Source organism: Periplaneta americana, chromosome 17, assembly GCF_040183065.1.
Source record: "Periplaneta americana isolate PAMFEO1 chromosome 17, P.americana_PAMFEO1_priV1, whole genome shotgun sequence".
Lineage (NCBI taxonomy): Eukaryota > Metazoa > Arthropoda > Insecta > Blattodea > Blattidae > Periplaneta > Periplaneta americana.
The window spans coordinates 107,778,798-108,067,155 of NC_091133.1; the positions used below are offsets into that span (position 1 = coordinate 107,778,798).

Consider the following 288,358-nt stretch of genomic DNA (forward strand, 5'->3'; position numbering starts at 1 on the left):
TTATAGCGCTTCTAAACAAAGCACGATTGGTTTTTCTCTCTTTTTAGACCAATACCAATAGCTTTGATGTGGATTTTTCTAAAATAATTTACATACTGTACATCTATTTAACGATACAATTTATATATTTACTTGTAATTTCTGATTCATTATAGAACTGATCTATTTGCTTATAACTTCAATTTGTAATGCATCTATATTGCTAAATTTTTTATGGTCTAGCAAATTATATCCAGCTATTTAAAAAAGAATTAATCTCTGTAGTGTTTAATCGTGTTGAGTTTTTCGAAGTGTACAAATTTCGCTACCGTACAGCAAAATTGGAACTGTTAAAGTGTTGTTTACTTTAAGCATTGTTCTTTTTAAAATGTATTAGGTTTGAAAATTTGTTGATAATAAGATAGTTTTGTTTGGAATCTCTTTCACCTTCATATGGTAATTGGCATCCTAGATAATTATATCAATGTACTTGTAATGTAATCTTGACTATTGTATTACTTTTTGCAAGGTTATTGACCTAAAAGGCTATGGTTTTAGATTTTGAGGTTGAAATACTGATACCAAGATCATTCAAAATGTTGTTTAAAAGAGAAACTTCTCTCTGTAAATCATCCCCATAATTGGACATGATTATTATATCATCGGCATATAATAATATCTTCAACTTTATATTTGCTTTATAATAATTCTTCTAGTATAAATTTCATACCATGGAAACTGTTTCGTTTATGTGCAGTCTTAGAAAAAAGTTTTGTCGCATGATCAGAGCCCGAGCGACCTGGTTCACAAGAGGAGGACTACAGTAGTTGAGGTAATAAAATTAGTTTTGTTTTGTTGTAGCCTATGCCTGATCATGCGCACTTCCTCCTTTCTGGGACTTATAAAGCATCTGTGCAACAAAGCTTTTTTTCTATGACTGTACACATTAAACAGTATAGGGGACAGTGGACAACTCTATATGACTCCTCTATTGATTTATTTTAAATTTAACATTTTATCGTTTACTTTTATGTCTATATGTTTGTAATTGGATGTATTTCCATTATGTTACTTGCAATGTAACATGTAATAACTGATTTGAAGTTTGTTTCTGTAGTATTGAAGCACTTTACAAATTCCTTAAGCTTACTAAAGTTTTGAACCTGATTTTCACATTTGATTAAAGTAGCTTTGTTTTAGTGAATCTGTATTAATAGAAAATATTTCATGTTATGGCAGAAGTAAAGTTTATGGTAGAACAAAACACGGAGAAATTGTTTCTCCGGGCGTGACCGCACGTTTTGCCTTTACAGATCAGATGAACATGGAATGAGGAACTCGTTAAGGTATAGAGTTACGTATCAAAGACCTTTTAAACCGCAGAGACTCTTAGATTCGGTGAGATATTGCCGTAAACAAGCTCTAGTGAAGTGAGGACAGCAGAAATAATACAGTAATGCAATTATTCTGGGAGATGCTGATTCACAGCTTACTTGTCCTCCACACATATCACTGGGGAGCTGTCAACTGTCTGAGATCCGTCTGGGCTGACAATGAGAGATAACGGTTGTGGATCGTGCCAGAGATTAATTCTTTCGTTAATACAGAAGTCTGTAGCCTGTAATATATCCTATTCGTTCCATTAATTGCATCTCAATTCACGCCATTTCATTCATTCACTCATTGATTGATGCATTCATTCATCCAACCACCCACCCACCTATCCATTTACGCCAGATTTCAAGCTAAAAAACTACGACCTCATCTTATATTCTCCGGGATAAATAAATTACTTGAACGAGGAGGGGAAAGGTGTAATAATCCTCCTATGAAATTTAAGCCTTGGAAATATCGAACCATTTCAGAACACGCCTTACCCATAACTATACGGTACGGCGCTCAAATACAATAGACCTATAAGATTTTCAACACTTCTAACCAGCTACTTCAAGTACTGTGGAGGCGAGTCTTTTGCAAAAGGATTTCTCAATTTTTGATAATTAGATGATAGATTACTTAAAAATTGGAAATTTATCTTTAGAGGTGGAGAAGTTCAAATATCTTGGAGCAACAGTAACAAACATAAATTATACTCGGGAGGAAATTAAACACAGAATAAATTTGGGAAATGCCTATTATTATTCGGTTGAGAAGCTTTTATCATCCAGTCTCCTGTCAAAAAATGTGAAAGTTAGAATTTATAAAACAGTTATATTATCGGTTGTTGTTTATGGTTGTGAAACTTGGACTCTCACTTTGAGAAAGGAACAGAGATTAAGGGTGTTTGAGAATAAGGTGCTTAGGAAAATATTTGGGGCTAAGAGGGATGAAGTTACAGGAGAATGGAGAAAGTTACACAACACAGAACTGCAAGCATTGTATTCTTCACCTGACATAATTAGGAACATTAAATCCAGACGTTTGAGATGGGCAGGGCATGTAGCACGTATGGGCGAATCCAGAAATGCATATAGAGTGTTAGTTGGGAGGTCGGAGGGGAAAAGACCTTTAGGGAGGCCGAGACGTAGATGGGAAGATAATATTAAAATGGATTTGAGGGAGGTGGAATATGATTATAGAGACTGGATTAATCTTGCTTAGGATAGGGACCACTAGCGGGCTTATGTGAGGGCGGCAATGAACCTCCGGGTTCCTTAAAAGCCAGTAAGTAAGTAAGATGATAGAGTACTTTCTTGTTTGAAGACTGTTAGAGCTGCAAGTGGCACTGTATTCGAGTATAAATCCAGGGTATCCGAATTAAATTTTTGGTAGAAGTGTGTAAATTTGTCTTACGTTGATAGGATTTGATGTATGTTCTTATGTTTTAACTCTTAATATTGTATTAAGACGTGGTTTTGTGCCATCTTGATCTTATGGCTTAATCTTATTTTGTGAATGTCTAATGTTGGTTAAGAATCTGAATAGATATGTTCAATAGGAGTATCAGTGGCAATAATAATAATAATAATAATAATAATCATAATCATAATCATCATCATCATCACCGCCATCATCATCATCATCGTCGGCCTGGTTAGCTCAGTTGGTATAGCGCTGGCCTTCTATGCCCGAGGTTGCGGGTTCGACCCCGGGCCAGGTCGATGGCATTTAAGTGTGCTTAAACGCTACAGGCTCATGTCTGTAGATTTACTGGCATGTAAAAGAATTCCTGCGGGACAAAATTCCGGCACACCGGCGACGCTGATATAACCTTGGCAGTTGCGAGCGTCGTTAAATAAAACATAACATTTTCGTCATCCTCATCAGAAGGATAGGCTACAAATTCAATGCATATAGTGGCTATATACCCGGAAATTTTTGCTTAACTGAGATTTTTCTTAGATTAATCCGTAATCGTTTACCCTTTTTCAGCACATGATATTTTTGTCTACTTATGTTGATAGTACAGGGACATCATTTTATTTTTACTTCAATTTTTATTGTACCTGAGTTTTTGAATGTACTTCACTCCCACCCCTTTTACTAGTAAACTTCCAACCGTTCACGACACAGCCGAGGGCGCGTAAGCAGTACTGAGTTAGCGAGTATAGTACGTTCCAGAAATCTGTTAGCGTTTTCCAGTGACGAAAGAGCTTTCAATATTGAATCATATTTTCGTACAGGTACTGTCGTCCGTTTGCCTACGTCGCATCCCGGTTTCCCCCACCTGCTTCTGTTCGCCCCTCTGTTAAGTCTAGTAGCTGGGCTATCTTAGCTCTTTTCTGAAAACATTAATTGCTGTTAGGAATTGGACGTCTACGTAATATTATACAAGTGTTTAAAATAACTTAAATAAAAGGGCCTCGTTAAGTAATTAATTGTCACGTGACCCCCCCTCTTTCTACGACCCTGCGACAAAACCACTTGAACGGACAGTAGATAGCATTTCTGAGTAATTTTATCTTTTTGGATCGGGCAGAAGTGAAGATTGAATTTACAGTACGTAAGGTATTCTTTTATAGAGTAGGTACGGAATTATTTCAACATGAGTTACTCGTACGAAGGACGAAACTGGTAATTGGAATTAGGTACAATAGTCTATAGTGCGATAATATGCACAAAAGAACTGAAGTCCGTATCGAAATGAACGGCCACCATTTTCAAAAATGTGTTTAAATATCCATATTATGATTATTTTTCAATTTAACTTCATTCTCTATATTGTACGCGAATGTGCTGTAATAGTACAATATACACTGCATAATTAATACGTCCGAATTGATAGCTCAATTCGTGAGTAAAAACACTAAGTGTTAATACAGTACTGTATTTTGATTAAACAAAAACCTAATGAAAATTATCAAACTCAAAATTGCGATATTTCCTAGTTTACATAAATGGAAGAACTGCTTTTCTTCTCTCCTATACCTAGTGAAGTGATTTGTATTTTACGCCGGTATCATCGAACTCCAGTCGTGGAAGGGGTAGCAAACGGTGTTTCCTGTTTCAATCGTTAATAGAAAGGTATAGCCAGGTTAATATTAAAAATGTTAGTAAAAATAAAATGATATCCCTGTATAATAATAATAATAATAATAATAATAATAATAATAATAATAATTAACTATTCAATTCTGTTGATAACAATACGTAACTTCTTCGTTGATACTGCTGCAGGTCTTTCACTGCATACCCAGCAATGTTCAATCTTCCCTATTTCCCGCCGCCCTTTTAGCCTCCTCATACGATCCACATATCTTAATGTTGTCTCTCATTTGATGTATTCTTCTGCCCCGAACTTTTCTTCCGTTCACTAGCCCTTTCGCCGCATCCTTCAGTAATCAGTGTCCTCTTACCGAGTGACCCAGTCAATTTTCTTTCCTGTTCCTGATCAGTTTCAACATCATTCTTTCTTCATACTTTTGTTTAGCACAGCTTGATTTCCTATTTTGTCTGTCCATTTCACGCGCTCCATTCTTCTTCATACTCACATTTCAAATGCGTCCAGTCGTTTCACTTCACTTTGTCGTAATGTCCCATACAATGCCACACTACACACAAAATATTTCACTAGTCTCTTAATTCTTTTTCAAGAGGCCCCAGAAGATGTTCCTTTTTCTATTAAAAGCTTCTTTTGCCATTGCTATCTTCCTTTTGACTTTATGGTAGCAACTCATGTTACTACCTATATTACTTTCATAGTAACTGAAGCTACTTGTTCCACTGCCTCATTACGAATTCGCATGTTTGCCTTTATTTTTCTTCCGATAATCATGGCCTTCGTTTTGTTTGCATTTATCTTACCATACTGCTCACACTTCTCATTTACTGTAGCTCTAGTAGCATATCCCTTAGTATCGTCCCCATATCATCAGCAAGTCTTATGCACTATTGTTAAATGGATGACACAGTTCATACAACATAGAGACCCTTCCATATATCTCTGATTTCAAGCCTCTTTATGTGTCACGCTGTAAATAATTATTTTTAAGGGTTTTATTCTCTTTCGTATAAATATTAATTATAAGAAGTCCGATTTACACACGTTAGAAGCTACCAGTGTCTTACACACCAAAGCACAGTCCACTTATATTTTAACTTTTTTTCTCTCTGGGACTTTGATTTTAATATAATAACTGTCTTGTTTGTAAGATGGATAAAAGCCACTGTTTACAACACCGATACATTCTTAATCTAAGGCAACAGCAACATGCCGTAAACTGGGGTAAAGTGGATCACATGTGGTAAAGTGGATCATATGTGTATTGTTAGATAAGTCAGCGCCACATGGATCACACATGCAAAGAAAACTATTTTTAGTGGCACTTATAGAAGAAAGGTTTTCTTTTCATGTGTGATCCATGTGGCGCTGCCTTATCTAGGCAATACACATATGATCCACTTTACCACATGTGATCCTCTTTACCCCAGTTTACGGTACGTTGAACGTGCTGATAGCGTTCCTGATAAAGAAGTGGCACTGCCTTAACTGCATAACCTCGCATCTTCGTGAACTGGAAATCTACTGATTCCGTCTATATTTGTCATGTACTGTAATTGTGAAATGCTTACTCACTGTATCGACTGTTTAAACCTGCCGGCTCTTAGTTCGAAATCCGTGACCTTGCTCAAGTGCATTTCTCGAGTCTGTAGTCTTATTAGGTTTCACAACATAAGACTTTGTTTTTTTTGGGAAGCCATTACAGTTGAAGCAAAACTGTATTACAGTTTTTTCTCTGTGAACTGTGATGTATCACCCATATAAATGTTTTCACATTATACCCTTGCACTTGCTATTATGTGTTACATCCTTTGATTTATTTCTTAAACATCGATTTTACATGCTTTTACTGAGAATACAAATACAGTACAAATTTCTATAAAAAAAGATATGTTGTGAAACTTGGACTCTCACTTTGAGAGATGAACAGAGGTTTAGGGTGTTTGAGAATAAGGTGCTTAGGAAAATATTTGGGGATAAGAGGGATGAAGTTACAGGAGAAAGTTACACAACGCAGAACTGCATGCATTTTATTCTTCACCTGACATAATTAGGGACATTAAATTGAGACGTTTGAGATGGGCAGGGCATGTAGCAGAAATGCATATAAACTGTTACTTGTAAGGCTGGGAGGAATAAGACCTTTGGAGAGGCCGAGACGAAGATGGGAGGATAATATTAAAATGGATCTAAGGGAGGTGGGATATGATGATAGAGAATGGATTAATCTTGCTCAGGATAGGGATCGATGGCGGGCTTTTGTGAAGGCAATTAACCTCCGGGTTCTTTAAAAGCCATAAGTAAGTAAGTAAGTAAGTAAGCATTCCTTAAGGGGTTAGGTACAGCTTACAGCAGTAAAATTTTTGGAAATATTCAACATTTTTTTTTCCTCCATTACTCTATCTTGTACAATAATGAAAATTGATATGTGTAAAACACCGTCCTTCTGTTATATGAAAAAAATATTTTTACGATTATATATATATATATATATATATATATATATATATATATATATATATATATATATGTATATATATATAGTATGGTAGTTCACTGTGCAGTGATGAAGCGTTTTCCTCATAACTCATACACTTGTTAACTTTTTCATGTTCTGTCTCTTTATTTTATTGCTGAAACTCATGTTTACAATATCATGCTCTTTCAACTACATTCCTTAATAAATAATATTTGTTTTATTTTGTGTTACAAGAAAATACTGATATTTCACCATTTTTTAAATGAATAGATTTTTTTTATCAGACAATCTATCGAAGATAGAGAAGTGATGTGATCTTACATCATATTGTAGATATGACATCCATAAATACACAAAAAATTTCATCACAGAATGTTGGATAGTTTTTGAGTTATATGAGAAACGCTTCATCACTGCACAGTGATCTGAATTTTGGGGGGGGGGGAAAGTAAATATTTTTTGTAATCGTAAAACTATTTTTTTCATATAGCAGAAGGCCAGTGTTTTACACGTACTAATTTTCATTATTGTACAAGATACAGTAATGGAGGAAAAAATGTTGAATACTTCCAAAATTTTACTGCTGTAAGCTGTACCTAACCCCTTAAATATTCTTCAGACTTAGAACCTTATTTCAAGATGATAAGTAGATGAAGAAAAATAAGAAAATGAGAAAAGTAATCAACTGAAGGAAGAAACAAAGTTTAGGAGTCGAGGCAATAAAATTATTCTGCAGTAGAAATGCTTATTTTCATTACGCTTTCCAGAACTCAGATTTATTAAGGACGTGGCATTTTGTTTTATGATAATGGCTTCTGAAAGAGAATTTGTGATCATTTTGCTACTTTGTGTTTAGTTTACTGATATATAAATAGTCAGCTCTGCTGTATTCAGTTTCCGTATACTGTACTGGTACCGTTAACACGTTTTGACTAGAAAAACATTTTCATAAAACGAAACGTATCTCAGCGATAGGCATAAAAGTTTCAGTATCTATGGCTTCTATTTTAGACTGCAAAAATAAATAAATAAGTAAATAAATAAATATTGTGTCATTTTGCAATTATATGAATCTAATCGGATTCACACATTTGTAGTGCATATTTCAGCAAGCTTAGTGCATATTATTTTCTTGCGTATTTATCAATATATGTTTTTGTATACACATCTGGACTCTCAATGTTGATAAGACCGTAGTTGAATTTGAACACATGGCTGTTGCAGAATGAGCGATTACTTTCGGCTGAGTTGCGTCGCTAGACAACGAGAGAACGTCTGCAAATTGTTGTACCCAGCACTTTACAACAAGCGTTTCTCGATTCAACTTGTAATCTGCAAGCGCTGAGACAGGCAGAGCGTTAACACAATGGGATGGGCATGGCCATCACGAACCTCTGCCAGCGCTATTATTAGTGACAGCTGCTATGTGACATTTCGTTTCAAACGTTTTCTTTCTTTCCTTCCTTCTTTCTTTCTTGTAATTCATATATTCACCCACTCACAATATATTTGCTTCTTCTTCTTCTTCTTCGTCTTCTTCTTCTTCTCATCATGGAGTAGGAGAGTCTCCTGTTCCGTCCTCAACTTTCCACTTTGTTCTTGGCCGACCAATATCTCTTCTCCCTTGTGGTTTATAATCCAACACCTGTTTCGGTATTCGTTCCTTATCCATTCTTCTTAAATGATTCGACCAACGAATTCTATATTCCTTTATTTTATCTATAATTGGGAGCAGGTGTAGTTCATTCCTTATGTCATCATTTCTATATCTATCCAATCTTGTACATCCTTTTACTCCTCTGAGAAATTTCATTTCCGCTGACTGGATTCTATTGATATCATTTTTCTTCAAGGTCCATGCTTCACATCCATATAAGAGAGTTGGTATAACCATTGTCTTATAAAATTTTATTTGCGTTTCTTTCCTTGTTTTCTTCTTTAAATTCTTGGCAATTGTGCCACATATAACCTGGAAGCGTTGTGTTTTAATATTCACATCCTTATCATAATCATAAGTAATATCGCAACCTAGGTATTTAAAATGGCTCACTTGTTCTATAACAGTATTATTTATTATTATTTTACTTCTAACTGGATGTTTTCCTCTGAAAGCCATTATTTTTGTCTTTTGTATTGATATTTTTTAGATTATATTCTCCACATATTGTATTTAATTTGTGTATGGCCTTTTGCAAGTTATCTTCACTATTCTAGATAATTATCTGATCGTCTGCAAATAAAAGGGTATTTAAAATGTTTTGTCGATTTAACGAAATCCCGTCATTAGTACATTTCTTCCATTCTCTAAGAATGTCGTCTATGTATATATTAAAAAGACTTGGTGATAGACTACATCCTTGTCTGACACCTTTATCATAAATTCTTCCGATAATTTTCCTTTTATTGATACTCTGTTCATTGTTTTGGCGTAAATCGATTTTATAACTTGTATTAAGTGCAGTGGAATGTCTCTTCTTTCCATGATTTTCCATAATGTCTTGCGATGTAGTGTATCAAAGGCTTTTTCATAATCGATAAAGCCAATATGTGTCTATAAATTATGCTCTCTTCGCTTTTGTATAATCATGTTAATTGTAAATATGTCATCCATGCAAGATCTTCCATGTCTAATATAATTATATTGTCTCGTTTGACTCCTCCTTATGTTATAAGCTATCTTTCCTTCGAGTCTCCTTCAGTTTTCTTTTTCTTTCTTCTTTCCGTCACCATTCTTTTCTTTCTATCCTCCATGTTTGCATATTTTCTTTCACGTTTTGTTTGTTCCTTAACCTTTAAAGTTCTTTATGCTCGACCATGCCGAAATGTAGTAATTATACACCTGGTAGCAGTCCTTTAATGCATGTCATTAAAGTACACCTATTCATTAAATTTCAGGTTTTCGATTATTCTCGGCTATGCAATCGAAAGACAACGAGGGAAACGTCACGGAGGCTGGAAATCCAATACTGTCGCAGAAGGTTATATTCTGTTACTATAATAATTAGCGTTATTGTAAATAATATTCAAATAAATTCAATTTGTCATTTCGTTTTTCAATTCTAAATAAATTTTCAGGTTATATCAAAATTAGTTCATGTTATTCTCTAGATTACATCAAGGTCAGTGACATTATTGTTCCTCGGAAAAAATCAATACTTTCGCGTCTGCGCACATCTCACAATTTACGAGCTATGCACACGGTCACTTCCGATCTTCAGTCAGATACGAATAAAATGAATACTTCTGAATAATTTCAAGTTAGAATTATGGTCGAGCATAAAAAATCGTATGAAACTTGCCTATAATGGTAATTAAGACGCTTGTATGAAAATTATGAAACTCGCTTGCGCTCGTTTCATAAACGAACATACTCGCGTCTTAATTACTATCATTATAGGCTCGTTGCATAATGTACTATTTTACATTATTTTCGCCTTTCTTTGCTTCATTATTTCTATCTTTCTTTTTGTTTTTCTTTCTTAGTATACTTCATTGTTTGTTTATTTGCTTTCCTAGTCCGTTAGCTTTTGTCTTTATTCTTCCTCTCTTGCCATTCCCTCTCTTCTCTTCCCCTTTCCTACTCATTCTACGCTTTTCTCATGATATTTTGTTTCTTGTTAGTTAACATGACCTTCATTGAAGAAATGGTACCGAATTCAGGTTCCCACTATAATCCCAACTGAGATTGTTTGACCGTAAAGTTGTGAGAAAATACTGCCCCGAAAATCTGTTTAGATTCGCCCACAAATGCCACTTAGTCTCTCCGAAATTTGTATATAAATATTCGACCTGGAAGATCAATGTTTTAAGTCATTACTAGATACAGACAAAATGTGGCATTTCTTATATTCTAAACCACTCGTGGTAGTGATAGGGAACAAGGATTTTCACGATTAACGGTGGGTAGAATTAAATTAACGCCAAAATATTTTAATGTCATAATTTTTTCGTGCAATGTCATGCTTCGTATGCATTCCCCCCTCCCCCATATTTTTCATGATTTTTCTCCTCCGTTAATAATACTATAATTGCCACTGAACCGGATTTTCCGGACATTTTAAGGAGACAATAGAGATGCTTTCCAGAAAATACTTGAAACACCGAGCACCCATTCCTCTAACATTCCGGGTTTACCAAGGGAAAGTGACATTTCCAAATTCCCCTCTAGAATATTAGAAAAGTCAAAACAATACGAATGGTTGGTATTCCACCTTTGCTAAATCATTCGAATGCTGTGAAATTCTCTTCAGTGTTGCAATAATAATAATAATAATAATAATAATAATAATAATAATAATAATAATAATGGCTTTATTTAACCTGGCAGAATTAAGGCCGTAAAGGCCTTCTCTTACACTCAACCAGGATTAAAACTTGCTTACATAGTTGAACATACAACTGGATCGGAATTAAGTAATTACATACTGATACGATTTAGGTACATAATGAGATCAAAAGAGGTAGTTACATAAAATTTACCTCATGAAATAAAAATAAACATAGTGGAATACATATTAATGTTGTTAGAATCAAATACGAATCCCACAAAAACAGAAGTCGATAATTCAATAAAAAATGTACACAGTAAAAATAAAAGTAAACACATTGGAATACATATTGGTATTAGATTGCAAATAAGTAAGATTCACGTAATTAAACCAGAAACCGACAATTGAATAAAATGTACACAATATAAAAATAGACTAATAATAAAAAGAAGAAGAATAAAAAAGAACATAGTAATGTCTACTTCTGTACGTGTAAATTATTGTTTTTTTTTTAACTTGTTTCAACCGTCGATTTTGCTGTGTAATTAATTTCTCTTCTTTTGTAACTTCATGGATACTTCATCGTAGAAAAGGATATTAACTGACGAAGGTGTAATTTTTGGCCAGAAAATACAGAAAAGTTATTTGTGTTCAGTGGCGTAGAGTCAATGTAAGCTAAAAAGCTCAGCTTTCCCAGTTAATAATAATTTCATAATAAACCTGCAGTTTATGAACAAAATTATTTATTAATTTTAATAGAGTTTATATTTATGCGTTAAATATTGTGATGCGGCAGCTCAGGATGATTTGTGATGCAGCAGTAAACAAGAAGCCTGCACACACCAGCTTCCAAGCAGACTGGTTTCTTTCACTCATTCTTCTGTGTAACCCACCCCGCAGATTTTCCATCCCTTTCTAACTAAACTACCCTGGTCGCAAGGCACGGAAGAAGCTAGCTTTTACATTGAAAGTTTCCGAGTTATCCCTTTCGTGAGTTGTGTTCAGTTGAAGTGTTAGTGTGCATTGTGGCTGATATAATAAATAATGAGTAAAATAACAGTTCCTGACACCAAATTACTTGAATTTTTAGGACAATTCTATTATCAAGACTGACTTACGAACAAAATGACCGTGTCTATTTGTTAGAGATATGTGTAAACCATGAAATCATATTTTACTACGTACCATTTGAGGTCATGCCTTATTGGTGTTACTTACGAGGTTCCAACCAATTTTCGGACTGCTGACTTGACATTGATTACTATTTATTTTAAGACTATATTTTTGTAATACGTTTTCTCATATGTACATGAAAGACAACTTGAGTTAGCTTCCCCTGCTCAAAATTTCATGCTACGCCACTGCTTGTGTTGTTTCGTAACCAGTCATGAGTCCGGCCACTGTAAGAACTATTTCACTTTTTCATTCTCTTCAGTGTAAAAAATCCGGTTATCAATTTTCCTGCATTCAGATAAGGATTTGATGTTGCTGAAAAACTATTTCATTATGCAGATTTCTTGTGTATAATTTGATACCACATTAAAAACAGACAAAGCGATTAATATCTAAAGGATTATTTTGTAAATTATGATGTGAACCTGCTCCAAATGGTTTAGGAACGAAGATATTTTGGTGAAGTTTTAAAAATAGTTTGCATGTCTCTAGTCATAACTACTTGCGATCACTTAGAGAGACAATCCTGTAATTATTATATTTTCAGAAGTTGTACCTTATAACATTTATGTGAGCTGCAAAAGACTGAGTTTCAAGCTGTACTTAGCGGAAATGCACAGTCGTAATAGAACTTCTATTTTGTGAAAGTTTTAATCAGCTCGTTGATGGATGCCCAGAAGATGTCTCGGTGCAGGAAGGTATAGGTCAGTGGCTTAAGTGTGCGTGATGCAATATCATTGCTACGCGCCTCATCTCAACAAATCATGAGCATTTTCTTTGTTCCAAACGTGGTTAATGTAGCCATTGCATCATCACGAACTATTCTTTGCGAACAAGGTTGCAGAAAAAGCGAACATAATGCTTGTATGGGATAATCTATGTGTGGGAAGTCAATAGGTTTTCTTTCCTCCTGAAATAAGCATTACCGTGAAGAATACAGCTACTGAAGGAATCCGATATTCTTCCTATTACATCATATTTATAGTGTTGACACTCGCCTATCCGACATAAATTAATGTTAATCTTCTTACGAATGATAGAGTGTAAATATAATAACGCCAGTTGCGAGAGAATACACCGCTGTTGTGTAATACAAATTTTCTGTTTACATTCTCTGGAATCTGAACCGTGATTCAATACGGAAGCTGTATTGGAGATGTGTTTTCGATTATGTTAGTTTATTGTGCTAAAATTTTGCTTTCATCGATGTCATTCCAAGGATTCTCATGATCATATGGGCTATTCCTTATGAAATCGATCAGTAAAAACCTCGCATTTTTATACTCTAATTTTTTCCCTACTTATACAAGGTGCTGAGAGGAGTGCATTTTCAAAAATATACTATCGAAAGTCAAACGGTTTTCGTATTATTGAGCGACAAATTTAGCGTATGTTATAAAAACAACCCTCTTTCAGCGCTCAGAACTCTGGAACCATTTACTGCAGAACATTGAACAAGAGCTTATTTTGAAGCTGACATTTGGTAGGTTATGTTAAGAAGTAATCCTTATTTTTATTGTACACAGAGAGACAGATAATCTGATTTTACTTGCTTTTAGGCCATTTGTAAAAATGTAAAAAAATATTGAGAAAAGACCTTGCATTATTAAGAGGGATTCGGCATTGTTTGCTTAGTGGCTCGGTAATAAGTTTCGAGGGTATTAAATAATTTATTTTCACACGCCTAGACTTGAACGGCGCGGTACCGCACGCACTGGCCGAGAGCTGAAGATAAGCGAGCATTGGGCGTTATCTTACTTCTGTGTTTATGAAAACTTGTGATAAAGCTAGCCCAGCCATGACTGTTAGACGAAACATCACGTGTTTGTTTCCTGGCCTTGCTTGTCTCGACTACCTCCCGTCTCATAGTCAGCTGTTAGTTCACGCGCGTACTATTTATTTTTTTATTTGCTATTTTCAATACTTTCTTATCAACGGTGCACCAGTAAAAAATATGTGTTTATTTGTACTTTCAATGCGGAATGTAACCATATATTTTAAAAATATTTTTTTCGTGGCGAAAGGCTTTTGATGAGGAAAAATCTAAATTTCTCTATTTCCATAAAAAGTAAGAAAAACTGTTTACATGTCAATATAAACTTTAACTTCTCAGCATCAAAATAAACCATGATTTTAATCATTGGGTGAATGGCTTTCGGAGCCACAACAGTTTAAATTTGCTAATTTTATGAAAATACGATAAATTTAAATATTATTAATTTAAACACTATTAAGTTCTGATGCCTCAAACTTTGCACAAAGCATTATATCACAGTTGTCTACGGACAGAAAAAGTTTCATTGTATTTAAAAATTGCAAGGTCAATTTTCTCTATATTTCGGTCGATTTGAGATGGAATAGCCCATATGCTGTTGAACTGGCCTAGGCACTATTAATTCAATTGAGGCACTGCAGATTTCTCCTTAACTCCCCAATATACCTTCCCCGGTTGAGACGAGTACACAGGAAGTAAGTATTGTCTAATGACGGATTGTATAAGGCTTCTGCGAACTTTCGGCTCTCGCTGGCCGCCTGAAATACATCACTGGTGGACAGTGGCTACTATGTGTTTGTTTATAAGGCAATGTAAGCGGAAGGACATGGGCGGGTGCTTCTGAGTTGCGTTTCACTTTCCCGCTGTGCCCAGGGCTGTAGTAGAATCTTAAGATGTTGGACTATTGGAGAAGACAGTGCTATGAATACCAGTTTCAAAGTTTGTCGGTTTTATAACACCGATATTATTACTGAACTGTAAAATCGTCTTTTTGTATAGCCGCTTTACAATTCCAGTCGGAGACAAAGTAGCCATATTAACCACTTTTGTTCAGCTGGTCAGTGATTAGACGTTGGCGATCCTGTTATTTGAATATTAAAGACTCAGGCCGTTGATGTGGACACATCGGGTGGCAGAGGGAATGTGTGATTTGTTTTCAGTTTGATGTATGTTTAACTAAAAATCATAATATATGCGTATTGTGATTAAACATTTATTTTAAACTATTACACTTTTACTACATCATACTACTTTTAACCAATAAAACGGTACGAAAGGACGTCTTTCAACCAATCATGGCCGCTTATCGCACAACTTTATCACTTTCTAGCATTTGTTTACTTTTATCACTTCCCTAGCATTTGTTTGTTTTTATGACTTCCCTAGCATTTGTTTCTTTGTTTGCCAACATTTCAAACTGCAAATTCTTTACGGTACTATAAAACATCCTTTGCGATCGTCATTTGTTTCCCATATAGATAGTCGACTGAAAATGGCGGCTCCGTTCAAACGTTTTAGTGAGGGTAACATTAGTGAAATAGAATTTTAGTAAATCAATTAATATTTTTTATCATTTCCTACCATTTGTTTCTTTGTTTGCCAACATTTCAAACTGCAAATTCTTTACGGAACTATAAAACATGCTTTGCGATCGTCATTTGATTACCGCATTGGCAGTCAACTGAAAATGGCGGCTCCGTTAAAATGTTTTGGTGAAGCTAAAATTAGTGAAATAGAATTTTAGTAAGTCAAAGAGTATTTTATTTTATTAGAGTACTTTATTTCTTCTAACCGTGTAATAGTCAATTAAATCCCACTCGAGTTTCTCTAGATAAATCAAAACCTCTAGTGAGATTACTATTGATAAACAATTGCGTGATCTACCTTTGGAGAGTTATATGAATAGGGGAGAGTCGGGTAGTATCGGACATCGGGTAATATCGGACAGTGAGTTTCTTTCATCTACCACACGATGATAGTACCTGATTGACATGGTTACGTTTCTGTGATGTCGCATAGAGAAACGTAACCATGTCATCCAGGTACTACCATATGGTGGTAGATGAAAGAAACGCACTGTCCGATATTACCTGATGTCCGATACTACCCGACTCTCCCCTAATAGCCTAGTAGTAGTAGTAGTAGTAGTAGTAGTAATAATAATAATAATAATAATAATAATATTGTTAGTAGCCTATAATATTATTGGTATACCGATCGGGCTGTGTAACATGAGATGTAGTTCATCGATTTTTGCCGCAATTACATTCGCTTATAATTTCAATAATCTCTCGATCGTGTACATTGAGTTTGAGGTCTTCTAATGTATTTATCTTATGATCTCGAATGTCAGCGCTTAGACTATGACGACAATTCCAGAGATTCCCTTACTGTTTGCTTCGTAGTGTGTTTACCATGGACTTCACCGAATCTGAATTGGTCTTCCCGGAAAGATGGAACATTTCCGTAGTTTCGAATAATTGTGAAATAACAGAAATACTCTGAAAACAACTGACCTAACACTGTCTTTATTGACCACAAATTTCATTTGAATTCCGGTCTGTAACGTGTGCAGCTGGCGCTGTAATTTTTCGGCTAACATTGTTCTGTGTGAAATGAGTATTAAAATCACAATCAACGTGAAAAAAATCTGTCTCCAATAATGTATTTCTCATTATCGGTATGATCGGAATTTAGCTTTATGTGAATTGCTCACGAAAGCTCCGAGTTCTACGGTTTTTACCACCTAGCGACTCTATTTACATCAGTACTCAGAGTCTGCGGTTATCGCTGACTGCAGTGTTTTCGCTGTTTCTGCCAAAACCTCAACTCCATCGGATTTGAAACTCTACGAGAGCGATGTCAATCGAGGTTTTCCATCCCAAATCCATTGATGCATTTAGACGATGTGACAGTTTCCAATTTATTTCCTGGTTACAAATTCTAGTAGTTATCGAAATGGGCATAGTATGTCCAATAATCAGTCCATGGCTTTAAGAACGCCATCAGGCCTTCTCTTTCCCTCTACCAGGGGATTACAACTACAATATAAAGAATACAATTACAATTACAATTAATATTGAATTTACAAATACAATAAAAATCAAAGTACTAAAAGATTAACTGATCAGTAAAAGCTAGACAGTTTATTGTGAAAGTTAAGAAGAGAGAAGCATTTCTTTTATTGATTAAGTACAAATTAAACCTGCTCAACGCAGTAAGAAAATGCTTAATAAGTTTGCTTTTGAACGCTACTAAATTCCGACAGTCTCTGATGTCACTGGGTAGGGTATTCCACAAGCGCGAGAGCGAGATTGTGTATGATGATGAATACGATGAAGTCTTATGTGTTGGTATGGCTAGTATGCAGCTATTTTGCGTGCGTGTGAAGAGATTATGATATGATGACACGTAACTGAAACGGGAGGCAAGGTAGGTAGGTGTAGAGGTGTGAAGAACTTGGAAAAGGAGAACAAGAGAATGAAAATTTCTACTTTCGTTAAGCCGTAGCCAGTTTAGAGTTTGGAAGGATGGGCTAATGTGGTCAGCGCGACGGACATCGCAGACGAAGCGAACACAAGAATTATGAACACGTTGTAATCTTTGCGACTGGTTGACATTGAGGTCGGTCAGTAGAGAATCACAATAATCGAAGTGGGCCATTACTAGTGTTTCCACTAGTATTTTCTTGAGTGATAGCGGGAGGAATTTTCGAATGCTGTTTAAGGAATGTAGTATGGAAAGCACTTTTTTGATAATATGGGTTACTTGATAATTCCAGTTTAAATGCGTGTCAAAGTAAACTCCAAGGTTTTTAACACAGGAAGCAAAAGGGATTATTGTGTCGTTTAACTTGACTGGAAGAGCATGGCTGTGAAGATTAGATTAGATCTTTATTAGCCGATAGAATTGCAAGCACTCATGGCGTCGTCAGTACACAAGAAAAATGACATAATATGCAAAATAATAAAATAAAGTTAATTCTAAATAAGCTTAACAACTTAATACTAAATGATATGCAAAAAAAAAAAAACATTCTTAAATATATAGGCTAAGCTCGATCCTCAGTCTCCGCTGTTCCATCCAGTATCTTCTCTGTTTACTTTTCCCTGTGTTGTCTTCAGCTCTCAGTTACCTGGAACATAAAATGATCAAGGTCAGTATCAAGGAGAGAACTTTATCTACTAAAATTTTTTGGTGAAGATGTATGGGAATAGACCTAGGGGATTATTAAATATAATTATTAAAAATAGAGAAATGAAAATAAATGATGCTCCTTTATTAATGTTTTTTGTTCCGAGTAATGTTTTGAATTCTTTGTATAAATTTGGCAATTTATTTCATAAAATATAGTGTCGTGATGGAATTAATCAAAATCTTATTGGAATAATGAATAGTCCTAATATAGTGCTGATTCAATTTAATGATAAATTTATTATACTTGTTGATGGATCAAATACTGAAAATAAATTAAAATTTAGATATTCATTTGTGCAAAATGGCATATGTGTTAATAAAATGTTCTTTACCTCTTTTTTTGAAGTTTTCACATTAATCATTGTTATTAGTGCTGATCATTCATTTAGTGTTCTGTCCAAGGGCAGATCTTTCACTGCAAACCCAGCTTTCTCCAATCTTTCCCATTTTCTGCCTTCCTCTGTCTTATATGATCCCTATATCTTAATGTCGTCTATCATCTGATTTCTTCTTCTGCCCCGAACTCTTCTCCCGTTCACCATATCTTCCAGTGCATCCTTCACTAAGCAGTTTATTCCCAGCCAGTAACCCAGCTAATTCCTTTTCCTCTTCCTGATCAGTTTCAGCATCATTCTTTCTTCACCCACTGTTTCCAACACAGCTTCATTCATTATTTTGTCTGTCCACTTCACACGCTCCATTCTTCTCCATATCCACATTTCAAATGCTTCTATTCGCTTCTCTTCACTTCGTCATAATGTCCATGTTTCTGCCTCATACAATGCCACACTCCATACAAAGCACTTCACTAGTCCCTTCTTTAGTTCTTTTTCCAGAGGTCCGCAAAGACAGTTAATTACGCCAACTGGGGTCTCTCGCATCCTAGCTTTCATGTATTTCTGTCCCTTCAATCTTCAATTCTTAATCCTTTTCTATCCATTACATCCTCCACTCCATCATTGAAGAATAACGAGGTCTTCCTCTTCTGCGTGTTTTTGACTACCATTTCCAAATTTTCTGGGTCCACCTCTTTTCATTGATTCTCATATGGTCATACCATCTCAGTCTTTTGTCTTCGACTGTCTCGAGTATTGTTACCTTGACTCTGGTCTATTTCTTATTTCCTCGTTCCGCACTCTGTCTATGTTGTTACACCGCAACTTCTTCGCATGTAATCAATTTCCATCATTATCAATTTGTTTGCGTTGCCTTTCCTTATTTCCCACACTTCAGAACTATATACAAGGCGGTATTTTGGCGAGAAGAGTACAAGAATTCGCCATGGATTAGTTGGCATTCGCATTACAGTTGGGAACAAGCTCAAGGGGGGGGGGGGCTCTACTAGATGATCAACCCGTAATCAACCCAAGCGGATGCGAAGGAGACTCTGGGCGCGATTCCCATGCGTGAATCTTTAGTTTAGACCAGTGATGTCAAAGCAAGCGCATTTTTCTGACCTTGACGTCATGCGCGGGCATTAAGCGTTAGGTATGCTAGGAGGAATAAGCAGCCTGTTGGATTAAGAAAACAGTGGTGCACAAACTTCAAACGGAGCGTGAAACTTTATGTCGTTATTTTTATATGGCTTCTTTCTGTTTGTTATTTTCTATATTGTCTGCAAAACAAAAGTACTAACACCTATTTCTTAGCCTAATATTGCAGTTGTGTTTTAAACGTTAATAACATAATAAAGAGTAAAGAAGGAATATTCACACAAATTCCATGATAACTACAACTATACTGTAGTAAGTGAATTAAACACATCATTCACAAAGAAAGTGTTATCCCAAAGAAAGACACTGAATATGACATGATAAGTTGAAATTGATATTGATGGTATCTTTAGCCCTATAAAAGTAATCAAAACAATATTATAGTACAATGCGAAGTTGTCTAGATATATGTTTTAACTGTAACTAATATTACGTAATAAAACTCTTATCGCATTATGCTTTTAGGTGATATTGATGCGCAACTTTCTGTTATCAGAATATTAAATTATCTCGAAATCTGCTGAAGCTATAGCGCTGACGTTTTACCAACACATAGGCACATATCTTTTGTTTATGATGTAACAGTATTTGCTTTGTTAATTCATTTCCTTACAAACATTTTCCATGCGAATATTTTCAAACATTTTAATACACTATCTTCAGTAATACGTATTTACGATATATTAGATTTACGAAAACATTGTTTTAGTACCTGTAAAGCTACTAAACAAACATATATGAAAATTTCACTTTTCTGTAAAAAAAGCTGAGAAAATATTCCTTTTGAATAAAAAAGCAAACTTGTGAAAAATGAACATTAAAATTAAAACTTATAATACACTTATACTTCTCAGACAAATCTAAAAATTAACATGGATACAGTTTTAATAAGTTCTCTTTCCTTTATCCATTGAATCAGTGCTAGCCATCCCTGTATATAGCTCGACCAAGCGGCATATACCACCTCTTTCGTCTGTCTCTTTCCTTTCCGCTGTAAAGCGCTCAGGCTCTCCTGAGCTCCTGCGGGCATCAGTTGACATCACTGGTTTAGACCATGCCGATGGTGTTTAGTTGTAAGGAGACATCAAAACCGGAGAGGAAGATAATTTTGGAAGCATTCTGTAGCATCCTCAAGGAATCTTCAGGACACTTCGGCTGTACGTACTCTGAGAGGATGAGAGGAAATTCTTCAGTTACTTTATAATGTGGTACTTCTACAGTTGACAGCGTCCTGAATCGTTTGGCTCCTTACCTTCAGAGTCAGAACGCAGTGATGCGGAATGTTTTGTCCCACAGACAAACCCTGTTTTCATTAATTCATTCAATGTCACTATGCCCTCGTGACACTCTAACTATGGAACGAATTTATAGCTTTGTTTGCTATGTCCTAGACGTATTCAAATATTTCTACGTTTCATATACACAGGATCTCCCTATTAAAATTCCATAGGACCTAAAACGCCTAAATGAACCATAATCTCCTATAAATGCCTAAAAACTGTGTTTGTGCCTGATAATCGCCTTTTAATATTTTGACTAGGCTATTTTTAAAACAAAAATATCGGTATACCAAAAATTAAAATATGTAAAAAAACTGCAAAAATGTTATTTGAAATGTAATAATAATAATAATAATAATAATAATAATAATAATAATAATAATAATAATAATAATAATAATTCGTCACCTGAATGCAAGAACTAGGTAACTTGATTTTCCATATTTTGTGACATTGGCTATTTACTTATTTATTGAATTCGTCACCTGAATGCAAGAACTAGGTAACTTGATTTTCCATATTTTGTGACATTGGCTATTTACTTATTTATTGCACTAAGGAATATGTGTCGTTTTCTTTTACCTATTTGTTTATATTGGAAAATAGATGTCGCTGGTAACGTTCGATCAGTTACCAAGTTCTTGCATTACATTTTGTGCGATTTTTGCTATGCTATAAAAGAGGTAACTAAAAAACGCAAATTTCTAGTTACCTAGTTCTTGCATTGACGTGACGATTATTATAACAATAAAACTCTATTACAGACAGACACTGCTCTGGCAACTTCATCCCATATACTGATCTTAGAAGAGGAGGGAAGTAGATTTCACCCAATTTCCTGGAAGTTCGTTTGAAAGAAATCCAGCCTAGCATAAAAGGATGGTACGTTGTTCAGGTTAGGTGTGAGCTTACAAATTAATTTTCCCGTCAATGCACTCCAAGTCTTTGTACATAAATTCCATCTAAATGAAGTATATACTAAAGTTATTAATTCTTAATTTTATATAAACTCATAAAAGTTCTAAATTGGATTTTTAAAAGCCTTAATCTCTCTTTTTAGCACCTAAAAATCCGTTCCCTAGTCACAACTAAACTTGTTTAGACATTTTATTCAAAACTCACGACCGGTAGCCTTTTTTTTTCATCAAAGAGATTTATATTTATTTATGTAATAATAAAAAGATACATATAATCCGTAGCACGACAGCCCATGAAGTGACAAGGCCAACCAGTCGGTTGCCGATCTCATGTCCGCATGCCTCAGCAGAGGTGAACGATCGCCCAACGGGAACGGAGGTATCGTGCAGTTAGGATGGTGATCCCCTCAGCCGTTATAGCTAGTTTTCGGAACCGAATTTTGCTGTCTATCATAGCTGCCCAAATTCATCACGTTCCGGTTGGGCACCGGTCCCTTACACTGTCCGAAATTTCTTCCTCATGAGGACTCGAGCCAACATGCATTCCATTATGCGAGTTCTAGGCATGATGCCCTAGAGCCTAGACTATGACGCTATGGTGCGAAACATTTATATTTTATTAAGGGAAAAAATCTAAATGAAAACTGTGTAAAACGAAGAGGTATATTTTCGCATATAGTTGGTAACAACCAGCCGGAAGGAAAAATACATTTGGGGAAGGCGAAACGTATGTGGGAGGATAATATTAAAATGTATTTGAGGGAGGTGGGATATGATTGTAGAGACTATTAATCTTGCTCAGGATAGGGACCGATGACGGATACTTCGATATTCGATCGCAGCCATCAGCGCCAACTGTGCGTGAAAAGTAATGTCAGTACACCTAGGTTAGACCGCACGTATGTGATTTCTTGTAATCTTATTGAAGAAGTAGTTTTCAATTTTACAATTACATTTTACTTCAATGTAAATCGAAAGAACATCAAAATATGAGGCGAATGTAACTTTTGCGACACACTATGCACACTATAGATAAGAATGATTACTAAGAAAAGTAAATGTCTGAATTTTCGAAGGACGCTACCAAAACAATGTCAGATCACAGCTGGAGACGAGTATGCACCGATATCGGTGTATTTATGGAGGGGAGCGCCACCATTACGCCAACATATCTGTGGTCGTCTCGATAATTTTGCCGTGCCGGACTCGTGTATTACCTGGCCATATTATTATTATTATTATTATTATTATTATTATTATTATTATTATTATTATTTGGAATGTCACTATCACTATCGACGTTGAAACGAGCTGCCAATCGATCAAAATATTTAATCCACTAACTGTTTTAATTTAATCGATACGAGCTTTGGTCGATTTAAAAAAAAAGTTTTAAATACTATATAGTGAGGATCACGTAAGAGTAGTTCCTAAAAGTCTAATTTGGCCAGCTCTTCAGTGTTGCCAACTAATACCAGATATCACCAAAGAGGGTAAAATCACAATGCTACGTATTGAAATAATAATAATAATAATAATAATAATAATAATAATATAGTGTTAACAATAACAATGTCTTGCTTATTTACCACATCTCATCTTTATGTTGCGAGGTGTTTCCTAAATGGTTCAATAATTTATTTATGAAATAGTATATTTTCTTTTTTGGTAATTGGGATTAGTATGATTTAATATTATAATTAATTTTGTCAGGCAACATGAAATTTATTGCTTTGACTAAAGAGTTTACGATTTATGAGACCTAACCTAAAAATGTATTTACTTGCTTGCATTTTCATCAGTTTGCTTTACTGTAAACCGAAATCATTGCTGCCAACATAACAGTTAGAAAATAACTGCCAGTTGTAGTATTTGTCAGTAACCGAAATTTGAAACAAAGTTGGTAAAAGAAAATTCAACCTGAGAGCTAGAAAGTCACTATAATCCACTAGCATATGTAGTAATAGGGGAAAAATGGTTAGGTTTCACCCTTAGGGTATTAAGTAAACTGATCCAGACTATAGTACACAATTATTGTTAAATTGAATTTGTGTTCGGTGATAAGCATAAATATAAAGTGTCCTATATGTGTATGTACTGTATCGTTATATTACAAAACATTACTATTTTAGTTATTTACTAACAAATTTATTATGTAAGCTTATAATTTATAGTGTCAATTTCCCCGGGATTTTTTAGACAAACAGAAATTTAAAAACTATGAAGACTCATCTAGTTAACACTGTTTCATCCATGATTATAAACATGTGAGTGCATTCACATACTCCGAATTAAGTGCCGCTCTGCATTTAGTAACAATGTTTCCTGCATCACTAAACACGAAAAAACTTTCTTCTGTCAAGCATTTCTTCACGATCGTTAACTTTAAATCCAAACATTTCACCGAATTTATCTCTTAAATTCTCATATGACGTCTTTAGTATTCTATACTATACGTAATAATAATAATAATAATAATAATAATAATAATAATAAGAGGAAAAGTAATAATAATAAAATTTATTACTGCGAAAGTTCTATTTAAATATTTAAATGAGGACTTCGATCGTAGTTGCAATAGCTTATTATGACCTCCGTTCTGTTTGCCCTTTTGGGGGGGTGCAATTATACATGCATTTAGCACAGTGGACTTTCGCATCAGGATAAACAAATTTTTTAAAAATAACGCATAATTGCAATTAAACTTGATTGAAGGAATTTAGATCAAATAGATCAGACACATCAAACCTTATTTGCGTATTTGATTCCCAGACTGATTGTCCAGTAAAATTTTGTTCACAGTATTTACGTCCATTAGAAATTTTCGTCCAGTTGAGATTTTAGTCCACAGTAATTTTATGTCCACAACAATTTTGTCCACCTATTTATGTCAACTTATAATAATCGTCCACTATACGATTTCGTCCAGCAAACTGAAATATCCTCAGACATTTTTGTCCATTTTAATTATTTTTATTTCATTATTATTTTCTTAGTCCACAATATTTATGGTCCATTGTAGGATTTATAAAGAAAAAATTAAATAACGTTATTTTCTACTTCTCTCTTTATCCCGCTCTTCAGTATTGTACAATTTTAATCTATAGTTCCTGTCACGCAGATATAAATCGAACACATTTTGTGTTCTGTTGACTACGTAATAATGATTTTTTTTCTGTTAAATTTAGTAGTTCGGCCCTTTCTTTTGACTCCTGCCACAACGTTTCTCGCACCAGCTTCAGGTTTATACCCTACGTGTGTGTGCTTACCTTCCTTAAATATATGAATACGGACATGTATATTCCTATTTGTGACATAGCTGGAATTACATACAGTACAGTAGAACCTCTATTATCCGTGGTAATGAAGGGGGTGGAGTGAGGTAAGTACGTAATATTTTCGTAATTTCCTCCATGGTTTTTTCTTTTAATACGCTAGGTAGTGGATTAGGAGTTCACTAGTTTAAGTCTGTTTTTTTTTTTTTTTACAATTCATGTTTGATTTTCCGATAAGTCAGTTATTAAAACATTATTTATTGTACTTATATCTAGTTTTCAACGACGGGTTTTTAATGGCCAAGAAAACTTATGACAACTGTTTGTGGAAAGATAGAAATAGTAGAGGTCTCATGTTGTAGATTTACAAATTTTATACAATTGATATTTTAATTTTCATTAGCCTAAATATCTTACAGTTGTAATTCATATCTTGTATTGTGATGTGAGATGAACCACATTTTCTCTTTTTTCAAACCACTCAATTACTTGCACTTTTTTCTGTAGTACAACATGTTTTCTTTTGACACTTGTAGAAGACATTCTGCCTAGAAGATAAACAGTACGGCCACTCGAAGAGTAGGCCATAATGCGTAAGGGTAAAGGTCTATAAAAACACTCTGTAGAAAAAAAAATCGTACTAATATAATGCACAGTACCTCATATTTTTTTCTGCGAGCGAGAAAGACAGTCGGATAATCCACCAATCGGTTAATAGGGTGACGGATAATCGGGGTTTTACTGTATACTGTATACCGTATCACGATTTTCGCACCGCTAATACCATCGGTCTACAGTTTGCTGAACGAGTTGAACTGATGTAATTATGTAATTCTTATAAACTATTTTAGCCTTGCCTTTAGACCATGGGTGTCCAAACGCCTATAGAACCAGAAAATATTTTACGTCAAGCATGCTCTAGTAAGGTCAATAACTGTCTATATATAAAATAGGAAAAAACGACCTTAAAGAATATGTGTTGCGGGTTGCTTACGCCAGGGGTTACCTCGTAGACCAGGGATCGTCAGCACAGAGCACGCTGGGGCTAGCCTCTCGCCCGCGGAAAACGCTGTACACTACTGCGTGTTCAGTTGAAAGTGTCTCATGGCTCGCTGTATGCCGTCATGTGGCTAGCCGATGAGCCTAGACAATTCAATCTTCCTACACTCGCAGAGGTGTATAACCTATGAGGCAGAGAAGTTGCCTAGCGAGTACGGCGTTCATTCTGAAGAGTACGTGCCGATACGTACGGTAACGCCGGTAGTGGCAGGAATGTGAACTGTTTTGAAATACGTACTGTTGGGATATGGGGAGAGGGTTAAGACGATTACTTACGTATTTGTTGACCTTAACTTCGACGGTCAACATGGACACGGAGCATTTGATTTGTGTTGTGGAATGTTGCCGTACGCAACCGATGATAACGAATACCCTGCGTACGACTTGCCGGCGCAAAACACAGTTCGAAAGAGGTTATGGTAGCACACAGACCGTACAGACCGCCATCTGTTGCTACGACGTTCAAGTTATACCGTACACGTTCTCAAGTTCAGATTGAAGAACGCCTTAAATAATAGGCAACTTCTCTAACATATAAGCTGAAACTCGCTTCAAATCGGTGACTCAACAACAGTGACGTCATGACACACTTTGAAATGAACACCCAGTATAGTGCTCTCGTAGCTGCTAGCGGGTATGCTCTCTATCTCTCCCTGTTGCACGACAGTGCATACGGGACGGCAGCGCGTATCCATTGCACATTTCGAGTGCTGACGACCACTGCTTTAGACGAAGGAGTTAATTATGTCATTATAATGTAAAAATATGATTCCTCACTAAGAGTTCTGGAACATAGCTTGTTGGATTTCACTACCATGGAAACCATAATAAAGCACATTTAGGGTCCCTTCAGACGAGGCATCTTGACCTGTTATAGGAATGTTAAGTTCCCTTATTTTATTTAACCTCAGGAAAGCACTGTCAACATCTCAGCTTGCACAATGTTTAAGGGTGCTATGCATAGACATTTCGCTAGCCCGCGCTACGAGTGTGCTAAAGTAGCCCAGGCTATCGACTGATTACTTGTACAGGATTCATATCATGTATATCATATCATATCATATATCATATCATATATCATATCATATCATATCATATCATATCATATCATATCATATCATATCATATCATATCATATCATATCATATCATATCATATCGCTAACACTGGTTTATGAATATGAAAAACGTTAGTTCGCTGATCATCCACCGGAAGCCCGCGCTAAGAATGTCTATGAATACGGCCCTAAATGCTTAAGTTCAGGATTAATTTTACCACTTGCAGTACTGTTGTCTATTTCCTTGCGTTCCTTTATGAACGTTGTGTTGACTGCTCAAACCCTTACTTTTAGCCACTTCAGTCTGCTTAAAGTTCCTATTTAAATCGCCAAATACAGGTAATTTAATCTCCAAACTGATTCGTTTTAGTGTTACACCTGTCATCATTAACAAGTAACACTCGAATATGAAAGTCGCCAGACGGTCAGGAGGACAGTAACAGTATCATAAAGGCAAATCCTGTTAAGGGTCATTCGTCCTTAAAGCAGATAGAGTTCTATTGTAACACACTCCTTGCACAATGCCGAGATCGGTCAACGTGAAACATTGAACATAAAAACGAAGAAAATTAAAAAATATATATTATATTTCTATTGTTCCATCGTGTTTTCTCCAAAATTGGATCATCGTTGTAATGATGGATAAATAGTACATTATGCAACGAGCCTATAATAGTAGTAATTGAGACGCGAGTATGTTTATGAAACGAGCGCAAGCGAGTTTCATAATTTTCATACGACTTTTTATGCTCCACCATATTTCTAACTTGAAATTATTCGTAAGTATTCATGTTATTCTTATCTGGCTGCGGAGCGGAACTGACCTTGTGCAATACCTCCTAAATTGTGAGATGTGCGCAGACGCGAAAATATTGATTTTTTCCGAGAAACAAATGTCGACATTGACCTTGATATAATCTAGAGAGTAAAATAAACATTAATCTTGATATAACTTTGAAATTGAATTAGATATTGAAAAACGAGATGACAAATTGAATTTATTTGAATATTATTTACAATTAACGCTAATTATTATAGTAACAGAACTGACTTTATTTCAAATATAGGTGATTTATTGTGCAATTGGTGAAATTAATTTGTGGGAATGTGCTTTGTGAAAGGCTGGAAGATGACGGTGAATTGATGTTAATTTGTGTGTTGTTTTTTTCGACTGAGTTTAATATTGTATTTGAGATTTCAATTTTATTTTGGATCGATTCTTCAACATAACCTTCTGCGACAGTATTGGATTTCCAGCCTCCGTGACGTTTCAATGTTGTGATGTCGCCGCCAGCGTTTACTAAAATTGTCACAGAACTCCTGCGAAAACAGTTGTCTTTCGATTGCATATCCGATAATAATCGATACTTGCGCTTTCATATTGCTACAATGGTATTTTCTGATTGGTGGAACATCTGAACTTTAATGAATAGGTGTACTTTAATGAGGTCCATTAAAGGGCTGCTATCAGGTATATAATTACTACATTTCGGCATGGTCGAGCATAAACATATTTAAAATATAGGAAATACTCCGGGACTGATAAAATTTATTGTTGAAATAGGGTTTATTATCTTTTTGGTTTCCTTTGTACTGAGGTTAGACTGTAACCCACTATGAGTTGGAGGTTTTTCTATGTTATTTGTCATGATAAATGTTACATATAGTAATGGTAAAATTTATCCTGATTATTATATAAGTCATTCTGGAAAAAAAACGTGTGAAAGAGACAGCTTTAAATATAATTATCACAAAGCAACGGAAACTTGCGACGCTTTACTTGTAATCTACTAGAGATTAAATTCTCGGTTGTTTCGGTTTGTAACTACTGGGTGTTCAATTCAAAGTGTGTCATGACGTCACTGTTGATGAGTCAGCGATTTGAAGAGAGTTTCAGCTTTTGTGTCAGAGAAGTTGCCTATTAATCAAGGCGTTCAATCTGAACTTGAGAACGTGTACGGTATAACTTGAACGACGTAGCAACAGATGGCGGTCTGTACGGTCTGTGTGCTACCATAACCTCTTTCGAACTGTGTTTTGCGCGGGCAAGTCGTACGCAGGGTATTTGTTATCATCGGTTGCGTACGGCAACATTCCACAATACAAATCAAATGCTCCGTGTCCATGTTGACCGTCGACGTTAATGTCAACAAATACATAAGTAATCGTCTTAACCCTCTCCCCATATCCCGATAGTAAGAAAAAGCTCACCTCAGTACATGTTTCGAAACAGTTCACATTCCTGCCACTACCGGCGTTACCGTACGTATCGGTAAGTACTCTTCTGAATGAACGCCGTACTTGCTAGGCAACTTCTCTGGCAGATAAGTAATACACCTCTGCGGAAGTTTAGGAAGATTGAATTCTCTAGGCTCATCGACTAGCCACTTGACGGCATACAGCGAGCCATGACACACTTTGAACTGAACACCCAGTATAAGATAACAGTACTAGTTTAAGACCTGTTTCTAGTTAATCTACATCCAGCGCCACACTGTGACTCAGTTCCCCACATAGTTTTAATAACTATAAAAATACCTTTATCTTATCCAGAGTCCGGCCGAAAGAATATGGCAAAATGTTTGTCCTTGTATATGCGTGAGGGTCGCTGGCTTCACGTTGGATTCGTCTTAAAAGGGAGAGAAGACTAGATTCGAACTGGTTACGCCGCGTCACGCCATACGCTCGTGGTCTGATAATTGTGAAGCCATCACACACGAAATTCCTTCATTTCGAGTAGGGAAGGAAAATCACCTAGCGAGCAGCATATAAAAGTCAGAACTCTGCGTCAGTTAGGCCTTATTTGTTTGTTGAAGCCGCGAAATGTACGTCGAAGGAAGCCTTCATTTCTTCTACCGAAGAAGTTGGGTACGCAGTCTTAAGGCCTTTGAACAATACAAGGTAATGTAGGCATAATTTTCGATAATCATTTAAAATGGAACCAACACATTAATTACCTTTGTAATAAATTACGTAAAATAGTACATTATTTTGTTTTATTGAGGAATTACTTGTCAATAAGTTTATTACGCACAATATATTTTAACTTTATTTCAATCGGTAATTATGTATGGAATTATAGGATGGGGTAGCTCATTTAAATCCAATTTTAATCCACTTTATTTATTACAGAAAATAATTAAAATATGTCTCCATAAACCTATTGATTTTCCATCTCAAAATTTGTTTTTAGACTTTAATGTACTTAACGTAAGACAAATTTATTATATTGTATTAATAAAATTCATATACATAAAAATCGAAATCATTTTGAATTGTATTCTCATAGTTATGAAACAAAAGGTATGAATTCTTTAAGATTGTTTGAACCAAAATGCAACACTATTACAGTATTTAATCATAGTAGTAATTTAGATATACTTCACCTGACATAATTAGGACCAGAAAATCCAGACGTTTGAGATGGGCAGGACATGTAGCACGTATGGGCGAATCCAGAAATGCATATAGAGTGTTAGTTGGGAGGCCGGAGGGCAAAAGACTTTTCGGGAGGCCGAGGCGTAGAGGGGAAGATAATATTAAAATGAATTTGAGGGAGGTAGGATATGATGGTAGAGACTGGATTAATCTTGCTCAGGATAGGGACCAATGGCGGACTTATGTGAGGGCGGCAATGAACCTCCGGGTTCCTTAAAAGCCAGAAAGTAAGTAATTTAGGCCCAAGAATATATAAAAAATATATATTTAAATATCTTAATCTTGTCAATTCTAATAGTTCTAGTATTAAATTTAAAAAGTTATGTTTGGATTTTATAAAAATTGAAAAATTGTAAATTTAAATTTATATACTATAATTGCATAGTAGACATAAGAAAAATTGTATTGTATAATTATTAATTTCAATTCAGGAATCCGCCCCTGAGCACGAGTTCTACTCTTTCAGGGGCGAGCTAAAGTTTTTCTGTATATATATTATATTTTGTTACAATTATTAGCAAAATAATAAATAAATAAATGTTATTTAAAATTATTTCATTGTAAATAGTAGGGCCTAGATAAAGTAAATTATAGACTGAGCGTCGATTTTCCACTCTATTGTCCGAGTTCAAATTTGCATGGACGAAAACGGTGCTCAGATTTCTACTAGGCCTACTTTTCAATAATTCACAATCATCTATATATATATATATATATATATATATATATATATATATATATATATATATATATATATATGAGTCAATCCATCTGCAGAAATAAACGTGCATGTAAATCTGTGCCTGCACGTATTTGCAAAATTTCCAAAATGGGGATTAGTACAATTAAAGTTGTTCTTTGGGTCTGTGAGAAAATATTTGAAATTAATTTGTTATAAACGTCAGAATGAAATTAATATTTAATGGTTACGGGTGTGACATGAAAAGGACATGGAAATTTGACTTCTGACACTCCCTATCAGATTCCTGTGCATCTATTTAGTTTTCAGGCACAATAATTTTTTTTGTCTGTACTTAAGGCACCAACAATCCAGAACATAGAACAATAATATCTTCATTCAGGCTGTGGAATGAAATATTAATTTGGAAAATTATGGTTACGAGTGTGACATGAAAAGGACATGGAAATTTGACTTCTGACACTCCCTATCAGATTCCTGTGCATCTATATAGTTTTCAGGCACAATATCTTTTTTTTGCCTGTACTTAAGGCACCAACAATCAAGAACATAGAACAATAATATCTTTATTCAGGTTGTGGAATGAAATATGAATTTGGAAAATTATGGTTACGGGTGTGACATGAAAAGTACATGGGAATTTGACTTCTGACACTCCCTATCAGATTCCTGTGCATCTATTTAGTTTTCAGGCACAATCTTTTTTTTTGTCTGTACTTAAGGCACGAACAATCAAGAACATAGAACAATAATATCTTTATTCAGGTTGTGGAATGAAATATTAATTTGGAAAATTATGGTTACGGGTGTGATATGAAAAGGACATGGAAATTTTACTTCTGACACTCCCTATCAGATTCCTGTGCATCTATTTACTTTTCAGGCACAATATTTTTTTTTTGTCTGTACTTAAGGTACCAACAATCAAGAACATAGAACAATAATATCTTTATTCAGGTTGTGGAATGAAATATTAATTTGGAAAATTATGGTTACGGGTGTGACATGAAAAGGACATGGAAATTTGACTTCCGATACTCCCTATCAAATTCCTGTGCATCTATTTAGTTTTCAGGCACAATAATTTTTTTCTGTCCTTAAGGCATCAAAAACAAGAAATAGAACAATAATATCTTTATTCAGGTTGTGGAATAAAATATTAATTTGGAAAATTATGTTTACGGGTGTGACATGAAAAGAACATGGAAATTTGACTTCTGAAACTCCCTATCAGATTCCTGTGCATCTATTTAGTTTTCAGGCACAATATCTTTTTTGTCTGTACTTAAGGCATCAACAATCAGGAACATAGAACGATATTATCTTTATTCAGGTTGTGGAATGAAATATTAATTTGGAAAATTATGGTTACTGGTGTGACAGATGGTTACGGTGTGACCTGTGCAATAATAATGGAGAATGCTGGATTTGCAATGAAAATTCTGCCCTTGGGGAAAATATGAATGAATGAATGAATGAATGAATGAATGAATGAATGAATGAATGAATGAATGAATGAATACATGTCGTCGTTGTTCCTGCAATAACTCTATGTGCAGAATATAAAATTTATCAGTAGGGAGGAAAAACACATTGATGCATTCTATAGCAGTGGTACAAAGGGGATTGTGAATTCTTATATTTTCGAAAGAAAGAAATACAATTACATATAGGAGATTCTATTATTTGGAGTATCACTTTTTAAGTTATTTAATGGAGCAAAAATCTGAAAATCGATAAATATGTCACATAGGAGTTATTGCAGGAACAACGACGATGTGCTAGGTTATACATTCCCCGGTTTGTCCATTTAATCCATATGGGTTAGTTTATAGTCCGGTATGGTGACACTATTTTGGTGGCCCTAGGGAAAGAAGTGGAAGACGACGATGAATTCGATTTCGGACAGATTTGTGATAGGGAAAATGGCTTCGAGGAAGTTTTACTCTTGCCACTCGTCCATTTCTTCATTGTGTTTCATCTCGCCCGATTGAGCCACCATCTTATCACTATCCTGTCTGTGAAGATTTCGTATTACCTTTGTCAATTTTTGCCTGAAGTTTTTTTTGCCCTCAGTGACAAAGCAGTGCTTTCTATTTTCACTTCTGTAGAAGAATTTCGGTGATTTTTTTATGAAATGGTGGACACTTGATACTTGACTACACCCAAGGTTCCCCACCTATGAACAATGAGCCGAAGTTGTTCTTTTTACCATCGTAGACGTTGCCCTCTGTGTTCTGTGGGAAGTGAACTACATAGCACAGTACCGCATAATGATTAATGGAGCAATGGTGGAATGCCAGTGCTCCGCAAAAATGTACCACCAAGCACCACAAATTCCAGTTCGACCGGTCGAAATTCGAATCCGGGCTACCAACGTGTAAAGTCGAAGTTCTATTCGTTCGGGTTTTTGTGTAGCTATTTCGGAGAACTTATTATTGATAATAGGACTAGTTACAGAGACAAATAAAATATATTGTATTGTAGATTATGTAAGCGTATTCGAAAATAAGCCTGTTATTCGAAAGTTGAAAGATAACGTCCATCTCCCAAGTACGTGTTTGCAAATTGTTTCGCCTACTTTACGAGATAAAATGTGCATTACCCGCGCTTTGTTAGGTATAAATTAAAGTTTTCCTACGTCAGCATTTGTATGATAACCATTTTTGTTCATTGGTAAGTCCGTTACAGCAAAGCGATACATAAGTAATTAACTCAACCAACCTGAATCGAAAGTTAGTATAGGTGCGGCAAAGGATTTGAATGCTTTTCAAATGGAAATAATGCAGCGGATATGTAAATAAGAAAAAAATGTGTTACTTCCCAGAAAACTGGCTTTGTATACCATTTTGATATTGATACATACATTTTGCCTTTCTTGAAAATTACGTCCCTCAAATGTAGTCTGTCTCTTTCAATGCACTCTTCAAGTCTCTCCCTGAATTTACGTGTCGCGATTTCCTAGGCAATGGCAGTCTTCAGGTCATCGAATGTTTGGAGCCTGTTTATGTAAACTTTTGACTTCAAATAACCTCACAGAAAACAGTCGCAGATGGTGAGGTCAGGCGAACGGGGAGACCAGGAAATGTCGCCACGCCGAGAAATGTTGTGCCCTGGAAACATGAGGCGCAGAACTTTAATGTAGTTATGAGCCGTAACACCATCTTGCTGGAACCATATCATCTGTCTTAATCTCACGAAGACGTCTACGCAGTTAAGATTGAAGAAATCTCGTCAGCGTTTGGACGTAGCGTTCACTATTCATGTTACAGTGTTCCCGTTCTCCTAAAAAAATACGAACCTGGTTTCTTATTAGAAGCTGATGCTGTTATTCTGAAGTTCTCTACCCATTTCTGTATAGTACTGCGGCTAAGAACGTCTGCGTGGTGGCCGACATCAAAATGGAGACTAAAGAGGCGCTATGTTTTGACAACAGAATCACTATTCTTTAAAAATGTTTCGATAAAACAAGCACGATGCTGCATACTCTACGACTCCATGATTACTAAAATGACATCGAACAAGCTGATAAATGACGATCGATCCTTACCCATTTCTCCCCACATTGCTCAGTAAACGGCTTTTTAACTCCTTTGCCGCACTCTGTACAGATGCCTCAAACTAGGAAGCTGCCTGGAGAGGGGAAGTAGTAGAGCTAACGGAGGGGGCCCACCTAGGCTCCGATACCCAGGTATAGTCATATTATCTGAAAAGTTGACCGCTTGACAATGTATTCAAGATGTACCCTCCCTATGCAGCCTTCTCAACTGTTATTAGAACTGAGCTGTACCGTTCTAGTCCACAGTGCACAGTAGTAGGCGGACAGTGGTAGGGAGAAGTGCTCTATGCGCCTGCGCGAACGAGACAGCTTGCTAGTTTGAGGCATCTGTACCAGAACATTTTTCTTATTTCTCTCCCCACCACAGATTAAAAAAAACTGTATTCCTAGCTAAATGGATCTGTGCTCATTACATAGTAGATTTTTCAGCAAACAAGATGTGGAGGAAATGTTTACTCTCCTGTTTCGGGTGTGGGTCAGTTCCCTCCCGCGATCAATTTCCACAGCCCAATTTCCTCCCGGTTGATTGAAGTCCTAAGATAATATCCCCTTTCTCGCCCAGCTAAATTTTATTTACAAATACAAATAGCCCTCTTCCCTCCTCATTACTATAGCTACGTGGAGGAATATTATTTTGTGAACGCACTGTGATGATTTTGTTTCTTCATACGGGCTATTCCTTCTCAAATCGACCGAAATATAGAGAAAATTGACCTTGCAATTTTTAAATACAATGAAACTTTTTCTGTCCGTAGACAACTATGATACAATGCTTTGTGCAAAGTTTGAGGCATCAGAACTTCATTTACTTACTTACAAATGGCTTTTAAGGAACCCGAAGGTTCATTGCCGTCCTTACATAAGCCCGCCATCGGTCCCTATCCTGTGCAAGATTAATCCAGTCTCTATCATCATATCCCACCTCCCTCAAATCCATTTTAATATTATCCTCCCATCTACGTCTCGGCCTCCCCAAAGGTCTTTTTCCCTCCGGTCTCCCAACTAACACTCTATATGCATTTCTGGATTCGCCCATACGTACTACATGCCCTGCCCATCTCAAACGTCTGGATTTAATGTTCCTAATTATGTCCGGCGAAGAATACAATGCGTGCAGTTCTATGTTGTGTAACTTTCTCCATTCTCCTGTAACTTCATCCCGCTTAGCCCCAAATATTTTCCTAAGCACCTTATTCTCAAACACCCTTAATCTCTGTTCCTCTCTCAGAGTGAGAGTCCAAGTTTCACAACCATACAGAACAACCGGTAATATAACTGTTTTATAAATTCTAACTTTCAGATTTTTTGACAGCAGACTAAATGACAAAAGCTTCTCAACCGAATAATAACATGCATTTCCCATATTTATTCTGAGTTTGATTTCCTTCCGAGTGTCATTTATATTTTTGTTACTGTTGCTCCAAGATATTTGAATCTTTCAACCTCTTCGAAGGATAAATCTCCAATTTTTATATTTCCATTTCGTACAATATTCTGGTCACGAGACATAATCATATACTTTGTCTTTTCGGGATTTACTTCCAAACCGATCGCTTTACTTGCTTCAAGTAAAATTTCCGTGTTTTCCCTAATCGTTTGTGGATTTTTCTCCTAACATATTCATGTCATCCGCATAGACAAGAAGCTGATGTAACCCGTTCAATTCCAAACCCTGCCTGTTATCCTGAACTTTCCTAATGGCATATTCTAAAGCGAAGTTAAAAAGTAAAGGTGATAGTGCTGCTTTAGCCCTCAGTGAATTGGAAAAGCATCAGATAGAAACTGACCTATACGGACTCTGCTGTATGTTTCACTGAGACACATTTTAATTAAACGAACTAGTTTCTTGGGAATACAAAATTCAATAAGAATATCATATAATACATCCCTCTTAACCGAGTCATATGCCTTTTTGAAATCTATGGATAACTGATGTACTGTACCCTTATACTCCCATTTTTTCTCCATTAACTGTCGAATACAAAAAATCTGATAAATAGTCGAAATATTACGCCTAAAACAGCCCTGATGATCCCCAGTAATTTCATCTACGTACGGAGAACTTCATAGTGTTTAAATTAAAAATATTTTAATTTATCGTATTTTCATAAAATTAGCAACTTTAAACTGTTGTGGCTCCGAAACCCTTTCACGCAATGATCAAAATCATGGTTTATTTTGATGCTGAAAAGTTAAAGTTTATATTGACATGTAAACAGTTTTTCTTACTTTTACGGAAATGGATAAATTTAGATTTTTGTTAATTAAAACACCTTTGCCCACGAAAAACATTTTAAAAATATATGGTTAGATTCCGCATTGAAAGTACAAATAAACACATATTTTTTACTAGTGCAACGTTAATAAGATAGTATTGAAAAATCAAATAAAAAAATAAATAGTACGCGCGTGAGCTAACCAGCTGACTGTGAGGCGGGAGCTAGCCTAGGCAAGCAAGGCCAGGAGACAAACACGTGATGTTTCGTCTAGTAGCGCATAGCTGGGCTAGCTTTATCACAGGTTTTTATAAACACAGGAGTAAAATGACGCCCAACGCTCGATTATCTTCATCTGTCGGCCAGTGCGTGCTGTGTTGCGCCTTTCAAGTCTAGGCGTGTGAAAATAATTTATTTAATACCCCCGAAACTTATTGCCGTGACACTAAGCAAACAATGCCGAATCCCTCTTAATAATGCAAGGTTTTTTCTCAATATTTTTTTACATTTTTACAAATAGGCAAAAAGCCTAAAAGTAAGTAAAATCAGATTATCTGTCTCTCTGTATACAATAAAAATAAGGATTTCTTCTTATTATAACCTACCAAATGTCAGCTTCAAAATGAGCTCTCGTTCAATGTTCTGCAGTAAATAGTTCCAGAGTTCTGAGCGCTGAAAGAGACTTGTTTTTCTAAAATACGCTAAATTTGTCGCTCAACAATACGAAAACCGTTTGACTTTCGATAGTATATTTTTGCAAATGCACTCTCCTCAGCACCTTGTATAAATAGGGAAAGAAATTAGAGTATTAAAAAAGTGCGAGGTGTTTTACTGATCGATTTCATATGGAATAGCCCATACGCTGTTCACTTCTAGCGCTGTAGTTCTGTGCTTACTTTGTAACAGTGTTGACATGTAGGCTTAATGTAACAGTTAAGTGGTTGTATTGGATTAGTTACTACTATGATTGAGGTAACGAAAATTTTATGTGAGAAGGGAAAAGGGCTTAATTTTATGTAGTGGATTTAAATTCAGTTTCCAGAAAACATTGAAGGACGACGTACAAATGACTTAATTTTATGTAATGGATTTGAATTCAGTTTTCAGAAGACATTAAAGGACGATGTACAGAGATGGACATACATAAAAAACGTGTAAGTGCTTCATTAAAACTGATTCAAATTCTGAAATAATGATTGAACGAAATATTGAGCATAACCATGAATGCTTTAGTTCCGATATCCTGAACCGAGATATAATAACATTTAGCAGCGATCTCGGCTGAGGGGAACACGTTACTGACACAGCGGGAAAGGCATGGAGGGCATTACACTTTGTGATGAGGGTACTAAGGAAAGGCTCTGATAAATCCAAAGAGATTGCATATAAATCACTAGTTCGTCCAGTAATGGAATATGGTGCTGCATGTTGGGATCTTTACAGATTAGAACATATAAAGACACTGGAAAAGATTCAAAAACGGGCTCTCAGGTGTTGTCGTAATAATTTACCATTAAAATGGGACACACTCACGGACCGGAGAACGCGAATTCGATTATGCGCAATGTTCAAAACATACAGAGGTGAGCCTGCCTGGAGAGAAATAAAAAATAGGTTGCAGCCGTCAAATTACTCGTCAAGGAACGACCACTCATATAAATTGAGGGAAAGAAGACAGAGGACGGACACTGGAAAGTTTTCTTTTCTCAATCGTACTATCAGGGACTAGAATGCTTTACCTGCATACTTACTAAAGGCTTTACCAATAACCAAAAATGTATTTAAAAATAGGCTTAAGGACTTTACTAATAGACGGTAGTATATTATACACATTTCTTAAAGGTTGTAATTGATATCTTGTTATTTGAAGTGTTCTATCAGTGAGGAAGTGTGTTGTGTGAGTGAAGTGTGTAGTGTCAGTCAAGTCTATTGTGTAAGTGAAGTGTGTTGGTGTCAGTTAAATGGCTGTGCAATGTATTTGAACAGTGAAATGTTTAGAAGTGTTAGTGAAATCAGGTAGAATCAGTGCAGTGAGTGAGTTGACAGCGAAATAAGTGTAGTGCCGAAAGGTACTTGTGCAGGTATGAACCTGTCACACTCGTGGGTCTTAGTTCGAACTTAGGGTTAAGATACAAATTAGGTTTACTTTAAATGTTATTTTAAGTGACCATGTTTCATTTAATTTAGGATGCTCCTTGTTATTAGGCCTATAATTATTTTATTATTATTATTATTATTATTAGTAGTAGTAGTAGTAGTAGTAGTAGTATTAGTACTATTATTATTATTATTATTATTATTATCATCATTATTATTATTATTAATTATTGTTTTTTATTAGTTGTCTTTATTATTAATTGTCATTATTGAGTGTAATTAGTTACCACTGCCACCGGGTATATATAAATTTGCAGTGTGAATAAATACATACATACATACATACATAATTCGCAATTGTGCTAAACGGAAAGCTACGGATATTAATTTGAACTTATGACAGTCCGCAGTCTGTAAGTGGAACGAGAAGTTGTGTTTCCATTTCAGATGAGGGGGAGGGAATTGACCCATAACCTCCTTGAAGTTGCTTTGAGATGGGAAGAAATAGACCTGTACCTTTTTTTCGGGAGGGAATGGGGCTACGTGTTTGGGAGGGAATCGGATAACTCTGCCTGTTTCTATGGTCCCTCTATTTTCCAGCCTATGATTTGCCAAGGAAATCATAGCTCGATCTAGTAGAACCTGTGAGGTTTATTGTAGACAGACCAACTGTAAAATCGTACCTTTTCCAATATTTCTGTTTCCCCTTCTTACTTAATTCACCACTGCTTCAATATGTGTTGCACCACTTTAGGTCATGCAGCCTGACGGTACTGTCGCGTTGCTAGAGTTACTGCAGTAGCCGTGATGTTGTCAAATTTTTCATAGAAACATAACCATTTCCCCTAAAACGATGAATGTTAGAAAAACTTATTTAGATTTTTCAACCTCTCCTCATGATAATAAACATACAATATATATATATATAAACACAGTTGTATGAACACTTTACAAATGATGATAATTAAGATTGGTAAAATTCAAACATGTTTCGGAGGGTGCCCCTCCATCTTCAGTGACATTACCACGACTGCAAAATGAAAATAAATATATATAAGGTTCGTGGATAGTTATGTTTAAAAAATAAAATACAAAAATATACGATGTCTGAATATTAATATTAAATTCTTGTAAGACTAGAAAAGGTTCAGAGCTTAATGACCAGTGTGCGTTTTATTAAAAAATATAAAAGAATAAAAGATATAAAAGGTTAAAATAAATAAAACTGGTATTTATAAAAAAATGAACATCATAAAAAGTAAGTACTATCTAATAGTAAAAAAACATGTATCATTTACTTTTTGTACTTTTTAATACATGATACATGTTTTTTTACTATTAGATAGTACTTACTTTTTATGATGTTAATTTTTTTTATAAATACCAGTTTTATCTATTTTAGTCTTTTATATCTTTTATTCTTTTATATTTTTGATTAAAACACACACTGGTCATTAAGCTCTGAACCTTTTCTAGTCTTACAAGAATTTAATATTAATATTCAGACATCGTATATTTTTGTATTTTATTTTTTAAACATAACTATCCACGAACCTTATATATATATATATATATATATTCCTTTTACAGTCGTGGTAATGTCACTGAAGATGGAGGGGCACCCTCCGAAACATGTTTGAATTTTACCAATCTTAATTATCATCATTTGTAAAGTGTTCATACAACTGTGTTTTATATATATATATATATATATATATATATATATATATATATATATATATATATATATATTGTATGTTTATTATCTAACCCATGAACACTGTTTAATTGACCTTACATGTGTGAGTTAAATATCTCCTCATGATCTATTACCAGTTTTATTTTGGTGCAGTGGTTACCTTCCACCCTGTATACACATTACGTATTCAAAACGCTCTGTCCAAAGTCGTATAACACGAACTTCTGATAAAAGCCTCTACGTCACAAACTGTTAACGCACCACAATCAACCAGCCAGCATTTGAAAGGCAGATAGACAAGTAGACAGGTGAGCAGACAGACAAATTGCATTATTGACATCCTTAATGGTGCTTTTCGCAACATTGGAGGTGCGAACTCACCTGAAATAAATATCTAGCGATGTTTTGCAACAGTCAGTAGAACTACTTACGCTCGAAGTAGAAAACAGATAGCTACACTGAAGGCAGACTACTCTAGGGAATCCAGCTACCAAGATAACTTGCACGGACGATGACACTGCTACTACATACTTAGGCCCTACTTACAGAGGTGTGAAAATTATTAGAATAATCTTAATTTTAAAGGTTTTTTAATAGTTCCTTCACAAATATTCATTGAATTGATGAATATTGGTATATAATATTCCAGGGAAAGGATTTATATGTAAATACATATTTACTTATAAAGCTAATATAATTTATATTTTGCATTATCTTTATGTTTCACAATGTGTAGGGTTGAAAAATCCTACTTTTATTTTCCATATTTTTCCATATTTTCGTTAATTTCCATATATTTTCCATATTTCATATAAAACAGTCCATATTATATTAGGTTTAACAATAAAACAAAACAAAATTCCATTAACTTTTAAAAATACATTTCAACAATAGAGATTTAAACACATGTTCAGTAATCCCTTTAACATCAGAGTTATTTGAAAATTAGCAGTCCTATCAACAATGGGAAAGTAAGTTACAAAACTGTATTAATTTAATTTAAAATTTTTAACAGACTTCAGTTGTGCAGCTCAACAGTTAAATGCCAGTCAGAGTACACATAGGTTCAGTTTTGTAAATCATACTATAAAGACGGTAAATATGCCAAAAGTACGTCATTCAGTCAATTTAAAATCAAAACTAACAAGTTACATTTCAGAATTTAAAGAAGATGGTTTATCAACTGACAATAAAATATTATTTTGTAATTTGTGTCAGTGTGCAGTATCATCTACACAAAAGTTCCTGGTGCAACAACACATTACAACTAGTAAACATCAGGCCAACAAACAACTAAATTCCAAGCAGAGACAATTGTTTTTAACACAACCAACAACATCGAATGTAAGATCTGAGTTTAACATCGACCTGTGCCGTTCTCTCATCTCTGCTGATATTCCTCTCTACAAACTAAAGAATAAGGTCTTCAGGGAATTCCTTGAAAAATATACTCAACATACAATCCCGGATGAGTCAACACTTAGGAAGACGTATGCTCCATCCATCTACGATGAGACAATACAGAAGATAAGAGATGAAATTAAAGATAGTTCAATTTGGGTTTCCATTGATGAGACTCCCGACAAAGAAGGTAGACTTGTTGGTAATGTAGTTATCGGTTTGTTAAGTGAACAATATTCTGAACGAATTCTTTTACATTGTGATGTTCTAGAAAAGTGCAATAACAAAACTATAGTTAAACTGTTCAACGAAGCTATGGGTATCCTGTGGCCAAAGGGTATTATGTACGATAATGTGTTATTCTTTATTAGCGATGCTGCCCCTTATATGGTCAAAGCTGGACAAGCATTATCTGCTGTATATCCTAAATTGACTCATTTTACTTGTGTGGCGCATGCATTTCATCGTGTGGCAGAAGTGGTCAGAGACAATTTCCCTAAAGTAGATTTGTTGATTTCATCAGTGAAAAAAGTATTTCTCAAAGCTCCCAGTAGAGTTAACGTGTTGAAAGAAATGTACCCTGAAATTCCATTGCCACCAAAGCCAATTTTAACTAGATGGGGTACATGGCTAGAAGCAGTTGAATATTATGCCGAACATATAGACTCTATTAACAATGTTCTCCTTGCATTGGACTCTGAAGATGCAGTCTCAATTGATACTGCGAAAACAGTTACCTGTGACATAAGTGTGAAGAATGACTTAGCTCACATTCAGCATACATTTTCATGCATCATAAAAACGCTCAAAAGTCTCCAAAATAGGCATCTTTCACTATCTGAAAGTTTTGAAATTATAAATAGTACTGTGGAACAACTGAATCGTGGTAGAGGTAAAGTTGCAGATGCAGTAAGAGCTAAGGTGGACACTGTACTTTCAAAAAACCCTGGATATGAAGAACTACAAAAGGTTGTTGCTGTGATGAGTGGTGAATCAACAGTGAAGATTAACTTGGACTTATCCCCAGCAGACATTGTGAAATTGAATTATGTACCAGTTACTTCTTGTGACGTCGAACGCTCTTTTAGTCAGTATAAATCTATCCTCAGAGACAATAGAAGAAGATTCACTTTTCAGCACTTGAAAGAAATGTTTGTAACCTATTGTTATGGTAACAGACAATAAAAATTGTGTTTTGTTGAAACTACATTGGAAGATAAGGTACGTCCATTATATTTTTTGTTTAGTTTGATTAAAATGTACCAATATTTAACGTACATAGTCATTTTTTTTATAATTTTAAGTCCATATTTAATTCCATATTTTGGTAAAAATCCATATTTAATTCCATATTTTGGTAAAAATAACTACATATATATTTACATATTTCATATATTTTTAGTCCATATAAATCCGTTCCCTGAATATTACTATACTGATGTAGGATATATTTACTACTAACAATGCCGGAAACCATTGTTGTACAATGATATTTTTCTTATTTTACAATTGTTATGGGAATTCAGAAATTATTATATTATGTTGGCGGAATTGGAAACATAAAAAAATTAATTAAGAAATGCTTTAAACAAATTGTTCTTTGCGTTTACATTGTTATGAAGGTTCAAATGAACGTATACACTGCCGTCGTGATCTAATACAGGCCGTAAGGCAGACCACGTGACTCGCTTAACAGCTGTTAGCGGTCTTTCAACCATATCAATTAGTTGCAGTACATGAAAAATAACATATATTTCTCTGAAATGCAGTGTAATTGCGTCAGTAAAATTTTAAACAGTGACTGTGAGACACTTGAGACACAATTCACTTGCAACGTAAGGTATAATATTATTTTTGGTGTGAAAATTACGTTGTTGCAGGCAAAGTTCGTATGTGTGATACCTGCCTTTATTTCGATTAAATATTGCGCCCTTATGTGGTTAAGTGAATTTTTGGTGTTATAAACAGTAAATATGTGTAATAATATACACGTGAAAGTGAAACATTGACTGGGATGTAAAGTAAATTATGATTAGGCCTAAGTGCAGCGTTACTGATGTTACTCTTGTCTAATCCATTTTTGTTAGTTCACCGTATTTGTTTTATTAAATTTAAATTATTGCGCCCTTCTTATGTGTGAACAATCTACATTATAAATAATACGTTTGATAATATACACAATTTGAACTAAAAGCAAGATACATATAGTATATTATGAAAAATTATACCTTATAGTTTTCATTACTGTTACAGTATCTAGTATTGTAATTAATTGAAATAAAGCACGCTCGCTTCATTACGAAATTCTTGCACATTCATTTAAGCACGTTTCAATAATTTTCAGTTGCATCGCACGCATATTTTGATGTGTTGACATTATAGGTTATGTTTACTCTATCAGTACTTGCCTTATTTCTGTATTCGCAATTATGCATAATAATTAAGATAACGCTACGTATAACTTGTAAATGCAATTTGTCTACACTTCAATTGTATTTATTCGTTTCATACGGTACTCCAGTCTGATTAGTTTAATATGTTACCAGGGCTAAACTAGCGCTGAGGTAGTTCCCTTCGTATTCATACACCTTGCATATACTAATTAGTTCAGTTAGTTCAGGCTTTTATTATGCCTTGCTTAGAGGATGAAATGCATCTCCACAAAAAATAAATTCAACTGTTTTCAGTTCAGAAGTTACCGGAATTATATCTCAGCGCTCGTTTAACCCTAGTTAAGTAATATAACCGTATGTACATTTCTTAGGAGGGACTGTGGTGAATTTTCTACCTATAAGTAAGGAAGATAACCGTGTTCTGAAGTTTATCCTAAATATATTTCTCTTTACTAAATCTCACAATAACTTTCGTTCTCAACTTAAAATGTTGGCGCAAATAGGTTATGTTGACATGGTGAATTCTCTTCACATAAAAATAACACAGTTTTATAATTATTCCTGCCACATTATGCAACAAATAAATGGAACTAGCCGGAACTTATGCACACATTACATTGAATAACAATTTAATTGTATTATTTATTTATTCCCTACTATACTGGGTCGTATTGAATTCTATTTATCTAACCTACCAGATGAAGTAACACACAACCGTACGTACCTACACTAATTTCATAGGAGGGACTGTGGTAAATTTTCTATCTACAAGTAAGGAAGATAGATGTGCTAAATTAAAATCACAATATAAATAATTCTTCTTTATTAAATCTCAAAATAGCTTCCATTCCAAACTTAAAATGTTGATGCAAGCAGGTTATGTTAACATGAAAAACTCCGTTCACATTAAAATAACACAGTTTTGTAATTATTTCTGCAACATATTATGCAGTAAGAAGTGAACGTATCTTATACACACATTACACTAAATAAAATTGAGCACCGACACGCATTAAAGTAATATATTTCACTCAGCTCCGTATACTCAAATAGAAAAGCCCGACCCATCGAGTGACGTCACACATCCTGCATTACTGCCTGGTTTAGATCACGATGGCAGTGACGTATACATCTGTTTTGTGCATATAATTTTTGATGTTTCCAATTCCGCCAACATAATATAATAATTTCTGAATTCCCATAACAATTGTAAAATAAGAAAAATACCAATGTACAATAATGCTTTCTGGCATTGTTAGTAGTAAATATATCCTACATCAGTATAGTAATATATACCAATATTCATTAATTCAATTAATATTTGTGAAGGAACTATTAAAAACCTTTAAATTAAGATTATTCTAATAATTTTCACACCTCTGTACTTACAAATGGCTTTTAAGGAACCCGAAGGTTCATTGTCGCCCTCACATAAGCCCGCCATCGGGCAGTACTCCGTTGTGTAACTTTCTCCATTCTCCTATAATTTATCCCTCTTAACCCCAAATATTTTCCGAAGCACCTTATTCTCATACACCCTTAACCTCTGTTCCTCTTTCAAAGTGAGAGTCCAAGTTTCGCAACCATATAGTACAACCGGTAATATAACTGTTTATAAATTCTGTTAGGTTTTTTGAGAGCAGACTGGATGACAAAACTTCTCAACCGAATAATAACAGGCAATTTTCCATTTTTATTCTGCGTTTAATTTCTTCCCGAGTGTCATTTATATTTATTACTGTTGCTCCAAGATATTTGAATTTTTTTCACCTTCCAAAAGATTTCCAGTTTTTATATTTCTATTTCTATTTCGTACTATGTTCTGGTCACGAGACATAATCATATACTTTGTCTTTTAGGTATTTGTTTCCAAACCTATGTTATTACTTACTGCAAGTAAAATTCCCGTGTTTCCCCGAATAGTGTGTGGGTTTTCTCCTAACATACGTCATCCGCATAAAAAATAGCTGATGTGACCCGTTTAATTCCAAACCCTCTCTGTTATCCTGGATTTTCCTAATTGCATATTCTACAGCGAAGTCAAAAAGTAAAGACGATGGTTCATCTCCTTGCTTTAGCTAGCGCACAGTGAATTGGAAAATCGTCAGACAGACACTGGCCTATACAGACTGTGCTGTAAGTTTCACTGAGACACATTTTAATTAATCGAACTAGTTTCTTGGGAATACCGAATTTAATAAGATTAGTATATTAAAGTTCTCTCTTAGTCGAGTCATATGCGTTTTTGAAATCCATGAATAATTGATATACTGTGCCCTTATACTCCCATTTTTTCTTCAATATCGGTAGATTAAACAAAATCTAATCAATAGTCGATCTTTTACGCCTAAAACCACACTAATGATCCCCAATAATTTCATTTACCTATGAACTTTAATCTTTTCAAAAGAATATTCGACAAAATTTTGTATGACGTCAACAAAAGTGAAATTGCTCGAAAGTTACTATAGTTGACCTTTTCCCCTTTCTTAAAGTTATGTATTGTTCTGGTTCAATTTACTTTTCCCAAATAGCAAGTTCAGATTTATAAATTTCACTAGATACTGCGCTTCCACCGTCTTGTAATAATTCATCTGGAATTTGATCGATACCTGGAGACTTGTACTTTTTCAGATTTTCCATCGCAGTTTCGACTTTAGAAAGTGTGGGTTCGGGTATAAATGGTTCAGCAGTTTGAATTTGAATTTCGCCCCTGTCATTTCTATTTGGCCTATGTACATTTAGTAGTTGCCCAAACTAGTTTTTCTATTTGTTTAGGATGGCAAGGAAGTCACCATTCTCATTCTTGATCAAGTTTGTCCTTGCCTGATATCTTCACTTAAATTCTTTTATGCCCGTATACAAACCTCTAATGCTTTTTTTTTTTTTTTACTTTTGTGTCTACTTCATTCAGTTTTCTAATCAAGTAATCTCTCTTTTTTATTCCTAAGTGTACGACTTGCTTCCCGTCTTTCATTGATGTAATTATCTCTATTCTCCTAGACTGGATCCTGTAAAATTTCAGTTTTGCCTGTTTCCTTTTTTTCTGCTACCATGTATTTGTCGCTAGTCTCCATAATTTTATTAAATTCTTGTCATTACCAGCCAAAAGTCGTTACTTATAACGTCAGCATCCCTGAGGAGGGGAAGGAAATTAAGAAATTGAAGAAGAGATCGCGTGCAAAAGAATAGAAAGATAATTGAGGAATGCAGAAGTACAGGAATATATGATTGGAAAAGGAAATGTAATGGAGGAACGATGGAGAAATACTGACGAAAGACGGAAGGTAGAAAGGGAATTGAGAAGGAAATAGAGAAATGTAGAAGAAAGGCGCAGATGAGAAGAAAAGTATGTAGAAGAAAATATATCAAGAATGAAAGAGGAAAGTCGAAGAAGGAGAAGCGGAATAAATGGTAGAATACAGAGGAAGAGATGAAAGAGCACAAGAAGAGAAGACGAAAACAAAGAGGAAAATGGAATGCAGAGAAAATAAAGAGTAGGGAAGGAAATTGAAGGGGAACTTATTTTTTTTTACTTGGGTTATTTAACGACGCTGTACCAACTACTACTTTCTCCAACCAGGAGATAAACCGTTAAAGGAATGTGCTTACTATTGCGTAATCTATTGGAACGAAGTAGATAGATAATATTGGAGTTATAACGTCAGTTTAAAAATCATGCGCTCTCCTGCATATGTTATTTCCCGTATGGAGGGATTAAAAGACCAGGAGGTTAACAGTGATCTAATTTTGTAACTAAGGTAGTATAAAAATGTGTATATCAGTGTTATCGTTTGTGCTTTGAGATAGCCAATAGAGATACGAGTACCCACGTGTGTGACCTTATGACATCTTATGACATCAACATTCATTCACAGCATCACCCCGCTTCGTTTCATTCCCTGGAGACTTTCTCGTGGTTGGAGTACAGTAGATTATTTGGCGTCGATGGTATTGGTGATAGCGAGGTGGTATCTGGCAAGATGAGGCCGAGGATTCGTCAATAGATTATCTGAAACTCGTCTTACGATGGAGAATACCTCGGGAAAATCCCCAACCAGGTATTCAGCCCAAGCGGGAATCGAACCCACGTCCGAGCGCAATTCCGAATCGGCAGGCAAACGTCTCAGCCGACTGAGCTACGCCGGTGGCTGAGAAGTTAATGGAGGAATGGAGAAGAAAATGGAGAAACAGAAGAAGAGAAGGTGGAGGTAAATTGAAATAACAGAAGATTGATAGACTGGCCTTACATGGAATACAATAGCGGTAAGATTGTTTGGGTGTTTGCCGTGGAGCGAGTGACGCTAGGAATTTGATTCCTGTCTATAGCACGTGCGTAGCATCACGTAACTGAAGTGAAGTTTGAGGTGAAACGCGCGGGGCGAAGCCTGGAGTCCGCATTCCAGTGCTTGTTGCTGGAGCGAGTAGAGCACTAGGATTTCCTGCGATACGCGGTAAGCACGACGCCGAGCTTCCACCGATACGTCACAGGACGTCATGGACAAATATTTTATGTCCAAGAGCCGAGACAGAATTCTAGCTAATTTCTTTTGCGTTATATGCAGTGCCAAAATTTGTGTATTACCGTGTTGTTAACTCCTACTAGCATCTGCCGTCCAGAAGTGTCGTTAAATGAAGGTATAATATAACTTACAGGGTGAGCAATAAGTATGGAATATTGCTAATAACTTCTTAAATTTTAATTTTACAAAAAAATGGTTTTATACAAAAGCTGTTGGACATAAACTGTACAATATGATACCAGTATTCGGAAAAGTTATTCAGACATGCAGGGTGTGACAGTAAATTTTATTTTTTTATGCTCGACCATGCCGAAATGTAGTAATTATACACCTGGTAGCAGTACTTTAATGCATGTCATTAAAGTACACCTATTCATTAAAGTTCAGGTTTTCGATTATTCTCGGATATGCAATCGAAAGATAACGAGGGAAACGTCACGGAGGCTGGAAATCCAATACTGTCGCAGAAGGTTATGTTCTGTTACTATAACAATTAGCGTTAGTTGTAAATAATATTCAAATAAATTCAATTTGTCATCTCGTTTTTCAATTCTAAATCAATTTCCAGGTTATACATTCTCTGCATTACATCAAGGTCAATGACATTATTGTTCCTCGGAAAAAAATCAATACTTTCGCGCCTGCGCACATCTCACAATTCAAGAGCTATGAATAAGGTCTCTTCCGATCTTGTCAGATACAAATAAAATGTATACTTCTGAATAATTTAAAGTTAGAAATATGGTCGAGCATAAAATGTCGTATGAAACTTGCCTACAATGGTAATTAAGACGCTCGTATGAAAATTATGAAACGAGCGCAAGCGAGTTTAATAAACAAACATACTTGCGTCTTAATTACTATCATTATAGGCTCGTTGCATAATATACTAGTTTTAAATTACACCCTATATTAAAATTTACATATTCCGAATCTCCATTAAATTTTACGTATGAATTTGTAGAAATTTTATCCATTTACCCGTTTCATGTCTTTTAACTATTTATTAAACCTATTTCATGGACTTCAAACTTGAGACAAATAAATATGTAAAATCATGTTGAGTAGCCATAAAAGTAAAGAAAACACTATGACTAACGAAACTTTACCACAAATGCTCAAAATTAGAACCATTCACAGCTAAAAAATGTCCCAGTCTAGCACGAAATAGTCCATTCTACGAGTAAGAGATGAAACAGGTCAGTCAAGTAACTGTGAGAAAGACAATGGACTGTTTCCGTGACAGACCGGGTTCTCATTTTGAACACCTGTACGTTTGGTTAGTGATAGTGTTTTGTTTAGTTTTATGGCCTTCTCAACATGATTTTACTTTGTGTGAAGTTTAAAGTCCACGAAACAAGTTTAATAAATACTTAAAATACATACTTGAAACGGGTGAAAGGGTAAAATTTCTACACATTCATACGTAAAATTTAATGGAAATTCGGAATATGTAAATTTTAATATAGGGTGCCATTTAAAAAATAAAGTTTACTGTCACACACTGTATGCCTGAATAACTTAGGGGGAGAGGATGGTATTTTTTGGTGAAAAATGAGTAAATTATAAAAAAAAGTCTTTAAAATACTCTGTGATATGTGTCGAATGCATAGCATAACATTTTGAGGGTATTTGTGCCCTTATCGGATGTTGAGTCCCCATTTTTAAACTTCCTGCGTTATGGATTTTTAAATCACTCGCCCACTTTTATTGTTGTTTCCGGTAAATTAAATAATTTTTTTTTCTTTAAAATACCCTTTATTATGTGTGGAATGCATTGCATAACATTTTGTGCCTTTATCATATGTTGAGACGTCATTTTTAAACTTCCTGCGCTATGGATTTTTAAATCACACGCCCGCTTTTATAGGTTTCCAGTAATTTCATTTTTTTTTGCTACATTGCCAGACAAAAATGGATATAATTTCTGAACTATTAAAGATACATGTTTGAAATTTAGAACACACATTCTTTAGACTATTAGGAAACTTTTCTCTGTAACAGAATTTTGTTAATTGATTTCATTTAAAAAATACGTCCGTTTGTTTATCGAGAAAGGAAATCAGAAAATTTTTATTAAATTTTAATTGTTTATTTTACAAAAGTAGGGACTAATATCAAAATTCTGTTACAGACAGCTTGTAGAACATGCTTTTGCAAATATATTGCAAAAAACTGTTTGAATCTATCTTTAAAGACGGTTTAGATATATCGGTTTTAGTACAATCATGCATTGGGTATATTTTTTTCAAATTTGGGCCCTCAAATAATAATTTTTTCAAAATATTTTATTTATTTGAATTGCCATAGCTATGAGCTCTCTACATACAAAAAATTAATATTTTACACCAAATAGGAAAAAAGTTAAAAAAAAAATACCATCCTCTCCCCTTAACTTTTTTTCGAACACTGGTATCATATTGTATGGTTTATCTCCAATAGCTTTTGTATAAACTTTTTTTTTGTAAAATTAAATTTAAGAAGTTATTAGCAGTATTCCACTTATTGTTCACTCTGTGTAGGTCTACTTAATTTTCTTTAATCTGTAGCTGGTCTCACACGGAAGCTTAGATGTCAGAGCCACGGCGATCTAACGTAAATGATATTTTTGTTTCTTCTACAAAAATGAGATAATATCGTGTCGTACTACTTTGTCTCAATGGGAGACATTGGGTCATGGCCAAGAAGCTGCTTTGTGTCGTAGACCACAAGAGTTTCTCAACCTCTCGAGCCCCAAGGCCCCCTTTCACTAAACTTCTTTTTTGTACGACATTTGTCTCCGTTTCCCTAGTTATCAATGTTTTTGTAATCATGAAATAGATTGACAGTCCACGACAGTCCATATGTGACACTAATTATTCAGAAGTTAAAAGTCTGTTTGAAAACTTGAAAGCAACTGACACGATGTGTCTGTGCTCTCCTTTCTTTTAATATTAAGACACTGTTACATAAACTACAATTATTAAATAGAGTTGTCTGTACTCATTTACTGGAAGCTGTGTTTATTTCATGTTGAAAGCGAATCGAAGATGACTGCACTGAAATAAAAGGCATTAATATAGAAGTTGGCCAATCATGAAATCAATATTTCCCATGAAAGTATTGGAAAGTTATTTATTAACATTCCACAATCTCTTATTGTACATTTTCAAATTATAATATGCAAGCGTGGAAATTTTAGGCTATTATACCGAATTTACCATCAGAAGTCGCCAAATCCTCTTAGAATAATAACACGTGTATAAAAATACGCTTGAAATTACGAAAAAAAAACTCTTTTTGAACTATACTGGCTATTCGAACACGAATAAAATAGTGTTGTGGCTATAATTTTATTTGAGCAATGTTGGAAAAGAGTGATACGGGGGAAGCAGTAATCGGAGAAATTCTGCTCTGATAGCGGCTTTTTAACCACAATACTCAGGATCTATCAGTGATTGAACCCATGCCCCTTTCGGTACGAAGCCATAAGCTGTTGAACTTTGAGATGATCTTTTGGTAGAGGTGTGGTGGCTAAATTTGAAATTCTTATATATAATACGGAAATTTGAGTCTCCGATTTGCAGAGTATTCAAATGTACGTAGGAGGGGATCAATTTCAGCATGATTTAGGAGGAATCTCTTTTTTTTTTACATGGTGCAGGGTATTTTATCTATAAATTTTCATTCAAAACGAAAAAAAAATGAATGTAATGAATTTTCTCTAGCGAGTGAATTGAAATGATGAAATGAAATGATTAGCCTAAAAATGTCCCGTTGAGGGCAAAGGCCTCCTCCTCTAGAGCAGTGTTCCACAACCTTTTTCTACTCACGACACGTCCTAGACCGGCCTAGACTCAACACGGCACACCAAAATGTTAATCCCCTCAAAAACCTATGATGTAACTCCCTTAATATAATTAGGTCTACGTAATAGAATGAAGTAATAAAATATTTCGGAATTTAATGTTAAAAGTTGTGTAATCAAGATGTATAATATTTGTAATTCAGAAAATACAAAAATATTCTTTGTTCTTAACTTCTATGATAAAATGTCTAGCTTTCATTAATCAGGTATTCTTGTCGTACTTTAATTTTTATTGTAATTGTATTTGTAAATTTAATATTGATTGTAATTTTATTGTTCATGTTATAGTTGTAATCCCCTAGTAGAGGGGCAGAGAAGGCCTGACGGCCTTATCTCTACCAGGTTAAATAAATAAATACTAAATACTAAAATATAATGTTCCGAAAGGCTGGGTATGGTACACAAAACATACGGCAAATGTTGCGAAGAAACTACACCATAACCTGCGCAGCGGTAAAGGCGAGAATACAAAAAATAATATGTCAATAAGCAAACAACGATACAGCAACAATATTGAGTACATAAATTACATTTAATTTCTTTGACGACATAAAATTCGCGACATGTAATAAATAATAAACAAGTACCATCTTAAAATAGACAATTTTATTACGTTAATTTTAATTTAATTTTATTAAATTCTTACAATAATAGGTAAAAGTTCGCGTCACACCTTTCACGTTGTGGAGGCACACCAGTTTGCCGCGTCACACCGGTTGCGGAATACTGCAGTGTAGAGGGAGAGCTCTATTTGTCTCATGCGGTGAGCTACTCCGCGTAAAGGTCCGGTCACACGTCGCTACTTTTGCAGCGCTGCAGTACAAAAAACTGCACAACTCTTGTACTGCGACGTGTGAACAACGGTTCAACCCGAAAAGTAGCGGCTGCCGAACCTGCTGCTCGCTACTTTTCCATGCTGCGCGCAGCTTAAAAGTAGCGACGTGTGAACAGGGTTCTCAGGGTTGCAGCCGCAGCATTTTTGATATCGGTTTTGTTGAAACTTTTGCTGCGGTTGCGACCAGTGTTGGCACCCAAATGTGCCAATGATACTTTTATTGTTTGGATATATTTTAATGTTAAATGTGATGAAAATAAATTATTTGTAACAGTTATTAAATACACAACACAGTCTGAGCATAATTGCTGACGATGTAATTCATTTTTTAAATTTTCCGTAGCGTAGTTCCAAACAGGAGGGTTGCCAACATCGATTACGTGAATATTCTGTTGGTTATCATTTAAGTATATAGGCGTTTTTAAAAGCTTTATAGTAAAAATAATGTCAATTTCTGAATACTAGATACGACAGAAAAGCAAATAATAGATAAGGAAGCTCTCGCATGAGTTTATTAATAATGCGAACATAACCACAAAATGTATATTGAGAAGTCAACACGGAGATGAAAGCCTGCAGCATGACTGCGGCTGCAAAAGTAGCGCCTTGTGTGTGAACAGACTCGCAACCTCCAGTTGCAACTTTTGCAGCACTCGGGTTACGCAGCACGAAAAGTAGCGTGCAGCGCGCTACTTTTGGCTTACGTGTGAACACGACACGCAACTTTTGCAGCTGCAGTACAAAAGTTGCGCTGCAAAAGTAGCGATGTGTGACCGTACCTTAAGAGATGTTCACTTGGTTCACATTCTGCACTGTTTTGATATTGTTCACTTAACTTGTTTCTGTCGTACTGGTTTTAGTCACTATTCACTTATCATCTTAGGTTTTTCCAGTCGTTCCTATTTCTTGTTCTGCTTGACCAATGGCTTCCTACACGTTCTCTGAAGAGGTTGGCCTATCTTCTTCTTGGTCTTCCGCGTGATCTCTTGCCCATGCGGGGGTCCCATAGTGTGACTGTCTGCGTCCACCTTCTGTCTCTAAGTCTTGCAACATGCCCTCCCCACTTCCATTTGGTGTTGGTGGCTTGCAGTGCTGGATCTTCAATTGCTGACATATTTTGTAGCACTTCGTTTGGAACTCTGTCCCTCAGTGATACGCCTAGTATCCTTCTCAGCATTTTCCTTTGGCATATTTGGAGAGAGTGAATTACTCTGTATCAATTCTTCAGGTGCATAGTTTCCTTGTTATACACCGGATTTATCGACTTGGCTTTTCCGCGTCGACTCTCGTAGCGGGAGATGGTTTAATTATGGTATTGAAGCTAATTTGTCGGGATCGTAATGAGACATTGAACCGCGAAAACATGACTTGTTTACGCCAGCAAGGAAAGAAAGTTTCCGCTCACAGCCAAGTTACTTGATTTCCTTGGTCGAGAAATTTCATGCCACTTCAGAACCAACCGTTGCTTAACAAATCGTATGTTGGGCAATTACTTCAATATTTGTTTTATACTTAACAAAGAAATACCATATTTGACATAGTAATCCTGCATTTCACATAGTTATCAAAGATGCAGGGATTCCGAAGGTATAGCCTATACCAGCCGTGGCGAAAATGTCATCGTGCGCCGAGCCACTGTAACCTGCAACGTGCATAGCACCTATGGAGGGAGGCGGACACCCGAAGGGGAAGTAAAGCAACCTTCTGACTTATTAACAGATTTCATTTTCCTTATGTCAAGCACTTAAATATAATTTTATACAGTACAGTGAAACCTCTAATTTTTTTACGAATATCGAAGGGACGGAACAATCTGTCCGCATCTGAGAGGTGTCCTTTATTGGGAGGTAGGCTCCCCAATCTAACAGTAAATTTATAATATGCATTATGTATCTCTTCACGCTTTAAATGAAATGTATTAATGTGGTTTAATTTTGAATACAGTATACTGTACCGGTACTCGTACTACAGCAAATTCTTTGCAACTTTGAACTACAGTAGATATGACCAAAAAAGAGAAATGCAGTGCTGTGCCATGGAATTTTATTCTAAGTCTACAGTTATTCAGTACTGTAATTTACAGTTTTCAACTTAACTTTTACGTTCAGGTGCCATGTCTCTCGAAACAGAACAACTGATTGAAGTGAAGAGAATAATCCTACTGTACTAACCCTATCATGTGTCAAATACAATTTCACGATCGCGAAAAGCTTGGACCCATCGGATAGGTTAAATTTTATGACTTTGTTTATCCATCCGCTTCCAGCTAACAAGGGGTAGCCGGCTGGGCTGGTGGTAGCCTACGAGACCCTTATTGTCATCTTTCATGTTAAGGAATTTCTGTACAGTTCTCAAAACTAAACTTTCCATTTTTGTAACACATTAGGTCTTTAAATCCAAGTTCTGTCCGCAGTCAGGAGGTAAAGCAAGCTTTAGGACTGTGAAACAGCTGTCCGTGTCCGTGTCTGAGAGTGTCCGTAAACGAGAGTTAAATTTATCAGTATTTCTATATTATTTCAGTTGGGACATAAAAATCTGTCCGTATATGAGGAGTGTCCGTATCTTGGAGGTGTCCGTAAGGAGAGGTTTCACTGTATAAGGTTACAAATTAATGTTTAGTACGTGTAACGAAGAAAGAAACGAACAAAAAAACATAGGACACATTATCACAACATATTAATTGTCTTCAGAATGTCTCTGCGACAGAGTTTCAAAATCAGGAATTATGTCACTTACTGCCGGTCGTAGTTGATCGCGAAGGTATTTTTGTCTGTCAGTCGTGATCTAAATTTGGTTTTTACTATTTTCATTGTTGAAAATAATTTTTCACAAACGTAAGTTGTAGCGAACAGAACCAGCGAAAGAACGAAGCTTCGGATATTTATTTTTTGGCAAAGATTTGAAAAGTTCAACATTTGTCAAGTCCTTACATCTAGCTTTCATTTAACATCACATTGTAAATCTGTGAGTTTAAATTGAAGATCTAACGGCATTGTTCGTACATCTGCTGAAAAAGGATCGACGTACAGAGATAATAATAATAATATTAATAATAATAATAATAATAATAATAATAATACTTCACCTTTTAATGTTTCATGAGTGACATGTAGTATAATGCTGTTTTATGTCATACAACCGTTTCCTCGTAATACTTGTGATAAAATCATACATTTAATATTCTCATCATATTGGTAGCAAAAAAATGCGTCCTCCCATCCTCCTAGAAACTTTCGCTTTTGTACAGGTACATGGTTTCGAGAGAGACATTGGACGATACGCCACTCGCAGGTCAGAGACAAATAAGCAAATGGAACGGAGTTTGATTCCAGTGAGTGAGAGGGTGGGGTTGGGGAAGGCAGGAAATAAGAGAAATGCACAGCTATCATTGCGAGCCACAATGTGCTCGTGAGTCTCATTTTCGCCACGGCTGGCCTATACAAAACGTCAATTTAAAAAGAGGGCCCACCATAGACATCTACAGCATGTATTGAAATGATGTCCATCCTTTTCAGTGCATTTGTCTACAACAATTTAGGCTATTGTTGCTTGATTATTAATGTTATAATCATGACATTACGTATGACGTAGGAATATATATATTGCTACTCCAAACAAAATATATGCATAGTTATGTTATTTACAACCTTAGATACAAAAATGACCGATTTCCACTTCGTACAGCGCATGGTTTACACGACAAGGAAAATAATGTTTATTTTGCAAATAATTTACCCGTTGAATATATCTTTGTTATAGACTAGATAAAACTAAGACAACCATAAAGCACAAAAGGCATAACAAGCATAATGTCACTTTGGACCGGCCATTTTCAACCAGCGTGCCGTGAATGATCCGCTGGTGTGACGCGAGTAAATTAAAATAGTAAAGGTTGTCGTAGCGAAAAGTGGAAAAGTAAACGTGAAAAGAGTTATAAAAAGCGAGTCCACAAGAGTGAACTTTCGACGAAGGCGGTACAGGTCATCATTCATTAAACACATTGCATGTGTGCGAGCGGTAGAAAGTGGGGTTGCCAGGTCAGTAAAAGAATATTGTACCAAGCTTAAAAAGTAATGAATTTTAGTTGTCTTTATGAAAAAAAATCTTACATTAAATACTTCGAAAAACATGAAATAATGTATGTTTTCATATTTCCTAAATAAGAAATTAAGAAAAAATGCATAGGCCTAATACCATAATTATCACACTAATATTGCTTTGTCATAATTTTTGTCATCAAATTTTACACTCCCATCATAAACACCAAATAAAAATAAAAAAGTGTGTTCTATTTGTGAATAATGCGTTTTTTTTCCGCTGCTTCTAAACTCTTTAGCAGAGCTAGGAAGTTGGTACCAAAACTGTTAAGTTGTGTGAGCTTGGACTATATCTGTACAGAATGAAAAGTATTAGCGCAACTCCGAATGTCAGTGAACCAGAACGACAAAGACGTACAACCGGAAGTTTACGAAACATGAACTCCAATTGTCGACGGTCTTAGAAAAAGAAAATAATGAATGATATAAAAAAAAACAATAATTTGTAATCCATGTTGAATCTTTCGTACATTACTTTTAACACTTGAATATAATATTGGACAGACAGGCAGATCATTCCAAACTCGATACAAAGAACACATTAAAGCAATAACCAGAGAACACAATACATCTACATATGCCGAACACATAACTAATGCTAACCACACATACAATAACATAAATACAGACATGGAAATCCTACACATACAACCCAAAAACCAAAAACTCAACACACTAGAACAATATGAAATATACAGACACACCAAAACACACCCTGATCAAATTCTCAACACACAGATCAATTTCAGAACGCACACACTATTTGACACCACATTTCAACACTTTTCAACAATCGAACGCACCCACACAACAGGCAGCGAAGTTCGAGATGACGCCGAGATCTAGTAGGCTCCGAGGATGGTGTGAAGAAACACCGAAACAGCTGTAAGCCGCACATGCTTACACAATTAACACGAGTAAGATCGCCATTTAATCAATTATTAATAATTTGTAATTATAATCTTCGTAACTCCCAATCTAAAATAATTTACCCATACATATAAAAATAACATACAAAGTATACAATGATTCTAGCCTCATTATAATAAATAACATCAACATTTTCATTTTATCAAAAGAAATACTCTTTTTATGTTCAGAAAAAAATAAAAACAATATTTATACTCTGAAAATATTCGCCTCAATCCGATTATTTCTTTACGTACTAATCTTTTGTAGTTTTCCTCGTAATGTGTGATTACACCAATGGTATAAAATTGTAAATTATGCCTTATTTAACAGCGCTTGCAACTGCCGATATTATATTAGCGTCGCCGGTGCTCCGGAATTTTGTTCCGCAAGAATTCTTTTACATGCCAGTAAATCTACTGACATGAGCCTGTCGCATTTAAGCACTCTTAAATGTCATCGACCTGGACCGGGATCGAATCCGTAACCCCAGACTCAAAAGCCAGCGCTGTACCGTCTGCGCCACTCAGGCTGACACCAATTTATTTATTTACTTATTTATTCTAGTGTATTTAAGGGGAGAGGATGGTATTTTTTAGTGAAAAATGAGTAAATTAAAAAAAAAAAAATCTTTAAAATACTCTGTGATATGTGTTGAATGCATTGCATAACATTTTGTGGGTATTTGTGCCCTTATCGGATGTTGAATCGCCATTTTTAAACTTCCTGCGTTATGGATTTTTAAATCACTCGCCCATTTTTATTGTTGTTTCCGATAAATTAAATTAAAAAAAAAATCTTTAAAATACTCTTTGATATATGTGAAATGCATTGCATAGCATTTTGTGGGTATTTGTGCCCTTATCGGATGTTGAGACATCATATTGAAACTTCCTGCGCTAAGGATTTTTAAATCACACGCCCACTTTTGTCGGTTTCAAGTAACTTAATTTTTTTTTGCTACATTGCCAGACAAAAATGGATATATTTTCTGAACTATTAAAGATACATGCACGAAATTTAGAACACACATTCTTTAGACTATTAGGAAAAAGTTTCTCTGTAACTGAATTTTGTTAATTGATTTCATTTTAAAAATACGTCCGTTTGTTTGCAAGAAAGGAAATCAGAAAATTGTTATTAAATTTTAATTGTTTATTTTACAAACGTAGGGAATAATATCAAAATTCTGTTACAGACAGTTTGTAGAACATGCTTTTGCAAATACATTGCAAAAAAAGTTTGAATATATCTTTAAAAACGGTTTAGATATATCGGTTTTAGTCCAATCCCGCATTGGGTATATATATATATATATATATATATATATATATATATATATATATATATATTTCAAATTTGGGCCCCAAAATTACTTACTTACAAATGGCTTTTAAGGAACCCGAAGGTTCATTGCCGCCCTCACATAAGCCCGCCAGCGGTCCCTATCCTGTGCAAGATTAATCCAGTCTCTATCATCATACCCCACCTCCCTCAAATCCATTTTAATATTATCCTCCCATCTACGTCTCGGCCTCCCTAAAGGTCTTTTTCCCTCCGGTCTCCCAACTAACACTTTATATGCATTTCTGGATTCGCCCGTACGTGCTACATGCCCTGCCCATCTCAAACGTCTGGATTTAATGTCCCTAATTATGTCAGGTGAAGAATACAATGCGTGCAGTTCTGTGTTGTGTAACTTTCTCCATTCTCCTGTAACTTCATCCCGCTTAGCCCCAAATATTTTCCTAAGTACCTTATTCTCAAACACCCTTAATCTCTGTTCCTCTCTCAAAGTGAGAGTCCAAGTTTCACAACCATACAGAACAACCGGTAATATAACTGTTTTATAAATTCTAACTTTCAGATTTTTTGACAGCAGACTGGATGATAAGAGCTTCTCAACCGAATAATAACACGCATTTCCCATATTTATTCTGCGTTTAATTTCCTCCCGAGTATCATTTATATTTGTTACTGTTGCTCCAAGATATTTGAATTTTTCCACCTCTTCGAAGGATAAATCTCCAATCTTATTGTAGGGATTCGTAACAAGCTGTTTTTTTTACAGTGATGGGTTGTTAGCCCTTCGCCCAACCCCCAAGCTGGAGGACCACCCCTTATCGGCTGTCCACGACTGCTTATTCAATATATTCGCAGCTACCCTCCATATCTGGAGGCCGTCTCCTCTATCCGCAACCTGAGGACGCGCCATGCTTTGGTGATAGGGACCCACAATACATGGGCCCGCAAATAATTTTTTTTTTTCAAAATATTTATATTTGGTTGAGTTCCTACAGCTATGAGCTCTCTACATACAAAAAATTAATATTTTACATGGAATGGGAAAACAATTTAAAAAAATACCATCCTCACCCCTTAAGGCCATCAGGCCTTCTCTTTTACACACCACCAGTGGTATATGACAGATGTAACAAAGTGTTCATTTTTGTTTTGCAGGCGAGGATGGTGGGTTGGCTGTTCAGAGCGCACGGGGAACTGTGCGCGTCGCACCCCTGGGAAGTGATAGTGGCCACCCTCACCCTCACAGTATGTATGCTGACTGTGGACCAGCGCCCGCTAGGACTGCCCCCCGATCCTCAGGCTGCCTGCGGCTGGAAGCACAGCTGTATCGGCCTCGAGGACTACAACGCGGCGGACATGATCGTCATGACGTTGATCCGGTGTGTTGCCGTGCTTTATAGCTACTACCAGTTTTGCCATCTGCAGAAGCTGGGCTCCAAGTACATCCTTGGTGAGTCTGCCCGCCATTTTCATACGTAACCTATGTCATGTATAGAGAGGAACATCCAGTCCGACATTAGCCGATTCAAAACCGGCACAGAACGACGGATTTTAAAAATCCTTAGCTTCGCTCTTTTAGGAATGAAAGCATAGCCACTGATCCTTCCAAAGATGGCGTACCTAGGAGATTTATAAAACGTTTTGCATAACTTTCATTCAGAAAGAAGTAGAAGCTTTTTGTCCTTTCGAGAAAGATTAACTTTCAACAATGATAAAAATTTTCAGCACGGCTTCTTTCAGAATAAAAATAAAAATTCTTCACTCTATCAAGGAATACACCAGCACGTATAATACATAAGCTACATCATTCACTTTCGGGATGAAATTATACTTTTGTTGGTTTGAATGTTTTGTTCTTGTTTAGATTTAGGAATAAGAAATTATAGGTCTATGCTAAGAGAAATAATAATTAATGAAGGACATACTACAGGGACATCATTTTTTTTACTAACATTTTTAATATTAACCTGGCTATACCTTTAGAGAACCGGAAAACCCGTTCGCTACTCCCTTCCACAACTGGAGTTCGATGATACTGGCGTAAAACACAAACACATCACTTTACTAGGTATAGGAGGGAAGAAAAGTACTTCATCCATTTGCGTAAACTAGGAAATATCGCGATTTTGAGTTCGATAATTTTCATTAGGATTTTTATTTAATCAAAATGCAGTACTGTATTAAGAATGAGTGTTTTTACTCACGAACTGAGCTATCCATGCGAACGTGTTCATTATGTAGTGTATATTATACTGTCTACAGCACATTAGCGTACAATATAGAGAATAATGAAGTTCAATTGAAAAATAATCATAAAATGGATATTTAAACACATTTTTGAAGATGGTAGCCATTCATTTCGATAGCCTACAGGCTTTAGTTCTTTTGTGCATATTATCGCACTATAGACTATTGCATCTAATTCCAATTACCAGTTTCGTCCTTCGTACTAGTAACTCATGTTGAAATAATTCTGTACCTACTCTGTAAAAGAGTACCTTATGTAATGTAAATTCAATCTTCACTTCTGCCCGACCCGCATAGATAAAATTACTCCGACATGCTATCTACTCTCCGTCCAAGTGGTTATGCCGCAGGATCGTAGAAAGGAGGGAAATCACGTGACAGTTAATTACTTAACGAGGCCCTTTTATTTAAGTTATTTTAAACAGTTGTATAATATTACGTAAACGTCCAATTCCTAACAGAAATTAATGTTTTCAGAAAAGAGCTAAGACAGCCCTGCTTTTACAGAGGGCCGTGCAGAAGCAGGTGGGGGAAATCGGGATGTGACGTAGGCAAACGGGCAGTACCTGTGCGAAAATATGATTCAATATTAAAAGTTCTTTCGTCACTGGAAAACGCTTTCTGGAACGTACTATACTCAGTAACTCAGTGCTGTTTACTATAAGCGGCCTTGATTCTGTCTGGAAAACAGTTGAAACTTCATTAGTAGAAGGGGTGGGAGTGAAGTACATTCAAAAACTCAGGTACAATAAAAATTGAAGTAAAAATAAAATGATATCCCTTTATAATCACAGTCTAGTATGTACAATCACGAAGCTTCAGTTTATGAGGGTATTAGAGTCGACGGCAATTCGGAAGGCGGTAGTCTGCTAGCGTTTGCGTCGAGAGAGCCAGATAGAGAGAGCAAAGCAGCGTAAACATTGCCACATCGTACTTCACGCGCACGTGCAATAAAAATAGCACAGGAGAGAATTTTAATTCTCAAAAGACAATAATGACCTTAGTCGTTGACTACAGTAAGCATGACACCAAACAAACTCTCTTTCCTTCACTAGCAATATTCTTTGCACGGTTCTCAATCACACACCACATGCTTCTGCAGTCGTTTCTTGCGTGTTAGTAACGTTGCAGCCAGCATCAAGATGGCCGGCAGCGTTCTGCTCGTCAACGTTTTTAAAATAATTATACACCTTAAACACTATTTTCCGCGGCTGCCTGTGCAATACTTTTCTTTTTACAGTCTTTTCTTTCATTTATTTATCTTACACACACAGTAAATGTTAGTTTTACTTATTCAATGTATTGAAACACTCACACGTGAACAAACGAACTCGGGAAGTACTTGTTATAGACTGATTCGGATTGGTTCTACTGTACAAGCTTGTGACGTCACATACCAGAAATGCTACGGCGCATGTAGCAGCTGACCGCCTTCCGAAATGCCGTCTAGTCTAGGAACAATAAACTGTGCAGGTACTATTTCGCATTGTCTGTAATGAGGCGATAGTAGCGATCCTAGTGGTTAGCAACTATCTATGGATGCATATTTACTACGTATTGAGCTTCGTGACTGTATATACTAGACTGTGCTATATCATCACAGTACATAGACCCTACAGTATGTCTAGTTATACAGTCACGAAGTTCAATACGTAGTAAATATGCATCCATAGATAGTTGCTAACCACTAGGATCGCTAAGATCGCCTCATTACAGACAATGCGAAATAATACCGGCACAGTCTATTGTTCCTAGCACCGTCACAACTCAAGCTTCGTGGCTGTATATACTAGACTGTGATAATATGTTTTCTATTCATATGAAATGAAGCAACATTCCTTGAGTAGTCACAGGTCACACTATACTTTTCACTAAGGTTCACTGGAAGTGTATCGTACGTACTTGTTATCACTTTAATATTGCAGAATTCGCGTTATAAATAAAAGGAGTGGTCACACAGGTATGAAGCTGTTCTCTATGTCGACATGTTACTGAGAGAGGTAGCGCGGCACGACTAATTTTATACGCAACTTCGGCGCCCTCTTGCTCGTAGCGAGGGGAGGTGGCATCATTGTGTGTGGTCACACGTTATATGCTTCATGACCTAACTACTAAAAACATTAGCATTTGGCTATGGCTAATAGAGTTGTTACCACAGTAATTGATATATGTATTAAAAATAAAAATCATGTTCTACAGAAGTTATAATTGAAGAAAGATCATATTCTAGAGACCAAAAGCAGTGTTTTTGACAATCGACTTTTGAAAGTAGTCAATACAGCCTCTTTATAGCTTACAGTATTTACAAAATATGCAGATTTCTATATTATGAAATAAAATATTTTGCATTACAATATACAACACTGTACATAATAGTGTAGATAATGTTTGATCAATGTAGGCCTGCAGTCTTTATCATAGTGTAAATAGTAAAAATAGCGCATTCTAGTGTTGATAGTGTAAATAGTATAAATTATATATATATATATATATATATATATATATTTATTAGTGTAATTGTTAAAGTGGTCTATGTTCCGCGTGATTTTGTCAAGGTGAACAGACAGAAGTACTTCGCTTGCTAGATTCACTCGCGTCGTCCGTTACAGTGACAAAGTACGGTCGCTAAATTATAAGGAATTTATGACGTATTTCAGTTCAGGAGAAAACTAAGCCACTATTCCGTGCAAGTCGATAGGATCTTAACAACGTTAAAGGTCCCCAATATTAGTTTCTTCAGAAAAGGAAGTCAGTGGTTCCAGCCGAGGAGAATATATCTATTTCATGGGCGATAGAAATTCTTACCGTTTACTTAGAAAGGAAGGTAAATCTCTTAGTAAGGACAATAGGAAAACTCAATATGGTCCGTTGGAAAGGAAATAGAGCGGGGCGTTGCGGTCCAGGCCCGTGAGTTTTCAAAATGCATAACATTTCTTACGGTTTTCTTCTGTAGGAAAAGTAGAGTAGAGAGCCCATTTTTACATTTAATTGTCCCTGAATAAGAGGCCTCAAGGCAAATTTTATAAACCGTTTCAAAATTAAACTCTAAGGGTGCTATTCATAGACATTTCGCAGCACGCGCTACGAGCTTGCTAAACTAGCCCCGGCTATCGAATGGTTACTTGTACGGCATTCATATCATATATCATATCATATATCATATCATATCATATCATATATCATATATCGTATCGTATCGTATCATATCATATCATATCATATATCATATCATATCATATCATATCATATCATATCATATCATATCATATCATATCATATCATATCTCATATCATATCATATCATATCATATCATATCATATCATATCATATCATTAACATTGGAATACGAAAAACGTTAATTCGGTGATCATCCACCGGAAGCCCGCGCTAAGAATGTCTATGAATACGGCCCTCAAAGTCCACTTCTTCGCCATCTGTTTCATGTTACCGACGCATTTCTACAGATAATAATAGGCCTAATTATAATAATGGGGTAATAATAATAATAATAATAATAATAATAATAATAATAATAATAATAATAACGGGTTACATCGTCTGCTTGTCTATGCGGTTGACGTGAATATGTTAGGAGAAAATTCACAAACGATTAGTGAAAACACGGGAATTTTACTGGAAGCAAGTAAAGCGATAGGTTTGGAAGTAAACCCCGAAAAGACAAAGTATAGGCCTATGATTGTCTCGTGACGATAATATTGTATGAAATGGAAATATAAAAATTGGAAATTTATCTTTTGAAGAGGTGGAGAAGTTCAAATATCTTGGAGCAACAGTAACAAATATAAATGATACTCGGGAGGAAATTAAACACAGAATAAATATGGGAAATGCCTGTTATTATTCGGTTGAGAAACTTTTATCATCCAGTCTGCTGTCAAAAAATCTTAAAGTTATAATTTATAAAACAGTTATATTACCGGTTGTTCTTTATGGTTGTGAAACTTGGACTCTCACTTTGAGAGATGAGCATAGGTTAAGGGTGTTTGAGAATAAGGTGCTTAGGAAAATATTTGGGGCTAAGAGGGATGAAGTTACAGGAGAATGGAGAAAGTTACACGACGCAGAACTGCACGCTTTGTATTGTTCACCTGATATAATTAGGAACATTAAATCCAGACGTTTGAGATGGGCAGGGCATGTAGCTCGTATGGGCGAATCCAGAAATACATATAGAGTGTTAGTTGGGAAGCCGGAGGGAAAAAGACCTTTAGGGAGGCCGAGACGTAGATGGGAAAATAATATTAAATTGGATTTGAGGGCGGTGGGATATGATGATAGAGAATGGATTAATCTTGCTCAGGATAGGGACCAATGGCGGGCTTATGTGAGGTCGGCCATGAACCTCCGGGTTCCTTAAAAGCCATTTGTAAGTAATAATAATAATAATAATAATAATAATAATAATCGTATGCTGAGTGTTTATGCAATTTACTATCGCCTAACGGTAGCAGCAGCCTTGAGTTTTTCATTTGTTTTTCTGATCTTTTCTGGCATCCATGCTGTAATCTGCCCTTCCTTTTGGCGCGCACTTTCTAAATCATCTTTGTAATTTTTAAATAATGTTAAGGAGTGTATGACTACATCATATGAGAGCTGGTAGTGTTGTCAGTGTTGAGCAAGGAAGAATTGTGTTCAGGGACAAGGAGCAACATTGCGCCACTCTCTTCGTACAAGGTTCACACATTGTGCCATTTCATGTGTGTGGAACAGTTAATATTAAGTGTCTTTGATATAAGTGATAATTCTCAACTTTTAGAAACAAACTAATGTTATGAAAATAACATAGCATAACTGGAAGAGGAATGTCAAATGTAACTTTCTTACCCCCCCCCCCACTACATTTTGTACTAAAAGTTCTATTCTGCAGGGGATCAAACCAAACTCTTAATAGGTTTGTTCATTGGATCAATACCATTTAAAAATAACTATTGAAGCAATAATAGGACATTATCAATTCAGAAAATGTTGCCATTGATGAACTTAGTAAAGATGTGTTTAATTTATCGAGTTTTGAATAGCGAGAAAAGAGACATAATGCTGATGTTGGGTCTCGAGCTTGTACAGGGTGAACCAGCCTGGACTAGACTCCTAACCGCACTCACGGCGGCTGATTCATGTGTAACGACGCTACCATATGCGGAGAATTCGTTCCGCGGTTTTGCGATTAGTATTGCGTAATGATGTACTTACCGAATTCATAATTCATGTTCGAAATGACATTCGTGTGATATCTGGCACATCTCCTGAAGATATTCCAGCAATTCACCGAAGTTCGTTCTCCGAAATAGCTCGAATGTCGTGTCGGATATTTTGAGTTCCTCAAGTGAATATGGGTTATTCGCGTAAACTTTACTCTTAACCACTGAGGTGGAACAATGCTTCGTCACTATAAAAAATTAATGTGGGGTCAAGTAGTCCATCATACACTGACTGTTGGAACAACATGCAAAACTGAAGTCTGTTCCGATAGTCAGATTCCGTTAACCTCTCAACTATACGAATTTTGTAAGGTTTTAATTTTAATTTTGTGGTATATCTTATCACTGAAGACTGTGACACTCCTACCTGCTATTTTCAAGCTTTTGAGCCAATATGAACTAAACATTTGAAAAACTTTGTCGTAAGGAGCCTTTTCAATGACGTCGATATAAATATACAGTGTTAAAAAAATATAATTTCAAAACTATTAGCCTTAATGGCACCAAATTTTGTACAGATGATAGTATTGTAGGCCTGTTTTTTTAGTTGGTTATTTAACGACGCTGTATCAACTACGAGGTTATTTAGCGTCGATGAGATTCTTGATAGCGAGGTGGTATTTGGCGAGATGAGGCCGAGGATTCGCCATAGATTATCTGGCATTTATCTTACGGTTGGGGAAAACCTCGGAAAAAACCCAACCAGGTAATCAGCCCAAGCGGGGATCGAACCTGCGCCCGAGCGCAACTTCAGATCGGCAGGCAAGCGCCTTAACCGACTGAGCCATGTAGTTTGAAAGTAATAAACTTTGGAAGAAAATAAGGTACTTAATTTATATTTATAGAAATATAACTTAATTACCTTTTTGAGTTCAGTCTAAATAGTCACAATAAATTTTGAAGTGGATTTTATTAATTTTTGACCATTATTTCATTAGGCCTATAGTGTCCCTTAACATGATAAATCGTATCCTAAATAATTGAATGAATTGATTTAAGTGATAGCCTATTATTGTGTATTAATGTATCAAGGTACCTATTTTGGTTCAATTGAATTCCAATCTGATGATTTTGTCTTGAAATTTCCAAAATGTGATTCATACAGGCCTACATAACGAACAAAAGGTGAGAGAGGCCACAATCGTATCTGACACCTTGATTTATTGAAGCCCAACTAGATGCTTCTCGATCGATTCTTATGGCAATTACATTCTGATTGCATACATTATATACAAAAGAGGTAATTGTGAGCTAAAATCTCTAGGAAGTTATTTCTCATTACTTTGTCGAATGCTTTTATAAAGTCTATGAATGTCAATTGAATTTTAATATTGAACTCTTTGCTTTTCTTTCAAGGTTTCATGATAAAATAACTTATCACAAGATCGTCGTCTTTGAAAACCATTCTGTTTCTCAATAATTTTATCTTCTTGAAATTGTGATGATTTGTTTATCTTTTTGTTATAGCCGTATATATTTTTGTAAGCTAAATTGAGGATGATAATACCTCTATAATTTTCACACTTCTTTCTTATTATGAACACCGAAATATACACCTTGACCTATAAGGATCTTATAAACATTGAAAGGGACCAATCTCTAGTTCTCTTTGGAGAAAGTGCCGGCTGAGTTTGGAGTAGGACAGACTTTTGCTATGGACATTGTGCTTTTTCCAAAAGACAGTGTTTATTGTTCTACAGAAATTACTTTTCCTTTTCATATTCTCTTGTTAAGCTTGTGACTTCATCCTGATTTAAAGTATTGTTCGAGATAAAGTCGTCACCCAGTCATTTGACGACTTTTCCCTAAAGGGGACCGGTGTTCGGTCCATGTGCTACTCAAAGCTGCTGTTAATCGGTTTCATTCCACATAAGGTGGGTGCTCCTGTTATGGCCATGTTCCTGATATGGCCACCCCCCTATTGTGAGTTAGTTAATCAAAAAATCCGCTAAATTGCAGCAGCATCCAATGAAAGGGCACCCTGATATGTCACTTGGTCGTTTCCCATCCAGTCAGGTTGAGCAATATGACGTCAGTTGCCTGTTTTGCGTTTTTCATGTGACCTCTTCTTATTTTTCTCTGGTAAGTCTCCTTTCTTTTATGCATGTTTTTCAAATACAGGGACATCATTTTATTTTTACTAACATTTTTAATGTTAACCTGGCTATACCTTTAGAGAACCGGAAACACAGTTTGCTATCCCCTTCCACGACTGTAGTTCGATGATACTGGCGTAAAACACAAACAAATCACTTTACTAGGTATAGGAGGGAAGAAAAGTAGTTCAACCATTTACGTAAACCAGGAAATATCGCGCTTTTGAGTTTGATAATTTTCATTAGGTTTTTGTTTAATCAAAATACAGTACTCTATTAACAATAAGTGTTTTTACTCACGAACTGAGTTATCCATGCGAACGTATTCATTATGCAGTCTATATTATACTGTCTACAGCACATTAGAGTACAATATAGAGAAAGAAGTTAATTTAAAAAATAATCATAATATGAATATTTAAACACATTTTTGAAAATGGTGGCCGTTCATTTCGATACAGTCTTCAGTTCTTTTGTGCATATTATCGCACTATAGACTATTGTACTTAATTCCAATTGCCAGTTTCGTCCATCGTACTAGTAACTCATGTTGAAATAATTCCGTACCTACTCTATAAAAGAGTACCTTACGTACTGTAAATTCAATCTTCACTTCTGCCCGACCCGCACAGATAAAATTACTCAGACATGCTATCTACTGTCCGTCCAAGTGGTTATGCCACAGAATCGTAGAAAGAGGGGAAATCACGTTTCAGTTAATTACTTAACGAGGCCCTTTTATTTAAGTTATTTTAAACAGCTGTATAATATTATGCAAACGTTCAATTCCTAACAGAAATTAATGTTTTCAGAAAAGAACTAAGACAGCCCAGCTTTTACAGAGGGGGGAGCAGAATCAGGTGGGGGAAGTCGGGATGCGACGTAGGTAAACGGACAGTACCTGTGCGAAAATGTGATTCAATATTGAAAGCTCTTTCGTCACTGGAAAACGCGAACATGTTTCTGGAACATACTATACTCACTAACTCAGTGCTGTTTACTATATGCCGCCTTGATTCTGTGTGGAGGACGGTTGAACTTCATTAGTAGAAGGGGTGGGAGCGAAGTACATTCAAAAACTCAAGTACAATAAAAATTGAAGTAAAAATAAAATGATGTCCCTGTACTTGTTTCATGAAAACCATCGTACTCCATTCAGTTTTTAATGTTTTGTTGGTTGGTGTTGTCGTTGATGGCGTATCTTTTACGAGTTGTTCATAATCAAACGATTTTCGTGAAAGCTTACCTGCTCCTGATATGGCCATATCAAATGCACCATGGCCATATCAAATTAATTTCACTTTTACTTTTTCACCTGACAAATTTACATGCCTTATAGCTGGGATTACGAAAAAATTTTGTATTGTAAGAAAAAATGACGTCATAATCATGTATTTTTTAATCTAAATCGGTAGAAAATACGTTACGTTGTAATGGAAATTTTTTTCTTTTTGCAAATGTGCTGGAAATGTTTGGCATTAGTAGACAGTACAGTCCATATAACTTAAGTATTCGCTTTAGTGGAAGCTTTAGAAATTTTGTTTCAGATATAAAATAATGTCGGTCAACATGAATAAGAGGGGATTATGGGCTGAAGAAGCCATGTCCAAGGCAGTGAGCGGTATAAAGAGTGAAAAGTTCTCAGTTCAAGGCGCAAGTAAAACGTTTTGTGTATCTAAACGTACTTTACGCCGCTATTTGGAGAAAGATGGCCCATTAAAGAAGTCAAAGTTAGGTGGGAGAATCACCCTGACACCAGAACAAGAAAAGAGCTGTACCAGAGAATATTCCGTTTGTCTTCTGTAGGTTATCCATTGACTCCTAACATTCTGAGCCCGGGCTGGGTTCAGTCTTTGAGCTTTGCGTCGTGCAACGTCAGGGTTCCTCTTCAAAAAACTGTCGAAACGCTTACGACCAGCAGTCCCTTTAAAACGGTTTGTCAAGAGGACGAAGTCAAGGACATGCGACTCTGCGGAGTCTGTGAGAATTTCTACCACGAAGAGTGTGTTGGCCTCAGTGCTGCTGAGAAAGACATTTTTATTTGTCCCAATTGCGATCAGTAATTTGTTTTCAAAGTCTTATTTTTGTCTCGTAAGTACTCTTCTCTTGAATGATTATTCATTTTTGTTTTTTGGAGTTACATTTTTATGTCAATTTTGTAAACAACTTAATTTTTTATGGAAAAACCTGTTTTGACTACACTTTTGAATTACAAAAAAGATTATTAAGTATCATGTTTATTCATTTTACACCAAAATTATTTAATTTTAGCACAACTGCGCTATCATACTGAAAACAATCACGATTTGTAGAACATGGAACAAGGGTGGCCATATCATGTGCACGTGTTCCTGATATGGCCACTAGGTAGACTTTTGGAATTTGGAACTTTTTGGACAATTAAAGCTATTTTTATGGGGAAAGGAAATTGTTTTAAGAAAGTCCATTAGACTGAGAACGAGTGAAAAAAAGTGGTTTACATTTTTTTTTTCAAAATGACGGCTAGAAAAATTCTCAAACCTTAGCATGGCCATATCAAGGACACCTACCTTACTTCTGTGTTACTTGCTACTTGCGACTGTTTCGTTCTTTTGTTTGTGAATAAACTTCTTAGTTAAATAGATGTTAAATAACAATAATTAGTATATGGAGTACGCTACTAAATTCGTTATCTACGTATTTCGTTTTAAGATTCTTGTACACGTAATACGTGGGCCTAAATAGTAATGAGTCATTAAGTTTACGGTTGTCTCTATCAGAGTTATGAGCGCTTAAAACAAACAACTTATTTCCTTGTTATAGGTATATTTTGTTAGTAATTGAGCTTGGAAGGTATGAATGTTTGATTACATACATCATACCTAGAATTTTTCAAGGCTATTGCGTACGTGAAAAAGAAAGAAAACGATAAGATGCCCTGTTTTACGTATCGTATTCTCAGTAAATTGTCATATTCGCTTCGTCGTCACAGTGATAATTATACGTCAAGAAAGTTTTAAATTATACATATTATTGAGGGGAAATATAATTTCTGTTCATTGTAGGTCTATATATTATATACCCATACACAAACACACATGCGCGCGTGCGGAACCGTCAATATTGTAAAAACTACCGATTCTAAATCAATACATTAAATCTCAGAATAGTATATTAAGCAACGATCATGTAATGATAGCTATTGAGACACTAGTACGAAGTGGCTCGCGTTGTCAATTTCGTAAGAGTATATTAATAGCTAGCTATAAATAAGCAAATGTTAATATGGAAGTAGGAAAATATTTCATAAAATGCCCACCAAGATTATAGAAAAGGACGATCCTGTATGCCAGCCATTTTCAACCGGTGTGCCGCGGCGAATGACCCGCTGGTGTGCCGCGAGAAAATGAAGAATACGAAAAAAAAAAGTGAATCCACAAGAGTCAACTTTCAACGAACACGGCACAAGACAACATTCGGTGAACACAGTGTAGCTGTGCGAGCGGCAGAGAAGAAAATTACTGACGCGCAGTCAGTGTTGCCAAATCAATAAAGTTAGATTAGATCTAGAGCGCTGATCCGCAAGCTATGCTGATTCCTAACTCACACCGGCTGACCACACTAAGGGTCGCTGCGTACCCATGTTTCGAACAGGAAACCCCACTCTCCTTAGACCAGCCCTTTGTGCGTCGCCAGCCGGCGTTCTGGGAATGCTGTGGATTGATGACGAAATAGAGAAATGTTGCCGGAATGATATATATGCCTAATATGATTTTGCTTTTTATTTCTATTATTGTATTTGTATTTCTTGTGGTGTGGAAGAGAACGCTTGATGGTCTTAACTACGCCAAAATAAATAAATAAATAAATAAATAAATAAATAAACAAATAAATACATAAATAAATAAATAAGTAAATAAATAAATAAATAAACGTGAATGAGTGAATGAATGAATGAATGAACTCCGAGAAAAACTTCAACTGCGACCATGTCCGCCACAAATGTCACTATGGATCAATCTAAAAAATCGTATTTTGTTTCTACGAAAAAATCCTCATAGTTAGGAACCACTGATTTAGATTATGTGTCCCACGGGATTTTAAATTGAACTTTAGTGTACCACATGTTGGAAAAGGTTTAAAAACGCTCCATTGTAGACTACATTGATATTTTTGTAATAGCACAATTGGATGGTGTTTGGGTAAAGAGAGATAAGTCTTAAAAATGATTTTTGAGTTAAATGAAAATTAAACATCGGACCCATATTGCAAATAATTTTCTGCATAAATAAAATATCAGATGTTAGTATTCTTTTTTTTCTTTTATTTTTTGTTTTTTGCACACCCACTTGTAGAATTTAACTTGTGTATTCCACTGGCTAACAAACGCTATTTGCAAAAAAGAAAAAAAAATGACAACCCCCTTTACTCGAACACCATCGAATTAATCAGAGGAACGTCAAGAGTTTAATTTGCTTACATAATTTTTTGCATTTTTCGATTATGAAAAAGCGTTTGATAAACCAAAGAGAGCATTATAGGATATATTTCAAAAGATTAGGAGACAAGCGTAGTAGATTATAAAAACTCTAAAGGGTTTATTTTAATACTTACGACTTTTAAGGAACCCGGAGGTTCATTGCTGCCCTCACCTAAGCCCCCCAACGGTCTCTATCCTGTGCAAGATTAATCCATTCTCTATCATCATATCCCACCTCCCTCAAATTCATTTGAATAGTATCCTCCCATCTACGTCTCGAATTAGTTTCTTCGGAATACCAACATAATGCAAATAATACCAGAAGAATATAGTTTGGGAATATGACGACTGAAATTAATGAGAAAGTGGGCCAAGGAGGCTGTCGTTGTGCTATACATTTTTTCTAACTTATATTTTGATGAGGATATAACTGAGGAATTTAAATATTAATGATTTTACAAGATTTTCGTTTGCTGATAATTCAGGTACCCATTTCAGTGTAGATTTTACAAGAAGCGGTCCATGAACTATATAATGTAGCGAAGTCATTAAGTATGATAATGAATAGGTCCTCAGAGAAGGGAAAAGTGGTGGCTCTCAGTTAAGTCGATTTAATCGTGGCAAACATGTTGAATATACCGGTAGTGTGGTTGTAGAGCACGTCTCGTCTTTACTAGATATCTAGGCTGTGGAATTGATGCACGGCAAGCATACCGAAGTGGAAGGAAAGTTGAATATATTTAGGTTCTTATGTGACACAATTGAAGGGTTCAGAGCCATAGTGGGCCAAGCGCCATTTACTAAAACCGTAGAGAACAAGGGTTACAATGAAGTTATTACCATAATTCAATAGAAATATATATATAGCAAGTAATATAAAGTATAACTATTTTGCGCAACTACTAAATGTACATAGGCCAAATAGAAATAATCGGGAAGAAATTGAAATACAAACTGCTGAGCCATTTATACCCGAACCCACGCTTTCAGAAGTCGAAATTGCGATAGAAAATCTGAAAAAGTACAAGTCGCCAGGTATCGATCAAATTCCAGCAGAATTAATACAAGAGGGTGGAAGTGCATTATATAGCGAAATTTATAAACTTGTACTTGCTATTTGGGAAAAGGAAATTGTACCAGAACAATGGAAGGAGTCCATAATTGTACCTATTTTTAAAAAGGGGGACAAAACCAACTGTGGTAACTTTCGAGGAATATCACTTTTGTTGACTTCGTACAAAATTTTGTCCAATATTCTTTTGAGAAGATTAACTCCGTACGTAGATGAAATTATTGGGGATCATCAGTGCTGTTTTCGGCGTAATAGACCGACTATTGATCAGATTTTTTGTATTCGACAGATAATGGAGAAAAAATGGGAGAGTAAGGGTACAGTGCATCAGTTATTCATAGATTTCAAAAAGGCATATGACTCGGTTAAGAGGGAAGTATTATATGATATTCTTATTGAATTTGGTATTCCCAAGAAACTAGTTCGATTAATTAAAATGTGTCTCAGTGAAATATACAGCAGAGTCCGTATAGGTCAGTTTCTATCTGATGCTTTTCAAATTCACTGCGGGCTAAAGCAGGGAGATGCATTATCCACCTTTACTTTTTAACTTCGCTCTAGAATATGCCATTAGGAAAGTTCAGGATAACAGGCAGGGTTTGGAATTGAATGGGTTACATCAGCTTCTTGTCCATGCGGATGACGTGAATATGTTAGGAGAAAATACACAAACGATTAGGGAAAACACGGAAATTTTACTTGAAGCAAGTAAAGCGATCGGTTTGGAAGTAAATCCCGAAAAGACAAAGTATATGATTATGTCTCGTGACCAGAATATTTTACGAAATGGAAATATAAAAATTGGAGATTTATCCTTCGAAGAGGTGGAAAAATTCAAATATCTTGGAGCAACAGTAACAAATATAAATGACACTCGGGAGGAAATTAAACGCAGAATAAATATGGGAAATGCATGTTATTATTCGGTTGAGAAGCTCTTATCATCCAGTCTGCTGTCCAAAAATCTGAAAGTAAGAATTTATAAAACAGTTATATTACCGGTTGTTCTGTATGGTTGTGAAACTTGGACTCTCACTCTGAGAGAGGAACATAGGTTAAGGGTGTTTGAGAATAAGGTGCTTAGGAAAATATTTGGGGCTAAGCGGGATGAAGTTACAGGAGAATGGAGAAAGTTACATAACACAGAACTGCACGCATTGTATTCTTCACCTGACATAATTAGGAACATTAAATCCAGACGTTTGAGATGGGCAGGGCATGTAGCACGTATGGGCGAATCCAGAAATGCATATAGAGTGTTAGTTGGGAGACCGGAGGGAAAAAGACCTTTAGGGAGGCCGAGACGTAGATGGGAGGATAATATTAATATGGATTTGAGGGAGGTGGGATATGATGATAGAGACTGGATTAATCTTGCACAGGATAGGGACCGATGGCGGGCTTATGTGAGGGCGGTAATGAACCATCGTGTTCCTTAAAAGCCATTTGTAAGTAAGTAAGTAATATAAAGTATACACATTAAAAATAAATGATATGTCAATCTTCATTAAACTATGGTATTCACTTAACTTTAACCCTTGCTTTCTCCGTTTTAATAAATGGCTCTTGGTCCACAATGGTTCTGAACCCTTGAATTTATAAGTTGACTAGATAGAAGAGTTCGTAAGGAAATACTTGTATATGCAAGTGGCAATGGACTTTTAAAAAGCACCATAAGAGACGATTAGAATGGACAAAAAATGGATTGCTGAGGTAATTGCGGGATACATGCTATTGGATAAGTAAAGGACTGGGAATATACGAAATAACTTAATATTTGGGAAAACAGTGACCTCATTTAAACTGGTGACTAAGGATGCTGGATTATAGATGTTACCAAATATTGTTTGGAATTGCAATTTACGAAGTCATAGATCACCAGACAAGAAATATAGAGAACGCATCTATGGAGAAGGAGTATGTCTGGAGAAATCTAACTCTAGAAGTTGTTAATGATTATGATTATGATGATGATGGTGATGATGATGATGATGATGATGATGATGATGATGATGATGATGATGATGATGCAGGATCGTCGAAAAAGAATTTCGGGATTTCAGTAGTCATTGTATCGCTAAATTCGAAACATACAACGATACTGTTTTCGAACTGCACCTTCCTGCCCGTAGTAAGGAGAGGTAGCATCATTGGACGTATGTATGTATGTATTTATTCACACTGCAATGGGTATATACCCGGTGGCAGTGGTAACTAATTACACTCAATATGACAATAATAAACTTATTAATTAAAAATACAATTAATAATAATACTAATAATAATAATAATAATAATAACAACAACAACAACAGGGAATATACTAAATTAAATGAAACGATCACTTAAAATAACATTTGAAATATTCTAATTTGTATCTTAAAACTAAGATCGAACTAAAACCCACGAGTATATGTTCATATCTGCACAAGTATCTTTCAACATTACACTCATTTCGCTGTCAACTCACTCACTGCACTGGAACTACAACATATTTCACTGATTCTATCCTGATTTCACTAACACTTCAAAAACATTTCACTGTTCAAATACTTTGCACTGCCACTATAAACTATAAAGCTTCACTGACAGGAACACGTTTCACTTACACAGCACACTTCACTGACACGACATACTTCTTCACTGATACAACACACTTCACTGACACAACATAATTCTTCACTGATACAACACTTCAATAACAACATATCATTTACACCCTTTAAGTACTGTGTATAATTACCGTCTATTAGTAAGGTCCTTAAGTATATTTTTAAATGCATTTTTGGTTGTTGGTAAAGCCTTTAGTAAGTCTGCAGGTAAACCATTCCAGTCCCTGATAGGACGATTGAGAAAAGAAAACTTTCCAGTGTCCGTCCTCTGCCTTCTTTCCCTCAATTTATATGAGTGGTCGTTCCTTGAAGAGTAATTTGGTGGCTGCAACCTATTTTTTATTTCTCTCCAGGCAGGCTCACCTCTGTATGTTTTGAACAGTGCGCATAATCGAATTCGCGTTCTCCTGTCCGTGAGTGTGTCCCATTTTAATGGTGAATTTTTCCGACAACACTTAAGAGCCCGTGGTCACACAAGTTACATTGATTCATGACTCGACTACTAACAATATTGGCATTCGGCTGTGTGTTGTTACAGTAAGCTTTTGAAATTCTGCCGTGTTTTGTTTCACCACGGATCGCAGGAAGGATGTCCATACTCGGTGCAAGAAAAGACGTATTCTATGTCAAAAATAATTACAGTGAGAAATAAATTGATTGATACACATTTTAGAACATTTTCTGTTGGGTACGAACGATGCACAATAAGAGAAGATCTAAGATGAACATATAAGAAATGAATTAAAAGTATTACGCTGTAAGTAATGATTTTAAAGAAATATCTCTAGACATACTCTGCTAGACACGAAGAGAAATGAAGATCTCAGAATGGAACTCGACATTTTTAACTTAATAGAAATACACCAGTATATAAAGAATTGGAGAGAACATATCGAAAGAATGGATTACGGCATCCCAAAATTAGTATTGAACTACTGCAAAGTGAAAGACATAAGAAATGTTGGCAGACCGAGAAAGAAATGGGTAGAACAGTTATAATTCATGAGCCCGTAACAGGCCAAATGAGGCTTAATCCTTGAAGATGATGATGAAAGTATTTTCGAGGAATGAAAGGAACAAGAAAATTGACATGACATTATAAACCATGATATATAGGCGATATAGATGCATTCATGAAAAAAATAGAATCATTAATAATACTATGAAGATGAAGGCGTCTAACCTCTGCAGGTAATTGGAAGAATAGGAAGGAATTTTGTTGTAGTACGATATTTCGAAGACAGGAAGAGGTAATCTATCTTTTCACCATTCTCTCATTCACTCTAATGTGCAAGAAACGTGTTTATGCTTGTAATATTTAGGCATAACAAATTGCGTGTGCATGTGTAACCGCTCTTGAGTAATATGAACAAAATCTACGGAGTCTTCTTGGTTGCAATGTTGTTGTTCGCCTTTAGTTGACAAAAAGATTGTGACCTTAATGGCAGTTGTTTGTGACTAAGAGTTAACATCTTTTATTTATTTTTTTTTTCATCTGAAAAGAAATGTCGTCATAGTTTGTTGTTGATGATGATGATGATGATGATGATGATGATGACGACGATGATGATTGTATACGTACAGCCTTAGACACAAAGAAACGATCCATCTGCTGTAGCGTGACTTTGTCAAACTCCACTTTGGTTTACACGACTAGGAAAAGGATATTTATTTTGCATCTAATTTATACCACAGTCTAGTATATACAGTCACGAAGCTCAATACGTAGTAAATATGCATCCATAGATAGTTGCTAACCACTAGGATCGCTAATATCGCCTCATTACAGACAATGCGAAATAGTACCTACACAGTCTATTGTTCCTAGCACCCTCACAACTCAAGCTTCGTGACTGACTGTATATACTAGACTGTGTTTATACCTTGAATATATGTTTGTTATAGATTAGTTACGTTATAACGAACTCTTAATCTTAAACAGACAGAAAAATAACCCCATAATCTGAAAGAATGGTGTAGAGGCCGGTTCCCGTCGTCCTCTTCCTGTAGTGTACGCATTCGTCACTTAACTACACTAGTCTTTCAGATTTTCCCAAAGCAACAAACAAACAAAACAAAGGAAAAACAGTTGAGTCGTGCAGAAGACATTCGTTCACGTGTAAATCTAAAAATCTAAGCTCTCACGAAATAATGAAACGAAGTCTTCCGAAGGGGACTTAGGGTATACACAGACATATGACTATATGAGCACATTTCCAGCTGAGTGATAACATTACACGACATACATAATTATATATCTATCCCCATTCTCCCCAGAGGACAGCGAGCTGGTACCCCGCTCCGAGGCATGAGTTCGAATACAGTTTGAACGGATTACCTGGTTGGATTTTTCCGAGAATTTCCCACGCTGTAAGGCAAATGTCAGATATTCCCATGGCCAGTTTTGGACTCATCTCGCCAAATACCATCTTGCTGTCATCATTTCCATCGACGTTTGGTAACCTCGCAGTTGATGTAACGTTGTTAAATACCCAATTTGAAAGTCACCATTTTTCCTTTGCACATCTTGGTTCATTTATAGTACGTTACATCACAGTGATGATGATGATGATGATGACGACGATTAGGGTTGCTTGCCCTTTCGTATTTCTTGGAACATCCCGAATTTGGCCAAAATTTTTAAGTCTCCTATCTCCCTTATTTTTCTTCCTTTTTTGCATCTTTATTTCAACATTGAATTTTGCAGTGAATGAAGATTATTTGTGTGACGAATTTTGTTGTTTCAGAGATGCATTAAAATGTGCAGTATATGTACATAGAAGGTAATACTTGTCGGATTTGGGTTTCAATACTCACCAGTTTAAAATCAACAATGGTAATGGTACAAATTTGGGAGACTATAAAATCATGTAAGCCTATGTCGTCTTTCATTCCTTGTATCATGTAGGCAAATATCAGTTTCAGAATGCAAGGGAAAGTGAGAAATGAACTTTAGAAATGCTGGAAATTTAGGGACCCTTCTAATACGCTTCTCCTCCTCACCTTGTGGGGATTATCCCGACGTTACCGGTTATCCGACATAGACATTTACTTCTAGGAGAAGATGTCAGATGTTCAGTAAAGTGATTGATGATGATGATGATGATGATGATGATGATGATGATGATGATGATGATGATGATGACTATAATAATAATAATAATAATAATAATAATAATAATAATAATAATAATAATAATAATGTATTTGATACGCTAGCGATGATGTCAGCTGCAATATTAATAGCGTGACTAGATTGCAACAATGTACGTACACGGACAGGCTGGGCAGGAAGTCAGGATGTATAAGTCGGATGCACTTTCTCTCTGGCTCTGGCTTGGTGAAAGTGGTGTGATGTGTTGGAATGCGATATCGAGGAGGCACTGACCTTGGTGCTTCTACTTCCAGCGGAGCGGGGTTCGAAAACAGAGCAGTAACATTACACGCCGATGAATAAATTTCATGTAGGCCTAAGCGTTGATCACATACTTCACAATAAAATTAAGAAACGTGAAGAAATTTTTGGATGTTAGACATGAAAAGCAAGGCTATACTTTCGATTGCTATAATTCTGTTCTGTTGGTACCAGAAGGTCAGAAACATTTTTTTTTCTGTAATGACGTACCTTCAACGCGGGCTACTTTGACCCTTAAGATGTTACTTGAACCCAGAAGAAAAAACTGTTTACTTACCATTGGAGTAACTTAGGTGAAAATATTTGTACGGATGAAAAAAACCAGCACTTTCGACACTAAACTGTTATTTTACATCGACGAAAACGTTTTTATTCTTCTGGGTTCAAGTAACACCTTAAGGGTCAAAGTAGCCCGCGTTGACGGTAGGTTATTGATATTTATGTATCATTTTCCAACCTCCCATTACATCCCTTGGTTCCCAATAGCAATCACTTTTACAGATGGGCTTCAGGGTGGACACTGTTATGTTTGCCAGGTGACTCTATTATAAGCCTTGGTTTTTCTGTACCGACGCATGCGACGTGCGAGACATAGTGAGTGGTTTCTATGGCTACGAGGTGCGCAGACCTCGCATCTCCTAGTTACAGAAACCACTCACTATTTATCCTGTAGTCCGGATTTGTGCGAGGCGGGCCTCAAACATCGCAACTCGCATGCGTCGGTTCAGAAAAACCAAAGCTTAACGGGATGTTCCGTATTTGAGGCCTGAAAAACTTGTCCTCTGTTTGAAATCCATATGAGACACCAAAAATCCCGTATTTACCGGACATAATGTCATAGGCGGCAAACATTTTTTTTCTTTTTTCTCTTATTCTTTTCCCTTAAAGTTTGTACGGATATCATGTAAAATTATGATCAGAAACAGTTACCTTATTTTTTTTATTAACATCAATAACTTTTGTGCGAGATCGTGCGTATATGCTTGTTTTCCGCAGTGTGAAATACCACATTCAGTATTCCCAACGTAACACACACATAACAATTTCCCTCTTCTTACCGCTTAAGCGCGACATTCATTTTACTGCTTTAGGCTTTTAACATATTATTTTTAGAGACGTTTAACATAGTAATAATTATAAATTGGAAACTTACTACTGCAATTTCACCTAAATTGCAATGTTAATTATAGTTTTTAAATATTTGCAAAAATTAAGTAAAGTCTACTACTCCACGAAACTTATTGCATTCCTGATACAAGTAACATTAAGGAAGCCGTGAAAAAATCAACAAGATTCCAGATGCGGATATTATTACTGCAATATGTTATATAAATAATATTGTTAAAATATTAAAATGAAAAATAAATCATTACATAACCTTACCGTTTGTTTTAAGTTCGCATTTATAGACTGGGGGAAAAAAAAAAAGACAGACGTATATCACGGCCTGCTGGAGTATAGTAAACACAGAAAACATTTTATAGCAACAATGTTGAAGAAAGATATTATGGTTTTCCGAAGTTGCCGTCATTAAACAGAAACCAAGATGGAGATTTCATTGCAACTAATTAGAAATTCGTCTTTCAGGTATGTAATAAACGATCTTCGCACAAAATAATGTACGATACACGAGCGGTATGTTTGTTTTCATGTTCTCGGAAATTAAAAAAGCTCAACTACGTTTCGCTTTTTCAATCTTTTCCTCGATCATGAAAACGTCAACGTACCGCTCTTGTAACGTATATTACTATAGAAATGTGAAAACGAAGGAAATAAATTTAAACCTCTAGTTGTCTCTGTTTAGTTAAAAGTATAGTAATTGCTTTTGGATTGTGTGTAGTATGTGTGAAGAAAAATGTTTCAAACCAGAATGAGCGTTTCTTCTCCGTATAGTACAAGTATATGTTGCATTTAAATACTACATTATTTACTAGATTGTATAAACAAAATCTTTGAAATTGCCTCTCCACAATCTGTATAATTTATATCCCTTCTAAATTTTAATGCAAGTAAACTAAAGTTTAATCCTAACAGCTTCAATGGTGAAGTATTTTTTCGTTACACTGTGTTTTAACGAGCTGGTATATGCTATGAAATGATGCTCACTGTCCCTTATTTGCATACTGAAAACCTTATAATCCTACTTTTCATCATTGCATCATTTCTTTTGTGATCCCATTTGGTGTAACCTGCAGTCAAAACCGCTACTGTTACTAGGTGTATTTATTTATTTTGTGCGCGATCGTGCGTATTTGCTTGGTTTCCGCACAAAACCAATCCAAAGTCTAAAATTCCACATTCAGTATTCCCAAGCTAACACACACAACAATTTCCCTCTTCTTACCGCTTAAGTGACATATTGATTTTACTGCTTTAGGCTTTTAACATATCATTTTTAGAGACGTTCAATATAGTAATAATTATAAATTGGAAACTTACCACTGCAATTTCACCTAAATTGCACTGTTAATTATTGTTTTTAAATATTTGCAAAAATTAAGTAAACTCTACAACTCCACTAAAGTTACTGCATTCGTGATGCAAGTAACATTAAGGAAGCCGTGAAAAAATCAACAAGATTCCAGACTCATTACAAACCTTACCGTTTGTTTTAAGTTCGCATTTATAGACGGGGGGGGGGAAGACAGACGGATATCACGGCCTGCTGGAGTATAGTAAACACAGAAAACATTTTAAAGCAACAATGTTGAAGATAGATATTTTTGTTTTGCAAATTTGCCGTCATTGAACAGAAACCAAGATGGAGATTTCATTGCAACTAATTAGAAATTCCTCTTTCAGGTATGTAATAAGCGATCTTCGCACAAAATAATGTACGATACACGAGCGGTATGTTTTCTTTCAATTCTCGGAAATTAAAAAAGCTCAACTACGTTCCGCTTTTTCAAACTTTTCCTCGAACACGAAAACTTCAACATACCGCTCTTGTAACGCATATTACTATTTTCTAATTGTCCAGGCTTCACATCCACAAGAGAGATTTGGTCCTGCGAGAGGTTTGTGTAACTTTGAACGTTAAAGATTTTATTATAAAATGTATGTCTAAAGTTTTTACGAATTTAATAATTTTGTTGATAGATAGTCATGGTCATAGATAACAAGGAACAGTCAAGAGAATTAAAATAGTTAATTCCCTCTAATATTTTGTTGTTAAGATAGGGTCTTTCTCATTAAATTAAAGTATTTTTGCTTCTTTTTTTTTCAGTTGAAATTTCCATATTATATGTACCAGTACAAAGAGTTACAAACCATCTCCTATATTTGCCACTGACATCAGATCGTCAACATACAAAACTGCACGTGACATAAAATAGCTATTAATTTTTATGTTGCCTTGAGGTAATAATGTACAGTTTTTGATGAGAGAGTTCCAGTTCAAGGTGGGAGGTTGAAAGTAGTATATAATATTATGACAAGAAACATGAGTCTAAAGCGAAATGAAATTATCAACAGTAATCTCACTAGAGGTTTTGATTTATCTAGAGAAAATCAAAACTCGAGTGGGATTTAATTGACTATTACACGATTAGAAGAAAGTAGGCTATATAAAGATTAGAAGTAACAAAGTGTACAATAAAATATTAATTGGCTTACGAAAATACAACTGTCTTCAAATGTATTATTGTACCATCTCACCATTACGCTAGATGGCAGCAGTGTTTTATGATAATGTTTTCTTGTTACCGGTATCAGTTGTGCCAACTATGGAATCATCATTGAACTCTGTGGCCTGTTACTAGTCAAGAAGGCTTTGTTGATTCAGTTTCATTTTTATTAAGACAGTTGCATTCCACTTCAATTATCCGAATCCCAGTAATCAACGTCACTTGATAGATGATTTTCAATAAATCTTAATATTAAACAATCTCTGATACGTGACTATCCATAATATCATATAGCAGAAGCTATAACATAACCTAACTAATATACACAAGTGTTAGAAAAGTTTTATTTAACGACGATAACATAAAAAAATAAACATGAATAATTTTAAAAGGAATAATTATTGAGTGCACAATTTTCAAATTTGAATGTGGTTGGTGGTTCAATTGATGTTATATTGGACGTGTGCATAATAGAAGTGGAACTCGTTGATTTATGCCTACATGGTGTATTCAACTTATTCAGTATTTCCGAATGAATAATTTTAAAAGGAATAATTATTGAATGTACAATTTTAAAATTTGAATGTAGTTGGTGGTTCAATTGATGTTATATTGGACGTGTGCATAATAGAAGTGGAACTCGTTGATTTAGGCCTGCATGGTGTATTCAACTTATTCAGGATTTCCGAATGAATAATTTTGAAAGGAATAATTATTGAATGTACAATTTTAAAATTTGAATGTGGTTGTGGTTCAGTTGATGTTATATTGGACGTGTGCGTAATAGAAGTGGAACTCGTTGATTTAGGCCTACATGGTGTATTCAACTTATTCAGGATTTCCGAATGGTGCTCTTCATTTATTTGTAAATCGGATTTCAGAAGATGCATAGGTATGATCAGTGATTTTGATTAATTCTTGTTCTTGAATGCCAATGCGAGTCATATTTGAAACTGCTCTGCATCGACTGGAGAGGTTTGTAATTATATATATAAGCCTATATATATTTTTTTGACGTCCAGACCAGCGCAGTTTCAAATGTTGGCAAACAAAGAAACAAATGCTAGGGACGCGATAAAATTAAACAAATGCTAGGGACGCGATAAAATTGTGCGATAAGCAGCCATGATTGGTTGAAATACGTCCTTTCGTACCGTTTTATTGGTCAAAAGTAGTATGACGTAGTAAGAGTGTAATAGTCACCGAAAATTATCACCACGAGTGGTATCCGACTAGGTAATTTCCACTAAAAAAATAATCTACAGTAAATGCATGAGTGCATATCAGTATTTTTCTGTGAAAACAGAAGTTATATATCTTGGCCTTCTAGCAACAAAACAAGTGAACATTTGAGATTAATATATAATCTGAAATAGTTGCTTTTCGAACTGTTATCAGTCCTCACATCTCTGGCTTTCATTGTAACATCACATTGTAAATCTGTGAGTTTAAATTGAAGATCTAATCGCAGTATTCGTACATCTGCTGAAAAAGGATCCGAAGCTTTGTTCTTTCGCTTGGTCTATTGAAGCCATGTTCGCTCCAACTTACGTTTGTGAAATAGTAATATGCGTTACAAGAGCGGTATGTTGATGTTTTCATGTTCGAGGAAAAGATTGAAAAAGCGAAACGTAGTTGAGCTTTTTTTAATTTCCGAGAACATGAAAACAAACATACCGCTCGTGTATCGTACATTATTTTGTGCGAAGATTGTTTATTACATACCTGAAAGAAGAATTTCTAATTAGTTGCAATGAAATCTGCATCTTGGTTTCTGTTCAATGACGGCAACTTTTAAAAACTAAAATATCTATCTTCAACATTATTGCTATAAAATGTTTTCTGTGTTTACTATATTCCAGCAGGCCGTGATATATGTCTGTCTTTTTTTTCCCCCAGTCTATAAATGCGAACTTAAAACAAACTGTAAGGTTATGTAATGATTTATTTTTCATTTTAACAATATTATTTATATAACATATTGCAGTAATAACATCGGCAAGTTGATTTCTTGATTTTTTCACGGCTTCCTTAATGTTACTTGCATTACAAATGCAGTAACTTTTGTGGTGTTGTAGAGTTTACTTAATTTTTGCAAATATTTAAAAACAATAATTAACAGTGCAATTTAGGTGAAATTGCAGTGGTAAGTTTCCAGTTTATAATTATTACTATGTTAAACGTCTCTAAAATTAATATGTTAAAAGCCTAAAGCAATAAAATGAATATGGCGCTTAAGCGGTAAGAAGAGGGAAATTGTTATGTGTGTTACGTTGGGAATACTGAATGTGGTATTTCACACTTTCCGCGGATTGGTTTTGTGCGGAAAGCAAGCAAATACGCACGATCTCGCACAAAATTATTTTCAACAATGAAAATAGTGAAACCAAATTTAGATCACGACTGACAGAGAAATACCTTCGTGTCCAACTACGACTGGCAGTAAGTGACATAATTCCTGATTTTGAAACTGTCGCAGAGACATTCTGAAGACAGTTAATTTGTAATAATGTGCCCTATGTTTTCTTATTCATTTCTTTCTTCGTTACAGGTACGAAACATTAGTTTGCAACCTTATACTGTATAAAATTATATTTAAGTGCTTGACGTAAGGAAAATAAAAATCCGTTAATAAGTCAGACAGTTGCTTCACTTCCCCTTCGGGTGTCCGCCTCCCTCCATAGGTGCTATGCACGTTGCAGATTACACAGTGGCTCGGCGCACGATCACATTTTCGCTACGGCTGGTTTAGAGCAACATAAAACTATCAGTGTATTTCGATTTTCTATGGTCAATTGAGCGTCAGTAAGCTTAGTGATTGCTTCGATATGTGGACGTGAGGCCAGCAGCCGGCTGGTCGGCGCGACTGATTATTATTATTATTATTATTATTATTATTATTATTATTATTATTATTATTATTATTATTCCGGACATAATTAGAAACATTAAATCCAGATGTTTGAGATGGGTGGGGCAGGTAGCACGTATGGGTGAATCCAGAAATGCATATAGGGTGTTAGTTGGGAGACATGAGGGAGACCGAGACGTAGATGGGAGGATAATATTAAAATGGATATGAGGGAGGTGGGATATGATGTTAGGAACTGGATTAATCTTGCTCAGGATAGGGACCAATTGCAGCTTATGTGAGGGCGGCAATGAACCTCCGGGTTTTGTAAAAGACTTATGTAAGTATTATTATTATTATTATTATTATTATTATTATTATTATTATTATTATTATTATTATTATTATTATTATTATTATTGAACTTAGTCATTGAGTGAAAAACTTTAGCGTGCAATTATCTATAGTAATGTCACGAGGTCTGAGATTTATTAGGACTATTTCGTGAATAAAAGAAAAATGTAAATAATATATCCCTAAAATTCGCTCACAAAATGTTAATAATTGTACATTTATGAAAACTTAACCTATTCAGACATTGTGAAGTTGAAGTAGATGAATATCGATTACTGCAGTAAAGTAATTGGATTTTATTCAGTAATGCCAATTGAGAAAAGCGAAATACAAGTTTAAGAATGTTAATTACATCTACTGCGCTTTTCTCTTGTTGTATAAGAAATACATTTTAATTATCTGCTGAAATCATAATTTAATTTAAACAATTTATAATATAATTGCAAATAACCTGATTAAATGAACAATTGTTATGAAGAAGTGTTATTTTCCTTACATACAATGGATATGGAATTAGAAGATGGAGATGTAGATGTGAAAGTAGGATTTCGCACTTTATTTAGTACAATGGATTCATGCTCATCGATTTACGGGGAAACAATTGGCGACACTGACTAAACAAAAGAACGATGGGCATGTAATAAATTAATAGTGATAAATCGAGCTGGAAAAAATATCGCCATGTATGACTGTTATTGATTGGAATCCAGAATTTCATTACACTTTATTGGTCTTATTCTAAAGAATCTTCCTTCCTCCCTTAATTAACAGTATTTGTGGGATTTTTTTCTTCGTTCTTAGGATGTGACTTTTCTAGTTCTTATGTATTTATCAACAGTAATCTCACTAGAGGTTTTGATTTATCTAGAGAAAATCAAAACTCGAGTGGGATTTAATTGACTATTACACGATTAGAAGAAAGTATATAAAGATTAGAAGTAACAAAGTACTCCAATACAATAAAATATTAATTGGCTTACGAAAATACAACTCTTGAAATATGTTGTTGTACCATCTCAACATTACGCTAGATGGCAGTAGTATTTTATGATCATGTTTTCTTGTTACCGGTATCAGTTGTGCCAACTATGGAATCATCATTGAACTCTGTGCACTGTTACTAGTCAAGAAGGCTTTGTTGATTCAGTTTCATTTTTATTAAAACATTTGCATTCCACTTCAGTCATCCGGATCCCAGTAATCAACGTCACTTGACAGATGATTTTCAATAAATCTTAGTATTAAACAATCTCTGATACGTGACTATTCATAATCATATAGCAGAAGCTATAACAAACATAACCTAAATAATATAAACAAATGTTAGAAAAGTTTTAATTAGGGATGATGAAATAAACAAGAAACGTTTTAATTAACGATGATGAAATAAAAAATAAACATGAATAATTTTAAAAGAAACAATTATTGAAAGTACAATTTTCAAATTTGAATGTTTTAGTGGTTGGTGGTTCAGTTGTTATATTGGACGTGTGCGTAAAAGAAGTGAACTCGTTGATGTACATGGTGTATCCCTCAACTTATTCAGGATTTCCGAATGGTGCTCTTCATATATGACCAGTGATCTTTATTAATTCTTGTTCTTGAATGCCAATGCGAGTCATATTTGAAAGTGCTGTGCATCGACTGGAGTGGTTTGCAATTTTCTGTTTTTTGACGTCCAGACCAGTGCAGTTTGAAATGTTGCCAAACAAAGAAACAAATGCTAGGGTAGTGATAAAAATGAACAAATGCTAAGGACGCGATAAAATTAAACAAATTCTAGGGACGCGATAAAATTGTGCCATAAGCAGCCATGATTGGTTGAAAGACGTCCTTTCGTACCGTTTTATTAGTCGAAAGTAGTGTGACGTAGTAAAAGTGTAATAGTCATAATAAATGTTATATAGTTTTTGGATGTTCAAATCGTATCGTTATTGTACCATTTGTAACTTTTTATCATGCCTTGTGTAACCTTCCACGTAGGCTATGTTAGATATTTATATTTACTCTTTCTAGCTTTTGTAAAATACCTCACCAAATTGTTAGAGGAACGTAATTACTACAATAGACTTCTCACCCGTCAAGATATGAAATCTGTTGGGCATAGATTTCCATGAAGTGACTGCATAAACATGTAGCAAGGAAACATGTGCGAATGACAGGCGTCGTTCATTCTTCTGCATTAGTAAGTGCTTATAAACTAAGAAAACTTTACTTTAGTTGCGTAATATTACATGTATACACAGAGAGATTCAGTTGCCACACTTAGTAGAATGACTGGGGATCTGGCTTTAAATCCCGACATGTCAAAGTGGGTTTGTTGTGAAGAGTGCGATGTTGGTCATCATGTCGGCATGCTCTAGAGTTAGTTTAGCGAGCGAGACTCGTGCTTCGAGGCTTAATTCGAACATGGGTTCGAATCCTACTTGGACAAAATACGTTTCTGAGCATTTCCAGATGTTTTCCCAGGCGTATAGGCGAACACTAGAGAATTTCCTAGGGCCGTATTCATAGACATTTTTAGCGCGGGTTTCCGGTGGATGATCAGCGTTTTTCGTATTCATAAACCAGTGTTATCGATAGGATATGATTTGAATTCTGTACAAGTAACCAGTGGATAGCCCGGGCTAGTTTAGTACGCTCGTAGCGCGTGCTGCGAAATGTCTATGAATAGCACCCGTAGGGTTTATCTTGCAAAGATACCAACTTGTCGTAAGTTCCATTGACTTTAGATAAAAATGCAGTTGATACAGAGTCGTTAAATAACCGACTAAAAAGTGACAAAGAATTTGAGGAAATTCCTGTGATTACTTGCTACTTATACAGAGCGATTCAGAAAATGCGTGCGAATATGAAATAGGAAATCTTTCTACTGCTTTGGGGGTTACTTCTTAAAGCTTCTTTCTCCTCTTCATAGCCATTCAAAATTCCATTGTGAAATCTAAGAACATTTGGAAACATTTTGTATGAGTTTTAGTTTTTGTGTCAAAGAGTGCGAGAGTAAAGCCAAAGTTAATATCCTGATTTAATAACTACCAGTGCGGGAGAGATATTTTACTTTTATTTATTTCATTGTTAGTAACGATGTGTTATTAGAATATAATATCATGTGTATTAAGCCGTTTCCATTGTGGACATTGAATTGTTAAAAACTATGCAATGATAAATCATCATGCAGTCTTCCACAACTAATGCTATTAGTTAATGTGTACGATTCGCGTGAGCACAGCGACTGCAGGAAGATCTTCCAGCGCTGAAAAGAATAGACATATGGACGCATTAGCCAATAGTACAGGAGAAAAGAAACTTGAACAATTAGCGATCATTCCAATAGAATCTAGTTTTCTGGAGAACATGAGAAATACTCAAGATTTCTTTGAGAAGATAATCACTGTCTCTGTGTCGCAAAAAAGAACGATTTGAGTTCAACTTCTGATAAAACTGATGTTGCAATACAGATGAGTCAATTTTTTTGTAACTAAAACAGGTGCTATTATTATCAAATAAGTAGTTATGATAGTAATTTAATAATAGTAGTTGTAGTAAGATGATATATCAAAGATGACGATGATGATGATGATAATAATAGTAATGATAATAATATTTGTTTGTTTATTTATTTATTTATTTATTCTGGTGTAGTTAAGGCCATCAGGCCTTCTCTTCCACAACACCAGGAATACAAATGCAATAATAGAAATAAACAGAAAAAAATACACTATATACAAAGTAAAGCTACACAAGAAATAAAGAGAGAAAAAAACACTATAAACAAAGTAAAGCCACACAAAAATATACACAGGTTGCAGTCACACAAACTTTAAATGATTAATTAATTGTATCCTAACTAATTAACTAAATTAAACAAGAAACTTGCAATTTTAATCTAGATTAAAAAAGAAAAAGGAAAGCACAAATCGATACTTCTAGCAATACCTAAAAACATTAACTAAGACAAAATTTTCCAATTTAATTTTGAATTGTGATAAAGTCCGGCAGTCCCTGACGTCATTAGGAAACGAATTCCAGAGGCGAGGTATTTCTACAGTATAGGAAGATTAGTATAAAGACATTCTATGATGAGGGATAAAAAAAAAGTGCTTGATGTCGGTTTCGAAGAGTTGTAAGAAATTGAAAGCGCGATAACAGATAATAATAATAATAATAATAATAATAATAATAATAATAATAATAATAATAATAATAATAAATCTAGAAAATTTAAATTGCTTCACCCTTATTTTAGGTTACCGCTTGCCACTAAAATTTAGTGTTTACACTTAATGTTTACATGTATTATTTACATTTATTGTTTACATGTATGCAATCCATTGTAGTTTGTTTGTTGACCGGCCGTCCAGAAAGTGGTCCTGTCTATCATATTTACATTTTCACATGACAAAACATGCTTATGAGTCAACGACAGATCCTTCCATGTCATTCGAAGAGTTCGTTGCAGACTTCAAGTTCCCTGTCTCAAAAGGTTCAACAGAGCATTCCCTATTTCCTATTTAATTTTCGCACGCTTTTACTGAATCACCCTGTATACAGGAATTAGAGTAATGGAATTAGGATAAATAATGCAATGTGCTGTACGATTAAAGTGTGTCTAATGAACGGAACGAAGTAAGTTATGGATATTAGTCAATGCAATACTACTACTACTACTACTGCTACTGCTGTTGTTGCTCCTACATTACATAAAAGAATATAAGATGTTAATACTTTGTAAGTGGACCTTTGTGTATTAAAGCATCGTCACTTTGCTTCGCAATGCTGTAGAGGGATGTAGGGGAGCTGTTAGAGTAGTGTGTACAGTACTTGTTAAAACTTCCAGACATGCTGAAAATTATGATGCAACGTAACTTCATAATGACTTGTAAATTGTAGAAATGACAGAATAGTTCTAGAAAGGTGGAGAATAAGAGTAGAGAATATTTAAAATGACAAGAAAGAAAAATCATAAAGGAGGAAGAGATCAGTAGTGGACGCACGCACACATATACGTATGTACGTACACACACACACAAACACACACACACTAAGCAACTTGTCCCAAAACAGAGTAGGTGGAACGATTTGTGGCAGCGAGACGTAGGAGATGATGATAATGATGGAAAAGAAGAAGAAATTATATGATAAGGTAGGTGTCCCTGATATGGCCATGCTAAGGTTTGAGAATTTTTCTAGCCGCCATTTTGAAAGAAATATAAACCACTTTTTTCTTACTCGTTCTCAGTCTAATGGACTTTCTTAAAACAATTTCCTTTCCTCATAAAAATAGCTTCAATTGTCCAAAAAGTCCCAAATTCCAAAAGTCTACCTAGTGGCCATATCAGGAACATGTGCACATGATATGGCCACCCTTGTTCCATATTGTACAATTCGTGATTGTTTTCAGTTTGATAGCGCAGTTGTGCTAAAATTAAATAATTTTGGTGTAAAATGAATAAAAATGGCACTTAAAAATATTTTTTATAATTCAAAAGTGTAGTCAAAACAGGTTTTTCCATAAAAAAATTAAGTTGTTTTTCTTCATATATAAAATTTTTGCGTAATCCCAGCTATAAGGCATGTAAATTTGTCAGGTGAAAAAATAAAAGTGAAATGAACTTGATATGGCCATGGTGCATTTGATATGGCCATATCAGGAGCAGGTAAGCTTTCACGAAAATCGTTTGATTATGAACAACTCGTAAAAGATACACCAATCAACAGAACATTAAAAACTGAATGGAGTACGATGGTTTTCATGAAACAAGTCTTTGAAAAACATGCATAAAACAAAGGAGACTTACCAGAGAAAAATAAGAAGAGGTCACATGAAAACCGCAAAACAGGCAACTGACGCCATATTGCTCAACCTGACTGGATGGAAAACGGTCAAGTAACATACCAGGATGCCCTTTCAGTGGATGCTGCTGCAATTTAGCGGATTTTTTGGTTAACTAACTCACAATAGGGGGGTGGGCATATCAGGAACATGGTCATAACAGGAGCACCCACCTTATTTGAAAATGGGAAAAAAAAAAGGTTTGTCACTTTTTTTTTTTTTTTTTTTTTTTTTTTTTTGCGAAGATGCGTTAAACTACACCGTAATACTCTAGACGCGTCTTTCTGTATAATAATTCAGATCCGACTCACAATTTTATTTTAATTTATTTGAAAAAAGTTACTAGTCCTTCACTAAGAACCGGTCCTGCTACCTTCATTGCGTGAATGAAATCGTACAGAACTGCAGATAGCACGTAGTGTGGATACTGATTAAATATTATTTAACGAGATATGGAATACACTACCTGTGTCATTCCACAATAACTCATGTTACATTGACACACTTATGAATTCATTAGATACTAGCTGAAAGCACCCAGCGTTGCCTGGGTTTTCCTTTTTTCTTCTATTTCTAATTAAACTGGACGTTAGACTTTTCGGAAATTCGAGGAACTCAACTATAGACTATCAAAACGAATTGTCTTTACTAAGCTTTCCTCGTACATAAAGTTGAATCTTTACATAGCGTCACTTACATAAATTAATGAACTTCTTGGCCAATTGTCTGCCAGGTTAATTCAATTTGAAACATATCTAGATCAGACACCGAAAAGAAAACATTTCATCACGTGTTTGAAGTTCAACAGTTTTCTTAATTTATATATCTTCTTCTTCTTCTTCTTTTTCTCGTTATACTAGAGTCTACGGCAATTCGGAAGGCGATAGTCTGCTAGCGTTTGCGTCGAGAGAGAGAGATAGAGAGAGCAAAGCAGCGTACAACATTGCCACATCGTACTTCACGCGCACGTGCAATACAAATAGCGCAGGAGAGAATTGAAATTATCAAAAGACAATAATGATCTTAGCCGTTAATTACTGTAAGCATGACACCAAACAAACCCTATCCTTCACTAACAATATTCTTTGCACTGTTCTCAATCTCACACCACATGCTTCTGCAGTCGTTTCTTGCGCGTTGGCAACGTTGCATCCAGCATCAAGATGGCCGGCAGTGTTCTGCTCATCAACGTTTTTAAAATAATTATATTTTGCGCTTCTGCCCGTGCAATACTCGTCTTTTACAGTCTCTTCTTCCATTTATTTATCTTACACACACACACTCACACACACACACACACACACACAAAAACACATCCAGTAAATGTTAGTTTTATTTATTAAATGTATTGAAACACTCACACGTGAACAAACGAACTCGGGAAGTACTTGTTACAGACTGATTCTGATTGGTACTACTGTACAAGCTTGTGACGTCACATACCAGAAATGCTACGGCGCATACAGCAGCTGACCGCCTTCCGAAATGCCGTCTAATCTAGGCCTACAGCCTGTTCCATCCATAAATTAGGACTCTCCCCATCTCTTTTTCGGTCTTCCAGGCGATCTCTTTCCCTCCACAGGTAAACTGCCCCTTACTACGCGTAAATTCTATCCAATGCCATGCGAGATACATGTTGGTTCCAATCAGTTCTTCGTCTATCCACCCAGTCACCTATCCGATATTTAACTGTCGTCTAATTTCTTCACTTCTAACCTTGTTCCTTCTAGTTTTATACACGATTTTTCTTAAAATATTCATCTCATTTATCTCTGAAATCCTTTTCGTTCTAGAAGTATCCACTCTTGTCTCAGAAGCATAGATCGATATTGGGCATATTACTGCTTTATAGGTTCTTGTCTTAGTATCCTATATAACTGTATGTGAAGAGTCGTGTAATCGGGTGGCAATGCTTTGGAATTAGATCGTTACACCAAGAAAGGTTCTTAGAATGAAAATATTATATTTAAAAAAATGGAACTGGATAATACCCACGGCAGAGCAATGTCGATAGTCGACGTTACTCGCTGGCCACTAGTCACCGGGCCGTACCGAGCCGTGCCAAACAAAACGCAATCGAAATGGTGGTAGTAAAATTCGCGACTGTATTCTTAAATAATTCACTGCATTAGTCAAGTGCAAGACTTCTGGCTTCTGTTGCATTCAAACAATTATAAAATACGATAATTTGGTCCAGGGAGCATCCGTTTTTGAGGCAAAGATAATTTGTTTGGCTTGTTTCTTAAATAACATTACGAAATGGCGGTCCTGTGCTTAACATTTAATAAAAAAAAAGAAATATAGCAAAGCTGTTTTGTCCCGAGACTCTCATCTAAGTCACGTAATCTACGTCAATATATTTGCGCAAATATATCTTGTAGCTAACAGTGGTGCTATCTCTCAGTAATGTTCAGAACGAAGGAGGTAGAGAGAGAAAATAAACAAATTTCTCCCTCCAACGACGCCACACACCAACGTCGTGTTCTTATGTTGGCGAGATTGTATATTTACTTAAATTTGGTGCTAAACGTAACGGCACGGTTCAAAGATACCGTGGGAATTCTCCAATTTAGCGAAAAAAAAAAAAAACCTTTGAAAGTATCCATTGCCGACTTTTTGAATATTGATGTTTTGCACCTCGCTCTGGCAACAGAGGAAGACCAAGAAATACGAATCCCTGAATATTGATGAACGTTGCCTATACGACTGACTGCCTAGCAGTGATGTCACTATGCCACTGCCAAAAAATGAAATGTACCAGATCTCACAAAAAAGTGTACCAAACTGTACTTTTTCTTGTTTACTTATTGCACTAAATTTACCAAACACTTGCACCTGCTCAACAAATTACAGATTCTGGGAAAAGGTATAGAAAACTAACATTTTGTTGTCCTTTACTATATTTACAGCATTATGAGTTTAATATTTTTTTACATACGAATATATATCCATTGTGTTCCATGGTGACTTCCTTTAATTATATCATGGCGTTCAACAGTACAGTCCACCACCGTGGAGTAACGGTTAGCATGCCTGACCGTGGAACAAGCGGGCCCGGGTTCAAATTATGGTTGGGATAAGTTACCGGGTTGAAGTTTCCGGCGGAGGGGGGGGGTTCTCTCAACCCATTAAGAGCAAATCCTGGTAACTTTCGGTGCCGGACTCTGGACTCATTTCGTTGGCATTATCACCTTCATTTCATTCTGACGCTAGATAACCATAGTAGTTTATGAAGCGTAAAGTACACCAGTTAGAAAAGAACATAAATTATCGACAAACACTTATTTTAAAGGAGAGCATTGAAGGAAAGGAGAAATGTTATTTCAAAATCAGTTAATTTGATTTATGTTCCTAATTATTATACTTGTTACATCAGCTTCTTGTCTATGCGGATGACGTGAACATGCTAGGAGAAAATCCACAAACGATTAGGGAAAACGCGGAAATTCTATTGAAGCAAGTAAAGCGATAGGGTTGGAAGTAAATCCCGAAAAAGACTAAGTATATGATTATGTCTCGTGACCAGGATATTGTACGAAATGGAACTATAAAAATTGGAGATTTATCTTTCGAAGAGGTGGAAAAATTCAAATATCTTGGAGCAACAGTAACAAATATAAATGACACTTGGGAGGAAATTAAACGCAGAATAAATATGGGAAATGCGTGTTATTATTCGGTTGAGAAGCTTTTGTCATCTAGTCTTCTGTCAAAAAATCTGAAAGTTAGAATTTATAAAACAGTTATATTACCGGTTGTTCTGTATGGTTGTGAAACTTGGACTCTCACTTTGAGAGAGAAACATAGGTTAAGGGTGTTTGAGAATAAGATGCTTAGGAAAATATTTGGGGCTAAGAGGGATGAAGTTACAGGAGAATGGAGAAAGTTACACAACACAACTGCACGCATTGTATTCTTCACCTGACATAATTAGGAACATAAAATCCAGACGTTTGAGATGGGCAGGACATGTAGCACGTATGGGCGAGTACAGAAATGCATATAGAGTGTTAGTTGGGAGGCCGGAGGGAAAAAGACCTTTCGGGAGGCCGAGACGTAGGTGGGAAGATAATATTAAAATGGATTTGAGGGCGGTGGGATATGATGGTAGAGACTGGATTAATCTTGCTCAGGATAGGGACCAATGGCGGGCTTATGTGAGGGCGACAATGAACCTCCGGGTTCCTTAAAAGCCAGTAAGTAAGTAAATAAGTAAGTAAGTAGGTGTTATTATACTTAATTTCAAGCTGATTAAATATCATTGTTGATCGTTGACAGTAATCATGGTGTTGCTACCAGTAATTTAGCATTGGTAGTTCATAAAATATTTGTAAAATTCTCAGTTTTGTTATTATAAAATAAAGAAAGTACCGATTGTATCAAATTACATAGGTTGGATAAAAAGTTATGGCAACACTGCTGTCACGTGACGATGGTGCGTTCGAGAGCTGCCAGCTATGTGGACATGAACAAGGACTGTTAGAGTTAGTGTAGCCAGCGGCGACAGTATTCTGTCAATCTACTGCAGTGTGTAGAACGTTGACATCATAGGGATAGTGCGAGCGCCCTAAGACCACGTTTACAAAACTAGAGCAACGTCCCTGGATCAAAATTGAAGTGACACGAGGTCGTAGTGCACAAGAATGTTTTCAGGGATTGCGTGAAGCATGTGCCGATGCAGCGTTGCCATATCGCACAGTGGCACGATGGGTTAAAGCGTTCCGGGAAGGCAGGGATGACGTTCAGGACAATCTCCGTACAGGACGACCCCGCGTGGAGGACAACACAGTTCAACTCCTTGCTTCCCTGGTGGGTGCTGATCGCCGATGGACTGCGCGTGAGTTAGCAGCGGAAGTCGGAGTATGTCACAAAACTGTGCTCCACATTCTGCAAAATAACAGGGCGTTGGATACCCCATGAAATTTCCGAGGTTTAACAATGGCACCGCTACGCAGTCGCACAGGTCTTGTTGGACCGGTACCAAAGGAAAGATGACGACTTTCTTGGACGAATCTTCGCTATGGACGAAACCTGGGCTCGCTCATACGAACCAGCTAAACTTGAAACGTCAATCAAATGAATGGAAGCATCCAGGTTCTTCTCGTCCGAAGAAAGTGCGCCCTACACAAAGTGCTGTGAAGGTGATGTTCATTGTGGCGTATGACATTGATGGGGTAATACTGCACCACGCTGTACCTCCAAGGTAGACGGCAAACGTGGACTACAACTGCAGGTTCCTGCAGCACCACCTTCGTCCAGCCCTCAGGAGAAAACGACGACACTTGGTGGTACAGAATCCCATCATTCATGATAATGCAAGGAGTTAGACCGCTGCTGCTGTCCAGGACCTCTTGCGCCGCTGGCAATGGGAGATTCTGGAACATACACCGTACTCACCCGATATGAGTCCATGCGATTACGATCTTTTCACCAAATTGAAAGAACCACTGCGAAGGACCCGGTACACAGACCAGAGATGTACTTATCCGTGCTATAGGGTGGTCAATACGGAACATCAACAAAGATGGACGCGCTGATGGTGTACGACGCCTTCCAAACATTTGGCAAAATGTGATAAATAAGGAGGGCGACTATATAGAAGGTACGTAAATGTTGTACCCCTGTGAATAAAGCCATGTCAGAAATATCGAACTGTTGCCATTACTTTTTATCCAGCCCTAGTATATCAAAATGTACCAAAAAATTAACTTACGTACCATCGTACAAACCGTTTAAAATTGTACCGAATCCGTACAAAAGTGGCAACACTGCTACCTGGAGAGGTTGCAGCAGCAACAACAGTTATATTCTTATCATCTTCAGCATTTGAAGGCCTTGTCGCCAGAAGATTGTCCTGCTCGAGTGAGGTTCTGTCAATGGTTTTTACAGTAATGCTGATTACGGATGATTCACAGTTCACGAGAGAGAGGATCCAGAATTTCCATACTAGAACTTGTGGGCAAATGAGACTCCATTTTCAATTTTTTCTACCGCGGCTTCAACAACAATTGGCTATCAACATCTATCAACCTCAGTGTTGGTGGTTGTTTATAAGGACTTCATGGTCTTTCGCAGAGACTTCCTAGGTAGATTACAGACCTCGGTTTATATTCTAATTTTCGCTCAAAAGCGAACTCAGCGATATTTATGCAACCGGACTTTACTTGTTTACTCAACGTTTCTGCTGAAAATGGACGTTTTATAAATGACTCAGTTTCAGTTCAGGTTCTATAGTCGCATATTTTTAAGATAACAATCGATTATTGTCAACTGCCAGCTTCTAGTTGCTGTCATAACAACGCGACCCCCTGGTGAATGTATGTCCTGGTGACAATGTAGCTAAAGATCGGCTCGTTCCACTCGGTTGCTCAGTGGACGTCAATATATCATAATTTTATAATCAAGTTCCACCTAAACCAGTGGTGACCAACTCGTGCTGCACACGTGCAAGAGCAGGTCGTCGAACGTCTTTTTTTTTTTTTTTTGCTCGTGAGTGCACACATTGCTACGTAAGAGCAGCGAGTTGACCTAAACGAATTGGTTCATAGTAGTGCTGTTGATCGATCAGAATATTTAATCGATTAACTATTTGAATTTAATCGATTAATCAATAGATTAATCGAATTTTGATCGAGTTGAAAAAATGTTTTAATATACTGTAATACACAATTATCGTTAAATTTAACTTGTGTTCGGTGATAAGCATAAGTATATGTGTATACTGTATATTGTATCATTATATTACAAAACAACTATTTTAATTACTTACATATTTATTATGAGGTTTATAATTTATTGTGTCAATTTCTCCGGGAATTTTTGAGACAAACATAAATAACAAAAAGTATGAAGACTCACCTAGTTAATACTGCTTCATCCATGATTTTAAACGTAGAGTGCATTCACATGCTCCGAATTAAGTGCCGCTCTACGTTTAGTAACAATGTTTCCTGCATCACTAAACACGAAGAAACTTTTTTCTGTCAAGGACTTTTCCACGATAATTCAGTTTAAATCCAAACGTTTCACCGAGCTTACCTCTCAAATTCTCATATGATATAATGCAGTTCACACTTTTCACAGACCATAGAAAACTGATCTTTTTCTTTATCAAACTAAACACACAACCTTGATATACAAACTCAGTACAGAAACTGCAAAAGCACAGCGGTCAAAACAGAAGACTGGCCTCTATTGTAATCGAATTACCATATTTTAAAAAGAGAAGAAGATAGTTACGCTCTCACTTGCACACAGTGTAGACACGGCTATTTTATAAGGGATGAGGTGGACGAATCCAAGAAAGGTTGTATTTCATATGCTAGGAAGATGAGCTGACAACAAGGTGGAAGTTTTCTTGGAAAACCATAAAACTTAATAAGGGTTTCCTATTGTGTTTGAACTTTCAATAGAGATAGACTGGGTCACAGTCCTCATATTTCCATCTCTTTCTGAAGTATTTGTGCAAAGATTTTCCCTACGCTACCTGGCTTACAGTTAGAAAATAACAGTACTATTGTGCTTTTAAGTAAACAATTTCCGAGAGAGAAATATTGTCGGAATTTTTAGTGTGAGTTTGTATTAAGAAAATAATAATTAATATCAACTACAACGGATTAATTTTAATTGACTCGATTATTCGATTAAATACTTTTGATCGATTAATCTTACGCCAGAAATCGATCTACTAAATCCCACAACACTAGTTCATAGTGATTTGTATGCTACTGTTTAAAAGCCGTTTCACTATACTGTAACAGTTATTACGATCTTTAAATTAGGTTGTTTTATTATTTTATGGTTCCTTTTTTAAATACTGCCAAGGGTCTAGTAATTGCTCATTTTACGATTTTTTACATATCACCTTGTTTAGTCCGGCAATGTTTTAGTTCGTATTTACATCTAGCTTATGGCATTGTTTGTATTTATGTTTTTTAAAGAATTTTAGATAATGGGCAAATAGCCACAGTACCTGACTCGTCTTTTTAAGCCCCATTAACTCTTAAATCAGGTAAAGAAAATATAAAAATATTAATTTTTTTGGTTTTGACATTAAATATGATGGTAGGTACCAAAGTACGCGTATATTAAAGGTGAACAGAAAACATATGGCATGTTCTTCATTAATTACTTCTCTTGCCATAGACTCATGCTCTCCATTTGTAAATCAAAACGAAAATAAAACTTTCAAATCAACGTAAGTATAGTTTCATTCCCGAAACTGGGTGAGTATTGTACATCCCGGTGTATTCCTCATACAGCGCAAAACTATTTTAGAACGTTATAATCTTATAATAATGCTCGTAGTTATGACACGCACGTACATATTCCTCGTGTCCTTCTAAAAGGACACCTAACTTTAGACTAATATATGAGCTCTATGAAAACATCATCTCCTACCGTCAAGCTGCATAATCATGCAGTCCACGCATGCAGGGTGTTTCTAAATTAGACCGACAAACTTTGGAATCAGTTTTTGTTAAGGAACCTGTGGGCTGCGACACTTTCTTTCAGAGCAAGAGGGGTTTATGTCATTACATGGTTCTATCGTACAGGAAGGGATTGAAGTAATTAGTTAATGATGTCACAATATGTCAATTCATAGTGTAAAGTCGGTATATTATGATCATATAATCGTTTTTTTACATTATTGAAATTGAAATTACACTGGTGTCCATAATTCTGGAAACTTTTTTTGTACTGAATTATTATAACATTTGTATTGATTCACGGATTTATACAATTGAAAATGTTATTCATGACTGATCCGTTCATTTTGGGGTTGTAATAAAGGTATTATTTTGAATCCTGAATATTTTAACAATAAATAATCATTACTGTATATTATGTTCTTGTCGTTTAAGATCTAAATATTAATTTCAGATTTCATTATAATTTCCCATTATTTACCGTAATAAAAACTGGTCCATTGTTGATTTTAAGATTATTGTTGATCAGTAGAAGCATTGTTGAGCACTGTTGGCATAAAATGTGGACATTATTAGTGTGTTTCTATCATTAGTCTGACTTAAGATTTCGTTAGATTAACACCTGATTGCTTTACAACAAATTTTATTGATCCTTTTATGGCAGAAGTACAAATCCACAAAATCTTGTAAAACAACACCTAGGACTGGTAGAAAACCTAAAATAAGTCCAAGAGATGTGAGACAGATTTGGCGATTAATAATAATTAATACAGGAAATAATGAGAAATAATAATGAAATCTGAAATTAATATTTAGATCTTCCCATAATTAACGGATCAGTCACGAGTAACATTTTCGATTGTATAAATCTGTGAATCAATGCAGATGTTATAATAATTCAATACAAAAACAAAAAGTTTCCAGAATTATGGCCACCAGTGTATAGCAATGTGTTGCTCATGACTTTGAGTACGACCCTCTGTAAGTTTATTGTCTTTTACCTATGTCAGCTTTACTGCACTGAATAGGGTAATTTTGGCTTTGGCTGCTAGATAATTACATGTAACGGATTTAGTAATTTGATGATGATAATAAGTGAAAACATTTTAGATTATTCCAGTCACATTTGAAATAAAAAATAAAATGAGCATGCAATCATTAGTTTATTAATATGAAATTGATTGGAAACAAGTAAAAAGTAAAAACAAAGGTTGTGCCGTACGTTATGAATGACATATGAGAGTATGGAGGTAGAGCTCCATGCATTTATTGATCTCGTCACTAGAAGGAAGTGGTATGTGATCGGCACCACGCTCCGACCGCCTTTTTACCCCCTCCCTCCCCAGGAAAGACCCGGTACTCAATTTGACAGGAGACTAGTGAATCTCCGGGCCGTTCTGGATGTTTGATCACAGGAAAATTTTATCCATTTCGAGATATCGAAGTTCGACTGTATTTGCCTAAACTCAAGACATTATAATAGGTAAACTTGAGTGGAAAGCAGGAATGGATCGGCGTCAAATGTCTTCTTTGCAGAATGTACAGCAATGGATAGGTTTGCATGAAAAGGAGCTATTCCGGATAGCTGAAGATCTTGCGTGATGCTTCAGGTCTGAATCTCACAAGTGATACCAAGAAGACACCACTTATGAGGCAACTATGACAGGAGATAATGGGGTAGGGTGGCCAGTTTCTTTCCGCCTCCATTGCATACATCACCGACTAGCTACATATTACACTAATCAGACTTCAGATGTAGGACTATACAAACAATTGCTCTTCCTCTGACATCGTCAAGTGAGATGTACTGCCTGATAATCAGGGCTGGGCAAAATACTGACATCCAAATGTTTCAAATACAAATACAAAATACTTCAAATAATTGTATTTGAAATACAAATACAAAATACTTTTAAAAAATTAACCAAAATACATTTGTATTTCAAATACTCAAACTACATTTGTATTTCAAATACCCGATACAATATATAGGCCTAAAAAGAAATAAGAATATTACTGAAAATCTAAAATATTATATTAACATTAAAAGTATTTTTACCTCGAAGTTTTATATAAACACTGTAACTGAACTTCTTCCTTTTCCCAGTCAGCAATGAAATTATGCTACATATGAGTAATTACTGCTCCCTTTCAAAACAACCAGTTCCTCAAATGTTCATAAGGTAAGGATCCCCTTGCTTGTGAATGAATAAATCCTGCAAAGCAGAACAGTCTTTCTACAGGCGCAGAGGAACACAAACTTGTATTAAGGCTATATTTATAAGAGCTTGTTTCACTGTTGGGTAATTCTCTAGAGTGCACAGGGTTGTCCTTTTGCCATTGAAGATGAGCTCATACTCCACAGCAGACAAGCTCTTTTCTTTTTGCTTTTCAAAGTCTGTTTTACTTGAGTTGAAAACATAAAAATTGTTTTCACCGTCTTCATCGTCTGAACTGACCAAAGATGTAGCAGACAACTGCTCAGCTGATTTCACACACATATTCTGTGTCCTCTTCTTATCATTTAGTGAAGAAATGTCAGGTAGCCATCTCATTTTCAATTATGGGTGGAGCAAACTGCCAAAATAGCTCAATTTTTTTTTCTGGGAGCAGATCAAACATCACTTTAAATCTTGATGAAAGTGAACTTATTAGGATTGGAGTTACTGGGAATAGATGGCGTAGATTACTAGGTAACAGAATATGTAATCTATTTTTAAGGGAAATTAATGTGGACAAAAGTTGGCCGTAATAGCACGTCTTCTCATTTTGCATTAAATGAAGGGCTACGGCAATGGGTTTCAGAACTGCACAATATTCTTCAAGGTACTGAAACTCAACATCTTTGAAAGTTGGCAATCCCTGTTTTTTCACATGTACTGTTTATATCATGTTTGAATTGCAATATTTGAGAGATTGAGTCATAAAGAGAATTCCATCGAGTTGGGCAAGGAAACTTTAATGAATATTTCAAGACATCTGATATAATTTCTGAGTATTTGAGTCTCCTAGACGCATTCCCTAATGCTAAACATTTAGCAAGTGTTGGGTGATGGATCCTTGATCCTGTTGGAGATTTCTTCATGGCATTCAGGAAATCAGTTGTGGCAAGAAAACATGGCTACCACAACTGAAATGGGTAGGCAAATAAGACAAAAATTCATTCTTCAAATCCAAATCTTGAAGAACAAGAAGAAAAAAAGTATTTTGAGTATTTGAAATACAAAATACATCAATTTTATGTATTTAAATACAAAATACTTTCGAAAATCTTACAAATTACAAAATACAAATGTATTTCAAATACTGCCCAGCCCTGCTGTTATTAGATGTACATATCAGCCAGAACCTCAATCAGAGGATGGTTGTTCTTTTATACCTTTCAAATAAACTGTTTCGGCGACAGCAGCTATTCATTGAGATGTGCGTGGCTGGTGTCCATACAGTGGCGCAGTCCTTGATCCAGATGCATTTGAGTGTAGCACTTTCCATTCGTACGTTATGTCAGTTGATCCACAGCTGTTAGGTAAGACAGGTTTCACTTTCCTGATGAGCCACCGCCACTTTCTCCTGCGCAGCCTTGATACTTCGCTGTGCAGGCCTTGAGTCTGTTTATTCGGATGAGCTGGCTTTGTTTTGCTTGTCCCAATTCCCCCCATAAACAAAATTGCTTGATAATTCTTTATGCTCATATTTTAATGAGTGTTTAAAGCTTTTAAATTGTCCTGAAGGACGAGAGAGAGCGGATTGGTTGAGGGAAGTAGGAAGAAAGGAGAGGAAGTAAAAATCAGGGTCACAGTCGAGAAAAAGGAACACAAGAGGACTTGTAGTCAAGAAAGGAAGAGTGAAAGAAATGGCCAGGAAGAAAGTGTGAAAGTGAGAAAGTGAGGGGCATTATCAAGTGTGAACGCCGACAGAACGAGGAGGGAGGTATTGAATTGTGTCACTGCCAGGAGCAACGTATTGTTACATGTGGTGCCCTCTAACATCCAGTTCAGTGTCAGCGTAATCATGCGTAAAGAAGAAAGATTGTTCTATTACAAGCAATCTCCTAAAATAGTACAGGGACATCATTTTATTTTTACTAACATTTTTAATATTATCCTGGCTATACCTTTCTATTAACGATTCAAACCGGAAATACCGTTTGCTACCCCTTCCACGACTGGAGTTCGATGATACTGGCGTAAAATACAAATCACTTTACTAGGTATAGGAGGGAAGAAAAGTAGTTCATCCATTTATGTAAACTGGGAAATATCGGAATTTTGAGTTTGATAATTTTCATTAGGTTTTTGTTTAATCAAAATACAGTACTGTATTAACATTTAGTGCTTTTACTCACGAATTGAGCTCTCCATTCGAACGTATTAATTATGCAGTGTATATTATACTCTTACAGCACATTAGCATACAATATATAGAGAATGAAGTTAAATTGAAAAATAACCATAATATGGATATTTAAACACATTTTTGAAAATGGTGGCTGTTAATTTCGATACAGGCTTCAGTTCTTTTGTGCATATTATCGCACAATACACTATTGTACCTAATTCAGAATACCAATTTCGTCCTTCGTACTAGTAACTCATGTTGAAATAATTCTGTACCTACTCTATAAAAGAGTACCTTACGTACTATAAATTCAATCTTCTCTTCTGCCCGATCCAAAAAGATAAAATTACTCAGAAATGCTATCTACTGTCCGTTCAAGTGGTTTTGTCGCAGGGTTATAGAAAGAGGGGGGGGGGAAATCACGTGACAGTTAATTACTTAACGAGGTCCTTTTATTTAAGTTATTTTAAACTCTGGTATAGGCCTAATATTACGTAGACGTCCAATTCCTAACAGAAATTAATGTTTTCAGAAAAGAACTAAGATAGCCCAGCTACTAGACTTAACAGAGGGGCGATAAAAAAACAGGTGGGGGAAACCGGGATGCGACGTAGGAAAACGGACGACAGTATCTGTGCGAAAATATGATTCAATATTGAAAGTTCTTTCGTCACTGGAAAACGCGAACATATTTCTGGAACGTACTATACTCACTAAATCAGTACTGCTTACGCGCCCTCGGCTCTGTGTCGTGAACGGTTGGAAGTTTACTAGTAGAAGGGGTGGGAGTGAAGTACATTCCAAAACTCAGGTACAATAAAAATTGAAGTAAAAATAAAATGATGTCCCTGTATAATGCCCTGCTACAGATTCTTCGCTATGCAAGCGCGGTAATAGTTATATTTTCATTATGGAAAGTATTGTGGTCCTTAATAAACGATTTCGAGATTATATTCTTCTGCAGAAATTAACTTTTTCACGAAGACAGAAAAATGTTTTTGGTAAATCGTATTTGTGTGTAGAGAGATATCTCCTAACCTGTCCGCAGGTTTTTGTTATATCCAGTATATAGTGAGGTTCACATAAGAACAGTTCCTAAACAGCAAATATTGCCGTCTTGTCACTGTTGCCAACTGTTACCAGATATCACATGATCCTACATATTAAATGACTTATTTACTTACCGTACTTTGTTGGAAGGTTATTCTAAATAATTCAATAATTTGTAACATATTTTCGTAGGCAAACTATACGAGAAAAGAATCAACATGTCAAGTAGGCCTATTTTGTCTGGAAATACGAAATTCATTGGTTTGACTAAACAATTACCTCACGAGACCTAACTTAAAAATATATTTTGTTTGACCTCATGAAATTATTAGTACTAACTCCGAAAACTTACCTGACTATAGTCTTGAATTATAACCACAACGCAACACATAAAATAACTATTATGTATTAATAGGCCTATTAATACTGATATTAATTAATTATTAGTATATTCAAATTTCACTAGCTTCCAGTAACCGGATCAGAAATCTAGTACAATTTGAATTTCATGGAACTCCAGTACCGACAAATATTGTCGATATTTGTCTCAGCTGCCAACATACCAGTTAAAAAATCACTACCATTCGTAGTATTTGTCAGTATCGAAATTCTAAACGAAGTTGGCAAAAGAAAATTCAACCTGCAAACTAGAAAATCACCACAATCCACTAGCATATGTAGTAATGGGGGGAAAATGGTTAGGTTTCACCCTTACGGTATGAAGTAAGCTGACCCAGACTATACCAGCGGTCATCAAAACACTGCACGCTCGGGCTACCGTCTCTTACCCGCGGACAAGACACAGCCTTAGCGTGCAATCGTCGCTGCCGGCGGGTATGCTGTCTCTCTATCCCTTGTGCACGACGGAGCAGAGTTCCTTACTCTCCATGCACTCTACCCATTTCAGCGAGTGCTGACGACCACTGCAGTATACGAAGTGATCCAGTAAAAGTGTGCATAAATTACACGGGAAATAGGGGATGCTCTACAGCAGCGTTTCTTAAAGTATGGTCCGCGGACCACCTGTGGTCCTCGAAGTCTGGCCTTGTGGTCCTTCAAAAAAGACAGAAGAAAAAATAAAATTCAAACGAATTGTGTATCATTCTATAGCTGAAAATCTCAGAGTTTGGAAATGACGCATGGCAATATTGCCTTTCACTTTTCTCTCAGTACTGACATTTTATTAAATTTATTACCCTATCCGTCTACTGACTTCCCACTCTACTCTCAACAACAAAAGAGGGATTTAAAGCACTATGAACGTGGTGTTTCTCGCTATCTTTGCCCTGCACATCTGGCACCGCCCCTGTAACCCAGCCAGGGACCACCCGAATTCATAACAGAGAACCGAACCTTTTCATGTATTTATGACTTTCTTAATACTTTTGCCAACACCCAGTCTGCACATTGAAATGGTCACGTACTCTACGTCCTACACCAATATTTTAAAATATAAGTATATTAATATTAAAGTATGCTATAAAAATGATAAATTTGCTTTCGAAGGGAACAAGAGTAAGGTGGTCCGCGGAACTCTTCTGACTTAAAAAAGTGGTCCCCACTTCAGAAAAGTTTGAGAAACGCTGCTTTACAGCAGTGGTATTCAAACTTTTTTGCTAGCGTACCCCAAAATACATTTTTTTTTTTTTTTTTACTTTCGTATTCGTAAATTGCATTGCAGTTAGGCTATATAAAAAATAACAAAAGAGTATGATTGATATTGTATGGGAAAAATTATTATTATTATTATTATTATTATTATTATTATTATTATTATTATTATTATTATTATTATTATTATTATTATATTCGTTGTTAAATCAGTTTTAGGGGATAATACATGTAGTAGTTATTGTTGCAATAATACTAAATTAGTAGACCTAATAAATTATGTAAAATTTTATTGAAGCATGGAAAAACAAGAGTTGGTATTGTAAAAGAAAATATATAAACTGCAATAATTATCAACAAGTATAGTAAAACGAATGTGTCGGCATTTTAACATGCCTACTCAGTGGGATGCACACCCCTTGAGACAACCCTGCGTACCCCTGGAGGTACGCGTACAATAGCTTGAATAACATTGCTTTATAGAACATTTTGAGATAGGAACTTGAAGTCTGCAAAGACAGATTAAGAAGATATGGGCTTAAACATACCTATCGATGTCGCTTACTTTTCCATATTATTTACAGTTGCACTTATTATTTACATTTAAAAAAATCAGATCGCTTGCAAACCCGAGGGGAACATCGTACTGTTTTGTACGTCACAACAGTTGCTCAAAATGACTGTTACTAACCTCAATGGAAGCATGATATCTGCTTACGATATTCTGCCGCACTCTTGCAAATATCCCTAGCGTGTTTTTAATCGCATTATAGGTGGCTACAATTCTAACAACTAATTTTATGTCGTGTTCACCGAGTTCTTATAAGCTTAGATATCATCATAGGAAATAATCGAGTGGATTGAAGTCAGGTGACGTCATAGGGTATGGTAAAATAGGGCTTCTCTTACCAATCCAGCGACCAGGAAATGTGCCATCTAGGTAGTTGCGGACATCCACACTGAAGTGAGGCGGTGGTCCGACGTGCTCCAGCCATATTGTCTCACGCACAGCAAAGGGTACGCTCTCCAACAACTCAGGAAAAGGTCTTTGCACGAACCGCAAATAGGCCTACATGAGTACATGTGGTCGTTCAGACGGGCAAGTGGGAGATATGGTCCAGTAAGATGGTTTTGTAGTCTACAATGTCGGCCCAGATATTTACAGCGAAAATGACTTCATCGCCTTAATCTGGCTTCACAGGCCCCAAGTTCCCTATCTGAAAATGTTCACTAGGGCATCGTCTATTTCCTGCTTAATTTTTGCATCCTTTCACTGAATTACTTTATATAGGGCTAGGAGTCAATTCATTCAGTATTCCTGCACGTGGAGAATATTTTTTTCTGAAAATATTCATGAAAATAATAATAATAATAATAATAATAATAATAATAATAATAATAATAATAATAATAATTTTAGTTTCCCTGGCATAGGTAAGGCCATCAGGCCTTCTCTTCCACTAGAACTAAGAACGTTAATTACCGACGGTCTAAGAGCAAACCATTATCTTGTTTAGAATATTGTGCAAGGATAGATAGCCTATGATTGCAATTCCAGCAGATATCTACATCTGCTGTTTACATAATTGACCGCACAATAAGAACTGAAGCATCCGAAAATCAGCCCCATGGCATCCATAATGAAAAATGCGTAATCTACGAATCTACAGTTCCTTTCTTCTTAGACGAATGCCAATTATAGTGCAAATTAATAGAAGTAATTGGTAATGAATTTATGAGTTCAATAGCTATGATTGCCATTGAAAGTTCATTGACTATTCTTAAAAATCATTTATACAACGTCTAATTAATCTTGAATATTCATTCCTTGGTATGCCTATTAAACTTTACTGCGTTGTATAGTCAATTTTTAACACTCTTGCCTAGCCTTAAAAGATCTACTTTTCGGAATGAGTGTATAAAATATAAATTATCAATAGTAGGTACTTATAATATTCACAGCCTGACAAAGGAATTAAATTGAAATGCGAGGAAGCAATCGGATATTCTTGACACTGTTATGTAACTGAAAGAATATAATCGAATAACATACAACGAGAATTGCGGACACTATCATTATCAAACATTTTTACAGTATAAGTAAAAAACAATGGCAAAGTGGATAAGATAGCTTAAGCCTATTAGATAAGACGAACATAAAAAGTGTATTACTAATATGATAATGAGGGGGATAATGGTGATAATTACGACAGCGATAGTGAAGACGTCAGTAAGCCGTTAGTAATTACATGAATACACCTTCGGTTTATTATTTGTGTTACTCTTTATTCTTATGAATAGTTTTTAATGTTTAATATTTTCATTGTACTTGAATTTTGTTTACGAAGGATAAGATGGAGATTTTATGTTGTAAATTAAGTATAAGCCTAAACGATTAACATATATTATCAATTTAGTTTTATTAAATAACGCTAGTCGCTTACTCACTTTCAAGTGGATTACGCGACACTCATCAGATGGCAGTACAAACACTTTGATATATACATCATCTAGCGGAAACTTTCTGAACTTAGTATTACGCTAAAAATGTAAGATTTTTTCCATGACTTGTACCTCGAACAAAGATGTATTCATGTCAAAAAATTATCGCGTGTGGATAGTAAGGACAACGATAATTATTATGGTGAAGTTGATAATGATGGTTACAACAATGTTGATGATGTGGTAACAGTAAAGATGGCAGTTACGGATGTAATGACACTGAGGATGGCGTCGGCGACGATGAAGATAGTAACGATGATGATGATGATTTGAATTGTTGGGATGTCCTAATTGTATAGAACAGTGAGCTTAATAACGAGTGCTTTGTTGATTATTATGCCGCCTCCATCTGTGTGTTATCACTAGAGCCCGGAATTTTCGGTGCTAAAAGTTAATATTGTTCCTCGCTATAGTTTATAAATATAGAAGCCATGCCCCCACTTCTTTGAGATGCCATTCTTGTCATTCAATATTTTTCCTTTGGTACCGATAAAAGTCTTTAATCCTCTTAACCACCACTTACAAATTAGCGCACGGTTCATAAGATCCTTTGCCCAGTTTTTGTGACTCTGTTGTCAATTATTATATATCGGAATCTTGTGAACTAGGCTTAAAACCCTCCTCACTGACATCACATCAATTCACCTACACTCAATATCATTCTTAACTTTTAGCACCTAAAATTCCGGGCTTCAGTTATCACTATCAGATTGAAAAATAAAATTGGAAAGTGGCTCCGTTGTCTCAGTTTCTCGAAATGTGCATATTTAGATTTTCCTTTTTTTAACATAATTTTGAGGGTCGATTTATGAACATCAACAAATATGCACTAACAGCAGAAATATGCACTAACTGCTGAAATATGCATATTATTATTACTACTACTACTACTACTACTACTACTACTACTACTACTACTACTACTACTACGGTCGACCTGGTTGGCGAGTTGGTATAGCGCTGGCCTTCTATGCCCAAGGTTGCGGGTTCGATCCTGGGCCAGGTCGATGGCATTTAAGTGTGCTTAAATGCGACAGGCTCATGTCAGTAGATTTACTGGCATGTAAAAGAACTCCTGCGGGACAAAATTCCGGCACATCCTGCGACGCTGATATAACCTCTGCAGTTGCGAGCGTCGTTAAATAAAAAACATAACATAACTACTACTACTACTACTAGTACTACTACTACTAATGACGGGTACATCACTATTCGTCATTCATCCATATGAAGCCACTTGTGGAGACCAATTTACAGAGTCATTGCCCAGAATTCGCCATAGGAGGCTGGTCTACGCTACACCCACGATTAAATATCGTGATGAAGATTTAGGGCCGGTTTCACTAACAGAGATTATTTTCTTAAACTCGATTAATGCTTATTTAATCTGAGATTTTCTGTTATTGCGTTTCACCATTGTGTTTTTTCTGATATAATCCAGATTAATAAGACAAAATCGAGATTAAATATTAACTGTTCAAATCTCGCGGGTTACAGCATTAATCTAGAGATTAATGACGATTATCATGGCTGCTCAAATGAGTAACATTGCCTGTGAAATTTCGTCTGATGAAGATTACGAGTATGTAAACGAAGATCCATTCTTTAAGCATATTTTCTGTTAAATGGCATTTCTCTTCTGCAGCTCAAGTAATTCACTTTTTGTTCTCTGCAGAAGAGCCAGGTCATTGTTATATCTCTGTAGATTAGTCCAAGATGGATTTGTAGTTGGCAGTGTCGCTGTCGAAGCTGTCTTCTTTGATGTTCCTTCTCCATTCTTGGTGGTGGATGGATCATCATTACCTTCTGCAGAATTATTTATGGTAGTGACATCTTCAGAAATAATTTCAAGATGAACAGGACAGAGTGCTTCGCTCGGTTGTGCAATGATAGATACGCATGGAATGAAATTCTTGTGCAATTATATTCCATTCATCAAGCTTCGTCTGTTGTGTCATAGCATCTGTTCTCTTATTTCCTACGATTTCAAAATGCTTTGTAACGAGATCGACCAATGCATTTTTTCCTTCTGCGGTTAAATGTGCGCTTCTAGATCTATTTTCTACTGATGACATTTCGAAGTTAACAGATTCTAGGTTAGAAACAAAAGAAGTAGGCTAATAAAGAATCGGGCGCTTTCTATTACACAAATCCTTCCCGAGTTTCATTTGTTTTCTGTGCTTCTTCACATCATCTCTGGAAAATATGAATATATCTGGATTAAAGTAACTGATATCAGTTTCTTCTTGAATAAAATTCGTGAAACGCACACAAAATAACCTCGATTAACAAATGAGATTAACTATTTGCAGTGATTAAGTTAATCGCGACAGTAGAATAATTAATCTTGTTTGGTGAAACCGGGCCTTATTGAGATGCCAGAGGGAAGCCGGAGCTCCTATTACATTATAAAATCCTATCATTTGATTGCAGATTTCTTGACAAGCATTTCAATAATGGTAGCATATGATTTTGAACTAAGAAATAAAACATGCAAATACTAAAATCCGCTCCCTACTGATAATACTTGTATGAGCTAAAGAACATATGGGAATGGACCCTAACATTGTTTCTCTGAAACAGATCTCAAGTATTTGATGTTTAATAAATGAACATTTGTGCGAGATCGTGCGTATTTGCTTGTTTTCCGCACAGAACCAATGCGCGGTAAGTGTGAAATACCACATTAGTATTCCCAACGTAACACACATAACAATTTCCCTCTTCTTACCGCTTAAGCGCGACATTCATTTTACTGCTTTAGGCGTTTAACATATTATTTTTAGAGACGTTTAACATAGTAATAATTATAAATTGGAAACATACCACTGCAATTTAGGTCAATTTCACCTAAATTGCACTGTTAATTATTGTTTTTAAATATTTGCAAAAATTCAGTAAACTCTACAACTCCACTAAAGTTACTGCATTCGTGATGCAAGTAACATTAAGGAAGCCGTGAAAAAATCAACAAGATTCCATAGACTGGGGGGGGGGGAAGACAGACGTATATCACGGCTGCTGGAGTATAGTAAACACAGAAAACATTTTAAAGCAACAATGTTGAGGATAGATATTTTTGTTTTGCAAATTTTCCGTCATTGAACAGAAACCAAGATGGAGATTTCATTGCAACTAATTAGAAATTCCTCTTTCATGTATGTAATAAACGATCTTCGCACAAAATAATGTACGATACACGAGCGGTATGTTTTCTTTCAATTCTCGGAAATTAAAAAAGCTCAACTACGTTTCGCTTTTTCAAACTTTTCCTCGAACATGAAAACTTCAACATACCGCTCTTGTAACGCATATTACTATTAGAATGGAAGCGTAAGAGAGAGGAAGACTTACAACAACTTGGAATGATAATGTACAAACAGAGATGAAGATATTAAATCTAGAAGAGGATTAGTGTTACATAGGAAAGAATAGTAGAGGGCTAAGGGAAGATGTGTTACACATTAAAAGCCGATTATATGTTATATCATAGTGAAAGTGAACAGTTAAGAACATACAACGTATGCTTCCATAGCCTAGTAACGAATAACTTAGGTGATATGTTACTTTTAGAAATGTTGCTATTTCGTAACTTATTCCTGCATGTCGAATGTGCTATTGAAAATTCATTCTGCAAGGCAAATTATTAATTTAATGTTATAATCAGTTTATGACTCTATCAACTTTCAAATGGTGATGTGTGTGAAATTGAATAGCATATGTACTAATTATGTGAGAGTCATGAAGTAGAACACCAGATGTTGTTTTGTTTCCCACGAGTAGTTTAAATCAGGCGGAAACTTGTGTGTCTAGTGCCTAGTGTATTCAGGTTGTTGCCACGCCCTCTTTACTCCATCGTATGTCTCTGATATCTAGAACTGGGCGTAGTTTAGACTGAATATGGTTCCATTCCTTAAGCTGTGATAAAATAAATTATGTAGCGTTACATGTTACAATTTAATAGAATCGGGATTTGGTTATCACCAGGTAAATGGAAATTAATTTCACATGCATGAAAGTGAGTGTGTGTCCTTTGTCCTGTATTTGTGCTTTGTCTTAATCTTTAGCCTTCCATCATGCTAACCACTGGACCAGCGAATGTTAAATGTATCCAGATAAAACTTCAGTGATATAGGGAAGAAGTGGGTACAGTGGGACAGGAAGAATAGTGAGACATTTTTTATTAGATGGTAAATTTTGATGTTGAAATGTTTGTAACAGTGGAGTTGTATGTTGCATGAGTAAAGTAACAGTATTTTCATACTCGATTTGATTCTAGTTATAAAGGTGAGTGATGAAAAAATAATTCGTAATTTTTCACTCTAGAAGTAAAATTTTGGCTTGTGTTTAATGAAGGTTATATTGGATATACAAATCAAATAGAAATATGAATGTTTTGTTACATAATACTATGGTATTTGACGTTATGTTTGGCAAAGTTTCGTCTTTCTTGTTTTAATTTTGAAGTGGTGGCGTCATTTTTAAACGAACTATGCGTAAAGGGAACAGTGAGACATGCCATTGAAGGGTACACTGAGACGTCTCACTGTTCCCATGTACCAATGATTTGCAAAAATAAACTGTAACTATATTACACTTACCGGTAACTAACATTAAAAATGAACTTACTAGTAACCAATTTAGGAACTATAATGGATACATTACATTTTAATGGTTTCTTAAATAAAAAAATTATTCACAAAATTTAAGAAAATATTAAAAAATAATAAAGAATTAAATTAAATTCTTATAATCATAAGCTTTGTTGTCACCAAAAATTCATTATTTTTTCGCAAAAGTTTGAAAAGTAATGGAAAATTCACTTTTCCAAATGTTCCAGATGTTTCATTGGTTTCGAAGTCAGACATCAAAATGATTCTAAATAAGTCTACAGAACATGACAATATAAAGAGACAGCAAGCTTTCTTTTCTTTTGAAATAAATATAAATCATTTCAATGTCCGTTAATAGACACTGTGGTGTCTCACTGTACCCTCCTGAATGGGAACAGTGAGACATTTGCATTTTTTTGACAAACACGCATTGTATATTATGTCCTTTATCTATTAACATTTCTGTTTATGTATTATTGTACTCCATGTTTTGATGTATATTTCTATTGCACTTGATTTTAAAAATACTTGAAATTTCACTTGCATACATATGTCTTAATATTTTGTGTCTCACTGTACCCACTACTCCCCTACTCTATGGAGCTATTATGAAATACAGGGCGCTCACATGTTTCATGGTGGTAGAGGAGGTCAGAAGAAACAATTGAGGAGCAGACATGGAAAACGGTATAAATGCCTCCGAGGTCAAATGTTGTTTTTGTCATGGAATGTGATATATGTAGCAGCGCCAATGTCATAGTAATGGATATATGTGCCGAACATCCTTCCATATAGTCAAACGAGTGCATTCTAGATGGCACATGTCCCGTAGTATAGTCCTGATGAACGATATAAGTGCCACCTAGTGTATGTTCTGTGGAGGGTTACTCGCTGTGTTGATTTGCAGTGAATGTAGCGGTTTTGTAGCATTTATCATGGATAATAACAGGCCACTAATTATAAAAGTATCTAAGGCAAAGAAGTGTGTAGAAAATAGGAAACTACGGCAGCAAGGGAAGCCATACACAACTGCTAAGGGAGAGGGCATGGATGAATATATAATAGGATGCGAAACTTACTGAGTTTCCCGTAACACATACTATGAGGCGCTGTTTTAGAAATTGACCTTGCTGCCACCTGTTGGGGGGAGGGGCGTTATTACATCTAGCAGCGACCAAGTAGCGAAAAGAGTAATTACTCCATGCATTTAGCAGCGCACCTGGTGACGAAAATGTTAAACTGTGCAGAAAGTATTCCCTCCCACCCTCATCGATATTCAAAACTAACCCAATTTAAAATAAAACATTTACAGTTTTATTCCTCACAGCATCTTCTACTGAAAATTCTTACCGGAGCCAATAGGAAGATAAAAGAGACGATCTATTTTACACTACCCGATTAAAATATAACCAGACAGAGACAAAAAATAAAGCAAAAGGTTAGATAATTGGGATTGTATTCTTTGAGTATTTATTGTACAGGGCAATGGAAAAGTTTGCAAGAACTACTTAGATAGTTCAATTTATTACATTACTATTACTTTACAATACATTCAACAACACTATTTTTACAACGTCCATAAACATCACTGTTTAACATACACTGTTTAACATACACTGTTTATACATACACGTATCACTTTATGTTCACTTATTAAAAAGTTTCTGGCCGCAATGCCTTCTCACGATGGCAGTGCTGTCCGCCATCTCGTCTCCTCGACTCTCGAGCAATATCTCGAACGAATAAATAGAGAACTCTGGGTAATGTACCCAACACGTAGTTCTAATGTTCACCATCTACGACCTTGGGCGCTGATCATCTTATTTCAGCCCCCCTCCGCCAGGTGGTGCTGACCGCAGTTTTGCATCCTATTATATATTTATCCATGGAGAGGGTTTGTAAAGCCATGGTTCCTGATGAGATGCAGGACATTGTGAGGTCGTCTAGAATTAAAAAACCATTGAAAGTGATTTCAATGAAATCTGAAGACTTCTGGGATGTGGCTTCAGAAGCCGATAGGACTCTAAATACGTTAACATTGCGCATTACTCAAGCATCATGGATTCGAGTTGCTTGTGATCATCCAACATTGGTCCTTACCAGAATAGCTTGAGTGATTCTGAACAGTGGAAGACATGTCAGGTTCTAAGAAGAGGACGAACACTGCAGTCTATTACAAATCTGGAGAAGTTTGCTATGCTGACTGCTAAGAACTCTTTAAAGGCAGAGAAGAAGAAAGACCTCCTGGCAATGCTAGATTTCATGGACACTAAGTACCATGGTTTCTATAAGGACCTGTGCCAGTAAGAAAAACAAACAGTTTCTCATGCTTACAAATCAAATTGTTAGTGTTCTATCTTTTAATATTCACAAATCACTCGACTGTTCGTAGGTCTACCGTTTTCAAGGAAATTATACATGACATTTATATCGTTGTCAGACTTTGATAATGTGGGAGCCAGTTACACTACATAATATTGTCAATAATGGAATGTTTCACAGCTCAATATGTTTGCAGGGAACTTAATTGGATTTTGAGACTCTTTATGTTGAAAAAATTAAATAGTAATTGCAAGTATACAGTTTTTTGTGTTTTCCCATATGTTGTCATTTTGGCACATACACCTAACATAATTCAATTTAAATCCTGTCCAAATTCAACGTCGCAAATTTCTAGCGCAATAATTAACAATAGATCCCTATTAGAAACAACAACAACCAAATTTCTTGGCTTAAAAATCGATAATGTGTTAAATTGGAAAAATCATATTGAAGAAATTACCCCCAAACTAAATTCAGCTTGTTTTGCTATTAGATCTATGCAAAAGATAGTAAATATCAATACCTTAAAAACAATATACTTTGCATACTTCCACTCGGTAATGAGTTTTGGAATAATATTCTGGGGAAATTCCACAGATAGTAACAATATATTTCTATTACAAAATAGAGTAATTACAATAATAGTAGGTGCCAAATCTAGGGAATCGTGTAGGACTATTTTCAAAAAACTACAAATAATGCCAATGGCTTGTCAGTATATCTTTTCATTAATAGTCTTCCTCGTATGTAATCGTGAAAACTTTGTAACTAATTCAACAGTTCATAGCATAAATACACGTCAAAAAAATGACTTTCATACTCCATCGGCAAGTCTATCGTGCTATCAAAAAGGAGTGCGTTATATGGCAGTAAAAATTTTTAATAGCCTCCCTATCGATATAAAAAATGAAACTCAAAACATAAAATTATTTAGGGCCAAATTAAAGAAGTACCTAATTTCTCACGCCTTCTATTCTGTAGGTGAATTCATGACATTCAATAACACTTCATGAAATTGATACTAAAACTATGTGTTGTACTAGTAGACTATATTGTAAATCTCGTCTGTATATTTCATCTAGACTGTGACTATAAATTAAGACTTTATAATAGTATTAAGTTTTTTGACTTGTTCCATATTCTAGCTGTAAGCATGTATGAATACCATGGAATGTTAATAAATACAATACAATACAATACCGTTTTCCTTGTCCAGTCCACAACTGTTCATTAGAAACGTGTGTCCGGAAACGTACCATATAACCGTGAGAAGGTCATTAAATCGATTAAATGTGTCCGCGTTGTCCTATACCAGGACAAATTTTTCACATATCTGTTCGTTGGCTTTCTTACCGTTCACTAGTAGGCTGATATTTCATGCACGTTTACGTCACCTGAACTGTTACTCGTACTTCCATTTGCCAGATTAATTTGCATTTGTTGATAGTATAGCCCAGTAATTACACTTTATGATAAGTTGCTGACGTAAACTATGCACATTCTTAGAATGGTCCCTCGTATCAACAAATGCACGTGACCCAGGGTTGCCAGATCATTTTCAAGAAAATTAGCAATTGTTTCTTTAAAAGTCGCCTTTTAGAGGGAAAAAACAGCCCAGTATTTTAATTTCACATTATATCCTGTTTTAACGACAGACAAAACTCTTGTTATAATGATTATTAGAGGAGAAAAATTCGTTTCGGCGCCGGGGATCGAACCAGGGTCCTTGGTTCTAGTACCAAGTGCTCTAACCACTGAGCTACGCCGAAGTTCAATCCACAGCACCGGATTGAATCTCTCTCCAGTGTTTTTCTCTTTGTGGCCTGACTGAAAGTTCGACATATATATTAAGTCAACTGCCATTATACAAGGAGCGCACTCAACTGAGTGACTTGGTGGCCGGAATTCCACAGTAATATGCACTGTTGGACGAAGAATCTATGTGATGGACACATTGTGTAGTTTAATATAATTTGAAACAAAATATATTGATCTCACACTGTCTCGCACCTAGGCTGAGGCTTTTAGAAAATAAAAGTGTTTTTACATTTGATGCAATAATGGCATATTGTGTGATGTAAGTGCTAAGTTTCCTCTTTGTTAACAGAAAGAGCCCTACGCATTAATAAATAGAAAATTCAAGTAGGTCCTATAAACAATAAATACTAAACTCTTGATCGTACAAACTTATTAAATATATATTTCGCTTATGCTCATTCCGTCTTATCTTATAATTCTCTGGGACAATGCAACCTGTATTCAGAGGATTTAATCACCCATAAAGAATATTACGATGTACGGTACTTTTAATTTATGGCCTTCTATGACCAAGGTTGCGGGTTCGATCCCGGGCCAGGTCGATGGCATTTAAGTGTGCTTAAATGCGACAGGCTCATGTTAATAGATTTACTGGCATGTAAAAGAACTCCTGCGGGACAAAATTCCGGCACATCCGGCGACGCTGATATAACCTCTGCAGTTGCGAGCGTCATTAAATAAAACATAACATTTAACAACTTTTAATTTAAATCCAAGGGAATGAGGCATTTTTAGAATTTTTAAAGTCTTAACCATTACTTCTTTATTTATTTGTAAATCAGTTTTTTACAAAAACAATAGCGAAATATTTAAATTAAATATTGATGTATCCAAAAAATATAATAATAATAATAATAATAATAATAATAATAATAATAATAATAATAATAATAATTTATTTTATTTTACTTTACCTGGCAGAGTTAAGGCCTTCTCTTCCACTGACCCAAGTCTACAATAATTAATACAGATAAATAATAATAGTAATAATAATAATAATAATAATACGGGAAGTTCTCGATGACATCGTAACTCTTACAACATTAATCGCAAAAATATTTTGTTGCCATAAAAATATTTCCTTTTAAATACAAGGTCTGACGTGTCTGTGGGGATTTTGACCAAAATCTCCTCATTCAGTTTTAATTAAAATTATGCCTTACTTTTGAAAAAATCTGTGTGAATAGCTGTTTTATGATAATGTGTGTAAAATTGATGTCATATTTCTACTTAAACCGTACAGTTTATAAATTACGTAAAGTGTATACCTTACTTTTTGAGATTATAAAAGAATGCATTTTGTGTACAACCCATAAAATGAGTGTTTTCTCATTTGAATGTATAGTAGGCCTACACGATATGTTTCTCGAATGATAGTTCGGAATTTCAAGCTTAAGTAATATAATTCGCAATATGATAGAAGACCTGGATTGTTGCAAAACGTGTGAAGTATATAATGGCAGTATGTGTCAATCTCATGACACCGTTATATATTTTTATGCTTGTTTTGACGTGGTCTATCACGCCCTATTGATCACAGGTGCAGTTAAGTGTGTTGAAGTGCCATATTCTGATTATGTTTGCGGTTATCGTTTCGGATATTAAGGCAGAGGGTATTACAAATTATGCAATGCCACCACATGAGATGAAAGTGCGCTGTAGTGCTGTATTTCATTTCCAGCCATACCGCTGTCATCTGGCACCTTCGTTCCAAAAGATCCGAAGTTCTATCTTCCTTTAGATTCTGTGAGGTTCGTGATGAGCAGGGTGATTTTATGCCAGGGCTTCTCCGAATATTTCGGTTTACTTTCCTGTAATTATTCCACAATTCCTCCATCATAGCCACAGCAGCATGGGATCGTCCCTGAATAATCTGTACAATATTAAAACGTGATGATTAAGTATTGCAGATTATTGAATCATTCTGTTTCCCTTGCTCTATTTATCCGAATCAAAACCAAAGGTATGGATATAATTCGTTTGTTTTAACCCAAATGTTTAACGAGGACGCTGTCAATCATACTCCTAATATCGACCCTAGAATTTATAAAAGTTGTTAAAGAATTACCCACATCTATTTACGTCTAACAGTTTGAAAATTTAAAATGTATGTAAGAAATTTGTTAGGAGCAATTATTAATTTTTAGATGTTATTTTATTGTAATTGAAGACCTCGGGGCTAAATAGTGGTAACTAGAGTTGAACAACGATCGAGAAAGCAAGACTAACAGCTCCCGCAAAGCCGAAAACCCGCACGACAGTGTTGGTATACGTCTCGTCTTTGACGCAAAGACTGCTTGTGAGTGCTTGGAGACGTCGGGATTGATCACTCCCGAAGTCCCGAACGTGAAGCAGCCTTGAATCGCCACAGTTGTTTATACCTGACTGAACTTTTATCTACTTTGGCAACTGTTATATATGTATAAACAATCAATCTGAAACATCATCTCTACCTTTCAATGTATAATAATCCGTTCCCCGTTTATTTAATTACTAGGCTCTTATTAATAGGCTAGGAATTTTCTTTTCATATGTTTAAGATCAAGTGTACAATCTCATGTAAAAATATATTAATGTTATATTTTATGTTTCTTAGAAATGCAAATTTATTTGAGAATTGTTGTTTTTCTGGACTCTCACTCTGAGAGAGGAACGTAGGTTAAGGGTGTTTGAGAATAAGATGCTTAGGAAAATATTTGGGGCTAAGCGGGATGAAGTTACAGGAGAATGGAGAAAGTTACACAACGCAGAACTGCACGCATTGTATTCTTCACCTGACATAATTAGGAACATTAAATCCAGATGTTTGAGATGGGCAGGGCATGTAGCACGTATGGGCGAATCCAGAAATGCATATAGAGTGTTAGTTGGGAGACCGGAGGGGAAAAGACCTTTGGGGAGGCGAGACATAGATGGGAGTATAATATTAAAATGGATTTGAGGGAGGTGGGATATGATGATAGAGACTGGATTAATCTTGCACAGGATAGGGACCGATGGCGGGCTTATGTGAGGGCGGCAATGAACCTTCGGATTCCTTAAAAGCCATTTGTAAGTAAGTAAGTAAGTATTGTTGTTTTTCTATTTATATGATATGATATATGATATATTTGATGTCAACATTTACAACCATGTAATGTGGACCTCACAATTTTTGTATCCGGTGCCACAATTACATTCGTTACAGATATAGCTACCTTTTATAGACGCTCTTAGACTTGATTCAACTCCATTTAAATTGATCAGTATTCTCCCATTAAATCCTAACAACTTAATTTTGATCATTCAAAATTTACACTTTTACGATTCTGTTCTTGCTTTTCAGTACACTTATATCGTACACACCATGTTTCAATAATACTTGTTACTAAAACGTACTACACCATTGTCCAATATGTTCGTTATTATGTTTGTTTCTTGCGTACATTTATTTTCAGATCCCACTAATTTCCTACATGTTATACTTCACTATCCTAGCTAGCTCCCCCGCCATACTCCTCACCTATTTTCATTATCTCTCTCGCTTTACTTAATTCCTATTACACTTCTCTAGTTCATTCACAATTGACACTATATCACTCTGTTCTTGATTTTCAGATCACTTAGACTATATCGAGGACACCCTGTTTCTAATAATACTTGTTACTAAAACATATTACACCACTATCAATATGCTCGATTTTTGTCTGTTTCATGCGTATCTTTCATATTCCGATCTCACTAATTTTCTACATATTATGCTTCGCCGTCCTAGCTAGCCTCCTCCACCATACAGTACTCTTAACCTAGTTTCTCTATTTATATAACCATAGGTAATATCATGTAATAAAACCGGAACGTTTTGATAACTAAGATACTGTTCTGTTTTGTCTTTTTGTCTCATTTAAACATTTATAATGTTATTTATTTCAATGATGTATGTTATTCAAAGTTACGAAATCTTTCCACGCCGACCAAATGCTATTTCGAGAATGATGAGCGAGACTCGAAGTGCACGAGAATGACGAGACAAGACTCGAAAAGACAAATGCAACGAACACAGCGAGCGAGAGCGGCAGTTAGTTTTGTTCATCTCTAGTGGTAACCCCCAGAACTGAGATTGACAGTTTTCTGATAGCCTATAAGCCACTTAAATAATTATATAAATATATTAACAAATTATTGAATTATGCTGCTTAAAAAATATGGCAGTCATCTGGTGTTTGCAGTGAAAATTAAAATGTACATGCAATTTTTATATGTGGGTTATCATTATTTACCCCCGAAGTCTTCAATTTATGCATGTAAATTTATTATGCGGTAAATTTATTAAGCGATCGGTTTGGAAGTAAATCCCGAAAAGACAAAGTATATGATTATGTCTCGTGACCAGAATATTGTACGAAATGGAAATATAAAAATTGGAGATGTATCCTTCGAAGGGGTGGAAAAATTCAAATATCTTGGAGCAACAGTAACAAATATAAATGACACTCGGGAGGAAATTAAACGCAGAATAAATATGGGAAATGCGTGTTATTATTCGGTTGAGAAGCTTTTATCATCTAGTCTGCTGTCAAAAAATCTGAAAGTAGAATTTATAAAACAGTTATATTACGGGTTGTTCTGTATGGTTGTGAAACTTGGAGTCTCACTCTGAGAGGGGAACATAGGTTAAGGGTGTTTGAGAATAAGAGCTTAGGAAAATATTTGGGGCTAAGAAGGATGAAGTTACAGGAGAATGGAGAAACTTCACAACGCAGAACTGCAAGCATTGTATTCTTCACCTGACATAATTAGGAACATTAAATCCAGAGGTTTGAGATGGGCAGGGCATGTAGCACGTATGGGCGAATCCAGAAATGCATATAGAGTGTTAGTTGGGAGACCGGAGGGAAAAAGACCTTTGGGGAGGCCGAGACGTAGATGGGAGGATAATATTAAAATGGATTTGAGGGAGGTGGGATATGATGATAGAGACTGGATTAATCTTGCACAGGATAGGGACCGATGGCGGGCTTATGTGAGGGCGGCAATGAACCTTCGGGTTCCTTAAAAGCCAGTAAGTAAGTAAATTTATTATGCATCGAATCCTCCCATGAGCACGAGAACATTCTCTTTCAGGGGAGTGTTAGAGTTTTGTAAGTTGACAGTTTCTTTGTATTGTATTTTTCTGGCAATAAACAATATAATTGGAAAGGAGCCGTAAATAAAACAAGTACCGGTATTCTAAAAATATGAACTTTCCTTTCACGAAACATAAGAAATGAATCAATGAGAACTGTCTCTTCTCCACAGGCAGACATGTGTAATGCAATAAATCATGGCCTGGATTTGACTTTTGCTTTTTACGTGTTTGAGATGCAGGTGAGTGACTCGTAACAGCTTGTATCTCGAACAAAAACGTGCAGTAGGTCAGGCACATGATAATTAGGTTTAACTTAACGTACAATTACGAGTGTTTTGTCAAGGAGCTTGTATGCGAAATGCCTAACTCGACACATAAAGAAAGTAAACGGTGTAATTTAAACCGCACGTACTTCCTCAAATTTACGCGATGTGTATTAATAAATTATTTCACATAATTTTCAACCATACAGATGTTGAATGTTGGTGAAAGGAATAAAATGCCTTTGCAATCTAGGTAAATGGTGTGTTGAAAAATGTATTGAAGGGAAGCTGCGTAATGTTCACGTTACTTCGTGGTCTGTCAATTAAAAGCTACATTGATATTAATTTGCTACGGAAACTTTAACCGATAGAGCCAAGTTCGTTAATGTCACTGTTTTATTATGTTACCTAGCTTATCATATTCAAGTTATGAGCATTACGTTGTAGTAGTCATGACACAGACATTGTTTTAGCGCGGATGGACGCGGAGTTGTCACGTCTTGTCGACGGAAAAAATTAGTGTGGCATTACCACAGTCTAGTAGTATATACATAGAGTCACGAAGCTCAATACGTAGTAAATATGCATCTATAGATAGTTGCTAACCACTAGGATCGCTACTATCGCCCCATCAGAGACAATGCGAAATAGTACCTGCACGGTCTATTGTTCTTAGCACCCTCATAAACTCAAGCTTCGTAACTGTATATACAGGGACATCATTTTATTTTTACTAACATTTTTAATATTAACCTGGCTATCCCCTTCCACGACTGTAGTTCGATGATACTGACGTAAAACACAAACAAATCACTCCACTAGTTATAGGAGGGAAGAAAAGTAGTTCATCCATTTACGTAAACTAGAAAATATCGCGATTTTGAGTTCGATAATTTTCATTAGGTTTTTGTTTAATTAAAATACAGTACTGTATTAAGAATAAGTGTTTTTACTCACGAACTGATTATCCATGCGAACGTATTCATTATGCAGTGTCTAATATACTGTCTATAGCAAATTAGCGTACAATATAGAGAAAGAAGTTAAATTGAAAAATAATCATAATATGAATATTTAAACACATTATTGAAAATGGTGGCCGTTCATTTCGATACAGGCTTCAGTTCTTTTGTGCATATTATCGCACTATAGACTATTGCATCTAAATCCAATTGCCAGTTTCGTCCTTCGTACTAGTAACTCATGTTGAAATAATTCTGTACCTATTCTATAAAAGAGTACCTTACGTACTTTAAATTCAATCTTCACTTCTGCCCAACCCGCACAGATAAAATTACTCACTTCAGACATGCTATCTACTGTCCGTCCAAGTGGTTATGCCACAGGATCGTAGAAAGGGGGGAAATCACGTGACAGTTAATTACTTAAAGAGGCCCTTTTATTTAAGTTATTTTAAACAGTTGTATAATATTAAGTAAACGTCCAATTCCTAACAGAAATTAATGTTTTCAGAAAAGAGCTAAGACAGCCCAGCTTTTGCAGAGGGGCGAACAGAAGCAGGTGGGGGAAATCGGGATGCGACGTAGGCAAACGGACAGTACCTGTGCGAAAATATGATTCAATATTGAAAGCTCTTTCGTCACTGGAAAACGCGAACATATTTCTGGAACGTACTATACTCACTAACTCAGTGCTGTTTACTATATGCGGCCTGGATTCTGTATGGAGGACAGTTGGAACTTCATTAGTAGAAGGGATGGGAGTGAAGTACATTCAAAAACTCAGATACAATAAAAATTGAAGTAAAAATAAAATGATGACCCTGTACTAGACTGTGGTATTACTGAACCGAGGCCAGTGGATTCCTGCAGCCCGGAGCGCCACTTGTACTGCTCCTGCGTTCGTATAGCGTCATCGCTATAGTTCACATTACGCCCGCGGCTCCACTCGCCTCGATCGAGTAATAACAGATTAAACATAGCGCTTTCTTTCTTGTGGTGCACATGATGTCATACTTTCACAACCTACTAACTGATAAAGCGAGGCGTGACAGCTAGGCCATTTTATACTTTAAAATTAGTCTAAAATACGCTAACGAAGTAGGAATAGAACAATGCTACATTACACTATGTACTGTAGAGTAAACTGTACTTCTACTTCACAGAAGCAAGTCCGTACTCTTCAAGAATTTCAAGCCACTCCAGTATGACTGTTAGAAGCGCTGGTTGATTTCTGCGCACTTTGAAACGTTTGTTGGCGGGCTATACCGACATAATCTTCCTGGGTGGTATTCATAGACATTTCGCAGCACGCGCTACGAGCGTACTAAGCTAGCCCGGCTATCCACTGGTTACTAGTACAGAATTCAAATCATATCCTATCGCTAACACTGGTTTATGAATACGAAAAACGCTGATAATCCACCGAAAGCGTGCGCAAAAAATGTCTATGAATACGGCCCCCTATGTTCAATGATTACGGCACTTTAATTTTTCTTTTCCATTCCATCCTGTCTTCCCAATCAATTTCTTTCAGTCCATCCTCTCTTACCGATCTTCTGATCTCATGTACATAGCCATGTGATATTAGGCCGACCTTCTTTCTCCAAGGTAGAAACCATTCTAAAATTGTCTTATACCCAGGCCCTTCTAACCTTGCACTTGATAGTAATGTTATTTGAGTTGGCAATCTTTCCTATAAAAAGGTTGAATTAATTTAGTATGTGTAGATCAATCCACATTAAAAGTTACAGTTCGGAAGCAAGACTGTCTTTAGTGCCAGTGGTTCAGTTGCAGCAACAACGCCTTCTTACATGATAATGGGAGTTCTTGTAATGGATGGTACGCTACTTCCACATATGTACTATATTTTCATTTCTTAAACATTACTGTAGTCATTTCTGTCTTTTTATAAATCATTAAATTAATGGCCTCATCAAAATGTAGGCAGATTTCTTTCTATAGGCATCCAACAAACAAAACTCAGTGCGCAGAAACCAGCGGGCGTGACTGTCTCGCGCAGATGACGTACGCTCCCTTTCCCAGCATGCTCTCCGTCTCCAGTCACACCACCGACATTATGCGCATGCGCACGTATTATGTTCTTGTGCTGAACTGAACACATGTTATTGCTACAGAGTCAGGGAGTCACAGCGTTTTATATGAAATATTAATTTAATTTAATTTAAATATTTAAAATTTAAATATGAGGACAGTTCCAGTGAAGATAGATACCGATTGTGACTTAGAAAGAGACGATGTTGACATCTTCTAATGTTATACTGTATTCACTTAATTGGTTATTGTTACAGCTGCTCTTTGAGTGCACATGTCCGCAACCGTAACCGTTATAGCTATACCAGTAGCCGCTTATTAAAGAACCCGACTACTGGAGGGGGGTAAGAGGGGTATAGCATGCGCAGCGCTAGGGGTCTGAACTGAGTTTTGCTTGTAGGATATCTATAGTCATTGTACATCGTTTCCATATCTTGAGGCTTACAGCTCCTCTGCATAGAAGCTATAAATCGTGTGCTATATATACTTTGATACTACACACTATATAGACAACACTTAGGACTCCTTCCTTGTGAGTACATCGATTTTCCCTGCCATTCTGATTCTACCATTAATATATTATCGTTTCAGCATTTGAACCTTTCTGTAAAAAAAAAAAAAAAAAAAAAAAAAAAGAAAAAAAGCAGGACGAGTAATTACGCTTACAGTAGGATAGCATAGAGACTTACGCATTGGGATGTAATGCTGAGCTTCGGTATCCAGTCTACCTAACAGGTTGTTTGTTTGTGTGTTGCAGGCATTGCGGGGCTTTTCACTGTGTTCTCGAGCTTCGTCTTCAGCTCCAGTGTGATCAACTTCCTGGGGAGTGACGTCTCCGATCTCAAGTGAGTCACTTCTAGTTTGTGAACACTCGCACTTTAGACTCTCAACGGTCTGATAAGAGAAGTACTGCTTTTAAAAGCCAAGGAAACTGTTTAGATTTAAATCAGCTGCATAAACATGGTGATTGTTGTCACTTTCATCTAGTGCCTGCGCGGATTCACTCACTCTCAGCCAACCTTTCTCCCATCCTCTCTATGAACCCTTTTAAATTGCTCTAACCCAGGCGTCTCAAGGCCAACGCATGAAAGTTGTTACAGAGAGCAAATGTAGATAGCGTAGTCAGCTGAAAAGATAAGCGCAATACCCGAAGATAGCCGATCGTTGATTCATATTACAAGCATGAGCCACAAAAGCTGCACTTTTGAGTTGTACTGTCACAATAGACGGTTATTTTCTGAAGGAATAAAATTTCTTAAGTAGTTTGCAATAATAATAATAATAATAATAATAATAATAATAATAATAATAATTTTATTTTCTAATGATATATCAATGAGTACTGTAATTATTTAAGCACAAGGAACTGGCCACTTTACCCCATTATCTCCTGGCCTAGTTGTCTTTAAGTGGTGCCTTGTTGGTATCACTTGGGAGGTTCAGACCTGTCTTCGGACAGTTGACCAAACAACAATACTTCATTTCTAGTAAACGGTTTTTGGTATCTCTCTTTTTTTTTAAGTTTACACTAAATTTAATGAAACAAAATTCAATTAAATAATAACAAAATTACAATTAAACTTGTTGGTTGTTAAAGTACGTATTTTTATGATACGTCAATGTTAATATATTAATACAATAATAGTTAAATAATATTGTTCGTGATGTTTTCAATAATTTTATTTAAAATAACCAAAACATCTTAGAAATTCACAAACAATCTTAAAATCTGGTCTCAAATTCTTTTCTCAAGTCCCTCAGTACTTCATTATACCTATTTGTTACACTGGTCTTGTTTCAAATTAGGTAACAATTTTAGATTAATAAAGTGGTAAAAGTTACCTACTGAAACTTGCGACTCCCACAATTTCACTTTCCCTATGAAAGCTTTATTTCTTCATACATTTGCTGTAATAAGGACATTCTTTCCTCGGAGATGGACACAACATCGTAACGGCTGCAGATGTTTATTCAAACGTCGCGGTCAATGACGTCACCCGGAGATACACGAACTGCTCACGCATCTTGTTCCACTTTTACATAAAAAAAATAGAGAGAGGAGGAAGTGCTCCGAAGAGGCCCTATTGAGACGTCTGCTCTAACCGAACAGCGTTCTGTAACCGTGTGCTCAGTCCCATAACTGTTATAAAAAAAAATATCACTGATTTAGCATTTAATTTTAAATGTTATATACCGGGTGATTCAAAATGTGCTCAAACTGAATAAGCTTATAGAGGGATCAAAATATAATATTTTTTCGAATAGGAACCTGTTGTATCCAAAATAATCCTTACCCAGTACAAATCCGTAACGCCAGGACCTACATTACGAATGTAATAAAAATTGGCTCCTTACCTTCTGCCTCTACGTTTGAATGAAATTTACAACAGCTTTTTGCAACAACTTGTTCTAGGGCTGATAGAAAAGTGCCACTAATCGCGCGTCAGCAGATTTGGATGCAACAGGACGGAGCACCAACACACACTTTACCTTCGCTCCCTCTATGAGGCTTTCTAAATCTCACATATCCTGGGCGTTGGATCAAAAGAGCAGGTCTGGTTAAATGGCCAGCCCGCTCCACTGATTTGATGCATATGAAAATCCTTCCTTACGAGACTCCGACGGAAGACCTTGAAACACATTTAGCTATGATTCTTGAAGCATTTGCTGTAGTTCTGGAGATTCCTGAAGTATTAGGAGAACGCGTCGCAGTTTCCTTCGACAATGCAATGTCTGCATGGAATGTCATTGTCGCCAGTCCGAACAGCTTTTAGTGTAATAAAAAATTAATATTACGTTAATGTAATCTTTGCCTACTGGAATTTTTGCACTGGCATGTTGTTCATCACGTAACTCTTGAAATGCACAGACTTACATTGGCTCAAGATTACTTTCTAGATCATGAGTTCCTGTTGTAAAATTGTTATATTCCAACCGTCTGCAAGCTCCTTCAGTTTGAGCACAGGGTGAAATCTAGTTCAGTTATTATAGGCCTATTTTGTTCCTTAATTTTGCGACATTGTTAACTATAGTCCCGTCGCTCTAATTTCCGGCAGCCAATCGCGTTGCAGGTCGGCTACATTTAAACGTGTGCGTCTTGTGATTCGCTTATGAAGACGTTGTTATTAATTTCTTAAGGCTCGATAAATACTTAATATAATCGCCGCCATTTTGGCCCTTTCGTTGGCGTTCGGAGAAAGCACACGAAGACGTTATTTGCCGCTCAATTATTTGCTGAATTACAGTGCGTTTGATTTATTATCATAGGAGTTACGACATGATAATGTTTAACGGTTTGGCAAATAGATTCCTCGTATGGTAGCTCGGGAACGAAAGAACAAAAATGACGAACGATACTACCTACCTAGACTTTATAGAGCCTTCACTTCCTAAGACGTACCGTAAGCAAAGAGGCGGAGTCACGCCGGAAATAACAGCGTCGCGACTAATTTGAATTTTTCGCCAAAGTTCTATACGGGATGTTAATTAATTTTTCGGAAACTTTTTCGGAATCTATAGAGAGCCTAAAAACAAGCAACAAAGCTCATGTAAATATATAGTCAAATTCGTTTCATTTTATGATTATTATTATTATTATTACAGGCGTGTTTATTAACCCTTAGTTGCCTGACGGTACTTAGAAGTACCGTGATTTATTTTGCATACTGGAAGACCTGAAAGAATAATAAACCGCAAGAAATTACGTGCAACCTGATAAATAGAATCCATCAAGGATACTGACAGTACTGTACATAGAAATACGACCTTTTCAAAATAAAAAAAATTAAAAAAAAATAAATAAAAAAATTCCTGAAAAAATTACTGTATGTTTTCAATTCATGTTCTAACAACATTCACTAAATAAAACGGATTTATTTTAATTTTTTCTTATGTCCGGCAACAAAGAGTTAAATAAGTAAGCCTTCTATATAAGAAAAGAGGATCTACTCATTATTACAACCTGACAACTGAAAACAAGGAATAGTGAAAGCTGTGAGATGCATGACAAGTCACGGCACATTTTTCTCTTGCTACTAGAACGATTATAAGTCAGCGATTCCCTGATAAATAGGTCGTGGGGATTGCTCATTCCCCTTATCTCAATCCGTTGGATTTTTACTTATGGGAACATTTGGAAGCAATAATATATTCAATATCTATCGAGAACCATAAAAGTCTTCGGCAGCGTGTTGAAGGATTTCAGCAGATACAGCAGACGTCTGGAATGTAAATTTGCGCCTTTTTCTGACTTACATTTCAGCCTACTTACTCACATCCACTCCTGACTCATTCCTCTTGTCTTACTCTATCACTCTTTCTGACACTGGTAAACTCAATTTTTTAAACAAATTTTGATCTATAAGCTGCACACATGTCAAATGCTTTTATGTATTAATTTTTGAGACCTCATGAAGGTTTTACTGTCATATATATATATATATATATATATATATATATATATATATATATATTAGACTGTTCATAAGTCAAATTTTACTTTTCTTACCATTGTATTTTTATATCTTCACGTCATGTACCTTAACACATTTCGACGTTACTTGTCCATCTATGTCTTTATATGAAAAGCTTAATATCACGCAAGTCTGACCTGAAGATGCTATTATAATAGCGAAAGCGCTAGTCAGAATATGTTCATGTGACCTATGTAATATTTTGTATTTTTGAATAGACAGTTATTGAAGGACTTTTGATATTTGTTTCTTTAAATTTGTTAACTTGTCGGACCAACATGCCTTTCAAATTTTCGAAGACATGAGTTGAATGACCGTTTCTCATTATCTTTCCTTCGCTGTTAAAGCAAGCTGTGTTGCGCCGATTTCTTAATTTGTGTTAGTTTCAGCGGGGGAAACTTTTGCAATATTTTGATGAAAGTGCAAGTCAGCATCACAGAAAGGCTTTGTAATATCAAATTGTTTAACTTTCACCTCTTGCAATTAGAAAGGACGTCTTTGTTGCTGGGGGTTGTATGTTCGTATCCCTTGCGTTTGCAAGTCATCGTAATTACTGCAGGAAGCTTGCACCTGCCCCTGAAGATTCGCTACGATTTAAGACCCTTCACTTTACCTTGTCAACTTTACCTTGTAAGTACTGTCTTCTTTGTTGATCCACGAGGAAGAACGTTTTTGGTGTGAAGAGTGGGTGGACGTTTAGTTGGGTAATTCAGACCTTGAACCGACTGAACTTGCAGAATACAAAATAGAATTTTTGTTGACGTCTAGCCAGATAATAAATTCAGAAGTGTTTAGATTGCATTGATAACAAGAAGAGAGGAAGTTGAGTGAGAAAAGAATCTAAAAATGTAGTCGTTATCTCTCGTCCTCGTTTGGAGTCTTAGGAGTGATCGGATTGCTATTTTAAGTTAAAATACGTTGGCGCCTTTCATTGAAAGGACATAGATAATCTTGAAGTAAAAAAATGGCGGAGACTGTGTCGGTGACAAACCCCTGGGCTTGAACGTGGGATCTGTGTTTGGACAGTCAGGGGTTTCATGTAGAAGTTAGTTGTGAAATGAAACATAAGTTAATTTATTAAAGGACAGCGATATGAGAAGTACAACGTTTATGTTTATTACCCTGTAATTTCATTTACTTCATTCGTGTTACATTTTCTGTAATTTTTCTTCAGATACAACCACGTATCCTGGCTCGGTGTGTGTTTGATTCAATTGTTTCGCACGTACTCACAGTTGGAGCTCTCCGAGGTACGCCACTTCAGCTTTCTTCCTGTATCTCCAAGTCCTTAATCGTTCGGCTTAGGTTGTTTTGGGTTTAACCAATTTCTTTTGAGCTCCTCTTTCATGCGATATACGTTTCTTGTATTTTAACTTGAATGTTAGCAGCAAATATTTCGACATTTCGATTTTAGTCATTTATTTTTTCGGGATTTTCACTTATAACTTTTCACTATCCGTTTAGATGCTTATGATTTAGCGTTTTCTGGTTAGATCTCCCTCGGACGAATCGTTTGAGACCAATATCACCACCCACCACTTTGCAGTCCGCAGATATGGTGACTCGATGTGAAAGAACCAAAGATTGGTCCACTACCCGCGCATGCTCGTAACTTTGAAGTAGCTATTGTTAGGTGCTTCTGTCCTTCGGTTATCGAAGTTATTTTTGCATGTTGGCTATCGGTAGTACTTTTTGGAGATATTAGGTCGATGGCATTTAAGTGTGTTCAAATGCAATAGGCTCACGTCAGTAGATTTACTGGCATGTAAAAGAAATCCTGTGGGACAAAATTCCGGCACACCTGCGATGCTAATATAACCTCTGCAGTTGCGAGCATCGTTAAATAAACCATGTTTAAAAATGCATTAAGTAGAGGGTATCGATTTTAAAGACGTAGCCATGTCAGAACTCATAAAAGAGTACGAAACCTTTAGATTTAGTTTGTAGTTAAATATTAGAAAACACAACTTTTAAAAAATTTCTTTATTCGGTTATTTAACTATTCCAATCACTTAGGAGGTTATCTAGTGTCAATTTGTACCTACATTCGCCTTACAGCTGGGAAAAAAAAAATCTGAAATAACCCAACCAAGTAATCAGCCCAAGAGAGATTTCAGTTTACGCTTGAGAGAAGCCTGAGGGCTCAGGAAAATAGGCAAGGGCGCTGCTGCCTGAACTACGCCTGGCGCTTTTCCAAGATTAGATCCACAGTCCTCTTCAGATGAAAGGGAAGGTAAAAGGTACGCTACCATATTTCAGTGGGACTGATAAGTAGGGACCTAGACGTAGATGGGAGGATAATATTAATATGTATTTCAGGGAGTTGGGGTATGATGAGTAGGGATAGGCACCGATGGCTGTTTACGTGAGAGCTGCAATGAACCTCCAGGTTCTGTAAAAGCCATTTATAAGTATTATTGTTATTATTATTATTATTATTGTTGTTGTTGTTGTTGTTTTTGTTATTATTATTATTATTATTATTATTATTATTATTATTATTATTATTATTAATATTATTATTATTAACTAGCCGTACCCGTGCGCTCCGCTGCACTAGTTAGAAATAAATATAAAGTAATTACGTAATTAAAATAGGACATTTGATCCATTAGGACATTAAAATAGGACATTTGATTCGTGTTTGATAGAAGAATAAATCGTTTATTATGTTACTAATTTAAATTGTTTTAAAAAAATTAAAATGCGATCATTTTGACCCAGAGACCGTTCATTTGGTCATAAAAATTATTTTAGGAAATACAGGAAACGAATGTACAGAATAGCCTATCAAGTTTTCTGTGCATAAGAAGCTATTTTAATCTTACCTGTCCTCGATTCATTCAGAAGTTATTGTAATAACATTATAGCATTATGTCCATCTAGAGAAACTACACTTTCCAATGGTGAATTAATAATTAATTATACAAATCGGTTAATTTAGCTTCCGATATTACTTCATACAAACACAGAAACATTCTCTGTAGGCTATGTTTCATAGCTTTCGATTGTTGTTGTCCAAGGCCCCTTATAGACGAAGTCATTTGTTTTTTATTTCATTACACCGCCTTAGATGGCATTGTTATTGTAATTTTGAAACTCATTTCTCTCATTAAATATCAGTCCTAACTAAAATTTTGCACAGAATAAAACTTATCGGAAATTATTTTTAAAGAAACTTTTGTTATGTAATATTTTTCATGAAAATTAATAATAAGGGAGATATTTCGATTTATTTAATTCGAGCCCCCTTATAACCCCCCTTTTAAATAAAATATTTTGAATGCCATATAGCCTAAATTCTAAGTTACAACGAACTTAATTTATATTCCAATTTTCATATAAATCGGTTCAGCCATTACGCGTGGAAAGGTAACAAACATCCAGACAGACAGACAGACAGAGACATACAAACAAAAATGTCAAAAAAGCGATTTTCGGTTTCAGGGCGGTTAATTATATATGTTAGGACCAATTATTTTTGGAAAATCGAAAATTACCAGAAAAATTTCGGCTACAGATTTATTATTAGTATAGATTACTCGTGATTGAGACCTCTATATACGTAGATTCAAGCTCAGTATAAAACATTCGCAAGCAGTGGAACTTCCTGACTGCATTCAAAGTTACGCAACAGGCTTGGTACAGATAAAGCAACAAAACTTGTTATTGCGATGTACCGAAGTACATATGACATTTCCGTGCAGGAATTCTGCATTACCATATGATGAAGGATGGGTGGAACGGAGAAAAATTCTCTCCGGCCGGGTTTTCAGCTCTATGTGCTGATGCTTTATCCACTAAGCGTAAATAATGACTTAGCGATTTAAGATGGCACTCATTCCGTCGAATCCCGGCCGCTTAGTCACTCGTAATGAGAGCACCTCTGCACATAGTGCGTTGGACATTGTGCCACTGTCACACATCTGTAACAAAGTGTATGAGAGTTGGCCACTAAAGGAAAACTAAGAGGTGGAAGGTGGAGCTTAAACTGAGAGGATTCAATCTGGCATCGGAACTGGAATCCGACGTGGCTTAGTGGATAAAGCATCAGCACGTAGAGCTGAAAACCCGGGTTCGACTCCCGATGCCGGAGAGAATTTTTCTCTGCTCCACCCATCCTTCATCAAAACTTGTGTTCCTATACAAACATTTGTATCAGCAGACACGATTAAATAAACACAGTCGAAGATGATGAAACTATTTGAAAATAATTAGCTGAGTTTTCATCTATTTGTGGTTGTGGTGTGTTGTCATCTTTTAACATTATGTTCTAATATTTTTATTGTTTCACTTATGGGTATGTTAGTGAGTGTATAGATTGGTGATAACAAACGATGCTAGTGTTGAATTGTGGGGTATGTGTTTGTCCTTGATGTGGTTGACTAGGTCTGTGTTGTTCTTGACTACAGTGTGATTGGTGAATTGTATGTTGTTTCTGATGAAAAAAAAAATGTTATGTCTTATTTAAACAATGCTCGCAACTGCAGAGGTTATATCAGCGTCGCTGGATGTGCCGGAATTTTGTCCCGCAGGAGTTCTTTTACATGCTAGTAAATCTACCGACATGAGCCTGTTGCATTTAAGCACACTTAAATGCCATCGACCTGGCCCGGGATCTATACCAACTCGCCAACCAGGTCGAGGTTTCTGATTATGTTTTCCATGTATTTAGGCAGCTTGTATGCTGGTACATGTAATTAACTAGGAGTCTGATTGGTATAATAAAATTAGACTTGTATATTTTAGGTTGAGCATTCAGTTGTTGAGCTTCTGGTTTCATTTGTATGGTTTCTTTTTAACTTAAAACTGGAAAAAGTCAATTCTGATTTGGTTATTTGTGATTTCTTATTAACAATACCTTGTTTACTTCAATAAATCTAATTAAAAAGATATAAATTAAACATATTTAAGTAAAAAAATTGTATTGAAAAAAATTTGATTTAACTTAAGGGGAGGCAGAGGTGAATATTTCAAAATCCACAAAATTTATCCGATTTGTTTGAAATTGATCATGGATACTAAGTATGTTATTAGTAATGGACATACCAAGTTTCAACTTTCTAAGTACAATAGTTCTGTAAATATTAATAATTTTATAAAACTTTATATCGTTTAATATAAAATGCTCCATGCACCATATCGTAAGAAATTTTCAATATTTCTTTTTATTTATATGTTCAGCGAAGGTATATAAATAATGATAGTATTAGTTTATTATGGGAATAATATAGTAATACAGTTATCTTGGTTTTAATTTCATACTTTTAAGGGCACAAAATCAAAAACTAACATCGGAATATCAAAATAAAGATAATAAAAATGGAAAAAACCAAATTTTCATTTTTTCTTCAGTTTTGTTCGAAAATTTCACCTCTGCCTCCCCTTAAATAAAAAAAATAATATTGATTTTGATTTTAATTTAAAAATCATGGTCCCTCCCCCCCCCCCCCCCCACTCTGCTTCCTTGTCAAGTGGCACTAGATCATCATTAGACATTTTTCTGTCAGAAATCGAACTCTGAATCATAATAGAGGACTTTAGAAAAAATGCAGAATGTGAAATTTTGTCGTATAGTAGATCTTTGCTTGCACCGAGTATGAACATCCTTCCTGGAATCCATGTTGAAAAAAAAAATGACAGAATTTCAAATGCTGACTGTAACAACACAATGAGCCACAGTTGAATGGTTATGTTATTGGTAGATAATCCATGAATGAATGTAACTTGTGTGACTATGCCCAATGACGCCACTTTCCCTTGCTACAGGCATGAGGTTGTTGAAGTTAGCCATGCCGCATGGCCTCTCTCAGCAATACCTCAGCATCAAGACCAGCTACAGATCTGTGCAATGACTCGTTTTATTTGTAATTGCGAGTTCTGCAATATTACAGTGATAATAGAAATGTTACGATATACTTTGAGTGAATCATAGCGAAATATTTTTGTTTGCTGAGACTAGTTTTGGAATGCCATTTCATATGAAGAGGAAATATATTGGATACTTTTCATTAATTAGGACCTTTAGGGAGGCCGAGACGTAGATGGGAAGATAATATTAAAATGGATTTGAGGGAGGTGGGGTATGATGATAGAGACTGGATTAATCTTGCACAGGATAGGGACCGCTGGCGGGCTTATGTGAGGGCGGCAATGAACCTTCGGGTTCCTTAAAAGCCATTTGTAAGTAAGTAAGTAAGGTACTTCTCTTATCACAGACACCCATACTCAACATTTGTAAACCGAAACAAAAGTAAAACATTAAAACCAACACAACTGTAGTTTCATTCCCGAAACTGGGTGACATATGTGAAACAGTTTTTTTTTATAGAAATGATCTTGATTAGTAAGGACATGTATATAGTGAGGGTCACATAAGAACAGTTCCTAAACAGAAAATATTGCCGTCTTGTCAGTGTTGCCAGCTGTTACCAGATATCACACGATCCTACGTACTAAGTGACCTATTTACTTACCGTACTTTATGTTGGAAGGTTATTCTAAATAATACAATAATTTGTAACATATTTTCGTAGGCAGACTATACGAGAAAGGGATCAATATGTCAATGTATTTTGTCTGGCAATACGAAATTCATTGGTTTGACTAAACAATAGACTCACGAGATCTAACCTAATAATGTATTTTGTTTGACCACATGAAATTATTAGTACTAACTCCGAAAACTTGCCTGACTATAATCTTGAATTATAACCACAACGCAACACATAAAATAACTGTTATGTATTAATATTAATACTGATATTAATTAATTATTAGTATGTTCAAATTTCATTAGCTTCCAGTAACCGGCTCAGAAATCTAGTACAATTTTAATTTCATGGAACTTCAGTACCGACAAATATTGTCGATATTTGTCTCAGCTGCCAACATATCAGTTACGAAATCACTACCATTTGTAGTATTTGTCAGTATCGAAATTCGAAACGAAGTTGGCAAAAGAAAATTCAACCTGCAAACTAGAAAATCATCGCAATCCACTAGCATATGTAGTAATGGGGGAAAAATTGTTAGGTTTCACCCTTAGGGTATGAAGTAAGCTGACCCGGACTATATAAGTCCTGATTCTGTCACTCTCTTGTGTTAACACTTTCATATTACTTTGTTTAGGGATGCTCTTTTCTTCTTCCTGCTGCTCATCGACTTGTCTAAGGCGACGCTGCTGGCCCAGTTTGCACTGAGTTCACGCAGTCAAGACGAGGTGAAGCACAACATTGCACGGGGCATAGCAATGCTTGGCCCCACCATCACGCTTGACACTGTGGTGGAAACACTAGTCATTGGTGTCGGCACACTCTCAGGTATGTCAGAATACATCTCAATTTAGTATGCATAGAGACATTGCCACCAAGTAGTGAAGATCTGTAGAACTTGCTTGATCTTATGTATCTGAAAGTTGGTTGGTGGGCCAGTATCTAATGATGAGCAGAGCAGTTGATGTTATTTGCTCCCTTGCACTGCAATTGCACAGGGGTAGTGAATTGTATCAGTGGCGGTTCCTCGGGGGAGGGAAGGGAGGAATGTCCTCCTCACATTTTCTTCTTTTGAAAGTATATAACCAAATGAAATATGTGCCTTGAAATTCAAGGAAGATTCGATAATTTTTAAGTTCACAGCTATAAGAAAACCTCGGTTGATCGAGTTTTAAGCGATGCACGCTCATGTGCTGCTAGAAAACTGTGAGAAAGATGTTTGTGTGGAGGAAAGTCAATCCATTCCTCCTTTATTGCAGTTAACACATATAGACAACAGCGCACTAGCGGCCAGAGAAAGAAGCAGAGTTTTAAAGCGAGTAAATGAATGGAGAGGGAGGAGATCCTCCTCTGAATCAGCGCATGGGCGGGAAATAGAAACCGACTGGTCGTGCAGCAAGCTCGCTACCGCTGCCATCTAATGATCTTGCATTCAACCAGACTATAATACATCTAGGAGGAGGCACAATAAAAACAGTTTTAACGCAACGCTATGAAAGACACCATATAAACTTTTTTTTTTTAATTATAAATCAAAAATATTATTCATTGCACTTTATATAAGGTACTATCCATGGTTTGGCACTTTCAAGGATATTTTAAAGTTAAAGTCGGGTTTATATAAAACAAAGAGGAAGTAGTTCTACGTTAGTATTGCAGATCTTTTTGGCCCCTGAAATTCACTTCCATTCATTGTGTACTAGACAAGGCAACAGCCAAGTTGTCAGTTTTGTACAAATATATTTGAAATTGAAAGTAGGTAAGCCAAACTACATTATTAACATAAAAAATTAATTGGCCACCGGCAACTTTGAACAATAATGGTAGTATGACTTTACAAGAACTGATATTCTTCAAAAGCATGTGATACTGAACTTGTAAAATGTACATGTGGCAACACAGACCACGTGGGTGGGTGCAGTGTTCTCGCTTTCCTCAGATTATTTCCCATTCCCATTTCCGCAGTTCCGATTACGTGTTAGTAGCTATAGTCTCTTCCAACAGGTGTGATGCTGTAGTGTGCTCGAAAAATGCTGCGAGGTGAATTTCCTTGTAATTGTTAATTTGTGCAATTATTCAACAATGAATGGAAGTGAAACCATTATATATTTTGGAAAATTTAGGAAACTCAGTTTACAAGAACAGATTGTTGCTATAGAGAAGGGAAGGCCAAGCCCAATACTACCTAGTCTTACATGTGTGCATGTTGGCTAATTTGTAGCCTGTTTCATTCAAGAAGGTGTCATTTCGTCCTGTTACCTTCTTTCCTCCTCTTAAGAAATACGCAGGAGCCGCCACTGAATTGCATTCCATATAACATAACCTCTCCTACCCAATTCCTATCCTCACCTTCACGTGTTATAAAAAATAAAATTGCTAGATCAACTGATGCTCTGGCATGTGCAATTTCTTTTGCTAGCAGTGGGTATACCGTTCAACCTATACCTGCACCTCTTTCTACTAGTACTTCTTGCCAGTGACGCACTCAAGCCCCCCCCCCCCGCCACCTCAGAACCAGATTTTTATTGTGTATTTCCAGTAAAACAGAAAGAATGTTTCATTCTCAAGCTAAGTTTCCATACTTCGCTTCTGCAGGCAATTTTAGTGGTGCCTTAGCGATATTTATTATTTTTAATTTAGCGGTCTTTGAGTGTTGGCAGCCCTATATACTTAACTGAAAGCACTTGCAACGCTCCTGTTGGTAGCGCTAAAATATGACATAGCGAGATGAGACGAATAGTTAAGCCACTCATGGCAGCGGGCCCATCGTACTCTTGACCTCTTAGATAGGTAGGCCTATTCTTTGTTGATATTGCACTCTTTTAGCCCATCCAGTTATTTGTGTTAAACTTTCACCTTTTGCATTCTCTAGAGGCATAAATTGTACAAATTTCTCATATATATATATATATATATATATATATATATATATATATAAACCATCATTGTTTATGTAGCGCACACAAAAAGAAAATTGTTCAACAAAAGATTATCACTAGTCTCATCTGAAATAACTGAGGAACATCTTGCACCGTTCACATCTTATGTAAACCTTGCGGCAGACTGTGTCATTGAACAGCAAAACTGCTACTGGTCATATAAATATTCTGATGGGCTGCTAGTTGACCAAGAACTTTCTCAAACAAGTGAGAGGATATTCCTCACTTTTCTGGGCTGCTAAAATATGTGAGAAATGACATTAAAATGCAATGGGAGTTATTAACATATTGTATTAGTGTATTGTTCTAAAATAACTATAATTAAATCTGGTAATAATGCCATGTATTTTTTTTTATTCAGGTGTGCGGCGACTGGAGGTTCTGTGTTGTTTTGCGTGTATGTCCGTAATTGTTAACTACATCGTGTTCATGACATTTTATCCTGCCTGCTTGTCTCTCATTTTAGAGGTAAGTTCCACAATTATTTCTTTCTGAGAAAAGTATTCATCTGGGGCTAATATGGTATTAGGATATTTTGTTGTACTTTATCCAATGAGTCCACACCTGTGGAGTAACGGTTAGCGCGTCTGGCCGTGAAACCAGGTGGCTTGGGTTCGATTCCCAGTCAGGGCAAGTTACCTGGTTGAGGTTTTTTCCGTGGCTTTCCCTCGACCCAATATGAGCAAATGCTGGGTAATTTTCGGTGCTGGACCCCGGACTCATTTCACTGGCATTATCACCTTCATCTCATTCAGATGATAAATAACCTAAGATGTTGATAAAATGTCGTAAAATAATCTACTAAAATAAAATAAATTTATCCAAGGAATAATAAACAACAAAATTGTGCAAAGATATTTTACTTTCACTCTGTATACAGTAGAGCATCGATTATCCAAATACTGATCAACCGAAACATTGGTTAAGGGGAGGCAGAGGTGAATATTTCAAAATCCACAAAATTTGTCCGATTTGTTTGAAATTGATCATGGATACTAAGTATGTTATTAGTAATGGACATACCAAGTTTCAACTTTCTAAGTACAATAGTTCTGTAAATATTAATAATTTTATATAACTTTATATCGTTTGATATAAAATCCTCCTTGCACCATATTGTAAGAAATGTTCAATATTTCTTTTTATTTATTTCAGAGAAGGTATATAAATAATGATAAGTATTAGTTTATTATGGGAATAATATAGTAATACAGTTATCTTGGTTTTAATTTCATACTTTTAAGGGCACAAAATCAAAAACTAACATCGGAATATCAAAATAAAGGTAATAAAAATGGAAAAAACCCAAATTTTCATTTTTTCTTCAGTTTTGTTCGAAAATTTCACCTCTGCCTCCCCTTAACCAAAAACGTTCCAGTTGGCAAATTCAAATTTGCGCGCGCACAATGTAGAGATTTTGCTAGCGCTATTTGCGAGATTTAGCGGCAAAAAAAAAAAAAAGAGTCTCAGCTCTGAAGCAAAAAAAGAAAAATTGGACTTCTTTTCCTAAACTTTAGGCCTACTTTAATGGCCATTTTGAACTTGTCAAACAAGGCTAGCCAGTTCTCTGTGTTATTTGTGAGACTTGTGATACAAAATATATACTCTATGAACAGTTTTGTATTTAATATCAGTGTTTCTTTGTTTCATACTGCTCCTATGACACCTGTACAAGTTGTTTTCATAAATGATTGGTTATCCGAAATCAATTATCTGAACACCCCCATCCTCAATTGTTTTGGATATTCGATGCTCTACTGCAGGCCTGCACAAACAGCGCTCAATGAGAGCGCGCGCTCCTTTGGAGCGGTAGAGCAGTGTTTACCGCTCGCTGAAACGGAGAGGAAGATACGTAAGAATGACATACACTTGCTATAGGTAGAGGAGAGGAAAACGACCACTCAGTTATCTAGTGGAGTGCAGTGTGTAGGCCTATTCTCAATAACTGTTTCACGTTGCTTACCTACTGCTACAGTACAGTATGGAGGAATCTAAACGACGGAACATAACATTTAACGATTTACAGCTCGAACTTATTGATCTTCAATGTGACCTAAGGGCTAAAGATCGTTTGAATAATACTACTAGCCTGGTTGAGTTTTACAAGACTAAACATTAGCAATAATATCCACGACTACACAGGCTGCCTGTGAAAATGATTGCTATGGTTGGCTCAACATTTATATTTGTGAGCAACTGTTTTCTATAATCAACTTTAATAAAGGCAGACATCGAACATCTGTAACTGATGTTTCATTACGATCAGTAGGCTATTGTTCCTTTCAGCTGCCAACAGCATAAAAACCTCGTTTTGATGTACTGATAAATAAAAATGTAACAAAATGATATTGTACATTTAAGTAGCTATAGAATTTCTATTACTTCTGTAAAATAAATACTTCTTTATTAATTAATAATAGTCCAAGATAGTTTTGGAAACACTGAACAGGAATTCATTTCATGAACACTCGTAATAGTACTTCCTTTTGTGTATATTTTGTACGAGATCACCCCTTCTTCCAGTCCACCCTTATACAGAGCGCAGCTAATATCTGCATTCCGCTCATGAGCTGTGAGCCGGCTCGGAGAACGCAAACCTTGTGCAGGCCTGCTCTACTGTATTATATTTTTTCTAAAATGTCTCAAGTAAGAGGATGTATTATTTGATTTATAACACATATCGAGGCTGTAAGCAATTCACAACTTTTCTTATGTTTCTTACATTGTATTACTACAGTTGTCTCGAAGTGGCGAGGGTGGCCGCCCTGCCTGGCATGACAAGTCGCTCATCATGCGCGCCCTGCATGAGGAGGACCAGAAGCCGAACCCAGTGGTGCAGAGGGTGAAGGTGATCATGTCCGCTGGACTGATGCTGGTGCATGCCCACAGGTAACTCCGCGTGCTAAACTTAGTCACGGGTCATCGCTGGGATCTGAGGCAGATACCCATCAGCCTGACCCGACCCTGGCCCTGCTTGCTATTCCTGGCCCATTGTTCCCTCCGGTATATATGTAACAATGTGTTGTCATGTGTTGCAGTCGCTGGTCGTTTGCTAGTGAAGGGGAGGAGTTGCCTGTGGTGAACCTTGTGACTGGAGATTCAACCGTGACTTCCAACAGCACAGATGATGCGCTCCTCCAGGGCTACATCATGAAGTAAGTGCTGTGTATTCCTTTGAAGGAACGTTTCTTAAACTTTTCGAAAGCGTAGACTACTTAAAGTAGCGGTTCCCAATCTGTGGTCCACAGAACCTGGACCGAGGTGTGTTTTCAAACAATATTTCAACTAGGCTTAACTTTATCATGTTCTCTGATTATTTTAGGTTGTTGGAATATTGGTGACTCTACAAATTCATGTAGAGTGTTAGTTGGAAGACTTAAGGGGAGAGGATGGTATTTTTTGGTGAAAAATGAGTAAATTTTCAAAAAAAAAAAAAAAAAAAATTCTTTGAAATACTCTGTGATATGTGTGGAATACATAGCATAACTTTTAGTGGGTATTTGTGCCCTTATTGGATGTTGAGTCGCCATTTTTAAACTTCCTGCGCTATGGATTTTTAAATCACACTCCACTTTTATTGTTGTTTCTGGTAAATTAAATTTTCAAAAAAAAAAAATTTTTTTTTTCTTTAAAATACCCTTTGATATGTGTGAAATGCATTACATAACATTTTGTGGGTATTTGTGCCCTTATCAGATGTTGAGACGTCATTTTTAAACTTCCTGTGCTAAGATTTTTAAATCACACGCTTGCTTTTATCATTTTCCAGTAACTTCATTTTTTTTTTGCTACATTGCCAGACAAAAATGGATATAATTTCTGAACTATTAAAGATACATGCATGAAATTTAGAACACACATTCTTTAGACTATTAGGAAACTTTTCTCTGTAACAGAATTTTGTTGATTGATTTCATTTTACAAATACATCCGTTTGTTTGCAAGAAAGGAAATCAGAAAATTGTTATTAAATTTTAATTTATTTATTTTACAAACGTAGGGACTAATATCAAAATTCTGTTACAGACAGTTTGTACAACATGCTTTTGCAAATACATTCCAAAAAACTGTTTGAATCTATCTTTAAAAACGGTTTGGATATATCTGTTTTAGTCCAATTCTGCATTGGGTATATATTTTCTTCAAATTTGGGCCCCCAAATAATTTTTTTTTTTCAAAATATTTTTATTTGGTTGAGTTGCCACAGCTGTGAACTCTCTACATACAAAAAATTAATATTTTACACCAAATAGGAAAAAAGTTTTAAAATACACCATCCTCTCCCCTTAAGGAGAAAAGACTTTTGGTGAGGCCAAGCGTAGATGGGAGGATAATATTAAAATTGATTTGAGGGAGGTGTGATATGATGGTAGGGACTGGATTAATCTTGCTCAGGATAGGGATCAATAACGAGTTTATGTGAGGGTGGCAATGAACCACCGGGTTCCTTAAGGTATGTATTAACGTTTTGGAGGAAAATCTACATTTTTTAACCAACCTTTTTAAGATATTTATCAGACAACATATGAAAGTAGACTAACATAACCACATATCAGAAACTTCAATTTCACTTTTTGATTCCTTAAAAAAAAATTATTAATTAAAAATTATTCTATTTCTTCAAAATGCCATATATTTTCTAAAAATTACTCAATTTTGAAATTTCTTTCACTGAGTTATTGCTGTTTATGCTTACAATGCTCTGTACTAGGAGTTTGCAGCTAACATTATTACAAAGAAAATTTTAGTCAAAAAAACGCCATTTCAAACGTTAATACATACCTTAAAAGCCATTTGTAAGTAAGTGAGTATGTTGGAATATGCTTTGCTTATCTGAGACTTCTCAAACACAGTGTTTAACAGTATTTTTCAATTATAATGCACTGATGATTAAGAAATTTGATAGATATTATGTAATTATTGCAAGGAGAATGGGAGGTCTCCGAGAAAATCTGATGCAATATAGTTTTTATTCACGAGAAATTTTTGTTGAACATGTTGGGATTTGGATTTAGAGTCTCCGGCTAATGTTCCGTATGTTGAATGTTATAAGCTGGAAAATATTTGCAGGTGGCTGACTGTGAGTGCAGACCACATCGTGATCTTGATTCTGTTGCTTGCTCTTGCCGTCAAATTTGTGTTCTTTGAGGTGAAGGATGAGCTTGCCAGCAAGTATCGGCCTGGTGACTATGTAGGAAATTATTCGAGTAAGTAGCATGCTAGCTTGTTACTTCTTTCCTGAATTTGTTTTGTTTTATTTTGTTGTCTGAATTTTATAAAACTACAGTAGTCTAATTATTTCATTTCTGCTGCTTGTATCTATTATATTCGCTGTGTACTGAACCCAGGCTTCACATCTCTGAACAACATTTGATACATTCATGACTAGAGCATGCATATTTAGACAGTTTTAATACTTAGAGTAGGCAGGAAAAAAGGGCAATAAAAATATGAATGGAAAATTTGTAGCCAGTTTGTAAAATCTATGAATGCACTTTATGAACTTAGTTTTAGAAACAATTTTATCACATTTTAAATAAAACATACTTCTTCGTAGAGAAGTGTACAGCTTTGAATTGGGTGGAATCTGTCCTGTTGTGCAGGGTTGTTGGGATCAGGAGGGATGGGCATGGAGGGCTGGGTGGAGGTGAGTGGGCCTTTGCGGGCTGAGGATTCTGCCATTGTGCCCACGGAGCATAAGTATGTGCAGACAGAGTTGGAGGAGGCTGCACAGAAGCAAAATCCTTCATGCCCGATACTGCAGGAGGTAGACCTCCCACTGCCTGCAGAAGACAGGAGTTTGGAAGAGTGCCTCAAGATCTGCAAGTCAGAAGCTGGTGCTAGGGCTCTCACCGACACAGAGGTGATGGCTCTTGTGGCTGCTGGTCACGTGATTGGACATCAGCTGGAGAAGGTGACATGTGATCCAGAGAGAGGTGTGAGCATTCGGCGCCAGATTCTGACCGTGAAGGCCAACCTGAAAGATGCACTCTCTGACCTGCCGTACCAGCATTATGACTATTCCAAGGTGGGTAGCAATAGTTGGTGTCTTTTAGTGCTTAGTGTTATTTAACGATCCTCCTGACTCCTTATAGTCTGACAGCCATAAGTACTGTTGTTTTTCATTGTGTATAATCTTTAGTTTTTTATTTAAGTCCAATTATTACCAGACGCAATGTCCATGCATATTATGCCCATGTAATCCATGCCAGAAATATCCAAGATTGTAATAGTCATTCGCAAAAAATGTCTAATGTCCATGATCAAAATGGTTATGGAAAAAATGTCCATAGTATCAAAATGTCCAAAGTGACATAATGTTCACAGATCAGAAATGTCAGTACCGGTACCAAAAATTACCACATCAAAGATATTCATAAATTTGGGGATAGAATGTTCATATAAAAAATGTTCACAAAATTATTTCAGCCAATGGTCTTCTACAAAAAGTTCCATTATTAGAACAGAAATTTCTAAAATACATTTACTGTTCACCTTTGGTTTATTAATATATTTTAAAGGTTTCATCACAAAAAACTGTATCACATTGAGCTAAAATTCGAACAGATTCGTCACAACTGAAAATCAGGGTTCTATATGCATCTTGACAAGTAGGATCATCATAAATTAAACTCGCTTCATTCCAGACATATATGATAATGTACAACAATTATTATTGTATATTCCAACATCCTTGCATTTGGTGGTCTAAGATTTATATGAATTCTATTTATTGTTGTTTTCAGGCTTTTTACTATTATTATAATTGTTAGATCTTATCAAATCTCATTTATTAATCAAACATTTTTAATAGGAAATGAAATATCCACAGTAAAATGGATTAATCTTGCTCAGGATAGGGACCGATGGCGGGCTTATGTGAGGATGGCAATGAACCTCCGGGTTCTGTAAAAGCCATTTGTAAGTAAGTAAGAAAAGTGGCAGAAGATGCCTTCCTTAAAGGCCCCATACATGCTAAGACTTACCTGTAGGTAAATCTGTGCAAACCTAAATTTACAGGCAAGTCTCCTCGTGTATGGGCGAAAACTCCTGCTGGTATTGATTTACTTACAACAGAATTTCTATGTGGGATGTGTTGCAGGTGATGGGGGCTTGTTGTGAGAATGTGATTGGCTACATGCCTGTGCCAGTTGGAGTGGCAGGCCCTCTTCTTCTGGACGGACGTCTGGTGTATGTACCTCTTGCCACCACAGAAGGATGTCTTGTTGCGAGTACCAACAGAGGCAGTCGTGCTCTGATGCGCTGTGGAGTGAGTTCCCGTATTGTGGCAGATGGCATGACCCGCGGCCCTGTGGTTCGCTTCCCCAACATTAGCAAAGCCAGGTAATCACGCATAGAAGAAGTGGTTTTAATGTGGGCAGAGAAATTACCGGAGATGCACCTGATGGGACAACCATTAAGGGGAGAGGATGGTATTTTTTGGTGAAAAATGAGTAAATTAAAAAAAAAAAATCTTTAAAATACCCTATGATATGTGTGGAATGCACGGTATAACATTTTGTGGATATTTGTGCCCTTATCGGATGTTGAGTCGCCATTTTTAAACTTCCTGCGTTATGGATTTTTAAATCACTCGCCCACTTTTATTGTCGTTTCCGGTAAATTAAATTTTCAAAAAAAAAATTTGTTCTTTAAAATACCCTTTGATATGTGTGGAATGCATGGCATAACATTTTGTGGGTATTTGTGCCCTTATCGGATGTTGAGTCGCCATTTTTAAACTTCCTGCGTTATGGATTTTTAAATCACTTGCCCACTTTTATTGTTGTTTCCGGATTGAATTTTCAAAAAAAAATTTTTATTTCTTTAAAATACCCTTTGATATGTGTGGAATGCATTGCATAACATTTTGTGGGTATTTGTGCCCTTATCGGATGTTGAGTCGCCATTTTAAAACTTCCTGCATTATGGATTTTTAAATCACTCGCCCACTTTTATTGTTGTTTCCAGATTAAATTTCAAAAAAAAAAAAAAAAAAAAAAAAAAAAAAAAAAAAAAAAAAAAAAAAAATTCTTTAAAATACCCTTTGATATGTGTGGAATGCATTGCATAACATTTTGTGGGTATTTGTGCCCTTATCGGATGTTGAGACGTCATTTTTAAACTTCCTGCGCTATGGATTTTTAAATCACACGGCCACTTTTATCGGTTTCCAGTAACTTCATTTTTTTTTTTTTTTGCTACATTGCCAGACAAAAATGGATATAATTTCTGAACTATTAAAGATACATGCATGAAATTTAGAACACACATTCTTCAGACTATTAGGAAACTTTTCTCTGTAACAGAATTTTGTTAATTGATTTCATTTTAAAAATACGTCCGTTTGTTTGCAAGAAAGGAAATCAGAAAATTGTTATTAAATTTTAATTGTTTATCTTACAAACGTATAACCTGTTCCACTTCACGTTACCTCTCCAAGTGATGTCACCACCGACTCTGTTTACATGAGAACTACGGTGACTGTGGGCAGCAAGCGGAGTTGTGGGGATAGGAAACGTGGTACAGTGCGTGTTGCAATGTTATAGACAGTATGTAGGTTCTCGCATACCATGCAACAGTAGAAATGAAGCGATCATAGTGTAACAGGATTCCTTGACGTCTGTAGTACCTGACAATGAACAGTATTATATTAGGTTAATATTATACAGTTAATAATTATAATAGTTCATAAATTATTTAGGTCCGGCCTATATAAGGTACTGTATTATAAATTACAATATTGTTTTTGTATCTATGGTATATGGTAATTGAATGCACAGTGTATTCAATCATACTACAACTAAATAAATCACTAATGCAGTATTAGAATGCGTCAACGGCATGTAAACACGAAACGTTTCATTCAATACAAAGCATATTAAAAGATATTACAACTAAATGAATCACTAATGCAGTATTAAAATGCTTCAGTGGAGTATAAATACGTACCGTTCGATTCAATGCACAGTATATTCAATGATAATACAACTAAATAATTCACTAATGCAGTATTGAAATGCTTCAACGGATTGTAGACACATCCCTCACGCTGCTCTAGTCTAGACTGATAGACTAATATTCTCTCGCAACTGTACAGTGTATGACGTAACGGATGGTTCACGAAGATGCCACGGGTAACGTGAGCTGAAACGGGTTGTAGGGACTAATATTAAAATTCTGTTACAGACAGTTTGTAGAACATGCTTTTGCAAATACATTGCAAAAAACTGTTTGAATCTATCTTTAAAAACGGTTTAGATATATCGGTTTTAGTACAATCCTGCATTGGGTTTATTTTTTTCAAATTTGGGCCCCCCAAATAATTTTTTTTTCAAAATATTTTTATTTGATTGAGTTGCCACAGTTATGAGCTCTCTACATACAAAAAATTAATATTTTACACCAAATAGGAAAAAAGTTAAAAAAATTACCATTCTCTCCCCTTAAGACATGGTGTGAGATGTTTCTGGCGACTGGAAGTGTTAAAAAAATAATCTGGCTGTCCTCGTCGACATGTTTCAGAAGAGAAGGTGGAAGAAATTTGAGCGGGATATCAGAGAAGCCCGCATAAATCAATTCAGCATCCTGGCAGTTCAGCATGCCAACAACAATAGTGCAAATCTTTGCAATGTAATGATTGATTTTGTTTCTGCATACCCACTGCTGTGTAGTCGCCATTTTGCTTCATACGATTGTGGTGCAACATAGTGCGTGAACAATCAACTTCAAATTCATAAAATAAAAATTCTTCGAGTTTCTATTTCTTTTAGTACCACTCACATTCAATAATTTTGTATACCTCGTTAGCAATGATTAATTAGAATGTAGGAGGTTTGAATGGAACACTGTGTACTATATAAATTTGTGAAGTAAAAGCAATAAAACATGTAGGAACTAAAGAACAAATTATAATCGTAGAACTGCCTGATATTCGCATGTATAAACTTAAAATAAATATGCACACTGAAGTAGGAAAATGTGTTAACAGTGAGGCAATGCTGTGGATGCAGGAACCTGACAATTTTACGGCACTGAAGAACAGCTTTGACTCCACCAGTCGATATGCTCGTCTCACCAAGATCCATATTCGTGTTGCTGGCCGCCACTTGTTCATTCGTTTTGTGGCTACAACAGGCGATGCTATGGGCATGAATATGCTGTCGAAGGTAAGATCATTATATTTAAAGATTTTGGTACTATCAGTTGCTTAAATTTCTAGTGACGGTTACTTTTAATGCTGCATAAGAAGTAGTTGAATATGAAATGACATTGTGAAACAGGACCTGGAAGGAAAGGTGTCAGACAGAAACTAGGATTAATTAATTTATAAGGAAAATAAATGTATACTCTGGGTGTGGCATAAGTTGCTATCCCGAAAATGCATACTGAGGTAACCTAACTTACATGCATATAATAATACAACTTACTTACATCTATATGGCTAGTTGAACTGCTCAAAGAGCGCACCATCATCCTCTAAAATTTCAAATGTTTGAACACTGACTTTTGTATCTTTTCACACAGTTCTGGGTTGTTATTGAAAATGTTGCTAAACTGTATTTCAGAAATGTTCTTGAAAATAATGTGTCAGATTTCTCGGCTTGGTAGCAAACAGTCTTCCGTAATCTCTCACATAAGCAAGTCGCAAGGTGTAAAGTCCGGTGACCTTGCAGGCCACTCAGTACCATGTTTGCCTATCCATTCAATGAAATGACCATTAAGGAAATCGTGTATGATTAATATATAGTGGGCTGGAAAGAGCTGTCTTGTTGCCAAATGACTTAGTGTCTCATGCCTTAAAAAATAGTGTATTGTCTAGTTCAATTTCAAAATATTCCTATAATCTTGAGTTCACACCACCCTAAAAAATATGGACCAACAATACCACCACTGCATATGTCTGCTCAGACTGTAATTTCTCTTGAATTATTTCATGAGGATTCCGGACAGACCAGTGCACACAATTTGTTAGTTTCTGTTGTGGAGTCGCGTCTGGCAATGAAGTCATTAGCGATTTAGCTTTCCAATATTTGCATATGATGTTTTCTACTGCTGTGTGGGCTCTACAGGATTCGAGATGTTGATCATTCACGACCATCTTCTTCGTGATATAACAGGCAGTTTGGAGAGCTGACAGTATGTAGTCGATGTAAATGTTTTGCAGCAATTGAGTCCCATCAGCAGTCTTACTTACTTATAGCTTTTAAGGAACCCGGAGGTTCATTGCCGCCCTCACATAAGCCCACCATCGGTCCCTATCCTGTGCAAGATTAATCCAGTCTCTATCATCATATCCCACCTCTTTCAAATCCATTTTGATATTATCCTCCCATCTACATCTCAGCCTTCCCAAAGGTCTTTTTCCCTCTGGCCTCCCAACTAACACTCTATATGCATTTCTGGATTCGCCCATACGTGCTACATGCCCTGCCCGTTTCAAACGTCTGGATTTAATGTTCCTAATGATGTCAGCTGAAGAATACAATCTGTGCAGTTCTGCGTTGTGTGACTTTCTCCATTCTCCTGTAACTTCATCTCTCTTAGCCCCAAATATTTTCCTAAGAACCTGTGTTATATAACAATTTTAAAACATTGATGTTGAAGAATGTCAGTTATTTTACGTGTGTACGTTTCTTGTTCAGAACACAAATGAGGCCTATTTTTATTTATTTTATGTACTTGTTTTAGGGCACAGAAGTAGCGCTGAGGTTTGTGCAACAGACTTTTCCCGAAATGGAAATCCTTAGTTTGAGTGGCAACTTTTGCACAGACAAGAAGCCAGCAGCTGTCAATTGGTGAGTGTCCCTCGTTACTGTTCTGTCTCTAGAATTAATGAATTCCTCTTTGGCAATCAGTTTTTACCACATAAGTAGAGTCATGATTTTATTATGAACTGCGAACACACCAAATGTATTAATATGCATAATGAAAGGTTAAATTAGATAATATTTAAATGGTTCCTGACTGTTAATACACAATTTTATGTTCACTATAAAACACGAAATGCCAACTTATTCACGAAATCTATTTTTATCTTATATATTCGCGAATTCAGACTAATTTCTACATTTTAAAGACATTTTGTTTAAGAGCATTGCACTTCAACTACAGAGATGATCACTTAGTTTGAGGGTTCATCTTATGTTCTTGCTCATAAAGTAGTGCCAGTCTCATTGGCGAGTACACATTGGTGGAAAGGTCAGTGTTGAAACAAGGAGTAACTGACATTGGAGGCCAATGGTTAGTGTAATGGAGCGATTTGAAGCTCTAGGTGTAGCATGTACAGCAAAACTGACTGATACGTTACTCAGCTTTGTTTCATTTACCTCAGCTAAGAACCGCAAGTATTGACTGCTGTCATGCTGAAATAATTAAGAATGTTCCCATTCTAGAATCAGTAAGCAAAAGTGATTTTTTTTTTTAATTCTATTTCCAATTTCAGACTGAAGTGAAATATTCTTTGGGTGAAAGCACTTTCTTTTAGATGTGCTACCTTAGGGAAATGTTAAAATCACAAGCTTGTAGCTTTGAAATGTCTATGATCAGCATACAAATATAAATCACCTTCATATTCTTTGAGATCTATCATTAAAAGGTCATTAATATATATTAAAAATAGAATTGATCCAAGGACTGTAATAAGTTTTAACAAATTCATTTAATTCATGATCAATTTTAATAGCTTGAAATTATCATTTAAATAAGATTTTAAAAGCATTATTTTTAATTCCAACACAATTTATTTTATCTAATAATAAATGATGACTTACAGTATCAAAACCTTTTCTTATGTCCAAAAATATACCAACACACTTATAACCTTGATCAAGTACCTTAATAATTTTACATATTTTAATATTGCATTGCAGGATTGAAGGACGAGGCAAGTCTGTGGTGTGTGAAGCAATAGTGCCAGCAGATGTAGTTAGCTCTGTCCTAAAAACAAGTGTCCAAGCGTTGGTGGATGTGAACATCACCAAGAATCTGATTGGCTCAGCTGTGGCGGGCAGTGTGGGTGGCTTCAATGCACATGCTGCCAACATCGTGACAGCTATCTTCATCGCAACTGGACAGGTTAGTTCAGTCTGATGTGTGCTTATAGTGTCACTGTTCATATACAGTGAATTTGTCTGTTGAACTATTGCAGCAGTTTCTACTAAGCTTCAGGTCTTACCCTTTTATGTATTCTATTGTTTATATCTTCTTTTCAGGCTCTTTACCTTCAAAATTCAGTTCCTATAATGAAGGGCTTGAAGCTTATGTAGATATTCATTTAGTCCGAAGTTACATTGCAAACATGGTTACCACCCATCCTGATTTTTGCAGGACAGTCCTGATTTTGACTTGCTTGACTCACATTTCACCATGATGTGAGTCAGGATGCTAATTGTCTCTATTTTTTGTGACTTATTATAATTTTATTCATTAAAGTAATTTTCGCTGTTTAACTCATGTCATTGATTTTAGTATTTGATTATGGAGCACATGTACACATGAGCAGAAGCAAAGCTGGTTCCAATGTTATCAAAATTTAGTACTTGATTATAGAGCACATGTACACATGAGAAGAAGCAAAACTGATTCCAATGTTATAAGATTTAGTATTTGACTATGGAGCACATATATACATGAGCAAAAGCAAAGTACACATGAGTAGAAGCAAAACTGACTGCAATGTTATCAAATTTAGTATTTGATTATGGAGCACATGTATACATGAGCAGAAGCAAAGTACACATGAGCAGGAGCAAAACTGACTGCAATGTTATCAAATTTAGTATTTGATTATGGAGCACATGTATACATGAGCAGAAGCAAAGTACACATGAGCAGGAGCAAAACTGACTGCAATGTTATCAAATTTAGTGTTTGATTATGGAGCACAAGTTAGGAACAAGTGCCCTGTTAATCTGATCAAAGCATGTGACTTTAAATTGGACTAAAGTTAGGAACAAGTGTCCTGTTAATCTGATCAAAGCATATGCTTTTAAATTGGACTAATGATAGGAACAAGTGCCCTGTTAATCTGATCAAAGCCTATGACTTTAAATTGGACTAAGGTTAGGAACAAGTGTCCTGTTAATCTGATCAAAGCATATGCTTTTAAATTGGACTAATGATAGGAACAAGTGCCCTGTTAATCTGATCAAAGCCTATGACTTTAAATTGGACTAAGGTTAGGAACAAGTGTCCTGTTAATCTGATCAAAGCATATGCTTTTAAATGTTAGGAACAATGTCCTGTTAATCTGATCAAAGCATATGACTTTAAATTTGACTAAGGTTAGGAACAAGTGTCCTGTTAATCTGATCAAAGCATATGCTTTTAAATTGGACTAATGTCCTGTTAATCTGATCAAAGTATATGACTTTAAATTTGACTAAGGTTAGGAACAAGTGTCCTGTTAATCTTATCAAAGCATATGCTTTTAAATTGGACTAATGTTAGGAACAATGTCCTGTTAATCTGATCAAAACATATGACTTTAAATTTGACTAAGGTTAGGAACAAGTGTCCTATTAATCTGATCAAAGGATATGCTTTTAAATTGGAATAATGTTAGGAACAAGTGTCCTGTTAATCTGATCAAAGCAAATGACTTTAAATTGGACTAATGTTAGGAACAAGTGTCCTGTTAATCTGATCAAAGCATATGACTTTAAAATTGGACTAATGTTAGGAACAAGTGCCCTGTTAATCTGACCAAAGCATATGACTTTAAATTGGACTAATGTTAGGAACAAGTGTCCTATTAATCTGACCAAAGCATATGACTTTAAAATTGGACTAATGTTAGGAACAAGTGTCCTATTAATCTGACCAAAGCATATGACTTTAAAATTGGACTAATGTTAGGAACAAGTGTCCTGTTAATCTGATCAAAGCATATGACTTTAAAATTGGACTAATGTTAGGACCAAGTGTCCTGTTAATCTGATCAAAGCATATGACTTTAAAATTGGACTAATGTTAGGAACAAGTGCCCTGTTAATCTGACCAAAGCATATGACTTTAAATTGGACTAATGTTAGGAACAAGTGTCCTATTAATCTGACCAAAGCATATGACTTTAAAATTGGACTAATGTTAGGAACAAGTGTCCTGTTAATCTGACCAAAGCATATGACTTTAAATTGGACTAATGTTAGGAACAAGTGTCCTATTAATCTGACCAAAGCATATGACTTTAAAATTGGACTAATGTTAGGAACAAGTGTCCTATTAATCTGACCAAAGCATATGACTTTAAAATTGGACTAATGTTAGGAACAAGTGTCCTGTTAATCTGATCAAAGCATATGACTTTAAAATTGGACTGATGTTAGGAACAAGTGTCCTGTTAATCTAATCAAAGCATATGATTTTAAAATTGGACTAATGTTACAAGCAAGTGTCCTATGACTTTAATTAATCTGATCAAAGCAAATGACTTTAGGAACAAGTGTCCTATTAATCTGAATTAATCTGATCAAAGCATATTAGGAAAGGATATTCAATTATTGTAGGATGAATTACAATACATTACATAATGCTATACTAATATATAATAACATCGATACATCATAAGTTATATCTTTTAGAAGCACATAAAAAATATGCAACAACAATCATACAATCTCAACACCAATTTAATTTCTGAAATACATATAAAATGAATCTCATAATTTTAATAACCTAATTTGTTGAATTTTAAATATCTTTTTCTTCTCCGTATCTGCTGTTGGCACGTTTTAAAATGTAAAATAATTTAACTTTAACAGATATCTTCAACACTAGATATTATAGAGACCCAGAAACAAAATTTGGGCCATCTGAATTTTCCAAGTTTCAGTTATAACATACTGCACATGCTCGTTGCTTGCTCAGCATGCACAGTATGTTATAACTTGAACTTGGGAAATTCAGATGGCCCAAATTTTGTTTCTGGGTCTGTACATTTTTGGCATTTCTCATACTTTCAGAGTGTTTAAAACGACAATTTAAATGTAATAATTGAATCAGGCATATCTGAAAGGGCTTCATTCCAATTTTTGCTAAAATCAGTTAAGAACGCTATTCTGTTTGTCTCACTTGAATATACGTCCCTGTTGAGAAATGATATTCCATACATTTATTAAAATGTACAGACGCTTCAGAATATCCATAGCACTTTTGAAAAGGCCCTATTCTTGGAATAAGGCCATTATTATGGAAGTGTGATTTCTGATGTAATTTCGGAATAATACTCTTTTAGAAATGACTGATTCAATTATATTACGAAATCCTACACGTTTTTCAGCGGTTCCAGACAATTGGCCACAGAAAATTGGTAACTGGGACAATTGGCCACAGAAAATTGGTAATAGGGACAATTTGCCACAAATAGACAATTTGCCACACCGTCCATTATCCAAAAATGGGACCGTAACAATTTATTTAAATGTGAATTAGTGGCAAATATGATACGTTTCACGATGTCCTTCGGTTCAAAATAAGACAACCACCTTTCTCCTTGTACGGTCTTAGTGTATCTGTCAGCTATAACGTTCAGTTCGTCAAAATTCCTTGGTTCAGGTGGTAGTTGCAGCTTCCTGGCATGGCACATTGTTTCTTTAATAGATGGTTTCTTCGGTAGATTCACATTGGCTGTAACTCATTTTGAATAATGACAGACGTCGGTTCTTGGGAAATCCCCGCCCTTGCCTTCATGTTCTCGACACATTCTTTTGCCTTAATCCTTCCCCAGTCTGCAGAATGATTCTTGTGTTCAGACGGTTCTTTGGCGACACTGCTTCCATCTTCTGATAACGTGACTGTTGCATTACACCTGCCGTCACAGCGCCAAACAACTCCATTCTTATTTTCTCTAAGTCTAGTGTACATGTAGCCAAGATATATTAATTTGTCAGAACCTCTTTCTGATTTTGTGAAGCGAATTTCTTCCGCCATAGTTCCTAATTAGTTTACAGCTTCTGGATTTGTCTTGTGTTTGAAATATATGATAAATTGTTGCGAATTTGACTATTGCCTTGAATTTTAATGTGTGGCGAATTGTCTTTGATACGAATTTCAATTATGTGGCGAGTTGCCTCTGTGACCAATTTTCTGTGGCCAGTTGTCCCCAACCTGTTTTTCAGCAGTCAACAGACTATGGCAGATACGAAATTTTAGTTAGCTGCTGCCAGGATCGCTAGTGAGATGTTCATGCATATGCATCCTGCATGAAATCGAGCCAAGTGTCAGTACACTGTGATAATTGCACGTTACTTTAATTGTTATTGTAATATTGCAGGATCCTGCCCAGAACGTGGGCAGCAGTAACTGCATGACGTTGATGGAGCCCTGGGGAGAAGATGGCAGAGACCTTTATGTGTCTTGCACTATGCCCTCTATAGAGATTGGTACTGTTGGCGGTGGCACAGTGTTGCCACCACAAGCAGCATGCTTGGAGATGCTTGGTGTGAGAGGTAAGTGTAGTTGATTTTTATAATAGATACTGACGCTATTAGCTCAGCAACTAAAGCATTGATTTCACATGTTAGATTGCTGTTTCTGGTGAATCAAAGTGGAATGTAAGGTTGACAAAGATTTTTTTTACGGTACTTATATTAATTTCTCCTGCCATTATTTTACTTAATCTCCAGTAATACTTCGTTATCACTGTTCCACGACCTTTGAAGTGAAGATTTAACTTGAACGTAAAATTGACAACTGTTCCTTACTGAGAATTTCGTTAAAATCAAAACTGTTCCTTTGGACATAAACAAAAAATTATAAACAGTGAGTTTAACAACTCCGTAATTCATCTAAAAAAGATCATTCATCTTTCTTAGGAGCAAAAATTATGTCTTGGAACTTGAAATTCAGTTTGAGATTTTCTTTTGTCTGCACAGTTCTCTTGGTTTTGAAAAGCATGTCCACAGAAAATGTCAATTGATATATTCAAAAATATGCTATGGTTCATTAAACTTCATAATACAGAAAATTAATAAATAACTATTTGAAATTCGTCAGTAATTCTTATGTTCTGATTTCTACAGCGTACAAAATCCATTTGTACCCAGTGGCTAATATGGGAGCCATTTAACATTGAAGGGTCCAGAGGAAAAACCTGCTAAGTCACATTTTACTGTTTCATAGAGACAAAATTCAAAATTCTGCTCTTAAAGCTCTAAATCAACTACATGAATGGAATACATCAAATTTGATGACACTCAATTTAAGCAAAAGTAACTACCAAATATTTTCACTGGGTAAAAAAGAAAGAGAATTCAATATCCAATACAATGGCCAACATCTTCCTAGGACTTATGAATCCAAATATCTTGGAGTTATTTTCGATAGTAAGTTAACATGGAGCAACCATTTGAAATACATTTCTGAAAAAGCTCGTAAAAGATTCTCCCTTCTAAAAAGAGTAGCAGGAAAGAAATGGGGATGCTCTAGGAATACTTTGAACACTACATACAAAATGTTTATACAGCCAGTGCTGACATACTGCGGAGAAATTTTAATTACTTCACCTTTCATAAACGACATAGAATATGTTCAAAACCAAGCTCTCAGACTCATTACTGGTGGAATCAAAACAACTCCAATAGATTCTATGAGATTCCTCACTATTATTAACAGCATCAAAATGACAATAGAAGAAAAAGCACTGATTCAATATGAAAAACTTATCAGATTACCAGGAAACAATTGGCATTCATACAGTCCTCTCTGTAGATTGAAAACTCAAAAAAGTTTCATATCCATTGTTGAAGAATTAAAACAGAAAATCAATATCCCGAATTTAAAAGAAAACTTACAAATTAAACCAAACCCTTTAACTCTATTAAATATAGAATATAATCTAAATTTAACAGAAGAAATACTGAAATCAGAAGTAAACACTGAAATACTGAAACAATTGTCTTTAGAGACAATTAATATTAGGTACCCTCCACAAAACTGGCTTCATTTATACACCGACGGATCCTTGATCTCCAGAGAACAAGGTGCCTGTGCAGGTGTTACGTGCTGTCTCTTCTCACTTTATAGATCTCTTGGATATGGAACAACAAGTTTTGATGGAGAAATCATTGCAATAAGTGAAAGTCTCAGGAATCTTCTATGCCACATCAATAAATTTAGGAATGCAGTTATATTGTCAGACTCCAAAGCAGCTATTCTATCAATAGTCTCTAAACACACACCATCTCAAACAGCAGAAATAACTAAAATGCTCTCTCAATTAATATCACTCAATAAAAGAATTGTATTCCAATGGATACCATCCCATTGTGGAATCCTGGGAAACGAGAATGCAGATGCCTTAGCAAAGAAGGGCAGCACTGCTACTTACAGACCTGTTACTAAATCTACGTATTACTCTGTGAAGAGATTTATTAAATCTACATACTTAGACTTCAACAAACAAAATTTGATAACACAATCCCAAGGGAAAAAATGGAACTCTCTGCATCAAAATCCACAGTTAATTCCGGATTTACCACGAAAATCGTCTGTAGCTGCATTTAGATTGGCAACAGGCCATGATTGTTTGGCCAAACACCTACATAGAATTGGAATATATCAGTCCCCTAACTGCCCATTGTGCAACTCAAACCAAGAAATGGATTCAGAACACTTCAAAATCTGTGTTTGAGTGGCTGGTCATGATAATATCTTTGAAAAATATTGGAGTGCAAGAGGTCAAATGACTTTCTTTATTGTCAAACACCTGGCATTAGAAAACAACAAAAACAACAACAACATTTTACTGTTTTTACAGGAGAGCAAGTTAAAAGTTTCAAGGTCCATTACATCCTGTTGTCTCTGAGGTATCATTCTTCAAATATTTCTGGCTTAATCAAGTTTTTAGTCTGTACAGTTAAACCACAGAAATCTCTACTGCCTGAGGTATTACATGGCTTCCAAAACAAAAAATTGATAATTTTGGACATAACAGGTTTTTCCTATATTAATATTGGGAAAAGTAAACAAGTAGTGAACCCCTTGTCATTTTAGGCATGAACTGCCACTGCCTAAAAGGAAATGGCTAGAGAACATAATGGGCCAGTGAGGCCCAATACTTGTATGTCGATGATGATGAGTTTTAAAGAATGTGAAATCTCAGGGGCCAGGGAGGGGGGGGGTATGGCCATCTTCTGAATTTATCTCTTCAAGAGGATCTGAATTTAAGATAATCTCCTATTACTGGTTTTTGTTTTGTATTACAGGAGCCAATGAGGAATGCCCTGGTGAGAATGCCAACATGCTGGCTCGCATTGTATGCGGCACTGTACTTGCAGGTGAACTGTCCCTCATGTCAGCACTCGCAGCTGGCCACTTGGTGAAGAGTCACTTGAGACATAACAGGTAAGATATAGTGTGTAACTATCGTATTGGTACTTAAACCCTTTTGAAAAATATAAATCCCTGTAAAATGGAAAACGATCATTTTACTCAAAACCATTGGACACCACCCAGCTCCTAATGTACTCGTACCTGCAAAATAAGAAATCGGAATATGTATACCTATTTTCCAATCCTCTTTGGCTTCTTAGATTGGCCTTCCTTGCTGATATATTTTTCAAACACTTATACACTTTGAATGGTACGAGTTTGCAAGGTCAAGATGTTAACATAACAACAGCCAGGGAAGTCAAAGAATTTATAAAGGAACTTGGTTTCTGATCTACATCAGTTTACAAGAAGGAATCTGATGCATTCCAGTGCATTAATTTTTTTTTTTCAGTAGGTTATTTTACGACGCTTTATCAACAGCTTAGGTTATTTAGCATCTGAATGAGATAAAGGTGATAATGCCGGTGAAATGAGTCTGGGGTCCAGCACCGAAAGTTACCCAGCATTGGCTCATATTGGGTTGAGGGAAAACCCCGGAAAAAACCTCAACCAGGTAACTTGCCCCGACCGGGAATCGAACCCTGGCCACCTGGTTTCGCGGCTAGACGCGTTAACCGTTACTCCACAGGTGTGGACAACCAGTGCATTAAAGAGAGGAACAAAATATAATAGCAAGAACTGTTTCTGTGAAATACCGACAGTCGAACAGTTTAGCCAACATTTGCATAGGCTTTTTAGATCATTGCTAGAAGTTAGTGCTCAAGACATCAGTATGACCATTAATTTTCCTTAATGCCTAGTTGTAGTTGCCCAGGTCCAAGGTCAGTGTAACAGAGGTTTATTCCTCCGAAATGCCAGACATTATCATGTTCGATCCTTAATTGCAACTGCTTTGAAAAAAAAGTCTTGGACAATAGAAGAGGAAGTCTTTTGCCTTGCTATTAATGGCTCCTCTAGACGTATTGACATCATAGTGTATTCCCAGACTACCAAGAAAGGTTATATAATTGATCCTGCCATAAGGATTGAAACGGGGAGTAGCTAGCCAGAGGATATCAATCAAGAAAAGATCAACATTTATCTGCCAACAGTTGATTACTTTTAAAGTAAAATACCAGCTTTAAAACATTGAGGTGATTGGTCTTCTTATTGGAGCTCGTGGTCTGATTCCCAAGTTCTTTGAAAGCTTCAGGAAGACTTTTGAACTACCACAGACACTTACTACTGACATCATAACTTTGCTTTTGAAACGCTCTTGCCAAATTCTGAGTGATCATATTCACTCTGTTTAATTTCTTTTTCTTCACTTTATAATTCATATGTGTTTATTTTAATTTTCTGTCAACAAATTTATGTAAACATTTAATATTGTAAAATTCATGTAGGAGAGTATACTGAGTCCTTGTGGGCTACCTCCAATGGGAGGCAGTTAACAATTTAAAATTAAAAAAAAAAAAAAAAACGGTGTCTCTTGTGGCTCCCCTTCTCAAATTTTGCATCTTAGGCCTGGGCCAGGGGTGGATGCAAGGGGGGGGATTAAGGGGATATATCCCCTCCCGAAATTTTGAGAAAAATACGAAACAAGAAACAAAAATAATATTAATTTTAATTCGTGAATGTACATAGGAATTAGAGAGTTTTCCACGTAAATTCTCTTTGCTAAAATGTTAAATTCCAAGAACTGCAGGAAGACAAACACAGCGTTCTTACTTCAAGACAGAGAGTCATGAAGAGTATTTTAGGCTTTTAATTTTCCTTCTCTTCTTAGACTATTTCATTAGTCAGCTCAAGGACAGGTTTTTAAATCATAAGGGAATCCTAAAGTCCATACAAACTTTGCTAAATAAAAACATAGTGCGAGCATCAGATGAAGATTTAGAAACTGCTGTTCAGGCTATAGTAAATCAGTGGCCCAATGATGTTGATGCATCACTAGTCTTTCTTCAATGAATTGAAGATGTGGAGAAGAAATTTCCTTGATCAGAAAAATCTTCATCTAATACCTACTGATTTTATATCATCTTTGAACAGGTGCAATGAAATTATTTTTCCCTGCACTCGCAAGGCGCTGAAACTTTTCTGCACGTTGCCTGTAACTACAGCAACACCAGAATGGTCATTCTCAACATTGCGGTGTTTGAAGACTTACGTGAGGAGCACGATGGGAGCAGACAGATTAAATGGACTGGCCTTGATGTATATACATAAAAATGTAGAAGTGAAAGCTCATGAAGTACTGGATGAACTGTCAAAGAAGCTTCGTCACCTTTTTCTGTAAATGTCATTCTGTCATTGTTTTTCTATTGCAGTCATTTAAAAATTAAAAAATTATGGTTTATTTAACAATGCTCACAATTGCCGAGATTATATCAGCGTCGCTGGTGTGCCGGAATTTTTTCCCTCAGGACTTCTTTTACATGCTAGTAAATCGACTGATATGAGGCCTGTCGCATTTAAATACACCTTAAATGCCATTGAGCTGGGTTGGGGTAGAACCTGCAACTTCGAGCACAGAAGGCTATACCGACTACGCTACTCAGGCCAACTTGTAAATGTTTGTGACTCGGAAACAAATTATGAGTATATAAACTTATTTCTCATTACTCCATTTTTACTATCTCCACAAATCCCTCCCCGAAAAAAAATCCTGCGTCCGCCCCTGGCCTGGGCTCAGTGGGTCCATTTATAAATCCAGCACTAAATCACTACATCTCTGAGAGCGAAAGTGACTTAGTGACTTGAGTTGCAATAATGTTAGCAATCCTAGCATCCCATATAAACGTCGCCATTTGGTTTTATTGCAGGTCGTCAGTCAGCACGTCGGGCAGTGAACCTGGGAGCCCCGCCCCCTCAAGAGGAAAGTCTTGAAGGCATATTACGCGACAGTATATTCAAGAGTTACCAAGATGTGAGATTGTGTCAAGTTGGCGAATGTGTATGTGTGTGTGTGGTGAACACTGTTGTTGCTTTAAGAACACCAATATTAATCATTGTACAAGGACACTCTTCAGCATATATCAGTCCATTAATTATTGCATTACATATTCATTAAATTATTATTATTTACATGTGAACTTGTCGTTACTTATCATCACATTCTACTTTCCTACCAAGCATATTGGTAGCTGCAAATACTGAAAATTTGAAGTACTTTGGTTGAGTAACATGATATTAAGAACAGAACTCAACGAGGCAGTGATTGTGTAAAAGTTTCCTGAATGTGCCTATAGTGGAGGTGTAGTCATTTGTTTTAGCGGAAAATTGTATTTCTACATTATGGAAGTATTAGAGACTAATATAATTATAATGGAAATCGAGATAAAGAAACTTGGGACGAGCAGTAATTTTACCTCATATGAGAAACATAATTTAGTAGATCTAGCAAGTAATCATAAGAATGTAATTGAAGACAACCGTAGTGATGGAACTTTCATAAGGAAAAAAGGAACAAGCGTGGTTTCTTTAACCCAAGATTTCAATCGCATTCTGGATGTAAAAACGCGAACTATGAAGCTAATCGAACAATGTTATAAAAATAGTAAGAGTAATGCTAAGAAGAATCATGCACAACATAAATTCGAACGTCTGAAAACTGGTGATGGTACTTTCACTCCCAAAGTTGATGATATGAGTTCGAAGATTCTTTCAATTTATCCAAGATGAAATAGAACCATTGGAAAACGAAGATGACGGTGAATACAATGGTAAGTGTCAACATTATTTTCATATCTTAGGTACCTAATATATTTTATGCTCGACCATGCCGAAATGTAGTAATTTTACACCTGGTAGCAGACCTTTAATGCATGTCATTAAAGTACACCTACTCATTAAAGGTCAGGTCTTTCAGCCAATGACGACCCAGGTTACAACTGTTCAGCCAATGACAGGTCAGCTTTGTACTGTTATAAAACCGCAAGTATCGATTATTCTCGGATATGCAATCGAAAGAGAATTAGCGAAAAATCACGGAGGCTGGAAATCCAATACTGTCGCAGAAGGTTATGTTCTGTTACTATAATAATTAGCGTTAATTGTAAATAATATTCAAATAAATTCAATTTGTCATCTCGTTTTTCAATGTCTAATTTAATTTCAATGTTATCTCTGTAGGTTCTTATGGCCTAGCAAGGTCAATGTGGACATCTGTTCCTCGGAAAAAAATCAATACTTTCGCGTCTGCGCACATCTCACAACATACGGGACATTGCTCCAGGTCAGATACAATAAAATTAATAGTATCAAGTTAGAACTATGGTCGAGCATAAAAAGTCGTATGAAACTCGCCTATAATGGTAATTAAGGAGCTCGTATGAAAATTATGAAACTCGCTTGCGCTCGTTTCATAAATATCCATACTTACTTACTTACTTACAAATGGCTTTTAAGGAACCCGAAGGTTCATTGCCGCCCTCACATAAGCCCGCCAGCGGTCCCTATCCTGAGCAAGATTAATCCAGTCTCTATCATCATACCCCACCTCCCTCAAATCCATTTTAATATTATCCTCCCATCTACGTCTCGGCCTCCCTACAGGTCTTTTTCCCTCTGGTCTCCCAACTAACACTCTATATGCATTTCTGGATTCGCCCATACGTGCTACATGCCCTGCCCATCTCAAACGTCTGGATTTAATGTTCCTAATTATGTCAGGTGAAGAATACAATGCGTGCAGTTCTGTGTTGTGTAACTTTCTCCATTCTCCTGTAACTTCATCCCGCTTAGCCCCAAATATTTTCCTAAGCACCTTATTCTCAAACACCCTGAACCTATGTTCCTCTCTCAGAGTGAGAGTCCAAGTTTCACAACCATACAGAAGAACCGGTAATATAACTGTTTTATAAATTCTAACTTTCAGATTTTTGGACAGCAGACTGGATGATAAGAGCTTCTCAACCGAATAATAACACGCATTTCCCACATTTATTCTGCGTTTAATAAATATCCATACTCGCTTCTTAATTACCTTCATTATAGGCTCGTTGCATAATGTACTATTCACATGTCATTAGCCATCTAACATGGAAATTACTACTTTCTGATAAATCTACAATATTGTTTCTTGTATGATTATTTTTCTGAGCTTCGACAATGCCAAATATATATTGATATAATAATACAGCTCATAACATATGTTCCTTGGGAACCATGATTCACACTATAACAAGATGTTAAGAATTTAACTCCGCGATACCATGTTAATTATACAATGGGTTTAACATCATGTTTTTTATCTTATTGGGTTATTTTATGACGCTTTATCAACATCTAGGTTATTTGGCATCTGAATGAAATGAAAGTGATAATGCCGGTGAAATGAGTCCGGGGTCCAGCACCGAAAGTTACCCAGCATTTGCCCGTAATGGGTTGAGGGAAAACCCCGGAAAAAACCTCAACCAGATAACTTGCCCCGACCAGGATTCGAACCCGGGCCATCTGGTTTCGCGGCCAGATGCACTGACTGTTACTCCACAGATGTGGACAACATCATGTTAGCAGTAACAATAGTTGATGAAACATCTCTTCTGTTAAGATAACTAGGTCTGGACACTCAGCCCCTTTGTTCTCCTGTTCTCTACCCTGCATATGTGTGGGGGTAAAGGATTGTTTTTTGCACCACAGGTAGAGTTCGACAAGCTCTATTCATCTCAAATATCAGCTTTCTACCAACTGCACATTCATGCAGGTTATGGCAGCGAGAAAGTTGACAAATGGTATTTTTCTTTCGAAAATTAGCTTGGTCTGGGATTCCGATTTTGATGCTACGGCATCTGAGGTGGATCACGGGTGAATATAGCACCGCATCGGATTCTTTGATATTGCTTTTATTTCCACAGAAATTGGGCAAAAATGTTTTTCTCAGGCAAAAATAAAGTGCAATGGAGGAGCCGGATTTTATTTCTAGGTCACTGGTAAGCATGCAGGCATCCTACGGTATAAAGGTCCGGGGTCTAAGCCCCTTTGTTCTGACATTATAGAAAGAGGTCTGTCTTGGAAACTGAAAAATACCGATTTTTAAAACATTGCCATCCTCTATCATCCATATGCCTGGGAGTAAAGGGTTGACCTTTGTACCACAAGTAGACTTCTACCAGCTCTGTTCTTACCACATATCAGCTTTCTTTCCACTGCACATTCGTCCAAGTTATGGCGACAAGAAAGTTGGCCAAACAAAAATTTTTTTACAACCTTGGTTTTTTTTTTTTTTTTTTTCGAAAATTAGCTTGTGTCTGGGATTGAGATTTTGATGCTACGTCATCCGAGGTGGGTCATGGGTGAATACAGCATCGCATCCCGTTCATCGATATTGCCTTTATTTCCACAGGAGTCAGGCAAAAATGTTTTTCTGAGGCAAAAATAAAGTGCAATGGAGGAGTCCGATTTTATTGCTGGGCCACTGGTAAGTACGCGGGCATCTTACTGTATAGAGGCCCAGGCTGTCAGCCCTTCCGTTCTTCTGTTACAGAAAAAGTCTGCTTTGGAGACTAAAGAATACTAGTTTTTAAAACTTTGCCGTCCTTTACCGTCCATATGCCTTGAGGTAAAGGGTTGTCCTTTGTACCACAGATAGACTTCGACCAGCTCTGTTCATAGCAGGTATCAGCTTTATTCCCACGCACATTCGTCCGGGTTATGGCGGCGAGAATGTTTGCCGAATAGAAGTTTATTTGGTATTTTTCTTTCGAAAATAAGCTTGTGTCTGGGGTTGCGATTTTGATGCTACAGTATCCAAGGTGAGTTATGGATGAATACAGTACCGCACCCCATTCCTCGATATTGCCTTTATTTCCGCAGGAATAAGGCAAAAACATTATTTTCACTCAAAAATACAGTACAATGGGGGAGCCTGATTTTATTGCTGGGTCACTGGTAAGTATGCTGGCATCCTGCTGGCTCTCAGCCCCTTCGTTTTCCCATTATAAAAAAAGTCTGTTTTGGAAACTCAGAAATACCATTCTTTTTTTTAATTTGCGTCCTCTACTGTTCATATGCCTGGTAGTAAAGGGTTGTCCTCTGTACCACAAATAGACTTCGAACAGCTCTGTTAATACCATATAACAACTTCTCTCCCACTGCACATTCGTCCAGGTTATGGCGGCGAGAAGGTTCGACAAATAGCAGTAACTATCTTTGGAAAATTAGATTTTGTCAGGGATTCCGATTTTGATGCTATGGCATCCAAGGTGGGTTATGAGTGAATACAGCACCGCGTCCCATTCCTCGATTTCGCCTTAATTTCCGCAGGAATCAGGGAAATATGTTATTCTCACGCAAAAATAAAGTGCAATGGAGGATCCCGATTTTATTGCTGGGTCACTGGTAAGTATGTGGGCATCCTACTGTATAGAGTTTCAGGCCCTCAGCCTCTTTGTTCTCCCGTTATAGAAAGAAGACTGTTTTGGGAACTCAAAAATACCATTTATTTTTTTAATTTGCCGTCCATATCCTTGGGGGTAAGGCGTTGGTTGTCCTTTGTACCACAGATAGACTCTGTTCACACCACATATCAGCTTTCTTCCCGCTTCACATTCGTCTGGCTTATGGCGGCTAGAATTTTGGTGGAATAGAAGTGTTTCGAAAATTAGCTTGTGTCTGGGATTCCGATTTTGATGCTATGACATCCAATGTGAATCGTGGGTGAATACATCACCGCATCCTGTTCCTCGATATCGCTTTTATTTCCAGAGGAATCGGGAAAAAATGTTTTTCTCAAGCAAAAATAAAGTACAATTGAGTAGCCCGATTTTATTGTTGGGTCACTGGTAAGTACGCAGGCATCCTACGGTATAGAGGTCCGGGCCCTCAGCCCCTTCGTTTTCCCGTTAAAAAGAAATATGTTTCGAAAACTTAAAAATAACTTTTTAAAAATATTTGCTGTTCTCTCCGTCTATATGCCTGGGGCAGAAGGGTTAACCTTTGTACCACAGATAGACTTCGACCAGCTGTAATCATACCAGAAATCAACTTTCTTCCCTCTGCACATCCGTCTGGGTTATGGTGGCGAGAAAGTTGACTGAAGAGAAGTTTATATATAACTTTGGTATTTTTCTTTCGAAAATTAGCTTGTGTCTGGGGTTCCGATTTTGATGCAACTGCATCCGAGGTGGGTCATGGGTGAATACAGCACAGCATTCTGTTCCTCGATATTGCTTTTATTTCTGCAGGAATCAGGCAAACATGTTTCTATGAGGCAAAAATAAAGTGCAATGGAGATGCCCGATTTTATTGCTGGGTCACTGGTAAGTACACGGGCATCCTACAGTATAGAGGTCCGGGCCCTCAGCCCCTTCATTCTCCCGTTATAGAATAAAATCTGTTTTGGAAACTAAAAAAACCGTTTTCTTAAAAACTTGCCATCTTCTACACTCCATATGCCTGGGGATAAAGGATTGTCCTTTGTACCTCAGATAGACTTCGACCAGCTCTATTCATACCACTTATCAGATTTCTTCCTTCTCATATTGGTCAGGGTAATGGCGTAGAGAAAGTTGGTATTTTTCTTTCGAAAATTAGCTTGTGTCTGAGATTGCGATTTTTGATGCTGTGGCATCTGAGGAGTGTTATGAGTGAATACAGTACAGCATCGTGTTTCTCGATTTCACCTTTATTTCCGCAGGAATCAGAGAAAAATAAAGAGCAATGGAGGATCCCGTTTTTATTGCAAGGTAACTGGTAAGTACCCATGCATCCTACTGTATACTCCTCAGCCTCTTCGTTTTCCCGTTACAGAAAAAAGTATGTTTTGGGAACTCAAAAATACCGTTTTTTTTAATTTGCCGTTCTCTAAGCCTTATGCCTGGGGGTAAAGGATTGTAGTTTGTACCACAGATATACTTTGTCCAGCTCTGTTCATACCAAATATCACCTTTCTTCCCACAGCACATTCGTCTGGGTTATGACGGCGAGAAAGTTGGCTGAATAGAAGTTGGTATTTTTCTTTCTAAAATGAGCTTGTGTCTGGGATTCCGATTTTAATGCTATGGGGTCCGATGTGGATCACGGGTGAATAGAGCACCGCATCCCATTCCTTGATATCCCTTTATTTCCGCAGGAATCAGGCAAAAATCTTTTTCTCAGACAAAAATAAAGTGCAATGGAGGAGCCCGATTTTATTGCTGGGTAACTGGTAAGTACGCGGGCATCCGTCTTTTTTTTTAATTTGCCGTTCTCTACCATCCATATGCCTGAGGTTATAGAGCTGTCCTTTGTACCACAGATAGACTTCGCTCAGCTCTGTTCATACCAGATATCAGCTTTCTTCCCGCTCCACATTCGTCCGGGTTATGGCGGCGAGAAAGTTAGCCAAATAGAAGATGGTATTTTTCTTTCGAAAATTAGCTTGTGTGTGGGATTCCCATTTTGATGCTACGGCATGCGAGGTGGGTCATGGATGAATACAGCACCGCATCCCATTCCTCAATATCTCTTTATTTCTGCAGGAATCAGTCAAAAATGTTTCTATGAGGCAAAAATAAAGTGCAGTGGAGATGGCCGATTTTATTGCTGGGTCACTGGTAAGTACGCGGGCATCCTACGGTATAGAGGTCCGGGTCCTCAGCTCCTTTGTTTTTCCAGAAAAAAGTCAGTTTTGGAAACCAGAAATACCATTTTTTTTTAAACTTTGCCGTCCTCTACCGCTGATATGCTTATTGATAAATGATTGTGTTTTGTACCACAGAGAGACTTCGCTCAGCTCTGTTCATACCAGATATCAGCTTTCTTCCCGCTCCACATTCATCCAGGTTATGGCGGCGAGAAAGTTCGCTGAATAGCAGTAACTATCTTTGGAAAATCAGCTTTTGTCTGGGATTCCGATTTTGATGCTACAGTATCTGAGATGGGTTATGGGTGAAATCCAGCACCGCATCCCATTCCTCGATATCGGTTCTATTTCTGCCGGAATCAGGCAAATATGTTTTTCTCAGGCAAAAATAAAGTGCAATGGAGGATTCCGTTTTTATTGCTAGATCACTGGTAAGTATGCAGGCATCCTACTGTATAGAGTTCCGGGCCCTCAGCCCCTTTGTTAATAATAATAATAATAATAATAATAATAATAGTAATAATTCTTTATTTATACTGGCAGAGTTAAGGCCATAGAGCCTTCTTTTACACTCAACCAGGTTACAAAGTATACAAGCAGTTAACATTTAACAAAAAGTTAAAGAACAGAATACTAACATATTACAAAAAAAAAAAGCGTGTTTTGGAAACTCAAAGATATATATATTTTTTTAATTCGCCGTCCTCTACCATCCATATGCTTGGGGCTAAGGGGTTGTCCTTTGTACCACAGATAGACTTCGACCAGCTCTGTTCACACCACATATCAGCTTTCTTCCCACTGCACATTCGTCCTGCTTATGACGGTGAGAATGTTGGCAGAATAGAAGTTGGTATTTGTGTTTCTAAAATTAGCTTGTGCCTGGGATTCCGATTGTGATAGTATGGCATCTGATGTGAGTCATGGGTGAATACAGCACCGCATCTCGTTCCTCGACATCGCCTTTATTTTCGCAGGAATCAGGCAAAAATAAAGTGCAATGGAGGAGCCCGATTTTATTGCTGGGTCACTGGTAAGTATGCAGGCATCCTACGGTATAGAGGTCCGGGCCCTCAGCTGCTTCGTTCTGCTGTTATAGAATAAAATCTATATTGGAAACTCAGAAATACATTGTTTTTTAAATTTGCCATCCTCTACCGTCCATATGCTTGGGGTAAAGGGTTGTTCTTTAAACCACAAATAGACTTCGACCAGCTCTATTCATACCACATATTAGCTTTCCTCTCACTGCACATTCGTTCGGGTTATCTCGGCGAGGAACTTGGTGTTTTTCTTTCGAAAATTGGCTTGCGTCTGGGATTCCGATTTTGATGCTACGTCATCTGAGGTGGATCATGAGTGAATACAGCACTGCATCCCGTTCCTCGATATCGCCATTATCTCCAGAGATTAGAGACTGAAACATTTTGGGTAGGCAAAAAAATAAGACTAGGGAAAAGTGCAATGGATTTGCTAGATTTTATTGGTGATTATTAGTAAATTTGCGGGGATGCTACACTGAAAAGGGCGGGTCTCTGAGCCCCTTCATTCTCGTATGTAGAGAAAAGTCTGTTTTGGAAAGTCAAAATGACTTTTTTTTTATTTTGCCGGCCTCTACCGTCCAAATGTCTGGGAGCAGAGGGTTGCCCTTGAGTGCGAGGATCTCTATTCGCTGCACTTATCAGTTTTGTTGTCGCTACACATACTGCGGAGTTATGGCGGCAAGAATGTTGGCGGAATAGAAGCCTTGGTATTTTTTCTCGAATATCAACTCGTGTTCTGGTTTCCCATTTTGATGGCATCGATATTTGGAGTGAGTCAAGGGGGAATACAACACCGCATTCTGTACCTCGATATCGTCATTATCTCCGGAGATTAGAGACTGAAACAATGTAGGTAGGAAAAAAAAAAAAGGCTAGAAAAATGTGCAACGGATTTGCTCGATTTTATTGGTGATTTTAGTGTACATGCGGGGATGCTACACTGAAGAGAGCGGGTCTCTGAGCCCCTTCGTTCTCCTTGTGTAGAGAAAAGTCTGTTTTGGAAAATCAAAATGACCATTTTTTTAAACTTTGTCGGCCTCTACTGTCCAAATGTCTGGAGCAGAGGTTTGCCTTTTACACTACAGATAGAGTTCGAGGAGCTCTATTTGCTGCACTTATCACCTTTGTTCTCACTACATATATGACGGAGTTGTGGCGGCGAGAATTTTGGCAGAATAGAGGTATATTTTTTTCTCGTTAAATAGAAATTAAAAAAAAAAATTACATTTTGTACTTTAAAGAAATTAAAACTAAATTAAAATTAAAAAATAAATTCAGATGCCTGAGACTAAGACAAGATTTAATAGACAATATTTGCATTAGAATTTACAAACTCATCAATATTATACAGATCATAGAGAAGCCATATTTTAAGAACACATTTCAAGTTAAAATTGAAATTAGAAAATTAAATTAAATTAAAGAATATAATTAAAATTAAAAAAAAAATGAAATTGAAATTAAGATAAAACAAACTGAATGAGAATTAAAATTAAAAATAAAAAGAAGTTTTAAATATCATTAAAATTAAAATTGAAAAATAAAATTAGAAATAATAAAAATAATAAAATTGAAATTAAAAAAATGAAATTATATTTAAAAGTATGATCAAAATCAAAATCAAAATTAAAATTAAAACATAAAATTAAAAATTAAAATTGAAATTACAATCAAAATTAAAATAGAAAAAATGAAAATTAAATTAAAAATTGAAATAACAATTAAAGAATAAAATAAAAATAGAAATAAAGAAGAAAATTAAAATTATAAAATTTAATTAAATTTGTAATTAAAGAATAGAAATAAATTTGAAATGGGAATTTAAAAAATGAAATTGAAATTAAAAACTAAAATTATAAATGAAATGAAACTTAAAAAATGAAATTAAAATTAAATTGAAACAAGAAAAAAAATTAAAGTTAAAATTAAAATAAGAAATTGAAATCAGAATGAAAATTAAAAAATATAATTAAAATTAATGAATCAGTTTATTCTCAAGAACTTCAGACACCTGAAGCTTTAAAACAAGATTTAATAGACAAAATTTGCATTAGAATTTACAAACTCATTAATATCGTAAAACGGATTACCAAAAGCCATATTTTAAGAACAGATTTAAAATCAAAATTAAAATTGAAATAAAAAAAATTGAATTAAATTTTAAAAAATATAATTGAAATTGAAATTGAAATTAAAATTTAAAAACTGAATATGAATTAAAATTAAAAGAAAAAAGAAAAAAATGTTAAAATATAATAAAAATATATAAAATTAAAATATTAATATAAAAATGAACTTATAAATAATTATAAAATAAAATTAAAATTAAAAATTATGATTAAAATTAAACATTAGTTTTAAATTAAAATTAAAGCTGAATAATGTAATTGGAATGAAAAACATAGCATTAAAATTAAAATTAAAATTTAAGTATTTAAATTAAAATTAAAAGATACAGTCAAAATTAAAATTAAAAGACACAGTTAAAATTAGAATTAAATATTAAAAATTAAAATTACAGTTAAAATTAAAAAAAAATAAATGAAAAATGAAATTAAAAAAATGAAATTAGATGAAATTGAAAATAACAAAATTAAATTAAAATTAAGAAATAAAATTAAAATTAAAAAAATAAATTGAAATGAAGGATAAAAATTAATGAAAACAAAAAAATATAAATTGAAATTAAAACTAAAAACATACCTGCTTTTCTTTCTTGGAGTTTTCCGTGGCATCAAATCACTTTTTCCTTTATACAGTGATGCAGCTGAAATCTGCCATGTGCGTGATGCTCTGACTAGTTGGTATACTTCCTCACAAACCACTCATCCTCCTGCCCATCCTGAATTTCAAAAGCAGCGGGACATTATCTTTTCCCAAAAAATTTTAGATAAACTCCTTTCTTTTTTCAAATACGAACAAGACATTGCACGTCTCCTAGCTCTTCAAGAGAGTGAGTCTGGAACTTGGTTACACGCATTACCTTCTCCTCACATCGGCACTCTAATAGATAGTACAGCCTTTAAAATCGCAATAGCTTTACGCCTTGGTTGTAAACTCTGCCAGCCACACCAATGTATTTGCGGGGGAATTGCTGATATTTACGGCCATCATGCACTCAGTTGTGCGAGAAGCAAGGGTCGCATTCCCAGACGTACATCACTCAGTGATATCATTAAAAGATCTCTGACTTCTTGTGGCATCCCGTCTCTTTTGGAACCACCAGGTATTAGTCACGCGGATGGTAAATGACCCGATGGTCTCACCTTAATTCCATGGTCTAGAGGAAAATCTTTAATTTGGGACCCCACTTGCGTTGACACTCTAGCTCCATCTCACTTACCGAATACCTCTAGACGCGCAGCATCTGCTGCTGAATTAGCCGTGAAGAAGAAAGCCAATAAATATGCTCATCATTAGACAATTATATCTTTGTCCCCTTTGCTGTGGAGACCTTCGGTCCTTGGAGTCATGACGCTAAAGTTTTGGTATCTCAAATCGGCCAAATTTTGATCTCCATTACTGGTGATCGTCGTTGCACTACTTATTTGCGTCAACGCTTAAGTATTGCAATTCAACGCGGAAATGTAATGAGCGTTTTGGGTACTCTTCCCGAGTCCAGCCCTTTGGACGAACTCTTTCTCCTGTAAAATTGTATTAAGTATTCTGTATGTAAATATTTGTATTTAGTTTTATATACTGTATTGTTCAAATTGTTTCAAATTTTCAGGAAATCTGTAGCCATTGAAACTGTAGAGAATGAACTACTTGTATTTATATTCCACTAGTGGCTTGTGCAGCAAATGCTGCTAACTAAGTTCATTAGAAGTTCAAATTAAATTTTTTCAAATTTATTTCCAATGAAGAATACCAGACATTTTGGAAGTTATTTGCTTCCATAATAATGAAACATAGGCCTACCCCTCTGAATGATTTTCTTCATGCTAAATACTTTTTATTTAACCTATAAATCTTCAGTTCTTGAGTTCCAATGCGAAAACGCAAGTAACAATGTTAGAACGATCAGTCGGTTTTACATGTGGGAGTGAAGCAATAGCTATTTCAGGTCATTGCGGATTGTAGGTTAGAGTTATGAAAATATCCTCTCCTCTCCTCTCTCCCCTCTCCCCTCTGCCCTCATGCCCTCTGGCCCTCGTGTCTTCTGGCCCTCGTGCTCTCGTGCCTTCTGGCCCTCATGCCGTCGTGCTCTCATGCCCTCTGGCTCTCGTGCCCTCTGGCCCTCGTGCTCTCGTCCAAGCTTCAAAATTAGGGGTCATTTATTAATATCCGTTCAGCCATTTTCCCGTAATTTTCATTACCAGTTGAAATTATATATATATATATATATATATATATATATATATATATGACCAAATACTGTATCTGAATGGAAAATTGTATTTATTCTATTTATTAAATTTGAATTTTAGTAAAAAAAACATAAATAAAATTATACATGGAGATTAAATTTAAAATGGAAATTAAAAATTAAAAATACAATTAAGAAATAAAATGAAATAACATAATATATGAGTGCTGCTCATCCGGTCTCAAATTTTGTTAATACTACTGTATCTCCTTTTTTATATTGTTTGTATTATTTTATTTCTATTTCTCTTGTTTGTTTGTAATTATATTCCTTATTCTGTATATTTAAAATTTAAATAAATTTAAATAAAAATAAATGAAATAAAATAAATAAATAAAATTAATTTGGGCAGATAAATAAAAAATTAAATGAATTAAGTTAAATTAAATAAATTAATATAATAAAAAATAAATGAAATTAATTAATTAATTAATTTGAATGAAGTAAAAATTAAAGAAATAAATAGTAAATAAATAAATTTGAACAACAAATTAAACTAAAGGTTCGATTGTATTGTTAAGAAATCGCCTCAGATAAGACATTGTACTGTAATTTCTTTTTCTCTTTCTTGCTTTGGTTGTATATTCATAAGAAATTAATGAAAATTTTGTTTTTATAAATGGTATACTTTGTCTTCTAGGCAATCCGTGTTTAGGGAAAGTGTTTGATAGTAATAATAAATGAAATTGAATTGAATACATTAATTAAATTTAATTAAGTGATTAATTAAATTAAATTAATTATATACAGTACATAAAATAAATAAAATATACAGTGAACGCTCGATAACTCGGACCCCGATATCTCGGACTTCGGATAACTCAGACCAAATTTTTCGAAAATAAAATTTTAATTATGAATGTAATACACATTCTGGTAGGACTGCACGTGAGATAATTGTTCGCAAGCAACATTAAACGTTTTCACAAAAGAAGATTGACAACTTTTTCAAAGGTTCTGCTGGGAAAAACAACAACAACAAAGTGGCAGATCAATCACCATCACACTCCTACAGTAGACTCTGATTAATGCACTTTATCCACTACCTGTGTTATTTGTGTCTCCGTTTTACCTGGTATGTATTGATAACCTTGTTGCATTAAAGTCCAGTATAATATTGCTACTGTATAGATAAAATATAGTGTTAGTGTTCATTCCTAACGTACAACTTTATTTCCCTTCAGTAAGATGGACTTTTTGTAACTAGGACAGAACTCCATCCCCTTTAGTACGACTTATCGAGCGTTAACTGTATGAAATAAGTAAAATAAATAAAATGAATCAGTTAAATTAAATTTATTAATTAGATTTTATTAAATAAATAAGTGAATTATATTAATTTAATTAAATTAATTAATAAATTGAATAAATGAATGAAAAATGAAATGAATAAATTTAATTTAATAAATGTAATTAAATGGCATTACATTAGTAGATTAAGTTATTTAAATAAGTAAATAAATAAATTAATACATAAATAAATAACTAAAATTAAATAAATTAATCTAATTATATTGAATGAAATAAAGTGATTAAATTACATTGAATTACATAAATAAATAAAATAAAATAAAATAAATAAATAAATAAATATGGAATAAATAAATATTGTTAATACGAAGATTGACATAAGTAACTATCATCATAATCATCATCATCATCATCATCATCATCATCATCATCATCATCATCATCATCATCATCATTATCATCAACACAGTGGAGGCTAGAATGTTTCCTGCATGATGTTTAGTGAGGTCTTAAATATTCCTTCCAGATTGGTTGGCTGTGTAAAGCTGATGATTCCAAAGAAAAACAGAAGATATATTAGAAGAAGAAACAAGAAGTGAGGAGAGGCCTCTCATGGTGGAAACCTGGGGATGGAGAAACAGAAATTAGTTCATCTATGTATTTGATGGTAAAAGCACAGTCTAGTATATACAGTCACGAAGCTCAATACGTAGTAAATATGCATCCATAGATAGTTGTTAACCACTAGGATCGCTAATATCGCCTCATTACAGACAATGCAAAATAGTGCCAGCACAGTCAATTGTTCCTAGCACCCTCACAACTCAAGCTTCGTGACTGTATATACTAGACTGCGGTAAAAGGTTACTTTTCTGTGTAGTACAGTACTTGCGCAATTTATGCTTTTGAATTATGTCTTTTGCTATTGCACAGATGGTTAATTTCCAGTACTAAGTCACTGGTACTTGTTGACTGGTTTTGGCTTAATTGATATGAAATTTTCAATTTAGAAACCTCATACTTGTAGTGTGGAAGGCTTGTGAACCAGTGAGATTTTGAATTGAGACACAGTATTTATTACTTTATTTAATTTAATGTCAGTATAATGAATTTGTGGAAGCATCATAATTATTTTCGTTAGACTGACATTGATTAGATTCTTATGCAAGTTAGGATTATTGGTTCGAGTATTCACCCGTAATGAACACCTGCATTTTACAAAATATGTAGCTGGAACAGTAAATGGATGTAGCTGTTGTTGCTGTCGTGTGCTACTGTGTTAATAAGTCAATCACAATCAATAAAATGCCAAAGTTGTTGTTGTTGTTTTCTAATGCCAGGCGTTTGACAATAAAGTCATTTGACCTCTTGCACTCCAATATTTTTCAAAGATATTATCATGGCCAGCCACTGAAGCACAGATTTTGAGGTGTTCCGAATCCATTTCTTGGTTTGAATATGGGGGACTATTTTACTTCCGGATAATTTTACCTTAATGGTACTCATTTCATATTGGAGTGAAAATGGCAAGTTGTAGCCGATTTAAGTGAACACCATATTTTAACGTTTTGGTGGCTACTTCATTCACACACAACCCCCAGAATGTCTGGAGGACCACACCTGCTGTTGGTCGACGGGTCCATTGGACCTAGCTGGGAGATCTTGATCACCAGCTTTCCCTCCTTAAGCCACTGGAGGACGATTTTAGTGCCATAACAGGTCAACACTAGGACCAGAAAAGTAGGAAGAGGAGGAAGGAAAGGGAAATGAATCCCTAGGCCTCGAATGCTCTAATGCCGTCGGGGTCGAAGAAAGTAAGAGTTCAGTCAGAGGACTGGATAGGAAAGGGTAAAGAGGGAATTAGGTATTGAATAGAGGAAAATTATACCAAATTCAGTCATTAACTCATCAAGCTGATGAGTAGCCCCTCCCTTTAGTTCAGCTTGTAAAATTATGCTTACTAACAGCTGCACCACGGAAGGTAGGGATGGGACATTGGATATTTGTCCAGGTTGGTTCCTTAAAGCTTTAATGGGAAGGATTAATGGCTCTCCCCCCTGTATCCGACAGATACCCTTTTGCAGCCAAAGTCAATGGTGCTATATTAGCAATAAATTTACAGGATACAGAATTTTTTTTAATACAATTGGAGTAGCTTGTTGCTTGAGCATTCCTTATAATGACATTTTCCTTTATGTGATCTCCGATAGCAAGTTCTTGAATTTCACATTCTCCTGATTTTCCAGTACAAATCTACGTCTAAATTTTGAGCTAATTTTGAATTATCTAAGAAGCACCACATTACGGGTTTAATATACGAGGGAGTATCAAAAAGTAACTTTAATAACTGTTTCATTAATTGAATATGTACAATAAGAATACAAACACTTGATTACTTTTCGACATAGTATAACAGGAACACTTGCATTATAATAATATATATATCCATTTTGAATCTTAGGCAGAGAAGTTCGAGATGATGCCGTGATCTAGTAGGCTCTGAGGATGGTGCATGAAGTATTGAAACAGCTGTAAGCCGCACAAATCTTACATAATTAACACGAGTAAGTCCACTAGTTAATCAATTAATTATATATATATATATATATATATATATATATATATATATAATTTTTTTTTTACATAACTATCTTTAGCCACTGAAATGTGTAATACACCTTAGAGTTAAAAAATTTTTATTTATCATAAAAAGGCTTGCTAATGAGCTGATTACAGATAACATTTATAAATTCACCACTGCTGAAAGTAAATAAATATGTAGGTATTTTATTAGGCACTTTTATTGCCATTATCTCAAAGTTATTACTGGTTTTTGTTAGTCGACATTTTGGTGGATGAAACATACTTAATTACCTAATGTTATGATCATGACAATCTTTCCTAAAAAGTGGAATTATTAAAATTTTGCTTGATTTCATTAATAATTCAAAAATATATAAACTTGTGACAGTTAAGATCTTCTCGTTAATAGATAAAGAACAATATTCATGATAATGAAAATTGGTGATGATCCTGCTGGCTTTTTTCTGTAATTTAAAAATCTTGATGATGTGAGTACTGTTGCCCCATAATAAGATGCCATATTTTAATGTGCTGTTAAAATATGCGTAATTGGCAGTCTTAATATATTTTAATGGTAAAATTATTTTTAAACTTAAAAAAAAAAAATGAAATCCTGGATAATTTAATACTTGAAAGCTCAGTACCACAGTCTAGTATATACAGTCACGAAGCTTGAGTTTTGAGAGTGCTAGAAACAATAGACTGTGACGGTACTATTTTGCATTGCCTGTAATGAGGCGATATTAGCGATTCTAGTGGTGAGCAACTATCTAATGTTTGCATATTTACTACATATTGAGCTTCACAACTGTATATAGTAGACTGTGTCAATACGTTATTCCGAAGTTAGCTTTGTGTCAACCACAATTCCAAGCATGTTACGGTATATGAACAATTTGTTGAGCAAGATTTTTAATTAAATGTTAATGATTCTGTTTTCTTTTAATTTGAAACTAAACCTTTTAAAAATAACATTTTAAAATTATCTTAAAATAGCTTAAAATAATTTTTTAACTTGTACAATATGTCAGTGTTTCACTTTGAAGCAACTGGAGATATTAAAAGGTTATAAATACAAGATATCTTCCTTAACCCACAATTGGCTTTACTATCCCACTGTCATTACACTATGTAATGCATAGTATGCATCAAGAAGTAGCTGTAAGTCTTTCTATGTATGTATGTATCAGTAGCGGCCGGTGATCGAAATCCTCGGTGAGGCCAGATGCAACTAGTTTAAGTGCTTCCGATAGGAAATGTTTGTTTATGATATTAATTATTATTGTTATTATATTATTAATATCATTATTACTGTATTATTATTATTATTATTATTATTATTATTATTATTATTACTATTATTAGTCTATTCTTATTACTATCAAGAAAAATAATAATTTCACTCACCAAATAAGCTGTTATGCTGTGAGTTCAGTGATTGTTTCAGTGTGATGAAGCAACCCATATTATGTGTTGAAATTCCCCTTTCTTTCTTTTCTTTTTATTTTTTTTCTTTGACAGCAACAAACAAGGCCAACAGAGAAGTTTATTTTGCCTCACATTACCACATAACCATTTATGTTGCCCATACAAGGATGCAATAGAAACTCGCGTTTTAAGATTTATGTGTCAGAAAAATTATCAGCGATGTCGTAGGTAGTCTCTCTCTTTATTTAAAACTTCCTTTCTTTCAGTATTATTTCTTCTCGAAAAAGGACACTCGAACAATGAATTAACTTCTCCAGCATTATTTCTCTCATTTGTTTCTGTTTATATTTTCCCAAAATACATAACAACATTGGCCCAGATTCACTACTGTACTACGAAGTACAATAGTACAACACCCTCGCCTATTTCATAAACTGAGACATAAGGGGAGAGAATCGAGTGGGTCTCTGCCTGCCAAAGAGCTGGAATTTTGTTATTTATGGCCTAGTTAGGAAAACAAGTCACCACTGCTATTCCCACCCCACTCTACCCTTGAGGTCGGCCCATGGACGGGAAGAGTGAAACCTGACCAGGCCAGACGAATTGTGCCTCAGCTACAACGTTTTAAGCGTAAACTCAAAGCCCGCGGAAGGACATGAAATGCATTAAACCAGACCTGGCACGAACGATTCTGGCCTCAGGAACAAATTTTACTGCAAAACAGGTCTATATACATCACAAGCCAGACAAGCGATCCTGGCCTCAGAAACAAATTTTACTGCAAAACAGTTCTATATATGTACATCAAAGTTTTCATATGCTTCTACAGCGATATATGCTTCATTCAAATAACTAATACATTATATAAAAACACAAAATTTGATTTCAGTTAAGCCAAGTGACTGAGGCCCAGCCTCACTTGCCTCAGTCAATCAGCCGCCAGTGGTATGTATGTATGTATGTATGTATGTATTTATTAGCCGTCAGAATATAAGGATTCATGGCATCTTCAGATAACAATTACATGTTAATACAATAGTATAATAGTAATGTAAACAAATGCAATAGTAATGACAACAATTATAATTACAACATAATAATAATCACAGATAGTGCAACGAGATTGAAACCTTAGCACACGTCCTAGGATCCTGTCAGCATGGAGAACTCCTGAGAAATTCACGCCATCATAACATCCGAAAACTAATAGCACAAGCCCTTAGAAACAAATCCTTCGAGGTCCATGAAGAGGTGCACTGCGTTGCGTCTGAAGGCGGCGGAATTAGAAGAGCGGACATCGTGGCTCTAGACAAGACTAATAGTAAAGGCTTTATACTGGACCCAACTGTTAGATTTGAGATGAGCCAGACCCAACCATCCGAGGTCAACAAAGAAAAACAACAAATTTATGAGCCTACTATTCCGTATTTTCGAGAAAAATATCAGATGGAAAGCACCTGGGAAGTACATGGTTTAATGATCGGAGCGAGGGGCACCATCCCACGATCAACTGTAAACACTATCAAAACATTTGGAATCCATGACATCATTCCAAAAATAATTACTTCAACCATTAAAGGGTCTGTAGCAATTCTGAAAAATCATTTATACGGAATATCATAATACCCCCCCCCCCCTTTTCTATTCGTTAGTGTGTGATTGTTACAAATATATGTACAAATTTATTATTTCTTAAACTTAAGCTCCTAGTTCACATTTAAATTTGGCTCATCTATCTTACTGTAATCATTACTATTCTTATATGTGTGTTATTCTGTGTTTTTGGCAACCCAGGATGCCTGGGCAGACTATTTCTTGAAATAAATTATATATTATTATAATGACAATCTTGGCAGTTTGTCTTATGACCAGCGTGCTTCTACCAGGTACATGAAGAGGAAGGTAAGGAGCAGTAAACAGGGAAAACAGCAGCGATCAATAACAGTATATAAAACAGAGATTGTTACATTTCCTGTTCAAGATTTAAATTTAGATACTCGTTTATGCTCAGTGGCATGTGCTTCAACAGTATCTAGGTATGTAATACTTAAATGATTGTATAGTTTACAATTCTTAACTTGTTATCTATACTACAAAAACTGACGTATCATCTATTCATTTCTGACTGTGTGATATTCTATTTATGCGTTTAAACAAAATGTGATATGTGAAAAATATGGTTTCTATGAGTAGTAAGTGGTAACAAGTCAATGTGTTAAGTAAGAAAGTCTTGCTCTACTGAGTTTGGAGACTGACAATAGTTTCGGAAGAATGCTTATAAAAGAATAAGTATAATTTCCTCTCGTATTATTTGCACGATAGATTTTCATTAGGAGCATACAAACTAGCAAATAACAGTCTTTGGAAATGGAGGGTAGTCGTTATCAGTTAGGTACTAGAAGGGGTTGATATTTTCTTTTCTATATTCATGTAATAGGTATAAAAGTAAAGTATTGGCTATAATATAATACAGAGGGTAGTTGAAGTTAATAAACAGGGACTGTGCAGAATAGGAGAGAGAATAATCCATGATGCCATTGAGCAACGATTTGTAGAAGTATATTTCCAGGACTGGTACTTGATTTGCAACTGTTGCATTTAACAAGTGGTACGTCTTGATTTGGCAATCTTGTTGCAGGTGGCTCACTGACTCGAGAAAAAGAAGTGGAGACAAGAAATTGTTCACAAGAAGTGCATTTGATGAGCGACAGAAGAAAGAAATTATACACCATCTAGCCCAGTTTCAAACACACTCCTTGGAAGGGAATTGGGTGAGGTCAGAGACACCCAAAGTTAACAGATTCAGCTTCGCCAAGACTCCGTCTCCTGCCCAGGGTAAATGTGAAATGTTCAGTTTTTAATGTATCACCATCTGTTTCGTTTTCGAGGACCTGACTACAATCCAGGCCGAGATACACTGTAACTAGTTTTTACTACTTTCATATTTTCTACCTCTTCTTAACTTTCTCTGTGCTTTGTACTATGAAGGAACAACTGTGAAACAAGCTCTACTGTTAGATAAATATGTTTTGAAATTGATAGCAACATTAATTTTGTTACATTCTCATGCTTTTTGTGGTCTTGTCGTTCTGAATATTAGTTGGAAACTTCATTGTGATACTTTACAGGTACAGTAGTGGCTTAGTGCATAATGATTGCTGAATACTTTCCAGGACTTACACAACTGTGGCAGTACTTTTGTTTAGTGATTTTACACTAATGGTTTTAGAGCACTTATAGGGACTGAAGTGTAGGTTCATTATTTTTCAAATTCATAGTAAGGGTTATTACATTGGATGCTGCTTGTAGTCATGTTGTTTTGAATAATAATAATAATAATAATAATAATAATAATAATAATAATAATAATAATAATAATAATGGCTTTATTTAACCTGGCAGAGTTAAGGCCGTAAGGCCTTCTCTTACACTCAACCAGGATTAAAACTTGCTTACACAGTTGAACATAAAACTGGATCGGAACTAAGTAATGACATACTGATACATAATGAGATAAAAAGAGGTAGTTACATAAAATTTACCTCATAAAATAAAAATAAACATAGTGAAATACATATTAATTTGTTAGAATCAAATACGAATCACTTAAAAACAGAAGCCGATAATTCAATAAAAAAAAAGAAAAATGTACACAGTAAAAATAAAAATAAACACATTAGTATACATATTAGTATTAGATTACAATTAAGTAGGATTTACATAATTAAACCAGAAACCGACAATTGAATAAAATGTACACAAAAAATAGATTAATAATAAAAAACAACAACATAGTGGGATACATATTGGCATTAAGTGATAAATAAACACGATTTAAATAATTAAAATAAGAAACAAAAAAAAAATAAATAAATACAGTGGAACACATTCCATTAAATATTTGCAACGCGTTAGGTCTGGGAACTCATCATAAGATATTTTTCTAATTTACATTTAAAGGAAATTAAAGTTCGGCAACCCTTGACTTCAGGCGGCAGAGAATTCCAGTGACGAGAAGTAGCAACAGTGAAAGATGAAGAATAAAGAGATGATGTGTGCAGTGGTATTTCTAGCGTGTTATCATATTGTGACCGAGTATTTAAGTTATGATACCGAGAAAGACAGATAAGTAAGAGGGAATAGAGGTGTGCAAAATTCTGTATAAGAGAGAAAGGGAATGTAACTTTCTCCTCTCATTTAACCTGAGCCACAATAATTTATCGAAAGAAGGCGAAATGTGGTCGTAGTAGCGGACATTACAAATGAAACAAACACACGCTTATTACCTGAGGACTTATTTCTGACACTTGGAGAAGTGCAATAGGGACTATAGTCTTACATAATGATTGTTAAATTCATGCTAGGACTTAACAACTCCAACAGTACTTTTGTTTATTGCTTTTACATAATAAATCACTTTACACTGATAATAATAGGGCAATAGTGATAAATAAACTGTTGAATAAATATTTTACAAAGCTGTAACAAGATTTATTACATTCTCGTGCTTCTTGTGGTCTTGTTGTTTTGAATAGTAATGGACGAAATTATTGTGACTCTTAACCAGCTGCAATAGGATTCTGGTCTTGCATAATGATAGCTCAACTTATGGCAAAACTTACACAACTGTGGTAGTACTTTTTGATTAGTGCTTTTATATAATAATTGACTTTACACTAATACTAATAGAGCAGTTATAGGGGCTGTATGTACTTTATAATTTCGTAGAAAGATTATTACATTCCCTTGGATCCTTAAGTGTTGTAGTGTTCAATAATGTTTGACGACTTCATACACGACATTTGGACAGCTGCAATATGAATTCTACAATTGAATAATTAATGCCAAATTCATGTCAGAGCTTATGCAAGTCTCAGAGCACCTTTGTTTTGTTGCTTTACATAATAATTGGCTCAATCTACTAATTATAGAGCTGCATTACCGACTGAGTTCTTGCATGAATATGTACAAATTGAAATAATTAGAACCCCCATGCTTATTGTGGTGGTGGTGGTGGTGTGATGGTGGTGGGGTGGTGGTGGTGGTGTTGTTTTGAATAGTACTTGACGAGTTCATACTGATACTTAGACACTTGCAATAAGGTCTCTAGTCTTGCATAATGGTTGCTAAAATAATGCCAGGACTTATACATAGGTGACAGTACTTTTGTTTTGTTCTCTTACATAATAAATGAATTCACATAGATAGTTAAAGAGCGAAACGTACAGCAGAGTTCGTATAGGTCAGTTTCTGTCAGATGCATTTCCAATTCACTGTGGGCTAAAGCAAGGAGATGCACTACCACCATTACTTTTTAACTTTGCTCTAGAGTATGCCATTAGGAAAGTCGAGGATAACAGAGAGGGTTTGGAATTGAACGGGTTACATCAGCTGCTTGTCTATGCGGATGACGTGAATATGTTAGGAGAAAATCCACAAACGATTAGGGAAAACACGGGGAGTTTACTGGAAGCAAGTAAAGAGATAGGTTTGGAAGTAAATCCTGAAAAGACAAAGTATATGATTATGTCTCGTGACGAGAATTTTGTACGAAATGGAAATATAAAAATTGGAAATTTATCTTTTGAAGAGGTGGAAAAATTCAAATATCTTGGAGCAACACTAACAAATATAAATGATACTCAGGAGGAAATTAAACACAGAATAAATATGGGAAATGCCTGTTATTATTCTGTTGAGAAGCTTTTATCATCCAGTCTGTTGTCAAAAAATCTGAAAGTTAGAATTTATAAAACAGTTATATTACCGGTTGTTCTTTAAGGTTGTGAAACTTGAACTCTCACTTTGAGAGAGGAACATAGGTTAAGGGTGTTTGAGAATAAGGTTCTCAGGAAAATATTTGGGGCTAAGAGGGATGAAGTTACAGGAGAATGGAGAAAGTTACACAACAGAGAACTGCACACATTGTATTCTTCACTTGACATAAATAGGAACATTAAATCCAGACGTTTGAGATGGGCAGGGCATGTAGCACGTAGGGGCGAATCCAGAAATGCATATATAGTGTTAGTTGGGAGGCCGGAGGGAAAAAGACCTTTGGGGAGGCCGAGACGTAGATGGGAAGATAATATTAAAATGGATTTAAAGGAGGTGGGATATGATGATAGGGAATGGATTAATCTTGCTCAGGATAGGGACCGATGGTGGGCTTATGTGAGGGTGGCAATGAACCTCCGGGTTCCTTAAACGCCAGTAAGTAAGTACGTAAGTTAAAGAGCAGTAAAAACGACTGAACTGTTGGAAAATATTTTCCAAATAGCAATTTTTTTATTACATTCCCATGCTTCTTGTGGCCTTGTTCTTTTGAATCGAAATTGACAACTTCATTCTGATATTTGGACAGCTGCAATAAGTTTTCTAGTCTTGCATAATGATTGCTAAATTCATGTCAGAGCTCATTCAACTGTGGCAGTACTTTTGTTTAGTTCTTTTGCATAATAATTGACTTTACACTCATAGTTACAGAGCAGTTATAGGAAGTGAAGTGTAGGTTAATTATTTTCCATAATCATAGTAAGGTTTATTATCTACATTCTCATGCTTCTTGTGGTCTTGTTGTTTTGAATATTAGTTGAGGACTTGATTGCAATACTTGAACAAGTGCAATACAGATTCTGGACTTGCATAATGATTGATAAATTCATGCTAAGATTTATAGAACTTAGTTGTTTTACGCTGATATTAATAGTGCAATAATGACGACTGAACTTTTGGGTAAATATTTTCCAAAGATTTATTACATTCTCATGCTTCCTATGGTCTTGTTTGAATCAATGGCAATTGACGAAATCATTGTGATTCTTGTACAGGTCCAATAGGGATAATGTTTGCTAAATTCATTGCCAGTATTTATACTTTTGTATAGTGTTTTGTAAACAAAATGAATTTACAGTAATAGTTATGCAGCAGTTACATGGACTGAACTGTAGGTGAATTATTTTCCAAATTCATGGCAAGATTATTACATTCCCATGCTCGTTTAGGTGTTGTTGTGTTTAATTATGTTTGACGACTTCATACTGACACTTGAATAGGTGCAATAAAACATCTACTGTTGAATAATTATTGCCAAGTTCGTGCCAAGACTTGTCTGGATCTCTCAGAGTAAGGTACATTTGTATTGTGCTTTTAAGTAATAATTGTTTTAAGGTACTAGTTATAGAGCTGCATTACCGACTGAGATTTTGCATAAATGTCTACAAAATGAAAAAAAAAAAAATTGGAATTGTGGCAATATTTATTACAATAGGGACACTAATGTTGAATATTAATTGACAAATTCATGCCATGACCAATGCAAGTTTGAGATTACTTTGTTTTGTGATTTTGCATAATAATCGACTTAACCTACTAGTTATAGAGCTGCATTACCGACTGAGCTCTTGCATAAATGTTTACTAATTGAACAGATTACAATATTGTTGTGTGGAATAGTAATTGACGACTTCATACTCGTACGATGCAATAAGTTCTCTAAACTTGCATAATCATTGCTAAATTTATGCCAGGACTTATACATCTCTGACAGTACTTTTGTTTAGCGGTTTTACATAATAAATAACTTTACACTGATAGTTATAGAGCAGTTATATGGATTGATGTGTAGGTTACATTATCCATAGCAATATTTATTACATTCTTATGCTTGTTCAGGTGTTGTAGTGTTGTATATTGTTTGACGATTTCGTACTGACATTTGTACAGCTGCAATAGCTATGTGTACTCTACAGTTGAATATTCAATGGTATATTGATGCCAGGGATTATGGAAGTCTCACAGTATGGTACCTTTGTTTTCTCTTTTACATAGTAACTTATTTAATCTACTAATCACAGAGCTGCATTAGCGACTAGTTCTTGCATAAATGTTTACAAATTAAAAAAAAAATAGACTTATCCATGCATGTTGTAGTGTTGTTCCTTTGAATAACAATTGACGATTTCATACTTGGACATGTGCAATAGGTTCTTACATCATGATTGATAAATTCATGCCACGATTTATAGAACTATGATAGTACTTTTCTTTTGGTCCTTTTACATAATAAATGGATTGACTTTGAGACTTAAAGAAGTAATAATAGCGCGTCAACTGTTGGAAAATATTTTCAAATTCTTAGGGTGTTGTAGTCTTGTTGTTTTGAATAGAAATTGACGACTTTATTCTGATACTTTGACAGCTGCAATAGAGATTCAAGTCATGCATAAACATTCCTAAATTCACGACAGGATTTATAAGAATGTGGCAGTACTTTTTTTTAGTGCTTTGGTTTAGTGACTAATTTTACAACTAATAGTTATAGAACAGTTATAAAGACTAATGTGTATCTTAATTCTTTTCCAAATGCATAGCAAGATTTATTACATTCCATTGATTGTTTGGTGTTGTAGTGTCCAATAATGTTTGAGGATTTCATACTGACACTTGGCAAGCTGGAGTGGCGATCACAGAGAGCGGAAAGAGAGCACACAGAAAGCGCAGTGAGCACAGAGAAGCAGAGAGACAACAGTGAGTACAGAAAGAGAAGACAGAGGGCAAAGAGATAACAGGGAGGGAGAGACAGCACAGATAGGATAGAGAGAACACAGACAGAGCACAGTGAGGGCAGAGAGAAAACAGAGAGGAAAGTCGGAGAACAAGGACGACAGAGAGAACACACAAAGGGCAAAGAGAGGACAGGGAGGGAAGATAGATCACAGGGAGAAAGTACAGAGAATAGAGAGGACAAAGTAACTACAGAGAGAATACAAAGGACGTAAATACAATGCAGAGAATGCATATAGAGTGCAGAGAGGGTAACCTGAGTACAGAGATAGCACAAAGAACACAAAGAGAAACTAGACAGGACGAAGAGAAAAAAGAGAGTGCAGAGAGATCATATAGGGGACAGAGAGAATACAGAGGATACAGAGAGAGCACAGAGAGGACAGGCAAAAAAAGAGGGGACAGCGAGAGAAGAGAGAGGGTACAAGGGATAGCACAGAGGGGACAGGGAGAGAGGAGGGAGGACAGGGAGAGCACAGATGGGACAGAGAGAGAAGAGAGAGGACAGGGAGAGCACAGATGGGACACAGAGAGAATAGAGAGGACAGGGAGAGCACAGATACGACAGAGAGAGAATAGAGAGGACAGGAAGAGCACAGATGGGACAGGGAGAGCACAGACGGGAGGACAGGGATAGCACAGATGGGACAGAGAGAAAAGAGAGAGGACAGGGAGAGCACAGATGGGACAGGGAGAGCGCAGACGGGAGGACAGGGATAGCACAGATGGGACAGAGAGAATAGAGAGAACAGGGAGTGCACAGATGGGAGAGAGAGAGAGAGAAGAGAGGGGACAGGGATAACACAGAGGGGACAGGGAGAGAAGAGAAACGACAGGGATAGCACAGATGGGACAGAGAGAGAAAAGAGAGGACAGGGATAACACAGAGGGGACAAGGAGAGAAGACAGAGGACAGGGATAGCACAGAGGGGATAGCGAGAGAAGAGAGAGTAGAGGAAGAGCACAAAGGGGACAGGGACAGAAGCTAGAGGACAGTGATAGCACAGAGGGAACAGGGAGAGAAGCGAGAGGACAGTGATAGCACAGAGGTGACAGGGAGAGAAGAGAGAGGACACTGATAGTACAGAGGGGTCAGGGAGAGAAGAGAGAGGACAGTGATAGCACAGAGATGACAGAGAGAGAGGAAAGAGGAGAGTGATAGCACAGAGGGGTCAGGGAGAGAAGAGATAGGACACTGATAGTCCAGAGGGTTCAGGGAGAGAAGAGGGAGGACACTGATAGTACAGAGGGGACAGGGAGAGAGGAAAGAGGAGATTGATAGCACAGAGGGGTCAGAGAGAGAACAGAGAGGACAGTCATAGAAAAGAGGTGACAGGAAGAGAGGAGAGAGGAGAGTGATAGTACAGATGTGACAGGGAGAGAAGAGAGTGAACAGGGATAGCACAGAGGTGACACGGAGAGAAGAGAGAGAACAGGGATAGCACAGAGGTGACAGTGAGAGAAGAGAGAGGACAGTGATAGTCCAGAGGGTTCAGGGAGAGAAGAGAGAGGACACTGATAGTACAGAGGGGACAGGGAAAGAGGAAAGAGGAGAGTGATAGCACAGAGGGGTCAGGGAGAGAAGAGAGAGTACACAGGTAGTACAGAGGGGTCATGGGGAGAAGAGAGAGGACAGTGATAGTACAGAGGTGACAGGGAGAGAAGAGAGAGGACAGTGATAGCACAGAGGCGACAGGGAGAGAGGAAAGAGGAGAGTGATAGCACAGAGGGGTCAGAGAGAGAAGAGAGAGGACAGTCATAGAAAAGAGGTGACAGCAAGAGAGGAGAGAGGAGAGTGATAGTACAAAGGTGACAGGGAGAGAAGAGAGTGGACAGGGATAGCACAGAGGTGACACGGAGAGAAGAGAGAGAACAGGGATAGCACAGAGGTGACAGTGAGAGAAGAGAGAAGACAGTGATAGTCCAGAGGGTTCAGGGAGAGAAGAGAGAGGACACTGATAGTACAGAGGGGACAGGGAAAGAGGAAAGAGGAGAGAGATAGCACAGAGGGGTCAGGGAGAGAAGAGAGAGTACACAGGTAGTACAGAGGGGTCATGGAGATAAGAGAGAGGACAGTGATAGTACAGAGGTGACAGGGAGAGAAGAGAGAGGACAGTGATAGCACAGAGGTGACAGGGAGAGAGGAAAGAGGAGAGTGATAGCACAGAGGGTTCAGAGAGAGAAGAGAGAGGACAGTCATAGAAAAGAGGTGACAGCAAGAGAGGAGAGTGATAGTACAAAGGTGACAGGGAGAGAAGAGAGTGGACAGGGATAGCACAGAGGTGACACGGAGAGAAGAGAGCGAACAGGGATAGCACAGAGGTGACAGTGAGAGAAGAGAGAGGACAATGATAGTCCAGAGGGTTCAGGGAGAGAAGAGAGAGGACACTGATAGTAGAGAGGGGACAGGGAAAGAGGAAAGAGGAGAGTGATAGCACGGAGGGGTCAGGGAGAGAAGAGAGAGTACACAGGTAGTACAGAGGGGTCATGGAGAGAAGAGAGAGGACACTGATAGTACAGAGGTGACAGGGAGAGAAGAGAGAGGACAGTGATAGCACAGAGGTGACAGGGAGAGAGGAAAGAGGAGAGTGATAGCACATTGGGGTCAGAGAGAGAAGAGAGAGGACAGTCATAGAAAAGAGGTGACAGGAAAAGAGGAGAGAGGAGAGTGATAGTACAGAGGTGACAGGGAGAGAAGAGAGTGGATAGGGATAGCACATAGGTGACACGGAGAGAAGACAGAGAACAGGGATACCACAGAGGTGACAGTGAGAGAAGAGAGAGGACAGTGATAGTCCAGAGGGTTCAGGGAGAGAAAAGAGAGGACAGTGACAGCACAGAGGTGACGGGGAGAGAAGAGAGAGGACAGGGCTAGCACAGAGGTGACAGGGAGAGAATATAAGAGGACACTGATAGTATAGAGGGCTCAAGGAGAGAGGACAGTGATAGCGCAGAACTAACAGAGAGAGAAGAGAAAGGACAGTGATAGCACAGATGGAACAGGGACAGAAGAGAGAGGACAGTGATAGCACAGAGGTAACAGGGAGAGAAGAGAGTGGACAGTGATAGCACAGAGGTGTCAGGGATAGTGGAGAGAAGAGAGTGATAGTACAGAGGGGTCAGGGAGAGAAGAGAAAGGACACTGATAATACAGAGGTGTCAGGGAGAGAAGAGAGAAAACACTGGTAGTACAGAGGGGTCAGGGAGAGAAGAGAGAGGACACTGATAGTACAGAGGGGTCAAGGAGAGAAGAGAGAGGACGGTGATAGTAGAGAGGTGACAGGGAGAGAAGAGAGAGGACAGTGATAGCACAGAGGTGACAGGGAGAGAGGAAAGAGGAGAGTGATAGCACTGAGGGGTCAGAGAGAGAAGAGAGAGGACAGTCATAGAAAAGAGGTGACAGGAAGAGAGGAGAGTGATAGTACAAAGGTGACAGGGAGAGAAGAGAGTGGACAGGGATAGCACAGATGTGACACGGAGAGAAGAGAGAGAACAGGGATAGCACAGAGGTGACAGTGAGAGAAGAGAGAGGACAGTGATAGTCCAGAGGGTTCAGGGAGAGAAGAGAGAGGACACTGATAGTACAGAGGAGACAGGGAAAGAGGAAAGAGGAGAGTGATAGCACAGAGGGGTCAGGGAGAGAAGAGAGAGTACGCAGGTAGTACAGAGGGGTCATGGAGAGAAGAGAGAGGACAGTGATAGTACAGAGGTGACAGGGAGAGAAGAGAGAGGACAGTGATAGCACAGAGGTAACAGGGAGAGAGGAAAGAGGCGAGTGATAGCACAGAGGGGCAGAGAGAGAAGAGAGAGGACAGTCATAGAAAAGAGGTGACAGGAAGAGAGGAGAGAGGAGAGTGATAGTACAGATGTGACAGGGAGAGAAGAGAGTGGACAGGGATAGCACAGAGGTGACACGGAGAGAAGAGAACGAACAGGGATAGCACAGAGGTGACAGTGAGAGAAGAGAGAGGACAGTGATAGTCCAGAGGGTTCAGGGAGAGAAGAGAGAGGACACTGATAGTAGAGAGGGGACAGGGAAAGAGGAAAGAGGAGAGTGATAGCACACAGGGGTCAGGGAGAGAAAAGAGAGTATACAGATAGTACAGAGGGGTCATGGAGAGAAGAGAGAGGACACTGATAGTACAGAGGTGACAGGGAGAGAAGAGAGAGGACAGTGATAGCACAGAGGTGACAGGGAGAGAGGAAAGAGGAGAGTGATAGCACATTGGGGTCAGAGAGAGAAGAGAGAGGACAGTCATAGAAAAGAGGTGACAGGAAGAGAGAAGAGAGGAGAGTGATAGTACAGAGGCGACAGGGAGAGAAGAGAGTGGACAGGGATAGCACAGAGGTGACACGGAGAGAAGACAGAGAACAGGGATAGCACAGAGGTGACAGTGAGAGAAGAGAAAGGACAGTGATAGTCCAGAGGGTTCAGGGAGAGAAAAGAGAGGACAGTGACAGCACAGAGGTGACGGGGAGAGAAGAGGGAGGACAGGGCTAGCACAGAGGTGACAGGGAGAGAAGATAAGAGGACACTGATAGTATAGAGGGTCAAGGAGAGAGGACAGTGATAGCGCAGAACTAACAGAGAGAGAAGAGAAAGGACAGTGATAGCACAGATGGAACAGGGACAGAAAAGAGAGGACAGTGATAGCACAGATGGAACAGGGAGAGAAGAGGGAGGACAGTGATAGCACAGAGGGAAAAGGGAGAGAAGGGAGAGGACAATGGTAGCACAGAGCTGACAGGGAGAGAAGAGAGAGGACAGTGATAGCACAAAGGTGTCAGGGATAGTGGAGAGAGGAGAGTGATAGTACAGAGGGGTCAGGGAGAGAAGAGAAAGGACACTGATAATACAGAGGTGTCAGGGAGAGAAGAGAGAAAACACTGGTAGTACAGAGGGGTCAGGGAGAGAAGAGAGAGCACACTGATAGTACAGAGGGGTCAAGAAGAGAAGAGACAGAACGGTGATAGCACAGAGGTGACAGGGAGAGAGGAAAGACGAGAGTGATAGCACAGAAGGGTCAGAGAGAGAAGAGAGAGGACAGTCATAGAACAGAGGTGACAGGGAGAGAGGAGAGTGGTAGTACAGAGGTGACAGGGAGAGAAAAGAGAGGACAAGGTTAGCACAGAGGTGACACGGAGAGAAGAGAGAGAACAGGGATAGCACAGAGGTGACACGGAGAGAAGAGAGAGGACAGGGATAGCACAGAGGTGACACGGAGAGAAAAGAGAGAACAGGGATAGCACAGAGGTGACAGTGAGAGAAGAGAGAGGAGAGTGATAGTACAGTGGGGTCAGGGAGAGAAAAGAGAGGACAGTGACAGCACAGAGGTGACAAGGAGAGAAGGGAGAGGACAGGGATAGCACAGAGGTGACAGGGAGAGAAGATAAGAGGACACTGATAGTACAGAGGGCTCAAGGAGAAGACACAGAGAGGACAGTGATAGCGCAGAATTAACTGAGAGAGAAGAGAAAGGACAGTGATAGCACAGAGCTGACAGGGAGAGAATAGAGAGGACAGTGATAGCACAAAGGTGACAGGGAGAGTGGAGAGAGGAGAGTGACAGTACAGAGGGGTCAGGGAGAGAAGAGAAAGGACACTGATAGTACAGAGGGGACAGGGAGAGAAGAGAGAGTACACAGATAGTACAGAGGGATCAGGGAGAGAAGAGAGAGGACACTGATAGTATAGAGGGGTCAGGGAGAGAAGAGAGAGTACACTGATAGTACAGAGGGATCAGGGAGAGAAGAGAGAGGACACTGATAGTACAGAGGGATCAGGGAGGGAAGAGAGAGTACACTGATAGTACAGAGGGATCAGGGAGAGAAGAGAGAGGACACTGATAGTAGAGAGGGATCAGGGAGAGGAGAGAGAGTACACTGATAATACAGAGGGATCAGGGAGAAAAGAGAGAGGACACTGATAGTACAGAGCGGTCAGGGAGAGAAGAGAGGGTACACTGATAGAACAGAGGGATCAGGGAGAGAAGAGAGAGGACACTGATAGTACAGAGGGATCAGGGAGAGAAGAGAGAGGACACTGATAGTACAGAGGGATCAGGGAGAGAAGAGAGAGTATACTGATAGTACAGAGGGATCAGGGACAGAAGAGAGAGTACACTGATAGTACAGAGGGATCAGGGAGAGAAGAGAGAGGACACTGATAGTACAGAGGGTTCAGGGAGAGAAGAGAGAGTACACCGATAGTACAGAGGGATCAGGGAGAGAAGAGAGAGTACACTGATAGTACAGAGGGATCAGGGAGAGAAGAGAGAGGACACTGATAGTACAGAGGGGTCAGGGAGAGAAGAGAGGGTACACTGATAGAACAGAGTGATCAGGGAGAGAAGAGAGAGGACACTGATAGTCCAGAGGGTTCAGGGAGAGAAGAGAGAGGACACTGATAGTACAGAGGGGACAGGGAAGAAGGAAATTGAGATCACAGAGGGGTCAGGGAGAGAAGAGAGAGTACACAGGTAGTACTGAGGGGTCATGGAGAGAAGAGAGAGGACACTGATAGTACAGAGGTGACAGGGAGAGAAGAGGGAGGACAGTGATAGCACAGAGGTGACAGGGAGAGAGGAAAGAGGAGAGTGATAGCACAGAGGGGTCAGAGAGAGAAGAGAGAGGACAGTCATAGAAAAGATGTGACAGGAAGAGAGGAGAGAGGAGAGTGAAAGTACTTAGGTGACAGGGAGAGAAGAGAGTGGACAGGGATAGCACAGAGGTGACACGGAGAGAAGAGAGAGAACAGGGATAGCACCGAGGTGACAGTGAGAGAAGAGAGAGGACAGTGATAGTCCAGAGGGTTCTGGGAGAGGAGAGAGAGGACACTGATAGTACAGAGGGGACAGGGAAAAAGGAAAGAGGAGAGTGATAGCACAGAGGAGTCAGGGAGAGAAGAGAAAGGACACTGTTAGTACAGATATGAAAGGGAGAGAGGAAAGAGGAGAGTGATAGCACAGAGGGGTCAGAGAGAGAAGAGAGAGGACAGTCATAGAAAAGAGGTGACAGGAAGAGAGGAGAGAGGAGAGTGATAGTACAGAGGTGACAGGGAGTGAAGAGAGTGGACAGGGATAGCACAGAGGTGACAGTGAGAGAAGAGAGAGGACAGTGATAGTACAGCGGGGTCAGGGAAAGCACAGAGGTGACGGAGAGAAGAGAGAAGACAGGGCTAGCACAGAGGTGACAGGGAGAGAAGATAAGAGGACACTGATAGTACAGAGGGCTCAAGGAGAGAGGACAGGAGTAGCGCAGAACTAACAGAGAGAGAAGAGAAAGGACAGTGACAGGACAGATGGAACAGGGATAAAAGAGAGAGAACAGTGATAGCACAGAGGGAACAGGGAGAGAAGAGAGAGGACAGTGATAGCACAGAGGGAACAGGGAGAGAAGAGAGAGGACAGTGGTAGCACAGAGCTGACAGGGAGAGAAGAGAGAGGACAGTGATAGCACAAAGGTGTCAGGGAGAGTGGAGAGAGGAGAGTGATAGTACAGAGGTGTCAGGGAGAGAAGAGAGAAAACACTGGTAGTACAGAGGGGTCAGGGAGAGAAGAGAGAGGACACTGATAGTACAGAGGGGTCAAGGAGAGAAGAGAGAGGACGGTGATAGCATAGAGGTGACAGGGAGAGAGGAAAGACGAGAGTGATAGCACAAAAGGGTCAGAGAGAAGAGAGAGGACAGTAATAGAACAGAGGTGACAGGAAGAGAGGAGAGTGATAATACAGAGATGACAGGGAGAGAAGAGAGAGGACAGGGATAGCACAGAGTTGACACGGAGAGAAGAGAGAGAACAGGGATACCACAGAGCTGACTGTGAGAGAAGAGAGAGGAGAGTGATAGTACAGTGGGGTCAGGGAGAGAAAATAGAGGACAATGACAGCACAGAGGTGACAGGGAGAGAATAGAGAGGACAGGGATAGCACAGAGGTGACAGGGAGAGAAGATAAGAGGACACTGATTAGTACGGAGGGCTCTAGGAGAGAAGAGAGAGAGGACAGTGATAGCGCAGAGCTATCAGAGAGAGAAGAGAAAGGACAGTGATAGCACAGAGCTGACAGGGAGAGAATAGAGAGGACAGTGATAGCACAAAGGTGACAGGGAGAGTGGAGAGAGGAGAGTGATAGTACAGGGGGATCAGGGAGAGAAGAGAAAGGACGCTGATAGTACAGAGGGACAGGGAGAGAAGAGAGAATACACTGAGAGTACAGAGTGATCAGGGAGAGAAGTGAGAGGACACTGATAGTACAGAGGGGTTAGGGAGAGAAGAGAGAGTACACTGATAGTACAGTGGGGTCAGGGAGAGAAGAGAGAGGACACTGATAGTACAGAGGGATCAGGGAGAGAAGAGAGAGTACAATGATAGTACAGAGGGATCAGGGAGAGAAGAGAGAGGACACTGATAGTACAGAGGGATCAGGGAGAGAAGAGAGAGTACAATGATAGTACAGAGGGATCAGGGAGAGAAGAGAGAGGACACTGATAGTACAGAGGGATCAGGGAGAGAAGAGAGAGTACACTGATAGTACAGAGGGATCAGGGAGAGAAGAGAGAGGACACTGATAATACAGAGGGTTCAGGGAGAGAAGTGAGAGGACACTGATAGTACAGAGTGTTCAGGGAGAAAAGAGAGAGGACAGTGATAGTACAGAGGGGTCAGGGAGGGAGGAGAGAGGACAGTGATAGAACAGAGGGGTCAGGGAGAGAAGAGAGAGTACACTGATAGTACATAGGGATCAGGGAGAGAAGAGAGTGGGGAGGGATAGTACAGAGGGGTCAGGGAGAGAAGAGAGAGGACACTGATAGTAGTGAGGGGTCAGGGAGAGAAGAGAGAGGACAGTGATAGTAGTGAGGGGTCAGGGAGAGAAGAGTGAGGACACTGATAGTAGTGAGGGGTCAGGGAGAGAAGAGAGAGGACTGTGATAGTACAGAGGAATCAGGAAGAGAAGAGAGATTACACTGATATTACATAGGGATAGGAAGAGAAGAGTGAGGACACTGATAGTACAGAGGGATCAGGGAGAGAAGAGAGAGGACACTGATAGTACAGAGGGGTCAGGGAGAGAAGAGAGAGGACACTGATAGTACAGAGGGGTCAGGGTGAGAAGAGAGAGGACAGTGATAGTACAGAGGGGTCAGGGAGAGAAGAGAGAGGACAGTGATAGTACAGTGGGATCAGGGAGAGAAGAGATAGGACAGTGATAGTACAGAGGGAACAAGGAGAGAAGAGAGAGTACACTGGTAGTACAGAGGACTCAGGGAGAAAAGAGAGAGGACACTGATAGTACAGAGTGGTCAGGGAGTGAAGAGAGAGTGATAAATTCATGCTAAGACATATAGAACTTAGTTGTTTTACGCTGATATTAATAGTGCAATAATGACGACTGAACTTTTGGGTAAATATTTTCCAAAGATTTATTACATTCTCATGCTTCCTATGGTCTTGTTTGAATCAATGGTAAGTGACGAAATCATTGTAATTCTTGTACAGGTCCAATAGGGATAATGTTTGCTAAATTCATTGCCAGTATTTATACTTTTGTATAGTGTTTTGTAAACAAAATGAATTTACAGTAATAGTTATGCAGCAGTTACATGGACTGAACTGTAGGTGAATTATTTTCCAAATTCATGGCATGATTATTACATTCCCATGCTCGTTTAGGTGTTGTTGTGTTTAATTATGTTTGACGACTTCATACTGACACTTGAATAGGTGCAATAAAACATCTGCTCTTGAATAATTATTGCCAAGTTCGTGCCAAGACTTGTCTGGATCTCTCAGAGTAAGGTACGTTTGTATTGTGCTTTTAAATAATAATTGTTTTAAGGTACTAGTTATAGAGCTGCATTACCGACTGAGGTCTTGCATAAATGTCTACAAATTGGGAAAAAAAAAAAAAAATTGGAAATGTGGCAATATTTATTGCAATAGAGACACTAATGTTGAATATTAATTGACAAATTCATGCCATGACCAATGCAAGTTTGAGATTACTTTGTTTTGTGATTTTGCATAATAATCGACTTAACCTACTAGTTATAGAGCTGCATTACCGACTGAGCTCTTGCATAAATGTCTACATATTGAAAAAAAAATATTGGAATTGTGGCAATATTTATTACAATAGAGACACTAATGTTGAATATTAATTGACAAATTCATGCCATGACAAATGCAAGTTTGAGATTACTTTGTTTTGTGATTTTGCATAATAATCGACTTAACCTACTAGTTATAGAGCTGCATTACCGACTGAGCTCTTGCATAAATGTCTACAAATTGAAAAAAAAAAAAAATTGGAATTGTGGCAATATTTATTACAATAGAGACACTAATGTTGAATATTAATTGACAAATTCATGCCATGACCAATGCAAGTTTGAGATTACTTTGTTTTGTGATTTTGCATAATAATCGACTTAACCTACTAGTTATAGAGTCTCTTTACCGACTGAGCTCTTGCATAAATGTCTACAAATTGAAAAAAAAAAAATTGGAATTGTGGCAATATTTATTACAATAGAGACACTAATGTTGAATATTAATTGACAAATTCATGCCATGACCAATGCAAGTTTGAGATTACTTTGTTTTGTGATTTTGCATAATAATCGACTTAACCTACTAGTTATAGAGCTGCATTACCGACTGAGCTCTTGCATAAATGTTTACTAATTGAACAGATTACAATATTGTTGTGTGGAATATTAATTGACGACTTCATACTCGTACGATACAATAAGTTCTCTAAACTTGCATAATCATTGCTAAATTTATGCCAGGACTTATACATCTCTGACAGTACTTTTGTTTAGCGGTTTTACATAATAAATGACTTTACACTGATAGTTATAGAGCAGTTATATGGATTGATGTGAAGGTTAGATAGATAGATAGATATATATTTATTAGCCTTAGGAAATACAATGATTTCATGGCATCGTCAGATTGAATACATAATAAATATGCGGTTACATACATGTTATTCCGACATACAAGATGTCTACAATAATATACAAATAATATACAATCAACACATTCTGTAATGAAGGCAATTCTCCACAGTTTTCTTCAGACCATTATTTGTACAAAGTTCTTGGTTTCCTTATCTTCTTGGGCAGTCTGACCCCAGACATGAATCAGACATAAAAGAAGAGCAGTAAACACAAAAGGAGATATTAACTACTGTAAGCTAAATTTGGAGTGCTAAACTAAGATACTCATTGACAGTAAAAGGCATGTGGAAAAGTAAAATATGTTTCACTGACTTTTTGAATCTACCATAGTTAAGGGCTTTAGTTTCAACAGGGAGTTTGTTGTAAAGTCTTATCCCTGTATGTGATAAGCTATTGAGACTCTTGGATAACCTATGATGATTAAAATGTAAATTATTGCATGTTCTTGTGCTGTAGCTGTGATAATCAGAGTTTATTTTAAAACTATCATAATTTTGGTGGATGAAACAGACTGTTTCAAGAATGTAAATAGAAGGTAGGGGCAAAATATCAAACTCTTTGAATATTTTTTTACTATCTGAGAGAATAGGTACTTTCTTTATAATTTTCAATATTCTCTTTTGCAGTCTAAACACTCGTGCAAGTTTTGATGACGACCCCCAGATAATTATCCCATATGATAATACAGAGTGAACATAGCCAAAGTAAACCGCTCCAAGTAGTTCCTTGGGAGTTATATTGGTTAGGACACGGAAAGCATAACACAAACGACTTAGTTTATCAGTTAAGAATTGAATATGACTTTCCCACGTGAGGTTGGAATCAATCCATATCCCTAAAAATTTTGTACAATATTCCTACATTATCCATAGGAATATTTATTACATTCTTATGCTTGTTCAGGTGTTGTAGTGTTGTATATTGTTTGACGATTTCGTACTGACATTTGGACAGCTGCAATAGCTATGTGTACTCTGCAGTTGAATATCCAATGGTATATTGATGCCAGGGATTATGGAAGTCTCACAGTATGGTACCTTTGTTTTCTCTTTTACATAGTAACTTATTTAATCTACTAATCACAGAGCTGCATTAGCGACTAGTTCTTGCATAAATGTTTACAAATTAAAAAAAAAAATAGAATTATCCATGCATGTTGTAGTGTTGTTCCTTTGAATAACAATTGACGATAAATTCATGCCACGATTTATAGAACTATGATAGTACATTTCTTTTGGTCCTTTTACATAATAAATGGATTGACTTTGAGACTTAAAGAAGTAATAATAGCGCGTCAACTGTTGGAAAATATTTTCAAATTCTTAGGGTGTTGTAGTCTTGTTGTTTTGAATAGAAATTGACGACTTTATTCTGATAATTTGACAGCTCCAATAGAGATTCAGGTCATGCATAAAGATTCCTAAATTCACGACAGGATTTATAAGAATGTGGCAGTCCTTTTCTTTAGTGCTTTGGTTTAGTGACTAATTTTACAACTATACAATATAGTTACAGTTATACAATATAGTTATAGAACAGTTATAAAGACTGATGTGTATCTTAATTCTTTTCCAAATGCATAGCAAGATTTATTACATTCCATTGATTGTTTGGTGTTGTAGTGTCCAATAATGATTGAGGATTTCATACTGACACTTGGCAAGCTGGAGTGGCGATCACAGAGCACACAGAAAGCGCAGTGAGCACAGAGAAGCAGAGAGACAACAGTGAGTACAGAAGGAGAAGACAGAGGGCAAAGAGATAACAGGGAGGGAGAGACAGCACAGATAGGATAGAGAGAACACAGAGATGGCAGAGAGACAACAGAGAGGAAAGTCGGAGAACAAGGACGACAGAGAGAACACACAAAGGGAAAAGTGACGACAGAGAGGGAAGATAGAGCACAGGGAGAAAGTATAGAGAATAGAGAGGACAAAGTAACTACAGAGAGAATACAAAGGACGTAAATACAATGCAGAGAATGCATATAGAATGCAGAGAGGGTAACCTGAGTACAGTGATAGCACAAACAACACAACGAGAAATTAGACAGGACAAAGAGAAAAAAGAGAGGGAAGAGAGACCACAGGGGGGACAGAGAGAACACAGAGGAAACAGAGAGAGCACAGAGAGGACAGGCAGAAAAAAGAGGGGAGAGAGAGAGAAGAGAGAGGGTACAGAGATAGCACAGTGGGGACAGGGAGAGAGGACGGAGGACAGGGAGAGCACAGATAGGACACAGAGAGAATAGAGAGGACAATGATAGCACAGAGGAGACGGGGAGAGAAGAGAGCGGACACTGATAGTACAGAGGGGACAAGAAGAAAACAGAGAGGACACTGATAGAACAAAGGGGTCAGGGAGAGAAGAGAGAGGACACTGATAGTGCAGAAGGGCCAGGGAGATAAGAGAGAGGACACTGATAGTAGAGAGGCGACAGAGAGAGAATAGAGCGGACACTGATAGTACAGAGGAGACACAGAGAGAAGAGAGAGGACACTGATAGTACAGAGGGAACAAGGAGTGAAGTGAGCGGACACTGATAGTACAGAGGGGACAAGAAGAAAACAGAGAGGACACTGATAGAACAAAGGGGTCAGGGAGAGAAGAGAGAGGACACTGATAGTGCAGAAGGGCCAGGGATATAAGAGAGAGGACACTGATAGTAGAGAGGCGACAGGGAGAGAATAGAGCGGACACTGATAGTACAGAGGAGACACAGAGAGAAGAGAGAGGACACTGATAGTACAGAGGGAACAAGGAGTGAAGTGAGCGGACACTGATAGTACAGAGGGGACAGGGAGAGAAGAGAGCGGACACTGATAGTACAGAGGAGACACAGAGAGAAGACAGAGGACACTGATACTACAGAGGGGACAGGACGAGAAGAGAGCGGACACTGATAGTACAGAGGGGACAGGGAGAGAAGAGAGAGGACACTGATAGTGCAGAGGGGCCAGGGAGAGAAGAGAGTGGACACTGATAGTACAGAGGGGACAGGGAGAGAAGAGAGTGGAGACTGATAGTACAGAGGGGCCAGGGAGAGAAGAGAGAGGACACTGTTAGTGCAGAGAGGCCACGGAGAGAAGAGGGTGGACACTGATAGTACAGAGGGGCCAGGGAGAGAAGAGAGAGGACACTGATAGTACAGAAGGGACAGGGAGAGAAGAGAGTGGACACTGATAGTACAGAGGGGACAGGGAGAGAAGAGAGTGGACACTGATAGTACAGAGAGGACAGGGAGAGAAGAGAGTTTACACTGATAGTAAAGAGGACCAGGGAGAGAAGAGAGAGGACACTGATAGTGCAGAGGGGCCAGGGAGTGAAGAGAGAGGACACTGATAGTGCAGAGGGGCCAGGGAGAGAAGAGAGTGGACACTGATAGTACAGATGGGGAAGGGAGAGAAGAGAGTGGACACTGATAGTACAGAGGGGCCAGGGAGAGAAGAGAGAGGACACTGATAGTACAGAGGGGCCAGGGAGAGAAGAGAGAGGACACTGATAGTACAGAGGGGTCAGGGAGAGAAGAGAGAGGACACTGATAGTGCAGAGGGGCCAGGGAGAGAAGACAGTAGACACTGATAGTACAGAGGGGCCAGGGAGAGAAGAGAGAGGACACTGATAGCGCAGATGGGCCAGGGAGAGAAGAGAGAGGACACTGATAGTGCAGAGGGACCAGGGAAAGAAGAGAGTGGACACTGAGAGTACAGAGGGGACAGGGAGAGAAGACAGAGGACACTGATAGTACAGAGGGGACAGGGAGAGAAGAGAGTGGACACTGATAGTACAGAGGGTCCAGGGAGAGAAGGGAGTGGACACTGATAGTAGAGAGGGGACAGGGAGAGAAGAGAGAGGACACTGATAGTGCAGAGGGGCCAGGGAGAGAAGAGAGTGGACACTGATAGTACAGAGGGGCCAGGGAGAGAAGAGAGAGGACACTGATAGTGCAGAGGGGCCAGGGAGAGAAGAAAGAGGACACTGATAGTGCAGAAGGGCCAGGGAGAGAAAAGAGTGGACACTGATAATACAGAGGGGCCAGTGAGAGAAGACAGTGGACACTGATAGTACAGAGGGGCCAAAGAGAGAAGAGAGAGGACACTGATATTATAGAGAGGACAGGGAGAGAAGTGAGAGGACACTGATAGCACAGAGGGGCCAGGGAGAGAAGAGAGAGGACACTGATAGTGCAGAGGGGACAGGGAGAGAAGAGAGTGGACCCTGATAGTACAGAGGGACCAGGGAGAGAAGAGAGAGGACACTGATATTACAGAGGGGACAGGGAGAGAAGAGAGTGGACACTGATAGTGCAGAGGGGTCAGGGAGAGAAGAGAGTTTACACAGATAGTACAGAGGGGCCAGGGAGAGAAGAGAGAGGACACTGATAGTGCAGAGGGGCCAGGGAGAGAAGAGAGAGGACACTGATAGTGCAGAGGGGCCAGGGAGAGAAGAGAGTGGACACCGATAGTACAGATGGGCGAGGGAGAGAAGAGCGTGGACACTGATAGTACAGAGGGGCCAGGGAGAGAAGAGAGAGGACACTGATAGTACAGAGGGCCAGGGAGAGAAGAGAGAGGACACTGATAGTACAGAGAGGTCAGGGAGAGAAGAGAGAGGACACTGATAGTGCAGAGGGGCCAGGAAGAGAAGACAGTAGACACTGATAGTACAGAGGGGCCAGGGAGAGAAGAGAGAGGACACTGATAGTGCAGATGGGCCAGGGAGAGAAGAGAGAGGACACTGATAGTGCAGAGGGGCCAGGGAGAGAAGAGAGTGGACACTGATAGTACAGAGGGGACAGGGAGAGAAGAGAGAGGACACTGATAGTGCAGAGGGGACAGGGAGAGAAGAGAGTGGACACTGATAGTACAGAGGGTCCAGGGAGAGAAGGGAGAGGACACTGATAGTACAGAGGGGACAGGGAGAGAAGAGAGAGGACACTGATAGTGCAGAGGGGCCAGGGAGAGAAGAGTGTGGACACTGATAGTACAGAGGGGCCAGGGAGAAAAGAGAGAGGACACTGATAGTGCAGAGGGGCCAGGGAGAGAAGAGAGAGGACACTGATAGTGCAGAGGGGCCAGGGAGAGAAGAGAGTGGACACTGATAGTACAGAGGGGCCAGTGAGAGAAGACGGTGGACACAGATAGTACAGAGGGGCCAGGGAGAGAAGAGAGAGGACACTGATATTATAGAGAGGACAGGGAGAGAAGTGAGAGGACACTGATAGTACAGAGGGGCCAGGGAGAGAAGAGAGAGGACACTGATAGTGCAGAGGGGACAGGGAGAGAAGAGAGTGGACCCTGATAGTACAGAGGGGCCAGGGAGAGAAGAGAGAGGACACTGATATTACAGAGGGGACAGGGAGAGAAGAGAGTGGACACTGATAGTGCAGAGGGGTCAGGGAGAGAAGAGAGTTTACACAGATAGTACAGAGGGGCCAGGGAGAGAAGAGAGAGGACACTGATAGTGCAGAGGGGCCAGGGAGAGAAGAGAGAGGACACTGATAGTGCAGAGGGGCCAGGGAGAGAGAGAATGGACACTGATAGTACAGAGGGGCCAGGGAGAGAAGAGAGTGGACACTGATAGTACAGAGGGGACAGGGAGAGAAGGGAGAGGACACTGATAGTACAAAGGGGCCAGGGAGAGAAGAGAGAGGACACTGATAGTGCAGAGGGGCCAGGGAGAGAAGAGAGTAGACACTGATAGTAGAGAGGGGCCAGGGAGAGAACAGAGAGGACACTGATAGTGGAGAGAGGCCAGGGAGAGAAGAGAGAGGACACTGATAGTGCAGAGGGGCAAGGGAGAGAAGAGAGTGGACACTGATAGTACAGAGGGGACAGGGAGAGAAGAGAGAGGACACTGATAGTACAGAGGGGACAGGGAGAGAAGAGAGTGGACACTGATAGTACAGAGGGGCCAGGGAGAGAAGAGAGTGGACACTGATAGTACAGAGGGGACAGGGAGAGAAGAGAGAGGACACTGATAGTGCAGAGGGGCCAGGGAGAGAAGAGAGTGGACACTGATAGTACAGAGGGGCCAGGGAGAGAAGAGAGAGGACACTGATAGTGCAGAGGGGCCAGGGAGAGAAGAGAGAGGACACTGATAGTGCAGAGGGTCCAGGGAGAGAAGAGGGAGGACACTGATAGTACAGAGGGGTCGAGGACTGAAGAGAGCGGAGACTGACAGTGCAGATGGGCCAGGGAGAGAAGAGAGAGGACAATGACAGTGCAGAGGGTCCAGGGAGAGAAGAGAGTGGACACTGATAGTACAGAGGGGCCAGGGAGAGAAGAGAGATGACACTGATAGTACAGAGGGGCCAGGGAGAGAAGAGAGTGGACACTGATAGTGCAGAGGGTCCAGGGAGAGAAGAGAGTGGACACTGATTGTACAGTGGGGCCAGGGAGAGAAGAGAGAGGACACTGATAGTACAGAGGGGCCAGGGAGAGAAGATAGTGGACACTGATAGTGCAGAGGGAACAGGGAGAGAAGACAGAGGACACTGATAGTACAGAGAGAACAGGGAGAAAAGAGAGTGGACACTGATTGTACTGAGTGGCCAGGGAGAGAAGAGAGAGGACACTGATAGTACAGAGGGGTCGGGGAATGAAGAGGGAGGAGACTCATAGTACAGAGGTGACAAGGAGAGAGGAGAGAGGACACTGATAGTGCAGAGGGGCCAGGGAGAGAAGAGAAAGGACACTGATAGTACAGAGGGGCCAGGGAGAGAAGAGTGTGGACACTGATAGTACAGAGGGGACAGGGAGAGAAGAGAGAGGACACTGATAGTACAGAGGGGCCAGGGAGAGAAGAGAGAGGACACTGATAGTACAGAGGGGCCAGAGAGAGAAGCGAGAGGACACTGATAGTGCAGAGGGGCCAGGGAGAGAAGAGAGAGGACACTGATAGTGCAGAGGGGCCAGGGAGAGAACAGAGTGGACACTGATAGTACAGAGGGGCCAGGGAGAGAGGAGAGTGGACACTGATTGTACAGAGGGGACAGGGAGAGAAGAGAGAGGACACTGATAGTGCATAGGTGCCAGGGAGAGAAGAGAGTGGACACTGATAGCACAGTGGGGCCAGGGAGAGAAGAGAGAGGACACTGATAGTGCAGAGGGGCCAGGGAGAGAAGAGAGAGGTCACTGATAGTGCAGAGGGGCCAGGGAGAGAAGAGACTGGACACAGATAGTACAGAGGGGCCAGTGAGAGAAGAGAGTGGACACTGATACTACAGAGGGGACAGGGAGAGAAGAGAGAGGACACTGATAGTACAGAGGGGACAGGGAGAGAAGAGAGAGGACACTGATAGTACAGAGGGAACAGGGAGAGAAGAGAGAGGACACTGATAGTGCAGAGGGGCCAGGGAGAGAAGAGAGTTGACACTCTTAGTACAGAGGGGACAGGGAGAGAAGAGAGTGTACACTGATAGTACAGAGGGGCCAGGGAGAGAAGAGAGAGGACACTGATAGTACAGAGGGGACAGGGAGAGAAGAGAGTGGACACTGATAGTACAGAGGGGCCAGGGAGAGACGAGAGAGGACACTGATAGTACAGAGGGGACAGAGAGAGAAGAGAGTGGACACTGATAGTGCAGAGGGGCCAGGGAGAGAAGAGAGAGGACACTGATAGTACAGATGGGTCAGGGAGAGAAGAGAGTGGACACGGATAGTACAGAGGGGCCAGGTAGAGAAGAGAGTGGACATTGATAGTACAGAGGGGACAGGGAGAGAAGAGAGAGGACACTGATAGAGCATAGAGCCAGGGAGAGAAGGGAGTGGACTCTGATAGCACAGAGGGACCAGGGAGAGAAGAGAGAGGACACTGATAGTACAGAGGGGACAGGGAGAGAAGAGAGTGGACACAGATAGTACAGAGAGGACAGGGAGAGAAGAGAGTATACACTGATAGTACAGAGGGGCCAGGGAGAGAAGAGAGAGGACACTGCTAGTGCAGAGGGTCCAGGGAGAGAAGAGAGAGGACACTCATAGTACAGAAGGGCCAGGGAGAGAAGAGAGTGGACACTGATAGTACAGAGGGGCCAGGGAGAGAAGTGAGAGGACACTGATAGTACAGAGGGGTCAGGGAGAGAAGAGAGAGGACACTGATAGTACAGAGGGGTCAGGGAGAGAAGAGAGAGGACACTGAAAGTGCAGAGGGGCCAGGGAGAGAAGACAGTAGACACTGATAGTACAGAGGGGCCAGGGAGAGAAGAGAGAGGACACTGATTGTGCAGATGGGCCAGGGCGAGAAGAGAGAGGACACTGATAGTGCAGAGGGGCCAGGGAGAGAAGAGAGTGGACACTGATAGTATAGAGGTGTCAGGGAGAGAAGTGAGAGGACACTGATAGTACAGAGGGGACAGGGAGAGAAGAGAGTGGACATTGATAGTACAGAGGGTCCAGGGAGAGAAGGGAGTGGACACTGATAGTACAGAGGGGACAGGGAGAGAAGAGAGAGGCCACTGATAGTGCAGAGGGGCCAGGGAGAGAAGAGAGTGGACACTGATAGTACAGAGGGGCCAGGGAGAGAAGAGAGAGGACACTGATAGTGCAGAGGGGCCAGGGAGAGAAGAGAGAGGACACTGATAGTGCAGAGGGGCCTGGGAGAGAAGAGGGAGGACACTGATAGTACAGAGGGGTCGAGGACTGAAGAGAGCGGTGACTGACAGTGCAGATTGGCCAGGGAGAGAAGAGAGAGGACACTGATAGTGCAGAGGGTCCAGGGAGAGAAGAGACTGGACACTGATAGTACAGAGGGGCCCGGGAGAGAAGAGAGAGGACACTGATAGTACAGAGGATCCAGGGAGAGAAGAGAGTGGACACTGATAGTGCAGAGGGTCCAGGGAGAGAAGAGAGTGGACACTGATAGTACAGTGGGGCCAGGGAGAGAAGAGAGAGGACACTGTTAGTACAGAGGGGCCAGGGAGAGAAGATAGTGGACACTGATAGTGCAGAGGGAACAGGGAGAGAAGACAGAGGACACTGATAGTACAGAGAGAAAAGGGAGAAAAGAGAGTGGACACTGATTGTACTGAGTGGCCAGGGAGAGAAGAGAGAGGACACTGATAGTACAGAAGGGTCGGGGAATGAAGAGGGAGGAGACTCATAGTACAGAGGTGACATGGAGAGAGGAGAGAGGACACTGATAGTGCAGAGGGGACAGGGAGAGAAGAGAAAGGACACTGATAGTACAGAGGGGCCAGGGAGAGAAGAGAGTGGACACTGATAGTACAGAGGGGACAGGGAGAGAAGAGAGAGGACACTGATAGTACAGAGGGGCCAGGGAGAGAAGAAAGAGGACACTGATAGTACAGAGGGGCCAGGGAGAGAAGAGAGAGGACACTGATAGTGCAGAGCGGCCAGGGAGAGATAAGAGTAGACACTGATAGTACAGAGGGGCCAGGGAGAGAAGAGAGAGGACACTGATAGTGCAGAGGGGCGAGGGAGAGAAGAGAGAGGACACTGATAGTGCAGAGGGGCCAGGGAGAGAACAGAGTGGACACTGATAGTACAGAGGGGCCAGGGAGAGAAAGAGTGGACACTGATTGTACAGAGGGGACAGGGAGAGAAGAGAGAGGACACTGATAGTGCATAGGGGCCAGGGAGAGAAGAGAGTGGACACTGATAGCACAGAGGGGCCAGGGAGAGAAGAGAGAGGACACTGATAGTGCAGAGGGGCCAGGGAGAGAAGAGAGAGGACACTGATAGTGCAGAGGGGCCAGGGAGAGAAGAGACTGGACACTGATAGTACAGAGGGGCCAGTGAAAGAAGAGAGTGGACACTGATAGTACAGAGGGGACAGGGAGAGAAGAGAGAGGACACTGATAGTACAGAGGGGACAGGGAGAGAAGAGAGAGGACACTGATAGTACAGAGGGGACAGGGAGAGAAGTGAGTGGACACTGATAGTGCAGAGGGGCCATGGAGAGAAGAGAGAGGACACTGATAGTACAGAGGGGTCAGGGAGAGAAGAGAGTGGACACTGATAGTGCAGAGGGGCCAGGGAGAGAAGAGAGAGGACACTGATAATACAGAGGGGACAGGGAGAGAAGAGAGTGGACACTGATAGTACAGAGGGGCCAGGTAGAGAAGAGAGTGGACACTGATAGTACAGAGGGGACAGGGAGAGAAGAGAGAGGACACTGATAGTGCATAGGGGCCAGGGAGAGAAGAGGGAGAACACTGATAGCAAAGAGGGGCCAGGGAGAGAAGAGAGAGGACACTGATAGTACAGAGGGGACAGGGAGAGAAGAGAGTGGACACTGATAGTACAGAGAGGACAGGGAGAGAAGTGAGTTTACACTGATAGTACAGAGGGGCCAGGGAGAGAAGAGAGAGGACACTGATAGTGCAGAGGGGCCAGGGAGAGAAGAGAGAGGACACTGATAGTGCAGAGGGGCCAGGGAGAGAAGAGAGTGGACACTGATAGTACAGATGGGCCAGAGAGAGAAGAGAGTGGACACTGATAGTACAGAGGGGCAAGGGAGAGAAGAGAGAGGACACTGATAGTACAGAGGGGCCAGGGAGAGGAGAGAGAGGACACTGATAGTACAGAGTGGTCAGGGAGAGAAGAGAGAGGACACTGATAGTGCAGAGGGGCCAGGGAGAGAAGACAGTAGACACTGATAGTACAGAGGGGCCAGGGAGAGAAGAGAGAGGACACTGATAGTGCAGATGGGCCAGGGGAGAAGAGAGTTGACACTCACAGTACAGAGGGGACAGGGAGAGAAGAGAGTGGACACTGATAGTACAGAGGGGCCAGGGAGAGAAGATAGAGGACACTGATAGTACAGAGGGGACAGGGAGAGAAGTGAGTGGACACTGATAGTGCAGAGGGGCCATGGAGAGAAGAGAGAGGACACTGATAGTACAGAGGGGTCAGGGAGAGAAGAGAGTGGACACTGATAGTGCAGAGGGGTCAGGGAGAGAAGAGAGTTTACACAGATAGTACAGAGGGGCCAGGGAGAGAAGAGAGAGGACACTGATAGTGCAGAGGGGCCAGGGAGAGAAGAGAGAGGACACTGATAGTGCAGAGGGGCCAGGGAGAGAAGAGAGTGGACACCGATAGTACAGATGGGCCAGGGAGAGAAGAGAGTGGACACTGATAGTACAGAGGGGCCAGGGAGAGAAGAGAGAGGACACTGATAGTACAGAGGGCCAGGGAGAGAAGAGAGAGGACACTGATAGTACAGAGAGGTCAGGGAGAGAAGAGAGAGGACACTGATAGTGCAGAGGGGCCAGGAAGAGAAGACAGTAGACACTGATAGTACAGAGGGGCCAGGGAGAGAAGAGAGAGGACACTGATAGTGCAGATGGGCCAGGGAGAGAAGAGAGAGGACACTGATAGTGCAGAGGGGCCAGGGAGAGAAGAGAGTGGACACTGATAGTACAGAGGGGACAGGGAGAGAAGAGAGAGGACACTGATAGTGCAGAGGGGACAGGGAGAGAAGAGAGTGGACACTGATAGTACAGAGGGTCCAGGGAGAGAAGGGAGAGGACACTGATAGTTCAGAGGGGACAGGGAGAGAAGAGAGAGGACACTGATAGTGCAGAGGGGCCAGGGAGAGAAGAGTGTGGACACTGATAGTACAGAGGGGCCAGGGAGAAAAGAGAGAGGACACTGATAGTGCAGAGGGGCCAGGGAGAGAAGAGAGAGGACACTGATAGTGCAGAGGGGCCAGGGAGAGAAGAGAGTGGACACTGATAGTACAGAGGGGCCAGTGAGAGAAGACGGTGGACACAGATAGTACAGAGGGGCCAGGGAGAGAAGAGAGAGGACACTGATATTATAGAGAGGACAGGGAGAGAAGTGAGAGGACACTGATAGTACAGAGGGGCCAGGGAGAGAAGAGAGAGGACACTGATAGTGCAGAGGGGACAGGGAGAGAAGAGAGTGGACCCTGATAGTACAGAGGGGCCAGGGAGAGAAGAGAGAGGACACTGATATTACAGAGGGGACAGGGAGAGAAGAGAGTGGACACTGATAGTGCAGAGGGGTCAGGGAGAGAAGAGAGTTTACACAGATAGTACAGAGGGGCCAGGGAGAGAAGAGAGAGGACACTGATAGTGCAGAGGGGCCAGGGAGAGAAGAGAGAGGACACTGATAGTGCAGAGGGGCCAGGGAGAGAGAGAATGGACACTGATAGTACAGAGGGGCCAGGGAGAGAAGAGAGTGGACACTGATAGTACAGAGGGGACAGGGAGAGAAGGGAGAGGACACTGATAGTACAAAGGGGCCAGGGAGAGAAGAGAGAGGACACTGATAGTGCAGAGGGGCCAGGGAGAGAAGAGAGTAGACACTGATAGTACAGAGGGGCCAGGGAGAGAAGAGAGAGGACACTGATAGTGCAGATGGGCCAGGGAGAGAAGAGAGTTGACACTCACAGTACAGAGGGGACAGGGAGAGAAGAGAGTGGACACTGATAGTACAGAGGGGCCAGGGAGAGAAGATAGATGACACTGATAGTACAGAGGGGACAGGGAGAGAAGTGAGTGGACACTGATAGTGCAGAGGGGCCATGGAGAGAAGAGAGAGGACACTGATAGTACAGAGGGGTCAGGGAGAGAAGAGAGTGGACACTGATAGTGCAGAGGGGCCAGGGAGAGAAGAGAGAGGACACTGATAATACAGAGGGGACAGGGAGAGAAGAGAGTGGACACTGATAGTACAGAGGGGCCAGGTAGAGAAGAGAGTGGACACTGATAGTACAGAGGGGACAGGGAGAGAAGAGAGAGGACACTGATAGTGCATAGGGTCCAGGGAGAGAAGAGAGAGAACACTGATAGCACAGAGGGGCCAGGGAGAGAAGAGAGAGGACACTGATAGTACAGAGGGGACAGGGAGAGAAGAGAGTGGATACTGATAGAACAGAGAGGACAGGGAGAGAAGTGAGTTTACACTGATAGTACAGAGGGGCCAGGGAGAGAAGAGAGAGGACACTGATAGTGCAGAGGGGCCAGGGAGAGAAGAGAGAGGACACTGATAGTGCAGAGGGGCAGGGAGAGAAGAGAGTGGACACTGATAGTACAGATGGGCCAGAGAGAGAAGAGAGTGGACACTGATAGTACAGAGGGGCAAGGGAGAGAAGAGAGAGGACACTGATAGTACAGAGGGGCCAGGGAGAGAAGAGAGAGGACACTGATAGTACAGAGGGGTCAGGGAGAGAAGAGAGAGGACACTGATAGTGCAGAGGGGCCAGGGAGAGAAGACAGTAGACACTGAAAGTACAGAGGGGCCAGGGAGAGAAGAGAGAGGACACTGATAGTGCAGATGGGCCAGGGATAGAAGAGAGAGGACACTGATAGTGCAGAGGGGCCAGGGAGAGAAGAGAGTGGACACTGATAGTACAGAGGGGCCAGTGAGAGAAGACAGTGGACACTGATAGTACAGAGGGGCCAGGGAGAGAAGAGAGAGGACACTGATTTTATAGAGAGGACAGGCAGAGAAGAGAGAGGACACTGATAGTACAGAGGGGCCAGGGAGAGAAGAGAGAGGACACTGATAGTGCAGAGGGCTCAGGGAGAGAAGACAGTGGACCCTGATAGTACAGAGGGGGCAGGGAGAGAAGAGAGAGGACACTGATATTACAGAGGGGACAGGGAGAGAAGAGAGTGGACACAGATAGTGCAGTGGGGTCAGGGAGAGAGGAGAGTTTACACTGGTAGTACAGAGGGGCCAGGGAGAGAAGAGAGAGGACACTGATAGTGCAGAGGGGCCAGGGAGAGAAGAGAGAGGACACTGATAGTGCAGAGGGGCCAGGGAGAGAAGAGAATGGACACTGATAGTACAGAGGGGCCATGGAGAGAAGAGAGTGGACACTGATAGTACAGCGGGGACTGGGAGAGAAGAGAGAGGACAATTATAGTACAGAGGGGCCAGGGAGAGAAGAGAGAGGACACTGATTGTGCAGATGGGCCAGGGAGAGAAGGGAGTAGACACTGATAGTTCAGAGGGGCCAGGGAGAGAACAGAGAGGACACTGATAGTGCAGAGGGGCCAGGTAGAGCAGAGAGTGGACACTGATAGTACAGAGGGGACAGGGAGAGAAGAGAGAGGACACTGATAGTACAGAGGGGACAGGGAGAGAAGAGAGTGCACACTGATAGTACAGAGGGTCCAGGGAGAGAAGTGAGTGGACACTGATAGTAGAGAGGGGACAGGGAGAGAAGAGAGAGGACACTGATAGTGCAGAGGGGCCAGGGAGAGAAGAGAGTGGACACTGATAGTACAGAGGGGCCAGGGAGAGAAGAGGGAGGACACTGATAGTGCAGAGGGGCCAGGGAGAGAAGAAAGAGGACACTGATAGTGCAGAAGGGCCAGGGAGAGAAAAGAGTGGACACTGATAGTACAGAGGGGCCAGTGAGAGAAGACAGTGGACACTGATAGTACAGAGGGGCCAAAGAGAGAAGAGAGAGGACACTGATATTATAGAGAGGACAGGGAGAGAAGTGAGAGGACACTGATAGCACAGAGGGGCCAGGGAGAGAAGAGAGAGGACACTGATAGTGCAGAGGGGACAGGGAGAGAAGAGAGTGGACCCTGATAGTACAGAGGGACCAGGGAGAGAAGAGAGAGGACACTGATATTACAGAGGGGACAGGGAGAGAAGAGAGTGGACACTGATAGTGCAGAGGGGTCAGGGAGAGAAGAGAGTTTACACAGATAGTACAGAGGGGCCAGGGAGAGAAGAGAGAGGACACTGATAGTGCAGAGGGGCCAGGGAGAGAAGAGAGAGGACACTGATAGTGCAGAGGGGCCAGGGAGAGAAGAGAGTGGACACCGATAGTACAGATGGGCCAGGGAGAGAAGAGAGTGGACACTGATAGTACAGAGGGGCCAGGGAGAGAATAGAGAGGACACTGATAATACAGAGGGCCAGGGAGAGAAGAGAGAAAACACTGATAGTACAGAGAGGTCAGAGAGAGAAGAGAGAGGACACTGATAGTGCAGAGGGGCCAGGAAGAGAAGACAGTAGACACTGATAGTACAGAGGGGCCAGGGAGAGAAGAGAGAGGACACTGATAGTGCAGAGGGGCCAGGAAGAGAAGACAGTAGACACTGATAGTACAAAGGGGCCAGGGAGAGAAGAGAGAGGACACTGATAGTGCAGATGGGCCAGGGAGAGAAGAGAGAGGACACTGATAGTACAGAGGGGACAGGGAGAGAAGAGAGAGGACACTGATAGTGCAGAGGGGACAGGGAGAGAAGAGAGTGGACCCTGATAGTACAGAGGGACCAGGGAGAGAAGAGAGAGGACACTGATATTACAGAGGGGACAGGGAGAGAAGAGAGTGGACACTGATAGTGCAGAGGGGTCAGGGAGAGAAGAGAGTTTACACAGATAGTACAGAGGGGCCAGGGAGAGAAGAGAGAGGACACTGATAGTGCAGAGGGGCCAGGGAGAGAAGAGAGAGGACACTGATAGTGCAGAGGGGCCAGGGAGAGAAGAGAGTGGACACCGATAGTACAGATGGGCCAGGGAGAGAAGAGAGTGGACACTGATAGTACAGAGGGGCCAGGGAGAGAATAGAGAGGACACTGATAATACAGAGGGCCAGGGAGAGAAGAGAGAAAACACTGATAGTACAGAGAGGTCAGAGAGAGAAGAGAGAGGACACTGATAGTGCAGAGGGGCCAGGAAGAGAAGACAGTAGACACTGATAGTACAGAGGGGCCAGGGAGACAAGAGAGAGGACACTGATAGTGCAGATGGGCCAGGGAGAGAAGAGAGAGGACACTGATAGTACAGAGGGGCAAGGGAGAGAAGAGAGAGGACACTGATAGTACAGAGGGGCCAGGGAGAGAAGAGAGAGGACACTGATAGTACAGAGGGGTCAGGGAGAGAAGAGAGAGGACACTGATAGTGCAGAGGGGCCAGGGAGAGAAGACAGTAGACACTGATAGTACAGAGGGGCCAGGGAGACAAGAGAGAGGACACTGATAGTGCAGATGGGCCAGGGAGAGAAGATAGAGGACACTGATAGTACAGAGGGGCCAGGGAGAGAAGAGTGTGGACACTGATAGTACAGAGGGGACAGGGAGAGAAGAGAGAGGACACTGATAGTACAGAGGGGCCAGGGAGAGAAGAGAGAGGACACTGATAGTACAGAGGGGCCAGAGAGAGAAGCGAGAGGACACTGATAGTGCAGAGGGGCCAGGGAGAGAAGAGAGAGGACACTGATAGTGCAGAGGGGCCAGGGAGAGAACAGAGTGGACACTGATAGTACAGAGGGGCCAGGGAGAGAGGAGAGTGGACACTGATTGTACAGAGGGGACAGGGAGAGAAGAGAGAGGACACTGATAGTGCATAGGTGCCAGGGAGAGAAGAGAGTGGACACTGATAGCACAGTGGGGCCAGGGAGAGAAGAGAGAGGACACTGATAGTGCAGAGGGGCCAGGGAGAGAAGAGAGAGGTCACTGATAGTGCAGAGGGGCCAGGGAGAGAAGAGACTGGACACTGATAGTACAGAGGGGCCAGTGAGAGAAGAGAGTGGACACTGATAGTACAGAGGGGACAGGGAGAGAAGAGAGAGGACACTGATAGTACAGAGGGGACAGGGAGAGAAGAGAGAGGACACTGATAGTACAGAGGGAACAGGGAGAGAAGAGAGAGGACACTGATAGTGCAGAGGGGCCAGGGAGAGAAGAGAGTTGACACTCTTAGTACAGAGGGGACAGAGAGAGAAGAGAGTGTACACTGATAGTACAGAGGGGCCAGGGAGAGAAGAGAGAGGACACTGATAGTACAGAGGGGACAGGGAGAGAAGAGAGTGGACACTGATAGTACAGAGGGGCCAGGGAGAGACGAGAGAGGACACTGATAGTACAGAGGGGACAGGGAGAGAAGAGAGTGGACACTGATAGTGCAGAGGGGCCAGGGAGAGAAGCGAGAGGACACTGATAGTACAGATGGGTCAGGGAGAGAAGAGAGTGGACACGGATAGTACAGAGGTGCCAGGTAGAGAAGAGAGTGGACACTGATAGTACAGAGGGGACAGGGAGAGAAGAGAGAGGACACTGATAGAGCATAGAGCCAGGGAGAGAAGGGAGTGGACACTGATAGCACAGAGGGGCCAGGGAGAGAAGAGAGAGGACACTGATAGTACAGAGGGGACAGGGAGAGAAGAGAGAGGACACTGATAGTACAGAGGGGCCAGGGAGAGAAGAGAGAGGACACTGATAGTACAGAGGGGTCAGGGAGAGAAGAGAGAGGACACTGAAAGTGCAGAGGGGCCAGGGAGAGAAGACAGTAGACACTGATAGTACAGAGGGGCCAGGGAGAGAAGAGAGAGGACACTGATTGTGCAGATGGGCCAGGGCGAGAAGAGAGAGGACACTGATAGTGCAGAGGGGCCAGGGAGAGAAGAGAGTGGACACTGATAGTACAGAGGGGTCAGGGAGAGAAGAGAGAGGACACTGATAGTACAGAGGGGACAGGGAGAGAAGAGAGTGGACATTGATAGTACAGAGGGTCCAGGGAGAGAAGGGAGTGGACACTGATAGTACAGAGGGGACAGGGAGAGAAGAGAGAGGACACTGATAGTGCAGAGGGACCAGGGAGAGAAGAGAGTAGACACTGATAGTACAGAGGGGCCAGGGAGAGAAGAGAGAGGACACTGATAGTGCAGAGGGGCCAGGGAGAGAAGAGAGAGGACACTGATAGTGCAGAGGGGCCTGGGAGAGAAGAGGGAGGACACTGATAGTACAGAGGGGTCGAGGACTGAAGAGAGCGGTGACTGACAGTGCAGATTGGCCAGGGAGAGAAGAGAGAGGACACTGATAGTGCAGAGGGTCCAGGGAGAGAAGAGACTGGACACTGATAGTACAGAGGGGCCCGGGAGAGAAGAGAGAGGACACTGATAGTACAGAGGATCCAGGGAGAGAAGAGAGTGGACACTGATAGTGCAGAGGGTCCAGGGAGAGAAGAGAGTGGACACTGATAGTACAGTGGGGCCAGGGAGAGAAGAGAGAGGACACTGTTAGTACAGAGGGGCCAGGGAGAGAAGATAGTGGACACTGATAGTGCAGAGGGAACAGGGAGACAAGACAGAGGACACTGATAGTACAGAGAGAAAAGGGAGAAAAGAGAGTGGACACTGATTGTACTGAGTGGCCAGGGAGAGAAGAGAGAGGACACTGATAGTACAGAGGGGTCTGGGAATGAAGAGGGAGGAGACTCATAGTACAGAGGTGACATGGAGAGAGGAGAGAGGACACTGATAGTGCAGAGGGGACAGGGAGAGAAGAGAAAGGACACTGATAGTACAGAGGGGCCAGGGAGAGAAGAGAGTGGACACTGATAGTACAGAGGGGACAGGGAGAGAAGAGAGAGGACACTGATAGTACAGAGGGGCCAGGGAGAGAAGAAAGAGGACACTGATAGTACAGAGGGGCCAGGGAGAGAAGAGAGAGGACACTGATAGTGCAGAGCGGCCAGGGAGAGATGAGAGTAGACACTGATAGTACAGAGGGGCCAGGGAGAGAAGAGAGAGGACACTGATAGTGCAGAGGGGCGAGGGAGAGAAGAGAGAGAACACTGATAGTGCAGAGGGGCCAGGGAGAGAACAGAGTGGACACTGATAGTACAGAGGGTCCAGGGAGAGAAAGAGAGGACACTGATTGTACAGAGGGGACAGGGAGAGAAGAGAGAGGACACTGATAGTGCATAGGGGCCAGGGAGAGAAGAGAGTGGACACTGATAGCACAGAGGGGCCAGGGAGAGAAGAGAGATGACACTGATAGTGCAGAGGGGCCAGGGAGAGAAGAGAGAGGACACTGATAGTGCAGAGGGGCCAGGGAGAGAAGAGACTGGACACTGATAGTACAGAGGGGCCAGTGAAAGAAGAGAGTGGACACTGATAGTACAGAGGGGACAGGGAGAGAAGAGAGAGGACACTGATAGTACAGAGGGGACAGGGAGAGAAGAGAGAGGACACTGATAGTACAGAGGGGACAGGGAGAGAAGTGAATGGACACTGATAGTGCAGAGGGGCCATGGAGAGAAGAGAGAGGACACTGATAGTACAGAGGGGTCAGGGAGAGAAGAGAGTGGACACTGATAGTGCAGAGGGGCCAGGGAGAGAAGAGAGAGGACACTGATAATACAGAGGGGACAGGGAGAGAAGAGAGTGGACACTGATAGTACAGAGGGGCCAGGTAGAGAAGAGAGTGGACACTGATAGTACAGAGGGGACAGGGAGAGAAGAGAGAGGACACTGATAGTGCGTAGGGGCCAGGGAGAGAAGAGAGAGAACACTGGTAGCAAAGAGGGGCCAGGGAGAGAAGAGAGAGGACACTGATAGTACAGAGGGGTCAGGGAGAGAAGAGAGTGGACACTGATAGTACAGAGAGGACAGGGAGAGAAGTGAGTTTACACTGATAGTACAGAGGGGCCAGGGAGAGAAGAGAGAGGACACTGATAGTGCAGAGGGGCCAGGGAGAGAAGAGAGAGGACACTGATAGTGCAGAGGGGCCAGGGAGAGAAGAGAGTGGACACTGATAGTACAGATGGGCCAGAGAGAGAAGAGAGTGGACACTGATAGTACAGAGGGGCAAGGGAGAGAAGAGAGAGGACACTGATAGTACAGAGGGGCCAGGGAGAGGAGAGAGAGGACACTGATAGTACAGAGTGGTCAGGGGGAGAAGAGAGAGGACACTGATAGTGCAGAGGGGCCAGGGAGAGAAGACAGTAGACACTGATAGTACAGAGGGGCCAGGGAGAGAAGAGAGAGGACACTGATAGTGCAGATGGGCCAGGGAGAGAAGAGAGTTGACCCTCACAGTACAGAGGGGACAGGGAGAGAAGAGAGTGGACACTGATAGTACAGAGGGGCCAGGGAGAGAAGATAGAGGACACTGATAGTACAGAGGGGACAGGGAGAGAAGTGAGTGGACACTGATAGTGCAGAGGGGCCATGGAGAGAAGAGAGAGGACACTGATAGTACAGAGGGGTCAGGGAGAGAAGAGAGTGGACACTGATAGTGCAGAGGGGCCAGGGAGAGAAGAGAGAGGACACTGATAATACAGAGGGGACAGGGAGAGAAGAGAGTGGACACTGATAGTACAGAGGGGCCAGGTAGAGAAGAGAGTGGACTCTGATAGTACAGAGGGGACAGGGAGAGAAGAGAGAGGACACTGATAGTGCATATGGTCCAGGGAGAGAAGAGAGAGAACACTGATAGCACAGAGGGGCCAGGGAGAGAAGAGAGAGGACACTGATAGTACAGAGGGGACAGGGAGAGAAGAGAGTGGACACTGATAGAACAGAGAGGACAGGGAGAGAAGTGAGTTTACACTGATAGTACAGAGGGGCCAGGGAGAGAAGAGAGAGGACACTGATAGTGCAGAGGGGCCAGGGAGAGAAGAGAGAGGACACTGATAGTGCAGAGGGGCCAGGGAGAGAAGAGAGTGGACACTGATAGTACAGATGGGCCAGAGAGAGAAGAGAGTGGACACTGATAGTACAGAGGGGCAAGGGACAGAAGAGAGAGGACACTGATAGTACAGAGGGGCCAGGGAGAGAAGAGAGAGGACACTGATAGTACAGAGGGGTCAGGGAGAGAAGAGAGAGGACACTGATAGTGCAGAGGGGCCAGGGAGAGAAGACAGTAGACACTGATAGTACAGAGGGGCCAGGGAGACAAGAGAGAGGACACTGATAGTGCAGATGGGCCAGGGATAGAAGAGAGAGGACACTGATAGTGCAGAGGGGCCAGGGAGAGAAGAGAGTGGACACTGATAGTACAGAGGGGCCAGTGAGAGAAGACAGTGGACACTGATAGTACAGAGGGGCCAGGGAGAGAAGAGAGAGGACACTGATTTTATAGAGAGGACAGGCAGAGAAGAGAGAGGACACTGATAGTACAGAGGGGCCAGGGAGAGAAGAGAGAGGACACTGATAGTGCAGAGGGCTCAGGGAGAGAAGACAGTGGACCCTGATAGTACAGAGGGGGCAGGGAGAGAAGAGAGAGGACACTGATATTACAGAGGGTTCAGGGAGAGAAGAGAGTGGACACTGATAGTGCAGAGGGGTCAGGGAGAGAGGAGAGTTTACACAGATAGTACAGAGGGGCCAGGGAGAGAAGAGAGAGGACACTGATAGTGCAGAGGGGCCAGGGAGAGAAGAGAGAGGACACTGATAGTGCAGAGGGGCCAGGGAGAGAAGAGAATGGACACTGATAGTACAGAGGGGCCAGGGAGAGAAGAGAGTGGACACTGATAGTACAGAGGGGACAGGGAGAGAAGAGAGAGGACAATGATAGTACAGAGGGGCCAGGGAGAGAAGAGAGAGGACACTGATTGTGCAGATGGGCCAGGGAGAGAAGGGAGTAGACACTGATAGTACAGAGGGGCCAGGGAGAGAACAGAGAGGACACTGATAGTGCAGAGGGGCCAGGTAGAGCAGAGAGTGGACACTGATAGTACAGAGGGGACAGGGAGAGAAGAGAGAGGACACTGATAGTACAGAGGGGACAGGGAGAGAAGAGAGTGGACACTGATAGTACAGAGGGGCCAGGGAGAGAAGAGAGTGGACACTGATAGTACAGAGGGAACAGGGAGAGAAGAGAGAGGACACTGATAGTGCAGAGGGGCCAGGGAGAGAAGAGAGTGAACACTGATTGTACAGAGGGGCCAGGGAGAGAAAAGAGAGGACACTGATAGTGCAGAGGGGACAGGGAGAGAAGAGAGTGGACACTGATAGTACAGAGGGTCCAGGGAGAGAAGGGAGTGGACACTGATAGTACAGAGGGGACAGGGAGAGAAGAGAGAGGACACTGATAGTGCAGAGGGGCCAGGGTGAGAAGAGAGTGGACGCTGATAGTACAGAGGGGCCAGGGAGAGAAGAGAGAGGACACTGATAGTGCAGAGGGGCCAGGGAGAGAAGAGAGAGGCCACTGATAGTGCAGAGGGGCCAGGGAGAGAAGAGAGTGGACACTGATAGTACAGAGGGGCCAGTGAGAGAACACAGTGGACACTGATTGTACAGAGGGGCCAGGGAGAGAAGAGAGAGGACACTGATATTATAGAGAAGACAGGGAGAGAAGTGAGAGGACACTGATAGTACAGAGGGGCCAGGGAGAGTAGAGAGAGGACACTGATAGTGCAGAGGGGACAGGGAGAGAAGAGAGTGGACCCTGATAGTACAGAGGGACCAGGGAGAGAAGAGAGAGGACACTGATATTACAGAGGGGACAGGGAGAGAAGAGAGTGGACACTGATAGTGCAGAGGGGTCAGGGAGAGAAGAGAGTATACACTGATAGTACAGAGGGGCCAGGGAGAGAAGAGAGAGGACACTGATAGTGCAGAGGGGCCAGGGAGAGAAGAGAGAGGACACTGATAGTGCAGAGGGGCCAGGGAGAGAAGAGAGTGGACACACATAGTACAGATGGGCCAGGGAGAGAAGAGAGTGGACACTGATAGTACAGAGGGGCCAGGGAGAGAAGAGAGAGGACACTGATATTATAGAGAGGACAGGGAGAGAAGTGAGAGGACACTGATAGTACAGAGGGGCCAGGGAGAGAAGAGAGAGGACACTGATAGTGCAGAGGGGCCAGGGAGAGAAGAGGGAGGACACTGATAGTACAGAGGGGTCGAGGACTGAAGAGAGCGGAGACTAACAGTGCAGATGTGCCAGGGAGAGAAGAGAGAGGACAATGATAGTGCAGAGGGTCCAGGGAGAGAAGAGAGTGGACACTGATAGTACAGAGGGGCCAGGGAGAGAAGAGAGAGGACACTGATAGTACAGAGGGGCCAGGGAGAGAAGAGAGTGGACACTGATAGTGCAGAGGGTCCAGGGAGAGAAGAGAGTGCACACTGATTGTACAGTGGGGCCAGGGAGAGAAGAGAGAGGACACTGATAGTACAGAGGGGCCAGGGAGAGAAGATAGTGGACACTGATAGTGCAGAGGGAACAGGGAGAGAAGACAGAGGACACTGATAGTACAGAGAGAACAGGGAGAATTGAGAGTGGACACTGATTGTACTGAGTGGCCAGGGAGAGAAGAGAGAGGACACTGATAGTACAGAGGGGTCGGGGAATGAAGAGGGAGGAGACTCATATTACAGAGGTGACAAGGAGAGAGGAGAGAGGACACTGATAGTGCAGAGGGGCCAGGGAGAGAAGAGAAAGGACACTGATAGTACAGAGGGGCCAGGGAGAGAAGAGAGTGGACACTGATAGTACAGAGGGGACAGGGAGAGAAGAGAGAGGACACTGATAGTACAGAGGGGCCAGGGAGAGAAGAGAGAGGACACTGATAGTACAGAGGGGCCAGAGAGAGAAGCGAGAGGACACTGATAGTGCAGAGGGGCCAGGGAGAGAAGAGGGAGGACACTGATAGTGCAGAGGGGCCAGGGAGAGAACAGAGTGGACACTGATAGTACAGAGGGGACAGGGAGAGAAGAGAGTGGACTCTGATTGTACAGAGGGGAAAGGGAGAGAAGAGAGAGGACACTGATAGTGCATAGGTGCCAGGGAGAGAAGAGAGTGGACACTGATAGCACAGTGGGGCCAGGGAGAGAAGAGAGAGGACACTGATAGTGCAGAGGGGCCAGGGAGAGAAGAGAGAGGTCACTGATAGTGCAGAGGGGCCAGGGAGAGAAGAGACTGGACACTGATAGTACAGAGGGGCCAGTGAGAGAAGAGAGTGGACACTGATAGTACAGAGGGGACAGGGAGAGAAGAGAGAGGACACTGATAGTACAGAGGGGACAGGGAGAGAAGAGAGAGGACACTGACAGTACAGAGGGAACAGGGAGAGAAGAGAGAGGACACTGATAGTGCAGAGGGGCCAGGGAGAGAAGAGAGTTGACACTCATAGTACAGAGGGGACAGGGAGAGAAGAGAGTGTACACTGATAGTACAGAGGTGCCAGGGAGAGAAGAGAGAGGACACTGATAGTACAGAGGGGACAGGGAGAGAAGAGAGTGGACACTGATAGTACAGAGGGGCCAGGGAGAGACGAGAGAGGACACTGATAGTACAGAGGGGACAGGGAGAGAAGAGAGTGGACACTGATAGTGCAGAGGGGCCAGGGAGAGAAGAGAGAGGACACTGATAGTACAGATGGGTCAGGGAGAGAAGAGAGTGGACACGGATAGTACAGAGGGGCCAGGTAGAGAAGAGAGTGGACACTGATAGTACAGAGGGGACAGGGAGAGAAGAGAGAGGACACTGATAGAGCATAGAGCCAGGGAGAGAAGGGAGTGGACACTGATAGCACAGAGGGGCCAGGGAGAGAAGAGAGAGGACACTGATAGTACAGAGGGGACAGGGAGAGAAGAGAGTGGACACAGATAGTACAGAGAGGACAGGGAGAGAAGAGAGTTTACACTGATAGTACAGAGGGTCCAGGGAGAGAAGAGAGAGGACACTCTTAGTGCAGAAGGGCCAGGGAGAGAAGAGAGTGGACACTGATAGTACAGAGGGGCCTGGGAGAGAAGAGAGAGGACACTGATAGTACAGAGGGGTCAGGGAGAGAAGAGAGAGGACACTGAAAGTGCAGAGGGGCCAGGGAGAGAAGACAGTAGACACTGATAGTACAGAGGGGCCAGGGAGAGAAGAGAGAGGACACTGATTGTGCAGATGGGCCAGGGCGAGAAGAGAGAGGACACTGATAGCGCAGAGGGGCCAGGGAGAGAAGAGAGTGGACACTGATAGTACAGAGGGGTCAGGGAGAGAAGAGAGAGGACACTGATAGTACAGAGGGGACAGGGAGAGAAGAGAGTGGACATTGATAGTACAGAGGGTCCAGGGAGAGAAGGGAGTGGACACTGATAGTACAGAGGGGACAGGGAGAGAAGAGAGAGGACACTGATAGTGCAGAGGGGCCAGGGAGAGAAGAGAGTGGACACTGATAGTACAGAGGGGCCAGGGAGAGAAGAGAGAGGACACTGATAGTGCAGAGGGGCCAGGGAGAGAAGAGAGAGGACACTGATAGTGCAGAGGGGCCTGGGAGAGAAGAGGGAGGACACTGATAGTACAGAGGGGTCGAGGACTGAAGAGAGCGGTGTCTGACAGTGCAGATTGGCCAGGGAGAGAAGAGAGAGGACACTGATAGTGCAGAGGGTCCAGGGAGAGAAGAGAGTGGACACTGATAGTACAGAGGGGCCAGGGAGAGAAGAGAGAGGACACTGATAGTACAGAGGATCCAGGGAGAGAAGAGAGTGGACAGTGATAGTGCAGAGGGTCCAGGGAGAGAAGAGAGTGGACACTGATACTACAGTGGGGCCAGGGAGAGAAGAGAGAGGAGACTGTTAGTACAGAGGGGCCAGGGAGAGAAGATAGTGGACACTGATAGTGCAGAGGGAACAGGGAGAGAAGACAGAGGACACTGATAGTACAGAGAGAAAAGGGAGAAAAGAGAGTGGACACTGATTGTACTGAGTGGCCAGGGAGAGAAGAGAGAGGACACTGATAGTACAGAGGGGTCGGGGAATGAAGAGGGAGGAGACTCATAGTACAGAGGTGACAAGGAGAGAGGAGAGAGGACACTGATGGTGCAGAGGGGCCAGGGAGAGAAGAGAAAGGACACTGATAGTACAGAGGGGCCAGGGAGAGAAGAGAGAGGACACTGATAGTACAGAGGGGTCAGGGAGAGAAGAGAGTGGACACTGATAGTGCAGAGGGGCCAGGGAGAGAAGAGAGAGGACACTGATAATACAGAGGGGACAGGGAGAGAAGAGAGTGGACACTGATAGTACAGAGGGGCCAGGTAGAGAAGAGAGTTGACACTCACAGTACAGAGGGGACAGGGAGAGAAGGGAGTGGACACTGATAGTACAGAGGGGCCAGGGAGAGAAGATAGAGGACACTGATAGTACAGAGGGGACAGGGAGAGAAGTGAGTGGACACTGATAGTGCAGAGGGGCCATGGAGAGAAGAGAGAGGACACTGATAGTACAGAGGGGTCAGGGAGAGAAGAGAGTGGACACTGATAGTGCAGAGGGGCCAGGGAGAGAAGAGAGAGGACACTGATAATACAGAGGGGTCAGGGAGAGAAGAGAGTGGACACTGATAGTACAGAGGGGCCAGGTAGAGAAGAGAGTGGACACTGATAGTACAGAGGGGACAGGGAGAGAAGAGAGAGGACACTGATAGTGCATAGGGTCCAGGGAGAGAAGAGAGAGAACAGTGATAGCACAGAGGGGCCAGGGAGAGAAGAGAGAGGACACTGATAGTACAGAGGGGACAGGGAGAGAAGAGAGTGGACACTGATAGAACAGAGAGGACAGGGAGAGAAGTGAGTTTACACTGATAGTACAGAGGGGCCAGGGAGAGAAGAGAGAGGACACTGATAGTGCAGAGGGGCCAGGGAGAGAAGAGAGAGGACACTGATAGTGCAGAGGGGCCAGGGAGAGAAGAGAGTGGACACTGATAGTACAGATGGGCCAGAGAGAGAAGAGAGTGGACACTGATAGTACAGAGGGGCAAGGGAGAGAAGAGAGAGGACACTGATAGTACAGAGGGGCCAGGGAGAGAAGAGAGAGGACACTGATAGTACAGAGGGTTCAGGGAGAGAAGAGAGAGGACACTGATAGTGCAGAGGGGCCAGGGAGAGAAGACAGTAGACACTGATAGTACAGAGGGGCCAGGGAGAGAAGAGAGAGGACACTGATAGTGCAGATGGGCCAGGGATAGAAGAGAGAGGACACTGATAGTGCAGAGGGGCCAGGGAGAGAAGAGAGTGGACACTGATAGTACAGAGGGGCCAGTGAGAGAAGACAGTGGACACTGATAGTACAGAGGGGCCAGGGAGAGAAGAGAGAGGACACTGATTTTGTAGAGAGGACAGGCAGAGAAGAGAGAGGACACTGATAGTACAGAGGGGCCAGGGAGAGAAGAGAGAGGACACTGATAGTGCAGATGGCTCAGGGAGAGAAGACAGTGGACCCTGATAGTACAGAGGGGGCAGGGAGAGAAGAGAGAGGACACTGATATTACAGAGGGGACAGGGAGAGAAGAGAGTGGACACTGATAGTGCAGAGGGGTCAGGGAGAGAGGAGAGTTTACACTGATAGTACAGAGGGGTCAGGGAGAGAAGAGAGAGGACACTGATAGTGCAGAGGGGCCAGGGAGAGAAGAGAGAGGACACTGATAGTGCAGAGGGGCCAGGGAGAGAAGAGAATGGACACTGATAGTGCAGAGGGGCCAGGGAGAGAAGAGAGTGAACACTGATTGTACAGAGGGGCCAGGGAGAGAAAAGAGAGGACACTGATAGTGCAGAGGGGACAGGGAGAGAAGAGAGTGGACACTGATAGTACAGAGGGTCCAGGGAGAGAAGGGAGTGGACACTGATAGTACAGAGGGGACAGGGAGAGAAGAGAGAGGACACTGATAGTGCAGAGGGGCCAGGGAGAGAAGAGAGTGGACGCTGATAGTACAGAGGGGCCAGGGAGAGAAGAGAGAGGACACTGATAGTGCAGAGGGGCCAGGGAGAGAAGAGAGAGGCCACTGATAGTGCAGAGGGGCCAGGGAGAGAAGAGAGTGGACACTGATAGTACAGAGGGGCCAGTGAGAGAACACAGTGGACACTGATTGTACAGAGGGGTCAGGGAGAGAAGAGAGAGGACACTGATATTATAGAGAAGACAGGGAGAGAAGTGAGAGGACACTGATAGTACAGAGGGGCCAGGGAGAGTAGAGAGAGGACACTGATAGTGCAGAGGGGACAGGGAGAGAAGAGAGTGGACCCTGATAGTACAGAGGGACCAGGGAGAGAAGAGAGAGGACACTGATATTACAGAGGGGACAGGGAGAGAAGAGAGTGAACACTGATAGTGCAGAGGGGTCAGGGAGAGAAGAGAGTTTACACTGATAGTACAGAGGGGCCAGGGAGAGAAGAGAGAGGACACTGATAGTGCAGAGGGGCCAGGGAGAGAAGAGAGAGGACACTGATAGTGCAGAGGGGCCAGGGAGAGAAGAGAGTGGACAGACATAGTACAGATGGGCCAGGGAGAGAAGAGAGTGGACACTGATAGTACAGAGGGGCCAGGGAGAGAAGAGAGAGGACACTGATATTATAGAGAGGACAGGGAGAGAAGTGAGAGGACACTGATAGTACAGAGGGGCCAGGGAGAGAAGAGAGAGGACACTGATAGTGCAGAGGGGCCAGGGAGAGAAGAGGGAGGACACTGATAGTACAGAGGGGTCGAGGACTGAAGAGAGCGGAGACTGACAGTGCAGATGGGCCAGGGAGAGGAGAGAGGACAATGATAGTGCAGAGGGTCCAGGGAGAGAAGAGAGTGGACACTGATAGTACAGAGGGGCCAGGGAGAGAAGAGAGAGGACACTGATAGTACAGAGGGGCAGGGAGAGAAGAGAGTGGACACTGATTGTACAGTGGGGCCAGGGAGAGAAGAGAGAGGACACTGATAGTACAGAGGGGCCAGGGAGAGAAGATAGTGGACACTGATAGTGCAGAGGGAACAGGGAGAGAAGACAGAGGACACTGATAGTACAGAGGGGCCAGGGAGAAATGAGAGTGGACACTGATTGTACTGAGTGGCCAGGGAGAGAAGAGAGAGGACACTGATAGTACAGAGGGGTCGGGGAATGAAGAGGGAGGAGACTCATATTACAGAGGTGACAAGGAGAGAGGAGAGAGGACACTGATAGTGCAGAGGGGCCAGGGAGAGAAGAGAAAGGACACTGATAGTACAGAGGGGCCAGGGAGAGAAGAGAGTGGACACTGATAGTACAGAGGGGTCAGGGAGAGAAGAGAGAGGACACTGATAGTACAGAGGGGCCAGGGAGAGAAGAGAGAGGACACTGATAGTACAGAGGGGCCAGAGAGAGAAGCGAGAGGACACTGATAGTGCAGAGGGGCCAGGGAGAGAAGAGAGAGGACACTGATAGTGCAGAGGGGCCAGGGAGAAAACAGAGTGGACACTGATAGTACAGAGGGGCCAGGGAGAGAAGAGAGTGGACACTGATTGTACAGAGGGGACAGGGAGAGAAGAGAGAGGACACTGATAGTGCATAGGTGCCAGGGAGAGAAGAGAGTGGACACTGATAGCACAGTGGGGCCAGGGAGAGAAGAGAGAGGACACTGATAGTGCAGAGGGGCCAGGAAGAGAAGAGAGAGGTCACTGATAGTGCAGAGGGGCCAGGGAGAGAAGAGACTGGACACTGATAGTACAGAGGGGCCAGTGAGAGAAGAGAGTGGACACTGATAGTACAGAGGGGACAGGGAGAGAAGAGAGAGGACACTGATAGTACAGAGGGGACAGGGAGAGAAGAGAGAGGACACTGATAGTACAGAGGGAACAGGGAGAGAAGAGAGAGGACACTGATAGTGCAGAGGGGCCAGGGAGAGAAGAGAGTTGACACTCATAGGACAGTGGGGACAGGGAGAGAAGAGAGTGTACACTGATAGTACAGAGGGGCCAGGGAGAGAAGAGAGAGGACACTGATAGTACAGAGGGGACAGGGAGAGAAGAGAGTGGACACTGATAGTACAGAGGGGCCAGGGAGATACGAGAGAGGACACTGATAGTACAGAGGGGACAGGGAGAGAAGAGAGTGGACACTGATAGTGCAGAGGGGCCAGGGAGAGAAGAGAGAGGACACTGATAGTACAGATGGGTCAGGGAGAGAAGAGAGTGGACACGGATAGTACAGAGGGGCCAGGTAGAGAAGAGAGTGGACACTGATAGTACAGAGGGGACAGGGAGAGAAGAGAGAGGACACTGATAGAGCATAGAGCCAGGGAGAGAAGGGAGTGGACACTGATAGCACAGAGGGGCCAGGGAGATAAGAGAGAGGACACTGATAGTACAGAGGGGACAGGGAGAGAAGAGAGTGGACACAGATAGTACAGAGAGGACAGGGAGAGAAGAGAGTTTACACTGATAGTACAGAGGGGCCAGGGAGAGAAGAGAGAGGACACTGCTAGTGCAGAGGGTCCAGGGAGAGAAGAGAGAGGACACTCATAGTGCAGAAGGGCCAGGGAGAGAAGGGAGTGGACACTGATAGTACAGAGGGGACAGGGAGAGAAGAGAGAGGACACTGATAGTGCAGAGGGGCCAGGGAGAGAAGAGAGTGGACACTGATAGTACAGAGGGGCCAGGGAGAGAAGAGAGAGGACACTGATAGTGCAGAGGGGCCAGGGAGAGAAGAGAGAGGACACTGATAGTACAGAGGGGTCGGGGAATGAAGAGGGAGGAGACTCATAGTACAGAGGTGACAAGGAGAGAGGAGAGAGGACACTGATAGTGCAGAGGGGCCAGGGAGAGAAGAGAAAGGACACTGATAGTACAGAGGGGCCAGGGAGAGAAGAGAGTGCACACTGATAGTACAGAGGGGACAGGGAGAGAAGAGAGAGGACACTGATAGTGCAGAGGGGCGAGGGAGAGAAAAGAGAGGACACTGATAGTGCAGAGGGGCCAGGGAGAGAACAGAGTGGACACTGATAGTACAGAGGGGCCAGGGAGAGAAAGAGTGGACACTGATTGTACAGAGGGGACAGGGAGAGAAGAGAGAGGACACTGATAGTGCATAGGGGCCAGGGAGAGAAGAGAGTGGACACTGATAGCACAGAGGGGCCAGGGAGAGAAGAGAGAGGACACTGATAGTGCAGAGGGGCCAGGGAGAGAAGAGACTGGACACTGATAGTACAGAGGGGCCAGTGAAAGAAGAGAGTGGACACTGATAGTACAGAGGGGACAGGGAGAGAAGAGAGAGGACACTGATAGTACAGAGGGGACAGGGAGAGAAGAGAGAGGACACTGATAGTACAGAGGGGACAGGGAGAGAAGTGAGTGGACACTGATAGTGCAGAGGGGCCATGGAGAGAAGAGAGAGGACACTGATAGTACAGAGGGGTCAGGGAGAGAAGAGAGTGGACACTGATAGTGCAGAGGGGCCAGGGAGAGAAGAGAGAGGGCACTGATAATACAGAGGGGACAGGTAGAGAAGAGAGTGGACACTGATAGTACAGAGGGGACAGGGAGAGAAGAGAGAGGACACTGATATTGCATAGGGGCCAGGGAGAGAAGAGAGAGAACACTGATAGCACAGAGGGGCCAGGGAGAGAAGAGAGAGGACACTGATAGTACAGAGGGGACAGGGAGAGAAGAGAGTGGACACTGATAGTACAGAGAGGACAGGGAGAGAAGTGAGTTTACACAGATAGTACAGAGGGGCCAGGGAGAGAAGAGAGAGGACACTGATAGTGCAGAGGGGCCAGGGAGAGAAGAGAGAGGACACTGATAGTGCAGAGGGGCCAGGGAGAGAAGAGTGTGGACACTGATAGTACAGATGGGCCAGAGAGAGAAGAGAGTGGACACTGATAGTACAGAGGGGCAAGGGAGAGAAGAGGGAGGACACTGATAGTACAGAGGGGCCAGGGAGAGGAGAGAGAGGACACTGATAGTACAGAGGGGTCAGGGAGAGAAGAGAGAGGACACTGATAGTGCAGAGGGGCCATGGAGAGAAGACAGTAGACACTGATAGTACAGAGGGGCCAGGGAGAGAAGAGAGAGGACACTGATAGTGCAGATGGGCCAGGGAGAGAAGAGAGTTGACACTCATAGTACAGAGGGGACAGGGAGAGAAGAGAGTGGACACTGATAGTACAGAGGGGCCAGGGAGAGAAGATAGAAGACACTGATAGTACAGAGGGGACAGGGAGAGAAGTGAGTGGACACTGATAGTGCAGAGGGGCCATGGAGAGAAGAGAGAGGACACTGATAGTACAGAGGGGTCAGGGAGAGAAGAGAGTGGACACTGATAGTGCAGAGGGGCCAGGGAGAGAAAAGAGAGGACACTGATAATACAGAGGGGACAGGGAGAGAAGAGAGTGGACACTGATATTACAGAGGGGCCAGGTAGCGAAGAGAGTGGACACTGATAGTACAGAGGGGACAGGGAGAGAAGAGAGAGGACACTGATAGTGCATAGGGGCCAGGGAGAGAAGAGAGAGAACACTGATAGCACAGAGGGGCCAGGGAGAGAAGAGAGAGGACACTGATAGTACAGAGGGGACAGGGAGAGAAGAGAGTGGACACTGATAGAACAGAGAGGACAGGGAGAGAAGTGAGTTTACACTGATAGTACAGAGGGGCCAGGGAGAGAAGAGAGAGGACACTGATAGTGCAGAGGGGCCAGGGAGAGAAGAGAGAGGACACTGATAGTGCAGAGGGGCCAGGGAGAGAAGAGAGTGGACACTGATAGTACAGATGGGCCAGAGAGAGAAGAGAGTGGACACTGATAGTACAGAGGGGCAAGGGAGAGATGAGAGAGGACACTGATAGTACAGAGGGGCCAGGGAGAGAAGAGAGAGGACACTGATAGTACAGAGGGGTCAGGGAGAGAAGAGAGAGGACACTGATAGTGCAGAGGGGCCAGGGAGAGAAGACAGTAGACACTAATAGTACAGAGGGGCCATGGAGAGAAGAGAGAGGACACTGATAGTGCAGATGGGCCAGGGATAGAAGAGAGAGGACACTGATAGTGCAGAGGGGCCAGGGAGAGAAGATAGTGGACACTGATAGTACAGAGGGGCCAGTGAGAGAAGACAGTGGACACTGATAGTACAGAGGGGCCAGGGAGAGAAGAGAGAGGACACTGATATTATAGAGAGGACAGGCAGAGAAGAGAGAGGACACTGATAGTACAGAGGGGCCAGGGAGAGAAGAGAGAGGACACTGATAGTGCAGAGGGCTCAGGGAGAGAAGACAGTGGACCCTGATAGTACAGAGGGGGCAGGGAGAGAAGAGAGAGGACACTGATATTACAGAGGGGACAGGGAGAGAAGAGAGTGGACACTGATAGTGCAGAGGGGTCAGGGAGAGAGGAGAGTTTACACTGATAGTACAGAGGGGCCAGGGAGAGAAGAGAGAGGACACTGATAGTGCAGAGGGGCCAGGGAGAAAAGAGAGAGGACACTGATAGTGCAGAGGGGCCAGGGAGAGAAGAGAATGGACACTGATAGTACAGAGGGGCCAGGGAGAGAAGAGAGTGGACACTGATAGTACAGAGGGGACAGGGAGAGAAGAGAGAGGACAATGATAGTACAGAGGGGCCAGGGAGTGAAGAGAGAGGACACTGATTGTGCAGAGGGGCCAGGGAGAGAAGAGAGTGATCACTGATTGTACAGAGGGGCCAGGGAGAGAAAAGAGAGGACACTGATAGTGCAGAGGGGACAGGGAGAGAAGAGAGTGGACACTGATAGTACAGAGGGTCCAGGGAGAGAAGGGAGTGGACACTGATAGTACAGAGGGGACATGGAGAGAAGAGAGAGGACACTGATAGTGCAGAGGGGCCAGGGAGAGAAGAGAGTGGACACTGATAGTACAGAGGGGACAGGGAGAGAAGAGAGAGGACACTGATAGTGCAGAGGGGCCAGGGAGAGAAGAGAGAGGCCACTGATAGTGCAGAGGGGCCAGGGAGAGAAGAGAGTGGACACTGATAGTACAGAGGGGCCAGTGAGAGAACACAGTGGACACTGATTGTACAGAGGGGCCAGGGAGAGAAGAGAGAGGACACTGATATTATAGAGAGGACAGGGAGAGAAGTGAGAGGACACTGATAGTACAGAGGGGCCAGGGAGAGTAGAGAGAGGACACTGATAGTGCAGAGGGGACAGGGAGAGAAGAGAGTGGACCCTGATAGTACAGAGGGACCAGGGAGAGAAGAGAGAGGACACTGATATTACAGAGGGGACAGGGAGAGAAGAGAGTGGACACTGATAGTGCAGAGGGGTCAGGGAGAGAAGAGAGTTTACACTGATAGTACAGAGGGGCCAGGGAGAGAAGATAGAGGACACCGATAGTGCAGAGGGGCCAGGGAGAGAAGAGAGAGGACACTGATAGTGCAGAGGGGCCAGGGAGAGAAGAGAGTGGACACACATAGTACAGATGGGCCAGGGAGAGAAGAGAGTGGACACTGATAGTACAGAGGGGCCAGGGAGAGAAGAGAGAGGACAATGATATTATAGAGAGGACAGGAAGAGAAGTGAGAGGACACTGATAGTACAGAGGGGCCAGGGAGAGAAGAGAGAGGACACTGATAGTGCAGAGGGGACAGGGAGAGAAGAGAGTGGACACTGATAGTACAGAGGGGACAGGGAGAGAAGAGAGAGGACACTGATAGTACAGAGGGGACAGATAGAGAAGAGAGTGGACACTGATAGTACAGAGGGTCCAGGGAGAGAAGGGAGTGGACACTGATAGTACAGAGGGGACAGGGAGAGAAGAGAGAGGACACTGATAGTGCAGAGGGGCCAGGGAGATAAGAGAGTGGACACTGATAGTACAGAGGGGCCAGGGAGAGAAGAGAGAGGACACATAGTGGAGAGGGGCCAGGGAGAGAAGAGAAGACACTGATAGTGCAGAGGGGCCAGGGAGAGGAGTGGGAGGACACTGATAGTACAGAGGGGACAGGGAGAGAAGAGAGAGGACACTGATTGTACAGAGGGGACAGGGTGAGAAGAGAGTGGACACTGATAGTACAGAGGGTCCAGGGAGAGAAGGGAGAGGACACTGATAGTACTGAGGGGACAGGGAGAGAAGAGAGAGGACACTGATAGTGCAGAGGGGCCAGGGAGAGAAGAGTGTGGACACTGATAGTACAGAGGGGCCAGGGAGAGAAGAGAGAGGACACTGATAGTGCAGAGGGGCCAGGGAGAGAAGAGAGAGGACACTGATAGTACAGAGGGGACAGGGAGAGAAGAGAGTGGACACTGATAGTACAGAGAGGACAGGGAGAGAAGTGAGTTTACACTGATAGTACAGAGGGGCCAGGGAGAGAAGAGAGAGGACACTGATAGTGCAGAGGGGCCAGGGAGAGAAGAGAGAGGACACTGATAGTGCAGAGGGGCCAGGGAGAGAAGAGAGTGGACACTGATAGTACAGATGGGCCAGAGAGAGAAGAGAGTGGACACTGATAGTACAGAGGGGCAAGGGAGAGAAGAGAGAGGACACTGATAGTACAGTGGGGCCAGGGAGAGGAGAGAGAGGACACTGATAGTACAGAGGGGTCAGGGAGAGAAGAGAGAGGACACTGATAGTGCAGAGGGGCCAGGGAGAGAAGACAGTAGACACTGATAGTACAGAGGGGCCAGGGAGAGAAGAGAGAGGACACTGATAGTGCAGATGGGCCAGGGAGAGAAGAGAGTTGACACTCATAGTACAGAGGGGACAGGGAGAGAAGAGAGTGGACACTGATAGTACAGAGGGGCCAGGGAGAGAAGATAGAGGACACTGATAGTACAGAGAGGACAGGGAGAGAAGTGAGTGGACACTGATAGTGCAGAGGGGCCATGGAGAGAAGAGAGAGGACACTGATAGTACAGAGGGGTCAGGGAGAGAAGAGAGTGGACACTGATAGTGCAGAGGGGCCAGGGAGAGAAGAGAGAGGACACTGATAATACAGAGGGGACAGGGAGAGAAGAGAGTGGACACTGGTAGTACAGAGGGGCCAGGTAGAGAAGAGAGTTAACACAGATAGTACAGAGGGGACAGGGAGAGAAGAGAGAGGACACTGATAGTGCATAGGGGCCAGGGAGAGAAGAGAGAGAACACTGATAGCACAGAGGGGCCAGGGAGAGAAGAGAGAGGACACTGATAGTACAGAGGAGACAGGGAGAGAAGAGAGTGGACACTGATAGAACAGAGGGGACAGGGAGAGAAGAGAGAGGACACTGATAGTGCAGAGGGGCCAGGGAGAGAAGAGAGTGGACACTGATAGTACAGAGGGGCCAGGGAGAGAAGAGAGAGGACACTGATAGTGCAGAGGGGCCAGGGAGAGAAGAGAGAGGCCACTGATTGTGCAGAGGGGCCAGGGAGAGAAGAGAGTGATCACTGATTGTACAGAGGGGCCAGGGAGAGAAACGAGAGGACACTGATAGTGCAGAGGGGACAGGGAGAGAAGAGAGTGGACACTGATAGTACAGAGGGTCCAGGGAGAGAAGGGAGTGGACACTGATAGTACAGAGGGGTCAGGGAGAGAAGAGAGAGGACACTGATAGTGCAGAGGGGCCAGGGAGAGAAGAGAGTGGACACTGATAGTACAGAGGGGCCAGGGAGAGAAGAGAGAGGACACTGATAGTGCAGAGGGGCCATGGAGAGAAGAGAGAGGCCACTGATAGTGCAGAGGGGCCAGGGAGAGAAGAGAGTGGACACTGATAGTACAGAGGGGCCAGTGAGAGAACACAGTGGACACTGATTGTACAGAGGGGCCAGGGAGAGAAGAGAGAGGACACTGATATTATAGAGAGGACAGGGAGAGAAGTGAGAGGACACTGATAGTACAGAGGGGCCAGGGAGAGTAGAGAGAGGACACTGATAGTGCAGAGGGGACAGGGAGAGAAGAGAGTGGACCCTGATTGTACAGAGGGACCAGGGAGAGAAGAGAGAGGACACTGATATTACAGAGGGGACAGGGAGAGAAGAGAGTGGACACTGATAGTGCAGAGGGGTCAGGGAGAGAAGAGAGTTTACACTGATAGTACAGAGGGGCCAGGGAGAGAAGAGAGAGGACACCGATAGTGCAGAGGGGCCAGGGAGAGAAGAGAGAGGACACTGATAGTGCAGAGGGGCCAGGGAGAGAAGAGAGTGGACACACATAGTACAGATGGGCCAGGGAGAGAAGAGAGTGGACACTGATAGTACAGAGGGGCCAGGGAGAGAAGAGAGAGGACACTGATATTATAGAGAGGACAGGGAGAGAAGTGAGAGGACACTGATAGTACAGAGGGGCCAGGGAGAGAAGAGAGAGGACACTGATAGTGCAGAGGGGACAGGGAGAGAAGAGAGTGGACACTGATAGTACAGAGGGGACAGGGAGAGAAGAGAGAGGACACTGATAGTACAGAGGGGACAGGTAGATAAGAGAGTGGACACTGATAGTACAGAGGGTCCAGGGAGAGAAGGGAGTGGACACTGATAGTACAGAGGGGACAGGGAGAGAAGAGAGAGGACACTGATAGTGCAGAGGGGCCAGGGAGATAAGAGAGTGGACACTGATAGTACAGAGGGGCCAGGGAGAGAAGAGAGAGGACACTGATAGTGGAGAGGGGCCAGGGAGAGAAGAGAAGACACTGATAGTGCAGAGGGGCCAGGGAGAGGATTGGGAGGACACTGATAGTACAGAGGGGACAGGGAGAGAAGAGAGAGGACACTGATTGTACAGAGGGGACAGGGTGAGAAGAGAGTGGACACTGATAGTACAGAGGGTCCAGGGAGAGAAGGGAGAGGACACTGATAGTACAGAGGGGACAGGGAGAGAAGAGAGAGGACACTGATAGTGCAGAGGGGCCAGGGAGAGAAGAGTGTGGACACTGATAGTACAGAGGGGCCAGGGAGAGAAGAGAGAGGACACTGATAGTGCAGAGGGGCCATGGAGAGAAGAGAGCGGACACTGAGAGTACAGAGGGGACAGGGAGAGAAGAGAGTGGACACTGATAGTACAGAGAGGACAGGGAGAGAAGTGAGTTTACACTGATAGTACAGAGGGGCCAGGGAGAGAAGAGAGAGGACACTGATAGTGCTGAGGGGCCAGGGAGAGAAGAGAGAGGACACTGATAGTGCAGAGGGGCCAGGGAGAGAAGAGAGTGGACACTGATAGTACAGATGGGCCAGAGAGAGAAGAGCTTGGACACTGATAGTACAGAGGGGCAAGGGAGAGAAGAGAGAGGACACTGATAGTACAGAGGGGCCAGGGAGAGGAGAGAGAGGACACTGATAGTACAGAGGGGTCAGGGAGAGAAGAGAGAGGACACTGATAGTGCAGAGGGGCCAGGGAGAGAAGACAGTAGACACTGATAGTACAGAGGGGCCAGGGAGAGAAGAGAGAGGACACTGATAGTGCAGATGGGCCAGGGAGAGAAGAGAGTTGACACTCATAGTACAGAGGGGACAGGGAGAGAAGAGAGTGGACACTGATAGTACAGAGGGGCCAGGGAGAGAAGATAGAGGACACTGATAGTACAGAGGGGACAGGGAGAGAAGTGAGTGGACACTGATAGTGCAGAGGGGCCATGGAGAGAAGAGAGAGGACACTGATAGTACAGAGGGGTCAGGGAGAGAAGAGAGTGGACACTGATAGTGCAGAGGGGCCAGGGAGAGAAGAGAGAGGACACTGATAATACAGAGGGGACAGGGAGAGAAGAGATTGGACACTGATAGTACAGAGGGGCCAGGTAGAGAAGAGAGTGGACACTGATAGTACAGAGGGGACAGGGAGAGAAGAGAGAGGACACTGATAGTGCATAGGGGCCAGGGAGAGAAGAGAGAGAACACTGATAGCACAGAGGGGCCAGGGAGAGAAGAGAGAGGACACTGATAGTACAGAGGGGACAGGGAGAGAAGAGAGTGGACACTGATAGAACAGAGAGGACAGGGAGAGAAGTGAGTTTGCACTGATAGTACAGAGGGGCCAGGGAGAGAAGAGAGAGGACACTGATAGTGCAGAGGGGCCAGGGAGAGAAGAGAGAGGACACTGATAGTGCAGAGGGGCCAGGGAGAGAAGAGAGTGGACACTGATAGTACAGATGGGCCAGAGAGAGAAGAGAGTGGACACTGATAGTACAGAGGGGCAAGGGAGAGAAGAGAGAGGACACTGATAGTACAGAGGGGCCAGGGAGAGAAGAGAGAGGACACTGATAGTACAGAGGGGTCAGGGAGAGAAGAGAGAGGACACAGATAGTGCAGAGGGGCCAGGGAGAGAAGACAGTAGACACTGATAGTACAGAGGGGCCAGGGAGAGAAGAGAGAGGACACTGATAGTGCAGATGGGCCAGGGATAGAAGAGAGAGGACACTGATAGTGCAGAGGGGCCAGGGAGAGAAGAGAGTGGACACTGATAGTACAGAGGGGCCAGTGAGAGAAGACAGTGGACACTGATAGTACAGAGGGGCCAGGGAGAGAAGAGAGAGGACACTGATATTATAGAGAGGACAGGCAGAGAAGAGAGAGGACACTGATAGTACAGAGGGGCTAGGGAGAGAAGAGAGAGGACACTGATAGTGCTGAGGGCTCAGGGAGAGAAGACAGTGGACCCTGATAGTACAGAGGGGGCAGGGAGAGAAGAGAGAGGACACTGATATTACAGAGGGGACAGGGAGAGAAGAGAGTGGACACTGATAGTGCAGAGGGGTCAGGGAGAGAGGAGAGTTTACACTGATAGTACAGAGGGGCCAGGGAGAGAAGAGAGAGGACACTGATAGTGCAGAGGGGCCAGGGAGAGAAGAGAGAGGACACTGATAGTGCAGAGGGGCCAGGGAGAGAAGAGAATGGACACTGATAGTACAGAGGGGCCAGGGAGAGAAGAGAGTGGACACTGATAGTACAGAGGGGACAGGGAGAGAAGAGAGAGGACAATGATAGTACAGAGGGGCCAGGGAGAGAACAGAGAGGACACTGATAGTGCAGAGGGGCCAGGTAGAGCAGAGAGTGGACACTGATAGTACAGAGGGGACAGGGAGAGAAGAGAGAGGACACTGATAGTACAGAGGGGACAGGGAGAGAAGAGAGTGGACACTGATAGTACAGAGGGGCCAGGGAGAGAAGAGAGTGGACACTGATAGTACAGAGGGGACAGGGAGAGAAGAGAGAGGACACTGATAGTGCAGAGGGGCCAGGGAGAGAAGAGAGTGAACACTGATTGTACAGAGGGGCCAGGGAGAGAAAAGAGAGGACGCTGATAGTGCAGAGGGGACAGGGAGAGAAGAGAGTGGACACTGATAGTACAGAGGGTCCAGGGAGGGAAGGGAGTGGACACTGATAGTACAGAGGGGACAGGGAGAGAAGAGAGAGGACACTGATATTGCTTAGGGGCCAGGGAGAGAAGAGAGTGGACACTGATAGTACAGAGGGGCCAGGGAGAGAAGAGAGAGGACACTGATAGTGCAGAGGGGCCAGGGAGAGAAGAGAGAGGCCACTGATAGTGCAGAGGGGCCAGGGAGAGAAGAGAGTGGACACTGATAGTACAGAGGGGCCAGTGAGAGAACACAGTGGACACTGATTGTACAGAGGGGCCAGGGAGAGAAGAGAGAGGACACTGATATTATAGAGAGGACAGGGAGAGAAGTGAGAGGACACTGATAGTACAGAGGGGCCAGGGAGAGTAGAGAGAGGACACTGATAGTGCAGAGGGGACAGGGAGAGAAGAGAGTGGACCCTGATAGTACAGAGGGACCAGGGAGAGAAGAGAGAGGACACTGATATTACAGAGGGGCAAGGGAGAGAAGAGAGAGGACACTGATAGTACAGAGGGGTCAGGGAGAGAAGAGAGTTTACACTGATAGTACAGAGGGGCCAGGGACAGAAGAGAGAGGACACTGATAGTGCAGAGGGGCCAGGGAGAGAAGAGAGAGGACACTGATAGTGCAGAGGGGCCAGGGAGAGAAGAGAGTGGACACACATAGTACAGATGGGCCAGGGAGAGAAGAGAGTGGACACTGATAGTACAGAGGGGCCAGGGAGAGAAGAGAGAGGACACTGATATTATAGAGAGGACAGGGAGAGAAGTGAGAGGACACTGATAGTACAGAGGGGCCAGGGAGAGAAGAGAGAGGACATTGATAGTGCAGAGGGGACAGGGAGAGAAGAGAGTGGACACTGATAGTACAGAGGGGACAGGGAGAGAAGAGAGAGGACACTGATAGTACAGAGGGGACAGGTAGAGAAGAGAGTGGACACTGATAGTACAGAGGGTCCAGGGAGAGAAGGGAGTGGACACTGATAGTACAGAGGGGTCAGGGAGAGAAGAGAGAGGACACTGATAGTGCAGAGGGGCCAGGGAGATAAGAGAGTGGACACTGATAGTACAGAGGGGCCAGGGAGAGAAGAGAGAGGACACTGATAGTGGAGAGGGGCCAGGGAGAGAAGAGAAGACACTGATAGTGCAGAGGGGCCAGGGAGAGGAGTGGGAGGACACTGATAGTACAGAGGGGACAGGGAGAGAAGAGAGAGGACACTGGTTGTACAGAGGGGCCAGGGAGAGAAGAGAGTGGACTCTGATAGTACAGAGGGTCCAGGGAGAGAAGGGAGAGGACACTGATAGTACAGAGGGGACAGGGAGAGAAGAGAGTGGACACTGATAGTACAGAGGGGACAGGGAGAGAAGAGAGAGGACACTGATAGTGCAGAGGGGCCAGGGAGAGAAGAGAGAGGACACTGATAGTGCAGAGGGGCCAGGGAGAGAAGAGAGTGGACACTGATAGTACAGAGGCGCCAGTGAGTTAAGACGGTGGACACTGATAGTACAGAGGGGCCAGGGAGAGAAGAGAGAGGACACTGATATTATAGAGAGGACAGGGAGAGAAGTGAGAGGACACTGATAGTACAGAGGGGCCAGGGAGAGAAGAGAGAGGACTCTGATAGTGCAGAGGGGACAGGGAGAGAAGAGAGTGGACACTGATAGTGCAGAGGGGTCAGGGAGAGAAGAGAGTTTACACAGATAGTACAGAGGGGCCAGGGAGAGAAGAGAGAGGACACTGATAGTGCAGAGGGGCCAGGGAGTGAAGAGAGAGGACAATGATAGTGCAGAGGGGCCAGGGAGAGAAGAGAATGGACACTGATAGTACAGAGGGGCCAGGGAGAGAAGAGAGTGGACACTGATAGTACAGAGGGGACAGGGAGAGAAGAGAGAGGACACTGATAGTACAAAGGGGCCAGGGAGAGAAGAGAGAGGACACTGATAGTGCAGAGGGGCCAGGGATAGAAGAGAGTAGACACTGATAGTACAGAGGGGCCAGGGAGAGAACAGAGAGGACACTGATAGTGGAGAGAGGCCAGGGAGAGAAGAGAGAGGACACTGATAGTGCAGAGGGGCAAGGGAGGGAAGAGAGTGGACACTGATAGTACAGAGGGGACAGGGAGAGAAGAGAGAGGACACTGATAGTACAGAGGGGCCAGGGAGAGAAGAGGGAGGACACTGATAGTACAGAGGGGTCGAGGACTGAAGAGAGCGGAGACTGACAGTGCAGATGTGCCAGGGTGAGAAGAGAGAGGACAATGATAGTGCAGAGGGTCCAGGGAGAGAAGAGAGTGGACACTGATAGTACAGAGGGGCCAGGGAGAGAAGAGAGAGGACACTGATAGTACAGAGGGGCCAGGGAGAGAAGAGAGTGGACACTGATAGTGCAGAGGGTCCAGGGAGAGAAGAGAGTGGACACTGATTGTACAGTGGGGCCAGGGAGAGAAGAGAGAGGACACTGATAGTACAGAGGGGCCAGGGAGAGAAGATATTGGACACTGATAGTGCAGAGGGAACAGGGAGAGAAGACAGAGGACACTGATAGTACAGAGAGAACAGGGAGAAAAGAGAGTGGACACTGATTGTACTGAGTGGCCAGGGAGAGAAGAGAGAGGACACGGATAGTACAGAGGCGCCAGGGAGAGAAGAGAGAGGACACTGATAGTGCAGAGGGGCCAGGGAGAGAAGAGAGTAGACACTGATAGTACAGAGGGGCCAGGGAGAGAAGCGAGAGGACACTGATAGTGCAGAGGGGCCAGGGAGAGAAGAGAGAGGACACTGATAGTACAGAGGGACCAGGGAGAGAACAGAGAGGACACTGATAGTGCAGAGGGGCAGGTAGAGCAGAGAGTGGACACTGATAGTACAGAGGGGACAGGGAGAGAAGAGAGAGGACACTGATAGTACAGAGGGGACAGGGAGAGAAGAGAGTGGACACTGATAGTGCAGAGGGGCCAGGGAGAGAAGAGAATGGACACTGATAGTACAGAGGGGCCAGGGAGAGAAGAGAGTGGACACTGATAGTACAGAGGGGACAGGGAGAGAAGAGAGAGGACAATGATAGTACAGAGGGGCCAGGGAGAGAACAGAGAGGACACTGATAGTGCAGAGGGGCCAGGTAGAGCAGAGAGTGGACACTGATAGTACAGAGGGGACAGGGAGAGAAGAGAGAGGACACTGATAGTACAGAGGGGACAGGGAGAGAAGAGAGTGGACACTGATAGTACAGAGGGGCCAGGGAGAGAAGAGAGTGGACACTGATAGTACAGAGGGGACAGGGAGAGAAGAGAGAGGACACTGATAGTGCAGAGGGGCCAGGGAGAGAAGAGAGTGAACACTGATTGTACAGAGGGGCCAGGGAGAGAAAAGAGAGGACGCTGATAGTGCAGAGGGGACAGGGAGAGAAGAGAGTGGACACTGATAGTACAGAGGGTCCAGGGAGGGAAGGGAGTGGACACTGATAGTACAGAGGGGACAGGGAGAGAAGAGAGAGGACACTGATATTGCTTAGGGGCCAGGGAGAGAAGAGAGTGGACACTGATAGTACAGAGGGGCCAGGGAGAGAAGAGAGAGGACACTGATAGTGCAGAGGGGCCAGGGAGAGAAGAGAGAGGCCACTGATAGTGCAGAGGGGCCAGGGAGAGAAGAGAGTGGACACTGATAGTACAGAGGGGCCAGTGAGAGAACACAGTGGACACTGATTGTACAGAGGGGCCAGGGAGAGAAGAGAGAGGACACTGATATTATAGAGAGGACAGGGAGAGAAGTGAGAGGACACTGATAGTACAGAGGGGCCAGGGAGAGTAGAGAGAGGACACTGATAGTGCAGAGGGGACAGGGAGAGAAGAGAGTGGACCCTGATAGTACAGAGGGACCAGGGAGAGAAGAGAGAGGACACTGATATTACAGAGGGGCAAGGGAGAGAAGAGAGAGGACACTGATAGTACAGAGGGGTCAGGGAGAGAAGAGAGTTTACACTGATAGTACAGAGGGGCCAGGGAGAGAAGAGAGAGGACACTGATAGTGCAGAGGGGCCAGGGAGAGAAGAGAGAGGACACTGATAGTGCAGAGGGGCCAGGGAGAGAAGAGAGTGGACACACATAGTACAGATGGGCCAGGGAGAGAAGAGAGTGGACACTGATAGTACAGAGGGGCCAGGGAGAGAAGAGAGAGGACACTGATATTATAGAGAGGACAGGGAGAGAAGTGAGAGGACACTGATAGTACAGAGGGGCCAGGGAGAGAAGAGAGAGGACATTGATAGTGCAGAGGGGACAGGGAGAGAAGAGAGTGGACACTGATAGTACAGAGGGGACAGGGAGAGAAGAGAGAGGACACTGATAGTACAGAGGGGACAGGTAGAGAAGAGAGTGGACACTGATAGTACAGAGGGTCCAGGGAGAGAAGGGAGTGGACACTGATAGTACAGAGGGGTCAGGGAGAGAAGAGAGAGGACACTGATAGTGCAGAGGGGCCAGGGAGATAAGAGAGTGGACACTGATAGTACAGAGGGGCCAGGGAGAGAAGAGAGAGGACACTGATAGTGGAGAGGGGCCAGGGAGAGAAGAGAAGACACTGATAGTGCAGAGGGGCCAGGGAGAGGAGTGGGAGGACACTGATAGTACAGAGGGGACAGGGAGAGAAGAGAGAGGACACTGGTTGTACAGAGGGGCCAGGGAGAGAAGAGAGTGGACTCTGATAGTACAGAGGGTCCAGGGAGAGAAGGGAGAGGACACTGATAGTACAGAGGGGACAGGGAGAGAAGAGAGTGGACACTGATAGTACAGAGGGGACAGGGAGAGAAGAGAGAGGACACTGATAGTGCAGAGGGGCCAGGGAGAGAAGAGAGAGGACACTGATAGTGCAGAGGGGCCAGGGAGAGAAGAGAGTGGACACTGATAGTACAGAGGCGCCAGTGAGTTAAGACGGTGGACACTGATAGTACAGAGGGGCCAGGGAGAGAAGAGAGAGGACACTGATATTATAGAGAGGACAGGGAGAGAAGTGAGAGGACACTGATAGTACAGAGGGACCAGGGAGAGAAGAGAGAGGACTCTGATAGTGCAGAGGGGACAGGGAGAGAAGAGAGTGGACACTGATAGTGCAGAGGGGTCAGGGAGAGAAGAGAGTTTACACAGATAGTACAGAGGGGCCAGGGAGAGAAGAGAGAGGACACTGATAGTGCAGAGGGGCCAGGGAGTGAAGAGAGAGGACAATGATAGTGCAGAGGGGCCAGGGAGAGAAGAGAATGGACACTGATAGTACAGAGGGGCCAGGGAGAGAAGAGAGTGGACACTGATAGTACAGAGGGGACAGGGAGAGAAGAGAGAGGACACTGATAGTACAAAGGGGCCAGGGAGAGAAGAGAGAGGACACTGATAGTGCAGAGGGGCCAGGGATAGAAGAGAGTAGACACTGATAGTACAGAGGGGCCAGGGAGAGAACAGAGAGGACACTGATAGTGGAGAGAGGCCAGGGAGAGAAGAGAGAGGACACTGATAGTGCAGAGGGGCAAGGGAGGGAAGAGAGTGGACACTGATAGTACAGAGGGGACAGGGAGAGAAGAGAGAGGACACTGATAGTACAGATGGGCCAGGGAGAGAAGAGGGAGGACACTGATAGTACAGAGGGGTCGAGGACTGAAGAGAGCGGAGACTGACAGTGCAGATGTGCCAGGGTGAGAAGAGAGAGGACAATGATAGTGCAGAGGGTCCAGGGAGAGAAGAGAGTGGACACTGATAGTACAGAGGGGCCAGGGAGAGAAGAGAGAGGACACTGATAGTACAGAGGGGCCAGGGAGAGAAGAGAGTGGACACTGATAGTGCAGAGGGTCCAGGGAGAGAAGAGAGTGGACACTGATTGTACAGTGGGGCCAGGGAGAGAAGAGAGAGGACACTGATAGTACAGAGGGGCCAGGGAGAGAAGATATTGGACACTGATAGTGCAGAGGGAACAGGGAGAGAAGACAGAGGACACTGATAGTACAGAGAGAACAGGGAGAAAAGAGAGTGGACACTGATTGTACTGAGTGGCCAGGGAGAGAAGAGAGAGGACACGGATAGTACAGAGGCGCCAGGGAGAGAAGAGAGAGGACACTGATAGTGCAGAGGGGCCAGGGAGAGAAGAGAGTAGACACTGATAGTACAGAGGGGCCAGGGAGAGAAGCGAGAGGACACTGATAGTGCAGAGGGGCCAGGGAGAGAAGAGAGAGGACACTGATAGTACAGAGGGACCAGGGAGAGAAGAGAGAGGACACTGATATTACAGAGGGGACAGGGAGAGAAGAGAGAGGACACTGATAGTACAGAGGGGTCAGGGAGAGAAGAGAGTGGACACTGATAGTGCAGAGGGGCCAGGGAGAGAAGAGAGAGGACACTGATAATACAGAGGGGACAGGGAGAGAAGAGAGTGGACACTGATATTACAGAGGGGCCAAGTAGAGAAGAGAGTGGACACTGATAGTACAGAGGGGACAGGGAGAGAAGAGAGAGGACACTGATAGTGCATAGGGGCCAGGGAGAGAAGAGAGAGAACACTGATAGCACAGAGGGGCCAGGGAGAGAAGAGAGAGGACACTGATAGTACAGAGGGGACAGGGAGAGAAGAGAGTGGACACTGATAGAACAGAGAGTACAGGGAGAGAAGTGAGTTTACACTGATAGTACAGAGGGGCCAGGGAGAGAAGAGAGAGGACACTGATAGTGCAGAGGGGCCAGGGAGAGAAGAGAGAGGACACTGATAGTGCAGAGGGGCCAGGGAGAGAAGAGAGTGGACACAGATAGTACAGATGGGCCAGAGAGAGAAGAGAGTGGACACTGATAGTACAGAGGGGCAAGGGAGAGAAGAGAGAGGACACTGATAGTACAGAGGGGCCAGGGAGAGAAGAGAGAGGACACTGATAGTACAGAGGGGTCAGGGAGAGAAGAGAGAGGACACTGATAGTGCAGAGGGGCCAGGGAGAGAAGACAGTAGACACTAATAGTACAGAGGGGCCATGGAGAGAAGAGAGAGGACACTGATAGTGCAGATGGGCCAGGGATAGAAGAGAGAGGACACTGATAGTGCAGAGGGGCCAGGGAGAGAAGAGAGTGGACACTGATAGTACAGAGGGGCCAGTGAGAGAAGACAGTGGACACTGATAGTACAGAGGGGCCAGGGAGAGAAGAGAGAGGACACTGATATTATAGAGAGGACAGGCAGAGAATAGAGAGGACACTGATAGTACAGAGGGGCCAGGGAGAGAAGAGAGAGGACACTGATAGTGCAGAGGGCTCAGGGAGAGAAGACAGTGGACCCTGATAGTACAGAGGGGGCAGGGAGAGAAGAGAGAGGACAATGATATTACAGAGGGGACAGGGAGAGAAGAGAGTGGACACTGATAGTGCAGAGGGGTCAGGGAGAGAGGAGAGTTTACACTGATAGTACAGAGGGGCCAGGGAGAGAAGGGAGAGGACACTGATAGTGGAGAGGGGCCAGGGAGAGAAGAGAGAGGACACTGATAGTGCAGAGGGGCCAGGGAGAGTAGAGAATGGACACTGATAGTACAGAGGGGCCAGGGAGAGAATAGAGTGGACACTGATAGTACAGTGGGGACAGGGAGAGAAGAGAGAGGACAATGATAGTACAGAGGGGCCAGGGAGAGAAGAGAGAGGACACTGATTGTGCAGAGGGGCCAGGGAGAGAAGAGAGTGATCACTGATTGTACAGAGGGGCCAGGGAGAGAAAAGAGAGGACACTGATAGTGCAGAGGGGACAGGGAGAGAAGAGAGTGGACACTGATAGTACAGAGGGTCCAGGGAGAGAAGGGAGTGGACACTGATAGTACAGAGGGGACAGGGAGAAAAGAGAGAGGACACTGATAGTGCAGAGGGGCCAGGGAGAGAAGAGAGTGGACACTGATAGTACAGGGGGGCCAGGGAGAGAAGAGAGAGGACACTGATAGTGCAGAGGGGCCAGGGAGAGAAGAGAGAGGCCACTGATAGTGCAGAGGGGCCAGGGAGAGAAGAGAGTGGACACTGATAGTACAGAGGGGCCAGTGAGAGAACACAGTGGACACTGATTGTACAGAGGGGCCAGGGAGAGAAGAGAGAGGACACTGATATTATAGAGAGGACAGGGAGAGAAGTGAGAGGACACTGATAGTACAGAGGGGCCAGGGAGAGTAGAGAGAGGACACTGATAGTGCAGAGGGGACAGGGAGAGAAGAGAGTGGACCCTGATAGTACAGAGGGTCCAGGGAGAGAAGAGAGAGGACACTGATATTACAGAGGGGACAGGGAGAGAAGAGAGTGGACACTGATAGTGCAGAGGGGTCAGGGAGAGAAGAGAGTTTACACTGATAGTACAGAGGGGCCAGGGAGAGAAGAGAGAGGACACCGATAGTGCAGAGGGGCCAGGGAGAGAAGAGAGAGGACACTGATAGTGCAGAGGGGCCAGGGAGAGAAGAGAGTGGACACACATAGTTCAGATGGGCCAGGGAGAGAAGATAGTGGACACTGATAGTACAGAGGGGCCAGGGAGAGAAGAGAGAGGACACTGATATTATAGAGAGGACAGGGAGAGAAGTGAGAGGACACTGATAGTACAGAGGGGCCAGGGAGAGAAGAGAGAGGACACTGATAGTGCAGAGGGGACAGGGAGAGAAGAGAGTGGACACTGATAGTACAGAGGGGACAGGGAGAGAAGAGAGAGGACACTGATAGTACAGAGGGGACAGGTAGAGAAGAGAGTGGACACTTATAGTACAGAGGGTCCAGGGAGAGAAGGGAGTGGACACTGATAGTACAGAGGGGACAGGGAGAGAAGAGAGAGGACACTGATAGTGCAGAGGGGCCAGGGAGATAAGAGAGTGGACACTGATAGTACAGAGGGGCCAGGGAGAGAAGAGAGAGGACACTGATAGTGGAGAGGGGCCAGGGAGAGAAGAGAAGACACTGATAGTGCAGAGGGGCCAGGGAGAGGAGTGGGAGGACACTGATAGTACAGAGGGGACAGGGAGAGAAGAGAGAGGACACTGATTGTACAGAGGGGACAGGGTGAGAAGAGAGTGGACACTGATAGTACAGAGGGTCCAGGGAGAGAAGGGAGAGGACACTGATAGTACAGAGGGGACAGGGAGAGAAGAGAGAGGACACTGATAGTGCAGAGGGGCCAGGGAGAGAAGAGTGTGGACACTGATAGTACAGAGGGGCCAGGGAGAGAAGAGAGAGGACACTGATAGTGCAGAGGGGCCAGGGAGAGAAGAGAGAGGACACTGATAGTACAGAGGGGACAGGGAGAGAAGAGAGTGGACACTGATAGTACAGAGAGGACAGGGAGAGAGGTGAGTTTACACTGATAGTACACAGGGGCCAGGGAAAGAAGAGAGAGGACACTGATAGTGCAGAGGGGCCAGGGAGAGAAGAGAGAGGACACTGATAGTGCAGAGGGGCCAGGGAGAGAAGAGAGTGGACACTGATAGTACAGATGGGCCAGAGAGAGAAGAGAGTGGACACTGATAGTACAGAGGGGCAAGGGAGAGAAGAGAGAGGACACTGATGGTACAGAGGGGACAGGGAGAGGAGAGAGAGGACACTGATAGTACAGAGGGGTCAGGGAGAGAAGAGAGAGGACACTGATAGTGCAGAGGGGCCAGGGAGAGAAGACAGTAGACACTGATAGTACAGAGGGGCCAGGGAGAGAAGAGAGAGGACACTGATAGTGCAGATGGGCCATGGAGAGAAGAGAGTTGACACTCATAGTACAGAGGGGACAGGGAGAGAAGAGAGTGGACACTGATAGTACAGAGGGGCCAGGGAGAGAAGATAGAGGACACTGATAGTACAGAGGGGACAGGGAGAGAAGTGAGTGGACACTGATAGTGCAGAGGGGCCATGGAGAGAAGAGAGAGGACACTGATAGTACAGAGGGGTCAGGGAGAGAAGAGAGTGGACACTGATAGTGCAGAGGGGCCAGGGAGAAAAGAGAGAGGACACTGATAATACAGAGGGGACAGGGAGAGAAGAGAGTGGACACTGATAGTACAGAGGGACCAGGTAGAGAAGAGAGTGGACACTGATAGTACAGAGGGGACAGGGAGAGAAGAGAGAGGACACTGATAGTGCATAGGGGCCAGGGAGAGAGGAGAGAGAACACTGATAGCACAGAGGGGCCAGGGAGAGAAGAGAGAGGACACTGATAGTACAGAGGGGACAGGGAGAGAAGAGAGTGGACACTGATAGAACAGAGAGGACAGGGAGAGAAGTGAGTTTACACTGATAGTACAGAGGGGCCAGGGAGAGAAGAGAGAGGACACTGATAGTGCAGAGGGGCCAGGGAGAGAAGAGAGAGGACACTGATAGTGCAGAGGGGCCAGGGAGAGAAGAGAGTGGACACTGATAGTACAGATGGGCCAGAGAGAGAAGAGAGTGGACACTGATAGTACAGAGGGGCAAGGGAGAGAAGAGAGAGGACACTGATAGTACAGAGGGGCCAGGGAGAGAAGAGAGAGGACACTGATAGTACAGAGGGGTCAGGGAGAGAAGAGAGAGGACACAGATAGTGCAGAGGGGCCAGGGAGAGAAGACAGTAGACACTGATAGTACAGAGGGGCCAGGGAGAGAAGAGAGAGGACACTGATAGTGCAGATGGGCCAGGGATAGAAGAGAGAGGACACTGATAGTGCAGAGGGGCCAGGGAGAGAAGAGAGTGGACACTGATAGTACAGAGGGGCCAGTGAGAGAAGACAGTGGACACTGATAGTACAGAGGGGCCAGGGAGAGAAGAGAGAGGACACTGATATTATAGAGAGGACAGGCAGAGAAGAGAGAGGACACTGATAGTACAGAGGGGCCAGGGAGAGAAGAGAGAGGACACTGATAGTGCAGAGGGTCCAGGGAGAGAAGAGAGTGGACACTGATAGTACAGAGGGGCCAGGGAGAGAAGAGAGAGGACACTGATAGTACAGAGGGGCCAGGGAGAGAAGAGAGTGGACACTGATAGTGCAGAGGGTCCAGGGAGAGAAGAGAGAGGACACTGATAGTACAGTGGGGCCAGGGAGAGAAGAGAGAGGACACTGATAGTACAGAGGGGCCAGGGAGAGAAGATAGTGGACACTGATAGTGCAGAGGGAACAGGGAGAGAAGACAGAGGACACTGATAGTACAGAGAGAACAGGGAGAAAAGAGAGTGGACACTGATTGTACAGAGTGGCCAGGGAGAGAAGAGAGAGGACACTGATAGTACAGAGGGGTCGGGGAGTGAAGAGGGAGGAGACTCATAGTACAGAGGTGACAAGGACAGAGGAGAGAGGACACTGATAGTGCAGAGGGGCCAGGGAGAGAAGAGAAAGGACACTGATAGTACAGAGGGGCCAGGGAGAGAAGAGAGTGGACACTGATAGTACAGAGGGGTCAGGGAGAGAAGAGAGAGGACACTGATAGTGCAGAGGGGCCAGGGAGAGAAGAGAGAGGACACTGATAGTGCAGAGGGGCCAGGGAGAGAAGAGGGAGGACACTGATAGTACAGAGGGGTCGAGGACTGAAGAGAGCGGAGACTGACAGTGCAGATGGGCCAGGGAGAGAAGAGAGAGGACAATGATAGTTCAGAGGGTCCAGGGAGAGAAGAGAGTGGACACTGATAGTACAAAGGGGCCAGGGAGAGACGAGAGAGGACACTGATAGTACAGAGGGGCCAGGGAGAGAAGAGAGTGGACACTGATAGTGCAGAGGGTCCAGGAAGAGAAGAGAGTGGACACTGATAGTACATTGGGGCCAGGGAGAGAAGAGAGAGGACACTGATAGTACAGAGGGGCCAGGGAGAGAAGATAGTGGACACTGATAGTGCAGAGGGAACAGGGAGAGAAGACAGAGGACACTGATAGTACAGAGAGAACAAGGAGAAAAGAGAGTGGACATTGATTGTACTGAGTGGCCAGGGAGAGAAGAGAGAGGACACTGATAGTACAGAGGGGTCGGGGAATGAAGAGGGAGGAGACTCATAGTACAGAGGTGACAAGGAGAGAGGAGAGAGGACACTGATAGTACAGAGGGGCCAGGGAGAGAAGAGAGTGGACACTGATAGTGCAGAGGGTCCAGGGAGAGAAGAGAGTGGACACTGATAGTACAGTGGGGCCAGGGAGAGAAGAGAGAGGACACTGATAGTGCAGAGGGGCCAGGGAGTGAACAGAGTGGACACTGATACTACAGAGGGTCCAGGGAGAGTAGAGAGTGGACACTGATTGTACAGAGGGTTCAGGGAGAGAAGAGAGAGGACACTGATAGTGCATAGGGGCCAGGGAGGGAAGAGAGTGGACACTGATAGCACAGAGGGGCCAGGGAGAGAAGAGAGAGGACACTGATAGTGCAGAGGGGCCAGGGAGAGAAGAGAGAGGACACTGATAGTGCAGAAGGGCCAGGGAGAGAAGAGACTGGACACTGATAGTACAGAGGGGCCAGTGAGAGAAGAGAGTGGACACTGATAGTACAGAAAGGACAGGGAGAGAAGAGAGAGGACACTGTTAGTACAGAGGGGACAGGGAGAGAAGAGAGAGGACACTGATAGTACAGAGGGAACAGGGAGAGAAGAGAGAGGACACTGATAGTGCAGAGGGGCAGGGGAGAGAAGAGAGTTGACACTCATAGTACAGAGGGGACAGGGACAGAAGAGAGTGGACACTGATAGTACAGAGGGGCCAGGGAGAGAAGAGAGAGGACACTGATAGTACAGAGGGGACAGGGAGAGAAGAGAGTGGACACTGATAGTACAGAGGGGCCAGGGACAGAAGAGAGAGGACACTGATAGTACAGAGGGGACAGGGAGAGAAGAGAGTGGACACTGATAGTGCAGAGGGGCCAGGGAGAGAAGAGAGAGGGCACTGATAGTAGAGAGGGGACAGGGAGAGATGAGAGTGGACACTGATAGTACAGAGGGGCCAGGTAGAGAAGAGAGTGGTCACTGATAGTACAGAGGGGACAGGGAGAGAAGAGAGAGGACACTGATAGTGCATAGGGCCAGGGAGAGAAGAGAGTGGACACTGATAGCACAGAGGGGCCAAGGAGAGAAGAGAGAGGACACTGATAGTACAGAGGGGACAGGGAGAGAAGAGAGTGGACACTGATAGTACAGAGAGGACAGGGAGAGAGGAGGGTTTACACTGATAGTACTGAGGGGCCAGGGAGAGAAGAGAGAGGACACTGATAGTGCAGAGGGGCCAGGGAGAGAAGAGAGAGGACACTGATAGTGCAGAGGGGCCAGGGAGATAAGAGAGTGTACACTGATAGTATAGTTGGGCCAGGGAGAGAAGAGAGAGGACACTGATAGTACAGAGGGGCCTGGGAGAGAAGAGAGAGGACACTGATAGTACAGAGGGGTCAGGGAGAGAAGAGAGAGGACACTGATAGTGCAGAGGGGCCAGGGAGAGAAGACAGTAGACACTGATAGTACAGAGGGGCCAGGGAGAGAAGAGAGAGGACACTGATAGTGCAGATGGGCCAGGGAGAGAAGAGAGAGGACACTGATAGTGCAGAGGGGCCAGGAAGAGAAGAGAGTGGACACTGATAGTACAGAGGGTACAGGGAGAGAAGAGAGAGGACACTGATAGTACAGAGGGGACAGGGAGAGAAGAGAGTGGACACTGATAGTACAGAGGGTCCAGGGAGAGAAGGGTGTGGACACTGATAGAACAGAGGGGACAGGGAGAGAAGAGAGAGGACACTGATTGTGCAGAGGGGCCAGGGAGAGAAGAGAGTGGACACTGATAGTACAGAGGGGCCAGGGAGAGAAGAGAGAGGACACTGATAGTGCAGAGGGGCCAGGGAGAGAAGAGAGAGGACACTGATAGGGCAGAGGGGCCACGGAGAGAAGAGGGAGGACACTGATAGTACAGAGGGTTCAAGGACTGAAGAGAGCGGAGACTGACAGAGCAGATGGGCCAGGGAGAGAAGAGAGTTGACACTGATAGTGCAGAGGGTCCAGGGAGAGAAGAGAGTGAACACTGATAGTACAGAGGGGTCAGGGAGAGATGAGAGAGGACACTGATTGTACAGAGGGGCCAGGGAGAGAAGAGAGTAGACACTGATAGTGCAGAGAGTCCAGGGAGAGAAGAGAGTGGACACTGATAGTACAGTGGGGCCAGGGAGAGAAGAGAGAGGACACTGATAGTACAGAGGGGCCAGGGAGAGAAGATAGTGGACACTGATAGTGCAGAGGGAACAGGGAGAGAAGACAGAGGACACTGATAGTGCAGAGGGAACAGGGAGAGAAGACAGAGGACACTGATAGTACAGAGGGGTCGAGGACTGAAGAGAGCGTAGACTGACAGTGCAGATGGGCCAGGGAGAGAAGAGAGAGGACAATGATAGTTCAGAGGGTCCAGGGAGAGAAGAGAGTGGACACTGATAGTACAAAGGGGCCAGGGAGAGAAGAGAGAGGACACTGATAATAGAGAGGGGCCAGGGAGAGAAGAGAATGGACACTGATAGTGCAGAGGGTCCAGGGAGAGAAGAGAGTGGACACTGATAGTACATTGGGGCAGGGAGAGAAGAGAGAGGACAGTGATAGTACAGAGGGGCCAGGGAGAGAAGATAGTGGACACTGATAGTGCAGAGGGAACAGGGAGAGAAGACAGAGGACACTGATAGTACAGAGAGAACAGGGAGAAAAGAGAGTGGACATAGATTGTACTGAGTGGCCAGGGAGAGAAGAGAGAGGACACTGATAGTACAGAGGGGTCGGGGAATGAAGAGGGAGGAGACTCATAGTACAGAGGTGACAAGGAGAGAGGAGAGAGGACACTGATAGTACAGAGGGGCCAGGGAGAGCAGAGAGTGAACACTGATAGTGCAGAGGGTCCAGGGAGAGAAGAGAGTGGACACTGAAAGTACAGTGGGGCCAGGGAGAGAAGAGAGAGGACACTGATAGTGCAGAGGGGCCAGGGAGTGAACAGAGTGGACACTGATACTACAGAGGGTCCAGGGAGAGTAGAGAGTGGACACTGATTGTACAGGGGGGTCAGGGAGAGAAGAGAGATGACACTGATAGTGCATAGGTGCCATGGAGAGAAGAGAGTGGACACTGATAGCACAGAGGGGCCAGGGAGAGAAGAGAGAGGACACTGATAGTGCAGAGGGGCCAGGGAGAGAAGAGAGAGGACACTGATAGTGCAGAGGTGCCAGGGAGAGAAGAGACTGGACACTGATAGTACAGAGGGTCCAGTGAGAGAAGAGAGTGGACACTGATAGTACAGAGGGGACAGGGAGAGAAGAGAGTGGACACTGATAGTACAGAGGGGACAGGGAGAGAAGAGAGAGGACACTGATAGTACAGAGGGAACAGGGAGAGAAGAGAGAGGACACTGATAGTGCAGAGGGGCAGGGGAGAGAAGAGAGTTCACACTCATAGGACAGAGGGGACAGGGAGAGAAGAGAGTGGACACTGATAGTACAGAGGGGCCAGGGAGAGAAGAGAGAGGACACTGATAGTACAGAGGGGACAGGGAGAGAAGAGAGTGGACACTGATAGTACAGAGGGGCCAGGGACAGAAGAGAGAGGACACTGATAGTACAGAGGGGACAGGGAGAGAAGAGAGTGGACACTGATTGTGCAGAGGGGCCAGGGAGAGAAGAGAGAGGACACTGATAATAGAGAGGGGACAGGGAGAGATGAGAGTGGACACTGATAGTACAGAGGGGCCAGGTAGGGAAGAGAGTGGACACTGATAGTACAGAGGGGACAGGGAGAGAAGAGAGAGGACACTGATAGTGCATAGGGGCCAGGGAGAGAAGAGAGTGGACACTGATAGCACAGAGGGTCCAGGGAGAGAAGAGAGAGGACACTGATAGTACGGAGGGGACAAGGAGAGAAGAGAGTGGACACTGATAGTACAGAGAGGACAGGGAGAGTGGAGAGTTTACACTGATAGTACAGAGGGGCCAGGGAGAGAAGAGAGAGGACACTGATAGTGCAGAGGGGCCAGGGAGAGAAGAGAGAGGACACTGATAGTGCAGAGGGGCCAGGGAGATAAGAGAGTGTACACTGATAGTACAGATGGGCCAGGGAGAGAAGAGAGTGGACACTGATAGTACAGAGGGGCCAGGGAGAGAAGAGAGAGGACACTGATAGTACAGAGGGGCCTGGGAGGGAAGAGAGAGGACACTGATAGTACAGAGGGGTGAGGGAGAGAAGAGAGAGGACACTGATAGTGCAGAGGGGCCAGGGAGAGAAGGCAGTAGACACTGATAGCACAGAGGGGCCAGGGAGAGAAGAGAGAGGACACTGATAGTGCAGATGGGCCAGGGAGAGAAGAGAGAGGACACTGATAGTGCAGAGGGGCCAGGAAGAGAAGAGAGTGGACACTGATAGTACAGAGGGTACAGGGAGAGAAGTGAGAGGACACTGATAGTACAGAGGGGACAGGGAGAGAAGAGAGTGGACACTGATAGTACAGAGGGTCCAGGGAGAGAAGGGAGTGGACACTGATAGTACAGAGGGGACAGGGAGAGAAGAGAGAGGACACTGATAGTGCAGAGGGGCCAGGGAGAGAAGAGAGTGGTCACTGATAGTACAGAGGGGCCAGGGAGAGAAGAGAGAGGACACTGATAGTTCAGAGGGGCCAGGGAGAGAAGAGAGAGGACACTGATAGGGCAGAGGGGACAGGGAGAGAAGAGGGAGGACACTGATAGTACAGAGGGTTCGAGGACTGAAGAGAGCGGAGACTGACAGAGCAGATGGGCCAGGGAGAGAAGAGAGAGAACACTGATAGTGCAGAGGGTCCAGGGAGAGAAGAGAGTGAACACTGATAGTACAGAGGGGTCAGGGAGAGAAGAGAGAAGACACTGATAGTACAGAGGGGCCAGGGAGAGAAGAGAGTGGACACTGATAGTGCAGAGGGTCCAGGGAGAGAAGAGAGTGGACACTGATAGTACAGTGGGGCCAGGGAGAGAAGAGAGAGGACACTAATAGTACAGAGGGGCCAGGGAGAGAAGATAGTGGACACTGATAGTGTAGAGGGAACAGGGAGAGAAGACAGAGGACACTGATAGTACAGAGAGAACAGGGAGAAAAGAGAGTGGACACTGATTGTACAGAGTGGCCAGGGTGAGAAGAGAGATGACACTGATAGTACAGAGGGGTCGGGGAATGAAGAGGGAGGAGACTCATAGTACAGAGGTGACAAGGAGAGAGGAGAGAGGACACTGATAGTGCAGAGGGGCCAGGGAGAGAAGAGAAAGTACACTGATAGTACAGAGGGGCCAGGGAGAGAAGGGAGTGGACACTGATAGTACAGAGGGGACAGGGAGAGAAGAGAGAGGACACTGATAGTACAGAGGGGCCAGGGAGAGAAGAGAGAGGACACTGATAGTACAGAGGGGCCAGGGAGAGAAGAGAGAGGACACTGATAGTGCAGAGGGGCCAGGGAGAGAAGAGAGTAGACACTGATAGTACAGAGGGGCCAGGGAGAGAAGAGAGAGGACACTGATAGTGTAGAGTGGCCAGGGAGAGAAGAGAGAGGACACTGATAGTGCAGAGGGGCCAGGGAGAAAATAGAGTGGACACTGATAGTACAGAGGGGCCAGGGAGAGAAGAGAGTGGACACTGATTGTACAGAGGGGACAGGGAGAGAAGAGAGAGGACACTGATAGTGCATAGGGGCCAGGGAGAGAAGAGAGTGGACACTGATAGCACAGAGGGGCGAGGGAGAGAAGAGAGAGGACACTGATAGTGCAGAGTGGCCAGGGAGAGAAGAGAGAGGACACTGATAGTGCAGAGGGGCCAGAGAGAGAAGAGACTGGACACTGATAGTACAGAGGGGCCAGTGAGAGAAGAGAGTGGACACTGATAGTACAGAGGTGACAGGGAGAGAAGAGAGAGGACACGGATAGTAGAGAGGGGACAGGGAGAGAAGAGAGAGGACACTGATAGTACAGAGGGAACAGGGAGAGAAGAGAGAGGACACTGATAGTGCAGAGGGTCCAGGTAGAGAAGAGAGTTGACACTCATAGTACAGAGGGGACAGGGAGACAAGAGAGTGGACACTGATAGTACAGAGGGGCCAGGGAGAGAAGAGAGAGGACACTGATAGTACAGAGGGGACAGGGAGAGAAGAGAGTGGACACTGATAGTACAGAGGGGCCAGGGAGAGAAGAGAGAGGACACTGATAGTACAGAGGGGTCAGGGAGAGAAGAGAGTGGACACTGACAATGCAGAGGGGCCAGGGAGAGAAGAGAGAGGACACTGATAGTTCAGAGGGGTCAGGGAGAGAAGAGAGTGGACACTGATAGTACAGAGCGGCCTGGTAGAGAAGAGAGTGGACACTGATAGTACAGAGGGGACAGGGAGAGAAGAGAGAGGACACTGATAGTGCATAGGGGCCAGGGAGAGAAGAGAGTGGACACTGATAGCACAGAGGGGCCAGGGAGAGAAGAGAGAGGACAGTGATAGTACAGAGGGGACAGGGAGAGAAGAGAGTGGACACAGATAGTACAGAGAGGACAGGGAGAGAAGAGAGTTTACACTGATAGTACAGATGGGCCAGGGAGAGAAGAGAGAGGACACTGATAGTGCAGAGGGGCCAGGGAGAGAAGAGAGAGGACACTGATAGTGCAGAGGGGCCAGGGAGAGAAGAGAGTGGACACAGATAGTACAGATGGGCCAGAGAGAGAAGAGAGTGGACACTGATAGTACAGAGGGGCCAGGGAGAGAAGAGAGAGGACACTGATAGTACAGAGGGGCCAGGGAGAGAAGAGAGAGGACACTGATAGTACAGAGGGATCAGGGAGAGAAGAGAGAGGACACTGATAGTGCAGAGGGGCCAGGGAGAGAAGACAGTAGACACTGATAGTACAGAGGGGCCAGGGAGAGAAGAGAGAGGACACTGATAGTGCTGATGGGCCAGGGATAGAAGAGAGAGGACACTGACAGTACAGAGGGGACAGGGAGAGAAGAGAGTGGACACTGATAGTACAGAGGGGCCAGGGAGAGAAGATAGTGGACACTGATAGTGCAGAGGGAACAGGGAGAGAAGACTGAGGACACAGATAGTACAGAGAGAACTGGGAGTAAAGAGAGTGGACACTGATTGTACTGAGTGGCCAGGGAGAGAACAGAGGACTCTGATAGTACAGAGGGGCCAGGGAGAGAAGAGAGTGGACACTGATAGCACAGAGGGGCCAGGGAGAGAAGAGAGAGGACAGTGATAGTACAGAGGGGACAGGGAGAGAAGAGAGTGGACACAGATAGTACAGAGAGGACAGGGAGAGAAGAGAGTTTACACTGATAGTACAGATGGGCCAGGGAGAGAAGAGAGAGGACACTGATAGTGCAGAGGGGCCAGGGAGAGAAGAGAGAGGACACTGATAGTGCAGAGGGGCCAGGGAGAGAAGAGAGTGGACACAGATAGTACAGATGGGCCAGAGAGAGAAGAGAGTGGACACTGATAGTACAGAGGGGCCAGGGAGAGAAGAGAGAGGACACTGATAGTACAGAGGGGCCAGGGAGAGAAGAGAGAGGACACTTATAGTACAGAGGGATCAGGGAGAGAAGAGAGAGGACACTGATAGTGCAGAGGGGCCAGGGAGAGAAGACAGTAGACACTGATAGTACAGAGGGGCCAGGGAGAGAAGAGAGAGGACACTGATAGTGCAGATGGGCCAGGGATAGAAGAGAGAGGACACTGACAGTACAGAGGGGACAGGGAGAGAAGAGAGTGGACACTGATAGTACAGAGGGGCCAGGGAGAGAAGATAGTGGACACTGATAGTGCAGAGGGAACAGGGAGAGAAGACTGAGGACACAGATAGTACAGAGAGAACAGGGAGAAAAGAGAGTGGACACTGATTGTACTGAGTGGCCAGGGAGAGAAGAGAGGACTCTGATAGTACAGAGGGGCCAGGGAGAGAAGAGAGAGGACACTGATAGTGCAGAGGGGCCAGGGAGAGAAGAGAGTAGACACTGATAGTACAGAGGGGCCAGGGAGAGAACAGAGAGGACACTGATAGTGGAGAGAGGCCAGGGAGAGAAGAGAGTGGACACAGATAGTACAGTGGGGACAGGGAGAGAAGAGAGAGGACACTGATAGTGCAGAGGGGCCAGGGAGAGAAGAGAGTGGACACTGATAGTACAGAGGGGCCAGGGAGAGAAGAGAGAGGACACTGATAGTGCAGAGGGGCCAGGGAGAGAAGAGAGAGGACACTGATAGTGCAGATGGACCAGGGAGAGAAGAGGGAGGACACTGATAGTACAGAGGGGTCGAGGACTGAAGAGAGCGGAGACTGACAGTGCAGATGGGCCAGGGTGAGAAGAGAGAGGACAATGATAGTTCAGAGGGTCCAGGGAGAGAAGAGAGTGGACACTGATAGTACAGAGGGGCCAGGGAGAGAAGAGAGAGGACACTGATAGTACAGAGGGGCCAGGGAGAGAAGAGAGTGGACACTGATTGTGCAGAGGGTCCAGGGAGAGAAGAGAGTGGACACTGATAGTACATTGGGGCCAGGGAGAGAAGAGAGAGGACACTGATAGTAGAGAGGGGCCAGGGAGAGAAGATAGTGGACAGTGATAGTGCAGAGGGAACAGGGAGAGAAGACTGAGGACACAGATAGTACAGAGAGAACAGGGAGAAAATAGAGTGGACACTGATTGTACTGAGTGGCCAGGGAGAGAAGAGATGACTCTGATAGTACAGAGGGGTCGGGGAATGAAGAGGGAGGAGACTCATAGTACATAGGTGACAAGGAGAGAGGAGAGATGACACCGATAGTGCAGAGGGGCCAGGGAGAGAAGAGAAAGGACACTGATAGTACAGAGGGGCCAGCGAGAGAAGAGAGTGGACAGTAATAGTACAGAGGGGACAGGGAGAGATGAGAGATTACACTGATAGTACAGAGGGGCCAGGGAGAGAAGAGAGAGGACACTGATAGCACAGAGGGGCCAGGGAGAGAAGAGAGAGGACACTGATAGTGCAGAGGGGCCAGGGAGAGAAGAGAGTAGACACTGATAGTACAGAGGGGCCAGGGAGAGAAGCGAGAGGACACTGATAGTGCAGAGGGGCCAGGGAGAGAAGAGAGAGGACACTGATAGTGCAGAGTGGCCAGGGAGAGAACAGAGTGGACAGTGATACTACAGAGGGGCCAGGGAGAGAAGAGTGTGAACACTGATTGTACAGAGGGGACAGGGAGAGAAGAGAGAGGACACTGATAGTGCATAGGGGCCAGGGAGAGAAGAGAGTGGACACTGATAGCACAGAGGGGCCAGGGAGAGAAGAGAGAGGACACTGATAGTGCAGAGGGGCCAGGGAGAGAAGAGAGAGGACACTGATAGTGCAGAGGGGCCAGGGAGAGAAGAGACTGGACACTGATAGTACAGAGGGGTCAGTGAGAGAAGAGAGTGGACACTGATAGCACAGAGGGGACAGGGAGAGAAGAGAGAGGACACTGATAGTACAGAGGGAACAGGGAGAGAAGAGAGAGGACACTGATAGTGCAGAGGGGCCAGGGAGAGAAGAGAGTTAACACTCATAGTACAGAGGGTACAGGGAGAGAAGAGAGTGCACACTGATAGTACAGAGGGGCCAGGGAGAGAAGAGAGAGGCCACTGATAGTACAGAGGGGACAGGGAGAGAAGAGAGTGGACACTGATAGTACAGAGGGGCCAGGGAGAGAAGAGAGAGGACACTGATAGTACAGAGGGGTCAGGGAGAGAAGAGAGTGGACACTGGTAGTGCAGAGGGGCCAGGGAGAGAAGAGAGAGGACACTGACAGTACAGAGGGGACAGGGAGAGAAGAGAGTGGACACTGATAGTACAGAGGGGCCAGGTAGAGAAGAGAGTGGACACTGATAGTACAGAGGGGACAGGGAGAGAAGACAGAGGACACTGAGAGTGCATAGGGGCCTGGGAGAGAAGAGAGTGGACACTGATAGCACAGAGGGTCCAGGGAGAGAAGAGAGAGGACACTGATAGTACAGAGGGGACAGGGAGAGAAGAGAGTGGACACTGATAGTACAGAGAGGACAGGGAGAGAGGAGAGTTTACACTGATAGTACAGAGGGGCCAGGGAGAGAAGAGAGAGGACACTGATAGTGCAGAGGGGCCAGGGGGAGAAGACAGTAGACACTGATAGTACAGAGGGGCCAGGGAGAGAAGAGAGAGGACACTGATAGTGCAGATGGGCCAGGGAGAGAAGAGAGAGGACACTGATAGTGCAGAGGGGCCAGGAAGAGAAGAGAGTGGACACTGATAGTACAGAGGGTACAGGGAGATAAGAGAGAGGACACTGATAGTACAGAGGGGTCAGGGAGAGAAGAGAGTGGACACTGATAGTACAGAGGGTCCAGGGAGAGAAGGGAGTGGGCACTGATAGTACAGAGGGGACAGGGAGAGAAGAGAGAGGACACTGATAGTGCAGAGGTGCCAGGGAGAGATGAGAGTGGACACTGATAGTACAGAGGGGCCAGGGAGAGAAGAGAGAGGACACTGATAGTGCAGAGGGGCCAGGGAGAGAAGAGAGAAGACACTGATAGGGCAGAGGGTCCAGGGAGAGAAGAGGGAGGACACTGATAGTACAGAGGGGTCGAGGACTGAAGAGAGCGGAGACTGACAGTGCAGATGGACCAGGGAGAGAAGAGAGAGGACACTGATAGTGCAGAGGGTCCAGGGAGAGAAGAGAGTGGACCCTGATAGTACAGAGGGTCCAGGGAGAGAAGAGAGAGGACACTGATAGTACAGAGAGGCCAGGGAGAGAAGAGAGTGGACACTGATAGTGCAGAGGGTCCAGGGAGAGAAGAGAGTGGACACTGATAGTACAGCGGGGCCAGGGAGAGAAGAGAGAGGACACTGATAGTACAGAGGGGCCAGGGAGAGAAGATAGTGGACACTGATAGTGCAGAGGGAACAGGGAGAGAAGACAGAGGACACTGATAGTACAGAGAGAACAGGGAGAAAAGAGAGTGGACACTGATTGTACAGAGTGGCCAGGGTGAGAAGAGAGATGACACTGATAGTACAGAGGGGTCGGGGAATGAAGAGGGAGGAGACTCATAGTACAGAGGTGACAAGGAGAGAGGAGAGAGGACACTGATAGTGCAGAGGGGCCAGGGAGAGAAGAGAAAGGACACTGATAGTACAGAGGGGCCAGGGAGAGAAGGGAGTGGACACTGATAGTACAGAGGGGACAGGGAGAGAAGAGAGAGGACACTGATAGTACAGAGGGGCCAGGGAAAGAAGAGAGAGGACACTGATAGTACAGAGGGGCCAGGGAGAGAAGAGAGAGGACACTGATAGTGCAGAGGGGCCAGGGAGAGAAGAGAGTAGACACTGATAGTACAGAGGGGCCAGGGAGAGAAGAGAGAGGACACTGATAGTGTAGAGTGGCCAGGGAGAGAAGAGAGAGGACACTGATAGTGCAGAGGGGCCAGGGAGAAAATAGAGTGGACACTGATAGTACAGAGGGGCCAGGGAGAGAAGAGAGTGGACACTGATTGTACAGAGGGGACAGGGAGAGAAGAGAGAGGACACTGATAGTGCATAGGGGCCAGGGAGAGAAGAGAGTGGACACTGATAGCACAGAGGGGCCAGGGAGAGAAGAGAGAGGACACTGATAGTGCAGAGTGGCCAGGGAGAGAAGAGAGAGGACACTGATAGTGCAGAGGGGCCAGAGAGAGAAGAGACTGGACACTGATAGTACAGAGGGGCCAGTGAGAGAAGAGAGTGGACACTGATAGTACAGAGGTGACAGGGAGAGAAGAGAGAGGACACGGATAGTAGAGAGGGGACAGGGAGAGAAGAGAGAGGACACTGATAGTACATAGGGAACAGGGAGAGAAGAGAGAGGACACTGATAGTGCAGAGGGGCCAGGTAGAGAAGAGAGTTGACACTCATAGTACAGAGGGGACAGGGAGACAAGAGAGTGGACACTGATAGTACAGAGGGGCCAGGGAGAGAAGAGAGAGGACACTGATAGTACAGAGGGGACAGGGAGAGAAGAGAGTGGACACTGATAGTACAGAGGGGCCAGGGAGAGAAGAGAGAGGACTCTGATAGTACAGAGGGGTCAGGGAGAGAAGAGAGTGGACACTGACAATGCAGAGGGGCCAGGGAGAGAAGAGAGAGGACACTGATAGTTCAGAGGGGTCAGGGAGAGAAGAGAGTGGACACTGATAGTACAGAGCGGCCTGGTAGAGAAGAGAGTGGACACTGATAGTACAGAGGGGACAGGGAGAGAAGAGAGAGGACACTGATAGTGCATAGGGGCCAGGGAGAGAAGAGAGTGGACTCTGATAGCACAGAGGGGCCAGGGAGAGAAGAGAGAGGACAGTGATAGTACAGAGGGGACAGGGAGAGAAGAGAGTGGACACAGATAGTACAGAGAGGACAGGGAGAGAAGAGAGTTTACACTGATAGTACAGATGGGCCAGGGAGAGAAGAGAGAGGACACTGATAGTGCAGAGGGGCCAGGGAGAGAAGAGAGAGGACACTGATAGTGCAGAGGGGCCAGGGAGAGAAGAGAGTGGACACAGATAGTACAGATGGGCCAGAGAGAGAAGAGAGTGGACACTGATAGTACAGAGGGGCCAGGGAGAGAAGAGAGAGGACACTGATAGTACAGAGGGGCCAGGGAGAGAAGAGAGAGGACACTGATAGTACAGAGGGATCAGGGAGAGAAGAGAGAGGACACTGATAGTGCAGAGGGGCCAGGGAGAGAAGACAGTAGACACTGATAGTACAGAGGGGCCAGGGAGAGAAGAGAGAGGACACTGATAGTGCAGATGGGCCAGGGATAGAAGAGAGAGAACACTGACAGTACAGAGGGGACAGGGAGAGAAGAGAGTGGACACTGATAGTACAGAGGGGCCAGGGAGAGAAGATAGTGGACAGTGATAGTGCAGAGGGAACAGGGAGAGAAGACTGAGGACACAGATAGTACAGAGAGAACAGGGAGTAAAGAGAGTGGACACTGATTGTACTGAGTGGCCAGGGAGAGAACAGAGGACTCTGATAGTACAGAGGGGCCAGGGAGAGAAGAGAGAGGACACTGATAGTGCAGAGGGGACAGGGAGAGAAGAGAGAGGACACTGATAGTACAGAGGGAACAGGGAGAGAAGAGAGAGGACACTGATAGTACAGAGGGGCAGGGGAGAGAAGAGAGTTCACACTCATAGTACAGAGGGGACAGGGAGAGAAGAGAGTGGACACTGATAGTACAGAGGGGCCAGGGAGAGAAGAGAGAGGACACTGATAGTACAGAGGGGACAGGGAGAGAAGAGAGTGGACACTGATAGTACAGAGGGGCCAGGGACAGAAGAGAGAGGACACTGATAGTACAGAGGGGACAGGGAGAGAAGAGAGTGGACACTGATTGTGCAGAGGGGCAGGGAGAGAAGAGAGAGGACACTGATAGTAGAGAGGGGACAGGGAGAGATGAGAGTGGACACTCATAGTACAGAGGGGCGAGGTAGAGAAGAGAGTGGACACTGATAGTACAGAGGGGACAGGGAGAGAAGAGAGAGGACACTGATAGTGCATAGGGGCCAGGGAGAGAAGAGAGTGGACACTGATAGCACAGAGGGTCCAGGGAGAGAAGAGAGAGGACACTGATAGTACAGAGGGGACAGGGAGAGAAAGGAGTGGACACTGATAGTACAGAGAGGACAGGGAGAGAGGAGAGTTTACACTGATAGTACAGAGGGGCCAGGGAGAGAAGAGAGAGGACACTGATAGTGCAGAGGGGCCAGGGAGAGAAGAGAGAGGACACTGATAGTACAGAGGGGCCTGGGAGAGAAGAGAGAGGACACTGATAGTACAGAGGGGTCAGGGAGAGAAGAGAGAGGACACTGATAGCGCAAAGGGGCCAGGGAGAGAAGACAGTAGACACTGATAGTACAGAGGGGCCAGGGAGAGAAGAGAGAGGACACTGATAGTGCAGATGGGCCAGGGAGAGAAGAGAGAGGACACTGATAGTGCAGAGGGGCCAGGAAGTGAAGAGAGTGGACACTGATAGTACAGAGGGTACAGGGAGAGAAGAGAGAGGACACTGATAGTACAGAGGGGCCAGGGAGAGAAGAGAGTGGACACTGATAGTACAGAGGGTCCAGGGAGAGAAGGGAGTGGACACTGATAGTACAGAGGGGACAGGGAGAGAAGAGAGAGGACACTGATAGTGCAGAGGGGCCAGGGAGAGAAGAGAGTGGACACTGATAGTACAGAGGGGCCAGGGAGAGAAGAGAGAGGACACTGATAGTGCAGAGGGGCCAGGGAGAGAAGAGAGAGGACACTGATAGGGCAGAGGGGCCAGGGAGAGAAGAGGGAGGACACAGATAGTACAGAGGGTTCGAGGACTGAAGAAAGCGGAGACTGACAGAGCAGATGGGCCATGGAGAGAAGAGAGAGAACACTGATAGTGCAGAGGGTCCAGGGAGAGAAGAGAGTGAACACTGATAGTACAGAGGGGTCAGGGAGAGAAGAGAGAAGACACTGATAGTACAGAGGGGCCAGGGAGAGAAGAGAGTGGACACTGATAGTGCAGAGGGTCCAGGGAGAGAAGAGAGTGGACACTGATAGTACAGTGGGGCCAGGGAGAGAAGAGAGAGGACACTGATAGTACAGAGGGGCCAGGGAGAGAAGATAGTGGACACTGATAGTGCAGAGGGAACAGGGAGAGAAGACAGAGGACACTGATAGTACAGAGAGAACAGGGAGAAAAGAGAGTGGACACTGATTGTACAGAGTGGCCAGGGTGAGAAGAGAGAGGACACTGATAGTACAGAGGGGTCGGGGAATGAAGAGGGAGCAGACTCATAGTACAGAGGTGACAAGGAGAGAGGAGAGAGGACACTGATAGTGCAGAGGGGCCAGGGAGAGAAGAGAAAGGACACTGATAGTACAGAGGGGCAAGGGAGAGAAGGGAGTGGACACTGATAGTACAGAGGGGACAGGGAGAGAAGAGAGAGGACACTGATAGTACAGAGGGGCCAGGGAGAGAAGAGAGAGGACACTGATAGTACAGAGGGGCCAGGGAGAGAAGAGAGAGGACACTGATAGTGCAGAGGGGCCAGGGAGAGAAGAGAGTAGACACTGATAGTACAGAGGGGCCAGGGAGAGAAGAGAGAGGACACTGATAGTGTAGAGTTGCCAGGGAGAGAAGAGAGAGGATTACTGATAGTGCAGAGGGGCCAGGGAGAAAATAGAGTGGACACTGATAGTACAGAGGGGCCAGGGAGAGAAGAGAGTGGACACTGATTGTACAAAGGGGACAGGGAGAGAAGAGAGAGGACACTGATATTGCATAGGGGCCAGGGAGAAAAGAGAGTGGACACTGATAGCACAGAGGGGCCAGGGAGAGAAGAGAGAGGACACTGATAGTGCAGAGTGGCCAGGGAGAGAAGAGAGAGGACACTGATAGTGCAGAGGGGCCAGAGAGAGAAGAGACTGGACACTGATAGTACAGAGGGGCCAGTGAGAGAAGAGAGTGGACACTGATAGTACAGAGGTGACAGGGAGAGAAGAGAGAGGACACTGATAGTACAGAGGGGACAGGGAGAGAAGAGAGAGGACACTGATAGTACAGAGGGAACAGGGAGAGAAGAGAGAGGACACTGATAGTGCAGAGGGCCAGGGAGAGAAGAGAGTTGACACTCATAGTACAGAGGGTCAGGGAGAGAAGAGAGTGGACACTGATAGTACAGAGGGGCCAGGGATAGAAGAGAGAGGACACTGATAGTACAGAGGGGACAGGGAGAGAAGAGAGTGGACACTGATAGTACAGAGGGGCCAGGGAGAGAAGAGAGAGGACACTGATAGTACAGAGGGGTCAGGGAGAGAAGAGAGTGGACACTGACAGTGCAGAGGGGCCAGGGAGAGAAGAGAGAGGACACTGATAGTTCAGAGCGGTCAGGGAGAGAAGAGAGTGGACACTGATAGTACAGAGCGGCCGGGTAGAGAAGAGAGTGGACACTGATAGTATAGAGGGGACAGGGAGAGAAGAGAGAGGACACTGATAGTGCATAGGGGCCAGGGAGAGAAGAGAGTGGACACTGATAGCACAGAGGGGCCAGGGAGAGAAGAGAGAGGACAGTGATAGTACAGAGGGGACAGGGAGAGAAGAGAGTGGACACAGATAGTACAGAGAGGACAGGGAGAGAAGAGAGTTTACACTGATAGTACAGATGGGCCAGGGAGAGAAGAGAGAGGACACTGATAGTGCAGAGGGGCCAGGGAGAGAAGAGAGAGGACACTGATAGTGCAGAGGGGCCAGGGAGAGAAGAGAGTGGACACAGATAGTACAGATGGGCCAGAGAGAGAAGAGAGTGGACACTGATAGTACAGAGGGGCCAGGGAGAGAAGAGAGAGGACACTGATAGTACAGAGGGGCCAGGGAGAGAAGAGAGAGGACACTGATAGTACAGAGGGATCAGGGAGAGAAGAGAGAGGACACTGATAGTGCAGAGGGGCCAGGGAGAGAAGACAGTAGACACTGATAGTACAGAGGGGCCAGGGAGAGAAGAGAGAGGACACTGATAGTGCAGATGGGCCAGGGATAGAAGAGAGAGGACACTGACAGTACAGAGGGGACAGGGAGAGAAGAGAGTGGACACTGATAGTACAGAGGGGCCAGGGAGAGAAGATAGTGGACACTGATAGTGCAGAGGGAACAGGGAGAGAAGACTGAGGACACAGATAGTACAGAGAGAACAGGGAGAAAAGAGAGTGGACACTGATTGTACTGAGTGGCCAGGGAGAGAAGAGAGGACTCTGATAGTACAGAGGGGCCAGGGAGAGAAGAGAGAGGACACTGATAGTGCAGAGGGGCCAGGGAGAGAAGAGAGTAGACACTGATAGTACAGAGGGGACAGGGAGAGAACAGAGAGGACACTGATAGTGGAGAGAGGCCAGGGAGAGAAGAGAGTGGACACAGATAGTACAGTGGGGACAGGGAGAGAAGAGAGAGGACACTGATAGTGCAGAGTGGCCAGGGAGAGAAGAGAGTGGACACTGATAGTACAGAGGGGACAGGGAGAGAAGAGAGAGGACACTGATAGTGCAGAGGGGCCAGGGAGAGAAGAGAGAGGACACTGATAGTGCAGATGGGCCAGGGAGAGAAGAGGGAGGACACTGATAGTACAGAGGGGTCGAGGACTGAAGAGAGCGGAGACTGACAGTGCAGATGGGCCAGGGTGAGAAGAGAGAGGACAATGATAGTTCAGAGGGTCCAGGGAGAGAAGAGAGTGGACACTGATAGTACAGAGGGGCCAGGGAGAGAAGAGAGAGGACACTGATAGTACAGAGGGGCCAGGGAGAGAAGAGAATGGACACTGATAGTGCAGAGGATCCAGGGAGAGAAGAGAGTGGACACTGATAGTACATTGGGGCCAGGGAGAGAAGAGAGAGGACACTGATAGTAGAGAGGGGCCAGGGAGAGAAGATAGTGGACAGTGATAGTGCAGAGGGAACAGGGAGAGAAGACTGAGGACACAGATAGTACAGACAGAACAGGGAGAAAATAGAGTGGACACTGATTGTACTGAGTGGCCAGGGAGAGAAGAGATGACTCTGATAGTACAGAGGGGTCGGGGAATGAAGAGGGAGGAGACTCATAGTACATAGGTGACAAGGAGAGAGGAGAGATGACACCGATAGTGCAGAGGGGCCAGGGAGAGAAGAGAAAGGACACTGATAGTACAGAGGGGCCAGCGAGAGAAGAGAGTGGACAGTCATAGTACAGAGGGGACAGGGAGAGATGAGAGATTACACTGATAGTACAGAGGGGCCAGGGAGAGAAGAGAGAGGACACTGATAGCACAGAGGGGCCAGGGAGAGAAGAGAGAGGACACTGATAGTGCAGAGGGGCCAGGGAGAGAAGAGAGTAGACACTGATAGTACAGAGGGGCCAGGGAGAGAAGCGAGAGGACACTGATAGTGCAGAGGGGCCAGGGAGAGAAGAGAGAGGACACTGATAGTGCAGAGTGGCCACGGAGAGAAGAGTGTGGACACTGATTGTACAGAGGGGACAGGGAGAGAAGAGAGAGGACACTGATAGTGCATAGGGGCCAGGGAGAGAAGAGAGTGGACACTGATAGCACAGAGGGGCCAGGGAGAGAAGAGAGAGGACACTGATAGTGCAGAGGGGCCAGGGAGAGAAGAGAGAGGACACTGATAGTGCAGAGGGGCCAGGGAGAGAAGAGACTGGACACTGATAGTACAGAGGGGTCAGTGAGAGAAGAGAGTGGACACTGATAGCACAGAGGGGACAGGGAGAGAAGAGAGAGGACACTGATAGTACAGAGGGAACAGGGAGAGAAGAGAGAGGACACTGATAGTGCAGAGGGGCCAGGGAGAGAAGAGAGTTAACACTCATAGTACAGAGGGTACAGGGAGAGAAGAGAGTGCACACTGATAGTACAGAGGGGCCAGGGAGAGAAGAGAGAGGCCACTGATAGTACAGAGGGGACAGGGAGAGAAGAGAGTGGACACTGATAGTACAGAGGGGCCAGGGAGAGAAGAGAGAGGACACTGATAGTACAGAGGGGTCTGGGAGAGAAGAGAGTGGACACTGATAGTGCAGAGGGGCCAGGGAGAGAAGAGAGAGGACACTGACAGTACAGAGGGGACAGGGAGAGAAGAGAGTGGACACTGATAGTACAGAGGGGCCAGGTAGAGAAGAGAGTGGACACTGATAGTACAGAGGGGACAGGGAGAGAAGAGAGAGGACACTGATAGTGCATAGGGGCCTGGGAGAGAAGAGAGTGGACACTGATAGCACAGAGGGTCCAGGGAGAGAAGAGAGAGGACACTGATAGTACAGAGGGGACAGGGAGAGAAGAGAGTGGACACTGATAGTACAGAGAGGACAGGGAGAGAGGAGAGTTTACACTGATAGTACAGAGGGGCCAGGGAGAGAAGAGAGAGGACACTGATAGTGCAGAGGGGCCAGGGGGAGAAGACAGTAGACACTGATAGTACAGAGGGGCCAGGAAGAGAAGAGAGAGGACACTGATATTGCAGATGGGCCAGGGAGAGAAGAGAGAGGACACTGATAGTGCAGAGGGGCCAGGAAGAGAAGAGAGTGGACACTGATAGTACAGAGGGTACAGGGAGATAAGAGAGAGGACACTGATAGTACAGAGGGGTCAGGGAGAGAAGAGAGTGGACACTGATAGTACAGAGGGTCCAGGGAGAGAAGGGAGTGGGCACTGATAGTACAGAGGGGACAGGGAGAGAAGAGAGAGGACACTGATAGTGCAGAGGTGCCAGGGAGAGATGAGAGTGGACACTGATAGCACAGAGGGGCCAGGGAGAGAAGAGAGAGGACACTGATAGTGCAGAGGGGCCAGGGAGAGAAGAGAGAAGACACTGATAGGGCAGAGGGTCCAGGGAGAGAAGAGGGAGGACACTGATAGTACACAGGGGTCGAGGACTGAAGAGAGCGGAGACTGACAGTGCAGATGGACCAGGGAGAGAAGAGAGAGGACACTGATAGTGCAGAGGGTCCAGGGAGAGAAGAGAGTGGTCACTGATAGTACAGAGGGGCCAGGGAGAGAAGAGAGAGGACACTGATAGTACAGAGGGGCCAGGGAGAGAAGAGAGTGGACACTGATAGTGCAGAGGGTCCAGGGAGAGAAGAGAGTGGACACTGATAGTACAGCGGGGCCAGGGAGAGAAGAGAGAGGACACTGATAGTACAGAGGGGCCAGGGAGAGAAGATAGTGGACACTGATAGTGCAGAGGGAACAGGGAGAGAAGACAGAGGACACTGATAGTACAGAGAGAACAGGGAGAAAAGAGAGTGGACACTGATTGTACAGAGTGGCCAGGGAGAGAAGAGAGAGGACACTGATAGTACAGAGGGGTCGGGGAATGAAGAGGGAGGAGACTCATAGTACAGAGGTGACAAGGAGAGAGGAGAGAGGACACTGATAGTGCAGAGGGGCCAGGGAGAGAAGAGAAAGGACACTGATAGTACAGAGGGGCCAGGAAGAGAAGAGAGTGGACACTGATAGTACAGAGGGGCCAGGGAGAGAAGAGAGAGAACACTGATAGTGCAGAGGGGCCAGGGAGAGAAGAGAGAGGACACTGATAGTGCAGAGGGGCCAGCGAGAGAAGAGGGAGGACACTGATAGTACAGAGGGGACGAGGACTGAAGAGAGCGGAGACTGACAGTGCAGATGGGCCAGGGAGAGAAGAGAGAGGACAATGATAGTTCAGAGGGTCCAGGGAGAGAAGAGAGTGGACACTGATAGTACAGAGGGGCCAGGGAGAGAAGAGAGAGGACACTGATAGTACAGAGGGGCCAGGGAGAGAAGAGAGTGGACACTGATAGTGCAGAGGGTCCAGGGAGAGAAGAGAGTGGACACTGATAGTACATTGGGGCCATGGAGAGAAGAGAGAGGACACTGATAGTACAGAGGGGCCAGGGAGAGAAGAGAGTGGACACTGATAGTGCAGAGGGTCCAGGGAGAGAAGAGAGTGGACACTGATAGTACATTGGGGCCATGGAGAGAAGAGAGAGGACACTGATAGTACAGAGGGGCCAGGGAGAGAAGATATTGGACACTGATAGTGCAGAGGGAACAGGGAGAGAAGACAGAGGACACTGATAGTACAGAGAGAACAGGGAGAAAAGAGAGTGGACATTGATTGTACTGAGTGGCCAGGGAGAGAAGAGAGAGGACACTGATAGTAGAGAGGGGTCGGGGAATGAAGAGGGAGGAGACTCATAGTACAGAGGTGACAAGGAGAGAGGAGAGAGGACACTGATAGTGCAGAGGGGCCAGGGAGAGAAGAGAAAGGAGACTGATAGTACAGAGGGGCCAGCGAGAGAAGAGAGTGGACACTGATAGTACAGAGGGGACAGGGAGAGAAGAGAGAGGACACTGATAGTACAGAGGGGCCAGGGAGAGAAGAGATAGGACACTGATAGTACAGAGGGCCCAGGGAGACAAGAGAGAGGACACTGATAGTGCAGAGGGGCCAGGGAGAGAAGAGAGTAGACACTGATAGTACAGATTGGCCAGGGAGAGAAGCGAGAGGACACTGATAGTGCAGAGGGGCCAGGGAGAGAAGAGAGAGGACACTGATAGTGCGGAGGGGCCAGGGATAGAACAGAGAGGACACTGATACTACAGAGGGTCTAGGGAGAATAGAGAGTGGACACTGATTGTACAGAGGGGTAAGGGAGAGAAGAGAGAGGACACTGATAGTGCATAGGGGCCAGGGAGTGAAGAGAGAGGACACTGATAGTGCAGAGGGGCCAGGGAGAGAAGAGAGAGGACACTGATAGTGCAGAGGGGCCAGGGAGAGAAGAGACTGGACACTGATAGTACAGAGGGGCCAGTGAGAGAAGAGAGTGGACACTGATAGTACAGAGGGGACAGGGAGAGAAGAGAGAGGACACTGATAGTACAGATGGGACAGGGAGAGAAGAGAGAGGACACAGATAGTACAGAGTGAAAAGGGAGAGAAGAGAGAGGACACTGATAGTGCAGAGGGGCAGGGGAGAGAAGAGAGTTGACACTCATAGTACAGAGATGACAGCGAGAGAAGAGAGTGGACACTGATAGTACAGAGGGGCCAGCGAGAGAAGAGAGAGGAAACTGATAGTACGGAGGGGACAGGGAGAGAAGAGAGTGGACACTGATAGTACAGAGGGGCCAGGGACAGAAGAGAGAGGACACTGATAGTACAGAGGGGACAGGGAGAGAAGAGAGTGGACACTGATAGTGCAGAGGGGCCAGGGAGAGAAGAGAGAGGACACTGATAGTAGAGAGGGGACAGGGAGAGATGAGAGTGGACACTGATAGTACAGAGGGGCCAGGTAGAGAAGAGAGTGGACACTGATAGTACAGAGGGGACAGGGAGAGAAGAGAGAGGACACTGATAGTGCATAGGGGCCAGGGAGAGAAGAGAGTGGACAGATAGCACAGAGGGGCCAGGGAGAGAAGAGAGAGGACACTGATAGTACAGAGGGGACAGGGAGAGAAGAGAGTGGACACTGATAGTACGGAGAGGACAGGGAGAGAGGAGAGTTTACACTGATAGTACAGAGGGGCCAGGGAGAGAAGAGAGAGGACACTGATAGTGCAGAGGGGCCAGGGAGAGAAGAGAGAGGACACTGATAGTGCAGAGTGGCCAGGGAGATAAGAGAGTGTACACTGATAGTACAGATGGGCCAGGGAGAGAAGAGAGTGGACACTGATAGTACAGAGGGGCCAGGGAGAGAAGAGAGAGGACACTGATAGTACAGAGGGGCCAGGGAGAGAAGAGAGAGGACACTGATAGTACAGAGGGGTCAGGGAGAGAAGAGAGAGGACATTGATAGTGCAGGGGGCCAGGGAGAGAAGACAGTAGACACTGATAGTACAGAGGGGACAGGGAGAGAAGAGAGAGGACACTGATAGTGCAGATGGGCCAGGGAGAGAAGAGAGAGGACACTGATAGTGCAGAGGGGCCAGGAAGAGAAGAGAGTGGACACTGATAGTACAGAGGGTACAGGGAGAGAAGAGAGAGGACACTGATAGTGCAGAGGGGCCAGAGAGAGAAGAGAGAGGACACTGATAGGGCAGAGGGGTCAGGGAGAGAAGAGGGAGGACACTGATAGTAAAGAGGGGTCGAGGACTGAAGAGAGCGGAGACTGACAGAGCAGATGGGCCAGGGAGAGAAGAGAGAGGACACTGATAGTTCAGAGGGGCCAGGGAGAGGAGAGAGAGGACACTGATATTATAGAGAGGACAGGGAGAGAAGAGAGAGGACACTGATAGTACAAAGGGGCCAGGGAGAGAAGAGAGAGGACACTGATAGTGCAGAGGGGACAGGGAGAGAAGAGAGTGGACGCTGATAGTACAGAGGGGCCAGGGATAGAAGAGAGAGGACACTGATATTACAGAGGGGACAGGGAGAGAAGAGAGTGGTCACTGATAGTGCAGAGGGGTCAGGGAGAGAAGAGAGTTTACACTGATAGTACAGAGGGGACAGGGAGAGAAGAGAGAGGACACTGATAGTGCAGAGGGGCCAGGGAGAGAAGAGAGAGGACACTGATAGTGCAGAGGGGCCAGGGAGAGAAGAGAATGGACACTGATAGTACAGAGGGGCCAGGGAGAGAAGAGAGTGGACACTGATAGTACGGAGGGGACAGGGAGAGAAGAGAGAGGACACTGATAGTACAGAGGGGCCAGGGAGAGAAGATAGAGGACACTGATAGTGCAGAGGGGCCAGGGAGAGAAGAGAGTAGACACTGATAGTACAGAGGGGCCTGGGAGAGAACAGAGATGACACTGATAGTGCAGAGGGGCCAGGGAGAGAAGAGAGAGGACACTGATAGTGCAGAGGGCCAGGGAGAGAAGAGAGTGGACACTGATTGTACAGAGGGGACAGGGAGAGAAGAGAGAGGACACTGATAGTACAGAGGGGACAGGGAGAGAAGAGAGTGGACACTGATAGTACAGAGGGGCCAGGGAGAGAAGAGTGTGGACACTGATTGTACAGAGGGGACAGGGAGAGAAGAGAGAGGACACTGATAGTGCAGAGGGGCCAGGGAGAGAAGAGAGAGGACACTGATAGTGCAGAGGGGCCAGGGAGGGAAGAGAGTGGACACTGATGGTACAGAGGGGCCAGTGAGATAAGAGAGTGGACACTGATAGTACAGAGGGGCCAGGGAGAGAAGAGAGAGGACACTGATAGTATAGAGGGTACAGGGAGAGAAGAGAGAGGACACTGATAGTACAGAGGGAACAGGGAGAGAAGAGAGAGGACACTGATAGTGCAGAGGGGCCAGGGAGAGAAGAGAGTGGACACTCATAGTACAGAGGGGACAGGGAGAGAAGAGAGTGGACACTGATAGTACAGAGGGGCCAGGGAGAGAAGAGAGAGGACACTGATAGTGCAGAGGGGACAGGGAGAGAAGAGAGTGGACACTGATAGTACAGAGGGGCCAGGGAGAGAAGAGAGAGGACACTGATAGTACAGAGGGGACAGGGAGAGAAGAGAGTGGACACTGATAGTGCAGAGGGGTCAGGGAGAGAAGGGAGTTTACACCGATAGTACAGAGGGGCCAGGGAGAGAATAGAGAGGACACTGATAGTGCAGAGGGGCCAGGGAGAGAAGAGAGATAACACTGATAGTGCAGAGGGGCCAGGGAGAGAAGAGAAAGGACACTGATAGTACAGAGGGGCCAGGGAGAGAAGAGAGTGGACACTGATAGTACAGAGGGGCCAGTGGGAGAAGAGAGTGGACACTGATAGTACAGAGGGAACAGGGAGAGAAGAGAGAGGACACTGATAGTACAGAAGGGACAGGGAGAGGAGAGAGGACACTGATAGTACAGAGGGAACAGGGAGAGAAGAGGGAGGACACTGATAGTGCAGAGGGGCCAGGGAGAGAAGAGAGTTGACACTCATAGTACAGAGGGGACAGGGAGAGAAGAGAGTGGACACTGATAGTACAGACGGGCGAGGGAGAGAAGAGAGAGGACACTGATAGTACAGAGGGGCCAGGGAGAGAAGAGAGAGGACACTGTTAGTGCAGAGAGGCCAGGGAGAGAAGAGAGTGGACACTGATAGTACAGAGGGGACAGGGAGAGAAGAGAGAGGACACTGATAGTACAGAAAGGCCAGGGAGAGAAGAGGGTGCACACTCATAGTACAGAGGGGCAAGGGAGAGAAGAGAGAGGACAATGATAGTGTAGAGTGGCCAGGGAGAGAAGAGAGTGGACACCGATAGTACAGAGGGGCCAGGGAGAGAAGTGAGAGAACACTGTTAGTGCAGAGGGGCCAGGGAGAGGAGAGAGAGGACACTGATAGTACAGAGGGGACAGGGAGAGAAGAGAGAGGACACTGATAGTACAGATGGGTCGGGGAGTGAAGAGACCGGACACTGATAGTGCAGAGGAACCAGGGACGGAAGTCAGTGGACACTGATAGTACAGTGTGGCCAGGGAGAGAAGAGAGAGGACACTGATAGTGCGGAGGTGCCAGGGAGAGAAGAGAGTGGACACTGATAGTGCAGAGGGGACAGGGAGAGAAGACAGAGGACACTGATAGTTCAGAGGGGACATGGAGAAAAGAGAGTGGACACTGATAGAACTGTTTGGCCAGGGAGAGAAGTGAGAGGACACTGATAGTGCAGAGGATTCGGGGAAAGAAGAGAGAGGAGACTCATAGTACAGAGGTGACAGAGAGAGGAGAGACGACACTGATAGCACAGAAGTTACAGAGAGAGAAGAGAGAGGACAGGGATAGCACAGAGTTGACAGGGAGAGAAGAGAGAGGACACTGATAGTACAGAGAGGTCAGGGAGAGAAGAGCGAGTACTGTGATAGTACAGAGGGTACAGGGAGAGAAGAGAGAGGACACTGATAGTACAAAGGGTTCAGGGAGAGAAGAGAGCGGACACTGATAGTGCAGAGGGGCCTGGGAGAGAAGAGAGAGGACATTGGTAGTGCAGAGGGGCCAGGGAGAGAAGAGAGCAACACTGATACTACCTAGGGGACAGGGAGAGAAGAGATAGGACACTGATAGAACAAAGGGGACAGAGAGAGTAGAGGGAGGGCACATATAGTACAGAGGGGACAGGGAGAGGAGAGAGCGGACACTGATAGTACAGAGGGGACAGAGAGAGAAGAGAGAGGACACTGATAATACAGAGGGGTCAGGAAGTGAAGAGAGCGGTGACTGACAGTGCAGATTGGCCAGGGAGAGAAGAGAGAGGATACTGATAGTGCAGAGGGGCCAGGGAGAGAAGAGAGAGGAGATTGATAGTACAGGGGGGACAGGGAGAGATGAGAGCGGACACTGATAGTATAGAGGGGTCAGGGAGAGAAGAGAGAGGACACTGATAGTAGAGAGGGGCAGGGAGTGAAGAGAGCGAACACTCATAGTACAGAGGGTACAGGGAGAGAAGAGAGCGGACACTGATAGTACAGAGGTGACAGGGAGAGAAGAGAGAGTACACTGATAATGCAGAGCGCCCAGGGAGAAAATAGAGTGGACACTGATGGAAAAGAGGCGTCAGGGAGAGAAGAGAGTGGACACTGATAATACAGAGGGGCCAGGGAGAGAAAAGAGAAGACACTGATTGTGCAGATGGGCCAGGGAGAGAAGACAGTGGACACTGATATTACAGAGGGGACAGGGAGAGAAGAGATAGGACACTGGTAGTACAGAGGGGACAGGAGAGAAGAGAGTGGACACTGATTGTACAGAGGGGCCAGGGAGAGAAGGGAGTGGACACTGATAGTACAGATGGGACAGGAAGAAATGAGAGCGGACACTGATAGTGCAGGGGAGTCAAGGAGAGTAGAGAGAGGACACTGATAGTACAGAAGGTTCAGGGAGAGACGAGAGAGGACAGAGATAGCACAGAGGGTTCGGGGAGAGAAGAGAGAGGACACTGATAGTACAGAGGGGACAGGGAGAGAAGAGAGTGGAATCTGATAGTACAGGGGGGACAGGGAGGGAAGATAGCGGACACTGATAATGCAGAGGGGTCAAGGAGAGTAGAGAGAGGACACTGATAGTGCAGAGGGTTCAGGGAGAGAAGAGAGAGTTCAGTGATAGCACAGAGGGGACACGGAGAGAAGAGAGAGGACACTAATAGTACAGAGGGAACAGGGAGAGAAGAGAGTGGACTCTGACAGTACAGAGGTGCCAGGGAGAGAAGAGAGAGGACTCTGATAGTAAAGAGGGGACAGGGAGAGAAGAGAGTGGACACTGATAGTACAGAGGGGCCAGGGAGAGAAGAGAGCGGACACTGAAAGTGCAGATGGGCCAGGGACAGATGAGAGTGGGCACTGATTGTGCATTGGGGACAGGGAGAGAAGAGAGAGGACAATGATAGTGCAGAGGGGCAAGGGAGAGAAGAGAGAGGAAAGGGATAGCGCAGAGTGGACAGGGAGAGAAGAGAGAGGACACTGACAGTAGAGAGGTTTGAGGCAGAGAAGAGGGCGGTCACTAATAGTGCAGAGGGGCCAGGGAGAGAAGAGAGAGGACATTGATAGTGCAGAGGGGCCAGGGAGAGAAGAGAGAGGACACTGTTAGTATAGAGGGGACAGGGAGAGAAGAGGGAGGACACTGAGAGTACAGAGGTGACAGGGAGAAAAGAGAGTGGCCAGGGGGAGAATAGAGAGGACACTGATAGTACAGAGGGTTGGGGGAAAGAAGAGAGAGGAGACTCTTAGTACAGAGGTGACAGAGAGAGAGTAGAGAGGACACTGATAGCACAGAAGTAACAGAGAGAGAAGAGAGAGGACAGGGATAGGACAGAGTTGACAGGGAGAGAGGAGAGAGGACACCGATAGTACAGAGAAGTCAGGGAGAGAAGAGAGAGGACGGTGATAGTACAGAGGGAACAGGGAGAGAAGAGAGAGGACACTGATAGTACAAATGGTTCAGGGAGAGAAGAGAGCGGACACTGATAGTGCAGAGGGGTCAAGGAGATTAGAGAGAGAGCACTGATAGTACAGAGGGTTCAGGGAGAGAAGAGAGAGGACAGTGTTAGCACAGAGGGGACGGGGATAGAAGAGAGAGGACACTGATAGCATAGAGGGGACAGGGAGGGAAGAGAGTGGACACTGACAGTACAGACGTGCCAGGGAGAGAAGAGAGAGGACACTGATAGTAAAGGGGGGACAGGGAGAGAAGAGAGTGGACACTAATAGTACAGAGTGGCCAGGGAGAGAAGAGAGAGGACACTGATAGTGCAAATGGACCAGGGAGAGACGAGAGAGGACACTGAGAGTGCAGAGGGGACAGGGAGAGAAAAGAGTGGGCACTGATTGTGCAGAGGGGACAGGGAGAGAAGAGAGAGGACACTGATAGTGCAGAGGGTCGAGGGAGAGATGAGAGTGGACACTGATAGTAAAGAGGGGACAGGGAGAGAAGAGAGTGGACACTGATAGTACAGAGGGGCCAGGGAGAGAAGAGAGAGGAACGGGATAGCGCAGAGTGGACAGGGAGAGAAGAGAGAGGACACTGATTGTACAGAGATGTCAGGGAATGAAGAGAGAGGACAGTGATAGTACAGAGGGGACAGGGAGACAAGAGTGAGGACACTGACAGTAGAAAGGGTTGAGGCTGAGAAGAGAGCGGACACTGATAGTGCAGAGGGGCCAGGGAGAGAAGAGAGAGGACATTGATAGTGCAGAGGGGACAGGGAGAGAAGAGAGAGGACACTGATAATACAGAGGGATCAGGAAGTGAAGAGAGCGGACACTGATAGTACAGAGGGGACAGGGAGAGAAGAGAGAGTACACTGATAGTACAAAGGGGACAGAGAGAGTAGAGGGAGGGCACATATGGTACAGAGGGGACAGGGAGAGGAGAGAGCGGAAACTGATAGTACAGAGGGGACAGAGAGAGAAGAGAGAGGACACTGATAATACAGAGGGGTCAGGAAGTGAAGAGAGCGGACACTGATAGTACAGAGGGGACAGGGAGAGAAGAGAGAGGACACTGATAGTACAGAGGGGCCAGGGAGAGATGAGAGAGGACACTGATAGTGCAGAGGGGCCAGGAGAGAAGAGAGTAGAGAATGATAGTACAGAGGGTACAGGGAGAGAAGGGAGGGACACTGATAGAACAGAGGGGCCAGGGAGAGAAGAGACAGGACACTGATAGTGCGGAGTGGCCAGGGAGAGAAGAGAGAGGACACTGTTAGTGCAGAGGGGCCAGGGAGAGACGAGAGTGGACACTGTTTGTGCCGAGGGGTCAGGGAGAGAAGAGAGAGGATACTGATAGTGCAGAGGGGCCAGGGAAAGAAGAGAGAGGCACTTATAGTAAAGAGGGATCAGGGAGAGTAGAGAGTGGACACTGATAGTACAGATGGGCCAGGGAGGGAAGAGAGAGGACAGGGATAGCACAGAGTGGACAGGGAGAGAAGAGAGTGGACACTGATAATACAGAGAGTTCTGGGAGAGAAGAAAGAGGATAGTGATCGTACGGAGGGGACAGGGAGAGAAGAGAGAAGACACTGATAGTACAGAGAGAACAGTGAGAGAAGAGAGCGGTCACTGATAGTACAGAGGGGACAGGGAGAGAAGAGAGAGAACACTGATAGTACAGTGGGGTCAGGTAGTGAAGAGAGCGGACACTGATAGTACAGAGGGGACAGTGAGAGAAGGGAGCGGACACTGATAGTGCAGAGGGGACAGTGAGTGAAGAGAGTGGACACTGATAGTACAGAGGGGACAGGGAGAGAAGAGAGTGGACACTGATAGTACAGAGGGGACAGGGAGAGAAGAGAGTGGACACAGATAGTACAGAGGGGCCAGGGAGGGAAGAGAGAGGACACTGATAGTGCAGAGGGGCCAGGAAGAGAAGAGAGTGTACACTGATAGTGCAGAGGTGTCAGGGAGAGAAGAGAGTGGACACTGATAGTACAGAGGGTAGTGGGAGAGAAGAGAGTGGACACTGATAGTACAGAGTGGCCAGGGAGTGAAGAGAGGGGACACTAATAGTACAGAGTGTTCGGGGAGAGAAGAGAGAGAGGACACTCATAGTACAGAGGTGACAGGGAGAGAAGAGGTAGGACACTGATAGCACAGAACTGAGAGAGAAGAGAGAGGACAGTGATAGGACAGAGGGGTCAGGGAGTGAAGAGAGGGGACAGTGATAGCAAAGAGGGAACAGGGAGAGATGACAGAGGACAGTGTTGACACAGAGCTGACAGGGAGAGAAGAGATAGGACACAGATAGCACAGAATTAACAGAGTGAGAAGAGAGAGGACAGTGGTAGCTTAGAGGGAACAGGGAGAGAAGAGAGAGGACACTGGTAGTACAGACGGGACAGGGAGAGAAGGGAGAGGACACTGATAGTACAGAGGTGTCATGGAGAGAAGAGAGAGGACACTGATAGTACAGAGGGGCCAGGGAGAGAAGAGAGAGGACACTTATAGTACAAATTTGACAGGGAGAGAAGAGACAGAACAGGGATAGCACAGGTGTGACTGTGAGAAAAGAAAGAGGACACTGTTAGTACAGAGGGTTCAGGGAGAGAAGTGAGAGGACAGTCATAGCACAGAGTGAACAGGGAGAGAAGTGAGAGGATACTGATTGCTCAGAGGGCTAAGGGAGGGAGGAGAGAGGACATTGATAGCACAGAGTGGACAGGGAGAAAAGAGAGAGGACACTGATAGCACAGAAGTAACGGAGAGAGAAGAGAGAGGACAGTGATTGCACAGAGGGAAGAGGGAATGAAGAGAGACGACAGTGATAGCAAAGAGGAAACAGGGAGATTAGACAGAGGACAGTGATAGCACAGAGCTGACAGGGAGAGAAGAGAGAGGACAGTGATAGCACAGAGGTGACAGAGAAAGAGGAAAGAGGAAAGTGATAGCACAGAGGTGACAGTGAGAAAAGGGAGAGGACACTGTTAGTACAGAGGGTTCAGGGAGAGAAGTGACAGGGCAGTCATAGCACAGAGGGTTCAGGGAGAGAAGAGAGAAGACACTGAAAGTACAGAGGGGTCAGGGAGAGAAGGGAGAGGACACTGATAGTACAGAGGGGTCAGGGAGAGATGAACGAGGACAGTGATAGCTCAGAGGTGACAGGGAGAAAAGAGAGAGCACAGGGTTAGCAAAGAGGTGACAGTGAGAGGAGAGAGGACAGTGATAGTACAAGTGGGGTGAGGGAGAGGAGAGAGAGGCCAGTCAAAGCACAGTGGGAACAGGGAGAGAAGGGAGAGGACACTGATATCACAGAGGGCTAAGGGAGAGTAGAGAGAGGACAGTGATAGCACAGAGGTGACAGGTAGAGAAGAGGGAGGACATTGATAGTACAGAGGGGTACAGGGAGAAAAGAGAGAGAGAACACTCATAGTACAGAGATGACAGGGAGAGAAGAGAGAGGACTGGGATAGCACAGAGCGGACAGGGAGGGACGATAGAGGACACTGATAGCACAGAACTAATAGAGAGAGAAGAGAGAGGACAGTGATAGCTCAAATGGAACAGGGAGAGAAGAGAGAGGAGAGTGATATCACAGAACTAACAGACAGAGAAGAGAGAGGACAGTGAAAGCACAGAGGGAACAGAGAGAGAAGAGAGAGAAGACTGACAGTGCAGAGAGTTCAGGGAGAGAAGAGAGAGGACACTCATAGTACAGAGGTGACAGGGAGAGAAGAGAGAAGACAGGGATAGCACAGAGCAGACAGGGAGAGAAGAGAGAGGACACTGAAAGCACAGAACTAACAGAGTGGGAAGAGAGAGGACAGTGATAGCATAGAGGGAACAGGGAGAGATGACAGAGGACAGTGATAGCAAAGAGGGAACAGGGAGAGTAGGGGGAGGACAGTGATATCACAGAGCTGACAGGGAGAGAATGGAGAGGACAGTGATAGCACAGAGGTGAGAGGGAGAGAGGAAAGAGGAGAGTGATATTAGAGAGGGGTCAGGGAGAGAAGGGAGAGGACACTGATAGTGCAGAGGGGACAGCGAGAAAAGAGAGAAGACAATGATTGTAAAGGGGTGTCAGTGAGAGAAAAGAGAGGACACTGATAGTGCAGTTGGTTCAGTGAGAGAAGTGAGAGGACAGTGATAGCACAGAGGTGACAGGGAGACAGGAGAGAGGAGCGTGATAGTAGAGAAGAATCAGGGAGTGAAGAGAGAAGACAGTCATTGCACGGAGGGAAGAGGGAGAGAAGAGAGAGGACACTGATTGAACAGAGGGCTAAGAGGTAGAAAAGAGAGGACAGTGATAGCATGGATGTGACAGGGAAAGAAGAGAGAGGACAGGGATAGCACGGACGTGACAGAGAGGGAAGATAAGAGGACACTGATAGTACAGAGGGCTCCAAGAATGAAGAGGGAGGACAGTGATATCACAGAGCTGACTAGGAGTGAAGAGAGAGGACAGTGATAGCACAGACCTAACAGAGAGAGAAGTGAGATGACAGTGATAGCACAGAGGGAACAGGGAGAGAAGAGAGGAGACAGTGATAGCACAAAGGGAACAGGGAGAGAAGAATGAGAACAGTGAGAGCACAGAGGGAAGAGGGAGTGAAGAGAGAGGACAGTGATGGAACAGAGCTGACAGGGAGAGAAGAGAGAGTACAGTGATAACACAGAGTTGACAGGAAGAGAGGGGAGAAGAGCGTGATAGTACAGAGGGTTCAGGGAGAGAAGAGAGAGGACAGGGATAGGACAGGGGTGACTGAAAGAGAAGAGAGAGGACACTGATAGTACAGAGGGTTCAGGGAGAGAAGAGAGAGGACAGTGATACCATAGAGGGAACAGGGAGTGAAGAGAGAGGACAGTGATAGCACAGATCTGACAGGGAGAGAAGAGAGAGGCCACTGATAGTACACAGGGGTGATAGAGAGAGAGGATATTGATAGTACAGAGGGTTCAAGTGGAGAAGAGACAGGACCCTGATAGTACAGAGGTGACAGGGAGAGGGGAGAGAAGAGGGTGGTAGCAGGGAGGGATCAGGGAGAGAAAAAAGGGGAAACTGACAGCACAGAGGGGTCAGGGAGAGGAGAGATAGGACACTCATAGTACAGAGGTGACAAGGAGAGAAGAGAGAGGAGAGGGATAGCGCAGTAGTGACAGGGAGAGTATAGAGAGTAGAGGGATGGCACAGAGGTAACATTGAGAGAAGAGAGAGGACAGTGATAGTTCAGAGTGTTCAGGGAGAGAAGAGAGAGGACGGTCATGGCACAGAGGGAACAGGGAGAGAAGAGAGAGGACTCTGTTAGTACAGAGGGCCAGGGAGAGAAGAGAAAGGACACTGATTGTACAGAGGGTTCAGGGAGAAAAGAGAGAGGTCAGTGATTGTACAGAGGGGTCAGGGAGAGAAGAGAGAGGACAGTGATAGCACAGAGGGAACAGGAAGAGAAGAGAGAGGACAGTGATAGCAAAGAGTTGACAGGGACAGAAGAGAGAGGGCAGTGATAGCACAGATGTGACAGGGAGACAGGGGAGAGGAGCGTGATAGTACAGAGGGTTCAGTGAGAGGAGAGGGAGGACAGTCATTGCACAGATTGAAGAGGGAGAGAAGAGAGAGGACAGTGATAGCACAGAACTAACAGAGAGAAAAGAGAGAGGACAGTGATAGCAGAGAGGTAAGAGGAAGAGAAGAGAGGGGACAGTGATAGCACAGATGGAACAGGGAGAGAAGAGAGAGGACAGTGATAGCACAGAGGGAACAGGGAGTGAAGAGTGAGGGCAGTGATAGCACAGAGCTGACAGGGAGAGAAGAGAGATGACAGTGATAACACAGAAGGGACACTGAGACAGGAGAGAAGAGCGTGATAGTAGAGAGGGTTCAGGGAGAGAAGAGAGAGGACAGGGATAGGACAGAGGTGACTGGGAGAGAAGAGAAAGGACACTGATAGTACAGAGGGCTATGGGAGAGATGAGAGAGGACAGTGATAGCACAGAGGTGACAGGGAGCGAAGAGAGAGGACAGGGATAGCACAGAGGTGACAGGGAGAGAAGAGAAAGTTCACAGATAGTACTGAGGGAT

General features: G+C 41.2%; 1 protein-coding gene across 1 annotated transcript; it reads left to right on the forward strand.

The window, feature by feature from the left end:
- The first annotated feature begins 30,135 nt into the window (after nucleotides 1–30,135).
- Hmgcr (HMG coenzyme A reductase) lies at nucleotides 30,136–166,570 on the forward strand. Its single transcript, XM_069816375.1, has 16 exons — nucleotides 30,136–30,293; nucleotides 61,567–61,861; nucleotides 130,021–130,108; nucleotides 140,867–141,057; nucleotides 143,530–143,636; nucleotides 145,906–146,057; nucleotides 146,207–146,323; nucleotides 148,239–148,375; nucleotides 148,772–149,196; nucleotides 150,271–150,512; nucleotides 153,160–153,337; nucleotides 154,860–154,966; nucleotides 156,041–156,245; nucleotides 160,444–160,618; nucleotides 163,376–163,514; nucleotides 166,307–166,570. Exons 1-16 carry the CDS (start codon nucleotides 30,216–30,218, stop codon nucleotides 166,368–166,370), a joined length of 2,700 nt encoding a protein of 899 aa, XP_069672476.1. The 5' UTR covers nucleotides 30,136–30,215; the 3' UTR covers nucleotides 166,371–166,570.
- Nucleotides 166,571–288,358: the final 121,788 nt, after the last annotated feature.

Excerpts from the sequence above, each read along its gene's own strand:
- Hmgcr (XM_069816375.1), top strand. The coding sequence starts at position 30,216 with ATGTACGTCGAAGGAAGCCTTCATTTCTTCTACCGAAGAAGTTGGGTA. Across the intron at positions 146,058-146,206 it reads ATGCTGGTGCATGCCCACAG|TCGCTGGTCGTTTGCTAGTG; the intron begins GTAACTCCGCGT and ends CATGTGTTGCAG. Across the intron at positions 153,338-154,859 it reads GCATGAATATGCTGTCGAAG|GGCACAGAAGTAGCGCTGAG; the intron begins GTAAGATCATTA and ends TACTTGTTTTAG.